The sequence below is a fragment of the Taudactylus pleione genome, unplaced genomic scaffold (genome assembly GCF_031769625.1).
Source record: "Taudactylus pleione unplaced genomic scaffold, aTauple2 ptg000018l, whole genome shotgun sequence".
Classification (NCBI taxonomy): Eukaryota; Metazoa; Chordata; class Amphibia; order Anura; family Myobatrachidae; genus Taudactylus; species Taudactylus pleione.
Genome location: NW_028284420.1, coordinates 6,605,107 through 6,893,464, shown reverse-complemented (window position 1 = coordinate 6,893,464; position 288,358 = coordinate 6,605,107). Strand labels below are relative to the sequence as shown.

Sequence of the window (288,358 nt, the reverse complement as noted above, 5' to 3'; positions counted from 1 at the left end):
TCCTACCGCAATCACTGCGAGCAGTTCAGGCTAAAAGACAACCAAGTGACGTGGTCAATGACGCTCCTTTACTAATTATGCGCTCCCATTAAACGCCCTTTTTACCGTTAGGCATGCCTGCGTCCGGATTTCCACTCCCCCGTTTTCAAGCACCATCCCCTGTTACCACCCACAAATGGTACATTCTGTCAATCAATTAAGCAGCCCCTCGCTGTTTTGCGAGCGCTCGATTTCAGACCGCAATGACTGGTTTGCACATGAGCATTACGACGCATGCGCAGTTGTGCGAACATCGCTCAGAGCGACCGAGCGGCCGCATACGAGCGGCTCTGAAACAGGCCCAGTGTTCACTTGTTTGGTACTTGGTGAAAAGAGTGGGTTGTCCCATGGTCGCTGATAAATCAGCAATGCAGCAATTACTATTTTTGTCGTCTTGATCTGACATTCATTTTCCTGTAGACGCTAAGCATCTATTTGATTATGGATCAAAAAGCTTGCATGGGCGAGTTATTTTCTTTAATATCAAAGTCTACATTAATCTAGGATTTTAATGCAGATCCAAATCACCTGAAGTTGTAATGTAAGTGCCACAGTACTAGGGACTTGATTCGGCTCGGGGACGCTTGGGCTGGCTGAATGAGCTGGAGTGTGGATGAAGGTGGGTGGTTTAATAATGCTGTTCCTCATGCAAGTATACAACAGCAGAAGACTCATGCTGGAGAATGGTATTGAGAACAGATGCAGGTAGAATGTAGAATGTTCAAACAGCAGGCTGTAATAAACTAGAACTAGATGTCGAAGGCATAATTGAGGCAGGCTGTAATGGAATATGCTGTAAAGCAATACTGTAGCAGGTTTTCTAGATAGCACTGGAGCAGAATGTTGTGAAGTAATACTGGAGCAGGTTTTCCAGATAGCACTGGAACAGAATGCTGGGAAACAATGCTGCAGCAAGTTTTCTGGATAGCACTGGAGCTGAATGCTGTCAAGTAATACAGGAGCAAGTTTTCTGGATAGCACTGGAGCAGAATTCTGTGAAGCAATACTGGGGCAGGTTTTCTGGGCTGCACTAGAGGAGAATGCTGTGAAGCTATACTGCAGCAGATACTGAAACAGGAGCCAGAGTACTGATCCTCAGAGATGTTTTTATGAAACTCCTGCACTATTACATAAGACCCCTAAAGTCCCTCTATGGAGGGTCTTGTGCCTATAACGACCACCCGCTGTTCCCTTAGTGGTAGACGCATACACCGGGACTTTGGCGGCCACCAGGTCTTATACCTCCGAGGTTATGCCACAGACAGGAGATCACTAGGTAATAACTGGGGTAGTAGTTGTTAGGATACCTGTATAGTCTTTTAGAAAGTCCCACAACAGCCTTGAGGGCTGGAATGCTTGGCTAGCTGCAGCCTTGAAGCAGCCTTGAGGGCTGGAAGACCTTGGCTAGTTGTGACCCGTGGGCCTTAGAACTTGATGCAGCCTTTGGGCATGCAGCAGCCTTGAGTGCTGGTAAGCCTTGAGTAGTTGTGGCCCGTGGGCCGTGGAGCAAGATGCAGCATTTGGGCCGTGCAGCAGCCTTGAGGGCTGGTATGCTTTGAGTAGTTGTGACCCTTGGGCCGTAGAACTAGATGGAGCCTTTGGGCCGTGAAGCAGCCTAGTGGGATGGTAAGCCTTGGCTAGTTGTCGTTGATGTGTGGCTTGTGCCGCCGGGTTGACACCAGTGGCAGTACACTTGATAGCGTATTCAGGATGCTGGAGTGCGGCCTGTGCCGCCGGGTTGACACAAGTGGCAGTACACTAGATTGCGTACTCTGGACGCTGGAGTGCGGCCTGTACCTCCTGGATGACACAAATGGCAGATAGTAGGTATGCGGACCATCCTGCCTAGATGACGCAAATGGCAGGATAAACAAAGCTGACAGGAGAACTGGGTACTTGACTGAACTAACAGGATGCTAAGCCAGAACCAGAAACATGTGAAACGCTATCACCGGCATCTGAGCAGCCTTCGTACCAGAAGGAAATAGCCGCAATCCAGAATAGACCAGGGATGATGGACAGTTGATAGAAGGAGTTCAGTGGACGCTCACCCGGCATTCGCATGAGCGGCTTGTGACAGTAGTGTATAAGCAACAGTAATATGGCAAGGACAAAGTTAACAGAAATGCTGACACTAGTTTTGCCCAGTACAATGGAACAGGTAGTAGCAAGGGTATAATATGCAGACATGGGATATGGACATCATGAAGTGCAGCCCAACCCAATATAGAAAAGCAGTGGTATTTAAAACAGTGATTCCAGCAAGGCACATGTGGATTGCTTAGCAGATAATGAATGCACAGGTCACACAACAGTATACTAAGGAGTATATCAGCAGAGGAAATGCACAGAAAAACACTTAGCTGAGTAAATCCTTCAGGAAGACAGCTCGAATATCAGGAAAAGCAACCACGAATAGGGATCGAATGACAAGGCTCCAAGAAGAACTGTCACTGGCATGGAGTTGTGGAACTGATTGCCTTTTAACAGCACTGAAAGTCAATCAGAACTTTTTTAACATATGAATTGCAGCTGCTGGGCTGCACGTAGCAGTACCAAAGCCAGGACCAGAAGGCACTGCGATTACAACGAGTCCTGGAACCCTAGCAACCACTGGGACCACCAGATAATGGCAGCTTGCATAACATGGCGTCCCAGACACCATGACTGGGACCCGTGATTGCGATTCGTAATAAATATTCTGCCAATTATCAGTAAGCAGTTCCTGTTTAAATAGGGATCCTAAGAACTAATAGATTGGATGAAATGTGTGACCGGAGTTGCTGGAGACAAAATGGATCAGTGATACTGTCCAAGATTGCAACGCCTGTGATGCAGAACAACGGGAGTTGCACATTACAGATGAGTGACCACAAGTCTGAAGGATGTAGGGATGCCACAGATGGCTAGTGGGGGCACAGATGGCAGGAAAGGGATGCTGCCGGACCTGGTAATGGGTACCCACACACCAATGTGTGACAGTACCCTATCCCCCCTCTTAGGAGTGGGTGCTGGACACTTGGCTTGTGGCTTTAAAAAACTTAAGGTGGAATATTTGGAACAATCCTGGTGCATCCATATTTGAGGCGTTGCTTCTCTCCTCAGGACCATATCTTTTCCAGTCTTTGAGGTATTGAAGATAACATGTCTCAATTTGGAATACAGGATGTTCTTGACCTCATTCCTCTCCATGCCAAGTCTGAATTTTGGAAGAGCCTTAATTTGGAGAGGAAAAGTGGTTGAGCACCAAGGGTTTCATGAGGAAGATATGAAAGAAATTAAGCATCCGGAGATAGGAAGCAGACAGTAGCTTGAATGCGATAGGGTTAATCAGTGGAGAGAAACTGAATGGTCTGATATACTGAGGTGCAAATTTCATTGATGGTACTGTTATGAACCAGGATAAAATAGGGGTGTGCACATAAATTATACACCACTAAATCTTACTGCGCAGATAACATAAAGCAGCTGGTGAATTATAACTCTATTTAGTTGTATGCACATAAATAAACACATAAATACATGGTATTATAAAAAAAACTGCAACACAGGTAATCAAAAGTAAGCTAGCTATTTCCAGCTCATAATAAGGATATCGTGGTGTGGTGCAGACTCTCCGGTAGCTCACAAGTGTGGACAGCGACGCGTTTTGTCTACCCAGTAGACTTTTTCAAGCTTGACGTGTCATATTTTGTCCAAACTGACCTTTACTGAGGAATCCCTCAGTCAATTTATTTGATATTTAAGCATATTCTCTAAGTTTCTATTTAACACTCACACAATCCTGATGACAGCCGTCTATAAAATTGTGAGCGAGTGAAAGCTTATGACTAAGATTTTATGTAGGGTTTCAAGCTTATATTCTATCTTATTTTGAATTATAACAGTTGATGCTGTGTTGCAGTTTGTTATAACACGGTGTATTGATGTTTTTATTTATGTGTATACATCTAAATAAATAGAGATATAATTCACCTGCTGCTTTATGTTATTAGTGTTACCAGTGCATTTATTCTTGATTTTTAGGTGGGGTTGCAAATTCCCCTTAACTTCTTGCTGCAGATGCACTAGTCAGCTCCATTTTTTTAGCGCAGGTCATAAGCCAGGTCTAAATAAGATCACCGAATGCACGAAACAAAAACCCACAATATTCAAACAGTCCTAGTGAGAATATAAGAACTGCAATCCTGTTAGAAATGGTTCTATTTCTGTATGAACAGGACACAGCCAGCATAGAAATGAAAGGGAAACAATGACTCAAAAGTTTGCAGTGCTGGGAGAGGTTCAACAAGGCTGTAAGAGGTTCAATTAAACAGCAGGGGTCAGTGGCAGGGAGATGAGGCAGTTCAAGGGAATCCAGTTAATATGCAGAGATTTGTATTAGGAAACCAACCAGGCAAACTGTAGCACTTACTGTGGTGAGTGGTAATTGATAATTATTTCTAGTAAACCTATAGAGGTCTGTGATTGAAGTTGAAGAAACCTGTTTTCACTTGCAGGGATGAATGTTAGCATACAGGAGATCTGGTAAACATGCAGTCGTCTGTGGTTGTAGATGAGAGTAACTTTTCACTTGCAGAGATGAATAGTAGCTGACATGAGATCTTGTAAACATGCAGTCGTTTGTGGTTGTAAATGAGAGAAACTATATTCCCTTGTAGAGATAAATGGTAGCTCACAGGAGATCTGGTAGGCATGCAGTGGTCTGTGATTGTGGCTGAGAGAAATTATTTTAAGTTACAGAAATCAATGGCAGCAGACAGGAGATTGGTAATTATGCAATGGTTTATAAGTAACTGAGGCTAAGGTAATCCAAATGACAGACAAGGTACAAGAGCAGACTGAAGATTAGGACACAGCAAAAGTCCTGGAGTTGCAGACATATAAAAAGCAAGGTCAGACTATCACTAGCACTGAGGAGTCAGTTAGTCCAGTCTATAAAGGGGCTTGATTGACTCACCTGGCTTACTCATCATGACTCACACAATTAGCTGCACAAGTTATATGCAATGTACAGAGGGCTGCTCATCATGTAAACATGAAAACTATCTCTGGGACGCATTATCCTGAATAATTTGCCCCTTCCACAGGTTCTAACAGGTATCCGAACGCAAAGATTGTATGTGGACAGGTTGTGTATTTGCTTGTTGTCAGCAAGGACTTTATAGTGCTGAGATGGTTTAAAAGAGAGGTCTTTACCTGCTGTCAGTTCTTAGCAGTTGCAGAGGAAAGATTCAGAGTCTGGAACAGAGGATGATGACATGGGAGCGAATGAATGGTACTTGAGGGTGTGGTCTATATACTGAATGAAATGGAGTGAATGCAGGGACCTCACAATAGTGGTTATTGTGGACAAATTGTGCCCATGGAAGCAAGTAAGATTAGTCATCCTGTGAAAATTATATATACTGTCAGGTGCATAAATATTGGGACACTGACAGAATTTTCAGATTTTGGCCTCTATTCACCACCACAATGGCTTTGAAATGAAACAAACAAGATGTGCTTTAACTGCAGACTTTCAGATTTAATTTGAGGGTAATTATATCCAAATCAGGTGAATGGTGTAGGAATTACAACGGTTTCTATATGTGCCTCCCACTTTTTAAGGGGCCAAAAGTAATGGGACTATCAACTCAAAAGCTATTTCATGGACAGGTGTGGGCTATTCCCTTGTTATTTCATTATCAATTATGCAGGTAAAAAGTCTGGAGTTGATTCTAGGTGTGACATTTGCATTTGGAATCAGTTGCTGTCGACTCTCAATATGAGATCCAAAGAGCTGTCACTATCAGTGAAGCAAGCCATAATTAAGCTGAAAAATCAAAACAAACCCATCAGAGAGATAGCAAAAACATTAGGTGTGGCCAAATCAACTGTTTGGAACATTCTTAAAAAGAAAGAAAGCACCGGAGAGCTCAGCAACACCAAAAGACTCGGAAGACCACGGAAAACAACTGTGGTGGATGACAGAAGAATTATTTCCCTGGTGAAGAAAAACCCCTTCACAACAGTTGGCCAAATCAAGAACACTCTCCAGGAGGTAGATGTATATGTGTCAATGTCAACAATCAAGAGAATTCTTCCCAAGAGTGAATATAGAGGGTTCACCACAAGATGTAAACCATTGGTGAGCCTCAAAAACAGGAAGACCAGATTAGAGTTGGCCAAACAACATCTAAAAAAGCCATTACAGTTCTGGAACAACATCCTATGGACAGATGAGACAAAGATCAGCTTGTACCAGAGTGATGGGAAGAGAAGAGTATGGAGAAGCAAAGGAACTGCTCATGATCCAAAACATACCACCTCATCAGTGAAGCATGGTGGTGGTAGTGTCATGGCGTGGGCATGTATGGCTGCCAATGGAACTGGTTCTCTTGTATTTATTGATGTGACTGCTGACAAAAGCAGCAGAATGAATTCTGAAGTGTTTAGTGTTTCGGGCAATATTATATGCTCATATTCAGTCAAATGCTTCAGAACTCATTGGACGGCGCTTCACAGTGAAGATGGACAATGACCCGAAGCATACTGCAAAAGCAACCAAAGAGTTTTATAAGGCTAAAAAGTGGAATGTTATGCAATGGCCAAGTCAATCCTCTGACCTGAATCCGATTGAGCATGCATTTCACTTGATGAAGACAAAACTGAAGGGAAAATGCCCCAAGAACAAGCAGGAACTGAAGACATTTGCAGTAGAGGCCTGGCAGAGCATCACCAGGGATGAAACCCAGCGTCTGGTGATGTCTATCTATTCCAGACTTCAGGCTGTAATTGCCTGCAAAGGATTTGCAACAAAGTATTAAAAAGTGAAAGTTAGATTTAGGATTGTTTAGTTTGTCCCATTACTTTTGGCCCCTTAAAAAGTGGGAGGCACATATAGAAACCGTTGTAATTCCTACACCGTTCACCTGATTTGGATGTAATTACCCTCAAATTAAATCTGAAAGTCTGCAGTTAAAGCACATCTTGTTTATTTCATGTCAAAGCCATTGTGGTGGTGAATAGAGGACAAAATATGAAAATTCTGTCAATGTTCCAATATTTATGCACCTGACTGTACATATTAAATAATTGATTGACCCATCAGTCTGGCAATTTGACTACCAATGGTATGCAAAGGAGAAGATTTACTTGTAAAGCTTTGCACAGAGAGCACCATAATTTGGCCACAAACTGAATTCCATGGTCTGTCACAATCTCGACACCCATGGAGGCGAAAGATTTTCTGAATAAATAGCTGTGCCAGAACTAGAGCTGAAGGAAGTCTTTGGAGTGGTACAAAGGACAACAGAAGGTGATATACTTGTTAGAAGTAGGTAGATTGGTTAAGAAATCCATAGATATGTGGGTCCAGGGATTACTCTGAATGGACCAAGGTAATAATTATCCTGCTGGAGACAGTCTAGGAATCTTATGTTGTGCGCATTTGGAACTGGCTGCCATGAATTGTGCCACATCTTGCTTGAGCGTGGGCCACCAGTAGTCCTGGATGATGAGCTCCTGGGTCTTATGGACTTCAGCATATCCGTCAAATCGGAAACAGTGTGCCCACTGAAGCCATTTTTGTCTGCAATTTTAAAGGGTTAAACATCTTCCCCTGATGAGGGGTGGAGACCTGAGTGATGGCTGCTCCACACAGCGGATTTAAGATGGGATGTTTCTGCAAGGCTGAGGTATCTTCTTCAATCACGGGTTGTGAGAGGGCATCTGCATTGCACTTCATGTGTCCCGGGGCGGAAGGATATTTGGATGTCAAAGCGTGAGAAAAACAGGGACCATACAGACTGATGCAGATTTGAAGAAAAGGAGATTTTATGATCTGTATAGAGAGTGACTGGGAAGTGAGCTCCTTCCAACAGATGCCTCCATTCCTCTAGGACTAATTTAATTGCAAGCTCTCTTTATCAACAATAGAGTAGTATCTCTCAGCAGACTGGAATTTAATAGAAAAGAACCCGCATGTGTGAAATTTACCTTCAGACAATTTCTGGGAGAGAACTGCTCCTATTCTGACACATGAGATGTCCACCTCTAGGAAGAATGGGAATGTGACATCGATTTAAAATAGGTGCCATAATAAATGCTTCTTTGTGTTGTTGGATAGCCAACTGAGCATCTTCAGACCGCTTGGCTGTATTGGCACCTTTCTTGGTGAGAGATGTAATTTGGAGAGACCATTGTGTAATATCCCTCGTATGATTTTGCAGTAGTAATTAGCAATACCAAAGAACCTCTGTAACGCTTTTAGGGAGATGGGCTGTGGCGAATTGAGTATTGCCAGAACTTTTTCTGGATCCATTTGCAATCTAGAGCCAGAGATGATATACCCAAATAAGGGAATGGAGTTCACCTCAAATACACATTTCTCTAGTTTGGAAAAAAAGTTACTTTGCCTTAACCAAAGAAGTACTTGTTTTACATGATTACAATGACACTCATTATTTCTGAAAAAAATGACGATGTCATCCAGATACATTACCACATTGACATATAGCAAGTCCCGAAAGCTTGCGTTCACAAAGTTCTGGAACATAGCGGGAGCATTTCACAGACCAACGGGCATCACCAGATACTCATAATACCCGTACCGGGTATAAAAGGCTTTTTTTGACACTCAACACCCTGGTGTATTCTGATGAGGTTGCATGCACCTCTGATGTCTAACTTTGCGAAGATGGTTACTCATTTGACTCTGGCAAATAATTCTGAAATAAGTGGAAGTAGATACTGATTTTTTAATGTGATGTCATTCAAGCAATGATAATAGACGGGTGTAGACCCCCATCCTTTTTATCACCAAAAAAAGAGCTCTGCTTTGGCAGGAGAGGCAGAAGGGTTGATGATTCCTCTTTCCAGATTCTCCATTATATATTCAGTCATTGTCTGGGTCTCAGGAAGAGAGAGAGAGGATATACCCTTCATCTGAGGTGAGTCTTCCCCAGTATCAGATCTATAGTGCAATCCCAGATTTGGTGTGCGGGAAGAGTTTCTGTGGCTTGATTACTAAAAACATCCTGGAACTCCCTGTAAGGTGGAGGAATGGCAGGATTCTTAGAGACTGAGGTGGTGCAGTGAGAAAAAAATATGTCTGAGAGACCTACATATGGATTATGCTGCTGTATCCAGGGGAACCCAAGGATGAGCTGAGTTGGAGGCCTTCGGTATGACTAGAAAAGAGATGGTCTCAGATTGCAGTATGCCTACAGTGAGAGTCACTGGGAGAGTTTACTGAGTGATGGTACCACCCGAAATGTGACTACCATCTATCGTGTTAAGGTAGATTTGAGTGGAAGAGGCGGTTAATGGGATGGCCAACTTTTTAGCCAATACTGCTGTCATAAAATTCACAGCTGCTCAAGAGTTGGAAAGAACACGTTATACCATAGGGTATTTAAAGGTTGTATGAATGACAAGGTCTTGTTTGCAAAGAGAGTGAGTAGACACTCCAAAACTGACCTCTCCACCATCAGCTAGTAGTGGGCATTTTCCAACTTTTTGGGACAAGACCCCAAATATGTCTGGGACTGGCACAATAGAGATATAGGTTTTCCTGGAAGTGTTCCTCAGGTGTGAGACGAGAATGGTGTATTTGGATGGGTTCCTCAGACTTAATAGGAGAAGGAGTAGGACATACCTTGGGATGGTCCACCCTCCCCCTTTCCTGAGCCCTTTCACGGAAGCGGAGATCCACTCTGTTGTAGAAGAATATCAGGTCATCTAGGCTAGTGGGTAAGTCTCAAACAACCAGTCTTTTATTTTGTGTTCACAAGGTGAAATCATGTGCCACAACTCAAGTTAAAAACCAGTAACTAGATGCTGCTCCCTCAAATGGGGGTACTCAGCCCCTCAGGTACACACAATGAAGAATAAAGCAAAATAGAGCAAGCACAAACGAACTGGTAAAAATAATGAGTCTTAAACTTCGATAATATAATAAACAGTAACAAATAAAATACAAGAATATACAATATAAAATATAGAGTATATACAAAAAAATCAACACTATATATAGAAAAACCTTAGTAACACTGTTTCAGAAATCCACATATGTGCATATGGTTAAAAATTCAGGGAGATGTACATATTTAGGTCACAAAATGACACGTAATAAAAACTGTTGGTTATGTTTCAATTTTTGGTCTATTAAATGTAGACCCAAATGCAATTTTATAACCACCGCTCCCGATCTGTGACTGTAACAATGTCACTTAGTTTGTTGTTAACACCAGTCTTCAATCACAGGGCATATTTTCTAAATGGTAACAATGTGAAGCCTTAACACCGGAAAAAAAAAACTTTCATATGGTATAATGCATATTAATGTGTAAAAAAAAGATAAAAAATAGCTGGTATACCAATCAGCATACAACCATAAGCCCAGGAATTGTGGCTGTTTGAAACCTCCTGCAAACGGTAGATAAGACGGTCTCATTCAGACCCGCTCGCAAGCGCTGAGTGCTCACAATCGGGTCGATGTTGTCTCACTCCGGGGCTCACTACAAAAGGGGCGGCTATCGATGGTGATCGACAGCTCGCACCGTTTTGTAGGCGGGGTGGCTTGCCAAACGGAGGCATTCCCTAAGGAACGCCTGCCGTTTGGGGGCGGCCCCACTGACATCACTCGTGATGTCAGTGGGTAGCTTCCGGTTCTATTAGAGTCGAAAGCTCACTGGGGCTTGCGGCAGATGAGACCCTACCACAAGGGTCTCGTCGCAAGCCCCGATGGTCGCGATGGTCTTGACCATCGCGACCATCAACCCGGCCGCTCGCTAAAGCTGTGGGTGGTCACCTACAGCTTAGTGAGTGGCCAGGAGGCCGGCTAATTATAGAGAAGGGGCCACCCTTATTCAGAGCAAGCACTCGCATTGCGAGCTGCTCTGAATGAGGTCCAGAGTCAGAAGTATGGTTTCGGTATACAGACCTGAATGGTCTAGTGGAACCTGTAGTGATACATTACGTGAATTATTACCAGCTCCTTTTAACCTTATTTGCGGTCGGGTAAGTGCCGCCTAATTCTGCTGATGCCAGTCTGGACTTCGGGGATTCTAGATGGCGGCCGCCTTATACCCTGAGGTAGCTTCATTCAGGGTTGTTAGTTCCCGGTTTTCCACTGAAGTTCTGATGTCAGAGCTCAGAATTGCAGAACATATTGTCCCAAAGTATATGAACCTTGACAAGTTAGTAAAATTGCAAAAGAGAAAAGGAAAAAAGCGTTGTCCTTAAAGTGGCACACTGAATTATGTGTTATTTGAAAAAACAAAATATAACCTTTATTATATTCTTTTTGTAAAAGATGGACCTAAAAAGGTCCAATAACAATAATATTCTTAACAAGACCAGCGAAAAATGTAAAAAAATTTAATTGACAAATATTATATTGAAAATAAAAAGTGTTCAAAAAATAATAACGATTTATTTATTTGCGAGAATAAAATTAAATTATACTTATAATTCTACTGTGTGTCCTTGTATCATTTGTGTTAATTTATTTGTATCATGTTGTTATTAAATATTCCTACATTTGTCCTATTAAATAGGGATTTGTTTTGCTTTGATTGGGACTTAAACTGTTGAATTGTAACAATTCTATCTGTTGCAATATACTTCTGTATCAGTAAAGTATCTTTTAGCTGTTTAAAGAATCATACTTCCCCAGTAGCTAAATCTGAGCAGTCCTGATATTATTTATTTAAAGTTATGTTGTTTATTGTGGCTGTCATTAGTCTAGTTGTTCTCAAAGCACCTCGTTATATAACTCAGTTCCCAGGGGCCCTGTGGCCGGGTCCCCCACCCCTCGAAATCCGGAGCTGCAAAGTCAGTGTGAGCTGCTGCATTCACACCACTGTGACTCAGTCAGTGTAGCCAGTCTCCTCCGCGCTGCCCCTCCCCCTCCTCCACGGTGTAGCGTAGCTAGTGCCTCCTCTTAGCAGCATCTAGCCAGCGGTGCCCCTTCCTGCCAATCCGAAAGCAGCCAGGACCCCCACCCGCAATCCTCCCTCTTCATTACAGCCCCCTCCCTCCGGCTCCGACCACCTACCTCCCGAAGTGTTGCGAGTAGCCTCCTCCCTCCGGCTCCGACCACCTCCAAGCCACAGAACCAGAGGAGCAGCATCCTCCAGCTCTGACCACCTGCCCCTGCCGGCAGGTCCGCCATCGGGGGGGACTGCCGGCAATCCAGTCTCGGAGAGAGATGGGGCTCGGGTAGCAGCGGTGCGCAATGCAGTGCACCGAGTAGCTGACAGTCACGGGAGACAGAGCATAGGCTGCGCTTGAATGAAATATTGAGCCGTCCGCGAGCCAATCACAGCTCGTGGAACAGCAGCCAATCAGGAGCGGCCGCTCTTATTTGCTGCTGTTCCCTGAGCCGTGATTGGCCAGCTGCCGGCTCCATATTCCAAATGCCGTGGCGCCGATGCTCTGACTCTACCTGCTGCACGATGCATCCTGCACAGCTTCCACCCAGGTCCCCTCTCTCTCTATGCAAGGTGTGCAAACCCTGCCTTTGCACCCCCAGTCCAGTCCAGTCAGCCAGCTTTCCCTGCTCGCCTCCCCCCCCCAGTCCAGTCAGCCAGCTTTCCCTGCTTGCCTCCCCCCCAGTCCAGTCAGCCAGCTTTCCCTGCTCACCTCCCTCCCCCAGTCCAGTCAGCCAGCTTTCCCTGCTTGCCTCCCCCCCAGTCCAGTCAGCCAGCTTTCCCTGCTCACCTCCCTCCCCCAGTCCAGTCAGCCAGCTTTCCCTGCTCGCCTCCCTCCCCCAGTCCAGTCAGCCCTCTAGTCCAGCCAGTCTACCATTCCTGCGCCCAACACCAATCCAGCCAGCCACCCACCCTTTCTTCCCTGCCCCAGTCCAGTCAGCCTTCCCTGCTCCCCACCCCCAGTCCATCTAACATTTCCTGTGCCCCCCCAATCCAGCCTGCTTTCCCTGACCCCCCCCCAAGTCCAGCCCTGCATTCTAGTATAGCCAGCCTGCCTTCCCTGTGCCCCCAAGTCCAGTCAGCCACCCTGTTCTGCCCCAGTCCGAGCTAAGATACAAAGATGGGCTTTTGGTAAGTTTAACTGAAAAATCTTATAGCTCTCCCTACCTTATTATATATATAATAAATATGTGTGTCAATACATTGTCTGTGTATATATACTGTATGTGTGTCTATATATTGTCTGTATATCCGCTAAGTTCTTCCTCCTTCTGTCTCACCATGTTCTTCTCCTTTTCCTTGCTTCCCTCTTTTCCTCTCGTCTCCCTCCTTGTCCCACATTCCTTCCGTCTCCTTCTGTTTGTCCCCCATTCATCCCGTCTCCCTCTTTGTCTCCTCTCCTCCTGTCTCTCTCTGTTTGTCCCCTCTCCTCCCGTCTCTCACTGTTTGTCCCCTCTCCTCCCGTCTCCCTCTGTTTGTCTCCTCTCCTCCCGTCTCCCTCTGTTTGTCCCCTCTCCTCCCGTCTCTCACTGTTTGTCCCCTCTCCTCCCGTCTCCCTCTGTTTGTCCCCTCTCCTCCCATCTCCCTCTGTTTGTCCCCTCTCCTCCCGTCTCCGTCTATTTGTCCCCTCTCCTGTCTCCCTCTATTTGTCCCCTCTCCTCCCGTCTCCCACTGTTTGTCCCCTCTCCTGTCTCCCTCTATTTGTCCCCTCTCCTCCCGTCTCCCACTGTTTGTCCCCCATTCATCCCGTCTCCCTCTTTGTCTCCTATCCTCCTGTCTCTCTCTGTTTGTCCCCTCTCCTCCCGTCTCTCACTGTTTGTCCCCTATCCTCCCGTCTCCCTCTGTTTGTCCCCTCTCCTCCCGTCTCCCTCTGTTTGTCCCCCATTCCTCCCGTCTCCCTCTGTTTGTCCCCCATTCCTCCCGTCTCCCACTGTTTGTCCCCTCTCCTCCCGTCTCCCACTATTTGTCCCCTATCCTCCTGTCTTTCTCTGTTTGTCCCCTCTCCTCCCGTCTCCCTTTATTTGTCCTCTATCCTCCTGTCTTTCTCTGTTTGTCCTCTCTCCTCCTGTCTCCCTCTGTTTGTCCCCCATCTCTGTTTGTTCCACATGCTTCCCATTATAGAATTCCATTCTATAACTGTGTGTGTATGCGTGTGCGCAAGTGGTATTAATCTGTGTCGTATTTGATGTTTTGCCATAAAGCGCCCATACACTAGCATTAGATCGCCGTGTTCCTGCGATCCTATAACCCGGCATCTCAGGACCGGTGAAATCAAATATGTTGGATCTCACTGATTTGCTGATCACGATCAAAATATGATTATTATTTACAAATCGGTGATATTTAACATATGTAATGTCACTGAACCTCTGACGGATTAGAAAACATCGATGACTGGGGGATCGGTGTTTCCGATCCCATCGCAGGATCTGGCAATCTGTCGGTAGGTGCTTACCCTGTGTACTTGGTTACACCTAATATAATAACTACATATATTACAGTAGTGTCATTATTAGTGCACATTAAACACTATATATATATATATATATCTATATTATATAACTATGATGTGTGTATATAATTTAATGTGTGTATCTTGCTCCAGCTACACCTACTGTAATATATGCTCAGGTTTGTTTGAGGGTGGGGGGCCCCAAACCAGTATTATGCCTAGGGCCCCATGAGGTCTAAATCCGGCTCTGAATTATGTCCGTTATGGACTTTATTTGGAGAACGGCTGAGGTTTGCAAGGTGTCTTTTCCTAAAGATAATACTGATTTACAGCCCTAGGTTAATTACCTTCATTAACCTTTGTTTCAGAACACTCTATTAGCTGGAGATTGTGAATATGCTTGCGGCTTTTTCTTTAACATGTCAGGTTAGGTACTCTTATTAAATCGTGCCACTTCAGTATAATTTATGTGACAGAAACTTTTATTCAGGATCATATAGACTTGCAATTCTTATTGGAAGTATTAGTAAAGCTATACTGATTTATAGCTATAGGTTAATTACCTTCATTAACCCTTGTTTCAGAGCACTCTTTAGCCGGAGCTCTTAAATCTGCTCACGGCTTTTCCATAACTTGTCAGGCTGGGCACTATTAGTAAATCGTGCCACTTCAGTATAATATATGTTACAGAGACTTATAATGGAATTCTTATTAGGAGTAGGATGTTTATGGATAATTGATGTATTATTAGAATCAACAGAAGATTATTCTTACGTCCAACTAAATCATTGGTATTACCGCTTATCTGAGATCATTGAAAAAGCGGAGTTATTATTTCTACTTTCACCTTTATACAGCATATCTGATTTGTGTATTGTAACAGATCACCCTAACTTGTGCAACTTGAACATATTATCCGTTTAATTACTGTTGGATATATGTATATATATATATATATATATATATAAGTATTTGGTGATTGATCTCTCATCGCAGCGGTTTATCCACACATTTAATTATTTTAAGTTAGCAAAACGTCTATTCCTCATTACCCCTGAATGAACTTGATACCATTTTAAACTGTCTGTGTCGTAGGTATTCCCCAGACATGGTTGTTAAATCGCAGTTCACAGGGCAAACATATTTTCTAATTAGCACATAGACAAAAACGTTTTAGACAATAATTTCTTATTCACATATATTTGAGGACACACAGGGCCTGATTCAGACCCGCTCACAAACGCATTGCGCTCGCAAGCGGGTCGATGGTGGCCCAGAGCGCACGCGCGGCGCGAGCCCTGGAGTGAGCGCAAAAAGCACTCGCTCCGGGACTCGCTACAAAAGGGGCGGCTGTCAATGTTGATCGACAGCTCGCCCCGTTTTGTAGGCATGGCCGGGGGGTAGCTTCACAAATGGAGGCGTTCCCAAGCGAATGCCTGCCATTTGTGGGCGGCCCCACTGACATCACCAGTGATGTCAGTGAGAGAGCTTCCGGCTCTATTAGAGCCAGAAGCTCTCTGGGGCTTGCGGCCATGAGACCCTACCACAAGGGTCTCGTCGCAAGCCCGATTGTCGCGATGGTCTTGACCATAGCAACCATCATCCTGGCTGCCCACAGCTATGCGAGCGGCCAGGAGGCCGCAACAAAAAAAAACAGTGCCCGCCCTGATTCAGAGCGAGCGCTCGCTTTTTGCGAGCGCCTCTGAATCAGGCCCACAGTTAGTAAAATTATTATTATTATTATTATTATTATTACTATCCTTTATTTATATGGCGATACAAGGGTTCCACAGTGCCTCACAAAGTACATTAATAAATGAGCAAACTTGTAAAACAGCGCCTTACAGTACAAGACAATACAGAATAAGAACATGGTTTATAAACATTGCTGCAGTGATCATAACACTCAAAAAAGCAGTAGGGCGTCAGCTACCAAGTGTTCAGTGCCCATGTGGAGAGTTTTGAGTAAATGATCGTATGAGTGAGGGAAGGAAAAGCACATAAGGGAAGAGGGTCCTGCTCGTGAGAGCTTACATTCTATAGGGGGGGGGAGATAGACAGGGGTGACACAGATAGGGTAGACAGTGAGGAAGATGCATGTAAGCAGCATGTTAGGATGAGAGCTGGAAGGCTTTGAAGTAGTGAGTCTTGAGAGCCCGTTTGAAGATTTGTAGAGAGGTGGAGAGTCTGATAGGGAGAAGGAGAGAGTTCCAGAGATAGGGAGCAGCACAGACGAGATCATGGAGGCAGGAGTGGAAGGAGGTGATCAATAGGCAAGAGAGGTGGGATGCATTTGTAGGAAAGGGAGGGAGATTAGTGTGATGTAGATGAAGGTGTGGTGAAGTGATAGGGAGAGGAGGGTAGGTGCTGAGCTTACTGGTTGGGTAGTAGGACCATTGTGGGGAGAAAAGAATGAAAGAGGAGTAACGGGAGAGGAGAAGGAGGGAAGCAGAGGGGAGGCATACAGACAGAGGAGGGGAGAGAAGGGGAGGAAGTAGTGGAGGAGACTATGGGGGAAGGATAGAGGTGGGAACAGGGGGAAGAATAAAGGATTAGGTAGGCACTGAGTAAAGTGAGAATTTGAAGAAAACATGGTCATGTTGTGGATGAGGTAAGAATAGTGTATGTGTGAGAACGACAGTGTTGAAGGTTTTTCAAAAATGCTGGTGAAAGAACACTGTTGGTGCATGCATATGCTTGATGAATAAAGTAGTGTTATTTTTTGTTTTTTGATTTTATTGAGGGGAATATATGTGATTTAAAGTGTTTTGAAAATGAGTAATAAAAAAAGAAGTTCAAAGTTGTGAGGCTAGGCAAAAGCAATGGTAAATCAGACCGTATATGCAAGGTTTAGAGGTTACTTTGCATTGGTACAAATAAGAATTTAGTTTTTTTGTGAAAAATGAGGCAACACAAATAGTAACAAGTGAGATAATGTCTTTGCAATGATCAAAGAAGGAGTTCAGTGTTGCATATCCTGGTTATGCAGGCAGCAGATGTTTGTTGTGAAGAGGTAGTGAACTCAAACTTGATGCTCCATAGGTATCCATATGCTGTATTGATAGCAGTTTCGTTGTGTTTGATTAAATGTTCTCCTTCTGTTTTCCTTTGGTTTAATGCCGGTGTAACGCTGAAATTTTCCCTAAACTCTATTTTTCACTTGTGATTCTACACTTAGGAGTCTACTAACTTCAGCCAAGGCTAAACAGCCTAGTGAATGATATTTAAGTAGAGATGTAGCCAAGTGTGCATCCTAATTAATGACAACCCCCCCACTAGCCAGCCAATACAAACCCAGCAATAAAATGGCTTAAACAAACATGTAGCACATACCAAACATTTAGAACTTAAGACCAATCATGCCTACACACAATCAAAAGACTGGAGATAGTACTTATGGAAATTTATATACAATAAAATATTATAAGACTGCAGCAGACTTGAGAAAATAATTGCTAATTAGTAATTACCTAAATATATAATTCAAATAAAGCAGCACGTCAGGAGTAATGTTCTGCAGCAGATTTGAGATAATAATTGCTGATTACCTAAATATATAATTCAAATAAAGCAGCACATCAGATGCTGCAGATATGGTTCTTCCAGGCTCATCAAAGATCCTACAAACTGTAGCTAAGAATATGTCACACGCGCATGCTGTCTTGAGGAAGGGGACTAGATCCCCGAAATGTAGACCACTAAATAAACACCCAGGTTTGGGTACACTGACTGCATGTCTGAGTGCCGCCTCATGCTTATGGTATATATACACACACACACACATATATATATATATATATATATATATATATATATATAATCTGTTCACAAACATAAATTTACACATACAGTATGTATCAATGCTTTTTTTAAATAGAAAATTATGCATAAACTGCAGTTTCTGCATAATTTAATGTATTGATCGTATGTACTAATAGCACAATGCAAGATATTTTACAGAAATCTCCTGCAAAGCGCTAATTAGCACTTCAGATCACAGTGCCCAGTAATATCACAATCTGACCTCTATATATTACAGTCTCTAAAAAGCAAATTTTTTTTAGAGATTATCACCGGTAGTGTACACCATCTTCAGATGGTGTAAACGACAGTTTATCTGTGGGGATTCCAAGGGCAGGTGAGAGATCTTTCTATCTCTCCCCCGTAGACCCTGGCCAGTCCTGAAAATTGATGCTGTGGCCCTGCGCAGTGTCAGCTTCCTTCAGAGAAGTATTTCACTTCAATGAAAAACTTCTCTTAAATGCTAGATCTTGCAGGAACATCGGTTACCACAACAAAGTTAATAATCGCGGCAGCAGTGCAATTATTAATACATAAGCCTCTTATTAACAATTACACTGGGGAACAAAAAAAAAATATTTTTTCTTGCCAAGGATTTAAGATCGGTTTGAGAGAACTCGCAGCTCCTATTTTCGCATTAGATCTTCGCTTTAGCTAAATTGGCTCCAGTTTTAAAATTAATGAAAAATTATAAAATTACATTTTTTTCTCCATTTGAAGTACTTTACTAGTCTAAACCTGCTTTACTTAACAGAATCAACTTAGTTTTGCTTTTTTAACAACTACCCTCTTTCAACAATAACAAGAATTTGTTTTATTTGTGATAACGTAGCTGGTAGTCACATTTGAGACACATAACACATTCAAATCTCCTCATTAACACTGGGAGGAGGCGTGGCAGTGCTCTGCTGAGCCTGCTGGGACATCCTCAGACCACAGCCACGCCTCCTCCCAGCATACATAGAGGAGCAACACAACACATTCATATCTCCTCACTAATGCTGGGAGGAGGCGTGGCAGTGCACTGCTGAGCCTGCTGGGACATCCTCAGACCACAGCCACGCCTCCTCCCAGCATACAGAGAGGAGCAACGGAGAGGACTAATGGTGGGTACACACTGGGCGATATTACTGAGCGACGGCACGATTACGACATCGTAATCGTGCAATCGCTCAGTAATCGTGCACAAATCGTGCACTGTTGTGTCGGAAACGACCAGCGATGCGCACTCCCGCTGGTTGTTTCTGACATTGACCATCGCCTGAACATGCAGCACAATCTGACGATGTTGTCAGGTTGCTGCATGTTTGGGAATGGGGGAAGAGAGCCCGGCGCTGAACGATATCTCAAAGGAACGACATTGAGCACACCCTGCTGGGATACACTAGACGATATCGCTCAGGGAGCATATCGTCTAGTGTGTATGCACCATGAGTGACGCAGTTAGCACACCTCCTGTTCCTTTGTTCGGCCCTCTTTCTGTCCCACCATAACCAATTTCCCGCCGTTGGGCTTGTTTTGTTCAGAACATCCTCGCCTTTTGTTGGGAGTTAGCACTGAATGTGTGATACAAAATGTTTTCACCGTAAAAATTAGTTCTTCTCGGAGACGGTGTACTAACAACTATGATGTTTTTTGTTATATTTGTGGCAAATATAGTGTTGCAAAAGAAAGAAAAAATATAACAGTATTTGTAAAACAAGTATATCAGGCTTATTTTGGACGTCACATAAGCCAGCAAGACAAGATTTGGGTGCCTCACAAAGTTTGTAAAACCTACATGGAATCACTCTGCAATTGGACTAAAAGTGATCGAAAAGGACTTAATTTCGTCATACCTATGATGTGGTGTGAGCCAAAAGATCACTTGAATAACTGCTATTTTTGTGCTGTAAATGTGTAGGGAATGAATCGATTTAAGAAACGCAAATGCCAAGTATGAATTCTGAAAAACAACCGATGCCACGTAGCGCAGATATACCTGTATCATCATTCAGTTCTTTGTGCAAAGTTGAATGTGATGATGTGGAAATGTTAATTTCATCCAGTGCAAGTGACAACACAGATGAAAGTGAGTTTGAAGAAAGTTCCTCTACTCCAAAAAATTTTCTCTAAAGGAACTAAACAGTTTAATTTATTACTTGAATTTATCGAAAAAAGGAGCTGAGCTTTTAGCATCCAGACTTCAAAAAAAGCACTGTCTTGAGCCGGATGTTACTATAACGTCGTATCGAAATAGAGAGCAAGCCATACTGCCATTCTTTAGCCAAGATAACAATCTTGTGTATTGCAACAATATTCCGGAACTTCTCCAGATGATGGGTTTACCAGAATATCGAGCAGAAGACTGGCAGCTCTTTTTAGATAGTTCTAAAAGAGGCTTAAAATGCGTATTACTGCACAATGGGAATAGATTTCATCGAATCCTATCGGTCATTCAACAATACTTAAAGAACAATATGAAAATATCAAGTTAGTCTTAGAAAAAATAGCTTATTCTCAGCATCAGTGGTCTGTTTGTGTTAATTTAAAAATAGTAAACTTTCTTCTTGGGCAGCAAAGTGAATATACTAAGTATCCTTGTCACATATGCTTATGGAACAGTCGTGCAAAACAAAAGCACTGGCAGCAAACCGTATGGCCTCCAAGAGAAGTTATAACTGTAGGAGAAGCCAACATCATTCATGAGCCCTTAATTGACAGGAAAAAAATCATACTGCCACCTCTCCATATCAAACTGGGTTTAATGAAACAATTTGTAAAAGCATTGGACAAGTCAAGCGATTGTTTCCCGTATATTTATTGAACATTTCCATCTCTTAGTATTTAAAAATTAAAGGCAGGAATTTTTGACGGCCCACAGATATGGAAACTGGTGAAGGATCCAAATTTTACCACATCTATGACTAAAACCGAATCCGAAGCGTGTCGGTCACTCAAAAATTTTTAGGCAATCACAAGGCAGACAACTATCATGAATTAGTCCACAACATGCTAAAATTTTTCGAGAAAGTAGGTGCCAACATGAGTATTAAAGTACATTTTTTTATACAGCTATTTAGATCACTTCCCGTTCAATCTCTGTAGATTTAAGTGAAGAACAGGGTTTAACGGTTCCACCAGGATATTCAGGTATTGGAAGAAAGATATCAAGGAAGGTGGGATCGTTACATGATGTCCCTCTGCAGACTGCAGACTCCCTCTGGAGTCTGCAGAGGGACTGCCCACAACAAGAATACAAAAGAAAATCCTACAAAGCTTACTAACACTTATGTAAGTAACTATACTGTGAATTTTTATAGCATTTTACGAATCAAACTTAATCAGAATAAAAAAAAAATTCTTTTTAACATTCTTTTCATAAATATTAAAGACATATGCATATCTCAAAAACTAGAGCCAATTGAAAAATAAGCATAGCATATTCATGATCAGGAGCACAAAATTAATCAAAATCGACTCCTAAATCCTTGGCAACAAATTGACTGTTCCCCAGTGTTATTTAAAAAAAATAAGAAACACAAAAGCAGATTTTATTGAAAATAAAAATTTTAATTGATTATAGTGTTTTTTAAATTTGTAATTTTGGAAAAATCAGTTTTTCAATATAATATATTTTATTTATTTCTCTGCATTAATTATTTGTGCATGTTCTGAATTCTTTTTTTCAAAATTAAAAATCCTATTGTGTTCATTTTATATTTAAGTGAAACATGTTTCTTATGTATATAGAGTGTGTAATACTTACCATATCAGCGACATGTGTTATTAGGAGGATAGCATGATAATAGGGTAAAAGATGCTCTAACATTAAACCAGGAGGGCAAGAGTTCATCTTTTTAATATAATAAAAAAACTCAATTAACTCAATTTTTATTTTAATTAATGATAGTAATCTATTACAGTGTTTCCCAACTTTAGATTTCAAGATAAACTTATAGGGCCTGATTCAGCAAGGAATGCAAATGCATAATTGCATGCATGGCAGCTTTGCATTACGATCCTTGCTATTATGCCAATGCTTCAGGAGGTGTATGACACCAGGCCGAACAAGAGCCACGGCAGCCTGGGTAACAGGGGGCATGGCCTAATCGCGGGAGGCATGGCCACGCCCCTATTCGGAAAAAACAAAAAGCTTTGCAGCGGCACGAAGCGGCGCTGCACACTGGGGAGGGGGGGCGCTCTGAGCCCCCTCAGCCTTGCTCAAAGCCAGGTGGTGCACGATCAGTGTGATTGCTCCCCCCCACAGGCCTAGGAGACTGTTGTGGCTGCTGCTCAGCAGCCACGAGCAGTCTCCCACTGCAGCTCAGCACACGCTGTGTGCTGGACTGCTGTGAGGGACGGGGGGGGCAGCGCCGGGCCCGGGTCCCTCAGGAAGCCCGGGCCCGGGTAATCTGTACCCACCCCCCACCTCTCTGTGCCCCTGTATGACACCCACCTCTGCATTTGCAATCCCAGGACTGCGAGGGTGGTTGCAGTGTTGAGATCAACATTGCGACCATTGGTGGGTGATAGCTGTGATGGGGAATGGCGCCAGGCCTCTGGCTAGCTGAGTAAGCCTCACCTTACTCAGGCTAACCAGCTTGCGAGCCCAGGACACTGTGTTCTTCTGAGTAGTCCCTGGGCCGGCTACTCCTGGAAAACAGGATGGACATATCCCGTTACTGGGAATGCCGGCCGATCCAGCACACGCACTCGCCCTTAAATGCCTCTGACTGTAAAGCAGGCAGTGGCATTCCATGGGCTACATGCGATTATGCGGGACCAATTGTGCACACTCGCAGATTGAGTACTGCAAACGCGCAGATTCCTGATAATCTGGAATCTGCGTTCAGCAGTGCACTTGCATGCACTGCTGAATTAGGCCCATAGGCAAGGTAGACAAGGTATTAACACTTATTGATTATCTTTACGCATCTATACTTTACACTTCACTATCACTTGTTTTCCCTTTTTCGTGTGATACTCTGGGGATAGTCCATGGCTGGATTCTTTTGGGCTGCCCTACGCCTCAGACGTGAACCCCTTAATGTTAGGGACGCCGGTATAGAGGAGCCATAGAGGAGCCTTGACGTTGGCCTGGCGCTTAATCATATATTTGCAAATGTATGCAACTAATACCTCTGAATTTCTATTATCATGTAGCATTCAAGTATTTCTGCTGATATTATTGCAGTGTGCTGGAGGGAATATCCTTTTTTTTCTGTGGTTCAGATTAAACCCCGCCCTTTACAAGCACCTGTGCAATATCATTAAGCTGATGTGAGCGACCACTATACTTTTTATTTAAGGTTTTAAATATATCTATACTTTAGCACAGATAAAAAAAAAAAATAAATATGGATTGAAGTAATATACCTGACCTCTAGTATAGTTATTTTGGAAACCCGATCTGTAATTGTTCCTTGAGGACCGTTTTTGGGAAGCACTGATATAAGAGAAGTGTGAAGTGTAATAGGGTACTTACCAGTTCTTCTACACGTTAAGATTTTAGTTGATGTTAGAATCATTATCACGACCAGAAATCCCCAAACATTTAGCCTCTAGTTCACGTGTGTGTAGTGTCTTAAAGTAAAAATAAATTATTAAAAAATAAGAAGTTATAAAAATGTAATGTTCTAGAGGTAAATTGGTTGGGGATCATTAGCCTAGATAAGATTTTAAAGATTTGTATTAATGTGTTAAAGTAGAAACTTACCTTTTCAGCATTCATTTGTGTGTATAAGTGTAAAGGGATAAGAGGGAAATTGTTTAGTCTACTGTAAAACTAAAATTAAGTCATAAATAAAAAAAATATTTTGAGGTTTGTTTGGGGATCACTAGCATAATTTACCATAAAAATTTGACATTTTGAAACATGTTACAATATGCCTGAGTACTCACCAATCTTAGGTCTGTAGAGGATAACACTTAATTCTAGAGATGTGCGCTGACCCCCGTGTTTTGGTTTTGGATTTGGATCTCCCCTGGTTTTGGATCTGGATTGGTTTTGCCAAAACTTTACCTCCGCGTATTGTTTTCGTGTTTTGGTTTTTTATCTGGATTTTTTCTTAAAAAATCATAAAAACCAGCTAAAATCACTTAAAATGTGCCTTTTTTTTGTTCCTACAGTATTAATAACCTCAATAACATTTATTTCAAGTCGTTTCCAGTCAATTTTGGTCACCTCACAGCTCACAATATTGATTTTTTTTCATCTAGTTAAAGGGCCAAAAGGTTGCATCCAGCTTGCTGGCTCAAAACTGATTGATATAATTATTAATAGAGTTGAGGACTGTGCAAAGATGATGGTTGGGATACCCTTGAGGATTGAAGGCATGGGCCTTCATAAAGGACAAGGAAGTTGATGGCCTTGCATTATCATGATGACTGCTGGCGTCAGCTACAACATGTGGTTCTTGGCCTTGCTCTCCTGTCATGTGCCAGCCCTCCATATTTTCTGCGATCTTGAAGCAGTGTCACAAGCACCAATAGTGTAGCCAAGGTGCGGTTACAAAATTCACACACGTGTAGTCGTGTGCACACAGAAAAAAAAATATACAAAGACACAATTTTTTTTTTCGGGTCCAAAACTTGGGCCCAGAGCACAGATTAATCATGACTGGAGTCGGGCAGCACTAGGTTGCAACTTGCGTTGCTGGATGGATCTTGTGCGGTACTGTGGTTAAGCCTAAAATGCACGCACGCACACACAGAAAAATATAAAAGACACTTTGATTGATTTTTTTTTTACTATATATTTTTTTTGAGTCCAGAACTTGGGCCCAGATGGATACAGCACCAGCCCAGATTTATCTGCAGTTCTGCACCAGCCCAGATGGACACAGCAGACAACAAAGCACCAGCTCAGAATGGATCAGCACCACCAGCCCAGGACAGAGCAGACAGCACAGATGGATCAGCAACAGCCCAGATGGATACAGCAGACAGCACAGTGACAGCACCGGCCCAGAATGGATCAGCACCAGCCCAGGACACAGCAGACAGACAGCACCAGCACCTCTCCCAGCCCTACACTACCCACCCTCCCTGTTCGGTCTCTACAGCCGCAGTGAAATGGCGTCCGTCGCGTGGTCCCTTATATACTACATTGATCGTAGAGAAGAAAGCTCGCGAACCGCAAGATTTCAGACTCTATAGTTTTGCCTCGGTTTGAGATCCGAGTCATGCGGGAAAAATCGAGCCTGCTTGGATCCAACTCGGATCTGCTAAATTCGGGTGGGTTCGGATCTCTGAAATCCGAATCCGCTCATCTCTACTTCAAACGATCATGAAACTTGGAAATAACACCACCTAAATGGACTCAAAAAAGAAATGTGTAGTGAATTGATTTGCATTACAATTTATTTTTACATTCATCACAATATCATTGTACATCGTGAGCAAAAAAAAACATGGGTTCAGAATACTCTCCTAAGGCCCAAATAAGAGAGCTTTCATCCTCTACCCACTTTAATACATACATGTGTATGTATTACTTAATGCCCTAACTCCCTGACTGCCTGGATTTTTTCAGAAAAAATTCTACATGTTAAATAAAAATACTATATATATTAAAAAAAAGAATAATATCACCATTTAAAAGATTCCCTCGATGAATCCTCAAGGTGGCTTCTCCTCTGGATCCTCCTCTCTTCTTGTGCTTGGTCTAGGTGGCTCCGGCATTGGATTAGGGGGGCGGTGCTACCGGTTGGTAGATATATCCTCCTGGATATTGATCATTGGGCCTCCTGGCCATACCACGGCTGTGGAGTCACATGGGCATAAGGTCCTTGGGTGCCTTGAAACGATGATGTCCCCTGTGTTCCCAGGAAGAACATCATGTTGCTTGTAATTTGCTGGAGGGACTTGGGGCAGTCCTTGTTGAACCTGTGCTTGGGGCAGTCCTTGATGAACGTCTTCTACAACATGAACTTGTTTTACTTTAAAAAAATATATAAATAGTAGAATATGAGTAGGGCACATGTAAAAACATAGAGGCCTTATGACCACTTAACATTTTAAAAATATGATATCAATGATTCACTGTCACAAACAGTGGCGGTTCTAGGGGCGGGCTAACAGGGCGCCACTGAGTCCCCAGGAGGAAGATAAAAAAAAATCCCCCCCAAAAAAAACGCGCCGGTCCCCCCCCTCCCGCTAGCCGCTCCGGCCTCTGGCAGAGAGCACTATGGGAGGAATGTCGTGACGTCATGACGTCCCTCCCATAGATACGTGGTGGAGCCGCAGTCAGACCGGACGGCAGCAGACGGAGGAGCGGGGCTTAAGGTAAGTATTGTGTTTTATTTTTTTTCGGAAGCACCAGCACTAGGGGCATGGCTATAGGGGGGATTTCTATAGGGGGCATTACTACTGGGGGCATGGCTATAGGGGGGCATTACTACTAGGGGCACGACTATAGGGGGCATTACTAATGGGGGCATTACAACAGTGGCCACTACAAATGGGGGCATTAATAAAGGGGGTATTACTACTGGAGGCACTACAATAGGGGGCATTACTACAGTGGACACTACTAATGGGGGCATTCATATAGGGGCATTACTATTGGAGGCACTACAATAGGGGGCATTACTACAGTGGACACTACTAATGGGAGCATTACTACTTTGGGCACTACTATAGGGGGCATTCTTATTGTGGGTATTACTGAGGGCACTACTAATGTGGGCATTACAACTGTGGGCACTATTATAGAGGCATTACTACTATGGGCACTATTTTAGGGGGCATTACTACTGGGGGCACTACTAATGTGGGCACTATTATAGAGGCATTACTATTGGGGGCACTACTATTGGGGGCACTACTATAGGGGACATTACCAATGGGGGCACTACTACTGGGGGCCTTAACACTGGGGCATTATCACTGCGGGCACTGCTAATGAGGGCACTGTATGGGGGCATCACTTGATGGGCCATTGTGTAAGGGGCACCACTGCTGTGGGCATTGTATAAGGGGCACTAATTTGGGCATTGTGTAAAAGGGGCACCACTGTGTATCATAGCATGAATAAGGTACTACTGTGTGGCGTTACTTGAATTGAGGATAAGCATTATAAAGGCAATTACTGTGTGTGGCACAATGCATTATACAGGGCATTACTGTGTGTGGCATAATGCATTATACAGGGCATTACTGTGTGTGGCACAATGCATTATACAGGGCATTACTGTGTGTGGCATAATGGATTATACAGGGCATTACTGTGTGTGGCATAATGGATTATACAGGGCATTACTGTGTATGGCATAATGTGTTATAAAGGGCATTACTGCATGTGGCATAATGTATTATACAGGGCATTATGCGTGTGGCGTAATGTGTTATATAGGGCATTACTGCGTGTGGCATAATGTGTTATACAGGGCATTACTGCATGTGGCATAATGTGTTATACAGGGCATTACTGTGTGTGGCATAATGTGTTATAAAGGGCATTACTGTGTAAGACATACTGTGTAAGGAGCATTACTGCACATGGCAATTATTCGCCACGAGGGGAGAGCTTGGGGGAAGCCCAGCACCTTCGTAAGTGCTGGGCATGCCCAGTGTGATGAATTGGGGGTGTTCCGTAAGGACACGCCCCCTTTCCGGAAGTACGCGCACAGAGGAACGCCATCTACATTTTTTTGGGGGGGGGAGGGTGCCACTGGGAACTTTCGCCGTGAGCTCCGCAATGTCTAGAACCGGCCCTGGTCTCAAACTCTTGAACGGATTGTGGATGCAGCACGTATTTAGGGAATTGGCTAGACCTATGCCTGAGGTGCGGATTCTAATGTGCCGGCGGTATTCACCAGGGACCCTTGCAAGAAGGTTTGGTCTTGGCTGCGTCCGACACACAGGTTGCGGCCCTCAGGTTAGGTTCCCCTATACAGGTGCTGGTGAGTACGGGATGTCATGCTGAAAAATAATGTAGTCGACAGGCCGGGTCAATACCAAACAGACGAAACGGTACCAGGGAGCAGACGTAGACGGGTCACATGGAGTAGCCGAGGTCAGGACAAGATATCAGGAGCAGTACAAGGGATCAGGCGAAATCGGAGTCACGAACAAGCCAAGGTCAAGATCGGGATAACAGGTGAGTACTTGGAATGCTGGAGTATGGTATGGAGCCTATACTGTGGCACAGGAGTGTTCCCAGCAACATCCTTTTAAAGGCAGGGCTAGCATTGACGCCTCCAGTGACGTCATCACAAGTAGTGCACACAGCCACAACAGCAGGAGCCGGAAGCAGCCAGCGCTGGGATCTCCCTGCTGCCGTCTGCCGAGGGAAGGAACAGGGAGCTGGAGGAGGCTCTGTCAGCAGCGGGCGCCGGGTTCTCCCCGCCCGCTGCCCTCCGGAAAACCAATGCAGCCGGACCTGGTAAGAGATGACCGGGGTCCGGCACACTGTGACATTCACTATTTGTGTGGGTGTTTTAGAGTGTACAGTATAACTACTATTACTATGAAGGGAATTTTTTTATTTTATATTTAAAATAAACCCATTATAGTAATAGTATGTTTAATATATACTATATTAATAGGAAAAATTATTTTAAAAAAAACAACCCTGAAAATAAATAAAAAATCTTTAAATTATAAAAAACGAATCCACTGATGTTGATGTTCTTTTTATGTGTTCTGCCATATCCACATCATCCTCTTCATCAGGTTCCAGAAGATCTGGTCTAAAAAACGGTCCAATCCCCAAAGCTACACCATTGCTGGTTGATGGTCCACAGTTGATATCTATATAATTGATATTTCTGCCAGAAGAATAAATCTCATAAATATCGCAAGTACACATTGATCAACAGGCACCCGATATATTCGGCCAATAAATTGATTGGCCAAAATATATGCCAGTGTATACTATGTTTAAATATTAATGGTAAAAAATACATGTATTTAAACAGGGGCAATTTTAGAGAAGAGATGGCCCGTGTGCAACCTCCATTTGGGCCCCCTCCTCTCTGTCAGCACACATGTGCAGCCGCCATTTTCCCAGGGACATCTTTTTTGTGCATGTGAAGCAATCTGGGAAAGTAGCCGCCCCCACTTTTCCTATAAATTATTTACTGGTCTACAGCACACCATAACATGTGGGAAGTAACTTATCATTAACTATGGGTAAAGGGTGTGCGGTGTGGGTACCCAGGGGCCCATGTGCACCGCACACCTTGCACCCATTAAAATGACACCTATGTACTTGATTTAATTTACTATTCATGCGGGAAAATATCATGATTAGTAAAAAAAAAGGAAAAAAAAACACATGAAAAAATCCCATTGATTACAAAAGATCTGTATGTGAAAAAAAAGGATAAACATACATGGTTTTTCATGTGGAAATATTCATAATTTTAAAACCAATTAGTCATTATTATTATTATTATTATTATTATTATTAATAAAAAAAAGACTCTCTGTTCTGTTGGTCCAGGCACTCCTATGCCCAAATCTTCCTTTGAATGTTGTCTCCTGGAATCTTCCACGGATGCTTATCCTGATCCAATTGGTTCCAGGCTCATGCTGTCTATTTTTTTGGTTTAAAATATAAAAAAAATTGTTATTTTAATACATAGCATTCACAGTGTATTTTAAAAAAAACTACAAAGGAGCCCACACATGGAGCGAAATAGCGGCCAATTCAACAGTTAGGTGCAATATCTCAGCTATATCGCACCGCGCGTGGACACAATATCGCTCAATACACGCTCTTGTGAGATCTTCCGTCGCTCCTCCAGATCTCTTGGTCCGCACAAAAGAGCTGGAGAAGCAATTAACGATCACATGCAGCGATATGAAGGACGGGATTTTGCCGGTGGGAGAGGATGGCCGGTCTTGTAGGCTTGAGTTGCTGTCCAGCATCCTCTTTAAGCCAGAGAGTTGGCTGGACCAGGGTGGTCTTCTCTTTTCTTTGACGAGGCTCCTTGTCGTTTGTTTTGTTGTTGCTGCCGTAGAGTCTTTGGAATAATAAAACAATACAATTAAAAAAAACTCAGTATAAAAATGATTTAACAAGAAATTCCAAATAAATACAATACTTTAAACATAGATATATAAAATGTTCTAAAATGATTATGATTTGTTTACCGCTTGCAGTCCTTCTGAGGGAATTCGGATCATGAGATGTTTCCTCCGGTCTTTCTGTTATTGATCTTCTGTCTTCAGTTGGAGGTTCAGGTCTGGTCCATTTTCTTTGATGCCTTGGAGTAGATTGGTCTAAAAAGATAGATAATGAAAAAAAACTTTGACTATTTTATAAATAATTAAATATTGATTAGAGATATTTTTACAAATTTAATTACCCCTTTGTAGATGAGTTGAAGGATCACGGCTGTCCAATAATCTTTTTACACCGGCAACCATAATGGGGTTCATTCGGTCCCGGATCTTCTCCTCCTATGGCAGCCAACGAATGTCCAATGGCGTTCCTCCGCCAGTTCCTCTCTCATGGTAACGTTGCTTCTTCATCTTTGCTTTTGCTTGTCGTTTGCAGTCCGTGAATCTTTTCTTGCACATGTCAGCATCTTGTCTTCCGGAGGTTGCTGTCACCTTGGAAGCTATCTCGTTCCAGATTTCCCTCTTCACTTGGGCCGAAGTATTTTGAGCTCGATGTCTGAAGAGCTTAGCATAATGTAATGAGTGCATTGTTTTCTGTTTCACTGAAGAGGATCTTCCTTCGCTTCTTTGATTGCCCTCGAGATCCTCGCGTCAGTACGTCTTGTGATGATGCGATGTCTTCTGTCCTGCTGATCTGAAAAAATAATTTAAATATGTTACTATACACAAATATACAGATTGTACCCATAACATAAAATCAAGATTAATGACACATAACCTACAACTTGGCACTAAAATAATAACTACAAATGTTTTACAACTTTAAAAAAAAATAAAAATGATATATATCTATACAGGTTGAGTCTCCCATATCCAAAATGCTTGGGATCAGAGGTATTTTGGATAACGGAATATTCCGTATTTTGGAATATGTGCATATCATAATGAAATATCTTGGGAATGGGACCCAAATATGTACACAGAATGCATTTTTGTATTATATACACCTTATACACACAGCCTGCAGTTCATTTTATACAATATTTTGAATAATTTTGTGACTCAAACAAAGTTTGTGTAAAGAAATGAAATTCATTTATGTTTCATATACACCTTATAGACACAGCCTGAGGGTAATTTTATACAATATTTTTAATAATTTGTGCCTTAGACAAAGTTTGTGTACATTGAACCATCAAAAAGCAAAGGTTTCATTATCTCAGTCATGCCAAAATAATTCCGTATTTCGGAATATCTCGTATTTCAGAATATTTGGATATGGGAGACTCAACCTGTGTATATATATACATATATATATATATATATATATATATTTATTTATTTTTTTAATTTAAAATAAAAGGGTATTAAATAGTGAATTCAACTTTTAATTATAAACACATTAACAGATCAAATCAAAATTATCAATAGGCTGAATACCAGAACATGAGAAATCGATATTTTAGTAGTAGTATTCTCTGCCATGACAATAGAGTGAAAAATATACGCCATGGTATATTCAGAGTACAGGGTGGTACTGCAGTAACGCTACACAACCCCTGCTAGTAAAAAAGGGATAAACATGTTGCACTACATTCAACCTGGAGACTAAACTAGAGATCACAGTGGCGCTGCACACAGGCTGACAATACCCTAGAACAGTGGCGTAACTAGGGCAGGGCGAGTGGAGTGCGTGCCCTGGGCGCTGTGGGACCAGCGGCGCGGGGGCGCCGCCGGCCACGGTACCGGCCCGCCCTAGTTAGCCAGTGTAGCGCCAACTGCAGTGAGTGCGGTCAGCGCTATACATTTACACAGGCCCGGGGCTAGGCTTCCAGCGCCGGTCCTGTGCTGCACAGCTGAGCCCGTTCCCTCCCCCTGAGCACTTGTCCAATAGCGCCAGGAGGAGGGTGGCAGGTGGGCCCAGACTGTGCATAACACACACATCGCCGCCAGCACGGGCGGTGATGTGTGTGTTAATCAGCAGCCAATGAGAGTCAGACAGACTCTCATTGGCTGCTCTGCTGCTGCAAACACATCACTGCCGAGCGGCAGCGATGTGTGTGTGAATCAGCAGCCAATGAGATTGATAGACTCTCATTGACTGCTGCGCGCCCACTGCAAGAGCCGGGCTTCCGTCCGGTTCCTGCATCCTGCAGTGGTAATGGGAGAAACATCATGATGTCATGACGTCTCTCCCATAATGCAGAGCGGCCCGGCCCGTGAGGATGGACATGCGGACGGCGGCGGGAGCAGGAGCGTAGATACAGGTAAGTATTTTTCTTCTGTTTAATTTTAGTGTGTATTTCGGGGGGGGCGCGCTCTATTACAAAGAAGGGGACTACTACTGGGGGCACTACTGGGGTGGATATTACTGTGGGCACTGCTTCAGGTGGGGGGGACCAGTACTGGGGACTACTACTGGGGGGGATACTACTGGGGGCACTGCTTCGGGGGGGGGACCACTACTGGGGACAACTACTGGGGGGGGATACTACTGGGGCACTGCCTCGGGGGAGGACCACTACTGGGGGGATACTACTGGGGGGATACTACTGAGGGCACTGCTTCAGGTGGGGGGGACCAGTACTGGGGACTACTACTGGGTGGGGGATACTACTGGGGGGACTGCTTTGGGGGGGACCACTACTGGGGACAACTACTGGGGGGGGATACTACTGGGGCACTGCCTCGGGGGAGGACCACTACTGGGGGGATACTACTGGGGGGGGATACTACTGAGGGCACTGCTTCAGGGGGGGAACACTACTGGGAGGGATACTACTGTGGGCACGGCATCGTGGGGGACCACTACTGGGGACTACCACTGGGGGGGGGATACTACTCTGGGCACTGCATCATGGGGAACCACTACTGGGGACTACCACTGGGGGGGATACTACTGTGGGCACTGCATTGTGGAGGACCACTACTGGGGACTACTACAGGGGGCACTGCATCTATAGGGAATCCTACTGGGGGAACTATATAAAGGGCACTGTATAGGAGGGACTACTACTGGGGGCACTGCACAGGGGGGTCCACTACAGGGGGCACTGAAAAGGGAGAACCACCACAGGGGGCACTGCATAAGGGGGACAACTACTGGGGGCACTGTATAAGGGACACTGTATATGGGGGATCACTACTGGGAGCCTGCATATGAGGGATCACTACTGGAGCACTGTATAAGGGGAACTACTGAGGGCTTGCATATGAGGGATCACTACAGGGGGCACTGTGTAAGGGGCACTGCATATGGAGGACCACTACTGGGGGCCTGTATAAGGGGAACTAATCGGGGCCTGCATAAGGGGGACCACTACTAGGGGCACTGCATAGGGAGGGACTGTATAAGGGGCACTGCATTAAGGTGCAAATGGAAAGAAATGTTCCCAGTGACAAAAAAGGGGTGTGTGTCATGTTGACACGCCCCATTTTTCAGTGGCCATGCCCATTTTTCGCCTGCGGCGCGTGCACATCGGGGGGAGGCTCCATTTTCAAATTTGCCCTGGGCTCCAAATACCCTAGTTATGCCACTGCTCTAGAAGGGGAATACACCCACGCTGCAGACAATTTGGGGGATTATAAGAGACTATCAGCGGCACTACAACACAATTCATGCGGTGCAGCTTTAATCCCTATTTCAGTGTGTCACTCAAATAGGGATTACAGCAATGCTGCATAAACGCTAGGTAATGTAAGTGTTACTGCAGTCCCTTAATTTACTATCCAGTGTTTTGTAGTGTGGGTGTACTCTTTTACCTTTTACCCCAAAATATATTTAGATAAGCCGACGTTACCCCCTTAATTTGAAAGGAAGAAAATAATATAGTAGTGCCCCCATATAATGCCCCTGTAGTAGTGCCCCCATAGTTATGCCCCTGTAGTAGTAGTGCCCCCATAGTTATGCCCCTGTAGTAGTAGTGCCCCCATAGTTATGTCCCTGTAGTAGTGCCCCCATATAATGCCCCTGTAGTAGTGCCCCCATATAATGCCCCTGTAGTGCCGCTTGTACAAAAAAACAAACGAAGAAACACTTACCTTAATCCCCGCTCCTGCATCCGCTGCCGTCCTGTCCGCCCGGCTGCTCCTCGGAACTATGGGAGAGACCTCATGAAGTCTCTCCCATAGTGCGCATGGAGAGAGCCGGAAGCTGGAGTTCAGAAGAGAACTCCAGCCTCCGCTAACACGGCGCTGCAGGGAAGGAGCCGGGCGCCCGCTGGTAATAACATCTCAGCGGGCGTCCGGTTTAGAGCCTCCCTACGGCACAGCCGGGCATGTATATGAATCATTCTATATTATAAACATGTTGCACTACGTTCAACCTGGAGACTAAAATAGGGATCACAGTGGAGCTGCATACAGGCTGACAATACCCCAGAAGGGGACTACACCCACGCTGCAGACATAAATTCTAGGTAATGTAAGTGTTACTGCAGTCCCTTAATTTAATATCCAGTGTTTGTAGCATGGGTGTAGTTCTCTAAGTGACAGTGTATAAGTGTTTGTATTAATGCGTGTGTGTAATTCTATAATATTAGTTTACTTGTGTGTGTCCGTCTCCTCGGTCTCTCTCTGTGATGTCCCTGCCGCACTCCTCTCCCTCTGTTGTGACCCCTCTTCCTGTGACACCTGCCACTCATCACTGGTGGCTGGGGACCCTTCAGAAGAGCAGGACGATTGGGGTGAATGGGGTCTCTGCTCCCTGGGCATTTCTTCAATAGAAACCTAAAAAACAAACAAAATATTTTATTATATTAAAATAGTTTGGTTAAAATTTAAAAAAACGTGTTGGATGTTAAAGACGCAGCTTTATTGATTTACTACACACCACTCATTGCTGAGGGCACCGGAGCCAGCTGTCCATAGGAGAGGGAGTGCCGGACCATAAAGTCTTTTGTATATATGTGTGTATGTATATATATATATATATATATATATATATATATATATATATATATATATATATATATATATTTTTTTTTTTTTTATTTATTAAATAACCTGCATATTAGGGGTACATGTTAAGCATTTTTAAATATCATGCATGTGAAAAGTGTTACATTAGGGGATGCAGTATATGGTGCATTAGTTTGATGGGAATATTATTACTTATAGGAGTGCAGGACTTACTATGGGGGTGAAAGGGTAGCTTAAATGTTTTGCAGGAGAGGAGGGGGGTTGGAGGGGAGTTACTAATTGCATGCATGTTTTACTTAAATATTTACATGCAAATATGCCATGTTAAGTGCTTGGGAGTAGGAAGGGGGGCTATCTGGGTGAATGGATTAATATACAAATTATAAGAGTGTGGGGGAGGGAAATTTATGTAGGTGCAGATAGTGTGCATGGGCATACTAGGGAGATGGTACTATAGGGGTGTAGTGTGGATGCAGCACTGGCTATGTGAGTGCATGTGTCAGGGTGAGGGAGGGTAGGCTAGGAGGGAGAGGGACATAATACACTTACCTATAAAAAAAGAAATAGGTCCAGATATCTTCCTCCTCGGACTGTCTCCTCTGCTCCCAGGTGCTGTGTTCTCTCTTCTGGATCAGTCAATGCTGCTCTCTCTCTCTGCTGCTGCTGCTGACCACATTCACCAGAAAGGTGCACTTGCCAGCAGTAAACTCCAAATTGATCTAGGAGCTGCATACTCTCTCCACCCTGCAGTCAGATCAAAATGGTGGGTTTCTTCATCTTATCGTCGGGAAATTTTCCCCTTCATCTTTCGCAGATATTCAGGAAAAGTACGGGATTCCCAACTCACTCCATTACCAATATTTACAAATTTGTCATTTTGCTGCCTCACCCTCCCCTGCTCACTCCTCATCTACTCCCACCCCCTTGGAAAGACTATGCAGTTACAGACCTAATGACAAGGGGGTTATCTCTTATTTATACCATTCAAATCTGGCATTGGAGTCTCCTCCACTTGAACCACATGAACAGGCCTGGGAATCAGATCTAGGCCTGAGGAGGAAGTCTGGGAAGCTGTGCGATTGGCCATCTCAAAATGCTACATCATCGTAGCTATCCGAGAGAACTCCTATGGGTATATACCAGATGGTACCTGGTACCATTACGCCTCCATCAGATATATCCCAATTCCTCCAACCTATGCTGGAGAATTTGCGGACAAATCGGTAAATTTTTTCACACCTGGTGGACATACCCCCTAATTGTCCCATTTTGGAACACGGCCCACACTTTTCTTTCTCAAATCATCAATCTTCCAACCTCTCTTTCCCTTATCAACTTGCTACTCTGTACCCCGATTGATTGTATCTCAAATGCCTCCAATAAACTGGTTCTCCATATTTCTTGCGCAGCTCGTAATTGAAAAGTACCAAACACTCCCAGCCGCCAAGAACTTCTGAACAGAATATGGTTTGTATCAAAAATGGAATACATAGTGTCGAAGCTGGATAATTGGCTGAGACAAGATCAGTTTAAAATTGAATTGCAGCGACGCCATCTTGCAACTGGCCGCAAGACGCCATCTTGGAAATGAAATCGCAAGATGCCATATTGCGAATGGCCGCCCAAGCGCCATTTTAGATACATGTGGCGATATTACTTTTAGCATCATGCGACTGCAGCTTTCACCATTTTCTCATACACACATTAATACGCACAATTGCGCTGTTAACTAGTCACATATTGGCGAATGCATAAAATCCTGTATGAAAACGCTGAATATTAGCTCCATGCCCACACATCTGCCCTAAGTTAACTAAGCGTCGTTACATCAAACCTCGCATACTGACACATTACATATTCACATACAAGGTTCCATAAGCTTTAAGGCATAAGATTCAAGTATACTCATTTATTGTAATTGCTGTGAAATAAAGATTATTTGGTAACTAAGGTTTTATACGTGATAAGTAAGCCATGTTTGGTATTGTACTGATGCGTACTCTTTCAACAGTATTCCGGTAACATCGATGTAGAGATCGCAACATGCATTCTCAACTTATGGACCGCAGAGACTTCAAGCAACAAAATGTACATTATATGACCAACCAGAGACCACCAGTTGTTAGAGGCTGGACTGTGTCTATTGGAACCAACCTGTTGGATGCCTTGTAACATATGCCCTCTCCTTTAGGACCAATGGTATTAGCAACAAACTTCTCTATTGTGTTGTCTATTTCTGGGGGGGTATAAATATGTGTGCTCTGACCCTGGGTTTCTAGTCTTCGTGCTGAATGCTGATTGACGGGGAGTTTCTTGCTGATGCCTACATCTGGTCCAGAGCGCTGCATATGTATAACTGTACTTGGGTCTGTATAATTCCTTTGCGCTAAATTGTACTTAGATCATAGCGTGTAACTGACTGTACTTTTACTTGAATAATACTTTGCAGCACGCTGAATCCAGCAACGTATTTACCATATGTACAACATGATGTACAAAGGGTGGAAGGAGACGAGTTGCTGGCAGGAGGTGAGTTCAGCGGACATAATGATACACACGATTGTATGGAATATCTGAATATCAGACCTTTACTGCTAGACCTGACATACACGACACACCTTTAGAGAATGTAGATGTGACTTTTTACACGGATTGGAGTTGTCGTAGACTAACAGACACAGGTGAATTATGTACAGGTTATGCTGTTGTAAATGACACATACATCATAGAAGCTAAACCTCTTGGTCCTCCTCACTCAGCCCAGGTGGCAGAGTTAGTAGCACTAACTAGAGCGTGTGAACTGGCAACAGGGAAATCTGCTAACATTTACACTGACTCGAGGTACGCGTTCGGGGTGGTCACGATTTTGGGGCTCTATGGAGTCTGAGAAATTTTATGACAGCAGCAGGCACACCAGTTGCACATTCCCGACACATAAAACATCTTTTAGAAGCAATCCAACTGCCCAAAGCGGTGGCAGTAATCAAGTGTAAAACCCATACATGTGAGGATGATCCGGTGTCACTGGGCAACAACAGAGCCGATGAAGCTGCAAAATGGGCAGCAGGATTAAAAATGTTTTCTCCCACTGAAAAAATTATGTCTTTCCAAACATCTGATATGCTGAAATTAATCGAGATGCAAAATTTGTGTTCAATTCAGGAAAAGTCCATTTGGAAGTCCAAGGGATGTGTTCAAGAGTCCTCCGGGCTCTGGAGGGACGGACAAGGTAAGCCAGTAGCCCCCAAGGCATATTACCCCATCCTGGCTGAGGCAGCACACGGTCTGACTCATCTGGGAAAGCAAGGTATGTGCAAGTTGGTGAGAGCATACTGGTGCGCACCAGGTTTTTCTTCACAAGCAGAAAAGATAGCAATGTCCTGTCTGACCTGCTTGAGGAAGAACATAGGGAAAGCGATCCCTACCGAACCTTCCCACATTCCACCGACTGATGGACCTTTCCAGGTGATACAAATTGATTTCATCCAATTACCACCCTGCAGGAATCTTAAGTATGTATTAGTGTGAACTGATTATTTTCTAATTGGGTTGAGGCTTACCGAGCGGCCACTAATACTGCTGCGTTTACTGCCAAGAAAATAGTGCCATCTTGCCACTGGCCGCAAGACGCCATCTTGATGCCATTTTGCGAATGGCCGCCCAAGCGCCATTTTAGATAAACTCACACTTTAGTACAAGTGGCGATATTACTATTAGCATCATGCGACTGCAGCTTTCACCATTTCTCATACACACATTAATACGCACAATTGCGCTGTTAACTAGTCGCATATTAGCGAATGCATAAGATCCTGTATGAAAACGCTGAATATTAGCTTCATGCACACGCATCTGCCCCAAGTTAACTAGCATCATTACATCAAACCTCGCATACTCACACATTACATATTCACATACAAGGTTCCATAAGCTTTAAGGCATAAGATTCAAGTATGCTCATTTATTATAATTGCTGTGAAAAAAAGATTATTTAGTAACTAAGGTTTTATACGTGATAAGTAAGCCATGTTTGGTATTGTACTGATGCGCACTCTTTCAACAGTATTCCGGTAACATCGATGTAGAGATCGCAACATGCATTCTCAACTTATGGACCGCAGAGACTTCAAGCAACAAAATGTACATTATATGACCAACTGTTAGGATTTGCATGAGGCAGGAAACCAGAGACCACCAGTTGTTAGAGGCTGGACTGTGTCTATTTGAAACAACCTGTTAGATGCCTTGTAACATATGCCCTCTCCTTTAGGACCAATGGTATTAGCAACAAACTTCTTTAATGTGTTGTCTATTTCTGGGGGGGGATAAATATGTGTGCTCTGACCCTGGGTTTCTAGTCTTCGTGCTGAATGCTGATTGACGGGGAGTTTCTTGCTGATGCCTAAATCTGGTCCAGAGCGCTGCGTATGTATAACTGTACTTGGGTCTGTATAATTCTTTTGCGCTAAATTGTACTTAGGCCCTGATTCAGATTCAGTAGGGCCGCCCTTCGGGAACACCTCCGTTTGGTCAGCCACCCCCACTCCCCGCCTACAAAACGTGGCGGGCTGTCGATCAACATCAACAGCTGCCCCGTTTTGTTGCCAGCCCCGGAGCGAGTGATTTCTTGCTCGGTCCGGGGCTCGCGCACGCGGCGCGTGCACACTGCCCAGCCATCGACCCGCTTGCGAGCGCATAGCGCTTGCGAGCGGGTCTGAATCAGGCCCATAGTTCACATTGCATTGTGTGTACGCTCAGTCGCATGTTCTTGTGCGTCGTTCAACGCATCTTCTCATCTAATGTGCTGTACGTCACATTTTACTCAAAATGACATATCATCCAATGTATCGCTTAATGCATAATGACTTAGCATAATGACGCCATGATGCAACCCTGTGCACTTCTAGTGTGTATGCTCTGAATACTGACACATATTTTACACAAATAGATGAACTCCCTAGGCTGAAGAGGACCACTGTATAGCACTAAAGCAGTTTCATATGACTTTAATATGCTGTTAAAAGCAAAATCTTCTAAAAGGTGTGTATTCATACTATGGTCCTCATAAGCATAGAAACACAAACTCTTGGAGTAATTAGATGCCAAATAAGTTACAAGTATAATTTTAGCCTGTGGAGGACACTGAAGTGCCCTGAGTAAACCCCATGCGGACTCACAGTAACATACACACAAAACATGACAAAATTAATATCAGCACATAGGGTCCCATTTATCATTAACTATATGCGGCATAACATGTGTTTTCAGGGGATAGCCGCAATTATCAAGTATCCCCCAGATGTATTATGGAGGGACCGGAGCAGATACTTCCGATATCTGCTGTGGCCCATCCATTTCCGACAGAAGCCGTATATCACAATTGGTGTCTGCGAGTTACCTGTCTCAGGTGGTGATCGGATTTCAACGGAGGCCGGCATGACTGGAACCACAGATGATGTAGATGAATAGCTCTTTTATTATAAGAAGTGGGTAGCAGTGAGAACTGCCTTTGGTGATGAGTGACTGGAACTGGAAACTTGAGACGTTGGAATGTAACCAGAAGGAACTTGGAGGGACTGGACTGGGACCGGCAGGTAGGCTGACTGGGCTGGTCGGGTTACTAGTAGATGGGCTTGCAGACGGATGGTAGCGTGGAAGCTACGTGAAGCGGCTGGATAGCTGTGGGTAAACGCTGGTATCTGGGTAGCTACGTGGAGCGGCCGGTTAGCCGTGGGTAGACGCTGGTAGCTGGGTGGAGCGGCTGGATAGCCGTGGGTAGACGCTGGTAGCTGGGTGGCTACGTGGAGCTGCTGGATAGCCGTGGGTAGACGCTGGTAGCTGGGTGGCTACGTGGATAGAACTGATGAGCTTGGAACTTGACTCTGGACTGGAATAACGTGACAATGGCTGAAGGGGAATCAGGTAATGCTGAGACGAGAGTTAAACAGGGTGATCCGGTGTGACAAGGTTGGAACTCAGGTGCAGGCTGGATTGGATAATTGGGAATAACAGGTTTCAGGAAGGAATGGGTAGGTTTGGGAATTTTAGGTTCAGGGAGGGAGTAGGTAGGTAAAAGGAGCAGGAGTTGATCCACAGCAGTAAGCAAGGCAGGGTGACACGATGCAGGTTACAGAGTGCCAGGGCCAACCAGGAGTAGGACTAGCAGCAGAGCACAGGCCAGGTATTGCTGTAACAGGACGTCTGGATGCCAGGTATTACTGTAGCAGGTTTTTGGGATGCACCAGGGGTTGCTGTCAGCAGGCTTACTGGATTGCCAGGTTTGGCTGTAACAGGTTTTCTGGAAGCACCGGGGGTTGCTGCCAGCAGATTTACTGGATTGCCAGGTACAGCTGTAACAGGTTTTCTAGATTGCACCAGGGGTTGCTGTAGCAGGTTTCAGGGATATACGTGAATGCAGAAACAGCATGAACCATACACCACGGGAAGACGAGATGTTCAGGCCCAGAATGCTATCAGGAGAGGATATATATACCATGGGTCTGGCAGTAATTGGTGTATACGGACAGGTGGTCTGGTAGTAGCATTCTGAGTGGTGGAAGGCACAACATGCAGAGGGAGTATTCATCTCTACAGCTCTGAGAATCAGAACCACACCTGCAATTCCAATCAGGGCTAGCAGTGCTCACAGACAGAGGAGAGGCCAGGTGCAATAATCAGAGCAAATCCTCCAGGCAAATTACACACACAGATCCATGGGGCAGCTGACAGGGGTAAGTCTCAAGGCAAAAAGGTGACAACTAGACAGGGTCGTGACAGTACCCCCCTCTTTATGGGTGGACTCCGGACACCAAAACAAAAACTTTCTTCAGACATCTTCCCAATTCTCAATTTCTTGGGATACTTGGAGTGGAAAGTCTACAAAGGAGATAGTTCAAGACCTTCGCCGATTCTTCTTTTTGCTGCGAGGACGTTTTGTGCCAACCAACGGTCCAGGAATCTTTGGTAATTCCTATGGAAATATGTGGCTGGGAAGGACAGGATCAGAATTTTGGGAGGAACAGTAGCAGAAAGGGGACAAGGTGGTGTGTGAACAAGTCATGTTCTGGGTTACAGATTCAAAAGTGCTGCTCTCGGGATGCCTGGAATTCGGCACGCTGGCCCTTGAAAACTTGACCTTGTTCGGATTTCAGAGGAGTGGAGAACGAATTCTTGGTAGCACAAACAGACTGCTCGGACAATATTTTGGAACTGAGAACTTCGCTAGAATTTTGGTTTACAGGGTAAGGACCAAATTCTTTGACAACAGCTTCACTGAAAGTCTTTATATTTTGAAGCATTGGATCATTGGAGTTGTAAATAGGGGCAACCCAGTCCCAAGCTTTACCCTGAAAAGATGAGATAATAAACTCTACCATATTAGCAGACTTGACTCCACATGACAAAGAAGAATTCATCATACCGAAGAATTGTTTCAATAAAGCATAGTATTGAGTTAAGTCCCCATCAAAATAAATGCATGTTGGAGTATCCGACGAATCCTGTGTGTTCAAGGACTGTGGAGCACATTCAGGTGCAGGGCTGGAAGAGACTTGAGGATGTTCCGATTTATGTGGAGTCAAAACAACAGAAGCTGACAGATGTTCGGTATTCGGACCAACTGATGGGACTGGAAGGGGTCCAGAGGAGCTAAAGGCAGTAGCATCAACAATCAAAGCTGAGAACAGACTACATAGATTGTCATCTTCTGGAACAATATATGCAGGAGATGGTGAACAGGAACCATAATCAGACTTTGTAGTACAAGACACTTCTCCCTGATAACAGGAACTTGAAACCCCCTCCTGAGGCATGAGACTTGAGACCCCCTCCTGGAGCGCGAGACTTGAGACCACCTCCTGGGGCGCGAGACTTGAGACCCCCTCCTGGGGTGCGAGACTTGAGACCCCCTCCTGGGGCGTGAGACTTGAAACCCCTTCCTGGGGCGTGAGACTTGAGACACCCTCCTGGGGTACCAGACTTGAGATCCCCTTCTGGGGAATGGGAGTTGAAACCCCTTGCTGGGGTGCAAGACTTGAAACCCCCTCCTGGGGTACGAGACTTGAAACCTCCTCCTGGGGTACGAGACTTGAGGCCCCTTGCTGGGGTGCCAGACTTGAGATCCCCTACGAGACTAGAAACCCCCTCCTGGGGTATGAGACTTGAAACCCCCTCCTGGGGTACGAGACTTGAGACCCCTCCTGGGGCTGCTGACTGGGGTCCCCTGCTAGGACAAGCAGAATCCGGGCTGGGACCGGAACGGGCAGAATCCGGGCTGGAGCCGGAACGGGCAGAATCCGGGCTGGAGCCGGAACGGGCAGAATCCGGGCTGGAGCCGGAACGGGCACAGAGACGTTGACACTTGGAATTATTGCTGGAGTTGCAAAGGAAACAGTCTTTAATGAAGTGGTCAGAACTCCCACAATAGAGACAGAGCTGTAAATCTTTGCGCCGCTGGCGTTCGGCCACAGAGAGCTTGGGGCGTGGGTAACTATGATGTCTGACATTACTTGGTTCAGAAGAATCCTTGTTTCTTAGGGATTCCAAGGCAGAGGTTTTAGTCGAGACAGAGGCAGCTCTAAGAAATTCAGGAATGATCTGAAAAATTTTGCTGAGTAGAGCCTGAAGCTGTTCCAGCAGTCGATGGAAGGTAGTTAGGGGTTCAGGTAAGGTTTGGGTAACATCTAGCCGGTTATTCAGGATTTTCAACAGCTGTAGCACTTGATGCTGTACAGCCTCCTGTGAATCCAAGCGGGTGACCAGGTTACGGAAAGCATCTAGTCCCTTAATAGGTGCTTGATCCGCCACCATCATTGGGCCTGAACATTCTGTCACAATTGGTGTCTGCAAGTTACCTGTCTCAGGTGGTGATCGGATTTCAACGGAGGCCGACATGACTGGAACCACAGATGATGTAGATGAATAGCTCTTTTATTATAAGAAGTGGGTAGCAGTGAGAACTGCCTTTGGTGATGAGTGACTGGAACTGGAAACTTGAGATGTTGGAATGTAACCAGAAGGAACTTGGAGGGACCGGACTGGGACCGGCAGGTAGGCTGACTTTGCTGGTCGGGTTACTAGTAGATGGGCTTGCAGACGGATGGTAGCGTGGAAGCTACGTGGAGCGGCGGGATAGCCGTGGGTAAACGCTGGTATCTGGGTAACTACGTGGAGCGGCCGGTTAGCCGTGGGTAGACGCTGGTAGCTGGGTGGCTACGTGGAGCGGCTGGATAGCCGTGGGTAGACGCTGGTAGCTGGGTGGCTACGTGGAGCGGCTGGATAGCCGTGGGTAGATGCTGGTAGCTGGGTGGCTACGTGGATAGAACTGATGAGCTTGGAACTTGACTCTGGACTGGAATAACGTGACAATGGCTGAAGGGATATCAGGTAATGCTGAGACGAGAGTTAAACAGGGTGATCCGGAAATGCTGTGACAAGGTTGGAACTCAGGTGCAGGCTGGATTGGATAATTGGGAATAACAGGTTTCAGGAAGGAATGGGTAGGTTTGGGAATTTTAGGTTCAGGGAGGGAGTAGGTAGGTAAAAGGAGCAGGAGTTGATCCACAGCAGTAAGCAAGCAGGGTGACACGATGCAGGTTACAGAGTGCCCGGGCCAACGAGGAGAAGGACTAGCAGCAGAGCACAGGCCTGGTATTGTTGTAACAGGACGTCTGGATGCCAGGTATTACTGTAGCAGGTTTTTGGGATGCACCAGGGGTTGCTGTCAGCAGGCTTACTGGATTGCCAGGTTTGGCTGTAACAGGTTTTCTGGAAGCACCGGGGGTTGCTGCCAGCAGATTTACTGGATTGCCATGTTTGGCTGTAACAGGTTTTCTGGAAGCACCGGGGGTTGCTGCCAGCAGATTTACTGGATTGCCAAGTACAGCTGTAACAGGTTTTCTAGATTGCACCAGGGGTTGCTGTAGCAGGTTTCAGGGATATACTTGAATGCAGAAACAGCATGAACCATACACCACGGGAAGACGAGATGTTCAGGCCCAGAATGCTATCAGGAGAGGATATATATACCATGGGTCTGGCAGTAATTGGTGTATACGGACAGGTGGTCTGGTAGTAGCATTCTGAGTGGTGGAAGGCACAACATGCAGAGGGAGTATTCATCTCTGCAGCTCTGAGAATCAGAACCACACCTGCGATTCCAATCAGGGCTAGCAGTGCTCACAGACAGAGGAGAGGCCAGGTGCAATAATCAGAGCAAATCCTCCAGGCAAATTACACACACAGATCCATGGGGCAGCTGACAGGGGTAAGTCTCAAGGCAAAAAGGTGACAACTAGACAGGGTCGTGACACCGTAACCCCCATAGATAGGTTTCCGGTGCTTGGCCTCAGCAGCTAACGCCATCTAAAGATGACATTGTGCCACGGTAGCCTCATTAGTCTACTGTGCACTACACCAATTAAAGCAAACTACTGTTTTGTCTCTGAAGGGATACTGCACTGTGTATGTTTACAGCTGACTAAGTAACCCAATTACCGGCATGGCTTCTTAATCAGGGCCCATTTACCTACAGGAAATTTGTATTATATAATAATTTGCTCCATTTACACACTCTTTCATAACAATGCAGTTTGTTTCTTTATATTTACCAAACTGTCCGAAACTGCTGATGCGTGGAGGGGACCCAACAGAACCTTGGGCCTGATTCCGCAAGCAACGCACAGGAGAGAACACACGCACCTGTCCACTGCGAGAATATGCTGATCAATACATACGCACGGAGACAGCAGCACAACATGCAGACACCCAGCCCTATATGAAGCCGCACATCTCCCTTTACTCAAAGCTTGATGAGTACACAAGATCGCGTAAACATTGGTAACATCGAGAACCATCGACCACATTTGCATAATAGTGGTTGTTCAGACCTCGTGCAGGATCTTGGCAACTTCCCGTGTGCATGGACTCTCATCACTGCATCAGTTACCACACTGGCTTAATTATGGCCGCCCCTAAAATGGCGTCCCAACGCACAGGCACGCCTGCGTTCGCCCAACCACCCCCATCACCACCCATAAATGGCACTTCCTGTCAATCATTAACTAAAGGGGTCTGCGTACACGCTGCGTGTTGTCTGCGTACGCTTGCCCTATCACACTGGCTAGTTCGCGCATGCGCAGTGCCAATTTTCCTGACGGATCACCAATCATCATGATCCGCAGATCAATGTTTTTGGTTGCATTGGCAGAAGTCAGGGAATCCTCGAATCACAGCAATGATGTATGGCCCGCATAACCATTGCAGCTAGATCGCTAGGGTCGATGTGAATGAAATAAGTTCACAAAGGGGGACAATTAATTTGAAGTCAATGCCATTTGTGGTGATATCTCGCACAATTTTCTCACATACATGGAAATTAGATATAGCTGTGTTAAGCTCAATTTGTGTAAAGAGTGTTTTTCTTTGTCGATATATATAACATACAAGTATGGAGAACCTCCCGCAATATGCAGCTGCGCACATTGCGTGTAATGGTGAGAGAAATACCTTGCTCATTTTTGCCCATACCTCTTTGGGTCTGCAACATACCTGCCTACTCTCCCAGAATGGCCATGGAGGCTTCCAAAAATCAGGTGGCACTCCTGGCCAACTGTAAGGGTGGGTAAGTCTCCCAAGCCAGATGCCATTCACTCACAAACTGCCCCCTTACTCAGCAAAAGTGGGCGGTCCGTGTGGCTGATGACGTGATTTGTGCTGAATCATATCAATGTGGCTCCCACCCTTGCTTCACAATGCCGGTAATCACTGCATTGGGTAGCAGGGGGTGGGACCATGATGATGCGATCACTTCATCGCACCCATAGGCCTGTCCACTTTCCTGTGACACGCCCAGGGTGAATAGCCAGGAAGTCGAGAAAGTATGGTCTGCAAGCAAAAATAAGCAGGGTTTTTCCTACAGGATAACCCACATTTTATTAGGGCAAGAGGTTCTGTCTAACCCACAACGCTAATTGAATCTACCCTGTAGTGTGTTAAGGTGTTAAAAATATACTTTGCAAATGATACAAAAGTATACAAAATAGTCACACAATTGCTGCAAATAACAACAAATCAGATTAACATTATGGACCATAAATAAATTAAAATAAATAAATGAAATAATTAAAATGCCATAGTAAAAATTCTAAAGTTAAGGAGAAGTTATTCTCAAACAGGATATAAGTGCAGGGGCTATACATGAAATGTACTGAAATTGATTTTCGCTAAGAGCAAATAATATTTTTGCACTTAGATTTATCTTTCCCTTAATAAGCATGATAGTGTCCTCGTTATGCTTTAGTAAGACCTTTACTATCATATTGTAAATGAACAGCAGGGTGCTCCCTTTTGCAAGAAACCTGCCAGGGAATAAATACATGATACTAGTATACTATATGAAAGTATACAGTATTTAGCAAGGCTTTTCCACTAAATACCTTCTACTAATCACTTGATTGTATGTCGTTCCGCAATTACCTTTTTTTTTTCCATTATTGGTAGATGGTGTGAGTGAAGCTAACGAGGTATTATAAATAAATAGACAGAAAGGGACTAGTGACATCTGGCAGGGAGGTCTGAGGCAACTGTGGAGCCATATTGTCCATACAGGGAAGACCATTTAGAAAAATCAGTTTACTTCAGTTCCTCACAGATAATATTACTATTAGATTTATTATAATCTCTCAATCACTGTAGAAGATAGAATTTTGTTTAAGTGTAGCGTTATACCCCTTTTACACCAGAGCTAAAATCCAGGTTATTGCAGGGTTAACCCGGGCAGCTCCTTGGTGTAAAAGGGGCCAGGGTTGGATTCCCGAATCGAGTGACCCGGCAATCCAACCCAGGTAACTTGCAGGATTTTACACAGGAACAACCATTGAAACGCTGCAGTGTAAACAGGTACCCCGGGTCATTCGACCCGGGTCCTGTTTACAGTATGGGGACTTCCGGGTTTCTCGGTGCTTGGACATGATGTCATCTCCAAGCGTCGGGAGAAGTGTTTCACTGCACCCGTGTGCAGTGTGAACGGCGCCTATCCGGGAATAATCCGGATCGGTGCCACAGTAGAAAAGGTCTGTCCTGGGTCTGACCCGTTTTGGAACTGTGGAGCTCATTCAGACCCGCTCGCTAAGATGCATACTCTCGCTGCTGCCGATGGTATGCATTGTGTATGTATTGTGCGTATGTATCGCAGTGTGCATACCTTAGCGAAACTTCACAATGCGTTCGCTCGCTGCGCAGACAGCCCAGCAGAGTGAGTGACAGGGGAAGCCGTTTGTAGGTGGTAACGGGCTGGCCATTAAAAACAGGAGGGGGGTGGAGGTGCACGAGCGCAGGCGTTACTTAGCATCTCAACGGCGTTTTAGAGGTGTGCATACTTAAAAGACAGCATCATAGTACACGTCACCTAGCTTGTTTTTACACTGAAGTGCTCGCAGTCCTTGCAGCAGGGTGTGGTCAACCTCAAGCGCTGCGATAGCATCCGATGTTACCCGTTGTACCGAAGGTTGCATACACTTCCTGGACATGACGTGCACAAGTGGGCGTCTTAAAACAGGCTGGTGGGTGTCTGCATACACTATGTGATCGCTCTATAAGAAATAATGGACGTGCTAATGCATTGCTGTACGGTAGCACTGCCTACACAATTTACATGCACATCGTGCGAGCGATCGCATCTAGCGAGCGGCTCTGAATCAGGCCCTGTGTTCCAAATTTCGGGTCAGACCCAGGATTGGGGTGTAAAAGCAGTAAAACAGTATGTAGTATCTCTCATAAGTAGAAAAGTGAGTAGAGGTGCAATGTTTTTTATATAATTACTTTAAAAAGAAAAAATTAGCAAATGAAACAACTGTAATTTGAGTCATTTATTTCCCAAAAAACTTGCATAGTGTTTGTCATATAAATGTACTTTTGTAGATTATTAATATAGAATGAGATACAGTCAGGTGCATAAATATTGGGACATTGACAGAATTTTCATATTTTGGCCTCTATTCACCACCACAATGGCTTTGAAATGAAACAAACAAGATGTGCTTTAACTGCAGACTTTCAGATTTAATTTGAGGGTAATTACATCCAAATCAGGTGAACGGTGTAGGAATTACAACGGTTTCTATATGTGCCTCCCACTTTTTAAGAGGCCAAAAGTAATGGGACAAACTAAACAATCCTAAATCAAACTTTCACTTTTTAATTCTTTGTTGCAAATCCTTTGCAGGCAATTACAGCCTGAAGTCTGGAACGCATAGACATCACCAGATGTCTTAAATCTGATGGGATTGTCTTCTTTCATTTTATTTATCAGATGAACCCAATGATTAAAAAAAAAGAAAAAACCACAAATGGCAATATTCAGGCCTGTCAGCAAATAACCAATACAGCTGCACTCTCATTAGGGTAGAGGGTTGGGCATGAGAAAGGCACTCTGATTGGTTGTTTATGTCCAGGGTCTTAATAAACTTTATTATATCAATAAAATGTATCAAGTGGGACAGTCCGTTCAAATTGTGCAAATGTTCTCAAATGCTATGCACTAGCAGGTTGTACTTAAAGTGGCATTTTCAAATGTACTATTATAGTATAGGCATTGTCATTTGGACCCACAATCTAGCAAACACAGACAGCCTTTCCCGCACATGTTACGTCATGATGTCACAAAGAGGGGGCCAGGAACAGGAAGCAGAGCACTGCTCACGTCCTAAGACATACCCGCTGTGTGCACCACGTGTGTTGTAAACAAACTAATATTATATGTTACAGATGAGATGAATTAATAAGTTTACACCACGTTACCTTAAGTTACAATGTTTCTAATGGGCATGCTATAACTCTGTTATATATCATCACTCTGTGCCTTGCAATATTGTGTCTATGTGCCAAATTATTGATGGCACAGTTATAATAGCAGCTTCTGATGCCGTTTTCACTATCAATGTCCAGTAGGATGACTGTGACATTCTGATGGTCAAAACGGGTGGGTAGAACCCCTATTATTTGTTACCAATCTGTATTATGCAACATTGTGTCAGTATGTTAAAGCATAGCTACAACAGCAGTAGCTTATCTTTATGATTAATCCCTACATACATGAGAGTAATCTCTATAACAACGAGGTCCTCAGAGTGTCCGGTTATAAGGACAACTGTATGAATATACCTTTAATTGACACATGTTTGCAGTATAAAGGGATCTTTATAACAAATTCCCTATAACAGTGAGCTTCTCCAGATTGACTGGTTATAAGGATACATGTGGAAAAGCCTATGATCAATATATGTTCATGTAATAATTACAGCACATGATCCTATTGAATCAGGATTAATACAACTACCGTAGGAGAGTGGTTCTTTTAGGACATTAAGACCACACTACTTAAGTTATTATTCTCTACTTAAGCAAGTGACACAGAGACAGAGAATATTACCCATTTCTGAACTTTAAGGATTATTATACGGTCACACAGCAAGGGTTCTCCTTTTTTATTATCACCAATTTCTATAATTTTCACTTTTTCATATAATTATTATTTTTCTCTATTTTTTAACCTCTATTTCGCTGGTCATGTCCCATGTGGGGGCATTTTAATGCATATTTAATAAAGATTTGCTTTTTATTTGTTATTATATCTTCTGTTGTGCGCCACACCATAGACATTCCTTTTTTTCTCCCCTCCTTTGTGAGGTTAGGATGGTAAGTGGTAATTCTTCATGGACTGGTCACACTCGTAAAATCAAGCATTTGGAATCCCCCCTTTAGAAATCCTGCGTTTGCCACTGACACCTGTCATAGGGCAGAATCAGACCCTGTGTGTGTAATGCAGGCCCCGTGTGTGTAATACAGACCCCGTGTGTGTAATGCAGGCCCCGTGTGTGTAATGCAAGCCCCGTGTGTGTATTGCAGGCTCCGTGTGTGTAATGCAAGCCCCGTGTGTGTATTGCAGGCCCCGTGTGTGTATTGCAGGCCCCGTGTGTGTAATGCAGGCCCCGTGTGTGTAATGCAAGCCCCGTGTGTGTATTGCAGGCCCCGTGTGTGTATTGCAGACCCTGTGTGTGTAATGCAGGCCCCGTGTGTGTAATACAGACCCCGTGTGTGTAATGCAGGCCCCGTGTGTGTAATGCAAGCCCCGTGTGTGTATTGCAGGCCCCGTGTGTGTATTGCAGGCCCCGTGTGTGTAATGCAGGCCCCGTGTGTGTAATGCAAGCCCCGTGTGTGTATTGCAGGCCCCGTGTGTGTATTGCAGGCCCTGTGTGTGTAATGCAGGCCCCGTGTGTGTAATGCAAGCTGAAACTTGGACTGGATGGAAGCTCTCAGTTTAAGCCATTAGCAACATCAGCCACCAAACCATGGCCCTAGAGTATTTTCTAATCAATTAGACACCCACAAAAAAGCATATTTGTGAATGAATGCAATAGTGGGTAGTCTATAAAACTCACTAAAGAATGGCTATTGAAAAGATTTTTGAACATAACATCTAGCAAAATTCAGGTTCCCATATAGAAAACAGCACCATGCTGCAAAGAAGGAAAATGTCACAGTGTGTACGGTAAGGACAGAAGATCATTGAGCTTTTAAAATCTATTATACCCTATAAGTGCCCATGACTAAAATATTTGCTGCTCTACAAACAGTTAACATGTAAAAGTACTATTGGGATTAGCTGACAAAATTGAAAGCTGATGCAAGCAGATGTTTCAGGGCATTAACCCTTCCTGTGCTTGAGTTGAGCACAGCAAGACACAATGTTCCCTGAGGCATATTCATGTGTCAAGTCCTGAAGCTCTACAAGGTGCTCAATGAAAGCAAGGACGTATCCTCAGCTGCCTGTTATCCAAGTGGCAAGGACATCTAGATGTGTCCCATCACCGTATCCAAGGTGACCTGCAGGTTTTCTGAAGCGATCTTGTTAACTCTTAATAGTTTTAGTTCTTATATTCATTATGTACTTCATAACAGAGTTTTGTCAGTGGATTTTTACAAATACCTTCCCTTATTTCTGCTTAAAAGGATTGTCTTATCTGGTTTTCACGGGTTTAACAGTTTGTTTTCTTTTGTGAAATGTAGCATTAGATTATAACAAAGGTGCAGATGGATACTTCTGAGGTGCTTTATGTATGATTGTTTGTAGATTACTATTACTAGTAATAATAACTCCTAATTGCTTGCCTGCTCTTCCCAATTTCCTTCCCATGAGCTTTGCAAATGATATCGCAGACTGCGTCCATCAGTGCAACGTAGGGGTTCCATTTTATTACTTGGTGAAAGATTCAGTAAGAAAATAAATCTTCTGGGCAGTCCTTACTAGCAACTGTAAAGCATAGACTTGTGTTTGTATGCTGCAAATAGTTTACCCCAGACATCATGGTACTACTACATGGTTAATATTGCATTAATATGTAAACCATGCTTGTCTACTCTCCCAGAATGTCCAGGAAAAGTCACAAATTTCATTTAGCCATCTTGCCAACTTTACAAAACTCCTCCCGGGAGAAGCCCAGAGAGGAGATTCTCTTGACATCTTCAGGGGGCCATCGAAGGAAAAAAAACCTTCGATTCACTGGTCCATGAGGCGGGGCGGGGCTAAGTGTTTTTTATCATTTTAGCCCCGCCCCTCCCTACGGACTCGTGAATTCCCCATAAAATCTCCCTCTCCTGCCCATTTCACCAGATAGTGGACGGGATGTAGGAAATTTGCCTACTCTTCTGGGGTTAAGGGGGGATATCTGAAAAATCAGGAACCTCCCGCAACTTCCGGGAGAGTAGGCAAGTATGTGTTTAGCTATCCCGGGCTCCCAAGAGAGTAAACCATCCCAATGGATCTGCCCACTTTCCCAGAGAAGTTGGAAGTCCGTGGAATTGATGATGTGATTATGTTGAATCACCTTATTATGGCCCCATCCATGTTACACAATGCCGCAAATCACATTATACAGTGGAGGCAGTAGCGTATCTATAATTGGTTCAGGGGGGCCCCGCACCGCACACACTGCACCCATATTACTTTAGACTTACCTGTCCGTGGTCCCACGTCGGGTGTCAGCGCTGCTCAGAACACCGTAAAATGGCCACCACGGCCATTTTTCCGGTGTTCTGCGCATGCGCAGTTGACTCCGGACACACTCTAGTGTCCGGAGTCTACTAAGGCTCCGGTGGCTGGCTAGCCGCGTCAGTCGGCTGCTGGCCACCGGGGAGAGAGGAGGGGGCCTCGCAAGGGGAGTGCACACGGGCCCCCTCCTCTCTTAAATCGCCCCTGAGTGGAGGAGCAACTGCAATAATGCAATTCACAACACTATGCCCACCCTCACCACCCACCTGGTCCTCTCTCTCTTTCTTGCCCTTTTGGGCTCAGGTAAAAAGTCTGCAAACATGATATAAACAGCATTGAGGTACTGTACTAGTAGATGGAGGTATGGAGACATTATATACAATTTTCAGGAGTACTTTGCCATTTAGTTAGTTATACAGCAAAAATCTGTGGCCAAATGTAGGGTGAAGTTTAACAAATTTGAGAGCTTAGCAGTAAACTCTCACACTTTTTAAACTTGGCCAATGTAATAGAGAGCCTGATTCAGCAAGGATCGCATTTGCAAAGCTGCACGCAGGCAGCTTTGCAATTATGATCCTTGTAATAATGCAAATGCAGCAGAAGGTGAATGACAACCCCTGCTGCATTTGCGATCCCAGCACTGCGACGGAGGTCGCAGGCTGGAATCACCATCGTGAGCATCGGTGGTCGATGCTCACGATGGTAGACAGTGCTGGGCCTCCAGCCAGCTGAGTAAGCCTCAGCTTACTCAGCCTGGCCGGCTTGTGAGCCCAGGGACACTGCGTAGATCAACGCAGATCCTTGGCTGGCCACTCCCGGAAAACGGGGCTGACACGCCCCCATTTCCGGGAATGGCGGCCGCCTCCGCACCGCCCCTTAAATGCCTCTGCCTGTCAATCAGGCAGAGGCATTCAAGGGTCTGCCTGCGTCTAAGCAGGACACATTATGCACACTCGCAGAAAGGGTCCTGCGCACGCGCAGATTCCCGAGAATCGTGAATCTGCAATCAGCGTGCACTTGCATACACTGCTGAATCAGGCCCAGAGTCTGAGGACAGACAAACTCTCATGTTTTTCTCTCTAATCAGATGCAAGGTACTGTATTACCCCCCCAAAAAATCAGTTGAAGTAACAATTAAATTATAGTGCACATTTAAACTGTACATGTTCTCTAATCATAGTGGAGGCTTCCAGTTTGTGGGACAAATAGATATTCATTAGAATTAAGCATGAGGGACTTTGGACACAATTTACTAAGCGGCAGTTTGGTGGCGGGTTCTATTCTATTCTAAACCCGGCGGTTTGGTGGCGGGTTCTATTCTGTTCTAAACCCCGGGGGTTTGGTGGCGGTTTTGCAGCAGTTTCTAAATGACAGCCCTGTTCTATTCTATTCTAAAATGTGTTTTGACTGTGGTTTGGCGGCGATTTTGCTATCTGCAGATTTACTAAGGCCAAAACCGCTGCAAAACTGCCATCAAAACACATTTTAGAATAGAATAGAACAGGGCTGTCATTTAGAAACCGCTGCAAAACCGCCACCAAACCCCCGGGGTTTAGAACAGAATAGAACCTGCCACCAAACCGCCGGGGTTTAGAATAGAATAGAATAGGACCCGCTGTCAAACAGTCGTTTAGTAAATTTTGCCCTTTGTGTCTCACGCCTCAGTAATGTCATTAGTTAATGGTTCAGCCAACAAAATGGCTGCCTGTGTTGTGTAGAAGCGACAGGCACACAAACATTCATCAGCTTACCATATACATAACACATACTATAAGCAGATACCTAACCCTGTATCACCTGTTCCCTCTAAGCTCAGTAGTCTGTAGGAAAACTTCTACAGTTGCACATTGTCAGTAAAGTACAGTAATTGTCAAGCTTGCTCTTTCTCTTAGGGCTAAACCTGTAAAGATTGTGACTGTCCCTAGAAATCTGGGGCATGCAGATGAATATTACTTTTTGTTGCTGACAGTACTAGATTAACGGTGTTTTAAGGATGAATAGTACATACCTCCCAACTGTCCTGATTTTTGCGGGACAGTCCCGTTTTAGAGGCACTGTCCCGCTGTCCCACCCACAGGCCACAGTGTCCCGCGGGTGGGGGGTATTTGAGGAGGACCCACTAACCCCGCTGCTATGCAGATCTGATATCATATAGGTAGGATATTATAATAAACATGTTGCATCCGCAAGTGTGCATGAGCAGGTCATTTTTTTATTGTGGTAATATATTATGTGCAAACAATTGTTGGGGAATCCAACACTCTACAGGGTAAATTTTCTAAAGTGAGAGTTTTTAGAAGTGGAGCTGTTGTCCATAGCAACCAATCAGATTCTACTTAACAATCAACTAGCACTTCTACAAGATAATAGATATAATCTGATTGGTTGTTATGGAGAACATCTCCACTTCTAAAAGCTATCACTTTAGTAAATTTACCCCTACTTCTTGTATAGTGCTCGTCTCCTGGAAATCCATGTACCTGGCAATATATCCCATGTACATTTGTATTGTATTATTTGCAATAATGTGGTTTTTTTCATGAGTTATAATTTATCTGGCTGAATCTAGTCACACAGACCTGAATATAAAACGGCACTTCAACAATGATACACATTGCATAAACCTAGTTTGATACTCTGTATGGGACTGTATCAGGCTACAGATACACAATACTATAATAACTAGATAGATAGATAGATAGATAGATAGACAGACACACCACAATATGACAATATGTATATGATATGATTATATATACCACGTATACCTTTCTAGCACATGCATTTTTATCATCTGGCTATTTGTTTTAGAAGACGGCTAGCTTTAATTCTACAGCTGTTAAGTAGCGAAAGGGTTAATGTCCTCTTTCCTCTGCCGAAGAGATGGATGAAAGCTGAGAACAAAGGGATCCTATTCCAACCCACTTCTTTCTTATTATCAAAAGTGAGAGAAGTCCTTGAATTTGCATCAGAATGGGAGACCTGATCATGCTTGGATGGGACAGAACTGCTGAAGAACTGTGCTGTATATGTCTGCTTACATGGAAACCCTTTCACTGCCAGGTCATCAGTCCAAACGTCCATTCTACCTATACCTTATGCACATGGACAATGTTGACCTATATGACCCAAAATTACTGCCATGCTTGCTGAAAAAGATTTACCGTATATACTCGAGTATAAGCCGAGTTTTTCAGCACATTTTTTGTGCTGAAAAAGTACCCCCTCGGCTTATACTCGAGTCAAGTGTAGCGCTGACCGGGCGGAGTTCGGTCAGCGCTACACACTGCCAAACACACAGCCGCCGGAGCCGGCAGCTGCGTGTTTGGTGTAATCAGCAGCCGCTGAGAGTCTGTCAGACTCTCAGCGACTGCTGCTGCTCCCACTGCGGGAGCCATCTTCCGGCTCCCGCAGTGGGTAATGGGAGAGACATCATGACGACGTCTCTCCCATACAAAGCGGCCGGAGGAGCGGACAGCGGCGGGACCAGGAGCGGGAGTTTCAGGTAAGTGACTTTTTTTTTTTTCATTCTTACTACTTTTCTCTCTACTGGGGGGGCGATTACTACAGGGGGCAATTACTACAGTGGGCACTACCAGGGGGTAATTACTGCAGGGGGAACTACAAGGGGGAGATTACTATAGGGGGCACTACCAGGGGGCAATTACTACAGGAGGAACTACAAGGGGGGATTCCTACAGGGGGCACTACCAGGGGGGGGATTACTACAGGGGGAACTACACGGGGGGGATTACTACAGGGGGCACTACCAGGGGGGGATTACTACAGGGGGCAATTACTACAGGGGGAACTACAAGGGGGGGATTACTACAGGGGGCACTACCAGGGGAGGATTACTACAGGGGGCAATTACTACAGGGGGAACTACAAGGGGGGGATTACTACAGGGGGCACTACCAGGGGGCAATTACTACAGGGGGCACTACCAGGGGGGGATAACTACAGGGGACACTGAAAGGGGGGATTACCACTGGGAGCACTACCAGGAGGGATTACTACTGGGGGCACAACCAGGGGGAATTACTACTGGGGGCACTACCAGCTGCTGCCATTTCCCACACTAGGCTTATACTCGAGTCAATACATTTTCCCAGTTTTTTGGGGTAAAAGTAGGTACCTCGGCTTATAGTCGGGTCGACTTATACTCGAGTATATACGGTAAGTCTTATCTGGGTTGTATAGTTCCTGAAAGAAAAATGAAACACCAATCACTGACATCTGCATTTGTGCTGTCATTGGCCAGCAACTCTGATTAGATCCCTTGTGATCTAGGTGTTGTGTGTTGACATATTTCTGGTTATCCTGTGATCAGGATAAACTAAATCTTAAATGTGTTTAGCGAACTTAAAGTAAATGGTAAAGAGCAACAGTCAACATATCAGTCAAAACAAAGATTTACAGTGTACAGGTTATCTCTAATGTATGCCAAGGGCTTGGGGCTGAAAATGATCAAGGACAGTGGCGTATCCATAGTGGGTGCCATTTAGACTTTATACTTAGCCGTCCGTTGTTTTCAGACGTTGTTCTGCATGCCATGCTGCGGGCCAGCACTGCAGAGCAGCAAAGATCACGGGGGGAAAATGGCAGTGACCATTTCCCCATTGTCTCGCACATGCGCAGTACTGATGTCTCCGGGAAAATGGTGCAGTAGATTCCCCGCATGCCCCGCATGTGTGCAGTAGATTCTGGCACTAAGCCAGAATCTACTGCAGTACTGCACCCACCGGCCACCGCTAGAGAGAGGAGAGGGTCTGCACTGAGTCTGCACAGGGACCCCCTCCTCTCTTAAAATGCTCCTGATCAGGGACCTATTGTGGGAAGTGGAGGAGGTGTAGCCAGTGCTGCGTGGTCATGTACACACCCTACACTATCAGTACCAATGTTTCTCTAAGTACATAAAAGTATAAACATTGTATCATTTTGTAAGGAAAAGTATAATATAATTTTAATACTTATGATCTATGGGCGACTGTGTTCATACAGGACCTTATTCAGAGTCTAAGGCACACGGAATTGGAAAATGTGTCTGCATTTTTGTGACTTATTCAGAGATGGTCGCATACACAGGTTTGTAGCTGTGGCTCCTAGAGCCAGCCCTAAGCAATTCGACGCCCTAGGCAAGATTTTTGTCGGTGCCCCCTAGCAGATAATCCCACCACCAAATTTAGTGTTTATACACGGACATCAAAATAACACATTGGTTTATGGCTTATGTTTTATTGTCAAAAGAAACACGTGCTAAACGCACAAAATATACAACTATCCTGGCATCCTCCTCTGTTACGGCCCGTGGCGCAGAGGTGAATGGCGCAAAATGAGTAAGTCGGACTCATTATACTGCTGCCTGCTGTGGCCCCTTTATTGCGGCAGGCCCAGGTCAGTGCAATGTACATTGCCAGGGCCGAAACTAGGATTTTAGCCACCCGGGGCAAGGCAGTAATTTGGCAAACCCCCCCCCCTCTCCATGTTTTGATATTACTGATTGTTTTACTGCACCCCCCAAACCCCCTCTCTTTACAATAATTTTACTTACCCATAAAAGCACAGTAAAACTCTCTCACCTCACAGCCCTCCTCATCACAGCCTCACACTGCAAAGCCCTCATCACAGCCCCTCCCTGCAAAGCCCTCTTCACAGCCCTCCTTATCAAGGGTCCCTCACACCACAGCCCTTCACTACACAAAGGCCCTTCATAAACACAGCCCCTCACTATACACAGCCCCTCACTACACACAGCCCTCCCTGCAAAGCCCTCATCACAGCCATCCTTATCAAGGGTCCCTCACACCACAGCCCCTCACTACACAGTGCAGCCTCACTACACACAGCCCCTCACTACACAGCGCTGCCTCACTACACACAGCCCCTCACTACACAGTGCTGCCTCACTACACACAGCCCCTCACTACACAGCGCTGACTCACTACACACAGCCCCTCACTACACAGCGCTGCCTCACTACACACAGCCCTCCCTGCAAAGCCCTCATCACAGCCATCCTTATCAAGGGTCCCTCACACCACAGCCCCTCACTACACAGCGCTGCCTTACTACACAAAGGCCGTCACTACACAGCGCTGCCTCACTACACACAGCCCCCCACTACACTGCGCTGCCTCACTACACACAACCCCTCACTACACTGCGCTGCCTCACTACACACAGCCCCTCACTACACAGCGCTGCCTCACTACACAGCGCTGCCTTACTACACAAAGGCCGTCACTACACAGCGCTGCCTCACTACACACAGCCCCTCACTACACAGCGCTGCCTTACTACACAAAGGCCATCACTACACAGCGCTGCCTCACTACACACAGCCCCTCACTACACAGCGCTTCCTCACTACACACAGCCCCTCACTACACAGCACTGTCTCACTACACACAGCCCCTCACTACACAGCGCTGTCTCACTACACAGCGCTGCCTCACTACACACAGCCCCTCACCACACAGCGCTGCCGCACTACACACAGCCCCTCACTACACAGCGCTGCCTCACTACACACAACCCCTCACTACACAGCACTGCCTCACTACACAAAGGCCCTCACTACACAGCACTGCCTCACTACACACAGCCCCTCACTACACAGCGCTGCCTCACTACACACAGCCCCTCACTACACAGCGCTGCCTTACTACACAAAGGCCGTCACTACACAGCGCTGCCTCACTACACACAGCCCCTCACTACACAGCGCTGCCTCACTACACAAAGGCCGTCACTACACAGCGCTGCCTCACTACACACAGCCCCTCACTACACAGCGCTGCCTCACTACACACAGCCCCTCACTACACAGCGCTGCTTCACTACACACAACCCCTCACTACACAGCGCTGCCTTACTACACACAGCCCCTCACTACACAGTGCTGCCTCACTACACACAGCGCTGCCTCACCACACAGCGCTGCCTCACTACACACAGCCCCTCACTATACAGTGCTGCTGCACTACACACAACCCCTCACTACACAGCGCTGACTCACTACACACAGCCCCTCACTACACAGCGCTGCCTCACTACCCAAAGTCCCTCACTACACAGCGCTGCCTCACTACACACAGCCCCTCACTACACAGCGCTGCTTCACAACACACACAATCCCTCACTACACAGTGCTGCCTCACTACACACAGCCCCTGTGATGTTCTGGGTTGTTTGTGGACCCGGGGTGGTAGCAGGAGTGATCACAGAAGCAGATTTAAAAATAAAACTAGAATTTTTAATAAGTGTTTGAGTAGACAGATAATGGCAGTAAATAAAAGTCCAGGAATAAATAATGTGCACAAGAGTTCTGTGGTGGGAGTAAAAGGGTTAATGTCCAAGTAGAAACAATTAAAGCTGTCCAGGTGTGCAGGTAGTGAAACTGAAAATAATCAAGCCAGGTTTGCAGGTAGTGAGCTGAAAATAAACAAGCCAGGTATACAAGTAGTGAACTGAAGCGCAGGATGTCAGCAGGCTCAGGCACTCAGGTATGGGCAAGGGTGATGGAGGAAGCGGGGTAGTCCAGTGGGAGCTGGGAGCTAGGAGCTGACAGGCAGACTGGCAGACAGCGAATTCACAGGAACAGGAAAGCACAGAGAACTCCCTCTCAGCTAGGCTGAGATACACGTTGCACTGGCAAAGAAGGAAGGCACTGACCCTTCCTAAATACCCCATGCCGTGCTGTTACTGGCCAGAGGGAACATGTGACTCACAAGGATTGGCCAGCCGCATTACATGGCCAGAAGGTAAGATGGCGGCGCCCATGCCAAACGGAACGGAGACACCGCCAGGCCTCACCAGCGCAGAGTGACAACAGGGCCACACAACAACGCGCGCAGCCAAAGCCCCCCGCCAGACACCAGCTCCGCCACCAGACAGCCCGCGCCACAACGACCTCACAGGTAACACCCGCCTAGCGCCATGCTGAAATACCCTGGCCGTGACAGTACCCCCCCCTTTTGGGGTGGCCTCAGGACACTCACCAGGCTTCTCCGGATGGGCAGAATGGAATCTCCTGATGAGCGTGGGAGCGTGGACATCACGAGCATCGGTCCAGCAACGTTCCTCTGGACCGTAACCTTTCCAGTCCAACAAATACTGAAGATGATCTCTGCGCAGACGAGAGTCCAAGATCTGGGCGACTTCAAACTCAACTCCTCTCTCCGTCTGGACTCGAGGAGAAGCAGGTAGAGCATTATGGAATTTATTCAGGACTAGGGGCTTTAATAAGGAAGCATGGAAGGAATTGGGAATTTTTAGGTATGGGGGTAACTGTAAACGGTAGGCCACTGGATTAATGACTTCTGTTATGGTGAAGGGACCGATGAAGCGGGGTGCGAATTTCATAGACGGAACTCTTAGACGAAGGTTCCGAGTAGACAACCAGACCTGGTCTCCTACTTGCATGCGTGGGACTATTCTACGCTTCTTATCGGCCTGGGTCTTATAGCGAGAGGATGCCTTCAACAAATCAGACCGTACTTGAGTCCAGATGGCAGCAAAATTCCGCACCGTGTCCTCCACGGCCGGAACATCGAAAACAGGCAGGCTTCGGAATTCGGGAACACGAGGATGAAGGCCATATACAACCTGAAATGGCGTTTGGTTAGTTGACGAGTGGTAGGAAGCATTATGTGCAAACTCAGCCCACGGCAGCAAGACAGCCCAATTGTCCTGGGAAGATGACATAAAAATTCTTAAGAAAGTCTCTAGATCTTGATTAACTCTCTCGGTGGAGCCGTTGCTTTGCGGATGGTAGGCCGTGGAAAAGTTTAACTTCACTTGAAGAACAGAACACAAAGCCCTCCAGAATTTTGCAGTAAACTGCACACCACGGTCAGAGACAATTTCAGCAGGAAGGCCATGTAGACGAAATATGTGTTGGACAAACAACTGTGCCAGGTCAGGGGCAGAAGGTAACTTCTTCAACGGTATATAGTGGACCATCTTCGAAAATCGGTCTATTACAACCCAGATAGTGTTGAAACCTTGAGAGACTGGCAGGTCTGTGACGAAATCCATGGAGAGATGCGTCCATGGACGTGATGGGGTAGGTAAGGGAAGCAATTCCCCAGCTGGAGCTTGTCGTGATGATTTATGCTGGGCACAGGAGGAGCAGGAAGAGATAAACTCCATTACATCTGCCTTCATAGAAGGCCACCAATAGTGTCTTTTCAGGAACTCCAAGGTCTTCCGAGTGCCTGAGTGCCCTGCGAAGCGAAAGGAATGTGCCCAAGTGAGAAGCTGCTTCCTTAATTCTGGGGCCACAAATGATTTTCCCGAAGGAGGCTGAAGTTGTAATGCGGCAAAAACTCTTGATTCCAAGACAGGGGTATTGCTTTGATTTTCAGATTGATCATCACAGAGGAGAGATCTCGATAGGGCATCAGCCTTCTGATTAAGTGCTCCAGACTGGAAGGTCAGGGTGAACTGAAACCTGGCAAAGAATATTGCCCAGCGGGCCAAACGAGGACTCACACATTGGAGGTTTTTGAGAAATAGGAGATTTCTATTTTTGAGAAATAGGAGATTTACTGTAAATACAGTAAATGGAAACTTGGCGCCTTCTAGCAAATATCTCCATTCCTTCAACGCCAACTTTACAGTTAGTAGTTCTTGCTCACCTATGGTGTAGTTCCTTTCGGCAGGAGAGAATTTTTTAGAAAAGAACCCACACGGATGGACTCGGTTGTCCTCATAACGTTGAGACAAGACTGCTCCCACAGCTTCAGATGATGCGTCTACTTCCAACAAAAAAGGCCTGTCCAGATCGGGTTGTCGAAGAACTGGTGCTGAGATAAAGGCCTGTTTTAGAAGATGAAAGGCAGACTCTGCCTCAGGTGACCATTGGGCAGGATTAGCACCTTTGCGGGTCAAGGCTGTAATGGAAGCCAGCAGTGTAGAAAATCCCTTAATGAAGCGTCTATAATAATTTGCGAAGCCCAACAATCTCTGGATGGCCTTCAGTGTCTGAGGTCGGGTCCAATCCAGAATTGCCTGTACCTTCTTGGGGTCCATTTCTAACCTGGAGCCAGATATTACATAGCCGAGAAAAGGTACACTGGGCACTCCAAAGACGCACTTCTCCAGTTTGCAGTAAAGGTGGTTTTCTCTCAAACGGGTCAGAACTTCTGTAACATGTTCTTGATGTTTAGCCACAGAGGGTGAAAAAATCAGTATGTCATCCAGATAGACAACAACCGAAACATATAACAGATCCCGGAAAATCTCATTAACGAAACTTTGAAAGACAGCAGGGGCGTTACACAATCCAAAAGGCATTACTAAATACTCGAAATGTCCATCTCTGGTATTAAAAGCGGTCTTACATTCATCGCCAGCTTGGATACGAATGAGGTTGTAAGCCCCTCTTAGATCTAATTTCGAAAAAATGACAGAGCCCTTGACCCTATCAAACAACTCAGTAATCAGGGGAAGAGGGTATCGATTCTTTACAGTAATGTCATTAAGGCCTCGATAATCGATACATGGTCTTAGACCACCGTCCTTCTTGCCAACGAAGAAAAACCCAGCTCCGGCAGGTGAAGTAGAGGGACGAATGAACCCCTTTGCCAGGTTTTCCCGGATGTATTTGGTCATGGCTTGAGTCTCAGGCAAGGACAGCGGATAGGTACGACCATGAGGTGGTATCTTATTAGGTATCAATTCAATTGGACAGTCCCATTCCCTATGAGGGGGTAAGATATTTGCTTGTTGTTCAGAGAAAACATCGGCGAACATCTGATATTCCTTGGGAATGGCAGAAGAAACTAATGGAACGGTCTTTCTCATAGGTCGAATTTTTGGAAGACAGGATTTCTGACAGTCCATACCCCATGACAGAATCTGCATAGAACTCCAGTCAATCCTGGGATTATGTTGACGTAACCAGGGTAGACCAAGAACAATTTCTTGAGAGGCCTCTGATATCACCAGGAATTTTAAGGACTCAGAATGAAGTGCTCCAATTCGGACCAATACTGGTTGAGTCTCTTTGGTGACTATCCCGTTAGTTAGAGGGCGTCCGTCTATAGAGGTCAGAGAGATGGCATGGTTGAGAGACAAACAAGGAATCTGAAATTTATCTATGAAACTAGATGTTATGAAATTTCCGGTTGCTCCCGAGTCGAGTAGAGCAGTAGCAAAGACAGGTTTGGGTTTAAGATCCAAGGCTAGGGTAATCGAGAAATCTTTAATCTTTGGAGACGGGTTCATAACTCCTAACTTGATGTCTCCAGGGTCAGTTAGGATTTGGCATTTCCCGGTTTACGGGGGCAGGAGATCAGCAGGTGACCGGACTCTCCGCAGTACAGACAGAGGTTCTTTTGCATTCTTCTCTGACGTTCTTCTTTAGAGAGGTGTGTATGATTCACCTGCATAGGCTCCTCTTCAGTAGGGGAAGAAATGGAGGGGGTAAATGACCTTTGCCGGTCAGTTCTGTTTTTTTTTCAGCCTGACGTTCCCTGAAGCGTAGGTCAACTTTGATACACAACGAAATCATGTCGTTCAGATTAGTAGGAAGCTCTCGAGTTACTAGATCATCCTTTAGCTGGTCTGACAACCCATGCCAGAAGGTCGAGGTGAGGGCTTCCTCATTCCATTTGAGCTCTGATGCTAAAATTTGAAATTGCACGGCATATTGACTGACAGGACGGACCCCCTGTCTCAGTGTCATGATGTTTGCCAAGCCTGCGTAATTATCCAGCAGCGGATCTGAGCGCTCCCAGAGTGGGGAAGCCCATTCCAAGGCCTGGCCGGATAACAGAGAGACTATATAAGCCACTTTAGTTCTTGCAGTTAGAAAGTTGTCAGGCTGCAGGGTAAAATGTATGCCACACTGATTTAGGAATCCTCGGCAGAGTTTAGGGTTGCCATCAAATTTACTTGGTAAAGGAAGATGTAAGCGGGGAGATGATCTGCCTCCTGTATTCCCAGACGCTAAAGCGGATGTAGATGCTGGTACTCCAGGGGTAGAAAGGGAAGTTTGCAAACTATCCTGTCGCTTGGACATCTCTTGCAGAAATTGAGCCATCTGATGCTGCATGTTTTCCAGATTTTCTAAACGACCAGAAATGCACCTGAACAAATCCACTCCTGACTCCTGATCCGTGGCCGGCTCCATGGGGCCAGTGCAAACTGTGATGTTCTGGGTTGTTTGTGGACCCGGGGTGGTAGCAGGAGTGATCACAGAAGCAGATTTAAAAATAAAACTAGAATTTTTAATAAGTGCTTGAGTAGACAGACAATGGCAGTAAATAAAAGTCCAGGAATAAATAATGTGCACAAGAGTTCTGTGGTGGGAGTAAAAGGGTTAATGTCCAAGTAGAAACAATTAAAGCTGTCCAGGTGTGCAGGTAGTGAAACTGAAAATAATCAAGCCAGGTTTGCAGGTAGTGAGCTGAAAATAAACAAGCCAGGTATACAAGTAGTGAACTGAAGCGCAGGATGTCAGCAGGCTCAGGCACTCAGGTATGGGCAAGGGTGATGGAGGAAGCGGGGTAGTCCAGTGGGAGCTGGGAGCTAGGAGCTGACAAGGCAGACTGGCAGACAGCGAATTCACAGGAACAGGAAAGCACAGAGAACTCCCTCTCAGCTAGGCTGAGATACACGTTGCACTGGCAAAGAAGGAAGGCACTGACCCTTCCTAAATACCCCATGCCGTGCTGTTACTGGCCGGAGGGAACATGTGACTCACCAGGATTGGCCAGCCGCATCACATGGCCAGAAGGCAAGATGGCGGCGCCCATGCCAAACGGAACGGAGACAATGCCAGGCCTCACCAGCGCAGAGTGACAACAGGGCCGCACAACAACGCGCGCAGCCAAAGCCCCCCGCCAGACACCAGCTCCGCCACCAGACAGCCCGCGCCACAACGACCTCACAGGTAACACCCGCCTAGCGCCGTGCTGAAATACCCTGGCCGTGACAGCCCCTCACTACACAGCGTTGCCTCACTACACACAGCCCCTCACTACACAGCGCTGCCTCACTACACACAGCTCCTCACTACACAGCGCTGCTTCCCTACACACAGCCCCTCACTATACTGCGCTGCCTCACTACACACAGCCCCTCACTACACAGCACTGCCTCACTACGCACAGCCCCTCACTACACAGCGCTGCCTCACTACGCACAGCCCCTTACTACACAGCGCTGCCTCACTACGCACAGCCCCTCACTACACAGCGCTGCCTCACTACACACAGCCCCTCACTACACAGCGCTGCCGCACTACACACAGCCCCTCACTACACACAGCCCCTCACTACACAGCGCTGCCTCACTACACAAAGGCCCTCACTACACAGTGCTGCCTCACTACACAGCGCTGCCTCACTACACACAGCCCCTCACTACACAGCGCTGCCTCACTACACAGCGGTGCCTCACTACACACAGCCCCTCACTACACAGCGCTGCTTCACTACACACAACCCCTCACTACACAGCGCTGCCTCACTACACACAGCCCCTCACTACACAGCACTGCCTCACTACACACAGCCCATCACTACACAGCGCTGCCTCACTACACACAGCCCCTCACTACACAGCACTGCCTCACTACACACAGCCCATCACTACACAGTGCTGCCTCACTACACACAGCCACCTCACTACACAGCGCTGCCGCACTACACACAGACCCTCACTACACATCGCTGCTTCACTACACACAGACCTCCCTCATTGAACAGCCCCCCTCACCAAACAGCCCCCCTCACTGAAAAGCCGCTCTCATCTCCCCACCAGCAACAGCATACTTACCTGCGGGCTCTTGCACAGCAGCGGACTGGAGGCGGCGGCAGCGCCGTGTGGACTGGAGGTGCTTTAATTGTGATGGACGGGCCTAACGCCGCGGTCATTCTCAGTGCAGGGCACCGTGAGTATGGACTGGGAGAGATGTCATGACATCTCTCCCAGTCCCGAGAGATACTACAGGAGACAGGGGAGGGGGGCTGCCTGCTGCCATGTGTAATGGTAGCGGTGCGCACAGCAGAGGAAGAGCCGGGCCCAGCGCTACTGATATTTGTGGCACCAGAGTGGACATCAGTGAGGCGCCCAGTGCACATGACCCCTCAGCCCCCCCTAGTTGCGGCCCTGACATTGCCGTTAGTTCCGACTCTGACCGAGAACCCCTTTCCCTGTCTCACAGCACAGCACCCATCACCCAAGCAGCACAGGTCACAGAGGCAGCCAACAACACCCATCACCCCTCCCCATACATGCCAATGTTTCACTCCCTCCTTCCGGGAGGGAGCTGTCGGGCTTTCTCGGCAGGGGGTGGGTCGCGGTGAAAAGGGGGCGTGGCCCGGGGGTGACGTGCATTTTGGGGTGGAGTATGGGGGCGTGTCATCGTGATCGCGTCTTCGCGGCTCCGCCCCCTCTTTACAATGCCGGTTTTAAAGGCATTGTAAGGCAGCGGTTCAGCGCGAATCACGTCACTGGCCCCTCCGCTGCCGGGATTTGTACAGTAAGTGCAGGGGGGGGCGGACGTGTCGCTGATAGCGGGAGGTTTGCCTGTTTTCCCGGGAGGTCGGGAGCGGCACCCGATTTTCGGGAGGCTCCCGACCAAATCGGAAGGGTAGGCAAGTATGCCCCTCCCCCACATAGCAATCCTCATCCGACACCCCTCTTACAGAACCCCTCTGCTCTCTCACAGCACAGCGCCCCTCACCCAGCAGCACAGATCACAGCCACACCTAACACCCATCACCCAGCCAGCACACAGCATCAGCACCCCTCACAGCAGTCAGCTCAGCACACCTCACTACATGCAGAGCTACCTGTAATAAAAACATTTTTATAATACAGTCACTTACTTTTTAAAACTGGCTGGCTGGTTGCTTGTACTTCCGCCCCTGCCATTTTGCAGCTCCTGCTGAATCCTCCTCACTGTGCTTTGTGGGGGTGGCGCTGGCAGGCTGCAGGGAATCAGTGCAGGCTCAGCCAGCTGAAATCTGCGAAGGCCCATGGAGAAGCTGTTGCGGCTGGGCATGCGCAGCAGCCCTCCTCCAGATACCAGCGACCATTTTTGTCCATTGCCCCCACTGTGAGAGTCTGCTACTGCTCTAGCCTTCCTGGACCTGCTTGCTCCTGCAGCAAAAGCTGTCCGATCACGGCCGCCTAACCAACAGCAGAGCCCCGCCGTCCAGGTGCCCCGCCCCCGCAACCACCACCGACTGTTCCACCGCTGCCCACTCACTGTTTGCTGCTGCTGGACCCGATCAGCACTCAGCTGACAGCTCCGATCGGGCCCAGCAGCAGCAAACAGTGGATGCTGCACAGCGACAGTAGCAGCTGCCTCAGCCGGTATCAGGTGCCCTGTGCATCAGTGCCTGCCCCAAACCTCCGGCGTCCTCCGGCCCTAGGCGGGCTTGGAAGCCCCTAGGCATTCCAAATGCCCTAGTCATATGCTTAGCTTGCCGATGCCTAGGGCCGGCGCCAGCTCCATCCTCTTCACGTACCTGGGTATAATGCAGCTGGAATATGACTGGAGGCATGGCTTCACTGTGCGTACTAAAAATGCTAAAATGCGCAGTATAAAATGGAAATATTTTATATTTAATTGCCGGACAATACTTGGAGCATCTGAAAGCCAGACGCGCATATATATATATATATATATATATATATATATATATATATACATACATATAGTCGTGCCCTAATATAAAGGCTGAATAAAAAAAAATGAATTCTCCATAGAGAATTTCTGGAGGGGGGGCATGGAGTTTAAGGGGCTACACCTCAAAAGCTATAGGAAGTCCCAAGCTGAAACATGGACAGGTAGAACTGTTGCTCGGTGCTGCATGCCAAATTTCAGGGCAAAGAAAATAAAAAATAAGGATATGAGAACAATCTAAAGTTCCTGAGGGAGTGTGTTACTTGCAGAGCTGAGGTCGGTGTGGTCCGTGGAGAGGGAAGCCCTGTCACTGCGCCGGAAGGAATATTCACACTGCTGGGTGACTTACAGTTTGCCTGCCATTGGAGCAGAGCTTAGCGCACACTGATTGTGAGTACTGTGGAGAGCTGGGATTCCGGACTGCCCATTATTCATTATTAGTATCTACATACACAATCCTTACTTTGAAATCAACTATTGGGAGCACTGTGGAGAATCGTCATTACTGACAATTGGCTTTGAGTGCTCTAAAAGCATATAATATTCTGCTACATATAGTATATTGCTACTTACCTGCAATACAAAGTTACCAATAAGGATTGTTGCACAAGAGTACTGCTATATATTAAAGACTCTGGACCTGATTAAGAGCCGGACGCTATTTGCGCTCGCTCGTTCAGAAAAAGAGGCCGGCTATTTAAATTGAGCGCTCGCTCTTTGCGGTCTGTTGACGCCTCTATGTCTGAGCGAGCAAACGAAACATGCGCTCGCTATTTTGTAAAGACGCCCCCTGGCCGTTCACATCATACGTCATCTCCGGTATTTATTAGATTAATCGAGTACATCGAAAGGCGTATGAACTGCTCGCAGTGCTTGTGTTTGGATTTTCCTACCGCAATCATGCGAACAGTTCAGGCTAAGAGACAACCAAGTGACGTGGCCGATGACGCTGCTTTGTTAATTATGCACACCCTTAAAACGCCCGTTTTGACCGTTTGGCACGCCTGCGTTCGGACCTCCACTCCCCTTTTCAAGCACCTTCCCCTGTTACCACCCACAAACGCCTCATCCTGTCACTCAAATTAGCAGGCACTCGCTATTTTGCGAGCGCACAATTTCCGACTGCAGTGACTGGTTGGCGCATGCGCATTACGACCCATACGCATGTGCAGATGTGCGAACATCGCTCGGAGTGAACGAGCGGCAGTTTACGAGCGGCTCTGAATCAGGCCCTCTGTTGGACAGCGAGGATCCCATTTATATAGTGGTTGATTCTACTATTCGAGATGCCTGCCACAGGCTGACCTATATTTGTTGGTTTTGTTAGATGTACAGTATGTGTTTTCTTTTATACCATAATCATATTGATGTATTTATAACCCCACTCCCGGGAGTTTTATAACTGTCGATTGTTTACTATTTGGAATATATTTGGACTCTCACAATGGGGGCAATGGATTTAAATAAATATTGATATACCATTCCCTGCTGTGAATGCAACCTACTATTTTTGTTTCTTTTACTCTCAGCTAGAACAACTTTTCAGCTGTTCTCTATGGGGGATTTTTTGGAAGGCATAACTTCCAACTGGTGAATTTAGACTTTAGGTTTGTTTTATTAGGTAGCTCTTGTTTTTGGGCTACGAGTGGGACCTGGGGGAAAGAAGCGCCGGGGGGGGTAGCGGGCGTTAGCGGCGGTGGTGTGGTCGGCAGTGAGGGCCTGCAGAACCTGGCGGTGGTGTGGGCAACGGCGGCAGACAGATGCAGCATGCACGGATATGGGAGATGCCTGCATCAGTGTGTGATAAAAATAGACACTGCTGTGTTTAAAAACCTATTAAAAAGAAAAAAGAAATTGCGTGCCCCCCCAAAATTATCAACCAGCACATGGCTTTGCAGACCCAGTCCTGGTGGTGCTAAATACTGGGGACAAATGAAGTAGGGGTCCCCCGTATTAAGCACAACCAGCACTGGGCTATTCAGAGCCAATCCTGGTTGCCAAAACACGGGGGACAAATGATGTAGGGGTGCCCCGTATTCGGAGCACTGGGACCAGTTCAGAGCACTGGGCTTTGAGCTGGTCCTGGCTCTGGAAATACAGGGGAAAAAATGCGTAGGGTTTCCCTGTATTTATCAGAACCAGCACCGGGCCCTTTCTAGTGGGGGGGTAATGCAACAGCCAGGGGAGCCCCAACACTGGGTCCCCCAGCTGAAGAATAACCCCAGACCACTATTCATCCCAGGCTGGGGATCCCTGTAGAGCTGGGGACCCCTCCAATAAAGGGGTCCCCCTCTCCAGGGTACCCCAGGCCCAGGATGATAGCACGGGACTATCCCCGGCACCCATGGCCGGTGGGTGCTGGGTTGATTGTGTAAAGTGTGGTTCAAGTAAAGAGTTAAAAATATTGTCTTTTGCTGTGGAACTACAGATCTCAGCAAGCCTTCCCTGCATGCTGGTACTTGGAGAACAATTACCAGCATGCAGGGCATTACGGGCCCGCTGGCACCTGTAGTTCCACAGCAAAATAAATATTAAAATAAACACAAGACACACACCGTTGAAAGTAAAATTTTATTAAAACATACATGCACACACATATGTACATACACCCACATGCACACACTATCTCACATACTCACCTATGCATCCCTGAAGCCAATCATGTCCACTTGTCCAAGTAGATAATCCATAGGGTACCTGTAATAAAAAAAATCAATACTCACCTCCTCCTATGCGTGGATCAGGTCCTCTTTGTTCCATGTAGCATCCCTGGCAAAAAAAAAATGCAAATACCCAACCCACGAACATTAGTACTGTCCTCTAAGGACAGTACAACCCGAACGAAGGCTTCACAGTGGGATTTCACTATAGAAATCCCGGTGCAGAGCGCTCATTGGCTGAGAGAGGCAAGCCTTCTGCCTCTCAGCCAATGAGTGGTTCTCACCATTGACTTCAATGGTGAGAACCGCAAAAGTAACTTAAGGTTACATTCGTGCCCATTTAAGAAATGGAGCCTCAGTGCCATTTTTAAAATTTAAATATGGCCGCCATGAGCCATGATTGGCTCTCGGCGGCCATCTTTAAATTTCAACATTGAGGCGCCATTTTTGAAATGGGCACGAAAGTAACTTTAAGCTTATTTAAGCCAGCACGAGGACACAGCATGGCAGTCTGACGGCCGGCAGGCAGCAGAGAAGAGCTTCCGTAGAAAGAAGACGCCAAAGAAGTTCTGGATGGGCGGCACCCTCCAGGTGAAGACGCCATGTAAGTCCTGGGGGAGGCGGCAGCCATGTGACAGAGCTTAAAGGCTTCCACCCCCCAGGTGAAGGTGCTGGAAAATAAAATATTAAAACAATAGGTGTCTGTTTTATTTTAATATTTCTTTTACAAGGGTACTATAGGTACCAGTGGGCCCTTAATCACCCGCTTGCTGGTACTTGTGGTTCTCCAAGTACCAGCATGTGGGGGAGGCCTGTTGGGACCTGTAGTCCTACTGCAAAAGACAATATTTTAAGTTTCATATGCACCACACTACGCAACCTGGCACCTACCGGCCAGCGGTGCAGGGGATATCCCCGGGCTATAAGTTGAGACCTGGGGTGCCCTGGAGAGGTCCCCAACTCTCCAGGGATCCCCGGCCTGGGCTGACTAGAGGTCAGGAGTGATGCTTTGGCTGGCGGACCTGGTGAATGAGCTCCCCTGGCTGTGGCATTACCTCCCGCTAGAAAAAGTCTGGTGCTGATTCTGGTTATTACAGGGGGACCCTATACATTTTTTTCCCCCTGTATTTCCAGAACCAGGACCAGCTCAGAGCCCAATGCTGGTTGCGCTTAATACAGGGTACCCCTACGTTGTTTGTCCCCTGTATTTGCCAACTAGGACTGTTTCCGAAAAGCCCAGTGCAGGTTGTGCCTCATACGGGGGACCCCAACATCTTTTGTCCCCAGTATTTAGCACAACCAGTACTGGGTCTCCAAAGCCCGGGGCTGGTTGTTCCTTGGGGGAGGGGCATCTAGTTGTTTTTTAAAATATACTATTATTAATTTTTTTTAACACAGATGCATGGATGAATCTCACTGATCCGTCCTTGCATCTGTGTCTTATTGAGTTTTTTTTCCAGATGCAAGCCACAAGGATCGCACTGATCCGTGTGTACATCTATGAATCATTTATTTTACACATGCCTACATCACGGATCTCACTGATCCATGTATGCAGTCCGCCATCTTTAGATCTTGCCCGAAAGTTCCCAAGTCAAAATGTGCTGTTTAAGCACCATATCGTGTCCTGGAGTGCCGGGTAGTGTTCAAGGGAAATCGTTCACGATATCGCATCGTGAGCACTTTGGGGGTCATTCAGACCCGGTCGCAAGCACCGATGTGCTCGCAACCGGGTCGATGGGTAGCGCTGCGTAAGCACAGCGACTGCACTGCGTGTGTGCAAGCCCCGGAGCGAGAGAGAAACTCTCTCGCTCCGGAGCTCGCTACAAAAGGGGATGTTGATCGACAGCTCGCCCCTTTTTGTAGGCGGGCCGGGGGGGTGGTTTCCAAAACGGAGGCGTTCCTTAAGGAACGCCTACTGTTTTGTGGGCGGCCGCACTGACATCATCAGTGATGTCAGTGGGGAGCTTCCTGCTCCATCAGAGCAGAAAGCTCCCTGGGGCTTGCGAGTGCCCAGACCCAACCTTAGGGTCTCGTCGCAAGCCCCGATGGTCGCGATGGTGATCACCATCGCGACCACCAACCTGGTCGCTAGCTAAGCTGTGGGTGGTAAGAGAGAGCGATCGCTTCTTGCAACCGCCTCTGAATGAGGTCCTTTGTTTCGTGTATAGGGGTCTTAAGAAGCAGTTCTGGGCTGGGACTATCAGCACTAGTGAGCCTTACTGCCCCCCGCTGCAGCCTCTGTGCACTGCCCCACTGCCCCGCACACCTGCAGCCTGCCCCCTCAGCCATCTCTCCCTCTGCATCCCCGAAACACCTCCTGTGTGCTGTCCCCTCCACCACCAGCGCTAGTGTACCATTTTGTTGGCCTTCTGCCGTGCAGGTGGCCCGGTTTGCTGCTCCCATCCTTGCCGCCACATAGAGTGCAGAGCTCTGTGGGCACCACTATTGCCACCCCATGGCCGTTGCTTCTGGTTAGCATGGTGCCTGTAATGGCACCCTGTGGCTAGGATCGCTGCTGCAGCCTCAGTACGCTACAGTTTGTGCTGAGCTTACGTCATGACGTCAGGCGCTCAAGGGGTGAGCATTTGAGCTCTGTTGCGGCGTTGTGTGGTTGTACTGTAGTACTGTGTTCTTAAGAATTAGTCACACTTACATAATGGTGGCTACTCGATGGCAGCATCGCTCATTGCTTTTGAAGTCTATGATATGCCTTTCTCTACTATTTGTTGTATCAAAAAAGATTTCAGTATTATGCCTTTACCATGTACACTGGAAGCAACATTGAGCTTCCCCTTCACACACCAGTTGTGGTTATGCTTTTAGGTGACCAACGTCCTCGCCACAGTTGACTATTTAATCTTGCCTTTTTCTTGCTATATGTAATATTATAAAATATATAAAAGAAAATGTTGTAGCGCTCAGCCTATGTGAGATATGTCTAGTATTTAGGTTGTGTTATAAATAATGAATACTCTTAGATATATATGTAGCATCCAGTGGTGTATAGTCAGGTAGGTACAAATCGGTGGATAGATGGCTATAAGAAGCAGAAGTAGTAAATGCTGATAATAACAATGCATCAGTAAACAGATCTCAATGAGTCAGAATATGCTAAAATTATTATTGATAAGGAAATAGTGTTAATAAATATCAAAACCTAAGTATGGGATGTGTGTCATATAATAGCAATTGATAATATTCATCTGTTGATACAGAGACCTATACCCAATACTAAATATATCGTGCAGTAGTGCAAAAATTGCCAATACAAATAATATAATGGTAAAAATAGGGGGTATATATTGGAAGATGTGCTAAACCAAAAAGAACCAGAAAAACTGCAACACCAAACTGTGAGAATGAGGGAAGGAGATGGGTGAGGTTAATCCGGACTGTAAGTATGAATAGAAAAGTAACTGAGGGGTATAGTTACTAAACAGTGTTAGGAGACAGAGTGAAAAGTGATAAGTCTGTGATAAGGTGCCAGGAAATCAGCTCCCAACTGTCATTTTTCAAACACAGCCTGTGAGATGACAGTTGGGATCTGATTGGCTGCCACCTTATCACTTTTCACTCTGTCTCATAACACTGCTTAGTAACTAGAGCCCTGTATGGGTAATCTCCATGATCAGGCTATTATGTGGGTGATAGTGGTTTGCTATAAAGTCACTAGCAGCTTCCCGCTGTTTATGTTGGAATAAGGCTGAACTTACTGGAAGTGATGCCCGGGATGATCTTCTTGGGGCCAAGGAGTATGGTATGAACTGCTGGGGAGAGGCTGTCTCTCTGCAGTGCGTGTGTCACTGCCCGGCACAAGTGTCGGAAGCTGCCTGAATGAACAAGCAGCCTCCGGCAACATGTACCGGAGTGAGCGCTGTTGTCTGTGGAGGTGTTGTCACGGCCACACCGCTCGCTGAAGCAGTGTGCCGCGTGTCTCCTCCTAATGACGGGGACTTATATCTCTACCCTGGAGGGCATGCTTCTTCCCCTGCCGGCTCTGTTCCTACGATCGGCGATGCTTGCTTCCTGGGTCGCCCGGGGGTCGGTCACGTGACTGGGGTGGCAGCAGGTAATGATGTCCGGGTGGGAAGTGAAGATACTTGAAGATAGTTCCGGATGATAAGCAATGTGAGCACTGGTCTTAGGTATTATCAAAACAGGTATATGATAAAAACTTGACATATGGTGAGCCCCAACGCGTTTCAGCCTTTGAGACCTTTTTCAAGGAGATATTGTCATGGTTGGATTTCTGGGATCTGGATAAGTAGTCTAGGGGTGGTCCTAGCATGTGCAAATCCGGCTTCATTTATTTGCTGATTTGGTGGGTCGTATATTCACTTTAGATTGGTGCTTATTGCTATCAATCATCCCTTCTTTTGGAATAGCAATGTTCCTACTTGCATGACTCCATTGTATTACTAAAGCTGCATACACACACAACGATTTTTTTAATGAACGATTTGAGTAAACGATTTTTTCCCTTGAAAAAATTTACTAAAATCGTTTACTAAAGTTGTTCATTTACTAAATGTCATGAACGATTTTTATGAACTACAAACGATTTTTGCATATTCACTTAATGAAAATCGTTGAGTTGACAAGTCTGACTGAACGACAAACTACAAACGACAAACTACAAACGTGAACGCGCATGAACGATAATCGTTCATCATTTGACTCAGAAAGTGAACGATTTTTGCCATCAATTATCGTTAAACGATATCGTTTAACGATAATCATTAAAAAAAATCATTGTGTGTGTATGCAGCTTTATAGGTAGGTCTTATAATGGTTACTAGGTGAATGGGATAGTGCCTAAAATTAAAATTTTCTATATTTAAAATACTTAAACTGTTAGGGACTGTAACACAGGGTTGGACTGGCCCCCAGAGGTACAGGGGAAATCCCCGATGGGCCCACTGCCTGAGGGTCCCACCCCCTCTTCTAGATGTCAGGTTCTAGACCTCAAATCATACATTGTTATTGTATAAGATGGTCAGTTACCTGGTGGGGTAGTACCACTGATCAACATGGGTGCTTGGCTCTTTTCTATAGAAACTACAACAAGATTTGCCTATTGGTTAGCCAAGCATCTGTGGTGACTGGCCACAACCATTAAGTATGGGCCCCTACCACTGCATTCCCCCAGTGGGCCCTTCATGCCCCAGTCCTACACTGCTGTAACATCTCTGGTACAAGCCTATATAGGCTAATTCGTGGCACTTATAGTACAGTATACATTTCTCTAATTCTGGTATAGATACTCAACATTCAGACAGGTTTATTTATAAGACAACCTGGCCCTATAACCCATACTCAGCTGAGAGAGTTTGCTCCTTTTTTTCTTACCTGACTAACCATCTCTGATTTACAGTACATAAATCTGTAACTATGCCAATACCGTCTCATCATGTTTTAGGTTTGCTATATAGATGTACAAAACAAACAAGGTAAATAATATACATACACACCCATACATGCACATAAATGTACACATGTATAGACTTCCATTTTCTTAAGCTCTTTTCATGTTGCCAGTATACAGCTTTCTCTCACTGACTCAACACAGTTCTGCATTTTCCATTTGCTTGATATATAAATTCTCTCCACTTCTTTTCTTAGTGTAAAAATAGACTTTATTTCACTTGAGATATACAGCGTCAGGCTGTTTATATAAAAGCACATGCGGATGAATAATAGGCACGTAGTCAATGTTACAATCTCAGATGCTGCTCTCCCTGACGAAACCAAGGCAGAATTAACTCTTTCCCTGCCTCAATCAGGCAGGAAATTTGGATTAACATTTCAACTGTGAACCATGCTCATTTCTGTGTGTAGAAATACTTTATACAGCCATTTATGTTGTGTATTGCCAGCGTATTTCTATTATTCCATTCTGCCCCTCTTGTATTGTTTTTAAAGGGAAATTAAGATTTCTATTTAAAAATACACCTTACTGATATATAATAGCTACTTTCAATGTATTTCTTTAAATATATTTAGTAAAATGCTACAAAAAGAACCCTATTAGGCTTACCTGTCAGCTTTTAGTGTTATGGTTTAGTCTTACTAATGATAGCTGACATGTGTTTGGTTGCTATGGGATACAGCACATCATTGCTTCCTGCACTACAAATGAAACAATCTAGCATTTCTCTGAATACTTCTCTTTGCTAATAAATTACACATACCTGGCCGCTGTGAGAATATGCTAATGAATGCATACGCACGGCAATCGCAACACAAGATGAAGACGCCCAGCACTACATAAAGCCAGCCCACCTCCCTTTACTATATGCTTGATCAGTACGCAGGCTACTGAAAACATTGGTAATATTGGGAACCATCGACCCCATACGCACAACTGTGGGAGCCATAACCAGCCGCAGGATTGTGGCAGCTTCCTGTGTACATACAGACGTACAGCTGCGTATGCCGCCGTACAAGCTTAATTATTCACACCCCTGTAATGCCGTTCAGATGCACAGCACACCTGCGTTCATCCGACCACCCCCATCACCACCCACAAACGGCCCTTCCTGTCAATCAACGTCGAAGGTCTCTCTATGCTTAATGCGTATGCTGTGTGAACCCTTACTTGATCGCAATGACTGGCTCGTGCACGCGCATTGAGACTCACACACATGCACAGAGACACAACTTTGGCCAACTGCGAGCAAATTCCTGCGATCAGGCCCTCAGTCATCTTACATAGGCAGCCCAGTGCCATAGTGGTAGCATTGCTGCCTCAATGCTGAGTTTGGTTTTTGACAAGGGCCCTATCTGTGTGTATTACAGTATGTAGATTCTCCCCAAGTATGTGCGGGTTTCCACCAGGCACTCTGGTTTCCTCCTACGTACTGATAGGTTTCTAGGCTGCTGACTAAATCTGGGTACACACTATACAATTTATCGTATGATATATCGGAACAAAATATCGTAGACATTGTATAGTGTGTATGCCCGAACTTCGTTCATGACAGTCATTCATTGCATCATCCTAGCTGCTGTTCTGTATAGCAGATGGGGCAATGCACTGGCAACACAAGGGGGTGCGGGCCGCACCCGGGTGTCACCAGTCGAGGGGTGACACCAAAGTGCTAGCTCCCCCTCAGTGACAGGAGCCGGGTGCTGCATTACAAACAGCACTTGGCTAATAGCACAGTAAGGGAGCCGGCACTTCACACAGGCTGGTCCCTGGTGGCAGCCTATGACAGAAAAACAGGGTCCAGCCTGCAAGGCCATGCCCCAGTGAGGCCACACCCCTTATTTGCAGGCATACGGCGCCGCTGCGCTCAGTACAAGCTCCCCGCATCGGGTGCAAAGAGAGGTAGGAACGCCACTGGGGCGATGCAATGAACAGCGTGGTGCAGTTATTGGTGACAAATAAATAATTTATAATAATAATTTACCATGTTCCTTATTCTTCCTTGGTAAAAAGACATATTCATAGATAACAATATTACATCACCATTTAGCAGCACAAGTGTGACTGATTACAGTAAATTGCATGGCTTTAGCAACATGTTTGGAAGAAGCATTTTCAATGTGAATGAGTGCACTTATTTTTCTCAAAAAAAGACATACAATGTATACTTCGTATTCAAAATAAATATTATTTAACATGTATGAAATGTGAGAAGTGAATGCTATACCATAGATATACAATGGCATTAAAGATTGTGCTATGTGTAATATGTCTTTGTTATATGCAATAAGTATTTGATAAGCAGATTTGTCCAGTTAATAGTAACTTACTGCTATAATAAAATTACAAAAGCTCTTTTGCTGATGTAATCTAGAAAGCACGCTAAAATTTTTAGTTACTTATTTTAAAGATAGAGGCAAAAAAATATACACATTTTTTAAACTCAGCATCGTTATCCAAACTGGCTGTAATATCTTTTAAATTGTAATTTCCCTTTAAAAAGTGTGCCTCGAATATCGAGACAGTGTAGGGGTGCATTGACCAATTTATTTGAACCTGTAGTTTAGGTATGATCAATTTTCAGACATCCCAGACCTTTCACCCTCTATATCTTAAGTAATGGACTTCAAGGACTTTGGGCTAAGCAGACATAGCAATGTTATTTAAATTATATTTCAGGGGATTGGTGTCAATATATGTGAGAATATAACCTCCCATCTCTCAAACACATCCCAAGCATAAAGGATTAGATATTTTAAATAATGAGAAACCTATGCAAAGAAAGAACAGTAAGATGCAACAGATTTACTAATTTGTGTAATTTGGAAGTTGTATAGGCCCCTTGTAAGAACCAGTGGACCAACAATGGGTTTCATCAATTCTAAAGTTAAGCACTGTTCATAGTAGATGTCTCTAGCAGATTTACCATTCAAAATGTCACATAATCACATAATTTACAGATCTCATTCTATGGTAAATCCAATATTTACAATGCAATTAATCATTTCTCTTTGCTGGGATTATATGTATATTTATTTTTTTCAAGACTAGAATGTGATAAAAGATATTGGGCTCATTAATGTATCATTGACATAATCCAGATATTGACCATGCAGTCAGGGCTCCTGGAGGAACCAAGAGGTCATAACGATGTGATGAAACTTTGGGATTTTGTAATACAGAAGTCAGGTATTACAATTTACAATAACTAGGTTACACCAGGAACCCCATGGCAGGGTGTGCTGAGAGATGTGAGTTACAATTTAAAATTCATGCATTGTATCAAACTGTCATAGCATATCATTGTTTCTTTATAGTAAACATGCAGCAATCAGCTAACAAAGTGTACTCTCCATTACCAGTTAGTTCTTCCAACACTCCTTCATAGACGTTCTTTTTGTGTGCATTTAAATAAAAGGTCATAACTTAACTTCACATACTGGGCCTGATTCAGAGCGAGCGCTCTGTCAGAGCGTCCGGCTCTGAATCAGGGCCTCTGTCCTATACTGATATCTTATGAAATAATAATGAAGGTGAACTAACAAAAACCCAGACATTCATTCACCTCTCTATGAACTAAGGCCATTGAGTTAGGTTTGTTTTCCATTTCAGTAATCTGGAATCACATATTAAGCTTGGATATCCTTGGCTCAAACACAGGTGAGTTAGAAAATCAAGCTGATTGATTTATCTGACTGTAGTCAAAGAAGGATAAACCTGGATCTGGCCCAAAACCATAGGATAAAGCTATTTAATCATTCATGGTCAAAGCAAAAATGGAAGAATTCTGGTGTAAATTAGAGGGTGTAAAATAGAGCAGAGTATAAGATATTTTCAGTAAGGATAATTTTAGGGTGCTCATGGGCTTAACTATCATAGAGCAGGCAGTACAGACACTGACAGATCTAAATTTGATAAAATTGATATATTAAGTTTGTTAAGAAGAGATCACTTAATTATAGTCATTCAATCTGCTCGTACGCATAGCGATAATATAGTTTTCATGTAGTGGGTATCTAACTATCTATATGTTTCAACGTGAATGGTAATATTTCAGAACAATCACTTTGATTAATAACTATTAACAAAGATCTTTTGTGTGCTGCACAGATAAAGATCTCATGATCTATGAATGCACTGTGAGAAAAATATGTGTGTGCACCTTTAGTTAGAGGGGGTAACTTACTTTTGCGATCAATTATAAATTATAATTTCAAGATAATATACATAATTGTTATCTCAACTGTAGACAGTAGTGCAACAGACTATAAGAAACTCTTTTATATTTTTTTCACTGGGAGAGGGGTGGGGTAGCTAAAAATTGGGCGTTAGACAAGTAGATATATTTAGCGGATCAGTGGAGCTCTGCGATGTAATACAATCTGCAATTACCAAAACACAAAGGGTACATTTGCTGATCCCAAAGTTGCTTCACAGCCATAACAGGTCCTGGATTGGAGTTCTCCTTGTCATGTAGCACGTAAACACAAAGGAGTGCTGGGCAACATTCATAAGTGCCCGAAAGCAGAATACCTAAATTAAAGATCATTTAAATATATGTATATGAAAGGAGCTTCCTGAAAGCATTTTTCATTTTTTAAGCCAAATACCTTCCACATATGCTACACAATGGCCTCCTAGCTTGTACAAACCTCTTATGCATGTACACCTTCTATCAAAATACATTGTACAGGTAATAAATTAGGCTAAGGATACACATGCACCTAGCTATTTAGAATATTATTGGTAAATAATGTTCAGATTCTTGTGCTTGTGCTTACTTAATAATATTTTGGAAATAGGTCTCTCAGATTCCACCGGGGCTATAAACAGCATGTTTAGAATGTGGTGGGTCCATAATTTGTTCTGCTTTTATCTCAGCATTAGTTCAAGTCTGGTTATTGGGGTCCCTACTAGAAGTTGACTGAGGTGGATAGTTCTGGGCAGTGCAAGCAGTGAAGGATTGAACAGAACTCATAGAGGTCATAGTGTGAGCCGGTCGACTCATAACTGGAGGTCCAGAAGCTGGTGAACCGTAGTTAGAAGTCTTAGGGCTTGAAGCAGCCTCTTCAGTCTGTTGTAACAACCTCACCCTTTCCATTTCTCCATGTGACAATGGTGTTCCAGGAGAGCACATGGTGTTAGATGGAATATAGCAGCAGTCCCTCACTGGATGGAAAGATTCTGAGTCTGCAGAATGTGGATATGCTTCTGGAGAAACCCTTGTGAAATGAACTTGGTTGTAAGGAATGTCTGAAGCTAAAGATGCGTGTCCAAGGGTCCGGGGCATGGAGGATTCCTGTACCAAATGCAGAGGGTGTGGTATGGGATAGCTGGGCCTAGACTGTTGCTCATTACGGCTCATGTGGCCAGCAGGAGGGGTAGAAACCACTTGGACTGTGTAGGGACATGCCAAAGGGTTGTACTGCTGGACAGCCAGTAGAGCTTGTAACAAGCGCATCATATGCTGTAGGTCTTTGCTGAGACTAGAAACTTCCTGGTTGAGATTGTTGATCTGGAATGTAGAAAAAGAGTAATGTGCCAGCAGAAGAATACAGATCACTTCCTTCTAATTCAGCTTTCACAGTCCTCAGTTAGCCCATTGTTAAGTTGTTCTATTGCTTGTCATATGTCCTATTAGTGAGGCTGCCCACAACCATGAAAATGCAACACATTTTTATTCACCAGTAACTAGAATCCATACCACAGGTTTTACTAAAATTATTATTTCAGACTCAGATGTTCTCAGCAACAAGTAGTGTACAGGATTTAACTCTTCCCACAAAGTCTTCAATTAGTTCCATTAAGCATTGTGAGACTGTTTCGATTGGATTGAAAATAGAGATCAACTGACATTGCAGATAGGATTAAATCCAAAGAAATAATTTACAGTGAATGCTTAATGGGCTAAGACACAACATAATAGGACATGCTGTGGTATGGGCAGCAGATGTGTATAAAGTTGCCTCATTATTCATAGAACTCTATATGCGGTGTTGATCAAATACGCCATGAGTGCAAGGAAAGTAACCATTTACTGGTTCGAAGTCACTGCTGTCATGCCTCACACTTTATTGCAGTGGTTCCCAAACTTTTTTGAATCATGGTGCCCCAGAGTATCATCATTTTTTTGAGGCACTCCTAGGCCAAAACGTTTCTTATTAAGAAAATCAGAAATTAAATGAAGTAAATTGTGCTTACCTGTCATTCTTAAGCTGGGTACACACCACACGATGTATCAGAACACTATATTGTACACATTGTATAGTGTGTAAGCCCGATCTGTTGTTAACGACGGACGTTCATCGCATCGTCCCATCTGCTGCTCTGCACGGCAGATGGGACAATGCAATGAATGACACATGCAATATATGCATGTAATGATATATCGCACCATCATATGCCTGATGGTACAGTGTGCACGGCGTGCATGATGTATTGTTATATTGCATTGTTTCAGCTATGGGTCGCACCATTGTATGTATGGTGTGTACAAAGCTTTAGGTTCAGTAATCTGGTGGTGGGCAGGATTGTGCTCATGTTTGTCCACATATTTTATAATTGGATGATTGGAACACTGGTTTTGCCTATCACATTGACTATAAATAATTTTATCTGGTCCTGGATCATCAACCCGTGGTACCCCTTCAAGGGTGCCACATAAAACCACTGGATTAGTGTATTTATTTATTAACATAGTACAAGAGCTGCTATAGCCCATAGTATAAATCAGGTATGACCATTTACTCTAGTCTTCTTGTATGGGTAATGAACGTTGATACCTTACAGGTTGCTAAGGGTCATAGCATATGTCTCTTACCTCTTGGTTTAATTTGCATATGTTTTGCTTGATTTCTTCAGCTTCAGCTGCTAAGATTGGGTTAACTAAATTCATTCCTCAAGAACATAGAAGAAAGAAGTAAAATGTAACATGCATTTATTAGGCATGAACAAGTATGACACATAATAACAACAACTAATAAAGTTATAGTACAAGGATATCACATGTTATAATTCAAGCACTATAAGCATACAATAAAATTGTTAGAATTTTCACAGAACTTTGCAAATTTCTGCATGTTTAGTCAGTTTTGGGTGGGAGTTTGGGGCATAGTTTGGAAGAATGGAAGTATGGCTTGAGCAGACCACATTTTCTCAAGCACAGTCCTCAAAAACCCAAAATACTTAGCAGACTGTGGAATTCTTAAAGGTGACATATGTACCCACTTACATAAATGAATTAACTGGAGCACACAAAAAAATATCTGCAAGCTATGATCAGATAGGAATGTTTAGGTCTGGAGGTGAGATAGACCCTGCTGTAAGTTATTTTTTCCATAATAACAGTATGTAGATAAATTATAATTTTTTTTATAACCATGTTCCTTGTGTGATTCCTTGGAGGTCTCTTATTGCAAATCACAGCAGAAATGGAACCTGACTATCTCTTACAGGAACATGATGATGATGATGATGATGGCTCCAGCACATTTATGGTCTGCAACTGACACTTTTAACACTAGGGGGAGATGTATCAAACCTCAGAGAGAGATCAAGTGGAGAACGATAAAATACCAACCAATCAGCTCCTGTCATTTTTGAAATAAAGTCTGGAAACTGGCAGTTGATTGGTTGGTACTTTATCTCTCTCCACTTTATCTCTCATCAAAGTAATACATATCCCCCCCCCATAACTTTACAATTATTTAAAAAAATTTCTTTAATGGTTGAATAGTTTTCCGTATTCTTTTATCACTCTTGTGTCACATGGGGACAGTGAAAAAGTAGTAAGTGATTTTTATTGCCACATTAAATTGCGCACCTTTTGAACCACCAATTCTATTTTGCAGACAGTGCATTGATATGCTCACTGATGCCAAGGTAATAAAAACTTTAAGATGGACAAATAGTAGAGGAACTACTGCCACTGCTAAGAGTTGTGGCCTCTACTGAGCATGTGGCCGAGGACAGACCCGCATATGCTCAAAACATCTCAATAACCACTTGACGGATTTTGATGCTGTTTTCACTATTCTATATAGACATTTGTCTAGGAAGATTTAGGTGTATGAACCATTAATGTATGACAAAAGGGAGCCAAGCAGTGACGATTTTAGTGAAGCAAGTCAATGAAAATACAGACATCCAAGCGCTCCTGTCTTAGGCTGCCTAAACCGTTAACGATATATCACAATGATGGACTTTATTTTATACCATGTAGAGATTGATACATATTATCTGGTTTCTCCAGAAAAATTGATGTAAGCCCTGTTTACTGATCCAAAAATTAAGTTTTGCCCTTTTTTTATTGTTCTTTCCCTGTTTTTATCGTTCCTTTGTCATTTATGTGAAAAAACTATTCTTTCATTTCAAACGAGTCCAATTCCTGGTAAGAGTCTGCTTTGGCATGACAATGCACAGGGACAAACACTTAACGTGGCTGACATTAACCTAGATGGAGACTGTTTTTCTCAGGGACAACTTTGCGTGGCCCTTTTGCGTGTCACGTCAAGACCTCTGTTAAAAAAGACTCTTGCTGTAAATTCAAAATTGCTTCTGTGCGAAGCCAGGGCAGGTTGCTAGTAATAATAATAAACAAAATACAAAAGTAGTGAAGTGGGTGGTCTATCAGTAATTAGCGGGGCTTCTATTTACATTTGTACTTTACCAGCATCCAAATTTATTAGGCATTGACCACACATGGGGAGATGTATCAGGCCTTGGAGTGGAGAAGTGGCACAAAGCAACCAATCAGTGCCTAGCGCTCATTTATCTAGCACAGTCTATGAAATGACAGAAGCTGTTTGGTTGCTTTGGACAACTTCTCCACTTCATCTCTCTCCAAGGTTTGATACATCTACCCTAGACCACTGCAATTGGCTGCACAATGGCAATTTAAATAAGCTGATATGGGAATTGTAGGGTAAGATGTATCAAACCTTGGAGAGAGATAAAAGGACCTCATTCAGACCCAGTCGCAAGCGCTGAGCGCTCGCAACCGGGTCGATGTTTAGGCCCTGCGCACGCGCAGCGGCCACACTGCGCGTGTGCAAGCCCCGGAGCAAGAGAGAAATTCTCTCGCTTCGGAGCTCACAACAAAAGGGGCAGCTGTCGATGGTGATCGACAGCTCGCCCCGTTTTGTAGGCATGGCAGGGGGGTGGTTTCACAAACGGAGGCGTTCCTTAAGGAACGCCTGCCGTTTTGTGGGCGGCCGCACTGACATCAGCAGTGATGTCAGTGGGGAGCTTCCTGCTCGATCCCTGGGGCTTGCGGTTGCCGAGACCCAACCTTAGGGTCTCGTCGTAAGCCCCGATGGTCACGATGGTCTTGACCATCGCTACCATCAACCTGGTCAGTCACTAAAGCTGTGGGTGGTAACCCACAGCTTAGCTAGCGACCAGGAGGCCGCACTTGAAAAGTCAAGCAGCCGCCCTCATTCAGAGTGAGCGCTCACTTCTTGCGACCGCCTCTGAATGAGGGCCAAAGTGGATAAGTTGCCCATAGCAACCAATCAGTTTCTGTAATTTTTCTAGCACAACATGCAAAATGACAGTTAGACGCTGATACATCTCCTCTGTAGACCTAAGTATGACCTCAGACAGGGGCATTTACAAAGAAAATACTGCACCATAAGTGAATATCTCAGAGTCCAAGTTACAGGAAAGAGTAGCTCATAATGCATTTAAGTTGGGAACGGTCAGATGATGAATATTAGTGGGCAATTACGGAAACATGTCTATGGGAAACTAGGGAACATAAGATTTGGAGCCCGTCTTGTCTATAAGTACATGGTCAATGCTGAGACTCCAGCGAATGCAGGCAGCTGTTCTCAATGTAGCTAAAGCAGCCATATCATTTTATTATAGATGTGAAGGCATTTCCCTATAGTGGGTTCTGTCATTCTTACAGCTTCAGAACATCTATTTTCTGACTTAATTAGCAGAGACACATGAGAATCCTAATTTTGTCAGTGCTAAACTCAGGAAGCAGGACAGATAAAGAGATTATCACTAGGCACCATTGAGTCACAGAGGATGTGACAGCCAGTGAGGGGGTGGTTTCTACTTTACGGGTAACAAGTTAACAACATCTTTTAATGTTATCAGATGCAGTACGTGCTGATCCCCTTTTTTACTTTTTGCAGTTTCTGATGTTTTCAGGTTTAGACCTAGAAGATACTGTATTTCCTGGCCCCCAACATATTGGGGGGCCTGCCCAGCCTGCTCATGGCGCCCAAATGTCCAGATATGGCACTGGCGAGCACTTTGGATGAAACATATCTGAAAACTCTTATTACAGTGTTAATAATAGGAATTGACAATATTCCTTTTACATGTAAAGCCACTGCTTAATTCTATGTCCTCTCTGTGGGGCCTATTCATCATAACTTAAAATTCTCTGCAGGTAATTAAGTTTAGAACTCGCATGGAGTTCTACCTAATTAACGGAAGAATTCATCATTCCTCCTCCCCATAACTATCTATTCTGAAAAGCTTTTCTGGAAATAGATAGTTTTCCCTCTCTGCACTACCTTACCGCAGCTGGAATCTGAGCTGCGCATGCGCTGTGACAATCGTAAAACCAGCGCATGCGCAGCACTACCGACAGCTACGATAATTTTGTGTGTCCTCCCCCCTCCACATACCTCCCCCCTGTCCCGCACTTACCTGCCCGCTGCAGCACCTCTGGCTCTGGTGTCTGCTCTGACACGTGTTCTCCCGGCAGAACAGTGTACAGCAGGGCAGGGGTGTTTTAAGAAAGGAGGGGGCCCGTGTGGAGCCTCTGTTTGGGCCCCCTCCTCTCGGCTCTGAGCACTGTAGATTCTGGTTTCATGCCAGAATCTACAACGCATGCGCGGGTCTCCAGGAAAATGGCGCCAGCACCTACTTTCCTAGGGGACATCTTTTCTGCGCCGCCATTTTCCCAGTGAGTGTTTGCTGCTCTACAGCACCGGTCTGGCGCTGCGGAGCAGCACTTCGGGAATTGGTGGATAGGTAAGTATAATTTCCTATGGGTACAGGGTGTGCAGTGTGGGCCCCCCTGGACCCGTAGACCCGTGTGCCCCGCACACCCTGCACCCATTATAGATACGCCCCTGCAGCAGGGGTCTTCAACCCGTGGCCCGTGGGGAGCCATTCCCAGTGGCCCATCGATGGTGACTGTAATGCAGACCACAGTGAGTGCAGTCTGCACTACGCACAGCTCCCACAGTGGGTGATGGGAGAGACGTGATGACGTCTCTCCCATGATGCAAAGCGGGGCGGCCCAGGAAGATGTAGGAGCGGACGGCGGCGGGAGCAGGAGCCTGAGCGAGGATTCAAGCAAGTGTTTTTTTTTTTCTTTTTTTATGTGTGTGTCTTTGTCTGCAATGCTGCGGGGGACCACTACTGGGGGCACTGCATCGTGGGGGGGGGACTACTACTGGGGCACTATATAAAGGGCATTACTGGTGGCATTGCATCGGGGGGGAGTACTACTGGGGGCACTACTGGGGCCACTACTGGGGGCACTACTATTGGGGGAACTATATAAGGGGCACTGCATAGGAGGGACCACTATTGGGGCACTGAATAAGGGGTACCACTACAGGGGGCACTGTATAAGGGGCACTGCATAGGGGGGATCACTGCTAGGGGCCTGCATAAGGGGGACCACTACTGGGGGCACTGTATAAGGGGTACTACTGGGGGCCTGCAGGCCTGCATAAGTGGTACCACTACAGGGGGCACTGTATAAGGGGCACTGCATAGGGGGGATCCCTACTAGGGGCCTGCATAAGGGGGACCTATACTGGGGGCACTGTATAAGGGGCACTACTGGCGGCCGGCATAAGGGGTACCACTACAGGGGGCACTGTATAAGGGGCAGAGCCGTAACTAGACTTTTTGGTGCCCTGTGCCAGAAAGGGTATTGGCGCCCCCCTCATTTTTCAAAGGGACATAATGCACCCAAAAAAGGGCCATGGCTTCATGGGGAAGGGCCAGGGAACAGATAGGAGAGGCCAGGAGATACTGGGGATGAAATAAGAGGAAGCAACAAGCAAGAATGATAATAAACAGAAATTTGACAGGCCCAAACAGCGCCCCCTGACCTGTGGTGCCCTGTGCGATGGCACCGGCCTCCATACCCTAGCTACGGCCCTGATAAGGGGCACTGCATAGGGGGGACCACTACTGGGGGCACTGTATATGGGGCACTACTGAGGGCACTGAAGAGGGGTCAGTTATGGGACATAAATAAAATCGTAGGAGGGGGCAGTTATGGGTCACAATTGTGTGAGGAGGGGGCAGAGTCTAAATACAGCAGTATAGCTTAGTGGCCCTCGACTTTGTTGAATTTTTTAATGTGGCCCACACTGCCTTAAAGGTTGAAGACCCCTGATGTACAGTTTACAAAGAAAAAAACCTTTTTGTTTTTCTTCTAAACTTTTTTGTGTTCTGCTGGGAGAACACAGTGTCTGAGCAGCCGCCGGAGCCAGAGGTCGGACGAGAGCGCCGGAGGAAGACGTCGGGGGGATATCACTAGCTGGAAGCAGGTAAGTCATACATGCTATTCGCCACCTCACAGTGGCGGATAGTAACTCCATCAAATTCCGAAAATACATAATTTTCGGAATTTGATGAATACCATCATTTCCATATCCCCATACTAATGTATGGGGAGTATGGCTATTAACGCAGGGGGACTTAACCAGGAGATATCAGTAATATCTCCTGTGTTAAGATACTTCATGAATACTAAAATAACGGTATTTAAGGAAAATGTCCTTAAAAATGTTATTTTAGTGTTGATGAATAGGCCCCTTAGTCTTAAGCACAGTATAGAGCACCCTCCATTATCATATCAGTTAAAGTATAATTCCCCTAATATAAAGTGAAAGTTGTAATGACACACTGTAGTTGTCGGGTGTAGCTAGTACTACTTACTAATTACTATATTATACAACAACTGTCCCAGCAGTCACCATTGAGAATACTGTGGTATTCTGAGTTATTTAGGAGATATAGGAGATGAGTTATCCTGCATCCCCATAATTCTTGACATTACACTTGAAGTTTTGGTAAATAGCAAGACTACGACAAATTGCCTAAATTATGCAGAAACAGCCATTCCCTCATGATTTACGCAGGATAAATAGGTGTATGCAACAGAGAGGATCAATTTATAAAATGTTAACAATGTCTTTTTGCAATGCAAAGATTTGTAACACACTTAATACCTAAAAATGGGTCAAAACAAATGTGTAGTTAAATTAAAGGAATGAACAAAAGACTGATATTTAACATGTTAGATAATGCGTGTGGACACAAAATACAGACTACAATGATGACGTATTGACAACAACAGAAGAAACAACAGAGGAAAGGGGACTTTGGAGCTTAGTTTGGATGACATGAAGGGGAGTAGCTTATAGAAGGTTCAGACATCTGAGACAAGTGAATGTAATATTATTTTCTGATTATTTTTTTTTTGCTGTAATTTCAATAAAATCTAAAATGGTAACTTAAGCTGGGCACACACTTTCAAAAACGGATTGGTCAGCAGTCCGAGACGCAGATTGGTAAACTATACACAGTTACCAATTGGCCGCTTGATGTGTCTGTGCTGACATCACAATTGGGCAGGCATTTAAATTTTCCCACTCACTAGTGATGTCAGTGTTGGCAGTCCCTGCAGCAAGTGTATGGGCGTTCGGCGGGTCACTCGTACACATAGGCAGATGCCCAGATATAGATTAGGCATGTATACAAAAAGGAGTCTTTATCACAAACACAGGCACAATTCAGAATAATCTGTGTCACACTTGTACTTGCCTACCCTCCCGATTTGGCCGGGAGCCTCCCAAAAATTGGGTGCCGCTCCCGGCCTCCGGCGACATGTCCGCACCCCCCCCCCTTTGTTGTAAGTATAATCCCCGGCAGCGGAGGGCCGGTCACGCGATTCGCGCTGTCACGCCCATGCTCCGCCCCCAATGACGTGTCGCCGGCCGGGCCCTGCCCCCTTTCACCGCCTCACACCCCCAACAGTGTAAGCCGAGAGCTCCCTCCCAGAAGGAGGGAGCTAAATGTCGGCAAGCCTGATGTCTTGTACATACATCCACAACTTGTGCTACAGGACAACAATGTGATATATGTTCTACAATAAAAGCACAAAATGTTTGTACCTGATATTTAGCTAACTGTGTCTACAGTATTTTCTTTGATAATGGGTTGTTGTTTTGATTTCTTGTTGTCTTTTCTTTGGCCAACATGTATCCTTTGCTTGTTGTATAGTTTGTTACCCTGAAGTGCCACTTGACTTTCTTTGTGTACTATAAGTTGTAAACCTAAATGAAGGGGTCTATTCACTATTATGGACAGTGGGCGGCAGTAACTATCATTCTGTATTGTTCCATATATAATGAAGGGCATCCCCAACTTACTATGCTGGGGGGTTCCTCTGCAAGCATTGGTGAAAATGACCCTTCTTGGTGAGAAAGATTTGCTGGCATAAGCAGGGGCAAACGCAGGATTCTCAGGGAGGGGTTTCCATTATATATGTCTACACACACACATATATATAAGTAGGTGCGCGCCACAGAGGCCCCCAGTAGTAGTCCACCCTATGTAGTGCCCCTTATATAGTGCCCCCAGTAGTAGTCCCCTACCTATGCAGTGCCCCTTATATACTGCCACCAGTAGTAGTCCTCCCCCTATGCAGTGCCATTATATACTGTCCCCAGTAGTAGTCCTTCCTATGTAGCACGACTTATATAATGCCCCCAGTAGTAGTCCCCTCCCTATGCAGTGCCCCTTATATACTGCCACTAGTAGTCCTCTCCCTATGCAGTGCCCCTTATATAGTGCTCCCAGTATTAGTCCTCCCTATGTAGTGCGACTTATATAATGCCCCAGTAGTGCCCCTTATATAGTGCCCCAGTAGTGCCCCCCCAGCAGTGCCAGAGCCCCCAGTAGTAGTCCCCCCTATGCAGCGCCCCTTAATTAATGCCCCCAGTAGTGCCCATTAGATAGTACCCCCCAGCAGTGCCAGTGCCCCCAGTAGTGCCTCCCCCCAGCAGTGCCAGTGAACCCAGTAGTGCCAGTGCCTCCACTAGTGGTCCCCCCTTGAAGTGCCCCCAATATAGTGCCCTCCAGTAGTGCCTCCCACAGCAGTGCCAGAGCCCCCAGTAGTGGTCCCCCATATGCAGTGCCACTTATATTGTGCCCCCAGTAGTAGTCCCCCCTATGCAGTGCCCCTTATTTAGTGCCCCCAGTAGTGCCCATTAGATAGTACCCCCCAGCAGTGCCAGTGCCCCCAGTAGTGCCTCCCCCCAGCGGTGCCAGTGCCCCCAGTAGTGCCAGTGCCTCCCACTAGCGCACGGAGGGGGGTTTCTAAGTACCCAGAAACCCCCCCTGACCAACCAATATTTTTGTTTATTCAGAGACGGAGACAGCCTTGTCTCCATCTCTGTACCATCCCCTGGCCACCGACGATCGGCTGCGCGGCGCTGCCCGGCCAGGCCCCTGCCAGTTCAGATGTCAGCGCTTCCGCGTCAGGTGGCTTTCATACCACCTGACGCGGAAGCGCTGACAGCTGAATTGGCAGTGGACGGGCTGTACGCCATGCTCACAGCCCTCCCAGAGGGAGCTAGACAGAGGGAAGCATTGCCGGAGCCGGGCTCCACCTTCCGGCTCACGGACGGAGGCGGGCACAGGAGCGGGGATTCAGGTAAGTGTTTTGTTATTTTTTGTGTGTATTTTTCGTTGTATATGTAAGGGGCACTGCTGGTGGAGGCACTACTGGAGGGCACTATATTGGGGACACTTCAAGGGGGGACCACTAGTGGAGGCACTGGCACTACTGGGGGCACTGGCACTGCTGGGGGGAGGCACTACTGGGGGCACTGGCACTGCTGGGGGGTATTATCTAATGGGCACTACTGGGGGCACTAAATAAGGGGCACTGCATAGGGGGGACTACTACTGGGGGCACAATATAAGTGGCACTGCATATGTGGGACCACTACTGGGGGCGGCACTACTGGAGGGCACTATATTGGGGGGACTTCAAGGGGGGACCACTAGTGGAGGCACTGGCATTACTGGGGGCACTGGCACTGCTGGGGGGAGGCACTACTGGGGGCACTGGCACTGCTGGGGGGTACTATCTAATGGGCACTACTGGGGGCACTAATTAAGGGGCACTGCATAGGGGGGACTACTACTGGGGGCACAATATAAGTGGCACTGCATATGGGGGACCACTACTGGGGGCTCTGGCACTGCTGGGGGGTACTATCTAATGGGCACTACTGGGGGCACTAAATAAGGGGCACTGCATAGGGGGGACTACTACTGGGGGCACACTATAAGTGGCACTGCATATGGGGGACCACTACTGGGGGCTCTGGCACTGCTGGGGGAGGCACTACTGGAGGGCACTATATTGGGGGCACTTCAAGGGGGGACCACTAGTGGAGGCACTGGCACTACTGGGTTCACTGGCACTGCTGGGGGGAGGCACTACTGGGGGCACTGGCACTGCTGGGGGTACTATCTAATGGGCACTACTGGGGGCACTAATTAAGGGGCACTGCATAGGGGGGACTACTATGGGGGGGCACAATATAAGTGGCACTGCATATGGGGGACCACTACTGGGGCCTCTGGCACTGCTGGGGGGCACTACTGGGGCACTATATAAGGGGCACTACTGGGGGCATTATATAAGTCGCACTACATAGGGAGGACTACTACTGGGGGCACTATATAAGGGGCACTGCATAGGGAGAGGACTACTAGTGGCAGAATATAAGGGGCACTGCATAGGGAGGGGACTACTACTGGGGGCATTATATAAGTCGCTCTACATAGGGAGGACTACTACTGGGGACAGTATATAAGGGCACTGCATAGGGGAGGACTACTACTGGTGGCAGTATATAAGGGGCACTGCATAGGTAGGGGACTACTACTGGGGGCACTATATAAGGGGCACAACATAGAGAGGACTACTACTGGGGGCCTCTGTCGCGCGCACCTACTTATATATATGTGTGTGTGTAGACATATATAATGGAAACCCCTCCCTGAGAATCCTGTGTTTGCCCCTGCCTCCACTAGTGGTCCCCCCTTGAAGTGCCCCCAATATAGTGCCCTCCAGTAGTGCCTCCCCCAGCAGTGCCAGAGCCCCCAGTAGTGGTCCCCCATATGCAGTGCCACTTATATTGTGCCCCGAGTAGTAGTCCCCCCTATGCAGTGCCCCTTATTTAGTGCCCCCAGTAGTGCCCATTAGATAGTACCCCCCAGCAGTGCCAGTGCTCCCAGTAGTGCCTCCCCCCAGCAGTGCCAGTGCCCCCAGTAATGCCAGTGCCTCCACTAGTGGTCCCCCCTTGAAGTGCCCCCAATATAGTGCCCTCCAGTAGTGCCTCCCCCAGCAGTGCCCCTTACATATACAACGAAAAATACACACACAAAAAAAAAAAAAAAAACTTACCTGAATCCCCGCTCATGTGCCCGCCTCCGTCCGTGAGCCGGAAGGTGGAGCCCGGCTCCGGCAATGCTTCCCTCTGTCTAGCTCCCTCTGGGAGGGCTGTGAGCATGGCGCACAGCCCGTCCACTGCCAATTCAGCTGTCAGCGCTTCCGCGTCAGGTGGTATGACAGCCACCTGACGCGGAAGCGCTGACATCTGAACTGGCAGGGGCCTGGCCGGGCAGCGCCGCGCAGCCGATCGTCGGTGGCCCGGGGATGGTGCATATATGGAGACAAGGCTGTCTCCATCTCTGAATAAACAAAAATATTGGTTAGTCAGGGGGGGTTTCTGGGTACTTAGAAACCCCCCCTCCGTGCGCTAGTGATAAGTAAGAAGTGTTTTGTGCAAGTACAGCAAAGACCCCTCGCATGCAGATAGTGATTTACCCGAATAGTACGCAGCAAAGCCTCTTTGGCTTTGCGGGAATACTATTGATCAGGTAACCTGATGCCTACCTGAGTTTGCAGTAAAAAAAACAAAGGTTTGCAACGCTTAATAAATTGGTCACAGCCCCGGTTCCCATAGATGTTTATGAGGACGGCAGTATGGACCTCTAACTAGGGTAAAAGCTCATGTATTAAGCCTTTGTTAAATAGCAGCCAGCAGTAGTAGAGCTATTTGCCTGTGTTTACACTGGCATTTTGGACCTGATTCAGACCCGCTCGCAAGATGCGATCGCTCGCTGGCAAAAAGGGGCTGGATATTTAAATTAAGCACTCGCACTGCGTCGCGTAAGGACGCCCACTGTCTGTTTGCGAGCTATGGCAAAGTGCGCTCTCAAGTGTCTGAAGATGCCCCCTTGCCATTCGCAACATCTCCGGAAAATGTATGATTAATTGGGACCATTGTGAGTCATTGGAGCTGCTCGCAGCCTTTGGGGTTGTCTTTCCCCGCCAGAAGCACTGCGATAAGTGCGGGCTGAAATACATGCAGGTGACGTGTTCAATGACGCTACTTTGTTAATTATGCATGCCCTTTAAACAGCGTTTTGGCGGCCTGACATGCCTGCGTCCACAACACCACTACCCCGTTTACAAGCACCTTCCCCTGTTACAGCCCACAAAAGGCACTCTCTGTCACTCAAAGTAGCGAGCTGATAGCGGCTTACGAGCAACCAAAATCAGATCACAACGAATGGTTTGCGACGCGCACTGCGAATTATACGCATGCGCAGATGGATGAAAATCGCTCAGAGCGAGCTATCGCGCCTTAGCGAGTGGGTCTGAATCAGGTCCTTTGTCTTTTACCCACTTCTTCAATAGACCTTTAGGGGTAAATTTATTAAACAGTGACTTGCAAAAGCTATTGATTCTCAGCGTGTTTAAGCAGGAAGCTTTAGACGGTGTAACTATTCAAAGTGAAACAAAACCCCTTAGCATGGAAAATGTGCCATTTACACTTGTTCTAATCCTGCATTGATGGAGAATTAAAGGAAAGAAGACATTCATGGACAAATCACTTGCTCTTCAAGAATCAAAGTGGGTGTGAAAACAGAGAACTGGTGTGTAGCTTGGTTATAAAGGGAAGAACAGACAACTTGTATATATACTGTAGCCTCCACCATGTGCTGGATATTTCTTACATCTATACCTGCAACTGGAGACTGTCTGACTGGGGATCTTCCCCTTGAGTTATCCATGTTGAATTGAAAGGTCTTGTTCTCTGAGGCATCTCCACTGTCCTCAATCCCATCTACCACTCTGGAGACAAAGCATACGGAATTAAATATATTTGTGATAGAAACATTTTAGTCTTCATTTATATAGTGCAAAAAAAAAAATGCACAGTGCCTAGCAACCAGATAATGCTGCTCATTTACATGAATTCCTTCCCCAATGGAGAGTTTAGAATCTAATTTCCCTATCACAGAAACATACTCTAGGGCACATTTATGATTAAGACAATTAACCTACCAGAGTGTTTTTAAAACCTGCTATACAACATTGTTTTACACAGTACAAGGAGATATACAAATATCAGGAAAAAAAAAAGAAAAAAACACTAGCATCTGCAAATACCTCTAGGGCAGTGGTTCTCAAACTTTGCCCTCAGGACCCCACACAGGTCACATTTTCCAGGTCACCCAGCAGGTGCACAGGTGTATTCATTACTCACTGACACATTTTAAAAGATCCACAGGTGGAGTTAATTATTTCACTTGTGATTCTGTGAGGAGACCTGGAAAACATGCACTGTTTGTAGTCCTGAGGACTGAGTTTGAGAACCTGTGCTCTACACCTTGCCATCTTCTGATACCTTGGGTAGGAGTTCATCCAAGTCTTGTTTGTTTTATACAGTCAGGTGCATAAATATTGGGACATTGACAGAATTTTCATATTTTGGCCTCTATTCACCACCACAATGGCTTTGAAATGAAAAAAACAAGATGTGCTTTAACTGCAGACTTTCAGATTTAATTTGAGGGTAATTACATCCAAATCAGGTGAACGGTGTAGGAATTACAACGGTTTCTATATGTGCCTCCCACTTTTTAAGGGGCCAAAAGTATTGGGACAAACTAAACAATCCTAAATCTAACTTTCACTTTTTAATACTTTGTTGCAAATCCTTTGCAGGCAATTACAGCCTGAAGTCTGGAACGCATAGACATCACCAGACACTGGGTTTCATCCCTGGTGATGCTCTGCCAGGCCTCTACTGCAAATGTCTTCAGTTCCTGCTTGTTCTTGGAGCATTTTCCCTTCAGTTTTGTCTTATTCAAGTTAAATGCATACTCAATCAGATTCAGGTGAGGGGATTGACTTGGCCATTGCATAACATTCCACTTTTTAGCCTTAAAAAACTCTTTGGTTGCTTTTGCACTATGCTTCGGGTCATTGTCCATCTGCACTGTGAAGCATCGTCCAATGAGTTCTGAAGCATTTGACTGAATATGAGCATATAATATTGCCCGAAACACTTCAGAATTCATTCTGCTGCTTTTGTCAGCAATCACATCATCAGTAAATAGAAGAGAACCAGTTTCATTGGCAGCCATACATGCCCATGCCATGACACTACCACCACCATGCTTCACTGATGAGGTGGTATGTTTTGGATCATGAGCAGTTCCTTTCCTTCTCCATACTCTTCTCTTCCCATCACTCTGGTACAAGTTGATCTTTGTCTCATCTGTCCATAGGATGTTGTTCCAGAACTGTAATGGCTTTTTTAGATGTTGTTTGGCAAACTCTAATCTGGTCTTCCTGTTTTTGAAGCTCACCAATGGTTTACATCTTGTGGTGAACCCTCTATATTCACTCTTGTGAAGTCGTCTCTTGATTGTTGACTTTGAGACATATACACCTACCTCCTGGAGAGTGTTCTTGATTTGGCCAACTGTTGTGAAGGGGTTTTTCTTCACCAGGGAAATAATTCTTCTGTCATCCACCACAGTTGTTTTCCGTGGTCTTCCGGGTCTTTTGGTGTTGCTGAGCTCTCCGATGCGTTCTTTCTTTTTAAGAATGTTCCAAACAGTTGATTTGGCCACACCTAATGTTTTTGCTATCTCTCTGATGGGTTTGTTTTGATTTTTCAGCCTAATGATGGCTTGCTTCACTGATAGTGACAGCTCTTTGGATCTTATATTGAGAGTCGGCAGCAACTGATTCCAAATGCAAATGTCACACCTAGAATCAACTCCAGACCTTTTACCTGCTTAATTGATAATGAAATAACGAGGGAATAGCCCACACCTGTCCATGAAATAGCTTTTGAGTTGATAGTCCTATAACTTTTGGCCCCTTAAAAAGTGGGAGGCACATATATAAACCGTTGTAATTCCTACACTGTTCACCTGATTTGGATGTAATTACCCTCAAATTAAATCTGAAAGTCTGCAGTTAAAGAACATCTTGTTTGTTTCATTTCAAAGCCATTGTGGTGGTGAATAGAGGCCAAAATATGAAAATTCTGTCAATGTCCCAATATTTATGCACCTTACTGTATTTATGGAATTTGTTGTTTTGGAATTAAAGAGCTATGAACCTTTCTCCTGACTGTTGTACTCCATAATTGGTGGGGAGTTTTAAACGAGGAAGTTTCACCACAATAAGGAGGGAAAAGAGTAATTTGAGGACAACAGAAGACCCACCAGATGTGCCTATAATTATTCCTGTGTCTTGTGAGTACTTGACCGTGGGGGTCATCCCCAGTAATATTTATCTTTTGTGAAGGTGCTTTATATAACCAGGAGCAAGAGTATATTATGACGTGCTTTCTTCTGATTATTTATTTGTGAGTGTTGTGATTGGGGGCATCCCCAGCAAATTACCATATTAAAAGTATTTGACCATAATTATGTATTTTGCATGCTGGAAATCAACCCAAAAGTTTGCAGTAATACACCTTTCTTCTTTGTTTTGTATATATATATATATATATATATATATATATATATATATATAGATATAGATATCATTGACGTGTAAACAAACAGCGGCACTCAGGGGCTTGCTTGTAATGAAAATATAAATAGTGTATTGCAGTCAATACATAATCCCTTTTTTTATATATATATATATTGACATCACCCTATATCGGGGTCTGAAATGAGGGGGACCAACTGCTGCTAAACAAAGTAACGTCTATTTTTATTTAAGTGCCAGTGTACAACCATAGATAATTTTTTTTTAATATAAAGTAGCTTCTATATTACCTGTGAACAGGGGGTCATTTTACAGAGTTTCCTGCTAAAAATGACAGTGCAAAGCCATTGTTACATTTTAACCAAAGTGCAAATAAAACACTGTTCAAGCCATTCCTACTTTTTTCACATATATAATTCCATCCCAAGGATTGCAAAGCTGGGGAAAACCATACAAATACAATCACAAAATATGACATAGTTCATTTTAGAACTATTGCTCTAAGAGTGATAAACAAAAGTTAAACTGTACGCCCGCAGGGCAAATTACATTTAATGATTTAATTAAGCAATTTTTGCATGAAAGGCAACCACTGTACACAAGCATGCACATGGATCTGTTGGCTAAAACAGAAGTTCCCAAACTCCGCCATTACAGTCCTGGTTTAAGGGATATCTATGCTTGAGCACAGGTGACTTAATTAATATCTCAGTAATTTGATTTAACCATCTGAACTTAAGCATGGATATCCTTAAACCCTGGACTGTAATGGTGGAGTTTGGGAAACTATGGGCTAAAATATTGGCTTATTGAAGACATTGATGACTAGATGGGGACTAGGTGCACTTATGAGCCTCATTTTATACCCACATGTAAAATCACATTTAATATGTGTAACATATTGAAAGAGATTTGAAGAGTGGAGAGGGTGCGTTCATTAGTGTGTGTCTGATCTGCAAGTAAGTACAGAAAATTTTGAATGCAAAAATTCCAAATCATCAAAACAAATTGCCTTATGTTCCAATGTTCTAATGATTTAATATAAGGACACAATAAGGCTATAACAAGAAGGGTGTAGCTGAGGGTAGATTAAGAGAGGAGTGGGCCTCTGTGCATTCTCCGTGCAGCTTCCCCCCTCTTGTCAGCACATACAGTCAGGTGCATAAATATTGGGACATTGACAGAATTTATAGAAACCATTGTAATTCCTACACGTTTCACCTGATTTGGATGTAATTACCCTCAAATTAAATCTGAAAGTCTGCAGTTAAAGCACATCTTGTTTGTTTCATTTCAAAGCCATTGTGGTGGTGAATAGAGGCCAAAATATGAAAATTCTGTCAATGTCCCAATATTAATGCACCTGACTGTATGCCAAATAGACTGTTGCACTGTCCCAAAGGCTACTGCGCATGCGCTGATCTCCGAGAACACGGCGCCCGTGACATTTTCCCGGGCATCACTTTATTGCGCATACGCGGGTCTCCAGGACAATGGCACCCACACCATTTTCTCTGTAATATCTGCGCACCAATGAACAGGTCAATATCGTCTATGGTGCAGGGTGTGTGGTGTGGGTCTCCCCTGCACCGCGCACCCTTGCATCCATGATAGATAATATTGGTGCATCTGTACTTAGAGTAATTATTTCTCTCTTTCTACCACATACATTTCCAGGCAGATCTGAAAGCTGAGTTGCTGCTTTGGACTGTGCAGGACTGTGTATTAACATATACCCATATCTGATTTGTTTCATGTGGAAATAGCACTTTATATTCAGTTTGCTGTTTACATGTTATTGAGACTATGCTCTCTATCTGTCGTCCCTTTAAGCTGCTTATTGCGGTGCCTGTATATGCAGTTTAATTATTGTTTATTAGGGGTATATAGTTACTGAAGTGAGAGTTTTAGAAATGGAGATGTTGCCCATAGCAACCAATCAGATTCTACTTAACATTTAACTAGCACCTGCTAGAAGATATTAGCTAGAATCTGATTGGTTGCATATGTACCCCTATTAGTGTGGTGTTTTATGATTTATTGCAGCTATTATGTTATTTATTGACTATTTTTCATTAATTTGGACCAGTTCATATTTATTATATGCACTAGCACACGCAGAGGGTGGGGTTTCTGAGTACAAACTCAGACCTCAAGGCACCCTAACAGTCCAGATTTTCAGGATACCCATACTTAAGCACAGGTGATTTATTTAGTACCTCAGTCAGTTTGATTATACCATCTATGCACAACCATGGATATTCTTTAAACCTGCACTGTTAGGGTGCCTTGAGGACCAAGTTTGGGGACCCCTGGTGTAGTGTTTTTTCTTTGCTCAAACCTCTATTAGTGGCTGCAGATTGTGATTTTACTTAGATCTGCACGCTGGCAAAAAGTTGTACAGGGGAAGAGAAGACAGACACATTTGTATACAATTAAATGCTCTGTGCAGCTGCATATTTGCGTTTTATACATTACTTTTATTCAGGGGCGTAGCCAGAACATTCTAGGAGACCCCTCTCTCTGTTGCTCATTTTATACCCATATTAGTCCCCTAGTTAATGTTATACCCCATAGTAGTGCCCTAGTTAATGTTATGCCCCATAGTAGTGCCCTAATTAATCTTATGTCCCATAGTAGTGCCCTAATTAATCTTATGCCCCATAGTAGTACCCTAATTAATCTTATGCCCCGTAGTAGTACCCTAATTAATCTTATGCCCCATAGTAGTACCCTAATTAATCTTATGCCCCATAGTAGTGCCCAAGTTCATTATTTGCCTTTCATTTTTCACTTTATTTGCAATGACTATACTTCAAGTCCTTCATCTCTTTTGGCAGCTTTTGAATCTTACACGACAGCCCCATATCCTTCAGTGTTGAGAAAATTGCAGTTTACAATAAGTGTAAAGACAGGAGAGAAGGGTGGGGGGACCAGTCAGCTCCTACCTTGATAATGCAGGACACTCCACTTTGTGTGGAGACCTTCTTAATCTGAGCCTTTCAGGGACAGTCCTAATCTCTGAGCTCAATCCACACCCCCCAGCTCACTTCACAAAGGAGAAGCTTACTCTCTGATAGTGCTAGGCTCACTGATTAGCACAGCTGTGCCCGTGGGGATGAAACGGGAGTGCGGGAGATGGATCACATCAGTGAAAGCATATCTAATAAAGATTTATCTTTTATGTGAATTCAATGTTCAATGTGCGCCATATATGAAGACAAACTATTTCTTTCTTTTTCTAACAATCCAGTACCATATTTGTCTGATGGCAGCACCCAACTTGAATATTAGTTAAAAAAATGGGGTTCTCTTACAGATACATGTAAATGTGTGCCAATGTACTTTCCCTTCGGTTGTTTATACAACTATGAGACCTGGGTCCGGGCCCCCCTAAACCTTTGGACCCCATAACAACGGCACCTTCTGCACCCACTATAGCTACGCCCATCCCTTTATTCTATGATCACTGATTCATTGACATATCGCTGTGTACTATTTCAAATGTATCAAGCAAAATATTGAAAATTCAAGACAACAAAATGGAAACGCTAAACTCACCGAGGGCTGAGATCCGGTGGTCCATATGTGTTGAGAGATGGAATGAGAAGCTTGGCTGGCTTTCGTGACCCAACACAGCCTGCATCAGGCACCTTTTCTGTATTGCGACACTGAGGTGAGGGGCTTCGGCAATGGCTGTTACGGATTGGAGATCGGCAGTTACGACGGAAGGCAGAGAATTGCCTCAAATCATCTCCAAGGAGGCTGCTCAAGGAGCCACGGCGCACAGGACTATTAAGGTTTGGCAGCATGAGTTTCCTTCGTGTCATGGTAGCAGGAGAATGATGGAAAAAGTCATCTGCTTCATCATTGTCTTCTAGTATTGATGCCAACTTTTTATCAGGTGTGGTACCAGATTCCGGACGTGGCTGAAAAATAAATCAACAAATCACTTAGATGATGCAATTCTCTAAGTCGGAAGCTGATCTCACAACTGTCCATTTAGATCAAAAAGGCACAAAATTAGTATATCCATGGGTTCCCAAATAATAATTGTTGAAGTAATGATTGATGAGAATGATACATTTTAAATTTTGATCTGCTTATACAGCAGGGAATATATCAATCTGCTCATCCAAATGTGCTAACAATTTACATACATGGGGGCGTGGCCTGGAATGGCTGGTGTAGGAGCTAATTTACCTGCTCTCCCGCTGAAAATCCTGCTGTTCATCCTGAAGGAGCGATACCCCAGACTTTAGTCTTCCCCGCTTGGTGGCTGTAGATCTTCCCCTCCTGGACCTAGAACCCGGGACTCACCTGTTACTTTCTGAGGAGCTGTGGGTGTCTGGTGCTTCTCCTGTCTCCCACGTGGACGGTTGCATCCTCCGGTGTCCTGATCCAGCGCTGCTTGCAAGCTGGGCTGTTCATCCGAGGGACTTTACCAGGAGGTGACACTTCTGTCCCTTCTCCAATTGCAGTGCACTGGCTCCTGGGTCTAGCGACTATCTCCATACTGGGCTACGGTGTCTGTCCCGGATGATACACTCTGACGGTGGCCATCTTGGATCCGGCTTTGCAAAGCTGGAAGCTGCTGGCTGTATGGTGTGACTAGTGTCCGGTATTTGATTTCTCCTGTTATTTTGCCTTCCTGGTGCCTGGTTTCCCTGGTGGGGTGCCTGTTGTACCAGCTGGCTTATTTGCTATACTCTACAGTTACTCCCTGGTGCTGGCTGGCTGGAACTCCTCCTCTAAGTAAGGCATTGTACTCCTGCTTTCAAGTTTGCCTATCCTGCTCTATAGTTGCTAGACTGCTCTTTGCCATCTCCTGTGTTGAAATATTTCTGAGACTAGGGGCTTGATTCAGAGGCGCTCGCTATTTGCGAGCGTTCGCTCTGAATCAGGGCGGATTTTCTTTTAAAACAATTCCGCCTACATGCCGCTCACCCCCAGCTTTTGTGAGCGGCCTAGCGATGGTCGCGATTATAGCGACCATCGGGCTTGCGACGAGATCCTTGTGGTAGGGTCTCGGTTCCCGCAAGCCCGAGTGAACTGCCTGCTCTAATAGAGCAGGGAGTTCACTACTGACATCACGAATGATGTCAGTAGGGCCACCCACAAATGGCAGGCGTTCCTTCAGAAACGCCTATGTTTGTCCAGCCACCCCCCCTCCCCGCCTACAAAACGGGGTGAGCTGTCGATCAACATCGACAGCCGCCCCATTTTGTAGTGAGTCCCGGAGTGAGTGAAGTTCTCACTCACTCCAGGGCACACGCACGTGCATTGTGCACGCCATGCGTGCGCACTGGCCAACCATCAACCCACTTGCGAGCGCTATGCGCTCGCGAGTGGGTCTGAATCAGGCCCTAAATCCGTCCTCTCTCTTTTCAATTGGATATGCTTGAACCTGAGCAAGTTATACAGCCAAATCCTGAATCTACAGTCCTCACAGCTTTTGGGATGTTTCTGTCTTGGATTTTTCCTCTCCATTGGATATGCTGGAACCTGACCGAGTTATACAGCCAAATCCTGAATCTACAGTCCTCACAGCTTTTGGGATTGTTTCTGTTCTGGATTTTTCCTCTCCATTGGATATGCTGGAACCTGACCGAGTTATACAGCCAAATCCTGAATCTACAGTTCTCACAGCCTCTGCGACTGATTCCGTCCTCTATTTCTCTTCTCCATTGGATATGCTTGAACCTGAGCAAGTTATACGGGCGAATCCTGAATCTACAGTCCTCACAGCTTCTGGGACTAATTCCGTCCTCTATTTCTCCTCTCCATTGAATGAGCTTGATCCTGAGTTTATTTGTAATTTAATTTCTGGGTGCTCCGATGTTGCCGCTGTACTCCTGTGGATTCATTTTTTATCCTTACTATGTGTGCCGAGATTTTGGGATTTGTCGTTCGAGTATGATGGTTCTTCTCCTGTTTATCCTCGTATGAGTCAAGATGGAACTATCATTTTAAGTGTTTTGTTTCTAGGGTTTGTGACCTGGCCGGACTAATGTCTTCCAGCGAGTTACTGTGTCTAGTTACTGTTAATTTGTATATTCTGTGTTATATGTGAGCCTGTATTACTTTAACAATATTCTTCTGGATTGTACTCTAATTTATAGATGCTGTGGGAGGGCGGGTTTGGTTTTTTACCAGCCTAGGGTCATTTATTTTGTGTTTATATCCTCTATTTGGGGTATGGGAGGGTTAGTGATCGAAGTAACTTAGAATAGTTAGTGGTGGGCTGGGGGTTAGGGGATCCAAGTATGCCTAGGTTGGGGTTAGATTATACAGGGTGGGGGGTTATGGGGAGGTTTGTTTTGGGAGTATTATTTTATTTGTTTTGATATTTTGGTAAATATTTGTTTATGAGCAATGCGGTTGGTTTGATGATTATACTGCTAGAGGAGGTGTAGCAAAATATTGAAATATACTAAGTATTTTTGTTCTCAAGATTTATGGGCCTGAATGGCGCCTTTGAATTCGTGTATACTCCTTTATTGTGTTAGGAGGTTATATCCTGTACATGTCGAAGAGGGTTATTCTTTTTTTATACCGACGCAAAATCATTTAAATGGAGCATATAACTTGTACTGCCTGTCATGTTTATATTTGTTTTGTTTTGTTTTTCTGTCTTAATTTTTTCTTGTTTGTATAATGAAAAATTTTTTTAGAAAAATTACTGAATTAAAAAAAAAATAAAAAAAACAATTTACATACATACTGTACCTCAAACAACTGGCTCTAAACATGTAGCCTGCTATATTTTCATAGCAAGATATACAACACTAGAGAAAATGAGAGTCAACAAAGAGACTAAATGCATCACCTGTGATAGTCGTGGAGATCGGCAAAACCTGTAGCAGCCCTAAAAGTGGACAAAAACAATTACAAAAGTATAACAGACCAAACCTATTCATAATAATATTAAATAAATAGAAAAGTCAACATAGTATTATAGCAGGGATATAGATATCCATTCCTTATAGCATAGTAGTCATAGTTTAAGATAATGTTGATTTTGACTTGTTGCAGCATTGTGAACTTAAATAAAGGTTTGGTAAACAGACAACCAAAATTGTGCCCTATTTATGTTTAACTAGTTGCAGTTGTCTGTTTTAGAATGCAGTTGCTATGCTACAATATCTTACGTCCGTCTCGCTGCCTTCACGCAAGTTAAACGTCAAGTCGTGGTGGATGTCTGCCATAAATTTGTTGGAATATTCTGGGTACAGTTCCAGCACCTCCAGTAGTCCTCGTAGACTGAGATACTGAAGATCACAGTATGTCAAAGCTTTCACATCAGCATTGGTTTTTATCACCTGTTCCTTGCTGGAGATGTCAGCACCAATTAGATCACCCTTCCCTGCAGAGAACGCATGGTAGAAAAGGGAATAAATGTTACACAGTGGACCTATGTTAGCATGGCTGCCTCACAGCACTGGGGTCAAAGGTTCCATTCCAAACAAGGCCATGTCTGTATGAAATGTATGTTTTCCTGAGTTTGTATGCAATTCCTCAGAGTGATCTGGATTCCTCCCACAGGTCAGACTACAAAGATAATACTTGGAAGTTAAATGGCTTCTGACAGAATTAACACTAGTGGGTGTGTGTCCATGCGGTAGGGAATATAGGATTGTCAGCTCTGCTGGGACAGGGACTGATGTGCATGACTAAATAGGCTCACGTAAAGCTCTGTGTACTATTTATAAATATATCTACTCTAATAGTACAAAATATGCCAAATAAATGTCTCAATATACTACAGAGTTAAAGTGCACTCCTCCTCTACACACAAAGGAAGCATCCATATAATGGGCTTTGTCCCATCCCTTTCTACGGTCAGTGGACACTATAGTGTAGGTTGTGTGTTAGTGCTTATGATTGTGCTGGTAGTGTTCAGAAACAATAAACATTGGCTATTAGCTATAATACATATGTCTACTGGCTTTGTTTCTTGACCATTCATTCCTATACCTTCTCCTAACTATGAATTCTCACCAAGAATGGCCAGCACCATAGTGTCCTTCAAGACTTCCAGAGATCCTGAACATACAAAGTAGTTGGCCTGCAGAGCATCTCCCTGCCGTAATAGGTACTCTCCAGGGGCACAAAAGGAAGTCTTGATATGCAGGGAGAGGGCCCGTAGGCACCCACGGCTCGCAGGCTCAAAAACTGGAAGCTGCAGAATGTCCTTGTTGAGATGCATCGCTATATCCGCACGTAACTCATCTGGAAAATCTTTTAGCAGCTGGAAAAGGGAAAAAAAAGCTGATTATGTATGGTGTGAAGACTTCAGCTGCTCTATAGCCTCAAATCATTATAGCCTCAAATGTTAATGTATCACCCTTTGTCCAAGATTGTCCTACATGGGCAGATCTGGCTGCTTGACTCAGCTTTAATCACCCAGCAGTATGCCCAATGCTGTGACATAATTATTTATTTATTTATTACGAATTATTTATGTAACACACACATATTCTGCACACTACAGCACTTCACAGATGAGGCTCATTTTGATAGTTTGTGCCTTTTGGACCTCAAACCAAATTACTTGGACTTCTGGAGCTGGAATAGAACAGTTGGGTGATGAGAAAACACATTGGGGCTCATGCTTTAATCGACTGCTTAGCTTGCAGAGCTGGTCATATACGTAAGATACTTCTATCTTTAGAAGAGTAGCATATGCTCTGTTTACACATGGAGACAACAGTAGTATATGCGCCTGTATTACACCAGGAGACCTGCTTTCCCAGTGGTAGTAGTAACAGCTAGAAATACACACAACTACCAACTTCAGCTCCTGGGGCAAAAATGAAATTTGACACCCCTTAGCCCTTAATTGTAACCAAATTAACCTAAAATATGAATTCTCTGTGCCCTCTTCAGATTTATGCCTTGGACTCTCATACAGCCCTAATAATGGTCATATAAATGTAGTAGACAATATAGTACATGTCAGGGCAGTGTAATTAATTAATAACGTAAAAAGACATGTCAAAGATCAAAATGCATTGACAAAGTTAAAGTTTTTATGTTTAAATCAGTACACCTATTTTTTGTCTTCCCCCTCAAAAGATCAAAAAGAAATATGGTTTATTTTGTGGAGCAATTACTAATATCACTGTAATAATGCCAATAGATCACATTGCCTACACATTGTAGTATTAGTATAAGTTGGAGGAAGTCAGACACATTCAGACAATCAGAAGTGACACTGATTACCATTATCCTCAGTTACTATTTTGCACCCACAAGTGATCCGCCATATGCATCTGTATTGGGGTCAGCATGGTAAGCATGTTATACAAATACACTCATAATGTACTCTGACCATTGTCGAAGCTGAATAATTGGCTGAGACAAGTTCAGTTTAAAATTTAATCGCGACGACGCCATCTTGCGATTGGCCGCAAGACGCCATCTTGGAAATGAGATCGCAAGACGCCATTTTGCGAATGGTTGCCTAAGCGCCATTTTAGATAAACTCACATTTTAGTACATGTGGCGATGATACTATTAGCACCATGCAATTGCATTTGTCACCATTTCTCATACACACATTAATACGCACAATTGCGCTGTTAACTAGTCGCATATTAGCGAATGCATAGGACTTTGTATGAAACCGCTGTTTTATTAGATTTATGCGCACGCATCTGCCCCAAGTTAACTAGCGTCCTTATATCAAACCCTCAATACCCACACATTACATATTCACACATAAGGTTCAATAAGCTTTAAAGTGTATGATTTAAGTTGGTTCAGTTAGTTTAAATGCTGAGAAATAAAGAGATTTGATAACTAAGGTATTATACATGCTAAACAAGTCATGTTTGGTCTTGTACTGATGTGTATTCTTTTTACAGTATTCCGGTGTTATCGGTGGGAAGGTCGCATCATGCAAACTCGAGTTATGGATCATAGAACCTACAAGCAACAAAATGTATATTTCAGGAACAACTGTTAGGATGTTGCAGGGGGCGTGAAGAGAAAGATCCCCAGCTGTTAGAGGCAGGGAGAGTCTATTTGAACCAGCCTGTTAAATGTGCTGTAACAGATGCTTCTCCCCTGGGAACCAATTACATCAGCAACAAACTTCTCTATTGTCCTGTTTATTCTGGGGGGGTATAAATATGTGTGCAAAAATGCTGGTTCTTAGTCTTCGTGCTGAACGCTGTATGACTAGGGGTCTCTTGCTGATGCATATCTCTGGGTCCGGAACCGCTGTGTATGTATACTGTACTTGGGTCTGTATAATTTCCTTGTGCGCCTAAATTGTGTCTAGATCAATTGCGTGTAACTGTCTGAACTTTTACCTGAATAACACTTGTGCTTTGGAACCACAGATTCCACGTCTAAGTCTTTATTTATGGTATGACTGCGTACGCAAATTAGCGTCATCCTCAGAAGGTATAGGCAGGACATTAGAAGGTATAGGAAGGTGTGTATAGAGGTTCTGATCCAGTATTGTTAGTTGGGGGCTCGTAGTGAAGTCACTTACCTGCTCACACGGTATATACGGCCATCAATATTTCAGCAAAGGGTGGAGTGGCCACATGCAGGGTTTGCCTGCAACCGCTTTGTGCTGAAAGATCGCTATCCATCTCCGTGTGAATCAAGGAAGCTGACTAGAATCCAGGGACAAGAGAGGAAAAAGTTTGTTTTCCTCTGTTGATAGAACCTTACGTTTAAAGGGGTGTCGCAGTACTGAGTTCACGGCTAAGTCGCAGGTTTGCGCATAGCAAAGACGCACTTTTGTTTACGCAGTTAAAAAGCCATTATACGGTTATGTGGTAGTTGCATTACTGTGTATGCGACTTGTGGCACAATAGCGTATATGTACTTCCGGTTGTGCTGCCACGTGTTTGAACAAAGCCATTGAGGTTTACGTTTCTTTTCTATTACCAATATCTGGGTTAACGTGTATTTTTCTGCGCAGGAAAAAAGTGTGTAACAGTGAATATTTGTTGAACAAAGTTAAGGGTATCGTATGATCCTTAAGGGCTAGGTGCAAGGGTTAGTCTAGCCGCTCGGTAAGCAGCTTTACCGTTCTATACACAGTAGCAGGTGTACATGTTGTCTTTGTTGTAGAGAGGTGCGTGAGAGTAGCCGACATATAAACTCTCATAGGTGTGGAAGTTGCCTTACTAAATAATATCTGGGTGTGGAAGTTGCCTTTTTCAAATCTTATCCAGGTGTGTGGGCGCCGCCGACTTAAAACGTCCACAGGTAAGTGAAAGTGTCTTGATTGTTTTTCACCGGTTTAAATCTTTATTGAAAAGCGTAGGAGTTGTCTCAGAATGGGAGCCACGCAAACAGTAGAGATGTTAGGCAATGATGTGCTGCTAATGGAGGCATACCAAGTACGGTACTTATGCAATAAGGTATTGTGATTTATGGTTTAATATGGTTTAATATGATGAAGAAGAGTGTTAGACCATTTCCCAGAATTGGTAGTTTTGATAAAAATGTGTTAGACAATGTCCGGGATCACATCAGTTTGATGCGCTCCCGAGAGAAAAAGGTTAAATATTTTGAATGTTTAAAACTGTGGCAGCATGACCGGGATGCATGGCTTAACAATGTGCAAACGACGCAAACTAGCGTCATGAGCACATTGCCAGAAAATACATCCGCGATGCTGAATTGCAATACGGGCGAGCCGCAAAAAGGCACGCACGTGCGGCAAGGTAGCGTTGTGGAGAGTTCACGCTCACCTCCCCCACCTTATGTGGATGGAGGTGCAAGTACAGTTACCAAAAATACCCATAAAAATTTAACAAGCAACTTGTACCCTCTCTTCAGCAACTATAAAGGAAATGTTCATGATGCGGATGATGAGCCTATTGTAATGTCTGCCATTTCCCATGCTGTGCAGATGATAGATGCTGCATCACCACAATCACGAGTGGTGCCGCCATCTCCATCGGTAACAGCAAGGGAAGTGTTAGTGTCCTCTGCACCCATAGAGGAAGTTGTTCATACCATATGCAGCAGCAGCAGACTAAACCCCCAGCCAGGTAACCAGGTCAAAGGTAGCAGCGCTACTGGTCTGCATCCCATTCGGACAATAACTGTTCCAAATGGAAATGCAGACGCAAACGGTGTAGTGCCCACGAGGGAAGTAGTAATGCATTGTCCTTGGACAAGAGCAGAACTAAATTCCATCATAAATGATTTCCCCGATCCCAAAAAGGAATTAGCCAAATGTCAAAGATTTTTGAGAAATTTGGGTAGTTCACATGAACCCACTAATAAAGATTGGCGTGTGGTGTTAAGGGCCTGTCTGCCACGCAATACCGACGTGACAAAATTTATCACAGATTGTGTATTGGATGGTGACGTTCCCTTAACAGACCAAGTAAACCAAAGTAACATTTCCCGCATTGTAACTCAATTGGGTATATATTTTCCAGTAGTAGTTAACTGGAACAAAATTTTCACCATTAAACAGAAAGAGAGTGAAACTGCAGAAGATTATTGCGATCGGGCTCTGCAGGCTATCACCCAGTACACTGGGATAGAAGATATAAAAGATAGCACTCACCACAGGGAAATGATAGTTACGGTACTTGTGGACGGTCTGAAAGAGTATAAAAACTTGGGTTCAGACCTCACAGCCTGGCTGGTGGGGACTCACAATAGGGAATGGGTATGAAATACCGCCGGCCGCTTCCCGTCAGCGGCAGGCCGACATCAGCAGTTCCGAGCAGCGGAAGCCCGACAGCGCTGGAAATCCCGATCGTGGATAGATGAGTATCTACTAACCTAACCCCCCTAACCCTAACCCTCCTTAGGGGTGCCTAACCCTAACTTCCCCCCCAAGTGCCTAACCCTAACCACCCTCTTCCCCGCTGCCTAAACCTAAGTCCCCCGGGGGGGTGCCTAACCCTAGGTCCACCACAGGGGTGCCTAACCCTAACCCTCCCTCCCCCTAGCCTAACCCTAACCCTCCAGGGGGGTGCCTAACCCTAAGTCCCCCCCGGGAGCCCTAAACCTAACCCTCCCCCCCGCGGCTGACCAGTCGCGGCGCCCGGGATCACTACGATCGGGATGCCGGGCGCCGGTCTCCCGGCATCGGGGAAATGCGGGCGTCTACATCTAGATGCCCGGCATTTCACCCTTGCCGGGATATGACAGTCGGGAAGCCAGCTGCCGGTATTTAGGCAGTCGGCTTCCCGATTGCTTCCCCACAATAGATACCCTCATAGAAACAGCCATTGAACATGATAAAAACATCTCCAAAAAGAGAGAAGCCCAGAGCGAAAAAGTAATGGCTGTCAGTATACAAGCTCTGGAGGGAATGACGGTAACATCACAGCCAACAGACACACTTGCACTTGCACACACACTCACGTCTGAACAAGTATGTGCTCTCACTAACCCCACTCAACAACAAACACAACTCTATCCCACTAACCCAATGCAACCACAGGTCCCAGGCTATCCACCAACTTCTTATCCCCCACAATACCCTTATCCTCCCTATCCTTACCCATATCCACCACCTTTACCCTCTGGGCAAACCTCACAACAACATGTGTCTTCATCCGAAACACGAACATGTTTTAACTGTAAACAAACAGGACACTTAAGTAGAAACTGTACAGTAAAAGGAGTAGGGATCCCACATCAGGGAAGACCTAGATAGCCGCATAAGGGATATGCACAGAGGCCAGCAAATGTTCAGCAGGCACCAGCTCCAATTGTAGCCGTAAATGCTTTATTGGAGAATGGTAGCCAACGCTAGGGGTCAGGTCATACCTGTAGTCTACAGATGGTCAGGTTAACGGGAAGTACTATGGAAGAACCGGTCATGATGGTTGATGTAGCTGGTACTGAATATCCTTTTCTTGTAGACACAGGGGCGACCAGGTCGGTGATAAAATCTCCCATTAATTTGCAGGTGACCAACGAGACAGTACCAACAATGGTGTAACAGGTAAAGTGGAACATTATCCTTTAACAAAGTCCACAGAGGTTACTATTGGGCCGTTGCATACCAGGCATTCTTTTCTCCTCTCTGCTGCAGCTCCTACTAACCTACTGGGCAGAGACTTGTTATGTAAGATGGGATGTGTTATATATTGCACCCCTGATGGTGTATTTTTAGATATCCCAGAGAGAATGGTATACGAAGTGTGGGATATGTTAGACACTCCTCAAAGGATAATGTATCACTCTACAGTTTTAAATGAAACTCCATCACAGGTAGATGAAATGTTGTCCCTAATTCCAGATTGCCTTTGGATTAAAGATGGACAGGACACTGGATTAATGGCAAACGTAAGCCCAGTAATGGTAAATTTAAAAAACGGAAGGCAAGCTCCAAATATTCCCCGGTACCCACTAAAACAGGAGGTAGAATTAGGGGTTTTTCCAATAATTGAGCGATTATTACAACAGGGAATTTTAGTCCGTACAGCTAGTGAAGCCAACAGTCCCATCTTCCCGGTAAAGAAGAGTGGTGGGAGGGGTTATAGGCTGGTACAAGACCTTATAGGTGTTAATAAGGTAGTAGAGAGCCAATTCCCTGTAGTGCCGAATCCAGCTGTCATTTTGATGCAGATCCCACCAAATGCAACCCATTTCACTGTCATTGACCTCTGTTCTGCTTTCTTCTCTGTGCCTCTCCATCCTGACTGTCAGTATCTATTCACATTTACATACAGAGGTTTACAATACACATGGACACGATTACCCCAAGGTTTCATAGACAGCCCCAGTATCTTCTCCCAGGCATTGCACGACTGTTTACAATCTTTTCAACCTGCCAATGAATCTGTTCTAATTCAATATGTGGATGATTTATTGCTATGTTCTGACTCGTTTATGTCATGTTTGAATGATACTAAACTTTTGTTACTTCATCTCTCACAAACAGGACACAGGGTGGCTAAGGACAAACTACAGCCGTGCCAATCCAGAGTAAAATATTTGGGACACTGCCTAACCCAGGGGTTACGACACCTCACAACAGATAGAATCCAGGCCATACAAAACATGACACTGCTGCAGAATCAACAGCAAATTCGTACCTTCTTGGGAATGTGTGGATATTGTAGAATGTGGATACCAGGTTTTTCTATTTTGGCCTTACCTTTACAGGAATTAGTCTCTTCCTCAAAGCCCGATCATGTCATACACACAGAGGAATCAGAACAAGCTTTCCTTAATCTGAAGGATAGTCTGACAAGAGCTCCTGCATTGGGAATACCTGATTATGAAAAACCTTTTGATTTGTATTGTACGGAAGCTGATGGTTGTGCTGCAGGTGTCCTTACACAAAAACATGGTGATGCCAGTAGGCCGTAGCATACTACAGTGCCCAATTGGACACGGTAGCAAGATCACTCCCCAGCTGTTTGAGAAGTGTAGCAGCTACCGCTCTATTGGTGAGTAAAAGTGAGGACGTAGTATTAGGCCATGATATGATTGTCTACACTCCCCATGCTGTATCTGCTCTGTTGAACTCAGCTCAAACCAGACACATCTCCTAGGCTGGGTTCACCAAATGGGAACTAGCTCTAATCGCTCCTGCAAATATTACCGTTAAACGTTGCAGTACGCTGAGTCCAGCAACATACCTACCATATGTACAACATGATGTACAAAGGGTGGAAGGAGAGGAGTTGCTGGCGGGAGGTGAGTTCAGCAGACATAATGATACGCACGATTGTATGACATATCTGAATCAGACCTTTACTGCTAGACCTGACATACATGACACACCTTTAGAGAATGTGGATGTAACTTTTTATACGGATGGGAGTTGCCATTGACAAACAGACACAGGTGAATTATGTACACCATAGAAGCTAAACCTCTCGGTCCTCCTCACTCAGCCCAGGTGGCAGAATAGTAGCACTGACTAGAGCATGTGAACTGGCAGCAGGCAAATCTGCTAACATCTACACTGACTCGAGGTACGCGTTCGGGGTGGTGCACGATTTTGGGGCTCTATGGCGCCTGAGAAAGTTTATGACAGCAGCAGGCACACCAGTTGCACATTCCTGACACATAAAGCATCTTTTAGAAGCAATCCAATTGCCCAAAGCAGTGGCAGTAATTAAATGCAAAGCCCACACATGTGAGGATGACCCGGTGTCACTGGGCAACAACAGAGCTGATGAAGCTGCAAAATGGGCAGCAGGGTTAAAAAAATTTCTCCAACTGAAATATTTATGTAATTTCAAACTATTGATATGCTGAAGTTAATTGAGATGCAAAATTTGTGTTCAATTCAGGAAAAATCCATTTGGAAGTCCAAGGGATGTGGGCAAGAGTCCTCTGGGCTCTGGAGGGACGGACATGGTAAGCCAGTAGCCCCCAAGGCATATTACCCCAGCCTGGCTGAGGCAGCACACGGTCTGACTCATCTGGGTAAACAGGGTATGTGCAAGTTGGTGAGGGCATACTGGTGCGCACCAGGTTTTTCTTCACAAGCAGAGAAGATAGCAATGTCCTGTCTGACCTGCTTGAGAAAGAACATAGGGAAAGCGATCCCTACCGAACCGTCCCACATTCCACCGACTGATGGACCTTTCCAGGTGATACAAATTGATTTCATCCAATTACCACCCTGCAGGAACCTTATGTATTAGTGTGCACAGACGTATTTTCTAACTAGGTTGAGGCCTACCCAGCAGCCACTAATACTGCTGTGTTTACTGCCAAGAAAATAGTTCAGGAATTTATATGCAGGTATGGTATCCCTAAAATCATCGAGAGTGATAGGGGTACCCATTTCACAGGTGATGTTTTTCAAAATATGTGTAAGCTGATGGGTATTAATAGCCGACTTCACACCCCCTACCGACCCCAAGCCAGTGCAAAGGTAGAGAGGATGAACGGGACTATTGAAAATAAGCTAAGTAAAATCATGACTGAGACTGGACTAGGATGGCCAGAAGCGTTACCTTTGGTCCTACATAGCATAAGGACCACTCCTAGACCTCCTCTGAATCTGTCCCCATTTGAAATATTGTTCGGTAGACAACCTCATTTGATTATAAGTCCACAGGAAGATCTAAAGGGTAACAACGAGATAACTGTGAAGTATCTTATATCAATGAGTAAGCAGTTAAAGCAACAGCAGCAGAAACTGAAATTGTTGTCTAATGATATGCCTGAAACGAACTGTCATGATGTTGAACCAGGAGAATATGTAATGATCAGAAATTTCTTGCGTTCAGGTTGTTTGACTGATCGGTAGGAAGGTCCGTACCAGGTGCTACTGACAAGTACTACATCTTTGAAGGTGGCCGAGAGAGATACCTGGGTCCATTCCACTCACTGCAAAAAGGTCAATCAACCGGTGGAAAAACAAGTTGGAGACAAAGCTGATAGCGTGGACCTGTCGCTCGTGAGCTTGTTCCGGGAGGATTGAAAAAGTCGTAGTAAGATACCTGAACTGAGAGAAATTTGCAGGTCTTGTTGTGACAATGGACGGGCCTGCTGTGTTCATTTTCATATTCTCTTTTAGAGTGTTCACCATCCTGGTCAGTCCGGGGATATCCAGTGTCTGTGATGGGGGACCGATTGAGGAAACGGGAGCTGATGGCTGTGCTGATGGAGTGGAATCAGGAGGAGTGCAATACCAATCAGGGGAGTGTCTGACCAATCTTAGTACTGTTATTGTTAAGAGAGCTGTCATACCGGATACTCGGGGAAGGTGTGGAGGTTTATCGTCTGAAGATTCCTGTATTTGTGAGCTTTGTGGGTTCCTAGTTGATGAGAACTGTATCCAACGGTGCCAACCTAAATATAATCCTTACTGGGGTGGGTACCCTCTAGAGGATTATCATAGCATGGTAGGCAAAGTGTTAAATTAAACCGATTGCTGGGTGTGTTCACATGTGCCACAGGGACAGCATAATGTAGGGTTGGTGCCATTTCCGCTGAATATCACGGAAATTTTAGAATTGCAAAAAGGGAAAACATTGGATGGAAAATTCCTCTCATCCAAACCACCTCATTTCAAACTCCATCAATTCCAAGTAGATAGATCACTGTTGTGTCTAAACATAACCAACCCCAATAAACCTGGGAATTGGGAAGTGACGGGGAATAATCAGATGATGACCTTCTCACAAAGAGCTGATAATGAGTCCATAAACCATGACCTGCTGCGCTCCATTAAGTCTGGTGGGAAACATTTTAGGTATCGGTATACATTGAGTTTCACCAAAGAAATTATTGGTAAGGTGCCAAATGGTTATTGTGCTGAAATAATACAGCCAGAAACTTGCATGTACCAGATGGAAGAACCAGAAATAGGATTGTTTGCAAGGCAAATGTGCTTAATGATAATGATGCATACCATTCCTTATGTTCTCCCTGATAATGTATATTTTATATGTGGAAGAAAAGCGTATAAATGGCTGTCCCCGAGTTCCCAAGGTTTGTGTTACCTGGGAAGAGTAGTCCCAGAAGTTATGACTCTCACACATGTTGAAATGCTGGGTATACATAAAAACACACCATCACCATATCTTCACACACAATATGAACACAGAGGCAAAAGAAATATGATACCTGGTGATATACATAAAGCCACTCAGTTAATCAGTGAGACAACTGGCTTTCAAGTTCTGGTCGCATTGTACCCCACCAGGATTGCTCGGGGTACATTAAATTTTAGATATATCCAGGAACTTGCTAAATTAACAGATAATATCACTGAGATGTACGATTACACATTCAGGTATACAGGGAGAGAATTGCAAGCTTACAAGAAAGAACTGGTGCAACACAGACTAGTGTTGAATTATTTAACTGCTGTTACTGGAGGGTATTGCGTAACATTAGCCACCCAATTTGGAGTAAAATGTTGCACCTATGTCACCAATGATACCAGCGACCCTAAGGATGTGATAGACCGGAAGATGGATGAAATTCTGCAGCTAAAGTGGGAATTTCGCAAGAACCATAACGCTTCAGTGGCTGAAGTAGAGGAGAAGATAGAAGGATGGGTTTCATGGCTGAACCCAGTGAAATGTTTCTCAGGTCTAGGGGAATGGGTCCAGGAAGTGATCGCCAGCGTAGGCAAATTCTTAATCCTTATAGTGATTGTCATCATAATAATTGGCATATGCGTCCGGTGTGTTCCTATTGTGTTGAAGTGTGGAAAATGTAAAAACAGAGTGAAATGAAAGAATGAAACTATGATGGTGGTCAGTAATGACAATATGTATACCGAGGTAAATATAGAACTGCATTATAACCCTGAACTAGGACATACAATCGTTTGATGTATTATATTTAGACATGCATAGAATGTATTATTGAAATGTTATTCATAGAACACCTCAGATAATGTAAAGTCTCAATTCCCCTTCAAGACTGCTTTTATAAGACTGGTGCATACCCACACCATTCACATGATCTTCCAAGATCTGCGGTGTCCGTATAATAGTAGTTTTATGTCCCCGCCCAGAGACACATTATTGATGGATTAAGAACCACCTTGTGCCATCCCATAATAACACCAAATAATATGTAAATGTAAGCCTAAATAAAATTCTAATAGCAGATTGTGATAGCATGTTGTTTGCTATCAAAGGGTGGACTGTCGAAGCTGAATAATTGGCTGAGACAAGTTCAGTTTAAAATTTAATCGCGACGACGCCATCTTGCGACTGGCCGCAAGACGCCATCTTGGAAATGAGATCGCAAGATGCCATTTTGCGAATGGCCGCCTAAGCGCCATTTTAGATAAACTCACACTTTAGTACATGTGGCAATATTACTATTAGCATCATGTGATTGCATCTTACACCATTTCTCATACACACATTAATATGCACAATAGCGCTGTTAACTAGTCGCATATTAGCGAATGCATAAGATTCTGTTTGAAAACGCCAAATATTAGCTTCATGCACACGCATCTGCCCCAAGTTAACTAGCGTCCTTATATCAAACCCTCAATACCCACACATTACATATTCACACATAAGGTTCAATAAGCTTTAAAGTGTATGATTTAAGTTGGTTCAGTTAGTTTAAATGCTGAGAAATAAAGAGATTTGATAACTAAGGTATTATACATGCTAAACAAGTCGTGTTTGGTCTTGTACTGATGCGTATTCTTTTTACAGTATTCCGGTGTTATTGGTGGGAAGGTCGCATCATGCAAACTCGAGTTATGGATCACAGAATCTACAAGCAACAAAATGTATATTTCAGGAACAACTGTTAGGATGTTGCAGGGGGCGTGAAGAGAAAGATCCCCAGCTGTTAGAGGCAGGGAGAGTCTATTTGAACCAGCCTGTTAAATGTGCTGTAACAGATGCTTCTCCCCTGGGAACCAATGACAACAGCAACAAACGTCCCTATTGTCCTGTTTATTTTGTGGGGGTATTAATATGTGTGCACAAACGCTGGTTCTTAGTCTTCGTGCTGAATGCTGTATGACTAGGGGTCTCTTGCTGATGCATATCTCCGGGTCCGGAAGCGCTGTGTATGTATACTGTACTTGGGTCTGTATAATTTCCTTTTGCGCCTAAATTGTGTCTAGATCAATTGCGTGTAACTGTCTGAACTTTTACCTGAATAACACTTGTGCTTTGGAACCACAGATTCCACGTCTAAGTCTTTATTTATGGTATGACTGCGTATGCAAATTAGCGTCATCCTCAGAAGGTATAGGCAGGATATTAGAAGGTATAGGCAGGACATTAGAAGGTATAGGAAGGTGTGTATAGAGGTTCTGATCCAGTATCGTTACCATGCTTACATGTCCCCTCCAACTCTTGTCCTGTCCCCCTTAGTGCAATGGGTTGGAAGCGCAAAATCAGCCTGATTTAGAGGTGAACGCAGTTGTATTCGCAAGAAACACAACTGTGATTTTGGACGCAGCAAAGTTGGAAAAATATGACTTGGCTGACTTCGACATCTCACATCCACCGCTTACAAAAAGAGGAAACATTGGTCACACATCTGTCACACATTGAACATCTGAGCAACTGTATGCTGTCTCAGAATGTCTGTCTCACCTAATACGTGGGGACCTCTGTAGCTGCATATGAATTTGCAGAGGCTCGGTAGGGCACGTCCAGAAACAGGTCCTGATGCACCTAAATTTTTTGTAGCCACTCTCCATTACTTCCCACAAATGCTGACTACCTGTCACTCACTTTGCGAATAAATCCACACTCTGTCCGCCGTCTCGTGAGGCTTTGGCGCATGCGCAGTAGCAAAAAATGACTCCACTACATCCGACATCGACATTGCGTGCATCCCAGAATCAGGCCCTATGCTGGCATAACTGTGGATGCATAACAAGCTTTGGTGCTCATGCAAAGTAAAAAAAAAAAAAAGCGCAAGGATGACAAACGTATCAGGTTTATTTTGGAAAGTCTAAATATGTTATAAAAAATGCTGTTAATGTAAAAATGTTGTTCAATTATAAAGGCGCACGTTTAGGCAATTTTTTTGTTTTGTTAAATATCTCTTACCTCGTTGGCATCAATGCCATTATTGACAGACCAGGTTGTCTGGAAGTACTCTAACATACGTTGTTTAAGCTGCTGAGGCAGGCGATGAACACGGATAAAATCCTTGAGGTCCTTCATACGTGTATGGTACAGGGAGCGGCGGGAGTACATCCGTTGGATGATGGCTGTTACATTACCAAAAACGACAGCATGCATCAGGGCTGCAAGAGTAAGACAGGTAATTAATAGGTGCTATAACTCATAACAACCAAATAGTAGTTACTGTAGCTTTAGTCTAGTGTAACTCTGTAAATAAGTTTTTGAGTACCTTTCCTTGTCTAACGTTGTAATTAGCTGGAAGATTTGCACTAAATCAGAGCAACCACTTTCTTTTATTGTAACATAACATACACTAGCCAAATAAAACTGATTGATTTTTGTTTTAGTGCCAGTATTGAAACTAAATGCAAAGTATTAATGTTCCCAACAGAGAAACTGAGGATTAATTTCTTATACTGACTTTACATATGGTAAGGTAGCTGAACTCTATATAAGCCTAATGTTACATAAATGGCAGGTCTTAGAGCTGATAGGAGATTTCTTAGTTGCTTTTTAAGTTCAAATAGTTAATCGACAGTTTTAGTGGGAGCCAGTCAACCTATTGTAACAAAGAAGGGTGGGGGTTATAGAGAGGAAGGTCAGGTACACTTACTTCCTATTTTCTTCAGGATTCCCTGCCCACCCTTCCTTTTTTTGTTATTGTTGTATGTCATGTTGTGATTGGTGTCTTATTCATCTTCAAATGTAATTAGACATTTGCAAGGTTAGTTGAGCAGAAAGGCATTGCTTCTCAGGGGCTAATGGGGGCACAGAGCAGCATTACTGGGGACAACGGACAGGTTAGTATAAAGAGCTAATGGTTGCAGGGTGTGCGGTGTGGGCCCCCCTGGACCCACCCTGCACCCATTATAGATACGCCCCCTGGCTGGGGAGCACCTTCCCTTTCGCTGGGCGAGTTGTCTCAGTGTTAGACTGGAGAGGGGAGTGTAATGCTGGGTACACACTGGCAGATACATTGGCTGATCAATTGATCGGCCAATATATCGTGTGTGCATCGGCCAGTGTGTACCAATGATATGTCTGTGATCGACGTCGCTCACAGACATATCGTGTCGGCAGTGCTGCACAGCCGATGCCAAATATATATGCAGATATGTTAGGGCATCATGCTGTGTGTACGGACGGTCAGCCAACCACCCGTACACTTGCCAGATAACAGATGATGGTTGTTCAGTGTGTATGAACAACCGTCATCTGCAGATATATCTGTTAGGTGTGTAGGGACAGTAAATTCATCCTTTTACAATGTAAACCAGTGCTGTTTAGGCAACTCCCATCATTAATTCCATCTCCTATATGTTTCTATTACAGTATAGCTTGTTTCAGCCTTATATAGGTCTCACATTAATCATGAGTGTAAGGGGACATCTTGGATCTCTATTATAATTGTGTATTTTGTGTTTTTTAAGGTTTTTATTACAGTGTGCAAAGTAAAACTTAAAATAGATTACTCCCCAGTATATTTCTTACTTCCTGTAGGAGTCCCTAGTACCACTAAACATTTAAAGAAGCGAATCCACCATCTCATCACTGGCACATGCTGCATTGCAGCAGTGTGTAAGAACCATAACCCACCTGCAATTCACTAGATGATTACAGAACTCAGTGACCTTTTTCACCAGGGTATGGGATCCATTGATTATATTATTATTATTGTTATTATTATTATTATTATTATTATTATTATTATTGTTATTTGTAGTAGTAGTACCCCTTTGTTTGAAGTCTTTATACTTTTTTTTTTTACCATAGTGAGTATAGGTTTTAACGTCCACATGCTTGTTTTTGGCTCTTCGGCCTACACCATGTTTTCTGTTGGATACTGCTCATGACCGGTCCCTTCTAACTTCCTTTTGCCACCTCCCCCTCCCACCTTCCTGAAAATCCTTCTCTCTACACACTCCCCAATCTCCCCATTTTAGACCTACAAGTTGGTACTAATAAGTAACTATGTGACAGGCTGACATCCATTATATGTTGACAGCTTAGATGTATACACTTGTTTCATGATTTATACAAATGCTTATACCAAAAATGTAACAATGTTGAAATTGAGAGTGCTACCGCATTGCATTGAAAGAGAGTATAGCATGATGCTACCTCTGAGAATGTGGAAGAATCAAGTCATTTTGTGAGAAAAAGGCTATGGGCCTGAGTCAGAGATTCTGATGCACCTAAGGGTGCATATCCACCACACGATATAAATGGACGTCCAATCGTTCATTAATCGTGCAGTGAATATGCCAGCAACGACCAGTGTTGTGCGTTCCAGCTAGTCATTGTCAGCATCTGTCATCGCCTCAACCAACCAACCAACCTGATGATATCGTCAGGTTGTGCATGTTTGGGGATGAGGAGGGTGTTTGCACTGAACGACATATCATTCAGTGTGGGCACAATATCCACTGCACAGTATATTGAACAATTGAACAATAAAGATGTCATTATCGTTTAGTCGTGTAATGGATATGTGGCTTAAGTCCACATTGAGTGCTGTATTCAGTGATGGACACATCTATGCGATCCCACCTCCACGTCCATCCACCTCCAACCCCATTTGATTTTATCCTAACTAATTAATCTAACTTTAACAATCTCCTGTTTTTGAACTCTGTATGTGCATGATTTGTGCACGTCATCACAAACATTATCTCTGCACATTTATAAATGAGACCCAGACTGCTGGGTTCCTCTTGTATATTTCCCTGAGACTTTGATAGTCAGTTATAACAATCTACTGTTACAAGCATGGAAGCACATGCATTTTATATTGGCTATTATCCTCTGATCAACTATTTCACAAAACAATTATTGAGAAAGGGGGCAACCAGGTACTGACACTCACTTGACTCTTCAGGCTACCAATCCAATTTTATGCCACAGTCCAGCTTCATCTACCCAAGGGATAATAAAGATCAGATAGGTTGAAAATAAGGGACCTGGGGAGGGGTTTGCAAGCCTTGCCTTCACACAGGGCGCAGGGGTCTTAGGGTGGCACCATCACTGCCCCATGCATCTGACTAATATGGTTCCTGGAACGGCACCCTACTCTGAGCATGCACCCTGCAGTGCGTAGAGCCACTTAGAGTGTTCGGGCAGCTCTCTACTTTCTCATGCCAGTGGCCCCGACCCATTGGGTGACGCGGTCCTGTCACAGGACAGCAATGAGCCCTGCTCCGACGCTGGTTGAAAATTATTTAAATTAATGAATCTTAGCACAACATTAGGTCTCGGGAGCTCTTCTTCCCTTAGGGCAATTCCTTTCCCAATGTATCCTCTCCCAGCCATGATAACAAGTCCGTATGGATAAATTCTTATATTAAACTAGGTTATTACTTGAATGTTAAATGACCATACATAAGATATCCTGGACTGGGACAGCCATCCAGACCAGATACACATTCCGCACATACCTCCTATCAGCATAGTGCAAATGGAGAAGATCTTCTCAGCATCAGTATTGGCACAAACATTGCCAAATCCCACACTGGTAAGGCTGCTGAGCGTAAAGTAGAGGGATGCTATATAAGCACTACGAATAGAGGGTCCACCAATTGAATTATTTATGTAGGGCACTTCAAGCCGTTTGCCAAGTTCATGAAGCCAACCTGTAAAAAAGGTTAAAGACTTAAAATTGTGTATGTGTTGCTACAATAATAACTTGTTGCTACAGAATTCAATATATCCAGTACAAAAGAACAGTTTTGACAAATATTCTTATCAAGACTTTTCAATGTTTATGATGAACAATGTATTGCAGATATGCTTAGTTCTGATATGTTCCTCAGATATGTGCAAAACATACAGTATGAATGTTGACATGATACGCATAAACTTTCATGAATGTATTTACAACATAGAATGTAAGCTCTTACGAGCAGGGCCCTCTACCCTCTTGTGCTTCTCCCTACTTCACTTTCATCTACTTCTTACTCCCCACTAGGGTACCTAACACTTGGTTGCTTATGCCCTGCTGCTTATATGGGTGTAATGCTTGCTAATGTAGCAATGTATATTATCCCTGTCCTTGTCCTGTATTGTATGGTATTGTACTGTAAGTCACTGGTCATCTATTTGTTTATCTACTATGTAAGGTGCTGCGGAACACTTGTGGCGCCATATAAAAAAATGCTAATAATAATAATAATAATAATAATAATAATAACATAGGTGCATCACATTTTGGTCTGAGCCTTGCTTGCTGTGGAAGTCACTAATTACTATGATGACCACTCAGTGCAGAATCTCCATGCACCATTGTAATCATGCTAGTATAAGGAATGTCATACAATTTAAAGACACTGCTACAACACAAAAATAACTAACACATTTCCTTACCATTTTCATCAGATTTAGTTAAGTTTTACAGTACTGATCATTTTTATTTATGTGTCATGATCTTGCATGGACTTCTCTTTTTAAATGAATTGTTGTTCTTTACTTACATGACAAATAATACTGTAGGTTTTCTTACCAATGTCCCAGGTGACGGGGTCATTGCTCTCCATCTCCTTGCGTCCAATTACATACCAAACACAGGCCATCCAGTGAGCCAGGAGGGCAAACATGGACATTAGTAAGGTTAAGACCATTGCACTGTACTGAGAATACCGATCCAGCTTCTGCAACAACCTCAGGAGCCTCAACAACCGAATGGTCTTCAGCAGATGAACTAGAGATGTCTTCCAAGTTTTATGATTGTTTGAAGAAAGAGACAGTGTCAACATACAGGCTACAAAGTCTATCACTCTGTAACTCTTAACATTCTCTTAATAAGTCTCTTTACAACCACATATATACAGTCTCTTTAGCGGTCACTCATAAACTATGGTGAATTGCTGGTTCCATAATAGATTTCTACTTTCTGCTTGTAAGCATTTCCTCTCATAGCTCAACTAGTTCTTGTTATAAACTGACATTGCGTGGTTATTTCTCACAGAGAAGCTCATATTAGAGAAACAACAATATGTTGTGATATTTGCATCTTACCACTGTGACATTGAATGCATAGAGAAGATCAAAGGGCAAAGCAGCAATGAGGTCCACAAAGAACCAGGTGGCGAGGTAGTGGATGCAGATAGAGCGGGGGTCATACACCACTTGTCCGGACTGACTGACATAGGTTGTGCGGAAATTCAATATTATATCTGCAAAAATAGAGTTGAACAAAAGAGTTTTGCTGTAATTTTTTTCAGTCCTGACCTCTAACAGGTTTACACTATATTGTGTGTTAGGGCCAGGAATCAGTAAATAGCACAGAGAGAGACCATTTGTATATGTAATAACAGCAGGTTATTACATGTGTCAGCATAGATATTTCTGTATTTTTGTTTTTATAATGTACAAATTTGTCATGCTCGTAGCAGCTATCAAGAAGACCTCTCTGATGACCTATCCTATCTCAAGCCACTTCACTTATCTAGATGTCTTATTAATTCATCATATAGGGTTAGGGTTAGATTAGGGTCAGGGTTGCTTTTAGGCTAAAATAGTACTGTCAACATTCTGGCTAACAACATTCAGAAAATTATGACATTATGCAAGTGTTGACATTTTGGATGTAGACATGTCAACATTCTGCACATGTAGGCATGATGGTGCCGACATAATGATTGTCTGCATTCTGCATGTTGACATATCATTCTTAACTGCTTTCACGAGCAGGTCAACATTATCTATCACAGTTTTCTAGAACCCTTATATAATGTATCAACCATTTAGGGCAAAACAATTATAAAGAAACTACTTGAATGATCCTATCTCCAGGATTATGTTGGGTAATGTGGGAAAGCAGAAGATGCTTGAAGATGAGCAGGAGCTCACAGTTGTCATAGCTGAAAGTCTTTTCCTTTATCAGACATTACAATTGGCAGGGTGGGAAGGGTATATTAAATATAACACCTGGCAGGATGTCAGACATTCCTATCCAATCAGGTGACATGTTTAATACATAGCTCAGATGCAGATTCAATCTCCTGCTAAGTCCCAGTCTACAGAAGTGAAAAGCACCAGCTCTGCTTTCCCTCCATTAGTGCTGAGCTAAGACAGATTGTGTCATAACTGTTCATAGTTCTTAATTATTAAAAATAGGAAGTCATTATAAGGTGGACAACTCCTTTAAAAAGAGGGTTGGGACCATCACCACAATGTGTTGCCAATTTTGCATTACCTCTGTTGCTGTATTTTTTTTATTGTAATAGCTGATATCAGAATATAATTCTATAATCTACTTTATATTGTATACTTTCCACTTTGAATTGTCTCCCTGTGGTACCTGATAAGAAGGCTGTGTGGTCCTCTACTTACTTGCTTACCTAAAATAAACAGCATTTCTACAGCAATGTCACTGACAATTGTGCTTCGCGCTGCAGAGACGCTGTCATCATGGCCTGTGAAGCAGACATTGTAAGGAACGGTGACAGCCACGTAAAAGGTGGCTAAGAGGATAAGCCAGTCCCAGAGGGCCTTGAAGATGCTGTAATGAAGAAGGATGAAGCAAGGTTTCTGGACAGATGCTACTTTGTACTCGGGGAGGGAAGGCTTGTTATCTAAGAGGTTCTGGTGACAGAAAAGAAGAGAAAGATGGTGGTCAGAGCAATCTCAAATGAAAATGTTCTTGTTTCACAATAAAATCTCTACAACTAAAGGAGAATGTCAACTGAATAGTGAGTGTTAGTGCTCAACTGGCTTTAAAACGCCCTTTAGCAACCTGTAGTTTGGCAGATATAGTGGAACTATAAGTCCCAGCATGCTGAAACTTGTAGTTACACAAGAGCTGCAGACCTACAAACTGCCTAAGACTACTTTAGCTTAAAGATTTATTTACGCTGAGAATGTAAAGCTAAATGTAAAGAATTCTAACAAACTAGTGCTGGGAAAGCACTTACATGGAAATTCCTTATATAGCATTTAAAACAATGTCAAATGCATCCTTATCGCTGCTGATATATACACTTAAACACTACTTTCTACTTCATTGCTGCCATGAATAATATATATATAGTGGTATCTGGTCGACTTTTCGACATTCAGAATGTTGACACCAGAATGTCAACAGTTTCAGAATGTCGTCAGTCAGAATTTCGACATGGTTATTAGTTCGACAATCAATATGTAGACATGCATGGTTAAAATATCGACACAATTTTTTTGGTTGATTTTTAAGGTTAGGTTTAGGGTTAGACTTAAGTTTAAGTTTAGGGCTTTTGGTTAGGGTTAGTCTAAAATATCCAAAATGCCATATATCGACATTTTGGTGTTGACATGTTAAATGTTGACATTCTGCATTTGTTGACATTTTAACCATGTTGACCTAAATACATATTGAATGTCGACCTAATGACCATGTCAATCTTCTGGCTGTTGACATTCAGAACATGTAGACAGTCTGAATGTTGACCTTCTGAATATCGACAAGTCATACCACACTCCATATAACACATCCTAAAAAAGTCAGAGACCGTCTGTAAATAAACTTCTTGGAAATTAATTTTGGTCAGTAGTATATATATATAGACATGCCTGCCACACGCCCCACGCTATGGCCTATCTCTATTCACAGCCATAATTGTAATGATGCTTGCTGACTGTCCCGAAATAGTTGATGATACCCAATCTCTTTGAAGCCAAGTCAGCCAGAGAAGTGACGGGCAAAGCCAATGTTTTGTGTATTACGTCTTGCCCACCAAACGGCGATGACGTAATTCATATCAACCTGCTGCGGTGGGTGAGGTGTTATGGCACATGTCACATCATTCATTCCTGCCCTTTCCTGACATTACTGACCTACCATCCCAATCTCCAGGAGGTGAGGTCTAAGAAGGATGGCAAATATCATTATAATATTTGGATGGAAGTGCTGGCAATGTGGGTAATATAGTTATAGCATCACAGTGAGCACTTGGTCTTACAAATGAGGATTGGCATGTCTAGATGGGTGAGGTTTGATTTAGTCCTGCAATTAATGCATTAAGAGGTGGAAAATCATTGCATACATTGGGCCTTATGCTGAGTTGGATGAATGCTGGTATGTGTAACGTATCCTGTATGTTCTGCATTGTGCATCCTCTGGAAATGGACAGTGCAGTCATACACATTTCAGTCGCATCTCCACTTGTGACTGAGGAGGAGTAACCAGGGGTATTTTAAGAGAGGAGGGGGCCCGTGTGCAGCCTCCGTTTGGGCCCTCTCCCCTCTTTCAGCGCACTGAGCACTGTAGACTCTCGCTTCACGCCAGAATCTACTGCGCATCTCCAGGAAAATGATGCCCGCACCTATTTTCTCGTGGAAATCTTTTCTGCGCATGCACAGATCACTGCCGCCATTTTCCCAGTGAATTTTTGCTGCTCTGCGGAGAGGTAAGTATAGTCTTAACTATGGGTGCAGGGTGTGCAGTGTGGGCCCCCCTGCACCGCACACCTTGCACCCATTGTAAAGACACATATGGCCGTAAATTGGCTGTAACAAGATGTTATCACATAGGCAAAGTTAATAGAGGGTGTGTTGTCTGAATTGCAGGCTATGCAGAATTAAAAGGAAATATGTCTGCTTCCAGCATGTCATTCACACCAAGTATAGGCAGTGTGGGAGCAATTATGGCCGATTTACATTCAACTCAGTATTAGGCCTGTTGTCTGTTTGGCTAAATGTTTTCTATGCTACATTTGCCATATGTTACATGATGGCCTTTCTTTTATTGGTAACCAACCCCCTGAGGTTACAGGAGAAGCCAGTCCACTCCATACATACATACATACATACATGTAGTTAAACAATTGCTGGGGAGCCAGAAGTTGGGATTCTTTCACTTTATAAACTACTTTGCTTGAGATTTACACTGTAACAAAATGCCTGTCAGGTACTTTGTTAGTAACTTTTGAAACCAATCTAAATTATGGTGTTTTGTTTTATGGATATATATTTTCTAAATCAAATAATAGTCTGCTCTTTGTGTGGGCTGTAAGAACATACATGAGTGTAAGGGGTGAGCGGTTTTAGAAGTGAGTTTTAGAAGAGATGTTGCCTATAGCAAATAATCAGATTCTACTTAACATTTAACTAGCACCTTCCAGAAGATAATAGCTATCCAATACGCATCCGTCCGTCCATCAGGGCGCATGCACTGTGCGTCACGGATGCATGCGCAGATTTAAAACATTGAGCACTTGCGTGACGTCCAATGTTCTAAATCTATACACTCTGAATCAGGCCCTGAACCACAGTTTATTGAATAATTTGTGTTAGTATGATGTGTTTATTCTAGGGAATCGTCATATAGCTGACATGGGTCACCCACTATCTGACTCTATCCTATCATATTTATAAAACAAAAAAAAAAAGCGCTGGCATTTACACTTTGCCATCTGTCTGTCACATTGTCAGCCAAGCCTGATATGAATTCCCCTATTGGCCAATCAGATTGCTCCTTTGATCGGGCCCATTCAGTAACATAATCCTGCTTATCTGTTACACTTTCTGCTCTAATCTGATTAGGTCAGGTTTTTGCAGTAGACACATCTCACTGTTACAAAGGCACAAAATTTGTCAGTGCTGTATTGCACAGAGCAGCCTTATCAAAACAGACTGGCAGAGCCAGATTAGAGAACAGAGGTTAATGGAGAGACTGATAGGATCTGCCGAAGGTTATTTCGCAAAGCACCAGGAACACAACATCTGTTAGCTTCAAACTCTATCTCTCTCTGGCACAGAATGCCAACTTCACTCTTATATGAAGGTATACGTGGAGCATCTAAGGGTAAACACATGTAACCATTTTGGTCCCACACCCACCAATAGGAAAGGAATTGCAAATTCACAAATGTAGAGACTTTATAAAGTATCATGCAAAAAAAAACAATGGTGTTGTATTAGGTTTACTGTAACCAATCTCCTAATTAAAGTACTGATGCATGTTCAATGCAACCCTTGGTTTAATAAGCAATAGCAATATTAGACACACAATAAGACAATGCCAATAATATATGGTACCAAGATTGCTGCATGTGTGGCCCCATAATAAGTGTAATAATTGAGAAGAATAACGGGGGGCTCGGATGAGCCTGGATTGGCTTAAACCAGAAGGCTGGGGGCTGTCTTGGGTGGTAATCACATGTAGTTCAGTTAACCTATTATACAACTAGGCAGTGACGTGCGGTGAGGTAAATGGCTGGGGAGACACTGGCTGGTAACAGAGCCAGATTTACACATACATATATGAACCCAAGTGTTCATGTGGGCATTATACAAAGGTGCAGCAGTATATAGTTCTGGAAATTTGGTGTGTTCTGATCAGGGATGTGTGGAAAAGGTAGACAGGGGAGGCAGTGCCTCACCTGCCATACACTTTTTACTCCAGAGTTTTGACTATAAAAATGCTTAGAATAATACCATGAAGATATTTATAATATTTTCTTTAAATTTTTCTTACAATTGTTATAGTCAAAACTTTTGAGTATACCTAAATATGAAAGGAAAGGCTCTGCCTCACCTGACCGCACACTGCAACTAGGGGTGTGGTTTTTGCAGAGTTTACTTAAGTTCTGTATGCCAGGCTTTATGCCTCTTTCCTGAAGAATATTTCTCCATCCCAGCCTTCCCAAGTGCTTTGTTTGTTGTTAGCTATTGTTTTTGTCGTGAAAGTACTGCCTGGGTGCAGTTGGTGCATTGGATGCACTCACCTTCTAGTAATTGTGGAGAAATACTGTACCACCTTTACGGGGGCAGTATGGCCATCTTCGAATGGGATTGGGAGAGTGGAAGGTTTGTGCTTAGTACCCTAGTGACTGTTTTTTGCATCGACTGGGTGGATACCACCCGCAAGGCAGTGTTTTGGTTGTTTAGTTTTCATTGTGGGGGGATGCACTGTTATGGGGCTGTCATTTCTTGCCACCATACAGGGTGGGATGCATGACACCTCGCACTTTCGATTCAATGCCTTCCGCCGGTCATCGCATGCATACCGGCGTCGGTAACGCCGGTATGCATGACGATCCCCGCAAAGGACTGCTCTGTTGGTAAGAGTGGCCCTTTGCGGTGAAGGGGCTTCCGGGTCTATGACCCAGAAGCCCCTCCAGCATCCTTCTGCGCATGCCGCAGGGGGTGCTGGGAGGGAACCGATTGGGTCCCTCTCTCAGCAATCTCCCGATAGAAGCCATTAGGCTTCTATGGGTAACACCATCAGTAAGATGGCGTTACCCACTGCAGCCAAGCACTCCGGTGCTTGGTGCATATGACAAATGCTGTAAAACCTGTATTTTCGAGGTTTTACCGCATTTCTCAGCTTGCTGCGTCCCGCCCACAATCTTTTAAATAAATTGCTTTAAATAAATAGCTGACCTTTCTTAATTCCGTTTACTGTCTCTGTGTGTTTATGTCTTAGAAAAGTTTGGTTACGTATGATGAGCACACACCCAGGACACACCTCAGAAGTTACTAGGTTTGTAATTCAATGACATCATGCTCAGCATTGCGTTGGCATATGACCACTTTTGGTCTGTATGTGTCATCTGACAATCCCACTAAACGGCTACTACACAATCCAACCACACAGCCCAAGCTGTCAAAATAGAAAGAGATCCTTCTGCTCAACACTCAAGTCAACAATGTAACTATATGACAAAGTAAGAGATACAGGGGAAGATGTATCAAGCCTCCTAAAGAAGTTATCCTTAGCAACCAATCAGCTGCTGAACTAGCTAGCATTTATCAAGTATTTTCTATAAAATGATAGGTAGAAGCTGATTGATTGCTAGGGGCAACTTCTTCTTCTTTATGAGGCTTGATACATCTCCCCCAAAATATCTAATAGCTTTTGCAAGTGATCTTAGAATGTTTTCAGTAAGATGTGATCAAAGGCCATTAGAGTAAATCACAAACTGTCATACTCCCGACATGGTGATCTCCCACCTTTACGGCTTTATATGTAGAGTAAATGCTCACGCTGTTGAGTTTTATGTCACTTTTGTTTTGTCCAGAGACTTGACCAGTTAAATGGCAAAGCATAGTCCGACTTTGTCTTCTTGCCGAGCTGAAATGTGAAGCACCAGGACGCCGGTTCCTGTGTTTTTCTGAGAAAATGAGGAAGTGAGTATAAGACACTGTGTTGTACACATAACAGTATATGTATCTTCCTTACTAACTAGTTATCTAGGGGGAGATGTATCAAAGCTTGGATAGAGATTCCTGCATGTTCCTTCCTCCCCCGTCTGCCCCATCTGTGTCACACCTGGTTGTCTGCCCCTCCCTTTTAGAATGTAAGCTCTTATGAGCAGGGCCCTCTACCCTCTTCTGCTTCTCCCTACTTTACTTTCATCTACTTCTTACTCCCCACTGAAGCACCTAACACTTGGTTGCTTATGCTTTCCTGCTTATGTGGGTGTTATGGTCACTAATGTAGCAATATATATTATCCATGTCCTTGTCCTGCATTGTATTGTATTGTTCTGTAAGTCACTGGTCACCTATTTGTTTATGTACTTTGTAAGGCACTGCGGAACACTTGTGGCGCCATATAAATAAATGATAATAATAACAATAATAGAGATAAAATGGACAGAGAAGTACCAACCAATTAGCTTCTAACTGTCATTTTACAGGCTGTATTTGAAAAATGACAGATAGGAGCCAATTAGTTGGTACTTTTTCTCTCTCCACTTTATCTCCCACCAAGCTTTGATAAATCTCCACCATGTTCTCAAAGCTTTCTGCTCTAGCCCATGTACTCACCATCTTTCTTCTCACTGTGTGGAGCTCTCATCCTGTGCTCAGTGACATCCTTAAATGAGAAAAGAAATAGGACCACCTCTCCTTTCTCATTTTTGATGGGCACAAGGTCCAAGAGACACCAGAAGAGTTCTCCTGTTCATAAAAAAGACACAAATCTATGTCTATCTACAAACATTAAAATATAACATTTGTAAGCTATAAGTACATGTTTACATGGTGCAATAACACTTTAGGAAGGTTGCACACATGACCATGAGACAGGTTAAAAAAATAAGTGTAGAACCTATGAACTTACCATCTTTCTTATAGAAGCACACTTCCGCCTGGTACTCCTGCTTCTCATCCAGTGTTCTTTGGATGCCCTGCAGGACGGTATCACTGGTCTCCACCCCATATAGAAAACGGCAGCTACAGTTCTTTTGCATGACCTCTGTGCGACCAAAACCTGTGAGGTCACAAAAGCCATCGGAGCAGTAGACAATAGGGAAGCCATGTTGAACTTGGGCATTGCCCAACAGAAAATTACTGTCTGTGGGACAGAGAAACAGACAGAGTGATAATGAGAGACAATAATAGTGACCAGGTGGTAGTTTTACTAAGGCACAGGTTGTCAATGCGCCGATTATCTGCGGCTTTGTCCAATAGTGCTTGCTGGTCATTTCATAAAAATGTAATCGACACGTTGAATCCTACCTCTCACATTGTTTACTGAAATTTGCCCGCCATTTGTACTATATTTGGCCATCTAGTGACAGCCATCTTAAATCTCCTACTGACAGTGATTCTCCTGTTTAATAACTGTTGCTGCAACTACATTTTGGTTTGAGAAGTCAACTGGGGCCTTGCTTATAGCCAGATATTAACAGCTAGGACTCGGAAACCTGTGGAAAGCTGCTATGAGCCAAAAAGAGTTTGTAAGATATACCAGCTTAACATTAATTTGTTTACACTGAATTGAACCTAATCTGGTAAAAGCAGGTTTATACGAACCTGCACTTTGGAGAAATAGAGGTTATTTGTCACTGCTAGAGATGTGCGCCGGACCATTTTTTGCTGGTTTTGGTTTTGCTTCTAATTCATCTACCGATTTTGGTTTTGCAAAACCGCCGTGACTGGTTTTACTTTTGCTTTTAGATTTTTTTTCCAAAAATGTACAAAAAAAGCTACAGTAAAATAACATAATCTGCACCTTTTTTTGTTCCTAAAGCATTATTAATCTCAATAACATTAATTTCCACTAATTTCCAGTCAATTTTGACCACATCACAGCTCATATTATTGTTTTCATGGAGTTTAGGCCAAAAGGTTGCACCGAGATAGGTGGCTGACTAAGCTAAGCGACAGCAGTGGGCGACACAAATATGTGGCAGTTCAACTTCCAACATGGCATATGGACCACACTGCGTGGAGTCACAGGGCTTATATATGCATGTGAACAAAGCACACTAGGGTAAAGCGCACCAAACAGTATAAACAATTGAAGAATATCTTTATTTTTCATTTTGTAGCTCAACCCTCACTGCGGCAATTCAGGGGGGTTTTATTTTATTATGTACATGAATAATAATGCACAGTGGTACAGTGCACACAGGTTGTGCAAACTTAAAGTTAAAATAATTAAAAAATAATTTATTTTACATTTTTTTTACATTTTAATTTTTTTTTACTTTTTTCGCAACTGACAGTGACACTACACAATCTAGTGCTGCTTGTGAACAGACACTTTAGATGGACACAGCACAGCCAATTTACAGCAGAGCACAGTGCATCATACAGCAGCGTGCCCATATTCACCATATACACACTGAGTATACAGAGCACAGCCACTTGTTAATGACTCTGGAGTCTGGACATAGCACAGCCAATTGAATTTACAGCAGAGTACAGCGCAGCATATAGCAGCATGCCCCTATACGCACTGACTATACAGAGCAGCACAGCCACTTGTGAGTCTGGAATCTGGACACAGCACAGCCAGTACAGAAAAGTACAGCAAAGCAAAGCATACAGCAGAGTGCCCCCCCTTGTCGAAAACCAAATAATTGGGTAAGACAGAATCTGTTTGGCAATCAGGAAAACCTGCACGACGCCATCTTGTGAATGACAGCAAGACTCCATTTTATATATATATATATATATATATAAATGTATGTTTGTGTGTGCATATTGCCCATCATGCATGGACTTACGTGTATAATATCACACACAGACTTATATTTGAAAAGTAGCAAAATTCCCTGCAACTCATACACACAATGTTAAACAGAACAAAGTCAGCTTTTTAGTGATCCTTCCCAAAATCATACTGGCATGGCCACACACACACATAGATGCCCTTCCAGCTTAGTGCTGCTCGCTGAGTGCCCCACCGTCCCTCAGACGCACAACACAATTCAGTGCTGTTTCTCCCCGCATACATACATTTAAAAGCAATGGTCCCGTAACGCAAAAAGGATAATTATTACTAGCATATAAAGAAATGAATGTTTTCTGTAACTATGGCTTAGTAAATGACAATTGGACCGTGTTTGGTGCCGTACTGATCTACTTTGTTCCCACAGCGTTCCGGTGGCATCGGTGAGAAGATCAGAACATGCGGCTATGAAATATGAATGTTAGAGAGAATAACTTCTTGAAATGTTGTATGCCATAGTTTAGACTAGATTTATTATGCAGCGGGAAAGTGGACACAATCAGGTTGTTGGAGGCTTGTGTCTTTGCACTGACCTATGAATTGTACCGTAACGGAAGAAACAAGAAGAGGAACCAATGAGAACCTGCCAACGTATTCTATTGTATTGCTTATCCCAGTACGGGTATATATGTGAGTGCTCTGAAACAAGATGCCAGTCTGCGGTGTTCCTGTTATGCTGTACCTTATGACCTAATGTTTGTACAATTTGGTTTGCGCTCATTGTTAGATCATAGCATGGTAACATCTGTACTTTTACCTGAATAATAATCTTTAGCGCGTTGGACCGCTATTCAACTGTCTTAGAGTTTTATTAATGGTATAATTAAACACAACGCTAATTAACGACATCTTGTGGTTTTAGAAGGTATAGGCAGGTTTTGTCTTAGAGGTTCTAGGCAGGTGAATCTTAGAGGTTTATAGGCAGGAATGTACTAAAGGTTTATTTACAATTCAACACCCTATACATACAGAGCAGCACAGCCAATTGTGAGTCTGGACACAGCACACCAAATACAGAGTACAACGCAGCATACAACAGTGTGCCTGACAGTAAAATGGCACCGAGTCCCGGCCGTGGCACCTTATACAGAACCCAAAACCCACGAGAATAGGACGCCGTGAGGATTGCCTCAGATTCTTGGAAGTGGGATCTGAGTCACGCGGGAAGACCCGAGCCGCCGCTACGATTGCCTCAGATACCGGGAGTTTGGGCACGTTCGGATTACAGGTAGTCCGAACCGCTTATCTCTAGTCACTGCACCAACTGGGACACAAATGTGGGCTTATGGCCAAGGGCATAGCTACCATAGGTGCAAGGGATGCAGCTGCTATGGGGCCCAGAGCTGAGAGGGCCCATCTTTCTTGTCAAAGTTACATGTGTTATATACATTTTTCACCATTGGGTGATACATAGGGGCCCTTACAAACTTTTGCTATGGGGCCTTAAAATACCTAGTTACATCCCTGCTTACGGCATTTATAATAAGTTGGAGGAATGTTATGGCTACAGTATTTAGCCTTTTATGTGTTTTTAATTTTGCATTTTACTGTTTGTTATATTGAATACATTTTATCTTAATTGTGAAGCACTATAAAAGTATTGTTATATCTATTTATATTTATGTCGAGACACCGCAGGTTATTACTTCTTTTCTTTTTGGCTTTAATCAATAGTTTGAAAATGGCAAAAGGATTAAATGCTATATCAGACTTGTTTTAAAACAGCTAATTTACTGTACTACTTAAGTTAAATATAATTCAGTAATTTAAATGGTAATTTTGATTTTATTACTTGCTTAGCTTTTTTTTCCAGTTCTCAGAATTAGTTCTCAGAACAATAAGTATGTTTCACGTGCATTAAAATGAAATCCTTCTTCAAATATTGAATAGCATTATATTTGGCATATTGTTTCATTTTAGTGATTTATTAGAACAGAAAATTCAAATAAAATAGAAAATTTTCACTACCATGTTAATAATATGCATAAATGATAAATGGCTCAACACAGTCAGAGGCAAAAGCACATGCAGGGCTCCTCCAGGATTAACTGCCAACTGCCTCTGCACATTCCACCAAACCTTCACTATTAGGATAAATTATATGTAACAAAGATGTTAAAATTGAGGTATAAAGTAGTTCTGGCCATAAGAGGGCAAAAGGAGATGTAGTCATGAGACCGGCGGCCACATGCTCGCCAGTCTCAATCCCGACATAGGAATCCAAGGGATTTAACATAGGCATCGAAATACCCACACCTATGTTAATCCCGATGCCGGAAGGCTGGGGACGCCCTTAGTGTTAGCCGTGGGGGGAGAGGGTTAGGATTAGGGAGTCTAGCAGGGTTAGGTTTGGTGGGGAGAGATTAGGGTTAGGCACGCCTAGGGGGGAGGGTTTGGGTTAGGCACCCCCAGGGAGAGATTAGGGTTAGGCACCCCCCCCCCACGTATGGGACAGGTTTAGGGAGCGGTAAGAGGGAGTTAGGGTTAGGCACCCCCAGGGGGAGGTTAGGGTTAGGCACCACTAAGGGAGGGTTAGAGGGGGGACAGGGGAGGGTTAGGGTACTTACCTGCCCCAGTCGGGATCTTCATCCTGTCGGGCATCCGCTGCCGGGAATTCAATCCCATCCCGGCAAAAGGACACTTGTTATATATTTTTTAATTATGGTGCAGAAAAATGCTTGCAGGATCCTTGTTATGCTGCTGTCACGGCCAATCATCGCAAACAACGGTTGCAATGGTTCTTGCAAATGCAGTAAGGAGTTGTCTGACACAGTAATGAGGTATCTGCACCCGGTCAGGCTGCGGGAAGCTTCAGCTCCTGCAGCCTGACCAAAGGAGCAACCATCATGACCATCGTTCTTGGTGGTTACAATGGTGCTCGCAAATGCAGTAAGGAGGTGTCTGACATTTCCTTCTGCATTTGCATTAAGATGGACGGAATTGCACAGCCGCTTGCGTGCGGCTCTGCAAATCCGTCCATCTCTGAATCAGGCCTTTAGCTTGATGAGTGGGAAATGAGCAGAAGCTTGAGGCCTTAATAAGACTCCTTCACATGAAACCAATAATAATAATATATGTATTGGTGTAACTGGCTCAGTATGAAGCTTGATCAATACAGTGCTCAGAACTTCCAAGCAGAGCAGGTAGTAGGTGTGACCACAACAGAGTCCCTGTAGTACCATCAAGAGAATTCTGTGCAGGATGGCCCAGATGATTAATGTAGAGATGAATGTGGACTAAATGATGCAGAATGCACTTGTATGCAGGTACAGTAACTGCAGATACCGTTCTAGACATGGTATACACTGCGTGTGCAGGTACTGGTGCAGATGCACTCTATGGGATATATTTACTAAAGTGCGGGTTTATAGCGGGTTGCCCATAGCAACCAATAAGATTCTACTTATAATTTATCTAGCACATTCCAGAAAATAATTGCTAGAATCTGATTGGTTGCTATGGGCAACATCTCCACTACTATAAGCACACAGTTTAGTAACTATACGTATACCCCATAGAGTGCAGATAATTGACGGCAGAGTCAGATGCAGGTGTACTTTAGAATGCAAGTCACTGAAGGCAAAAAGTAGATGTAGATGCACTTTTGGAAATGCAAGACACTGAAGGCAGGATCAAATGCAGCTGCACTTTGCAAATGCAGATTGCTGGAAGCAGGATTAGGTGCAGGAACATAAGCCACTGCAGCCTGGAGTCAGGAGACTGATCTCAGATGAACATAGCTGTTCTGACAAAGAACATGCTAGCAAAGGAGGTTAAAATAGGGAACTCCCAGCACCTCCTGGTCAGACAGGTCATGTGATGTAAATCCCGGAATCTGGTAGTCACATGATTGAATCCAAGATGGCGGCGCCCATTCTTTGCTGCTGCGAGTACTACCAGATAGGATTTGCCTAACTCATGCGTAGATGTAGACACAAAAAAATGCAGATCACAGGTGCACAACTCCAAATTACTAATTATATATAAATAAAAATACATTTTGCAATTAAATTTTGCAATAAATAGAGGTTTTTAGCATAATCATGGTCAAGTTTATGGGCCTACCCACTATATCCAGGTAACCTCTGTAGGGTCAAATCCAGGGCCACAGGACACCCCCAAACCAGCTGAGCTGAGCCACCTCAGGGCATTGCTCTAATGAGAAAGGTGAAGTGTAGAATAAGATAGATAAGAGCAGCTACGTCTGCATATATAGAGTAGAAAAGTGAAAATACATATATAATAAACAAACAGTAAAAGTGTTTAAAATATTGCAAAAAGGGAAAAGTGTTATAATGCAATGCCCTGAAGCAGACCAAACAAAGCAATCCAGGGGACCCACGCCCCAAAAATCAACCCAAAGCTACAGTACAGTATATAATTTGAAGGACTTACCTATATTGTGCCTTGTACTAGTGTGCATAACAATGCCAGACTCCATGCTTTACACCAATGGGGCAGGGGTGCTAGTCCAGGCTGAAGGTGTCTCATTAGAGCAATGCCCTGGGGTGGCTCGGCTGAGCTGGTTTGGGGGTGTTCTGCACCCTGGATTTGAACCCCAGTATGTTAGGGACCTACCCTACAGAGGTTACCTGGAAATGACGGGTAGGCCCATAACCTTGGCCATGATTATGCTAAAAACCTCTATTTATTGCAAAATTTCATTGCAAAATGTAATTATATTTATATATAATTAGTAATTTGGAGTTGCGCACCTGTGATCTGTCTTTTTTTTGTGACTGCATTAATAGTCTCAACAGGTGGCACCTCCTATTATATACTGTATATTCAAGGTGTGCAGTCTAGGACTTTTTCCCATATACTCATGCGTAGATGTACCAGCCAGAGTCTCAGGAACGCCAAGCACAACCAGAAGTGACATGGATGGCGATGAAATGACACAGCTGGACCCAGTAATGGGGGCTACGACCCCGATGTATGACAGCTGCTATCTCTTGTTAATATGGCTGTTGGCAGAGCTGGAGCACTGTGGCACTGTGCGCTGTGCTGGCCCCTTCCCTTGAACCCGCAATGGTCACGCAGAGAGGGTAGGGCTCGCAGCACAGGGAAGTGTGACTGCAGGGGGCCTGCCCAAAACATCCAAAGGGCTCTGGGCAGATCTCCATCAGTGATATTAGCTGCAGTGGGCCGTTCCAGGCAACCTGCAAGCCAAATGCAGGGACCGTGGGGCAGCGACGGAGCTACCCCCACGGCCCTGCGACCTGGGTGACGGCACTGCTCGCACACCACTCCCTTCAGCCTTGGCTGTTGGAAACATTATAACTAAAGCTGGCCATTCTAAATGGTAATCAGTCAGATCAGCCAATGAAATTACAGTTCTGAATAATTAACGTTCAGTATATGAATGATATTCATCCACAGGACCTGATTCATCAATGATCGCAATTGCGATTACGCACGCAGATTGTGGCGTACTGCGCATACATATGCATCACAGTGCGCGTGTGCGAAGGCTCCAATGCGATCACAGTGACCACGCAGACCCATCGCAGAGTGATTGACAGGAAGTGACCGTTTGGGGGTGTTGACAGGGGGTGGTCGGGGAAACAACTGAAAAACAGTCAGGATCATTTGGTTATCAAACCTGTAAAATCTTCCTAATAGTTATTCGGCCAACTCCAGGCAGTGAATGGAGATTGCCTCCATACATCTTGCAGTGTCACTCCTGCCCTAGCTGGTCAGCTGCACTATAGTGGAGTCTATAGCCAGCTTTATCATACACAACAGTTTGGTAGACAATTTTTCTGATATGACTAATTTTGGGGCCTAAAGACATTGGGACTGATTCTGAGTTGGATGCAGTGTCAAAGCCACACACAGTTGGGCAATGTTTTAAGTCTGCGCATTCATACAAACCACACCGGGCATGTGTCCCGGTTCTCAGCGCCTAGAGACACAGTACAGAATCAGACGTCTGTGAATCTTAGTGGGCATTACTGGGAGGTAATATGGGTGGTGACTAAGCCAACGCGGGCTGGTTGCTGAAAGTGGCTGCGTCCAAAGACTCTAAACCGCTCACACAAGAGGCCATACTCAGGCAGAGAACCTGCACCTGCCATAGGACTGGTACAAATTTAATAGTGCGACCGAAGACTCGCAGAGATGGAAATGCTCTTTCTCGAGACGCATCTCGTTTTTTGAAAATCAACCGCAACATGAGCATAAGACGCAGCCATGTCTGTGTCTGACTCATAATTAGGCCCATTGCCTCAATTACCTGGCCCTACAGACTACTTGACCAATATGGAGACCCCTGCATGCTCAGTACTGCAATGTTTGTGGGGGCTTCTCTTGCTGGTGTGAATCAAATTTTGAACAGGACCTTCCCCATTTACAACTCAGCAAATGTCATGGCTAATTTCATAATGTTTCGGGCCACCTAGCAAACTCTGTGGGCCATATTTACTAAAGTGAGAGTTTTGGGTGCTATGGGAAACATCTCCACTTCTAAAAACCTCACTTTAGTAAACATACCCCTGTGACTTATATGTAATAAGTGACCATGAACTGTAATAATCATATTTGCAATCATCCTGTAGGCCAGGGGTGGGGAACCTTTTATCTGCCAAGGGCCATTTTGATATATATAACATTATTTGTGGGCCTGGTGCAGGCCACGCCCCTCTGCATGAAGTCACATGGGGGCATGGCCACACTCTTCGGTGATTACAGCAATGCACTGAGCATCCTGAGGATGCTCAGGGGTGCTGCAAGGGCAGCGGTGTGACCATCTGAAGCATCCTAAGGATGCTCCAGGCGGCACTGCTGCATAGATTCTGGCTGCAGGGTGCCATTTTAGGCACCCTGCGTCACAAACTGTATGGGAAAACCAGGGGGTAGGGTGGCTAGGGATAAGCAGGTGAGTGGCCCATGAGTTGCTGGGCTGCCTCTTGTGCGGTGACAAGAAGGAGTAAGTCTTCAAAACCTGCTTCACTCTGGAACCCGCCAGCTTGCATGTTGGCTGTTCAAACTGTCACGAACCGTACGGGAAAGCCAGGGGGTAGGGTAGCTAGGACACAAGCAGGTGAGTGACAGCTAGGTATCCCTATTGCAGTCAAACCCAGGTTTGGCTAGACCTGCCCAGAGGTGCGGAGTTTTACTCACTTGGTGGTCTTCACCAGTGACCCCTCCAGTTGGGATATGGGTTTCGCTGCATCAAGTGAGCAGGTCGCGGCCCTCTGGACAGGTACCTGGGAGTGGCAAGAAGACCGGAACTATATTAGAAAGAATATTTGAACACAGGAGATCAGCGTGAACTGAATACTTGAGTGCAGGAGATCAGGGCATGAACTGAATACTTGAACACAGGAGATCAGGGTATGCACTGAATACTTGAATACAGGAGATCAGCAAATGAACTGAATACTTGAACCAGGGAAATTGATTGAATACTTGAACACAGGAGATTAAGTGAATACTTGAACACAGTAGATGAAGTGAATACTTGAACACAGGAAATGAAGTGAATACTTGAGCACAGGAAATGAGCTGAAATAGCTAGAGGTCCAGCTGAAAGCTAACTAGCAAATATCATGAATGCTGACACCATAGTAACACAGGGAGGCCGCAAGAGAGCCAAGCAGCACACTAAAAAACAACATAGGAATTTACAAGAAATACTGGAGTACTGTGAGAGCAGAAGTAATACGCAGGGAATTAGCATGGGAGCTAATATAAGTAACACTGGTGGTCAGCGTGAAGGCTGAAACAACACACTGTAGATACTTCGGGGAAAACACTGAAGAGCATAATAATCACTGGAACAGCGGAGTTGAACAGCAGTTTTCTGTTCCTGGAGTCAGACTTAAATACCCCTGGGTAGCTGGTCATTGGATCAGAGGATCAACTGAGTGACCACAGGACTACCATTGGTAGAGACTAGTCAGGTGATATGGACCAACATGGCTGCGCCCATGCCTGGCACCCCGGAAACCAGGATGCACGCACAGAAGCCCTAGCAGACCCCGGTGAGAATACTCAGACACCACTAACCTCCACTCCCGCGACTGAACACCTAAGCCCAAGGACCCCGGCGCGGAGGTGAGTAGCGGCCTATCCCAGGCTGCATCCTGACACCCTGCTAGCCAGATGAGGCTAGCAGAAAGAAGTTCAGAGGGCCAGACCAAATTATTCCGGGGGCCTTATACTGCCCCCGGGCAGGAGGTTCCCCATCCCTGTTGTAGGCAGTCTGCACCTTTGTTCCTTATGTGGTCACATTAAGGTTAATTTACCTTACAGTGTGTCATGTAATATTATTATATAACAACACTTTGGCTGCAGAGAAATGACTGAAATATCTATGCTGGAAACCAAGTTGGACACTGGAAACTATTGGCTTGTGATGACACTGCTGTACTTTCAGGAAATTACCAGCGAATTCAGCTAAAGTTTTTATCTCCACTTTGGTTACATTAAAAATGAGTAATTTTAAATGGTCTTTAAAAAGTAACGTACCTCATGAATAAGATACATTTAAAGTTCTCAATTTTCAAGGTAGATTTTCTTAATCAAATTCTGCACCAAAGATTTTGTACTTTTTTTTTTCCCATCATCTTCATATTTGAAACATATTTCACAGTGTTATACAGTACAATCTCAGACAAAACCAGACACAGTGTTATACAGTACAATCTCAGACAAACCAGACACACAGTGTTATACAGTACAATTTCAGACAAACCAGACACACAGTGTTATACAGTACAATCTCAGACAAACCAGACAGTGTTATACAGTACAATCTCAGACAAACCAGACACACAGTGTTATACAGTACAATCTCAGACAAACCAGACAGAGTTATACAGTACAATCTCAGACAAACCAGACACACAGTGTTATACAGTACAATCTCAGACAAACCAGACAGTGTTATACAGTACAATCTCAGACAAACCAGACACACAGTGTTATACAGTACAATCTCAGACAAACCAGACACACAGTGTTATACAGTACAATCTCAGACAAACCAGACACACAGTGTTATACAGTACAATCTCAGGCAAACCAGACACACAGTGTTATACAGTACAATCTCAGACAAACCAGACACACAGTGTTATACAGTACAATCTCAGACAAACCAGATACACAGTGTTATACAGTACAATCTCAGACAAACCAGACACACAGTGTTATACAGTACAATCTCAGACAAACCAGACACACAGTGTTATACAGTACAATCTCAGGCAAACCAGACACAGTGTTATACAGTACAATCTCAGACAAACCAGACAGTGTTATACAGTACAATCTCAGACAAACCAGATACACAGTGTTATACAGTACAATCTCAGACAAACCAGACACACAGTGTTATACAGTACAATCTCAGACAAACCAGACACACAGTGTAATACAGTACAATCTCAGGCAAACCAGACACACAGTGTTATACAGTACAATCTCAGACAGACCAGACACACAGTGTTATACAGTACAATCTCAGACAGACCAGACACACAGTGTTATACAGTACAATCTCAGACAGACCAGACACACAGTGTTATACAGTACAATATCAGACAAACCAGACACACAGTGTTATACAGTACAATCTCAGGCAAACCAGACACACAGTGTTATACAGTACAATCTCAGGCAAACCAGACACACAGTGTTATACAGTACAATCTCAGACAAACCAGACACACAGTGTTATACAGTACAATCTCAGACAGACCAGACACACAGTGTTATACAGTACAATCTCAGACAGACCAGACATAGTAACAGTAAATGTAGAGCACAATCTGAGTTAGGTTGTAGAGCCTAGTTACTGGTGCTTACAATGAAGAAGTGATAGATAAAAAGCTATTGCCATGTACAAGGTCATGATGATAAATATACAAAGAAAAAACCTTTGCCTTGTTTGTCATCTCACAATGACACATTATGCATTAAGGGCCTGATTAATTAAGGATCGCTATTACAATCACAGCTCTGTAATCACATGCAGGTCTACTGCTAAAATATGCTAATGAATGCTATCGCAGTGCCGTCGCACTGCCAGCACTATCGCTATGTCACATCTGTAACACATTGCAAACCTCCATAAATATCGGTAACATCGAGTACCATCGGCCCCTCACGCAGAATTACAGCAGCGCTGACCTAACTCAGAAATTGATAACCTCTCTGCACTCAGTGAGTACACAAGCTGCGTGTGCGATCGCACTGGCTAATTTATGCACGCCCATGCAACGGCATTCAAACAGACTGACACGCCTGCCTTTCTCCGACCACTCCCCCGTCACCACCCCCAAATGCTCACTGCCTGTCAATCACTCTGTGATGGCTCTCCGTGGTCTGTGTGAAAGCAATGGTGCCATCGCGCATGTGCACTGCGATGCCTACGCATGCGCAGTACGGAACAATCGGCCGTCTGCATACGATTTAGCAATAGCGATCCTTAATAAATCAGGCTCTAGGACTGAAAACATAAATAGAGGTTCTTGCATTCCTTTATACATGTCCTTCTCAATACTAAAACATTATTTAAAAGGGGATTCCACCCTAATTAAAATTCCTTTCATCCCACCAAAAGTGGCCGGCTATGTTAGCCAGCAATCGACACAGGGCAATGAGGGTCAACTAGACTTTTCTAATGAGACACTGCCCATTATACCAGGCATCTGAGATATCTCCATGTCTAGAGCCTCTGCGATGCTGCTAGTCTGGGTTGGGCCAAGTGGAGATGTCAGTATGGGTGGTTATCTGCTTAAAATAAAGCATGCAGTAGCTGGCTCGGCTCATGTTAAAGACAGACTGCATTAATGAGAGATTGAATGGTACTGCTAAAGCTATCCTTTCAGTTAAACATGTAAGAACTCTGTAAAGCAACAACGGGGTTAAAAACGATTGTGCCTTTTAATCATTGATCTTGGCTTTAGAAATCTCATGAAGTTAAATTAGTCTCTGGTTCATCTAACGCCCATCGCCAGGTTTCTAAAAATGTATCAAATAGCATTACAGTAAACATGTTGTTATGGTAACTTTAATCATGAAGGCTGCGGGTTAAGAGGGGATGCGGCTGAATCAGAAAACTTCTCCTTCTCCTAATTTATACAAGTAGCAGCACAGCGTGGGAAGTGTCAGTTTCCCCTCCCCACCTGCAATATTCCTGCCACGCTGGTAGTGTACAATAGATGTAATTCCGGGCAGTGCAGCGCGGACAGGTCTAATATCAGTCCTATTCATTATACATCACCAAGGATTCTTAATGTACAAACAATCATCTACTCTGTATATTGTTTCTCTCTAACTGGGTTGTAATGCAAAAAGAAAGAGTGGCAGCATTCTGCATATAAGAATTTTCTAAACCAATAAGTAGTATTTTTAGTCACGCTCATCTACAGTATGCAAGGTGCAAGATATTAGTGACTATTACTATGGGGAGCTTGACTGTTCGGCCAGGCACCAAGGGGGTCTATGTACTAAGCCTTGGAGAGATATAAAGTAGATGGAGACAAAGTACTAATTAATCAGCTTCTAACTCAATTTCAAACACAGCCTGAAAAGTTACAGTTAGGAGCTGATTGATTGGTACTTTATCTCTATCCACTTTATATCTCTCCAAGACATAGAGCTATTTCACACACTCCGGTTTTCAGCCTGGTGTAAAATCTAGTGCATGCAGGAATTCAACGGGCCCTTTCACACGGCACGGCCACGGCACGGTCGCCGTGTTATAGCCGGAAAAAACTACTATGCAGGACGGTGCCGTGCTGTGGCCGTGCCGTCCCTGCACGCCAGTAGTGTGAAGGAAACAATGTTTCCTTTCACACACACTGGCCTCTGCCGGCCAGGCTTGTGCAGTAGCTGCTGCTGCTGCGCATGCCCTATAGAATAAAAAAATAAATAAAAGCGGCTCAAAGCCGCTGCTTGTGAAAGGCACAGAGTGCTGGCCAGCTACCGCCCGGTTCTTGCCTGGCTGGCCAGAACCGGAGTGTATGAAACAGCTCTTAGGGACTTAGGGACCCTCTAGCAAGCGGCCGCTCGCTCGTACGCGGCCGATGTTATGCAATTGCGCATGCATCGCAGTGCGCGTGCGTGAACTAGTCCGAGCGATCGGGAAGCGCTCGCTCGCCCAGCAAAGACAGCCCAGTGGAATAAGTGACAGGAGAGGCCGTTTGTGGGTGGTAACCGGAGCAGGACAGTAGTAACGGTGGAGTGGAGGTGCAAACGCAGGCGTGCCTGAGTGTTTCAACGCCGTTTCAGAGCCGTGCATAATTAACAGGCAGCATCATAGTGCACATCACCTGGTTGAATTATACACTGAAGTGCTCGCAGTGCTTGCGGTAGGGTACAGTCAACCGCAAGCGCTGTGGTCAGATCCGATGGAACCCGATGTACCGATGGTTTTATATACTTTCTGTAGATGACATGCGCTAATGGGCGGCTAAAGACAGGCTGGTGGGCGTCTGTAAACATAAAGTGATCGCACGCAAAGACATGCCGTGCTTATGCCTTGCCTTTGCGATCGCCTGCCTTGACATCACTAAGCTGAATTTGCATACGCTGGGAGCGAGCAGCCGCATCTAGTGAGCAGGTCTGAATCAGGCCCTTAGTACATAGACCCCCTAAGTCTTTTGAGAACTTAGCAACTTCCGTGTCTACTACTATGAATAGACTACAGGGGGTAAATTTACTAAGAATCGAGTTTGGTCGAGATGCCAATCTCAGGAGAGTTTAGGCATGATTTTCAACTCGCAAATTGACTAAAGGCAAAGTCAGGTGAGTTAGAGAGAGATTTCTCTCTTCTCACTCGTAAAACTCAGGTGAGATAGCAAACTCGAATCTTATCACCATCGGGCAAACTCGAAAGTACTTTTCACCTAAAAGATACAGGCCCTCATTCAGAGCCACTCGCTAGCGGCAGTACGCTCGTTCCGAGCGATGTTCGCACATCTGCGCATGCGTACGGTTTTTAGTACGCATGCGCGAACCAGTCAGTGCGGTCGAAAATCATTTGTACGCAATATAGCGAGTGCCTGCTATTTTGAGTGACAGAATGAGGCGTATGTGGGTGGGAAGGTGCTTGAAAACGAGGAGTGGAGATCCGATCGCAGGCGTGCTTAAAGGTCAAAACGGGCGTTTTATGGGTGTGCATAATTAATACAGCAGCGTCAATGACCACGTCACTTGTTTTTTTTTAACTCAGAACTGCTCGCAAAATAGCGGTTGAAAAAACCAACCACAAGAATAGCGAGCAGTTCATATCCTGTTCGATGTACTCGATTAATCTAATAAATAGCGGACATGACGTATGGTGCGAGCGGCCAGGGGGCGTTTTTATCAAATAAACGAGCGTATGTTTCGCTCGCTCATTCAGACTTAGAGGTGTGAACAGACTGCAATGTGCGAACGGATCATTTGCATAGCCACCCCTTGTTTTTGAACGAACGATCGCAAATAGCGAACGGCTCTGAATGAGGGCCACAGCTCGCAAATTTACCAAGAATCGAGATGACAATCTCGGGTGAGATGCCTGCAAACTCTCTGCCAAACTGAAGTTTGAAACACTCACCTCCAGAGCTGCGAGTTTGGCTGAAACATACACAAATCATTGTTTACAATGAGTTGTGTATGTTTCTGCCTGTAAATAGTTTAAATAGGGTATATTTAAAAAAAAAAAAAACATAGGGTCCACCCCCAAAAGCCTAACCAGTCCCGGACTTGCCAGCCAGTCCTGGTACCTGAAATTATGGGGAACAAAACGAGTACGGTTCCACTGTAATTTAGGTACCAGCACCAGGCTGCAGGGCCAGTCCTGCTTTTAATTGGGGGGGGGAAATTTCGTAGGGGTCCCATTATAATTAAAACCAGCAGAGGACCCTTTCTAGCAGGGGCTGATGCCACAGCCACGGAAGCCGTTTCACCAGGCTCCCCAGCCGCAGCATCAGTCCTGGCGAGTTGGGGAACCCCCAATAAAGGGGTCCCCCTCTCCAGGGCAGCCCTGGCCTAGGCTGATATCCCGGGGCTATCCCTGCCACCCCTGGGCTGTGGGTGATGGGTTGATAGTGTATGTAGTGTGTAAAAAAAAAGAATTAACAACATTGTCTTTACAGTGGAACTTCAGGTCCCAGCAAGCCTCCTCCGCATGCTGATGTCAGGATGCGGCCTGGGATTGGCCGCTACTCACCTTTGCGCTGGTGTCCTTGGGCTTAGGTGTCCAGACGCTGGGAGTGGAGGTGAGTGGTGACTGAGTATTCTCCCTGGGGTTCGCTAGGGCTTCCATGCGTGCATTCTAGTTTCCGGGGTGCCAGGCATGGGCGCAGCCATGTTGGCTCATATCACCTGACTAGTCTCTCCCAATGATAGTCCTGTGGTCACATCCAATGATCAGCCACCCAGGGGTATTTAAGTCTGACTCCAGGAACAAGTAACTGCTGTTCAACTTCTTTGTTCCAGTGCTTGTGATACCAGTGTTGTTCTGTGCTATTTCTTCAGAGAGTTGCTTCAGCTTGCCCACAGTTCTTCAGTTTCCAGTATTCGCTTTCATGCTAATCTCAGTCTGAGAGATTAGTTCTCTCTCAGTATTCTGTCTTTCATGTTTTCTATGTCTGTGTGTCTTGTATATGTGCTGCTAGTTCTATTGCAGCTTTCTGTGCTACTGAGGTGTCAGATTACCTGCTAGTACTAATTAGCTCCAAGCTGCCTCTTTAAGCATTCCCAGCCAGTCTACAGCTCTGTGTTTGTCTGTGTATATCTGCACCTGCATATGTAACATTCCCAGTATAAGCCTGTCTACATCTCTGTGTATTTCTGTGCAACTCTGCACCTGCTTTGTTACAATTCCCAATATATGTGCCTGTGTCCACTTCTCTCTGTGTCTCACTGTGCTAATCACTAGTTAGCTCTCAGCTGGTCCTTCCAGCACTTTCCCAGTATTTGCATTTGTCCATTCTGCTCTGTATCTTGTCTGTGCAAAGCCGTACCAGCATTTCTAGCACTCCCAGTATTTGCCTTTGTCCACTCTGCTCTGTGTCTTGTCTGTGCAAATCAGCACCAACATATTTAACTGTTTCCAGTCCATGCCTGTGTTCTAGCATTCAGATCCATCTCCAGAGTTCTAGCATTCTGTTCACCTCCAGTATTATAGCATTCATAATAGTCCCGGTCTTCTGCCATTCCCAGGTACCTGTCCAGAGGGCCGCGACCTGCTCCCTTGGTGCGGCGAAACCAAACCCCAATTGGAGGGGTCACTGAAGAAAACCACCAAGTGAGTTAGAAACCGCGCCTCTGGGCAGGTCTAGCCAAACCTGGGTTCGGCCGCAACTAGGAGACCTAGTCCAGTCACTCCCATAGTCACCTGAACCCCACGGTTCACCGTCCTCCACAGAGGAACACTTGCACTGGATCGTGACAGTTGGTACTTGGAGAACCACAAGTACCAGCATGTGGGGCATTAAGGACCCGCTACTACCTTTAGTTCACCTGTAAATACGGGAAAATCACCCGAGATTCGGCGATGCAAATCGAGATGAAAAATAAACTAAACTCGACCATTCTCGACTCTTAGTAAATTTACCCCCAGCAATCTCACTCATTTCTATAGTAATGGTATCCAGTGTATTTACAATGTTGACAATCAGAACGTCAACAACAGAAGATCGACATTCATGATGTTGACAAGGTTAAAATGTTGAGTAATGTTGACTTCTGCTAAATGTCATAATTGACAGAATGTTGACATAAGAAATATTGACATTGTCATAGAGTCAACATTTCTATTAGCGTTAGGGTCAACTTTAGGGTTAGGGATAGAAAAACACTCAAAACACATTGTCACTATTTCAACAATGTCGACATTACATCAGTGTCGGCACACTGAATGCCGACACGGTCGATTCCAACTTTATCAACACGTTAACATTACGACAATGTTGACATTCACAATGAATGTGAATTTTGACAAAATATACCACACCCATTAATAACCTGTCCCCTTCAAACTTTAATATACACATTAGTAATGCTTTTTGTATCAATCTGAATGTTAAAATAATGTATACAGTACATTGCTAATATATACACATAAACAAATACAGAGCAATCTCCCCTCCCTGCACAAGTATTGCATCACTCTATCACATTTTACGCTTTCATTAAGTAAGATACACGTCAAATACTATCTAGGGCCATATTCAATTAGCGGTGAAAACTGCAGTTTTTTCGCCATCGGTGAAAACTGATTTTTTTTTTTCACCAAAAAAAGGGAGAAAACAACAAATAGGCGTTTTGTTTTTTTTACCCAAAATTTGTGCAGTCGTTTTTTTCCAAAGTGCACAACTTCCGATAAATTTTTAGTGTAATTTATCATTAGGGGTGTCCAAGGGGTTCTGAGAGAAATCTTCACATTTTTAACCAAAAATAGGAATTTAGCTTTTTTTTTTCTCCTGGTCTGGGATGGAGAAAACTTTTCTCCAGTTTTTTTTCTCCATATTCACCTTTTTGCTGTTTTTTTTTGCGAAAATTTTGCCATTTTTTTTTTGGCTAAAAACGTCCGGTTTCGCAGATGGTGAAAAAAATTTCAGTTTTCGCTGCTAATTTAATATGGCCCAAAACCTCAAAAGGAGGAGGAGAAGAAGGAGAATACAGTGGTAGAGCATAACAAAAGTTCATAGTGCTTATGCCAAACCAACAATTTTCCATAGAATAATTTCTTATGAAAAACCAATGCAAACTATTGCCCTTTTGATTTCATCCTGGACTAATAAGTATATGCAAGGCAAAACCAAATGCCTCCAAAACTCCTCATCATAATGTCACCATACTGAACTGTTACTCACCTTACACATTTAGCAAATAGCATCTAAGGGCCATAATCAATTTGGAACGAAAAGTCCATTATCGGCGATAATTTATCGCCAATGACGTCATTTTCACTTATCCCCATATTCAATTTCAAAGACTTTTCGCAGGTGCAAAAAGTTTGTAAAAAAACTGTTTTCACCAGTATTTATAATGGGTGCAGTATGTGCGGGATACACGGGCCCCCCGGGTCCAGGGGGGCTTCGCACCGCACACACTGCACCCATATTATTTTAGACTTACCTGTCCGTGGTCAAACGTCGGGTGTCTGCGCTGCTCAGAACACCGGAAAATGGCTTCCGCATGCGCAGTAGACTCCTGCCACACTCTAGTGCCCTGAGTCTACTAAGGCTCCGGCGGCTGGCTAGCCGCATCAGTGGGCTGCTGGCCACCGGGGAGAGAGGAGGGGGCCCCCACACAGGGAGTGCACACAGGCCCCCTCCTCTCTTAAGACGCCCCTGGTTTTCACCACTGCTTAGGTGGCGAAAAAAAGTGCAGAATTGGGGTTTTGGGGTGCAGAATAAAAAAAAATAGCCTGCAGCCTTTGGACTGTCCCCTTCAAGTAGTCTGTGTCAAAAAAATTTAAAAAATTAGCATAGGACACCCCAAAAAGTGGTTTCATTTTGGGGGCGAAAAAAATAATAATTCGGTGACAAACTTAAAACTAGCGAAATTTACTCAGGGGGGACCCCAAGTATGCGGCAGGTTTTTTCTAGAATGCGGGTGGTTGCGGCAGGTGGATTCTTGAAGAATTTGTAAAAATCCCTTTAGGGACTTAAAAATATGCTTGCACCCATTTTCATGTACCCCAAATTTGATGGGACTAGTTATTTTCCCCCCCCCAAAAAAGGCTAAGTGCTATTCTTCACCACTTTTTCACAGCCGCATTTATGCACCTGCCGAGGCTGTTTGAAAACCCCAATTACCTTCAGCAGGCCAAATCAGGGGTACCCATGGTGATCCTTCATGTCAAACCATCTTCTACGGGGTGACAGGCTGATTTCCCCAAAGTGACAGGACTTTTCGATACTTACATTTCCGCCAGGTCCCGTTTTTGCTGATTCCTAATTGAATACGGGGATAAGCGGGCACGCGCCCGATACTTTATCCAAGGAAAAAACGGCGATGATGGCGAAAAGTCCGACCTCAGACTTTTCGCCTCAAATTGAATATGGCCCTAAATATACAAACAGCTGGGAGCACTTCATGGAATGTTACTAGGAAGAAGTGCAGCTTCAAGCCAAAGTGATTAAAGAGAGGAAACAACAGCGCTGTGGGACACCTGAAACCTTATGAAATGATAATCAATAAAATAAAATATAAATAAATATGTCATCTATACCAAAGAACAAATTGAATCTGTTTATTGCTAAAAATAAGTTCAATGTAAACCAGACATCATTGGCCAATGAAACACACATGAAATAAATATAAATATACAATATACTAAAAGATACAAAAAATTTACAAAAAATGTGTAAAAAAGTAGCCAATCAATGTCAATCAGTATTGCAATGATAAACACTATAGCAAAATCGTTGGTTTGTTTGAGTAACCACAATACTTTGTATCAGCTAACAATTAAGTGCTGATTATTTAAAGGGCTGATATTAATCATCCCATGTGTTGTGGGATCATTTTCAGAAGACTTCCTGCAATATATATCAGGTATCAATCAGAATACATAAAGTTCCATAAGCAAAATTGCTTTCAAACTTTTTAAACAACCTTGTATAGTCTGTAATGATCCTTGAACTGAATCCTTTAAAAAATTAGTTGCAGTTTCCCACATTAATTGCATAGATGAAAACAATGCAGCACTGTCATCTACGGACAAGATGCTTTTTTGATCCTTGGGTTCTAATGTCCCATAAATATAATGTCCTGTCACTCACCTGCAAACTCCAGGTTCCATCAGCCTTACGGTAGGGACCTCTCGCTCACACCGCGTCCCAGCTTGTATCTCTCCGTGATGTACGGCCTGAATGAGTCAACCTGGGTAAAACCTATGATGTCTTGCGGCAGTGTGCAGCAAACTCCGGGCTCCGTCAGCCTTAATGCAGAGAGCACTCTCTGCGCTGCGTCCCGGCTCTTAAATCATTGTGATGTGCGGCCTGAACAGGGTGACACACTCCTCTGAGGAAATCCCGATTGGGAAGAAACACGTTAGGGAATTACCACCCACAGCTATAGCGAGCGTCCATGATGATGGTCATGATGGTCTTGACCATCGCGCTTGCGACAGAGACCCTGCGGTAGGGTCTCGCTGCCGCAAGCCCTGGAATGATTTTGGCTCTATCAGAGCCAAAATCACTCCCACTGACATCACTAGTGATGTCAGTGGGGTCGGCTTGAGACGGTAGGCGTTCCCATGGGAACGCCTCCGTCTGGCAGGCATGCCCCCGGCATGCCCACCAAAGGGGGCGTGCTGTCAATCAACATCGACAGTTTGGTGCGAGACCCAGAGCGATGGAGAGCCCGTTGCTCTCCGGGTCTCGCGCATGCGCACGACGGAGCTCCCTCCATCATGCGCATGCGCAGTGGGGGACATCGACCTGCTTGCGAGCGTACTGCCGCTCACGAGCGGGTCTGAATGACCCCCTAAGTGAGGTAGATAATAGTATGCTGCGCTGTGTATATGTAAGCAGCTCAGTGTAGTTCAATTTAGACAAGGTATTAGGATGACTGAGCGCTAAGTACTATTGTTAGTTAATTCCTATTAATCTATGTTAAAAATAGTAAATAAAATAAGTAAAATAAAAATATATATATAAAAAAAAAAGCTTTAAAAAAATATATATAAATAAAAAATAAATAAAAATAAATAAATTAATAAAACAGTATGCACCAGCAAGACAAGCAGGGAGGGGAAGAGGGTATTAGGATAGGTAAAAAGAGAGCCTCCAATGTTTAAAAGTCTTTTAAACACAATGTTAGAGCAGGAGGTGAAATGATATTCAATGTCCGGATGATTAGGAGGGATCGAGATATTTTTGCTACGGTCCCTGACTGCCCCTACCTGTGGGTTACTCTGGGACTCTTGCAGCATGCGATCTTCTCCTCCTTTGCTGTCCGGTATACTCCATGGAGATCCGACTGGAGCATGCCACAGCGGCTGGTGATGACGTCACTTGCTGGCGGCTTGCTTCTCTCACGGTCCTGCTTGGAGTTGCACACTGCTCTGCTCTGTCTTCCAACATTTCACATCCTTCAAGACACTTTGTCAAAGATATTTTCTTAATGAATGGGTGTTGTTTAAATAGCAAACTTTATAGAAATTAAAAATGGTGGCCGGAACAGGAAGTGACCTATATTTGGCGGTAACCATATGTTCCTTTTAGTCACATAATTAAGGTCTCTTAGAAATGAATAGGGCAGAATAGAAAAGTAGGGAATGAAGGAAAAAAAGGGGGGGAAGGATGGGAATAAAAACTGGCTTGACTTTTAACATAAATCTATACATATATATATATATATATATATAAAAATTTAAATTCTAAAAATATAAAATAAATAAAAAAAGTAAGAAAAAAAAGTTAAAAAAAATTAAATAAAAGGTTTAAATGTTATAAGATTTGTTGTATGTGTATTACATGATTATAAAAAAGCTTTGAGCTCAATATCAATATTTAGTCCTCGCTGTTCTAAGGTTTTCATTTGGTAGATCCATCTTGTTTCATTATGTTTTAAAGTTGTTACCAAATCTTCTCCTCTCCAATTAGGCGTGATTTTTTTGGACTCCTATGAATTTCAGACCGGAGATGTCTTTACTATGGGCCTGATTCAGACCCACTCGCGAGCGGCTGTCCGCTCGCAAGTGGGTCGATGTTCTGCACTGAGCATGCGCATGACGGAGGGAGCTCCGTCGTGCACACGCGCCAGACGCGACGAGCGAAGGATTTTCCTTCGCTCGTAGTGTCTCTTCCAAGGGGGCGTGCTGTCGATGTTGACTGACAGCACGCCCCCTTTGGTGGACGTGCCGGGGGCGTGCCTCCCTGGCGGGGGCGTTCCCACGGGAACGCCTCCCGTCAGAAGCCGGCCCACTGACATCACTAGTGATGTCAGTGGGAGTGATTTTGGCTCTGATAGAGCCAAAATCACTCCGGAGCTTGCGGTTGAAAACCTCAACCGCAGGCTCCGGCTCGCAGTTTCGATGGTCGCGATGGTCACGGCCATCAAAATGCACGCTCGTATAGGCTGTGGGTGGTGACCCACAGCTATACGAGCGTCCAGGAGGACGCTCCATTTTTATGGAGGGCGGCCCTCATTCAGAGCGTGCGCTCTGCTCAGAGCGTACGGCTCTGAATGAGGGCCAATGTTTCTCTGCAAAATGGGCCGATACACTAAAACTGCATACACAGACAACGATTTTGTTACCTACGATTTTCTGAATGATTTTCTAAACGATTTTCTGAACGATTATCTGTCCTATTTTTTAAAGTGTAATGAACGATTCTTTTTAACTACAAACGATTTTTGCATATTCCCTTAATGAAAATCGTTCAGTTGGTCAGTCTGACGGAACTACAAACTACAAATGTGAACGCGCATGAACGATAATCGTTCATCGTTTTAACTCAGAAAGTGAATGATTTTTTCAATGATTGAACGATAAACGATATCGTTATCGATTATCGTTCAAAAAATCGTTGTGTATGAGTTTGAAGTTATGAGTTTGGAGTCCTCTTTTGATGTAGTAGAGATGCTCTGCACACGAGTTCTGATTTTCCTTTTTGTTTGTCCTATATATTGTTTACCGAAAGGGCATTCTAATAGGTAGATAGCACCTTCCGTGTTGCATGTTATATTGTCCTGGATATTGAATTCTTAATTTGTAATTTTTGATTTAAAGCATGGGATTGGTTGAGTATTTGTTTTCTGATTTTTACATCCAGGACAGTTAAGACAATAGTAGAATCCTTTTCTTTCTCTTTGGACTTTTTATTTTTGTGGGGGGATATAACTTTGTGTTAAATGTTGTTTAAGATTTTCGCTTTCCGATAAATCACTTTTGTTTTTTGTGAAATTACCGCACTAATCCCTTATTACATGGGAGAGATGGAGTGATTCTTGTCTCATGGAGACACTCCATCTCACCAGCATACTGCTGCAAGATATTACAGGCACTACCCAGGCTAACCTGTTCAGGCCACACATCACAAGGAGTTACGAGCTGGGACGCAGCACAGAGAGCGCTCTCTGCATTAAGGCTGACGGAGCCCGGAGTTTGCTGCACACCGCCGCAAGACATCATAGGTATAACCCAGGTTGACTCATTCAGGCCGTACATCAGGGAGAGATACAAGCTGGGACGCAGTGTGAGCGAGAGTTCCCTACCGTAAGGCTGATGGAACCTGGAGTTTGCTGGTGAGTGACAGGACATTATATTTATGGGACATTAGAACCCAAGGATCAAAAAAACATCTTGTCCGTAGATGACAGTGCGGCATTGTTTTCATCTATGCAATTTATTGTGGGGAACTGCAACTCATTTTTTAAAGGATTCAGGGCCTGATTCAGACCCGGTCGCAAGCGCTGAGGGCTTGCAACCGGGTCAATGGTGGCCCAGAGCGCATGCGCACGACGGAGCCGGCTCCGTCGTGCACATGCGTGAGACCCGGATAGCGACGGGCAAGCCATTGCTCCGGGTCTCGTACCAAAGGGGGTGTGCTGTCGATGTTGAGTAATAGCACGCCCCCTTTGGTGGGTGGGCTGGGGGGTGGCTGCCCAGTTGGAGGTGTTCCCATGTGTTTGGGGGCGGCCCCACTGACATCACGAGTGATGTAAGTGGGAGAGATTTCGGCTCTGTTAGAGCCGAAATCTCTCTGGGGCTTGCGGCAACGAGACCCTACCACAAGGGTCTCGTCGCAAGCCTGATGGTCTTAACCATCGCGACCATCTTCCTGGCCGCTCGCTATAGCTGTGGGTGGTCACCCCAATCATAACATATTCTCCTGGTTCAACATCATGACAGTTAGTTTCAGGCATATCATTGGACAACAATTTCAGTTTCTGCTGCTGTTGTTTTAACTGCTTACTCATTGATATAAGATACTTTACAGTTACCTTGTTGTTACCTTTCAAGTCTTCCTGTGGACTTATAATCAAATGAGGTTGTCTACTGAACAGTATTTCAAAGGGAGATAGATTTAGAGGGAGTCTGGGAGTGGTCCTTATACTATGCAGGACCAACGGTAATGCTTCTGGCCAACCTAGTCCAGTCTCTGCCATGATTTTACTTAAAAAGATTGTGCACAAATTGACTTGTGAGGATGATGAGCGTACAGCTTTACAAATCCAACGTATTCTAAAAGCAGAATGTGACCTGGACATCTCCTGTTCCAGCATCAAATGGATGCGTAAGGAACTGGGATGGACTTTTGGCCCTACAAGGTACTGTACATACTGTAAAATATATATATACTGTATATTAATAATGCACTGATTTTACATGACAGTAAACTAAAACTTGTTTTTATTCCACAGGATAAATCCCATGATAAGGGATGTTAATAAAGTAAAGAGAGTTGAACAAGCACGACGGTGGATAGAGAGTGGAGAGAATTTTAATGACGTCATTTTCACAGATGAAACTTCTGTTTCTCTCGAGAGGTTCTCAAGACTGTCCTTCCGACACCGTGCACATCTCTCACTTAAACCACGTCCAAAGCATCCATTAAAGGTCCATGTATGGGGAGGTATATCTCGTTGGGCTGCAGGACCGATCTATATTTTTGAAGGTGCAGTACAGTAATGTTTGTTGTAAAAATTATTTACAGTCCTGTACAGTGTACGCTTGTTACTGACAATTTCTCATCTCTTTAGGCATCATGGATAAGACTTTCTTCCAAGAAAAAATAGTAGATTGCCGTATGGTGCCATTTGTGAGAAAATGCTTTCCATCAGGACATCGATTATTCCAGGATAATGATCCCAAACATTCGGCTTCAGCAAAATTCATGGAAGAGAGAGGGATAAATTGGGAACGCACACCACCAGAGTGAGTATTGTCCTATAGTACTGTATTAACTGTTTATTGTACCAAAAAGTATGTACAGTACCGAGCAGTAATTATTCTAGTACACTTTATACTAAAGTACAGTACTCTGTGACTGAATATTTTTTTTTTACTTTCCTGTAGGTCACCGGACATGAATCCCATTGAAATGGTCTGGGCCCAGTTGAAGAGGTTCATCAGGTCTGATGTGAAACCAACAACTAAACAGGAACTTTTGGATGGGATAATGAAGTTTTGGAGAACAGTATTGACACGTGCCCAGTGTAACAATTATATTGATCATCTCCATAGAGTCTTACCAGTTGTCATTGAAAGAAATGGTCAAGCAACTGCTATGTAGCTTATACTGTACTGTATATAATTAGTAATGTGGAGGAGGGGTTTAACTTCCTCTTTTCAGTTTGTGATCCAGACTGCTAAGTACTGTACACTGTGTCCATACTGTATGTACAGTATTGTGGTTGTGCTTTCTGTCCCTACATTATACAGTATACAGTATTCTCCTAATTTATTTTATAAGCTCTTTATCTACAATAACTTTCCCTTACTGTACCTTATGTACAATACTTCATACTTTTCCTCTTTTCCTTACACCTACTTTTACTGTACATTGCCCCCTGTTCCAAGGCACACATTGGCATCGTCACAGATTGTGCTGCAGCTGCCAGTTTCTGCTACTGCACTTGATGTTGCCGTTTGTAATGCAGATGTTTCAAGTTTTCAGGTTCCTTTGGTTCATATACAGTACAGTAGTAGTGGCTGCTTCAACATCCACATCCATAGTTGCAGACATACAGTACTGTACAGTAGTGGGTGCACCATGAATTGAGAGACAGGCTTCTACTGTACATCTACTGTATGGTTGGAGCGGCGGTCCCTTCGACATCAGGATAAGGTGAGAAAAGCATTTTTGATAATGTTAGTGCTCTGTTATTGTATTCAGACAGCTGGTGTTCACCTCCATCTGGGGCACCCAAATACTGTCTTGTTTCATGTATTTTTTTTTTTATCATTATATTATGGGCTGTGGGCCTAGGGGCACTGCTTACAGTATTTCACCACCAGGCTTAATTATAATACAAATTAGTTATTAATAAATTTGTTAGTCTGGTTAGTTAGGGCATATATTAATGTGGAGAAGTGGATTAGTGTGACACTGTTAGAGCAGAAAAGGGCCCTGCATGGCGTATTCTCTCTCCTACAATACAGGCTGTGTGGGATCAAGCAGGATGAAGAACAAGAGTATCTCCTGTGAGAACCTGTGTGTCTCTCTTTTACTGTCTGTTTGTCTCTGCCTATCCTCCTTTCTTCAGGGCGTACAGTGGACCTTGCACTCCGATGCAAGGTAGAGTCTGCACCTGGTATAGGTGAAACTCTGGATCTGAGGCCAAAAGTGCCAGTGATGATTTTAACTTAAAAGCCTAATCTTTTTGTCTACTGTAGTCCTCAGTTCAGTAGGGCGTATCGGTCGGCATTGAGGAAGGACTGTTCTCACGTCATCTCCTTCCTCCTACTGTATGTACTGTACAGTAGTCATGTCCGTGTCCAGCTTGGAATTCCAGGACATGCCAGCGGCAGAAGAAAGAAGCGGGGGACAGTAGAGGACTACGGGGGTGGACAGCTAAAGAAGTTCCCCCCCCTCTGTACAGCATGTTACTGTAGGTTAAATAAAAATTGTCATTAATTTATACAATTGGTGTTTGTACTGTATGTAATTCAGTCTTTAAGGGCGCCTGAGACCCAACATGTGCATCTGTCATTAAAAAGGTACAAAAAGTCTATAACATTATTGGACAGGATTTCACTCACCAGAGGCGCGCCGGCCAATGGGGGTTGCCGCCCACAGTCATATACTGACGTTTTCAATTTAGGGGTGGTCTATTTACTTTTTTTAGCCGGTCTCGTCTTTTCACTCCAAGGGGTGTATTTACTGTACTAAGCAGTGTTAGGAGACAGAGTGAGAAGTGATAAAAAAGTGATAAGGTGTCAGTCAATCAGCTCCCAACTGTCATTTTTCAAACACAGCCTGTGAGATGACAGTTGGGAGCACATTGGTTGGCACTTTTTCACCCATTGGAGCAAAAACACGTGATTGGCTAAAAAAAGTTTAGCAGATTACGTCATTTCACCAGGCGTAAAATTATCGCTGTATTCAATTTGAAAGCTTTTCCGCCTACCGTAGGCGGGAAGTCAATGCAATGTACAGTAAGACAGTATGTGAAAAAGTTTTGCCTACTGTATGAATAGCAGGCGGAAAAAATTGGTGAATTGGGGTGCAATGTTGCGGGAAGCCTTCAACGTGCAGCCTTAAGACGGTCCCCTAAAGGTACTGTAAACTGCGTAACTTTTAAAAAAAAAAAAAGTCAGAACACACTAAAAGTTCACTTTCATTTTGGGGGCGGAAGAAAAAAAATTGGGGGTAAAAAGTGAAACTTCTAGGGGTAAATTTACTAAGATGGGAGTTCTATTCAAGAAGTTACTGTACTGTATGTTGCCCATAGCAACCAAACAGATTCTACTTCTCATTTATCTACAGTAGCACCTTCTAGAAGATACAGTAATACTTCTTAATAGCACTCCCATCTTAGTAAATTTACCCCCTAATATATAAAATGTACTGAGTTTAGTAAGGGTTGGATAACAATACTGAACAAAAGTAGTGAAGACTTAAAAAAAAAAAAAAAAGCGCTACATGGGTATACTGTAGATCTGGGCATGCGCCTGAGATACGATGACGTACAGTATTGTAGGAAACACTCAAGCCAGGTGCAAACTTGGTATTGCAGGCGGCTGTAGTGTAATGGTAAATAATCAAACCAATACATTACGCTGCCTGTACAACCCTTTTGCGGGTTCGAAACTTGAAAGGTTACACTTTTTATTTTTTATTATTATTACACAGTCAAGGATACACTTTTTTGTCATAAAGTACTGTGGCATAGAAATGCCAGAATTTCTGGATAATGTATAAGTGAAGATTTAAAACAAAATAAAATTACTGTATACAGTATATACTTTAAAGGTCTCGAACCAGCGGGACAAGAAAAGGGTAGATGCAGTAGGGCTAGGCATTAGCCCCCTAGACTACTGCATCTTCTGTACTGTAGTTCCTAGAGTTATGGAATCACTACAATGTCTACCGTATTGTACTTACTATAATACAGACAACTGGGCATGCGCAGTGCTATGAGACTCAATACGCCACAGTGTAGCGCGCAACTAGCAATGCGGTATACTGTATGGCATACCGTATGGAGCAACAAACTACAGTACTGTAGCTGGGCACATCTACAGTACAATATATTGATTTTTGTAAGGGTTGGATAACAAGACTGAACTACAGTACTATAGTGAACATTAAAAAAATAAATTAATTTATCAAGGTCTCGAACATAAGGAGAGAAGTGTAAGCAAGACGGATCACCTAACCCCTTGCTCACAAGTCTCTCCTAGTAAGAATTGCATCTGTCCTCTACAGTACTTTATGTGACATCTACAGTACCATACGATGAAGTACTCAGGCGTCTGTAGTGTAGAGGTAAGAAATCGAACTTCTACATTGCAGACGTCTGTACAACCCGGTTCTGGGTTCGAAACCTGGAAGGTTAAACTTTTTTTCTTTTATTATTATTAGACAGTCAAGGTTACACGTTTTATTTTTAATATTATTATTACACAGTCAGTGTGTAATACGGAGATCCCACTTTCACTGTGTGTGAATCATAACCCGCTACTGTATGATCTTCCATACTGTACGCCATGGCATAGCGCTACAAGGGTATGGCTATGGCGCAGCACCACTGGCAATGCATTGCAACCCCACCACTGGGCACGCGCCAGAGATCCTATTTGTACCGTAACCCATCAGAACTGGCTATAAGTTACCACAACGCAAACTGTGCTGACATTGACACAATTTTGTGGTTTAAACGCAGAGTCAGTTTGTACTATAGAGACCCCTCTCTTATACAGAGTCAACTATCAGTTACTAAACATATTAAATTACTAAAGTTTCCAAGTCTAGGACAGCATTTTCATTGACGCAAGTTTGCGCTCTGCATCACAGTCAGTATGTAATAAGCAGCCTTCCCTACAAACTGCTGTTAGTCCACTACTGTAGCACCTTATGAAGTCATGAATTTACTATTGTGTATATTGTGCTGTAAGTCTCGGACAGTGCAGAATGGCACAAGTGTGAAAATTTAACAGTTAGCAATACAGACAACTGGGCATGCGCCATAAAATAGCGCTACTTAATGCATGGCTTGGCTCCACTGGACATGCGGCACACATTCCATTGTGATTGAAACCCGACCACTGGGCATGCGCAGACATAAACGCAATTTTGCGGTTTAAACGCGCAGTCAGTTTGATATACAGAAACCAGTCTCTTTAACAGGGCCCATTGCCACTTGATGGTCATAATAAATCACTATAATGTCCACGTTTATGTCAGCGCCGGCATTGATGCAAGTTTGCGTTCTAAGGTACAGTACTGTATGTACAATAATAAAAATCCTATTTTCGCTGTTTGACTCCCGAAGCACTGGGCAGGCATGCGCTCCACATGTACTGTATTGAATACTGAATATTTTAAGTGAAGATTTTAAAAATAAATTAAAAAAACATACTGTATTTTCAAGGTCTCGAACCCACGGAACAAGAAGAGGGGAAAAGCAGTGAGACTAGGCATTAGACCGCTAGGCCACACGCTTCACCCATTACTAGAGTTCTGTAGTTTGTAAAGTCTAATGTCTAAGTCTGGGACAGTGCCGACAGTATTTACATTTGCGCAAACACAGTATGATTTCAACCGCACAGTCAGTGAGTAATACAGAGCTTAATGATTTCAAACTGGATTAGACATTCTTCTACCGCTTTATTATACCGTACATTCCTGATTCCATGTGGAAAACGCTGTAATACTGTATAGTGTACCGAATCACCGCTTCTGTCAAACAATCATCGGGCGGTGATACAGAACATACCGTACGGTACATTGGAAATCACACGCATGCGCTATGTAGTTTAGGAAAAGTGACACCTGGTGGGCAAAATGTTGTATTACACGTAATGAAATCAGACGCATGCGCTATGTAGTTTAGGAAAAGTGACATCTGGTGGGCAAAATGTTGTATTACACGTAATGACTTTTTTCACTACTAAACTTTCTTTGTGGCGCGACTCATGGCGTGGTGTGTGGCGCGCCATGCGTGACGTGAGAGATAACGCTGTGATGCCACGTTATAGTTGGGCACATCAGTATTTTTAATAGTCCCGTTCATCCTCTCTACCATGGCACTGGCTTGCGGTCGGTAGGGGGTTTGAAGTCGACTATTAATACCCATCAGCTTACACATATTTTGAAAAACATCACCTGTGAAATGAGTACCCCTGTCACTCTCGATGATTTTAGGGATACCGTATCTGCATACAAATTCCTGAACTATTTTCTTGGCAGTAAATGCAGCAGTATTAGTGGCTGCTGGGTAGGCCTCAACCCAATTAGAAAATACATCAGTGCACATTAATACATACTTAAGATTCCTGCAGGGTGGTAATTGGATGAAATCAATTTGTATCATCTGGAAAGGTCCATCGGTTGGTGGAATGTGGGACGGTTCGGTAGGGATCGCTTTCCCTATGTTCTTCCTCAAGCAGGTCAGACAGGACATTGCTATCTTTTCTGCTTGTGAAGAAAAACCTGGTGCGCACCAGTATGCCCTCACCAACTTGCACATACCCTGTTTACCCAGATGAGTCAGACCGTGTGCTGCCTCAGCCAGGCTGGGGTAATATGCCTTGGGGGCTACTGGCTTACCTTGTCCGTCCCTCCAGAGCCTGGAGGACTCTTGCCCACATCCCTTGGACTGCCAAGTGGACTTTTCCTGAATTGAACACAAATTTTGCATCTCAATTAATTGTTTGGAAAGCCATAATTTTTTCAGTGGGAGAAAACATTTTTAACCCTGCTGCCCATTTTGCAGCTTCATCGGCTCTGTTGTTGCCCAGTGACACCGGGTCATCCTCACATGTATGGGCTTTACACTTGATTACTGCCACCACTTTGGGCAGTTGGATTGCTTCTAAAAGATGTTTTATGTGTCGGGAATGTGCAACTGGTGTGCCTGCTGCTGTCATAAAATTTCTCAGACGCCAAAGAGCCCCGAAATCATGCACAACCCCGAACGCGTACCTCGAGTCAGTGTAAATGTTAGCAGATTTGCCTGCTGCCACTTCACACGCTCTAGTTAGTGCTACTAACTCTGCCACTTGGGCTGAGTGAGGAGGACCAAGAGGTTTGGCTTCTATGATGTCTGTGTTGTTTACAACAGCATAACCTGTACATAATTCACCTGTGTCTGTTTGTCTATGACAACTCCCATCCGTGTAAAAAGTCACATCTACATTCTCTAAAGGTGTGTCGTGTATGTCAGGTCTAGCAGTAAAGGTCTGATTCAGATATTCCATACAATCGTGTGTATCATTATGTCCGCTGAACTCACCCTCCGCCAGCAACTCACACTGTAGTATGCTAGGGCCTACTGGCATCACCATGTTTTTGTGTAAGGACACCTGCAGCACAACCATCGGCTTCCGTACAATACAAATCAAAAGGTTTTTCATAATCAGGTATTCCCAATGCAGGTGCTTTGGTCAGACTATCCTTAAGATTAAGGAAAGCCTGCTCTGATTCCTCTGTGTGTATGACATGATCGGGCTTTGAGGAAGAGACTAAGGACCTCATTCAGAGTCGGTCGAAGCGATGCCCACCTCAAACTGCGAACGCTAAGCTAAGGTATGCAACCCACCTCAGTAAATAATGATGAATCAGAGGCAAACTGGGACCTAGCAACCCAATAAATAAAAGTGTCTGCCTTCAAATCTTCAGATAATAAAGGGATTAATAATGGAACACAAGACTTATTACCAAAGGAAGTGGGGGAAAGTGAAAGGTATAATTTGACCTGAGGTAAAAACCTAAAAAACCTAAGGTGTTCATTTTGCTTTAGACTTTATTTTATTGTCTTTTTTTATTTTATTTTGTTTTTTTGCCAATTATACGCCTGACGCAACAGGAAACAAGTAGCTAAAGGTCTCAAGTTAAAAAGACACAAGTTAAAAAATATATATATTTTAAAAAATATGCCCAATTAGAAATTGACTTAGAAGTTCATAGAATTAGTAACATTTTAATTATGAAGCCAAATTGGGAAGATCACCTTAATTTATAAGCAGTTGACAAAATGATAAGAGAAAGGAACAACTAACGGGGAGACAGTGGACCTCATTCAGAGTCGGTCGAAGCGGCCGCACGGTCGTACGCCACCGATGTTCGCTATACTGCGCATGCATAAAGTTCGCAATGCGCGTGCGCAAACTAGCCGCTACGATCAGAAATTTCTCTCTCCTTGAACACAGCCAGGTCGGTAGTTTGAGTGACAGATTGAGGCGTTTGTGGGTGGTAACAGGGGAAGGTGCTTGAAAACGGGGGACTGGAGATCCGAACGCAGGCATTTCTAATTATGCGAACAGCGTTTTATGGGAGTGCATACGGTTTATGGGAGTGCATAATTAACAAAGTAGCGTCATGGCACATGTGACATGGGAGGTTTTTACACTGACATGATCATAGAGCTTAAGAGAGGGTATGGTCAACCTTAAGCTCTAAGACCAGTTCCGATGGTTCCCAAAGGTCTCGATTACTCCTCATATGCCTGGAGATGACGTGTAATGCGTACGAGAAGGGGGCGTATTTTTTTGTATTCCAGCCGCTTCCTCCCCTTGGTCGGCCAGCTAACGATCCGAATTTAGGGACGCAACTTACGAGGGAATCATTTGCATATCCGGCCCCTTTTCCCGTATGACTGTGCGGCCGCTTCGACCGACTCTGAATGAGGTCCTAAGTCCTGTAAAGGCAAGGCCAAAATAGAAAAACCTGGCATCCACATTCTACAGAATCCACACATTCCCAAGAAGGTACGACTTTGCTGTTGATTCTGCGGCAGTGTCATGTTCTGTATGGCCTGGATTCTATCATTTGTGAGCTGTCTTAACCCCTGGGTTAGGCAGTGTCCCAAATATTTTACTCTGGATTGGCACGGCTGTAGTTTGTCCTTAGCCACCTTGTGTCCTGTATGCGAGAGATGAAGCAACAAAAGTTTAGTATCATTCAAACATGACGTAAACGAATCAGAACACAGCATTAAATCATCCACATATTGAATTAGAACAGATCCATTTGCAGGTTGAAAAGATTGTAAACAGTCGTGCAATGCCTGAGAAAAGATACTGGGGCTGTCTATGAAACCTTGGAGCATCCGTGTCCATGTATATTGCACACCTCTGTATGTAAATGCGAATAGATACTGACAGTCAGGGTGGAGAGGCACAGAGAAGAAAGCAGAACAGAGGTCAATGACAGTGAAATGGGTTGTGTTTGGAGGGATCTGCATAAGAATGACTGCAGGATTTAGCACTACGGTGAATTGGCTCTTCACCAGAAAGATGGGACTGTTGGCTACACTAGCTGTACGAACTAAAATTCCCTGTTACAATAATCGCTCAATTATTGGAAAAACCCTAATTCTACCTCCTGTTTTAGTGGGTACTGGGGAATTTTTGTAGCTTGCCTACCACCTTTTAAATTTACCATTACGGGGCTTACGTTTGCCATTAATCCAGTGTCCTGTCCATCCTTAGTCCAAAGGGAATCTGGAATTTGGGACATTTGATCTACCTGAGATGGATTTTCATTTAAACTGGTAGAGTGATACATTATCCTTTGGGGAGTGTCCAACATATCCCGCACCTCTTGCGCAACTCTCTCTGGGATATCTAGAAATACACCATCAGGGGTGCAATATATGACACATCCCATCTTACATAACAAATCTCTACCCAGCAGGTTAGTAGGAGCCACAGCAGCCAGAAGGAAAGAATGCCTGGTATGCAACGGCCCAATAGTAACCTCTGTGGATTTTGTTAAAGGATAATGTTGCACTTTACCTGTTACACCATTGTTGGTACTGTCTCGTTGGTCACCTGTAAATTAACGGGAGATTTTATCACTGACCTGGTCGCCCCTGTGTCTACAAGAAAAGGATATTCAGTACCAGCTACATCAAGCATCATGACCGGTTCTTCCCTAGTACTTCCCGTTAACCTGACTATCTGTAGACTACAGGTATGACCTGACCCCTAATGTTGGCTACCATTCTCCAATAAAGCATTAACGGCCACAATTGGAGCTGGTGCTTGCTGGATATTTGCTGGTCTCTGTGCATATTCCTTATGGGGATATCCAGGTACTCTCTGGTTTGGGGGTCCTACCCTTTTTACTCTGCAGGTTCTACTTAAATGTCCTGGCTGGTTACAATTAAAACATATTTGTGGATTAGATGAAGACATGGGTTGTTGTGAGGTTTGAGCAGTGGGAAAAAGTGGTGGATATGGGTAGGGATATGAAGGATAAGGGTATTGTGTGGGATATGAAGTTTGTGAGTAGTGTGGGACCTGTGTTTGTGTAGGGTTAGTAGAATAGAGCTGTGTTTGCTGTTGCGTGGGATTAGTGAGGACATATAACTGTTCAGGTGTAGGTGTGTGTGTAAATGCAAGTGTGTCTGTTGGCTGTGATGTTACCATCATTCCTTCCAGAGCTTGAATACTGACAGCCATTAGTTTTTCGCTCTGGGTCTTTCTCTTCTTTGAGATGTTCTTATCATGTTCTATGGCAGATTCTATGAGTGTATCTATTGTGACTCCCCTCCAGCCAGGTTGTGAGGTCTGAACCCGAGTCTTTAAGTTTTCCTTAAGCCCGTCCATGAGTACCGTGACTATCATTCCCCTGTGGTGAGTGCTATCTATAATATCTTCTATCCCAGTGTACTGGGTGATAGCCTGCAGAGCCCGGTAGCAATACTCTTCTGCAGATTCACTCTCCTTTTGCTTTATGGTGAAAATTTTGTACCAGTTAACTACTACCGGAAAATATTGGTTTAGTTGGTCCGTTAAGGGAACGTCACCATCCAATACACAATCCGTGATAAATTTTGTCACGTCGGTATTGCGTGGTAGACAGGCCCTTAACACCACACGCCAATCTTTATTAGTTGGCTCATGAGAACTACCCAAATCCCTCAAAAATCTCTGACATTTGGCTAGTTCCTTTTTGGGATCGGGGAAATCATTTATGATGGAATTTAGTTCTGCTCTTGTCCAAGGACAATGCATTACCACTTCCCTCGTGGGCACTACACCATTCGCATCTGCATTTCCATTCGGAACAGTTATTGTCCGAATGGGATACAGACTGGTAGCACTGCTACCTTTGACCTTGTTACCTGGCTGGGGGCTTAATCTGTTGCTGCTACGTATGGTATTAACAACTTCCTCTACGGGTGCAGAGGGTGTTAGCACTTCCCTTGCTGTTACCGATGGAGATGGTGGCACCACTCGTGATTGTCATGGCGTAGCATCTACCATTTGTACAGCATGGGAAATGGCAGACATTACAATAGGCTCATCATCCACATCATGAACATTTTCTTTATAGTTGCTTAAGAGAGGGTACAAATTGCTTGTTACATTTTTATGGGTATTTTTGATAACTGTACTTGCACCTCCATCCACATAAGGTGGGGGTGGTGATTGTGAACTGCTGGCAATACCTTCTGCAACGCTACCTCGCTGCATGTGCGCGCCAGTTTGCGGCTCACCCGCATTGCAATTCAGCGTCGCAAATGTATTCTCTGGCAATGTGCTCGCAACGCTAGTTTGCGTCACTTGCGCATTTTTAAGCCACGCATCCCCTTCATGCTGCCACAACTTTAAACATTCATAATATTTGAAATTTTTCTCTCGGGAGCGCATCAAACTGATGTGATCCCGAACATTATCTAATACATCTTTATCAAAACTACCAATTCTGGGAAACGGCCTAACACTCTTCATCGTCATTTTAAACCAAACATCACAATACCTTATTGCATAAGTACCGTACTTAGTATGCATAATACGAAGGGCCGATCCAAACGGCGCTTCCATTAGCAGCACATCATTGTCTAACATCTCTATTGTTTGCATGGCTCCCATTCTGAGACAACTCCTACGCTTTTCAATAAAGATTTAAACTGGTGAAAGACAGTCAAGATACTTTCACTTACCTGTGGGCGATTTAAACGGCAGCGCCCACACACCTGTGAAGATTTGAAGAAGGCTACTCCACACACCCGGATAAGATTTAAGAAGGCAACTTCCACACCTATGAAAGTTTAAGTCGGCTACTTCCACGCACCTCTCTACAACAAAGACAACATGTACACCTGCTACTGTGTATAGAACGGTAAGCTGCTTACCGAGCGGCTAGCACTTAGCCTTTAAAGGTCATACGGTACCTCTAACTTCAGGGAACAAGTTACCCCTACCAACAAATACTCACAGTTACACACTTTTTTCCTGCGCAGAAAAATACATGTTAACCAAGATATTGACAACAACTGAAAAGAATGTAAACCTCAACGGCTTTGTTTAAACACGTGGCAGCACAACCGGAAGTACGTATACGCTATTGTGCGACTAGTCGCATACACAATAATGCGACTACCACACAACCGTATGACAACCTTTAGCTGCCTACACAAAAGTGCGTCTTTACTGTGCGCAAAACTGCGACTCAGCCGCGAGTTCAATACTGCGGCACCCCTTTAAATGTTAGGTTTTATCAACAAAGGAAAACAAACTTTTTCCTCTCTTGTCCCTGGATTCTAGTCAGCGTCCCTGGCTCACACAAAAACAGGTAGCGATCTCTCAGCACCGAGCGGTTGCAGGTAAACCCTGCATGTGGCCACTCCACCCTTTGGTGAGAAATCGATAACCGTAAGTGCCGTGTGAGTGGGTAAGTGACTTCACTACGAGCCCCCAACTGACGATACTGCCTTTGAACCATATGAATACCCCTGCCTATACCTTCTAATATCCTTCCTATAAACCTCTAAGGATGACGCTATTTTGCGTACGCAGTCATACAGTAAATAAAGACTCCAGACCTAGAACCTGTGGTTCCAAAGCACAAAGTATTATTCAAGTAAAAAGTACAGCAGTTACACGCTATGATCCACATATAATCTTAGCGCAAAGAAATTATACAGACCCAAGTACAGTTATACATACGCAGTGCTCTCTGGTCCAGATGTAGGCATCAGCAAGAAACCCTCATCAATCAGCATTCAGCATGAAGACTAGGAACCCAGGGTCAGAGAACATATTTATACCCCCCAGAAATAAACAACACAATAGAGAAGTTTGTTGCTAATACCATTGGTCCTAAAGGAGAGGGCATATGTTATAAGGCATTTAACAGGTTGGTTCAAATAGACACAGTCCAGCTTCTAACAACTGGTGGTCTCTGGTTTCCCACCTCATGCAAATCCTAACAGTTGTTCATATAATGTACATTTTGTTGCTTGAAGTCTCTGCGGTCCATAAGTTGAGAATGCATGTTGCGATCTCTCCATCAATATTACCGGAATACTGTTGAGAGAGTACGCATCAGTACAATACCAAACATGGCTTACTTATCACGTATAAAACCTTAGTTACAAAATAATCTTTATTTCCTAACAATTATAATAAATGTGCATACTCGAATCTTATACATTAAAGCTTATGGAATCTTGTATGTGAATATGTAATGTGTGAGTATGTGGGGTTTGATGTAAAGACGCTAGTTAACTTGGGGCAGATGCGTGTGCATGAAGCTAATATTTGGCGTTTTCAAACAGAATCTTATGCATTCGCTAATATGCGACTAGTTAACAGCGCTATTGTGCATATTAATGTGTGTATGAGAAATGGTGTAAGATGCAATCACATGATGCTAATAGTAATATTGCCACATGTACTAAAGTGTGAGTTTATCTAAAATGGCGCTTAGGCGGCCATTCGCAAAATGGCATCTTGCGATCTCATTTCCAAGATGGCGTCTTGCGGCCAGTCGCAAGATGGTGTCGCTGTGATCCAATTTTAAACTGATCTTGTCTCAGCCAATTATCCAGCTTCGACACAGTAGTGATTGTGCGCATTAAATAAATAAGAAACTGTAACAAATAATTAAAATAATGTAATAAGTACAGCGTATCAGCGAATGTGAACCAGGAACTGGGATATTACACAGGTTGGCTGTGTGCAGGCAAATCATTTGTCTAGGTAAAGTACTAGAGGATTTGTACTCCTATTGCTATAGTAAACTAGTGGGAGGTTTGGGGGAAGAGCATTTTGTACATAAGTTAGTATGTCATGTTAATAGTCTGATGAGAAGGCAGCAGGTGAGATTACACCTGGCATTCAGAATACTGATTCTGCACACAGCCCATCATACTTGTGTTTAGTTAATTCAACTGCATAGCACATTCTCTCCAAATACACACTCCAAAACGAATCAAGATCAAATATATAACACAGGTTATTCAATTAACAAGTAAAGTGTCAAGGAAAGCAATTACTAGAGTCTGACTGCATTTTATTTTAGGAGCTCTCGAGGGAAATATTCAGAATTGCAGGCACAATGAAGAAAAGAGAGGGCACTTCGGAGCCAAAATATCCAAATCAGAGCAGCCACATGTCCTGCTGCATTATGGTATCTCTTTCTTCTGCATTGCTGGTCACTTTCTATTACTAGATTTCTGGTCTAGCATATTGCTACCACCACAACCTTCATTTGTGTGTTTGGATCCTCTGAAGGTCATTTATGAAAGTGCAATAATGCCTCCCCTTCCCCACATTTCTCCGTTTGCAAATGTGCCCACCTGTTAGTGGGTGGGGGGGGTTCTATTTTTGTGCACCTACTGTATAGTGAAATGTCCTTATATGCACCTTTAGATAAATAAAAAGTTACTGATAAATTTGCCTCTTTCAATATTGTTGCATTGATTGTGAGAGCATGAGAGGGTGGATGACCTATTATAGGTTCTCACTTTGATTAGAGGTAGGACCTCACACATATTTGCAAATGTATGCAAGCTCTGTGTCCCAATTCCCATATCTTCTCACATATAATCTTTTGTTAAAGATGTGGGAAGGCAAATGGATGCAGTTACTATATAATGCTCCAAGAGCTATATGATCTATAATTGGATATATATCCCCCTCCTTAGATTTAGCCTGGGGCACAAGGCAGCGGTGCTGCTTTATTTGCGCTAGCTATTGAACCGCTGGCTTGTCTACTGCGTGCACACCCTGGAGTTGGGGAACTAAATTAGGAGAATGAGAAGATAAAGTGGCATTATATGCCAATGACCTTCTTCTCTTTTTGTCAGATTATTCTACATATATGCCCACTTTACTTCAGTTAATGTCTCAATTTATACTTTTTCTGACCTCGAGACAAACTGGGAGAAGTCACATATCCTTATCCTGTCCGGATAATCCACTGATACCCCTCCCTTTCCATTGGGTAGATAAATTTAAATATTTAGGGATTTGGATAAATAACTCCTTGTCGGATTACGTTGCTTTAAATGTCCAACCACAGCTGATCTATAAATATATAAAGGCCAAAAAACCCATTTATGGAGCAAACTGCCTCTCACTCTTTCCGGTAGAGTAAATCTGGTTAAGATGATAGTCCAACCTAAACTTTATATTTTTTACCACTCACCAATTTATCTTTCAATATCATTATTCCGCAAGGTGGAGGGTCTGGTCTCTTCTCGGGACCGTCGTGCTCGAATTTGATATAATACTCTTACTAGAGCCAAAACGATTAAGGGCTTAGCGTTGCCTCATTTTTGTTTTTATTACTATGTTGCCCAATTATCGCATTTGCGGCTCTGGTTATAGGATACCTCTGTAGCTGCTCTTCATACGCTACTAGTGGCTCAGGCCTCACCTGGACACTCACCTTTACAGGCCTTACTTGCAGGCTGGGAATACCGGTTGGGTCCCCAGTTGCTTTCTCAGGCTGTTAAAATTTGGGTGTCTGTTTATAAACTTTTAGGGTTTAAAGATATTGACCCTGACACTCCTTAATGGACTGCCAAGTCACTGTCAGAGCTTTCCTCTCTTCAGGCTAGAGTGTTTTGGGGTGGTAGAGGCATTACCACACTGGGGCATATATATGAGGGTAATGTGTTGAAAACTTTTCTCAGCTACGTAATGAGTACTTGCTTCCTTACAAAATATTTTACAGTTATTTACAACTTAGACACGCTTTAACAGCTCAATTTTCTGGGACTTGCTTAATATACAGGACTCAACACTAAAATTACTTTTGTCATCTTTTAGTTCTAAAAGAACTCTCTCTTCTGTTTACTCATATATAATGGCAGCTCATCACTCTTCTAATCTACCATGCCTTAAAACACCGGCAGCTGAGTCTTGGTTTCTTGTTTCATTTCTCCGTCCTGCCCATCTCCAACCATATTATATGGACCAGATGTACTAAGCTCTGGAAAGTGCTCTGGATTAACCTCGCAGACCCTCCCAAGCTGCAGCATGATATATATACTGCATGATTTGGGGGATGCAGCGGGGTCGGGGCTGGTTACCGCTCCCAGAAACGGAGGCGTGTCGCCCCATGTTCCAGGAGGGACTAAGACAGGGTCTGCATCGATGGACACAGATTCCTGGCCTATTACATGACCACCACCCAGTCAGGCTGCGGGAAGCTTCAGCTGCTGCAGCCTGACCAAAGGAGCGACCATTGCGACCATTAGTCGCAATGGTGATCCCAGCCTGCGATGTTGGTCACAGTGCTGGCATCGCTAATGAAGCAAGGAGGTGTCTGACACCTCCTTCTGCATTTGCATCAGAGATGGACAGCATTGCACAGCCGCTTGTGTGTTGCTCTGCAAATCCATCCATCTCTGAATCAGGCCCTTTATTTGTATCATCCTCTCAATGTTCAGCACTAAGGATCCTATTCATCAAACGATAAATGGCCAGGTAGCCATACGGAAATGCTAGTTTCCGCAAATTTAGATTCCCGGGCCATTCATCATCAGTGGTCCTGCTATTCAGCAAACTCTGAAAACTGACAGTTTTGGAGTTTGCTTGTGAGAACAAGCACCATCCTAAGATGGCGCTTGTTCTCGGATCCCTGTTCCTTCCTAGGGGAAGGAGTTCCGGGGATGTAAAGAGGGATCTGAGCAGATCTCTCCGCCGCTTTTTCACTACCTCCCCGGCGGCTTTGCACATTTGTGACCTTGGGAAGAGGAACGGGGGAGAGGTAAGTAACACAGCTACTTCTGTAGCTGTGCTACTAACCACGGGGACACCTGCTTTTTAGAGCAGCTGTCCCTGCAACGGAGCAATGATGAATTGCTCCAGTGTAAAGTATCCCCTGCTGTGAGTTGGATACTTTATTATCTCTCGCAGCGAGATGAATACTTAATCATCGGATGGCATACGGCCTTCGATGATGAATAGGCCCCATAATAACATGTTGAACAATAAAATTGTTTACTTCACACTGGAATATAGATCTTTCCCCAAAACATGGCATTTAATACACTAATGGTTTTCCATGTGGTTTCAGCCTATTGGAGAAGATGTGAACTGCTGTAATACACCTATAGGCCTGACAACTGAATACTAACTTTTTGATTGGCCTAGCAATGATAGATTGCGCTGGATCTGTTAAAAACGCCAGTTGTTACTATAGTTTTGATCATTTTGAAAATTTTCTGTAATATAAGTAATCACATCTTTTACTGTGATTTAAGAGAGTTTGATGTATTCCATATTTTGTGTTTGTTTGTATTCCTGGTTTTGTTGATGGTGAATCGTCACCTGGTATCCTGTAATAATAATATCTTTGTATGTGTTATTGCTTCTGGAATAGCATAACTTGGAATTAATTAATTTGACATGAACTCTGTAGCTAGCGGCAATGATAAAACTCCACTCTCCACTCCCAGCTCTAATAATGTACATGATTAATGACCCCTGCTATTATAACTTGCTCTTCTATATCTACTACCCTGCTTAGTTTTATTGTGCTCCAGATAAAGCAAACTTTATTTGTTATTGGTTAGCCATTTAGGCAATATTATAGAGCCCTCAAAATCTATCTTTAGAAAGTAGAAAGGAACCATTGAATCAATGTTATAGAGCTCCACTGTATTGAAATCTGGTCAGTTTTATTAGATAGTTTGTAATACACGACTTAGTAAAAATAAACAGGCATTTTATAGAGGGAAAATGTATCTAATTTATCTAATGTAATTTGTACGTGGGGCAGGTTATATAATTGTTTTTGGTGTGAAAAATTGGACAATCCACTTAATGTTTAATTGGACAACTATACCTATAATGTCATTTAAATATGATATTTCTAGTATAAAAAAAATTTCTTAGCAACAACGCTATCAGAATTATAAGCAGCGCTGTCCCTACCATTACGCCGGGTACACGGCTGAGTCGGACGCTACACTGAAGAGGGCATTGCCGTGCCGCAGCCCAACATACTCAGTGACAGTGAGTCACCACTATCACCCCCTCTTTCCTCCTCTCTCCCTTTTTCCCCAATTTTATTCTCTCTCTCTTTCTCTTTTCACTATTCTACCCTCTCTCTCTCCACTATTCCTCCCTCTCTTCCCCCCATTCCTCCCTATTCATTCTCTCTCTCTCCCTCCTCTCTCCCTTTTTCATCTCTCTCTCTCTACTATTCCTCTCTTTCTCTCTGTATTCCTCCTCTCTCCCCCCCATTCGTCCCTCTCTTTCTCTCTCTCTCTCTTCACTATTCCTCCTCTTTTTCTCTTGTTTCTCCCTATTCCCAAACTCTCTCCCAGCTCCCCCTATTTCTAAAATCTCTCTCCTGAATTCCCATATTTCTACTATGTCTCTCCCGGCTCCCCCTATTTCTCCAATGTCTCTCCCGGCTCCCCCTATTTCTCCAATGTCTCTCCCAGTTCCCCCTATTTGTCCATTGTCTCTCCTGGCTCCCCTCCTCTCTCTCCCCCTTTTCCCCTATATGTTCTCTCTCTGTCTCCCAGCTCTCCTATTTCCTTCTCTCTCTCTCCCAGCTCCCCCTATTTCTCCTATGTTTCTCCCGGCTCCCCCCTTATCTCTCTCTATCTCGCGTCATTTAGCCCTGGCCCCCTCGCTCACCCCACGATTCCCGGAAATTTGCATGATGAGGGGCAGGCCTAATGACATAGAAACCCGGACCTGCCCCCTAAATTGGCCTGTTGTGTCTGCTGTCTGTGCATCTCCTGGGGAGCAGATAAGAAATGTTGGCAGTATGACGTAAATAAAGGAAAAGATATTTTTTTATTTTTACCCATCTCTGTTTTCTGTGTTTCTCATCAAAATTGAGTCTTGTCTCCCACCTCCATCCATTTCAGTTGGCACAGAGGCATACTTGACAACAGTATTTTCGAGTTTTAGAAGACTCTGTATGTTTGTCAAGTTGTCTGTAATAAATGGTTTTACACTATAGAACCTTTTTTTTACAACGCTGATGGTGCCATTTGGCTGCTTCAGTCACAATTCTTCTTTGGCTTTTTCTGTGAGTGCCATGTACTCAGATTCGGTGGTAGAAAAGGCAACAGTAGGCTTTTTCTGGCTAGCCAAGCAGACAGCTGCTTCTGTCAATGCAAACAGGTATCCGGTGTAGGAACGCTTATCGTTATCATCTGATCCCTAGTCGGCATCACAGAAGGCTTGTAACTCCAAACTTTCAGTCTTTGTGAACTGTAGCTTTAAATAGCTTGTACTGTCTAAGTATCTTTGCATTGAGAAGGGGGCTGCTGGGAGTCGAGGGGGCTGCTGGGAGATGTAGTTCTCCCTGCAGCTGCCCCCGGGGGGCTCACACACACACAGGGATCACACAGACACTCGCACACACACAATCACTCACACACACTCACTCATACATACTTACACACACACTCACACAATATACTTACACACAGAGCCGTAGCTAGACTTTTTGGTGCCCTGTGCCAGAAAGAGCATTGGCGCCCCCCTCATTTTTCAAAGGGACATAATGCACCCAAAAAAGGGCCATGGCTTCATGTGGAAGGGCCAGGGAAGAGATAGGGGAGACCAGGCGATGCTGGGGATGAAATAAGAGGAAGCTACAAGCAAGAATGATAATAAACAGAAATTTGACAGGCCCAAACAGCGCCCCCTGACCTGTGGTGCCCTGTGCGATGGCACCGGTCACACTACCCTAGCTACGGCCCTGCTTACACACACACCACTACTGCAGTAGACTCGGTCCCGGCGCTGGAGAAGACACTGCTTCGAAAAGAGATGAATAATTACTGACTAATTAAGCTGATTAGAAGCTTCCAAATGCTTAATTAGTCATAGGGGGGGGTCGCAGAAGGCTCAAGTTAATTTTTGACCTTTTATCCTAAAAATATGGATTTTAAGAAAAATTGTACGTGCTCTGGAGGTCCGCTAAAAAAAAGCCTCCAGGCGCTCAAAAAATGAAAAACCCTGCACCTCATTGAATAGCAAAAATCCCGCAGGTGTGGGATTTTTGCTATTCTCACTCCTAATTGAATACCTCCCATGGCTTTTGTTATCTTTGTACTCTTGTCAATTGGTGTGCTGACTGGCCTGGCGTTTGCCTTTCCAAATTTAATGAGCATTGCCTTAATTTATTCTTGTTGGTCAATGATAACAGTCCCTGCATTCAAATTTTGCCCAATCTTCAGACCCAATAGTTGATGCACCGGCTCAAGGCCTTTTAGACTGAACTTGTCACGCAGCAAAATTTAACTTTGACTATCTGGCTTTCTTCGCCTGCAAGCAACAGATCATTTAAGTACACCACTATGATGAACAAGCTTTTCTATTTACATTTGTACTTCAAATAGTGATCAGATGTATGGGTCACTCTATTTATGATGTTAATTATCGGGGTCTGAACGGACCTGATAATTAACATTCTAACTGGATGCGAGCGCCGGAGCAATTCGTCATTGCTCCGACGCAAAGACAGCTGATCCGAAAATCAGCTGTTTCCCCGAAGTGTTTCGCTGCTCCTTTCGGAGCAGTGAGACAAGTGCGCATGTGTGACCTACAGGTCACGCTTGTGCACAAGAGCCCCGACATACGGCGGAAGGAGCCGGACAGAGGCAGTGGAATCCAAAAGGATCCCTCTTCGCAACCTGGGACTCCTTCCCATAGGATGGGGTTGCGATGGAGCTGGAGGATGCACAGACAAGCTGTATTAGGGTTAGGCCAGTGGTTCCCAAACTGTGCACCCTTCATCAGTGAAGCCACATACCCTTACTTACCAATACTTTACTAAAGCTTTTTGGGAGATTATGGAGAGAAGGCGCTGGTTTGGGAGCATGTTGCACAGTGAATTGTGTCATTGCAGCTCCATCCCTTGCAGCTCAATGGTGGAACTTGTGTCATCACGCAGCGGGGCCACAATGAGGTAATACACTGCTAATCACATCATCAAGCCCACAGTGACACTCTGCAACTCTCTATGTTATTACCATGTGTCGGGCTGCTAGTAAAGTTCAGGGCTGTAAAGAGTATAGCCGTGCCAGGCTTCCTTACAAATTAAAAAAATAAATAAAACAGCATATGTGGCCTGCTCCACAGGGAGGTGCCATTGTGCTCTTCAGCCAGGGGCAGATCCAGGGGGGAGGGGCACGATTAGTAGAATCACTCTCCCCCTCCCATCAGGTACAGGCAGAGGAGCAGCAGCAGGCTCCCTGGCCTGGACTCAGTCACTGCACCCCAACACACAGCAGTGTGTGATGGGCGCTGCTCCCACTGCCAGCAACCATCTCTCTGACAGCTGGCCCCAGTTCTGTCCCCAACCCATGCGGCCTGCCCTGATGGCCATTAATAAAAATCCCACAGACAAAGCCTATCAGCACAGCCTGTCCATCCACCACTGTGCCTCCCCCTTCTTTGCCTGACTCTGTTCATAACATCCCACATTACATGAGTCTCTCAACACACAGTACTTGTGGTGAGCAGCAATGGGGCTAGTGGGAAGGGGGTGTCCAATTCAGCAGCACAAGCTCCCCACACTTAAAATAACCGAGTCTTCTTTAAAATGACAAGTGGCATCTGTATAAATAACAAGTAATAATAAAGAAAATGATAATGATAATAATAATATTATAAATTATATTAAATATATAACTATTAAGGTGCGTACACACCAGACGACATTGTAATCGTCCAATCGTTCTTCATCCTGTGCAGTGGATAATGTGCCCACACTAACGTCATTCAGTGCAGGTACCCTCCCTCAATCCCGAACATGCACAATCTGACGTTATCGGCAGATTAACCTGCATGTTCAGGCGATGATTGATGTAATAAACAACCAGCGGGAGCGCGCATCGCTGGTCATTTTCGATATTTTACTGGACGATTTATGAACGATTAACAAGTGATTGAACGATAACGATGTCGTAATCGTTCAATTGCTCATTTTAATCATCTAGTGTGTACGCACCTTTAGTTTTACCAGATTATCACAAGTTATTTCATGTTATCGTGACCCATTCAAGCTACTTTAAACTTGGAATCTTAACATATGATCCCTGAAATAACTATTCTGAACAGACTGAGTTTAGAACACATTCAAGTATTTTTAGAATAGGTGATGTAATTTGAGGCAGAAGGACTCCAGACCATGTTTAAGAAGCTCAGTACTAAAACATTGGTGTTAAAAACCTGTGCTCAGACAGTGATTTATCTTTGAAACCTAGAGCTGCTGGTTTCTGTGGTGAAAAACAGAGGAACTTGCACTGCAGTAGAGCGAAGAGGAGGAGGAGGGATCTGTAACTCATTCAGAATATCTAGGGCAGGTACTGTATGCAGGCTGAAAGATGATGAGTCAGCTGAAGCGCCAAGGTGTTGAGGGACAGAATGATTTATAGGAAGCTGCAAAACAACCCACATGACCACCCGTCCAGGACAGGAGCTCAGGGGATTATAAAAGCCATTTCATTTCTGCAAGAGGAATTTAGTTCCACTGAAACTGGGTTATCATCAGTGTTATGGGACTAGTACGACTAGAAATATCAATTTAGATTTTAATTTACCCACCTGCATTATGGTATTTTCCACAGAAGTCTACTTGGCTGATATATTACTGCGTAAATCTTTATCATACCATATATAGCTTGAATCTTATAACTAAAGCAGTACTCATATTGTTTATGTCGCCATTATATCACAATCAACTTACTATGCTGTAAAATATTATAAATGACAAATAACTTAAAATAAGGATTTGAAAACGCTCCCCAAATTGGTTCCCAGGACATTGTTATCTTGTGCTTCAATTTGCACAATTGCACCTTAATTTCCTCTGGGATGAATAAGAGGAGCATGATGGCCATAATTTTGGAGAAGCAGTAGCTTGCACAGACAGGAGTGGGGTGGAGGGAGAGCACTCCTGCTGAAGTAGTCACAGCAGTGTGCCTCATTTAGCAGAGCAGTGCAGAACCACATATCATTTTGCAGAGTAAGTGTATTCTAATGTGCAGTCCTTGCTGTCTTATTCCCCCTCCACAAAGCATATGAATTCTGCACCATTTAATTGACAGTCTTTTAATAAGAAAAAAACAGTTTCCATGCTTATGAAATAAATAACCAGTGCTAGACAGCCTCAGCTGGTGTCCACTATTACAGAACATGGGATCAGGGGAATTTTAAGAGATGAGGGTGCTTTTGTGCAGCAAGCATCTTCATTATTCCCTTGACATTAGTTCCTTGACAACTTTGCTTCCTGGCTCCCTCACTTTCTCTCCTCAGACCTTCCCTCCATTATCCTAGGTGACTTCAATATTCCAATTGATATCCCCACAGAATCCTCTGCCTCCAAACTCCTCTCCCTCACATCGTCACTTGGTCTCTCCCAATGGACCTCCTCACCCTCCCATGTGAGTGGCCATGTGCTTGATCTGGTCTTCACACACCGTTGTGATATTTCTGACCACCTCAATTCCCCATTCCCTCTTTCTGACCATCACCTTCTCTCTTTTAACCTGTCCCTCTCTCCTTCCCCTCCTCTACCTCCAAAAGCCTCCATTACTAAGCGTAACATTGACACTATCGACACAGGTTCCTTTTCTTCCCTGCTTGACTCACTTCTCTCCCCTATCCTCTCTCTCTCCTGCCCTGAACAAGCCACCTCCCTATACAATGCCTCCCTTACTTCTGCTCTGGACTCTGTTGCCCCAGCGATCACTATTCACACTCGCAGATCTACTCCTCAACCCTGGCATTCCAAATGCACCAGATACCTGCAAAAGTGTTCTCGAACTGCCGAGCGACAGTGGAGAAGATCACGCTCTAAGGCAGATTTTCTCCATTTCAAATTTATGCTCTCATCCTATAGTGCTGCGCTCTCCCTCTCTAAACAGTCATACTTTAAGAACCTCATCTCCTCTCAGTCCTCTAATCCCCAGCGTCTCTTCACTACTTTCAACTCCCTCCTTCACCCACCCCCTCCTCGTCTCCCCTCCTTGCTCACTGCCCTTGACTTTGCTACCTACTTTACATCTAAAATTGATTCCATACGTCAGGACATCATATCCAATCAGTCCCCCAGCTCTCCACCTCCTCCTTTCCCTAGTCACCCCTCCCCATCAACTTTACCAACTCTAACATCCTTCTCCCCTGTATCTGGAGAGGAAGTCATGGCCCTCATCCGGTCCTCCCCCCCTTCCACCTCCCCCCTTGATCCCATCCCCTCCCGCCTCCTCCGCTTCCTCTCTCTCTCAGCCTGCTCCCATCTTGCCCACCTCATTAACCTCTCCCTCTCATCAGGCACTGTTCCTTCTGCATTCAAACATGCCCTTGTCTCCCCCATTCTTAAAAAACCTACCCTTGATCCTAACCTTCTTTCTAACTACCGTCCCATCTCTCTCCTCCCCTTTGCCTCCAAACTCCTTGAGCGGATTGTCTAAAACCGCCTTACCACTTTTCTTTCCTCCCACTCCCTCCTTGACCCTTTTCAGTCTGGCTTCCGTTCTCTCCACTCCACTGAAACTGCCCTCACAAAAGTCAGCAATGACCTCCTTGCTGCCAAATCCCAAGGCCACTACTCTCTTCTCATTCTCCTTGATCTCTCTGCTGCTTTTGACACTGTGGACCACCCTCTCCTGCTAAATATCCTTCACTCCCTTGGTCTACGTGAAACTGCCCTCTCCTGGCTGTCATCCTACCTCTCTGACCGATCTTTTTCAGTTTCCTCTCACGACTCCTCTTCCCCTCCACAGCCTCTTACAGTAGGTGTTCCCCAAGGTTCTGTTCTTGGTCCTCTCCTATTCTCCCTCTATACTTCCTCTCTAGGTGAACTCATCAGCTCTTTTGACCTCCATTATCATCTCTATGCTGATGATACTCAAATCTACCTTTCCTCCCCTGATCTCTCCCCCTCTCTTCTGACTCGTATCTCCAACTGTCTCTCTGCTGTCTCTTCCTGGATGTCCCAGCGATTTCTTAAACTTAATATGTCTAAGACAGAGCTAATCATCTTCCCACCCTCCCACATCACCTCACTTCCCACTATTTCTTTATCAATTGATGGAATAACTATCTCATCTAGTCCCAAGGTGCGCTGTCTTGGAGTTATCCTGGACTCATCCCTCTCCTTCAAACCACATATCCAGAACCTTTCACAGTCCTGTCGTTTCCATCTCAAAAATATTTCTAAGATCAGACCCTATCTCACCCAGGATGCTACTAAAACCCTCATACACTCATTGGTCATCTCCAGATTGGACTATTGTAACCTCCTCCTATCTGGCCTCCCCAAATCCCATCTCTCTCCTCTCCAGTCTGTCCTCAATGCTGCTGCATGGCTTATCTTCCTCTCCAAACATTCTGCATCTGCCTCCCCTCTCCTACAAGCCCTACACTGGCTCCCCTTCCCTTTCAGAGTCCAATTTAAGGTTCTCACACTCGCTCACAAAGCCCTCACCCAATCTTCTCCCATATACATCTCTGATCTCATCTCCCTTCACGCTCCTCTCCGCCCTCTTCGCTCAACTAATGCACGCCGCCTTTCATGCCAGTTGATTACTTCCTCCCACTCCCGCCTCCAAGATTTTGCCCGCACTGCTCCCCACCTCTGGAACTCTCTCCCACTCTGCATCAGACTCTCCACCTGTTTGCAATCCTTCAAACGGGCTCTCAAGACCCACTACTTCATCAAAGCCTTCCAGCTATCATTCTAACTCCTTGCTACATGCTCATTCGTCCCCATCTACCCCATCTGTGTCAACCCAGTTTGTCTTCCCCCACCTTTTTAGAATGTAAGCTCTCATGAGCAGGGCCATCTACCCTCTTGTGCTTCTCCTTACTATAGTGTCATTTACTTCTTACTCACCACTAGGGCACCTAACACTTGCTTGCTTATGCTCTGTTGCTTATCTGGGTGATATGGTCACTAATGTAGCAATATATATTATCCATGTCCTGTATTGTATTGTTCTGTAAGTCACTTGTATACAATTTGTTTTTGTACTTTGTAAGGCGCTGCGGAACACTTGTGGCGCCATATAAATAAATGCTAATAATAATAATTATAATAATTATGCAATGGGATCCCCTCATACCTGCGCCAGCGATAAATGTGTCTGTGCTCCCCCTGTTACACTAGTCTCTGCGGTGTGGCCATCATCCCGGTGATGAGGAGAGTAACACTTAGGGAACACCAGCACCAGTCTGGCCAATACTTGGCTGGTGCCTCTGTGGGGTAAGCTATCTGGAAATAAAATTATAATGGGCAACTATCCAGATTGGGGCCCCAAATGTGGCAACTTTGCCATTCCAGTTTTCTCACTATAGTGGACAGGGGTGCCTAAAACCCTTGCAAACTGTACTAACAGACACATAGAGAATATTAAAATTAGACTTCCCAAAACCCTTGTTCTCACCTTTACAATACTGTATATATATATATATATATATATATATATATATATATTTTAAAATCTTACTTTACCCATCATAGTCAAAATAGGAAAAAAAAGACTCACTCATATGGCGACTGACACATTCTAATACCCTGAACAGCATGTGATTGTACAAAAGTTATATTTGTAACAGTAAATAAGTTACACTAAATGAAGCTATTGAAATACACAGAAAATGTGAATGTACCGCACAATAACGATCTCTTCCAGTTTTATGATGTCACAATGTCATGTGCCTTGTATGTATTTGTCATATCTTGAAGGACATGCACATGTTTTAACTCAGCATTGATTGGGAACATTTTTGTTCCTTAGCCACTGTCGAGAGCACTGCTAAACACTGTAATAAGAAATGTTACGAGCATTGTAGGAAACTATAGGGCCAATCCATAAATGTAATAATATAATATATTGTAGGAATGATGTCAATTACAAGTAGACCCTTTACATTTTGGATAATTGTTTGCTTTACAAATAAACCAATTCTATTACATTATTTTACTGTATTACATAGTATCTACCAATACCACTTCCATCATGTTTGTAACGGTGTACATGGAGCTTGGAAAATGAAATAGGCCAATAATAAAAGGGTAGTCATCTATTATATTCATTCACATATACAACATTACTGATTGACTGCCATCCTGGTACTACCTAAGCTAAAGGTAGGTCCTGGAGTTAAAAAATGAACAGGGTGTATTTAAATATTTTCTGTCAAATTCAATTTAACTTAATAGGGCGACAACATAGAAACTGGTTACTTTCTGCATTCTCCATAATGTACAGAACTTCTGTATATAGAGAATCTATTATTTCCTCCGCTACAGAGGGTACTCTTTGCTGTTTATACTAACATACTACATGCCTTAATGGAGCAGTTTGCGGATAGACAGTAGCAGAAAACAATTGTGACTTCTGGCTGTTATGGAGCTGTTCCAATGGTGAGTAATGTCCCTAATCCTAACCCTCCCCCTAGTGCCTAACCCTCCCCACCCGCAGCCTATCCCTAACCCTTCCTCTAGTGCCTAACCCTCCTGTCCTGCAGCCTAACCCTTACCCTCCCCCTAGTGCCTAACCCTAGCCCTCCCCTCCCACAGCCTAACCCTACCTCTAGTGCCTAACCCTGCCGTCCTGCAATCTAACCCCAACCCTCCCCCTAGTGCCTAACTCTAACCCTCCCGAAGCCTAACCCTATCCCTCCGCTAAGCCTTCTGACCTGCAGCCTAACCTTAACTCTCCAGTACAGCAGAATGTTGACATTTCACATATAGACATTGTGAACATTTCAACAAATATTCTACATCGATATTTCAACAATGTCGACTTTCCGATTGTATAAATGGTGACTGCATCCCATTCACAAATACTATAAACTATAGTTTGTCCAATTTCCAAAGACTTGGTAGTAGGGGTGAGCGGGTTCGGATTTCTGAAATCCGAACCCCCCCGAGCCCCCCCGATCCGAGTCCGATCCGAGTCAGGCTCCACTTTTCCCGCCTGACTCGGATCTGAAATCGAGGCAAAACGTCATCATCCCGCCTTCCGAGTCTCGCGGGTTTTGGATCCTATATAAGGTACCCGCATCGGCGCCATTTTCTCACTCGGCTGTGGACAGTGAAGAGGGAGGGTGGGAGTTAGGGCTGTGTAGTGTAGTGTAGTGTAGTGCTGCTGTTGTCCACTACATCAAAGTCCATAGGGGCTGGCTGTGTTGTGCTGTGCTGCTGTTGTTAATAGGGGCTGTGTCCACTACTTCAAAGTCCATAGGGGCTGGCTGGACTGTGTTGTGCAGTCAGTTCTCCATAGGGGCTGTGTCCACTCCAAAGTCCTGTGCAGTGTCCCAGTCCTAAAGGGGTGCTGTAGTGTTGTCCAGGGGGTGCTCTGTCCATCAGGGGTGCTCCCCCCAAGTGCTAAAAAAATTATATATTTTCTGTGTTTGTGAATTGTGTGCGCAGTAGCCGCACGTGCATCAACAAAGTAGTGCCAAGCGTGCGCCTGTGTCATAAGTAAAGGGCCGGCTGGCTTGACCGTTAAAGGGTGCTGTAACCCCCAAAGTACACTCCAGTCCAAACTAAAAAAAAAATTATTTTCTGTGTTTGTGAATTGTGTGCGCAGTAGCCGCACGTGCATCAACAAAGTAGTGCCAAGCGTGCGCCTGTGTCATAAGTAAAGGGCCGGCTGGCTTGACCGTTAAGGGTGCTGTAACCCCCGAAAGTACACTCCAGTCCAAACCAAAAAAAAAATTATTTTCTGTGTTTGTGAATTGTGTGCGCAGTAGCCGCACGTGCATCAACAAAGTAGTGCCAAGCGTGCGCCTGTGTCATAAGTAAAGGGCCAGCTGGCTTGACCGTTAAAGGGTGCTGTAACCCCCAAAGTACACTCCAGTCCAAACCAAAAAAAAATTATTTTCTGTGTTTGTGAATTGTGTGCGCAGTAGCCGCACGTGCATCAACAAAGTAGTGCCAAGCGTGCGCCTGTGTCATAAGTAAAGGGCCGGCTGGCTTGACCGTTAAAGGGTGCTGTAACCCCCAAAGTACACTCCAGTCCAAACTAAAAAAAAAATTATTTTCTGTGTTTGTGAATTGTGTGCGCAGTAGCCGCACGTGCATCAACAAAGTAGTGCCAAGCGTGCGCCTGTGTCATAAGTAAAGGGCCGGCTGGCTTGACCGTTAAGGGTGCTGTAACCCCCGAAAGTACACTCCAGTCCAAAGCAAAAAAAAATTATTTTCTGTGTTTGTGAATTGTGTGCGCAGTAGCCGCACGTGCATCAACAAAGTAGTGCCAAGCGTGCTCCTGTGTCATAAGTAAAGGGCCGGCTGGCTTGACCGTTAAAGGGTGCTGTAACCCCCAAAGTACACTCCAGTCCAAACCAAAAAAATATATATTTTCTGTGTTTGTGAATTGTGTGCGCAGTAGCCGCACGTGCATCAACAAAGTAGTGCCAAGCGTGCTCCTGTGTCATAAGTAAAGGGCCGGCTGGCTTGACAGTTAAAGGGTGCTGTAACCCCCGAAAGTACACTCCAGTCCAAAGCAAAAAAAATTATTTTCTGTGTTTGTGAATTGTGTGCGCAGTAGCCGCACGTGCATCAACAAAGTAGTGCCAAGCGTGCTCCTGTGTCATAAGTAAAGGGCCGGCTGGCTTGACAGTTAAAGGGTGCTGTAACCCCCAAAGTACACTCCAAACCAAAAAAAATATATATTTTCTGTGTTTGTGACTTGTGTGCACTGTGGCTGCACGTGCATCAACAAAGGAGCAGCGCCAAGCGTGCGCCTGTGTCCCATAAGTAAAGAGCCGGCTGGCTCATTTCTTAAAGGGTGGTGTAACCCACAAAGTGCACTACTCTCCAGCAAAAATAAAAAATATTTTCTGTGTTTGTGTGCGCTTTAGCCGCACGTATATATCAATATAACATAAATGGAGAACCAAACTTTCTCCGATAAAAATAAAATAGGGAAAGATCAAGAACCACTTCCTCCTAGTGCTGTTGCTGCTGCTGGGAGTTGTTCATCATCCCAGAGAGGAAGTAGGAACATCACTACTTTTACTATTACAATTGACCCTCCAACAGTCCCTAGCGATAAGGATGAAGTACGACAGCAGTCATCCTGAAGCAAAACGTATAACTGAGGCCTTGACTGCTATGTTGGTGTTAGATGTGCGTCCGGTATCCGCCATTAGTGCAGTGGGATTTAGACAATTGATGGAGGTAGTGTGTCCCCGGTTCCAAATACCGTCTAGATTCCACCTGCATCCTCAAAGCAGCAGCGACAAGCGTGCGTCTGTCTGTTAAAGGGTGGTGACACCCTCAAAGTGTGCTACACAAACAATAAAAATATTGTTCTTTTTTTTTCTGTCTTTGTGAAATGTGTGGGCTGTAGCCGCACCTGCATCCTTAAAGCAGCAGCGACAAGCGTGCGTCTGTCTGTTAAAGGGTGGTGACACCCTCAAAGTGTGCTACACAAACAATAAAAATATTGTTCTTTTTTTTTCTGTCTTTGTGAATTGTGTGGGCTGTAGCCGCACCTGCATCCTTAAAGCAGCAGCGACAAGCGTGCGTCTGTCTGTTAAAGGGTGGTGACACCCTCAAAGTGCGCTCCACAAGCAATAAAAATATTCTTTTTTTTTTCTGTCTTTGTGAATTGTGTGGGCTGTAGCCGCACTTGCATCCTCAAAGCAGCAGAGACAAGCGTGCGTCTGTCTGTTAAAGGATTACATCGGTGACAGCATCCAAATAGGCATGTCAGACAGTCCGTACCTGTACTGGCAGGAAAAAGAAGCAATTTGGAGGTCCCTGTACAAACTGGCTCTATTTTATCTGAGTTGCCCCCCCCCTCCAGTGTGTACTCCGAAAGAGTGTTTAGTGCAGCCGGGAACCTTGTCAGCGAAAGGCGTAGGAGGTTGCTTCCACAAAATGTGGAGAAGATGATGTTCATAAAATGAATTATCAACTCTTCCAGGGAGACCAGCCTCCAGAATGGACAGAGGGACCTGTGGTTCCAGCGGGGATGAATTAATACTCTGTGAGGATGAGGATGTACACACTGAAGAGGGTGAGGAATCGGTGGATGAGGATGACATCTTGCCTCCGTAGAGCCAGTTTGTGCAGGGACAGATTAATTGCCAGCTTGTTTTGTGGGGGCCCAAACGAACCAATCATTTCAGCCACAGTCGTGTGGCAGACCCTGGCGCTGAAATGATTGGTTTGTTAAAGTGTGCATGTCCTGTTTATACAACATAAGGGTGGGTGGGAGGGCCCAAGGACAATTCCATCTTGCATCTCTTTTTTTTCTTTGCATTATGTACAGTTTGGGGCCTAGTTTTTCAGACTGCCATCCTGTCTGCCACTGCAGTTTCACGCCTAGATGGGTCACGTGTTTGTGCCGCCCACTTGTGTCGCTTAGCATAGTTATCCAGCTACCTCGGTGCAACCTTTTGGACATAAAAACACTATTGTGATGTGTCTGGTGTTCAGAATAGACTGGAAATGAGTGGAAATTAAGGTTATTGAGGTTAATAATAGCATAGGAGCAGAAAAACCTACAAATTCTGTGATTTTAGCTGTTTTTATGCTTTTTTTCAAAAAAATACAGATCCAAATCACAAAACCCAGAACCGAAAACACGGAAGGGTGGTTTTGGCAAAACCAATCCAGATCCAAAACACGAAGAAAGATCCAGATCCAAAACCAAAACACAAAACACGAAAAGTGGCCGGTGCACACCCCTACTTGGTAGTATGCTAATACTATTTATAAAGACATTAGGAGTCATTTATAAAATAAGATACATTTGTTCTCATCTATTACTATCAGAAACACAAATTGATTTCAAGATGTAAGACCCACTAACATACTGCTTGTATGCAAGAACCACCTTATGCGATATTATAGCGTGTCATGTGAGTGGTCACTGTTGGAAATGATCTGTGTGCAAGTGTTGATACTGCAGAATTATTTAGGCACACACCAGCGGATGGCTCAGCCCAGTCACATAATTCAAGGTGTTGGTTATTTGGATATGGTGCAGGATGCTGGAACAGTTTAATAACTAAGTAATAACCCGGTCTCTTGTTAGGAGCTAAGTCGAAGTCCATCTCTCAAAATAATACTCTACATAGTGGCAAGATGTTGCTGCGCATGCGCAGTACTAAGTCCGGCAGCCATCTTGGTACAGGAAATTAAGCCTTTCCGGAGGGACTGTCTGCGCAGTAGAGCACTCCTCTTTCAACAGTCACAGGAAGGTTTCAGGAGCAATTTGTCAGATTTCTGCTACAGAGGGTTGAACCTACTTGTATGTGTGTCTACCAGCAATAGCTAGGTGATGATGAGTATCACTTAAGTACATGATGGGATCTCTAAAGAACTGTTGTCCTAATACACTATACTGAAATGGCTATTGTGTTATCCTTTCCCTGTATTTTTAGCATCTGCAGTTTTCACTTCATCTCTTTCATTCTGCTAGATCCATCTATTAGCAGGGAGGGAGAACATGTAAGAGGAAGCCTAGGTGTTGATTACTCTGCTACGACCCCCCTCCTTCTTATGCCATGAATGAGCTAAAAATAAAAATGTACACCAAAGAGTGGATACCAGAAAGAAAAGCCCCAAAGGATTCATCAGCTGAGGATTTCCCATGTAGAATATCCAGGTAGTGACCTACATAACAAGCAGGGAATTGTAGATTACATCACAGAAACATAGAAGAAACCAAAGACTGCCTGGAGTTTAGCCAATGTCCAGATATTGTGTTATGGACTTCAGCATATAATGTTGATATTTGTTAAGCGTTTGATGCCGACAGTGATGAAATAAGAATGATGTTGAACTCTTTAATGACAACTGGTCAAAGCGATTCCATTTTGCCTTCTTGGTTGTATGCAAAGTAAAGCTGCTTCAGTGTGTAACAAATGTAAACACTGTATAAGACCAAGAAGCATGCTGAGAGTTAATACCAGGGGCTAAATGTAATAGCCTGCGAGCCGGGGGCTACTGCAGGAATACATGTATATTAGGGATGTGCAGGCTCGGTTCTACTCGGTTCCTTACCGAATCTTATTGGCTATCCAAAACTCGTGACAGCTGAAACCCAATAAGATCCGGTAAAAAGAACCGAACGGAACCGAGTAGAACCGAGCCTGCACATCCCTAATGTATATATGCCCATATTTTTAAAGCAGCAAGCTTGTTAATCTTTAACTTGCTTGCTGCTCTAAAAATACGGGCATACTTGCATGTATTACTGCAGCGGTGTCGGTCCGTAGGCTATTAAATTTAGCCCCGAGTATAAAAAATATACATTAGATCAGAGGTAGGCAACCTGTGGCTCTCATGCTGTTGTTGAGCTACAGTTCAGAAACATTCAGGGGCCTATTCATCAACACTAAAGTAAAATTTGTAAGGACATTTTCCTTAATGAACCTTATTTTAGTATTCATGAAAAAAGACTTAACACAGGAGATATCACTGATATATCCTGGTTAAGTCCCTCTGCATTACTTTCCACATTAGTATGGGGATATGGAAATTATGGTATTCATCAAATTCCGAAAATTATGTATTTTCGGAATTTGATGGAGTTACTATTCGCCACTGTGAGGTGGCGAATAGCAGGTGACACCTGTGTCAGCTTGTGCAGGTCCCCCAGCGTCTCCCTCCAGTGTTCTGGTCCGTCCTCTGGCTCCAGTGGCTGTTCTGTGACGTGTTCTCCCAGCAGAACACAATAAAGTCAGCGGGCAAGTAAGTGCGGGGATGGGGGGAAGGTATGCGGAGGGGGGAGGGGAGCAGGACACAAAATTACCGCATCTGTAGGCAATGCTGTGCATGCGCTGGTTTTAGAGATTTAACAGCGCATACGCAGAACTGTGGTAAGGTAGAGTAGAGAGGGAAAACTATCTATTTCCCGAAAAGCTGTCATCGCAAAAACGACAGCCTTTCGGAATAGATAGTTATGGAGAGGAGGAATGATGAATTCCTCTGGTAATTAGGTAGAACTCCATGCAAGTTCTAAACCTAATTACCTCCAGAGAATTTTTAGGTATGATGAATAGGCCCCACAATGATACCACAGTACACTGCTGTTAACTAATAAAAATATATAAATAAAACTGCCTTATATTTCTTTCTAAATAAAATATCTTATAGTCTTAGGAGTTAATTTATTAATCAATTCTGCCTTTAAAATAATCAGAAACTGCTGCTTCCGCAAGTTTAATGGCAGAATTAAGTATCCCTTAAATGTGCCAATTATCTCCTGCTTTCCAGACGGCAGCACCTGCAGCAGCCGTCCCCATATTTTCTATTTTCTATGGGGATGATATTTAACAAAGCATTGTGGATCTTGCTTGCGTGGGCTAACACCATTTGTGATCTTTATCCGGTGGGCTGCAGGAGGTCCCGATGTGCATCACAGACATTTCTGCATTGTTCAAGCATAGCTGGAAATATGCGCAGTAGCTGCCTGGCGTCTATAGGTGGAGTGATCATCATATGCAGTCACTTTACTTCTTCCTGATCGCTGAGACAGGTTCTTATCGTAGAGGGTGTCAAGGCAGTTTAAATTGGTGCAATTCGCAAAAAAATAATTCTTATTGTAGCAATATGTGGCAATAAGGATTTTTATTATTTGGGGGCACACAGCACATTTTACTAAATATGCCCCTTACTCACACACATGTGCAAAAACTACCAGTGCCAGCCCTATCATTAGGCGAAACTTGGTTGTTGATTAAAGGTGCGTACACATGGAACGAGATATCGTTATGATATGAACAATAACGATATTGTTTAATGATATATCGTACATTTATAGTTCCGTGTGTGTGCAATGAATGACCAACGATGCGCGCAGGGCCGGTTCTAGACCTTGTGGAGCTCAGTGCGAGAGTTCCCATTGGTGCCTCTCCCCAAATAAAAAAATCAGGCAGAAACAAAAGAGGGTGTTTTTCTGAGCCCGCTCCCGAATAGGGGGTATGGCTTTGTGACACGCCCCCCCTGTTCATCACTTTTGGAAACACGACCCAGCAGAAGGTGGATGCACTGCCATGCACGACGACGTCATGCCCGGCACCACGGGCATTCTAGGAGACTGGGAGTGATTGGGAACAGCAGCACAGTTTGTGAATATGGCACTGCCAGCGTTTGTATGTCATGCCACACATAGCCCATTCACGTTATTCCACACAGTAGTACTCCTTATACATGTTATGGCACACTGTAGAGTGGGATGTAGTTATACTGTACATACAGCCGGCATCCCGGCTGACGAAATCTCGGGTCTGGAATGCCACTACCCATCCAGAAGACAGGTGCCGGAATACCGACAGTAGTTGACATGCCGACTCCGGAATCCCGACAGCCGGGATGCTGATCATAAGTATAGCAGGGCTTGTTAGGTCTTAGCCGCAGAGGGAGGGTTAAATTTAGGCGTCACGGGGGGTTAGGGTTAGGATTCGGAAGGGGGAGGTTAGGTACCCACCGGGGGTGGTTTAGGGTTAGGCACCACAATGGGGAGAGGTTAGGGTTAGACACTAAGGGGGCAGGGTTAGGTTTAGGCAACAAAGGGTGGGGAGGGTTAGTGTTAGGCTGCAATAACAGAGAGTTAGGGATAGGGGCACAATGAGGGACGGTTACCATACTTACATGACCCTTGTCATGATCCCGAGCATCGGGATGCTGCTGTTGGTATATTGACAGCAGGTATCCCAACTGCTGGGATTTCATACCAAATCTGTAGTAGTGCCCCTTATAACACATTATGCCACACAGGGAAATGCCCCTTATTACACATTATGCCACACAGGGAAATGCCCTTTATAACACATTATGCCGCACAGGGTAATGCCCCTTACACATTATGCCGCATAGGGTAATGCCCCTTACATAATATGTCTCACAGAGTAATGCCCCTTACACAATATGCCACACAGAGTAATGCCCCTTACAATGTGATATGATCATGATCAGATATACATAGCAAGGGCCGGAGATCAAAGTCAGGCACAGGCAGGGCCAGGGCTGCAGCAGTAATCAAAACCCAAGCTGTTGAACAAGCAGGGACTGGAGGGAGCTGATGAGTGAGTGGAGGTGGTGTGAGTATCCTGCAGTACTACGTGCGCCGCCGCCATGCCCCTACATCAAATGACCCTAGTTCCCTGACATGCTGACTCTCACCGCCGCCAACCTGCTGCTGCTCTCCGTGTCCTGGAGGGTTGCCTGTTTCTCCCTTGCGAGCTCAGTGATGTCGTCGTGGCCGCCGGTCGCGCCTGGCATTCTGGGACTCCCAGAATGCCACGGGAGTGCTGCACTGTGAGAGGGGAGGGAAGTGGCGGTGAACCACCGCGGTGGGCTTGTGTGGGACGCAATGGTTCCTTGAATGTCATGCACTCACTGCCACAGCACAGCCTCCTTCTTCCTCCACTCCAGAAAGCCATCCGCGGGTGAGAACTGTGGCACCGGCAGGCAAGAAGAAAGTTCCTCCAGCTCACTGATGGGGAGGGAACTCGGCGGTGCCCTCTAGGGGCCGGCGCTCTGGGCGACGGCCCTGTTACCCGCCTCTAGAACTGTCTCTGAATGCGCACTCCCGCTGGACAATAACGATATCGTACATCGGGCATGCATGCAGCCCAATCTGGATGCTATTGTGCATTTTCCATAGGGGTTTGCGATCGTTGGCTGTTCCTTGTTGGTGATACCTTTGGTGTGTGTATGAACAATATCGTTCATCCAGCACACCAGGAATTTCAAGGGAGATCGTTCAGCAATATCGTTCGCTGAACAGATCGTCCCGTATGTACCCAGCATAAGCTTTCACTGGTCACGGGGGCACCTAAAACAGTGAATAAGTGTGCCTTAAATGCTCTTGGGGAGCCCTCACATGGAGGGCAAACACTAATGAGCACCAGCAAAATGCTCACAATCAAAAATTATAGTGCTGGACATCGTCATACTCATCATCATTTGTACTGTCCATGACCACCCTGAAATAAAATGACTGCCTCATACTGTATGTATATGCATCTTTATCCTGGTCAGCATCTTTTCGCAAGTGCGTGAATATATTCTTATTGTACTCGACTTATGTTAGAACTCCTCTATCCCAGCACAAGCGGGCGTATGTGGCAAGTCACTGTTCTGGGCATGAGCAAACTGCAATCACACAAGATGGGTGTGGATTAACAGATAGACAGTAAAAAAGTCGACAATCAATAGGTCGACTGGCACAAAAGGTCGACAGTGACAAAAGGTCGACACACTAAATGTCGACGTGTAAGAAGGTTGGCAGGTACAAATGGTTGATAGGGTCAAGGTCGACATGAAAATGGTCAACACATTTTTGTTTTTTAGCCCTAATCTTCACCCTAAACCTAACCCTCCCCTTGGTTCCTAACCCTAACCCTCCCTCCAGGTGCCTAACCCAAACCATTGGGTTAGGTGCCTGACCCTAAGCATCCCATCTAGTGTCTAACCCTAACCCTCCGGTAAGTGTCTAACCCTAGCCCTCCCTCCTGGTGCCTAACGCTAACCGTCAGGGTAAGTGCCAAACCATAACCGTTCCTTCTAGTACCTAACGCTAACCCTCCGGAAAGTAAATTAGCCATATTTGCACTCTGCATCAGCCTCAGTATATTAACATTAGTGACCTTTTGTCTTAATGTTGAAAATAAAGATTCACTTTTCATTTAAGCAATAACTGAAGATTAGCCAGTTCTGACAGGGAAATAAGCAATTTGTCTTTTACTCATTCAATACAATCACAATTCCAGTTATTGTTACCTGTTTATGTTGATTAAAATGGCAAACTCTTTTATAACTGATCGGGAAAGCTGTTTCCTGTGAACAACATCCACAGCCTACATTTATGGTTAGGTCTAGACAATACAGGGCTGATGGCCCTGTGACGTCACACCCACGTGACTCGGCCTGAAAGGGGGAGGGGCGGGGATGGTAACGGGGGACCAAAAGTGGCCCCTCGCGGGCTCGCTTCGCTCGCCACGCTTCGGGCACAGTGGCTCGCTGCTCTCGCCACAAATATATGTTCCCCTTCAAAGCCCTAGTGGATGGTAACGCGGGAGCGGTCCAGCCTCCTGCAGCGGTCACGTGGTGTCTATGTCACAGAGGTCCTTTCTCCAACTTGGAAATAGCAGCAACCCTACATTTATACCAGGGCCTCAGTAACTCAGTCTATAGAACAATATGGATCTAGGAACTAGGGCCCTGATTCAGAGCCGGACGAATCAGGGCCCACCTCCATAATTATGGAGCGTCCTCCTGGACGCTCGTATAGCTGTGGGTCACCACCCACAGCCTATACGAGCGTGCAGGTTGATGGTCGCGATGGTCTTGACCATCGCGACCATCGCCACTGTGAGCTGGAGCCTGCGGTTGAGTTTCTCAACCGCAAGGCCCGGAGTGATTTTTGCTCTATCAGAGCCCAAATCACTCCCACTGACATCACTAGTGATGTCAGTGGGCCGGCTTCTGACGGTAGGCGTTCCCTAGGATATGATTTTTCATAAAGCTATGCGACTCCATTTACTGGAAGAAAGAATGACATTCACTGGCTTAACATATTAAACACATAGGTATATTTATTGGCACTGCTATTTATCGCCAAGCAGATAACGCAGGAAACAACACACAATATATTCTAGAACCTAATAATTTATCCTCACCATTCTATTGCAAAGTTAAGAATTCCAGAGTGTGAGAAACATGGTACATTGCTAATCTTGCTCTCAGTTTTGTACAATTAAAAGACTGCTAAAAGCACACAAAAAGTATAGTATTATTTACTGACAAAAAGGAAACCATTAATCTATTTTATGCGCAGGTGGTTAAGAAAGACAGTTATTAAAAAAAAGGGAGTAAAATGAGTATACAGTTGGTTTAATGTAACTGATGCAGAGTGAGCTCTATGCCAGTTTGCATTTCGTACTTTCTCACTAGGTATGCCCAGGGAACGGAGACATGCGAATGCCTTACTGCATTATGGACATGGCAAGCCTCAAGACCGGAGGAGAGGAGCGGGGGTGGGAAGGGGTGTTGTCATGTAGGCAGAGTTCAGTAAGGGTGTGTTCATACAAATGCCAGCAAAGACCAGAAATTATGCACATATAGGTCTCTTCGGTGTATCTTTTGCACCTGTTAAAGGGTAAGTGCAAATACACACTGATGGTGATGGCTTGCCGCAAACTGTGCACATGCAGCTCTGGATGACAGAGCCGTAACTAGACTTTTTGGTGCCCTGTGCCAGAGAGAGCATTGGTTTCATGAAGAAGGGCAGGGAAGAGATAGGGGTACTCCTGGGGTACTCCTGGGGTATCCAGGAGATGCTGGGGATAAAAGAAGAGGAAGTTACAAGTAAGAATGATAATAAACAGGAAAATTGACAGGCCTGAACAGCTCTCCCTGCCCTGCGGTGCCCTGTGCCATGGCACATGTCGCACTATCCTAGTTATGACCCTGCTGGATGAGATGTGTATGTCCTGCATATGTGTGTATACAGCAAAGCACTACTAATGAATAAAATGGCATAATTTGGTGTCTGCCCTGGAATAATAGACAATAAAACACTTTAGTTGTTAAAAAATATAGTTAGCATCATAGTGAAATGAAAGTGCTTTTCTTACACCAAAACACTACATTTACACCAAAAATCACACAAACAACAGTGTGACCATGGGTGTCAAGTAATCAGTGGGCAAGCCTGTCAGTAAGTTGGTAATGAGATGACAGCAGCAGGTGAGATACCAAGCCAGGGAGCACTGTGCTAGTTGATGAAGAGAACTGTCAATAGCAGTGTCAAGGCAAAGGACTAGGGACCTGATTCAGACCTGCTCGATAGGGCGCCCATCTGTGTATGCGTATCATTCGCAGTGCGCGTGCGCAAGCCATTCGTTGCGATCTGATTTTGGTAGCTCGTAAGCCATCAGGTCGCTGCTTTGAGTGACAGATAGTGCCATTTGTGGGTGGTAACAGGGGAAGGTGCATGTGAACGGGGGAGTGGATGTGCGAACGCAGGCGTGTCTGCCCGCCAAAATGCCATTTAAAGGGAGTGCATAATGAGCAAAGTAGCGTCATTGTACATATCACCTGCATGTATTTCAGCCCGCACTGATCGCTGTGCTTGCGGCAGGGAAAGGCAACCTCAAGGGCTGTGAGCAGCTCCGATGGCTCACGATGGTCCCGATTTATCATACATTTCCCGGATATGACGTGTGTTGCGAGTGGCAAGGGGGCGTCTTCAGACACTTGCGAGCGCACTTTGCCATAGCTCGCTAACACACAGTGGGCGTCCACACGCGATGCAGTGCGAGCGCTTAATTTACATATCCGGCTCCTTTTGCAGCGAGCGATCGCATCTTGAGAGCGGGTCTGAATCAGGTCCTAGGTGTGCCATGTGGCGAGAATTGAAATAGTGCTGCAGAGCCTGCACAGAGTCCTAGCTGGATGCTGGAACTGGTAGGTGCACAGTGCAGAGGGGATGTAGGCACTTGATTCGTATAGTGCACCAGTTAATAATACACTATGTAGACAAAAGTGATAGGACGCCCCTGCGCAAGCTAAATGCACACCATTGCACATGAGTTCCAAATGGCCACTAATGTGGCAGTTTCGACAAGAACACTTCATAAGAATGCCCATGCACTTGCAGTTCCATGGAAACAACAATTTTTTTTATCAGGATAACAATGCCATCTGACATGTTTCCAGGGCAACGCTGAACTGGTATACAGAAAATTTGGTAACACGGATGGACTGGCCAGCTCAGAGTCCAGATCTTAACCCCATTGAGAACCTCTGGGACGAATTGGAGCGACTGGTGCGTTCTAGGCCGACTCGACCTTCTTCAGTGTCACAGTTGGTCACTGTACTTAAGGCGGAATGGCAAAGTATACCACCTGCTGTTTGCCAAGAAGGTTGCCTGCAGTAATCACTGGCACGTGGTGGACCTACAAAATACTGACGTCAATAAAATCTTGTTGATCTGTTTACTGTCAGTATCCAATCACTTTTGTCTATAAAGTGTAATAGAGTCTTGCTGAGTAGAGTGCACCACATTGAGCTCGCTGGATAAAGTGCACAGCGAAGAATGGATTCTGGAACTTGCAGACTGAAGTGTAGTGAGTAGACTGGATGATGACACTTATAAACTGAAGTTCACTGTGTAGATTGGATGATGGTACTGTATTTACAGACTGAAGCGCACTGCATAGAACGGATCATGGGATGGTACTTGCAGACTAAAATACACTGCATAGAATGGATGATGGTACTTGCAGTATCTGCAGACTGAGGTGCAGGAAAGAAGTAGATGCTGGAATAGCAGGCTGCAGCATAGGAGGAAGGCATCCAGAGAAAGAAGCCTGACAGGGTCGGAGGGATCCGAAAGGGAAATAGCGCTGCAGCCATTTTCCCAGCCATTTTCCTACTACGCATGCGTTATTTACGCAACCCTGGTGCTGCCGACGTGGTACTCCAGAGAGGTAAGTATTGAAGAAATGGGTGCAGGGTGTGCAGTGTGGGTCACCCTGCACCCATTATAGATATGCCACTGGCTAAGGCACCCGCAAAGATATGTCTTTGACAGGTGTACAGGCGTCTCTGGGCCTGATTCAGACCCATTCGCTAGGCTGTGTTTGCACGCAGCCTGCCAATATTTGCAATGTGCGAATGCATATGCATGCAGTGCGCGTGTGCGCACCAGTCCATGTGATCACGAAGCGATCGCTCCTTGTGCATAGGCACCTCGCTAACTAGAGTGACAGGACGAGCTGTTTGTGGGTGGTGACAGGGGTTGGTCGATGGAAACGGGGGAGTGGTGGTGCGAACGTAGACGTGTCTAAGCGTCTTAACGCCGTTTCAGAGGCATGCATAATTAAGACGCAGCGTCATAGTATACGTCACATGGCTGAATTACACACTGAAGCACTCTCAGTGCTTGCGGTAGGGTATGGTCTGCCACAAGTGCTGCGTACGCTTCCAATGGTACTCGATGTTACCGATTGTTGCATACACTTCCTGGAGATGATGTGTAACACTAAGGGAAAGTAAGCGTCTTAAGACAGGCTGGTGGGTGTCTAAATATACACCGCGATTGCACGCCAAGACATAGTGGGCGTGCTAATGCCTTGCTGTGCGATCGCGAGATTTGCATACTTTGGCTGCATGCGAACGCATCTAGCCAGCGGGTCTGAATCGGACCCTCTGTGCGAACCTACCTCTGTTCCGTGAACATGTCCTTATTGCACTCTGCCTATGTTAGAAGAACGCCCTTTCCCTCCCAAGTTCTACCTCTCTAGTCATAATCAGTTGCAAGTGTAAATTCACAAACAACTATATGCTTGCAGCCTGTTTCTCAGCATGCACAGAACCATTTTTTGTATTTTCCATTTCTCAAACTGGTGTGGTGGAAAAGCCCAACTCTGCATCAACCATTACTTATATAGCTGAACATACCCCGCAGCAAGGTGTCCCTGAAAACTATTAATATGTTTTGAACTGTCCTAGTGTAATGAAAATGTATGCTGCCCTCTATAACCTCTTTCTGTAATAACCTGTCCTGAGGCTCTGACTTCGTAGAAGAATCTCGGTTCTCAAAGGACTTGATAAATGGTGCACAGATAGGAAATGCATCATCCATACCTTTATCTTTCAAGCACCATCCTCATAAAGAAACTGTCTCTCTGCAAGCCCAGAATTGTATACAGTTTAACCTCATATAAAAAACTGACTTGCAGTCCTGTGCGTCTATTCATCGTTCATGCCAAATTTACCCAAGGTCTAAAATCAATGCTTGCTAATGCTATGTAATTCACATACAATATTGCAACAAGAGAAAATTCATGAGCTGTAGTTAGATCATTGCTGGGCAGGGCCGCAACTAGGGGGGGGCTGGAGGTGCACGTGCACCGGGTGAGCCGCTGTACCTGGTGCCAGTGACCTCCAGCCCGGCGCTGCAGAGAGGCTCCAAGCCGGACGTCCGCTGGTAATATTTATTACCAGCGAGCGCCCGGCTCCTTCTCTGCAGCGATGCGGTGTAGCCGGAGCCGGAGGCTGGAGTTCTCTCCCGAACTCCAGCTTCCGGCTCTCCCCACGGGCACTATGGGGGAGACGTCATGACATCTCCCCCATAGTTCCAAGGACCAGCCGGCGGACCGGACGCGACGCTGGATGCAGGAGCGGGGTTCAAGGTAAGTATTTTTTTTTTTAATAAGCTGCACTACAGGGGCATTATTATGGGGGCAGGGGCATTACCACAGGGGCATTACTATGGGGGCATAGGCAATAAGGGGCATTACTAATGGGGCATGAGCACTACAGGGGCATTACTATTGGGGCATGGGCACTACAGGGGCATTACCACAGGGGCATTACTGTGGGGGCATGAGCACTACAGGGGCATTACTGTAAGGGCACTACAGGGATATTACTATGGGGCATGGGCAATACAGGGGCATTACTATGAAAGCATGGGCACTACAGGGGCATTAATATGGGAGCATGGGCACTACAGGGGCATTACTGTATGGTGGGCACTACAGGGGCATTACTATGGGGGTATTAACATATGGGCACTACTGCAGGGGGAATTACATGGGGGGCGCCAAATTACTGTCTTGCCCCTTGTGACAAAAATCCTAGTTTCGGCCCTGTGCTGGGTATAATATATAAGCATTTTTTGGTAAGCAAAGATACATTTTGGCGCCCCCTGGCTGAATTTGCACACGCTGAAGGTATGTGCACCCGACAAAGGAAAGGGCTGTTATCACATGGGAAAAGCCATAATCACGACTGCCAATCATGCTGGGTACATGCCTAGTGCTCCTGTAGCTGCTCGGCATGCTCCCAGTCCCTTTCTCCAGTCAATAGATGCCGCATGCATTTTTTTTGTTACAATTTATTAAAAATCTTTTGCTGCTACAGCAGCTCCGATAAGAGGCTCTCATGGTGAGGAGCTTGCCAGTAAACTCATAGCTACCGTCAGGGCCGTAACTAGGGTAATGCGACCTGTGCCATGGTACAGGGCACCACAGGGCAGGGGGGCGCTGTTTTGGCTTGTCAATTATCCGGTTTATTATAATTCTTACTTGTAGTTTCCTCTTATTGTATCCCCCTCATCTCTTGGCATTCTCTATTTCTTCCCTGGCCCTTCCCCATGAGGCATGGCTCTTTTTTCGGGTGCATTATCTTATGTCCCTATTTGAAAAATGGGGGGCACCAATGCTTTTTTCTGGCACAGGGCACCAAAAAGTCTAGTTACGGCTCTGACTACCTTTTCTGATGCCGGACTAGGAGATGTACAATCCACAATCTCCTCTTACTATTTTCACCCACTACTAGCCTATGTACAGATGGCATCTGATGGTCTAAAGTGACCACCTCAAGCTGCATGAAGGATGGACCACTGCCACAGACCCTGATTCAGGGCCAGATGAAGGGCCACATGGCCCAGGGGGTGAAAATGTTCAAGGGCCTATACTGAGAAAGGGTGGATCTGTGACCAGTGCTGTGTGGGTGTGACCAGTGCCATGTGGACATGTATACCCCATACACTGTCAGCACCAATGTCTCCCTAAATATACTGTATAAAAACAGAAAAATTGGTGAATTTTATGAGAAAACTAGAAACTCAATTGTAATACTTATGATTTATGACTGGCTGTGTGACCAGGTAGGAAGTCGGTCATCATCATGCTGCCATCATGATAGGCCTATTTCTATGCGGAAGCCTGGAGCTGTACCTCCATCTGCCCCATTGTTAATCTAGCCCTGCCTTGACCGTGGTCAGGTTACCATCTTTGTGTGAGAGTGGAGTATGTGGATTTATTTTACCTAACTCGGATCTAACCAGGCACCTGTGCTTCTGAGTATATAAAAGACTACTCAATCCATCTGGGACTCAATGTAAGTGTATTCTCACTTTGCTGATATTTGCTTACATTGGACTAATTGAGATATGCTTTTTATTTGATTGAAATCGTATGAATTTCTATTTAACTTATATTTGATATTAACTATGTGGTTTGCTGTGGTTTATCGTTTTTACTTGCAATTATTTTGTTAAGTAGTGCTGTCTTTTTATTGCCCTTTGGGCTATTCTTAAACAGCCTCAATATGTAAAACATGCAGAAACTAGTTTCTGATTGATTTTAAGGGTAAGAGTTTGATAAATAGGCCCCTTAATAGCTCAAGATATGTCTCTCTACTTGTTTTTCTTGCATCAGTCACTGCTCCTATATAAGTCATCGGTGCTAGGAGAAGATATTCCGCAGAGCATATTTATCCCAGAAGTACACATTTTACATACACATACAGTTTTGGGACAACTCAATCACCAAAATCCAGGTTTGTATACTGAGTATGAATGCTAATAAATAAAAGATTTCTTCTAGCAAATGCAGTTTTTCTCCTAAATCAGGATCACATGGTCAGGCCTGTTTCAAAACTCATTTACATATAATTAAAATTTCCCTCCCTCGGCTCTTAATTCTAAAATTGAGCTTTTATTCATCTGCTCTGTGTGGTACCTGCCTGCTATCTGAGAGAAGACATTTTTCCCTTCCACTACTGCAGGTCTGTGGTGCCAGTGAACAGCATCACATGCCAGTGCAGGGCTGCCCACTTCATGCAGCTCGCTTCATGCAGCTGTCACACTGGCAAATGCAAAAGATTAGCTCCCTCTTTGTAATTGTGATGCGGCCAGTTTAGTACATATAAGGGACTTTCTAGATCTGAATTCTCGTAAAAGCCCTTTCAACTGATAGCATACAGTATCAGTCGAAATTGACACTACAAAGCTCCAATAACTGATGAAACTGGTCATGTTGGAGCTTTTATGGTTGTTATGAGAACAAGAAAAACTAGCAACATTGGGCCCATTTAATATATAGTAGTTACAAATGTGTTCCTAGCCAAGGTTGGTTGCATTTGTCATTGGTGCTATCCCTTGGGCTATGCTACTGAGCTCTCTATAGTAAAGTATGTAGAAGACTTGTTGCCAGGGATGTGTTAATGGCCGCTTGGCCCTGTGGCTAAAAATTACGAAGGGCCTATTGTTAGAGGCTGAGGAAATGTGAAAGGTGCTTTGTGGGAGTTACCAGTGTCATGTGGGCGTGTACACTGCACACACTATCAGGACCCCCCAACACCCAGTGTCTCTCTTAATATTTAACAGTACAAAAAGTGGATCAGTTTGTGTGGAAAATATAAATAAAATTTTTATATTTAAGATTTATGACCGATAGTGTGGCCATAATGATGGGTCTATAAATCTGTGGAGGTCTGGGGCTGTAGCCCCATCTGCCCCATTGCTCTTCTAGTGCTGCTTGTTGTCATAGCTAATCACTAGTCTTTGGAATTGTTGCACGTGGCCTTTAGTTTATTCAGTTTTAAGTCTTGTTTCAGAACTCGTAATTTATCTGTTTCCACAAAACCAGTGATCTGAACATGGTGGTTCTGTTGGTGGTTCCGTTCAGGTGCTTACACATGGCTCAGATACCACATCTCCTGCTATATATATATATATATATATATATATATATATTAGGGGTAAGCGGGTTCGGTTTTACTTGGTTTTACTCGGTTCTTATCGCCACTTTACCGCAAATTTGGCTCGATTTTATTCGCTATCCAAAACACATGTTCAGCCATAGCCAATAAAAAGATCCGGGTAAAACCGAGTAAAACCGAACCCGCTCACCCCTAATATATATATATATATATATATATATACATATATATATATAGCAGGAGCTGGCACAGGATGCAATTATATCTTGTAAATAGAATTTCTTCTCACTTACCCAAACACTGTTCACTGGTTTTCTCTCCAGGAGCCCTCACCCTAGAATCCCATTTTCAGTTCAGAAGAGCAAACAGCCAGGGAGCACAGAGCAGCAAGAAGTCTGGTCCTCGGAAATTGCCCTACAATGGTGCCTGGTCCATGGCTACCCAGCTGGGCTCAGATGTAATGTGAAACCCCCCAGAGCTATGATAAACTGTCACACCAATTCATATCACAGGAAATGTAAACACTCTAAAAATAATACATGCTGCACATAATTTCAGTGACTGTGAATGTTGATTTTAATGTGAAATAATCATGTACATTTTCTTAGATAGCATAATTGTATTTTTTTTACTTTGTTCTAATTACATGTTAATTAATAACTTTTCTGCATTAAATCACATACGTTTCCTTACAATCTGCTCAAAATGATATAGACAATTATAAAACCAGTGAATGCAAATTGCAAACATATGTTTTCTGGTAAAGAAACCCTTTCCTAATCTTGCATCTACCAACACTGATCCTAATGCTAGTCCTTAGCAAATTGGACAAATGTACTCATTAAGCATTAGAGCAGAGGTGCTGGATCTCATTGGGGGTTTGTTTGTGTACAAACATGCTAACAACACTTATCTGCTGGCTGTATTTTTGGGTACATCAAATACATCATTCCCTGGCCCTGGGCTATTTTTTGGTAATAGTTGATGAATTTGCTGATCCTAAAGATGTTAAGCTTGTGAGCAGGGTCCTGCTACATATGTGTCTATTTATAAATACCCCAGGGCGGGAGGCATGACGCATCGCATTCGGGATCCCACCACTCTTCGCATGCATGCAGACCTTAGTTGCACCAGTATGCATGAACATAATCACAAAGGACAGCTCTCCCGGTAAGAGTTGTCCTTTGCGAACGAGGGACTTCCAGGTCTATGACCCAGAAGTCCCTCTGGCGTTCTTCTGCGCATGCGCAGAAGGATGCAGGTGCCGCAGGGGGTGCTGGGAGGGATCCGATTGAATAGAAGCTGAATAGGAGCACATAGGCTTCTATAGGGTAATGCCATCTGCAGATCCAACCCCGGAGTGCATCACATTTCGGGGCTTGGTGCATATGAGAAATGCCGTCAAACCCGCATTTTGGTGGTTTGACCACATTTCTCCCATTGCTGCATCCCGCCCCCAGTCTTGTTATATTGCTGCATTTGTTCCCAACTGTAAAGTACTGCAGAGTAGGCTTGCACTATATAAATAAATGTTAATAATGAAAATATTTGTGGCCAACATTAATAAAGAACATCACTCTTACGGCAAACAGTTCCTATATAGTAGTTTGTGAAGTTAAACCCTCCTGTTATTAATTGTTTAAATAATGCTAACTATTATAATGATACTTTAGATTGTATGTTCATGGCAGGATTAGGGGCCACATGGGCCTGGGGCTGAAAATGTTCAAAGGCCTATACTGAGGAGGGGAGGAGCTGTGAATAGTGCTCTGTGGGTGTGGCCAGTGTGTACACCTCATGTACACCTCATACATTATTATCCCTAATATCTCCCTAAATACATAAAAATAGAAAAAAATTGCATCATTTTGTGCAAAAACCAGAAATATAATTGTAATATTTATAATTTATGGCTGACCGTGTGGCCAGCTGGACAGCTGGCCATCATCATTTTGCCATTATGATGGGCCTATTTTTATGTGGAGGCCTGGGACTGTAGGCCCATCTACCCCACAGTTAAACTGGTCCCGTGTATGTTGTATTCTTATTTCACATTTATTATTTATGATTCATACTTTTCATTTATGCTGTTACTTCAGTTTTGTTACTGAGTTCCCTAGACTCCTCTGTATGCCCTCAGAGAACTGTACTGGTGAAAATTTTAACTACCACACTGATCTTACATTTTTCCAATGCAATCAATTATTTTTACGAAGAGACAATTACTGTGTGCTTCATCTCATACAGTCCCCCTTGCGCCCTCCTTCGACCCTTTTTATGTCTTCCCATTAGGCAACAAATCACTCCAGGATCCTCCAACTCACTCTATACACCTGAGTTCATTTGTTCCTCCCCACATATCAGCTGTATTTTATAATTAGTGGCTACATTTGACCTGTGTTCTGTACATAAATCTTCTCCCCCCCCCCCCCCTCCCTCCTTTCTGTATTCATAACCATTCTCTCATCAGCACTCATTACCAATACCCTTGAAAGCATCAACTGAGATTTCGTTTTCATATTACAAGACCAACTGCCAATTAAAACTGCGTTGACCAGGACCATAGTTTAAAATAACATGACTACTTCATACCATAAATTGCATCAATGAAACATCTCCATTGCTTTATTATTATCATTTCTTTTCTTAGTGTGTGGGTGGAGATGGGTTGTAGGATACAGTGATAATGTTTTACTACAAAAATAATTTTACAGAACTGCTGATACATAATGGGGTTACAGACCTACAAACATGCACCATGTTACACTTGCTTGGTTAGAACTGGTTACTAATTGGTTTGTTCCTATGTAAGTAAAGTGTCTCTTCCTAAAGAGCTTTCAATTCCATGACTGTGTTCTGTAAGAAAACGTGATATACACCGTCAGTACATCGAGCTCCTTGGCAAAAGCAGCAGTATCACACTACTGTACAGTGTGGCTACATATAGGTGGCTAAATTGCACCACATCCTATTGTTTGTCTCTTAAGCTGGGTACACACCTGTACAATCAGCGGCTGATCGGGTAAAATGTTCCCCATCAGCCGTGCAGTTTGTCCCAAGTGTGACCCCCCTGTCAGCTGCCTGTTAGCCGTGTATACACTGTGCAGACATAGCAAAGTGTGTACGGGCCTCTAGGGAATCGGGTGATCGGCCCGATAAATATTAAACAGCACGTAAGATTCAAGCACCCGATCCCGGACGTTGCAGCAGCGTTATAAGCCATTAAACGGCTAACGCTCCTGCATGGGGACAGCATACATACCTATACAATGTAAAGGTCATTCTCTCGATATCGAAAGAACTGCCCAACGATTGTATAGGTGTGTACCCAGCTTCAGGGCCCAGGGGAAGGTAGGTGGCCTAATCGCAGGAGGCTTGTCCACGTCCCCTTAGAAAAAAAAGAAAAACCCGGGAAGCGTCATTGCGCACTGGGGAAAGGGGAGCGGTAAGCCCCTCAGCTCGGCGCAAATCTAGGGGGAAGAAGCGAACAGTATGATCACCCCCCCCCCTCCCACAGGCAGAGGAGGCTACTATTGGTGCTGCTGCTCAGCAGCTTTGAGCAGTCTCCTACTGCACCCAGCAGAAAGCAGTCTGTAGTGTGCGTTGCTGACAAGAAAGAGGGAGGGGGGTGGCGTTGGACTCGGGAGTGTAACCACTAAATTGGAAGATGACCTGACAAAAGTCATCTTCGTGTCCATTTTCTGTCATGGCCAATACCAATCAAGAACTTTTGTATCATCTTGCCCATTTTGATGGCCATAAATGCTGCAATGTCTGCCCACTATTCTCAATATTGTACTTTGTGTGACCATTTGAGATCTGCCAGCATGTGCTATAACAACCCTGGAGACAAAGCCAGATCACTCGTCAGCATGTCAATGTATCTGCTGTTTACTTTCTATAAACAATGGGAACAGGGTATTATAAACTGCAAGGACATCATTATTATTGTACAATAAAATTGGTTAGGCATGCTTGGATGACGTCAAATATAATCACCATAAATTCCCCACACAGATAAAAATAATTATTATATACATTACATTTGATATTTGTTGACCATCTTGACTTATAGTTTCTGCCCCTTTTTGAGTTGCTTAATGACCATCTAATAAATGAATTCCACAGAGTTGGAAAAAAACAGGGTTTTCTTTTAAAAAAAAAAACTCTTCTTTTTAGTTTAAACTAGTATTTTTTGTTTAAACCATGTTTTTTTACCCACACATTATGCCACAGTGTAGTGACCCCCAGCCTGATGTGTAAGGGGATTCAGGGGATTAAGAATAGAATACAGCGTAGAAATCACTTTAGTGCATCTACATTATGTCACACTGTAGTGCCCCCACATTATGCCACACTATAGTGCCCCACACATTATACCAACTGTAGTGCCCCCCACATTATGCCACACTGTAGTGCCCACACATTATGTCAAACTATAGTGCCCAACACATTATACTACACTGTAGTGCCCACACATTATGCCACCCCACACATTATACCACACTATAGTGCCCACATATTATGCCACAGTGTAGTGCCCCCCTCAGCTTGATGTGTAAAGGGATTCAGGGGATTAAGACTAGAATACAGAATAGAAATCACTTTACAGGATGCCAATTTCAAAAGTGTGTGTTTAATTGGAGAGTTACGAATCATGACTGAGTAATCCTGGAACTGGAGAGAGCATTTCAACTACAACTATAGAATGAAGAGTTAGAAAGACCAAATTACATTTAAATTGATTAAAATATTTGACCGAGTCAGGGAAATAAACCTGGGCCAGAGTAAGCACACCAGTCTGAAGCCTGAAAATTTGTCCGTCAAATATGCCTACCTGTAGTTTAGGGAATCTGGTATTATTCCATAGTGGTGTAACAGGCCAAACCCACATATACCCCAATAGACTATGACACAGATTCCAGCTACATATGTCTGCTTCATGTGGGTAATAGGCTTAGCAATATTATATGCAAGGAGAATTGCCAAAAGGGTCAGAAAATGGGCAGCCAACAGAACCAGAAAGTAATCATTCAACTAATCAAGATGTGACTGTTATGCTGCCAAATTATATGTTTTACCATTGGGAAGTACCAAGTCATCAGAACCTTTAGTTCTAAATACAGTATGCAGTTTTATCTTAGCTTTCCTGACAACCTAATAAATTGCGGAAAGTAGGCTGTTTATAAGAGCAAATACATAGGTAATATAATATGACCATTTTAAATAAACTCACCCTACCTATTACTGTAAGCGAAAGATTTTTCCAGGCACAAGATTTCGTTTTGAAATATTCTGTCACTGGATTAATGTTAAATATGACATATTTAGCAGACACCCAGATCCCTAGGTATTTAAACTGCATGGTCCACTAAAATAAGATCCCAGGGGAGGCAACAGCAAAAAGCCGGCAATGGAAGAGAAAGATGTTTGATTATTTTTCGTACAAGAAAGATCCAAAGTCATCTACAGAACAGAGGAAATGCCTAAGGGAATCCACTACATTTGGCAAAAATAAAAGCATCTCGTCCACGTACAGTACAATACTAAACCCATTGGCAGGCTGTGAATAAGCGGATGAGTCCTCAGCATATACGCCAAGGGTTCTATGGCAAGCATGAACAAGTGGGAATTCCTGCCTTGTTCCCCAACCCCTAACCAAACTTGGATGAAGTTTAGCCATTGACACAGGCTTGGGTGGCTGGGATTAATATAGCAGTTGAATCCAGCAGATAAACCTGGAGCTGAAGAACCTCCCACAAATAGCCCCACTCCACCTAATCAAAAGCCTTGGCTGCATCCAAGGGCACCCCACCACTGCCCCCACCTCAGCATCATGTCATATCTTAAAATGGACAACAAAGCAACTCAAATTAGATGTGGTTGGCTTACAAGGTATTAACCCCACCTGGTCCAGGTGGGCAGTATGGGTTAATACAGAATCAAGTCATGTTGCAAGGAGAATCAGAATCAGAACATGCAAAGTCAGCAGTGATATCTAGGATAGGTCTCCACATTCAAAGGGTCCTTTCCTGGCTTAGATAAAACCACAATCAAAGCCACGGATTTATTTATTTTTATTTATTTATTTATTAACAGTTTCTTATATAGCGCAGCATATTCCGTTGCGCTTTACAATTGGAAACATTGATAGAACAAAACAGGGTAATAACTGACAGACATAGAGGTAAGAGGGCCCTGCTCGGAAGCTTACAATCTATAGGGAAATAGGCATTGATACACAAGGATAGGTGCTATATATTGCAATTTGGTCCGGCCAGAATGCAGAGTTTCTTGGTGGGCTGCATGATCCAGTCACACAGGAATGTCGGCAAAATGTCAGGAGTATGTGAAAGAAAGACAATATGTGAGGTTATGTGTGGACTGTGAGAGGGGATGTAATAAGACATGGAAGCTATGAAGGTTATGTGGTCAGTTCTGGAATCTGATAAGCTTGTCTGAAGAGGTGAGTTTTCAGGGAACGCTTGAAGGATTGAAGAGTAGAGGTAAGTCTTATTGTGTGTGGTAAGGCATTCCATAGAGTGGGTGCAGCCCGAAGAAAGTCCTGTAACCGTAAATGGGAGCAAGTAATGCGCGGGGATGAGAGACGCAGATCTTGTGCTGAGCGGAGAGGTCGGGTTGGGAGATATTTTGAGATGAGTGAAGAGATGTATGTTGGTGTAATTCGGTTAATGGCCTTATGTGTAAGTAACAGTATTTTGTATTGAATACGGTAGAAAACCGGCAACCAATGGAGGGACTGACAGAGCGGGGCAGCAGACGATGAACGTTTGGCAAGGAAGATAAGCCTTGCAGCTGCATTCATAATGGATTGTAATGGCGATAGCCTGTTTTTGGGAAGACCAGTAAGGAGACTATTGCAAATTGGGAATTGAGTAGGTCACTAGCTGAGGAAGAGAATAACATTTCATTTCGGATATTATCAATCTTGTCCTTGAAATAGGAAGCAAGATCTTGTGCACAGATAGTAGCAGGTGGCTTGGGTGAGGGAGGGGTAAGAAGCAGTTTAAATGTATTAAAAAGTCGCTTGGGGTTAGAGGCTTGAGCAGAGATAAGAGATTGGAAATATTGTTATTCTCTTCCTCAGCTAGTGACCTACTCAATTCCCTACCTGAACCCTCTGGCACATTCTCTTCATTTGACCCCACAAATGAAGATGAAGTATCTACACTCTTCTCATCCTCCTACTCTATTACCTCTCCTCTAGATCCTATACCCTCACAAATTAGTAAAGCTCTGTCTCCTGTGCTCATCCCAACCCTAACTAAAATCTGTAATCTCTCTCTTTCGGATATAGAAGGAGGCAGCCAAAAATGTACTGTGCAAGGACATGTCTTTTTAACTGAAAAAATTCTAGGTGGGTGGAATTTATGGTAAGGAAAGAGTTCAGTTCAGTTCAGTATCTAATGAAGTGTAGCAACAGCAAACAAAAATATATTTTTGTACAATAGTTCTTTTGTAAGACAACTTTTAATTATGTAAACCCGAAGCCAAAACAAAACAAAAAGAGTCTTCTTAAATCTGCTGAACAGATTCATAGAATTCAACCTTTTTTGAATATAAATGTTGAATATTTGCAGTACAAACGTCATTTACTGTACTTCAGCAGGTGCACTAGCAGTAGCATTGATAAGCTGCATATTACCATTACGGTCAGAGAAAGGCAGATGTCATGTTGCAGGCTGAGTGCTCTGAAACTATTGAAGCTATAGTTACCACATTCACTATTCACCCTTAAAGCACTTTTTCCATCTTCATGTTATTGTTCTCATCTCAATCTCTACACTCCCTCCTCTCCCCCTTAAGTGTCCTTTCTTTGTCAAGGAAAGTGAATGTTATATTCATGAAGAGAACATGAGTGTCTAACTTTCCAGCACAACCAATTCCTGATCACTCAGGCCCTTGGCTTCCTTAGAAATCCTGTCAATAGTTGCTTAGAGACCTTCAGACTTTAAATCAAACAAGCTGCGCTAAGAGTCTCATATAGCTGCTCAGAGGAGACGTAGATCTCTGCAATGTGAACTGCATGTTCTATGTAAATGATCTGACTGTACTGTATATTTCCACTTGCAAAAATCATGTAAGAATCCCATCAGAATTTCAAGTTTACTATTTTTTTCCACCTGTTATGGGCAGAGCTAAGATGGCGTGATTCACTGAGAATCGTGTCAATACGTGTCCTCATCCTGCCCATTTCACTAGGAAGTGGATGTGATGTGAGAGGATGACCTGCTCACCCGGGAGATTTTCCCTCTCTAAAATTGTCCACACATTTTACATTTGACCCATCCACAGTGCAACATATGGATGGGTGTAAAATTGCACTTTCTGGGGCTGATTGTTAGTTGGGAGCAAAGCAAAAAAAATTACTTTGTATTTGGAACAAACCAATTTGCAGGGCAAAGATGCAAATACACTTTTTTTTTAACATGCAGGTTATATACTGGCTGCTTTTGCATGCAGCCCACAAGTACTGGATAGCTTTATTTTTACACTGCAATTCAGATGGACAAGACTCTCTCAAAACTAAATCTCTGTACATTTAAATCTGCCCTCTCTGTAATGCAGCATTGGTTTTGCCAAGGTGCAAAGATTTTTTTCTTTTTTTTTCTTGCTTTGCTCCCAACTCAGAATCATCTTCTCTATCTGGATTTACTCCTCAATTTAAATTTTGCTTCTGATGTTCAAGTGCACTACTGACCTTTAGAAATATATATCACGTCAGTCCCTCCTAAAACCAGTGTACTACTGATTTGAGATATAGTGCATGTAAGTCCTGCCTGGAACAAGTGTACTATTGTAGCATTGCTGCACTATTAACCTATGGACACATTTTGTGCTAGCTCCTCCTGTAACCTGTGCAATAATGGTCCAGAGACAAGTATTTTGTGTCACTTCCTCCTGAGAGTAGTATACTATTATTATATGCATTCACATTTCTACCAGAAACCACTGTATGACATAACACAAAAATACATCTGTAGAGTCAGAGATCAAGATGTCAGTAGTCCAGAGACTGGGCTATGGCTAGCTACACACTGTACAATTATCGGGCCGATTTGCCAACAATCGTGTGGATGGCCTGATTTATTGTATAGTGTGTATGAACAATCGTTTTAGTGTTTCGACCGCTAAAATGGTTAAAAAACCTCCACAAAGGCATTCTTTCGATTATCCGATCGATCAGCCAAGAACGAAAATCTCGGCCTCAATTCCCGATATCGAGCACAGTGTGTGCGCATTTTCCATAATCTGCTGATATTTGCTATGTTTTCCTTTCACTATGTCACCCTCCTTGTGGGCGTACATATGCAGAATGAGTGTGGTGTGGTGGAAAATATATAGCTTCTAATATAAAATTGCATAATGTGCAGCACAGATATTGGGGCTCACAATTTGCTGACAAATCGCCCGGTTTCTAGTCCTGACCAAAAAAATCTGACAGTATGTAGCTAGCTAATATCCTGTGCTACTTGTACTGAAAGAAAACTGTCCTTGGTGCTGAAGTGATTTCAGGTTTTTTTTCTTGTTTTATAAAATAACACTGTCGTACAGAGGACTATTTCACACCAGCCGGTTTTGACCGGCCGGCAAAAAAATGGGCAAAGCCGTCCATTTTTTTGCCGGCCGGGCAAAACCGGCTGGTGTGAAATAGTCCAGAACTGCTGACACATACAGTAAGAGTGTGACTACCTAGCCATTGTGCTGGCTGAGGGGGCAACTTTATTATTTAGTGATGTGCAACTTTAAACATTCAATATCATATCTATAATAACATAAGTTGCTTTTTTACTTTAGTTAAAATTTATAGTGCACTTCAGTATCCAGTAGATTTGTTGTGATAGGTAATAACGACCGCGCTTATCTTATGTGTGCTGTGAGTTTGTCTCATTGGTAAGAAAAGAGCAGCTTAATGAATTGATATGAGTATTGATAATATCCAGACCAGGATTGAACTAAATACTATTTTACTTTTTGTCACATGCAATTGGTAAGTACACAGGTTGTATAAACATTACCAAATTATGCTCATAGCATGCAATAATAGACAAACATGGAACATATATCTAAAAGACAAGAAAATCTTCCAACTGACTACTGATGTTGTGGTATGCTGGTAATTATACTGTCTGACCAAATGTCAATCAAAGCAAGATAATCGGAGTGTGGATAGTCTTGTATTGTCTTTTATCAGCATATCACAACATCAGTAGTCAGTTGGGAGATTTTCTTTTCTTTTATATATATATATATGTTCCATGTTTGTCTATTATTGCATGCTATGAGCATAAATCGCTAATGTTTATACAAACCGTGTACTTACCAATTTTATGTGATAAAAAATAAAATACTATTTAGTTCAATCCTGGTCTAGATATTATCAATACTCATATCAATTCATTAAGCTGCTCTTTTCTTACCAATGAGACAAACTCACAACACATATAAGATAAGCGCGGCACTGTGTCGTATTTACTTTTTTATTAGGTTGGTCTCCTATATGTGCAGCTGCTATCTGAAGCATAGTATATTCCCCATGTGATCCACAGTGCGCAAATATTATATTTTTGGTGTGATAGGTATGCTGTCTTCGGGTTCAGTTTTCAATTATGATAGTTTTCTCTGATGCTTCTCCAGTGGTTCCAATAGTGTAGTTTAGATGGGTTTCAGCTTGTTTACTTTAACTATAAAGGATTTGCAAGATGTTTCTACAAGTGCCATTATAACCACTAATTGCAACACTATTAATGAAAATCACTAACCACAAGTGCCTTATAAGGAGGATTAACAGAACGCTGTCCTTGACCTAATTGCAGGCACAGAATAACTGTACTCAAACGCTGACTAAATTGATTCTCCAGGTTAACTTTTATGTTATTACTGCATATGACTTTCTATGTTTAAAGATGCACATTGCAAAATAATAGATACATTTTGTTTACAATTTTTTGGCTATTGACAGGTTTTCATATTGTACCAATCTAAGTAAAACTGACAATACACCTCACACAATATTCAGATGACCAGAAACCAAATACTGCACCCCATCTTCTTAAAAGCATATTATTCCATGTCAGTAAATTCACCTAGTTAGTCTGATTTAACACTAGCTCAGAGGTTCCCAAACACGGTCTTCAAAGCTCCCCAACAGTTCAGGTTTTAAGCTGGGTACACAGGTAAAGATTTTCTGTCCAACCATCCAACCTGGTGATTGGTTGGAATGAAAATCTGGTAATGTATGGGAGTAAATGATGATCAGCAATTTTCTCCCAAACACCGGAAAATGGACAAAAACTGTTGTTTGAACAAATTATTTAGATCAAACATTTAACAAACTTTTTTCATCTGATTCCTGGCATTTAGGAGCAAATTGCTGATCATCAGTTACTCCCATACGTTACCAGATTTTCATTCCAACCAATCAACTAGTTGGATGGTTGGACAGAAAATCTTTAGGTGTGTATGCACCTTTAGAGATATCCATGGTTGAGTACAGGTGGTTAAATCTAATTGACTGAGGTACTAATTAAGTCACCTGTGATCAACCATGGATATCTTTAAAACCTGAGCTGTTGGGGAGCCTTGAGGACTGCATTTGGGAACCTCTGCACTAGCCTACAACCACAAGCTAGTGCAGAAAGAGGCATATTTATTACTTATCGGCACTATTCCTCTACAATAAGAAATTATTAATCACCAGATTGTATTAAAATACACCTACAGGGACAAAAGGAGCCCATCCCTGTGGTGTATTAGAAGTGAAGTGATTGCTAATGTGATCACTTCTCCTTTGGGAGCTGGGTGCACTACCGTGCATGCGCAGTCTGCTAGCTACGATCCGCGAATGGAGAGTGCCGGCGAGGGATCTGTTGGATCTTGCAAACTGTAGCCCATAGGCTACATTGGCTAACACCATCTTAAGATGGCATTGGCTACCGGTGCCAAACTCCTGAATGCATCGCATTTTAGAGCTTAGTAAATTTGTCAAAAAGCAGCCCCCATAGTAACGGGCTGAATTTGCAAGTGAAAACGGGGGACCACAGCAGATATCTCCGATAACTACTGCAGTCCCCTGTGCATATATTCAAGGGATACTTAGGGCCATATTCATTTAGGCTGCGAAAAGCCGGAATCGGCGATAATTTAGACGTAATTTTTGCATGTTTGAATTATCCCCATATTCAATTTCAAAGACTTTTCGCGGGTGCCAAAAGACTTATAAAAAAAACTGGGATAAGTTTTCACCATGTTTTACATGGCGAAAAAAAGTGCAGAATTGGGGTTTAGGGGTGCAGGCGTTAAAAAAAATAGCCTGCACCCCTGGGTATAGCCCATAAAAATGAACTGTGTCAAAAAAATGTAAAAAAATAAATAGGGACACCCCAAAAAAATTATTTTAATTTTGGGGTTAAAAATAAATAAATATGGGGAACAAGTTTTTAAATAATTAAATTAATTCCGGGGGTTCCCAAGTATGCGGCAGGTGTTTAAAAGAATGCGTGTGGTAGCAGCAGGTGCATTTTTGAAGAATTTTCAAAATGCACTTTAGGGACTTAAAAATATGCTTGTACCCATTTTCATGTACCCCAAATTTGATGGGCATAGTTATTTTTTGCCCAAAAAGTCAGGTAAAAACACCTGCCGCGGCTATTTAAAAACCCTAATTACCTTCTGCAGGGAAAAACGGGGGTACCCACAGTGATCCCCCATGTCAGGACATCATTAGGGGGGTCCTATGATGAATTCCCGAAAATTCCCTATATTTCCCGATACTTACCTTTCCGCCGGGTCCCGTTTTCGCTGCTAAATGAATATGGGGATAAAGCTGGAGTGCGCCCAATACTTTATGCCCGTAAAACCTCCGATGTGGAGCAAAAAGTCCAGCACAGACTTTTTTGCTCACAAATTTAATATGGCCCCTAATATTTACAGGTCCCTCCGAAAACACACAAATACAAATTGATAAATAGGCCCCTAAGAAACTTTCAGGCACTAAAACTGTTCATTGGAGAGCATTGAATAAATAAATGCTACATATAGGATATATATTTTATTACTGGATATAATCTGAGATCTTCCAGTGCTTATTTGTGGATTTTGCCTTTAATAGAAAGCTAAAGAATAATGTTTTACAATGAACATTTGATAGCCCCAGCAGGCAATATTACTGTTAACAATATGGAATTTGCATCAAACAATACCTGACGTTCTATGTAAGAAAATACCAAGTGCTTTAAAAGGAAAACAAACCAAACAAACAAACAAATAATATTTACTTTTATTCTACCATAAATAAATCCCTTTTCTCCAAATAATGAATGTCAGGTATGTATTTTCTCCCAAAACCATGCACAATGCTCAAAAGGCACACTACATATTTGCATAAAGCAGAATGGGCATGCTGAGTTCAAGTTTTGGCAGCGGGCTTTGTGGGCTGGAATAATTCAACACACACTTTTTTTCTATATTTATTGTAAAAAGAGCAGCTCACTGTGCCCCTTCCCAAGTATGGTGTGTGTCTTGATTTATTTTCAAAATCTGGTACCCTTACTCTGAAGAAAACCGAGATTTAAGATTTTAGTCCCATTATCACCAGTGCTATTACAGTTAAAAAAAACTCCACTCTTACTCTGATTTAGCATCTGTCCCGGCCCTTCAGAAATGAGAGACTACTCCTGATTGGTTAGCCGTGTAATCAGAGCCGTTTTAACAGCAATGTAGGCCTTGGGCAAAGCCATGCAATGGGGCCCCAACCCACCCATTTATGGGAATAAAAATGTAAATAGTTAATAAAGTTAAACCTTTAGATTTTTAGTACTTTCATCAAAATGTGCACCGACCCCCGTGTTTTGGTTTTGGTTTTATATCTGTAGTAACTTTGTGTTTTGGTTTTGCCAAAATCGCCCTCACGGGTGTTTGTTTTGGATCTGTATTTTTTTTTTTAAATGATTAAAAAAATGCTAAAGTCACATAACCTGTTTTCATTCCTACAGTATTATTAACCTCAATAACATTCATTTCCAGTCATTTCCAGTCAATTTTAACCACCTCGCAGCTCACAATATTTTTTTCATCCAACAAATATATCAAAAAAGAGGGGGAGAAAAAAAACAAAACATTTTTATACCAGTGCACTAAATGGGTTCTTTTAAAATGCAGACTTTGTCTAGAATTATAACAATAAGTCTAAGGGTTATCATGTCCCATCTTTAAATCTAGCTTATTATTATCTGGTATTAAGAATAGAATATCATCACATAAACTTTTGTGGAATGTATTAATTAGTCCCTCTATATTAATAAGCATAAACATAAATTGAATTAAATAAAATAAATTAGATTTTAGTGTTTATTCTATAGAACTAGGGGTGTGCACCGGCCACTTTTCGTGTTTTGTGTTTTGGTTTTGGATCTGGATCTTTCTTCGTGTTTTGGATCTGGATTGGTTTTGCCAAAACCACCCTTCCGTGTTTTGGGTTCTGGGTTTTGTGTTTTGGATCTGTATTTTTTTGAAAAAAAGCATAAAAACAGCTAAAATCACAGAATTTGTGGGTTTTTCTGCTCCTATGCTATTATTAACCTCAATAACCTTAATTTCCACTCATTTCCAGTCTATTCTGAACACCTCACACCTCACAATAGTGTTTTTATGTCCAAAAGGTTGCATGGAGGCAGCTGGATGACTATGCTAAGAGATACGAGAGGGCGGCACAAACACGTGGTCCATCTAGGAGTGGCACTGCAGTGGCAGACAGGATGGCAGTTTGAAAAACTAGGCCCCAAACTATACATAATGCAAAGAAAAAAAAGAAGTGCAAGATGGAATTGTCCTTGGGCCCTCCCACCCACCCTTATGTTGTATAAACAGGACATGCACACTTTAACAAACCAAACATTTCAGCGCCAGGGTCTGCCACATGACTGTGGCTGAAATGATTGGTTCGTTTGGGCCCCCACAAAACAAGCTGGCAATTAATCTGTCCCTGCACAAACTGGCTCTACGGAGGCAAGATGTCGTCCTCATCCTCCTCATCCACCGATTCCTCACCCTCTTCAGTGTTGTGTACATCCTCATCCTCACAGAGTATTAATTCGTCCCCGCTGGAATCCACAACCACAGGTCCCTCTGTACGTTCTGGAGGCTGGTCTCCCTGGAAGAGTTGATAATTCATTTTATGAACATCATCTTCTCCACATTTTGTGGAAGCAACCTCCTACGCCTTTCGCTGACAAGGTTCCCGGCTGCACTAAACACTCTTTCGGAGTACACACTGGAGGGGGGGCAACTCAGGTAAAATAGAGCCAGTTTGTACAGGGACCTCCAAATTGCTTCTTTTTCCTGCCAGTACAGGTACGAACTGTCTGACATGCCTACTTGGATGCTGTCACCGATGTAATCCTTTAACAGACAGACGCACGCTTGTCGCTGCTGCTTTGAGGATGCAAGTGCGGCTACAGCCCACACAATTCACAAAGACAGAAAAAAGAAGAATATTTTTATTGTTTGTGTAGCACACTTTGAGGGTGTCACCAGCCTTTAACAGACAGACGCACGCTTGTCGCTGCTGCTTTGAGGATGCAAGTGCAGCTACAGCCCACACAATTCACAAAGACAGAAAAAAAAAGAACAATATTTTTATTGTTTGTGTAGCACACTTTGAGGGTGTCACCACCCTTTAACAGACAGACGCACGCTTGTCGCTGCTGCTTTGAGGATGCAAGTGCGGCTACATCGCACACAAGTCACAAACACATTAAAAAAATAGTTTTTTATTTTTTGGAGCACTTTGAGAGTTACACCACCCTTTAACAGACAGACGCACGCTTGTCGCTGCTGCTTTGAGGATGCAAGTGCGGCTACAGCCCACACAATTCACAAAGACAGAAAAAAAAAGAACAATATTTTAATTGATTGTGTAGCACACTTTGAGGGTGTCACCAGCCTTTAACAGACAGACGCACGCTTGTCGCTGCTGCTTTGAGGATGCAAGTGCGGCTACAGCCCACACAATTCACAAAGACAGAAAAAAAAAGAACAATATTTTTATTGTTTGTGTAGCACACTTTGAGGGTGTCACCACCCTTTAACAGACAGACGCACGCTTGTCGCTGCTGCTTTAAGGATGCAGGTGCGGCTACAGCCCACACATTTCACAAAGACAGAAAAAAAAAGAACAATATTTTTATTGTTTGTGTAGCACACTTTGAGGGTGTCACCACCCTTTAACAGACAGACGCACGCTTGTCGCTGCTGCTTTGAGGATGCAAGTGCGGCTACATCGCACACAAGTCACAAACACATTAAAAAAATAGTTTTTTATTTTTTGGAGCACTTTGAGAGTTACACCACCCTTTAACAGACAGACGCACGCTTGTCGCTGCTGCTTTGAGGATGCAAGTGCGGCTACAGCCCACACATTTCACAAAGACAGAAAAAAAAAGAACAATATTTTTATTGTTTGTGCAGCACACTTTGAGGGTGTCACCACCCTTTAACAGACAGACGCACGCTTGTCGCTGCTGCTTTGAGGATGCAAGTGCGGCTACAGCCCACACAATTCACAAAGACAGAAAAAAAAAGAACAATATTTTTATTGTCTGTGTAGCACACTTTGAGGGTGTCACCACCCTTTAACAGACGCACACTTGTCGCTGCTGCTTTGAGGATGCAAGTGCGGCTACAGCCCACACAATTCACAAAGACAGAAAAAAAAAGAACAATATTTTTATTGTTTGTGTAGCACACTTTGAGGGTGTCACCACCCTTTAACAGACAGACGCACGCTTGTCGCTGCTGCTTTAAGGATGCAGGTGCGGCTACATCCCACACATTTCACAAAGACAGAAAAAAAAGAACAATATTTTTATTGTTTGCGTAGCACACTTTGAGGGTGTCACCACCCTTTAACAGACAGACGCATGCTTGTCGCTGCTGCTTTAAGGATGCAGGTGCGGCTACAGCCCACACATTTCACAAAGACAGAAAAAAAAAGAACAATATTTTTATTGTTTGTGTAGCACACTTTGAGGGTGTCACCACCCTTTAACAGACAGACGCATGCTTGTCGCTGCTGCTTTGAGGATGCAAGTGCGGCTACAGCCCACACAATTCACAAAGACAGAAAAAAAAAGAACAATATTTTTATTGTTTGTGTAGCACACTTTGAGGGTGTCACCACCCTTTAACAGACAGACGCACGCTTGTCGCTGCTGCTTTGAGGATGCAGGTGGAATCTAAATGGGATTTGGAACCGGGGACACACTACCTCCATCAATTGTCTAAATCCCACTGCACTAATGGCGGATACCAGACGCACGTCTAACACCAACATAGCAGTCAAGGCCTCAGTTATACGTTTTGCTTCAGGATGACTGCTGTCGTACTTCATCCTCATCGCTAGGGACTGTTGGAGGGTCAATTGTTTAGTAAAAGTAGTGATGTTCCTACTTCCTCTCTGGGATGATGAACAACTCCCAGCAGCAGCAACAGCACTAGGAGGAAGTGGTTCTTGATCTTTCCCTATTTTATTTTTATCGGAGAAAGTTTGGTCCTCCATTTATGTTATATTCATATATACGTGCGGCTAAAGTGCACACAAACACAGAAAATATTTTTTTATTTTTGCTGGAGAGTAGTGCACTTTGTGGGTTACACCACCCTTTAAGAAATGAGCCAGCCGGCTCTTTACTTATGGGACACAGGCGCACGCTTGGCGCTGCTCCTTTGTTGATGCACGTGCAGCCACAGTGCACACAATTCACAACCACAGAAAATAATTATTTTTTTGGTTTGGACTGGAGTGTACTTTGGGGGTTACAGCACCCTTTAACGGTCAAGCCAGCCGGCCCTTTACTTATAACACAGGCGCACGCTTGGCACTACTTTGTTGATGCACGTGCGGCTACTGAGCACACAATTCACAAACACAGAAAATAATTTTTTTTTTGGTTTGGACTGGAGTGTACTTTGGGGGTTACAGCACCCTTTAACGGTCAAGCCAGCCGGCCCTTTACTTATGACACAGGCGCACGCTTGGCACTACTTTGTTGATGCACGTGCGGCTACTGCGCACACAATTCACAAACACAGAAAATAATTTTTTTTTTGGTTTGGACTGGAGTGTACTTTGGGGGTTACAGCACCCTTTAACGGTCAAGCCAGCCGGCCCTTTACTTATGACACAGGCGCACGCTTGGCACTACTTTGTTGATGCACGTGCGGCTACTGCGCACACAATTCACAAACACAGAAAATAATTTTTTTTTTGGTTTGGACTGGAGTGTACTTTGGGGGTTACAGCACCCTTTAACGGTCAAGCCAGCCGGCCCTTTACTTATGACACAGGCGCACGCTTGGCACTACTTTGTTGATGCACGTGCGGCTACTGCGCACACAATTCACAAACACAGAAAATATATAATTTTTTTAGCACTTGGGGGGAGCACCCCTGATGGACAGAGCACCCCCTGGACAACACTACAGCACCCCTTTAGGACTGGGACACTGCACAGGACTTTGGAGTGGACACAGCCCCTATGGAGAACTGACTGCACAACACAGTCCAGCCAGCCCCTATGGACTTTGAAGTAGTGGACACAGCCCCTATTAACAACAGCAGCACAGCACAACACAGCCAGCCCCTATGGACTTTGAAGTAGTGGACAACAGCAGCACTACACTACACTACACTACACAGCCCAGCCAGCCCTAACTCCCACCCTCCGTCTTCACTGTCCACAGCCGAGTGAGAAAATGGCGCCGACGCGGGTACCTTATATAGGATCCAAAACCTGCGAGACTCGGAAGGCGGGATGATGACGTTTTGCCTCGATTTCAGATCTGAGTCAGGCGGGAAAAGTCGAGCCTGACTCGGATCGGGGGGGCTCGGGGGGGTTCGGATTTCAGAAATCCGAACCCGCTCACCCCTATATAGAACATATCCTAAGTATCTACATATGAACAGTGGGAACAAACACAAAATCACAACATTATATTATATATGAGTGTATCTTTATTGTTACAATAATACATGCATTGATGAAAGGGTTACAAATACTGCTGTAACAGTTTATAATATAAGAATTTAAATAACCGGCAGCAACAGGAGGTGTTTTAATCACTATTTCTCATTAAATCTTCACATTCTTTTTATCTTTATTTTATATTTCGCCTTACATCTTATTACACTATATGTTTTAAATGATTTAATAAAAGTTATATTTTATATATTTCTCTGAGGAAATTATATTATCAAAATTATACTGAGACCTATTAGTGCACCGGACCAAAGAATTTTGTCTTTTTCTCTCCCCCCCTTTTTTTGATATATATGTTGCATGAACATAATATGGTCTGGGAGCACCTCCAGGAATAGATCTATCTACCTATTAGAGGAGTTATATAGGCCTATCAATATATACTAAATACATATACTATCCTCAGGACTGAGAAATTATTCAACAATGTCGGTGTGGGACCATAATAGTTTGTTGAGGTTATTTTTTTCATCCAGTTAAGGCCACCGAGCTAGCTGGCTGACTAAAACTTGGTACACACTGGCAGATATATTGGCCGATCAATTGATTGGCCAATATATTGTGTGCCCGTCGGACAGTATGTACCATCGTTATGTCTGTGAACAATGTCGATCACAGACATATCGCGTCGGCTGTGCTGCACAGCCGATGCCCAATATATCTGCAGATATATTGGGGCATCGTGCGGTGTGTACAGGTGGTCAGCCGACTGCCCACACACTTGCAGTAGAGGCCACAGGGAGGGGGGCGCAATGTCACCCTCGGCCAGCGGGACCCACAGTCAAATTACAGATGTGTATCGCGATCTGCAGATCTCGATCTGCAGATATATCATTTAGGTGTGTATACAGCTTAAGCTAAGTGACAGCAGTGGGTGGCACAAACATGTGGCAGTTCAACTTCAAACATAGCACATCTAGGAAACAGAGTGGCACTGCAGTGGCAGACAGGATGGCAGTTTAATATAAACTATACTATGCTATAAAATGTTTTCATTAATCAAGAACTAGATCAGAAACCTGAGGGCAGTACAAGGAAATGGAGGTAGAGTATGTAGTGGAAAAGAGATTGATTCATTTATTGATTGATTAATCATTATTTTATTATTGCTATAAAAAAACAAAGCAGAGAAGTAAAAAATCCTGTTAAAAAATAAGCACCCACAATGGATGAAAGTGGTGAATTAATTGATTGATTCATTGATTAATTAATTATAAATCAGCCTACTAACAAATATGAGGAGGCTGGCCTTCTGGCCATACTACCCACCTAATTGGGTAACACACCCCTGTAGTATATTTATGAGTACCAGAGTCTGAGGGGCCTATTCATTAGCAAAGGCCGTATGGCCTCCGATGATGAAGGATTGAACTCGCTGCGAGGGATACTTAAGTATCCAACTCGCAGTGGGGGAAGCGTGACACCGGAGCAATTCATCATTGCTTCGGTGAGGGGACAATTGCTCTGAAAAGCATTTGTCCTCATGGAAAGTACCGCAGCTACTTCTGTAGCTGCGTTACTTACCTGCTCCCCGTCACTCTGCTACGCATGCGTGACCTCAGGTCACGCAGGCGCATAGCCGCCGGGAGGGAGTGAGGAGGCGGCGGAGGGATCCGCTCGGATCCCTCTTCGCATCCCCGGAACTCCTTCCCATAGGAAGGAGCAGGGATCCGAGAACAAGCACCGTCTGAAGATGGCGCTTGTTCTCGGCAGCAAACTTCGAAAACTTTCAGTTTTCGGAGTTTGCTGAATAACGTTTCCGCATGGTTACCGGGCCATTTATCGTACGATGAATAGGCCCCTATGTATGAGAAATAATACATACATTACATTTTTTATTAAAAAAAAACTGACCACTAACTGCAACACACTCCGCTGACACAGCGCTTATATAGTATGTATGTGAACAAAAAATGCACTGGTGGACAGCGCACAGACATAGTACAAACAATAGAAGAATTATTTTTTTTTTGTAGCTTAGCTGACACTGCGTGTAGTCACAGTGCTTATCTGGACAAAAAAGGCACTGGGGACAGTGCACAGATGAAATACAAACAATAGAAGAAAATATTTTTATTTACTTTTTAAAATTCGCAGCTCAGCTGCGCTGCGTGCAGTCACAGCGCTTATATGTACTTGAACAAAAACTGCACTGGGGACAGCACGCAGACATAGTACAACATTTTTTTTTTTCGACTTAATTATTAAATTTGCAGCTCAGCTGACACTGCGTGCAGTCACAGCGCTTATATGTAAGTGAACAAAAATGCACTGGGAAACAGCGCACAGACGTAGCACAAACAATAGAAGATAAAAAAAAAATATTTTAATTTGCAGCTCTGCTCACACTGCATGGAGAGACACAACACTTTTATATATAGGTGAACAAATGCACTTGGAGACAGCGCACACAGGTTGTATAAACAAAAAAAAATATATTTTTTACTTATTAATGCGGGGTATGACCTGCGAAGTCACAGTGCAGCGCCACTAGTATAATATAAATAATTCCTTCACTATAAAAATAATAAACAATGATTTGCTGTCTGCCTGTACTGTAATTCTAGCTTGGCCAATATTTTTAACAGTACACTAAGAGGATTGGAGTGGACACAGCGGCAGCTACTGGAGGTAGAGAGGATGGACACAACACAGCAGCCACTGGACACGTTAGCACAGACTGGAGTCAGTGTGAAATGGCACCAAAATCACTGTGGGAGGGACTTACATAGAATCCAAAACCCGCAAGAATCTGACGCCAGGATGATGACATTTTGCCTCGATTTGGAATTCAAGCAAGGCAGGGAACACCCAAGCCTGAGCTCAGATCCACTTGGATCCATGAAGTTTGAGTGGGCTCGGTTTTCAGAATACCTAGCCTGCACATCTCTAGTTTAAACATAAAGAAACATGATGTAAAGCTAGGATTATTATCACCACCTCCTTCTTCACTTCTCCAGCTCGCAGTGCAGTTCCTGCTCTGCACTGCAGCTGTGATTAAAGTATAGGGGGCCCTTGAGAAAGTGGAGCCCGGAGGGACGTGCCACCTGTCCCCCCCCATTAGTCCAGCTCTGTGGCTGCAGGATGGGAGGCAGACTGCCTGGCTGCTCTGAATGTGTGTAATTCACAATCAGAGCTTTCTCTGCCTGCCCTTCAGCCGGCTGCCCTATGTATGGAGCGAGCAACCGCACACTCCATGTAGATACCTCCCAGCCCAGCCTGTCCCTGCTTAAAGGCCCCTAGAATAATGGGGCTCTGGGCAGCTGTCTAGTGTGCCCATACAGTAAGATGGCCCTGCGTATATTACAGGTGAGAACACAGGACATGACTCATTTGTCATTGGATGCTCCTTGGAACAAGAACAGTATAGGGTAGTAGTTATTGATACCACTATACTACAGACAATTGTAGGGGTCAATAATTGGAGTAAAAATTAACAAAGTATGGGGTGCTAATTATTCTTAAAATACATATGGAATCACTAATAAATATTAAAATGAATATGATAGCGCTAATAAGGGGGGGCACCATTTTTGTTTGTAAAGTTTTCAGGGAGCCATATGCCATGCTTTACATGTAAGAAATCAGGATGGTGATTTGCAACAGGTTGGGTTTCAAATTCAATGAAACTTTTGCAGAGATTTTCCAGTCTTTTGACTTTTAATAAATAGATGGAGCAGAGAAGGGACCTCCCCATAGCAGCTGAACCCCTTACACCTATGGTAGGTATGTCCATGCTGGTGATATTTTGAGCCATCACTCAGGTAGAACAGCCTGGCCCAGGCTAATGAGACTACAAATAACAACAGCTTAGATTGCTGAAGCTTATCAAACACCTTTCCAGTAAATTTAGTGTTAGATTCTGTTTATATATCATCCATGATGTAAAACATCTTGTTATCTCCAGCAAAGCCTGTGAAAATTGACACTGTAGATGCTATATACAGTGCATATCTTTCTCTGGCTGACTAAGTACTTCCTGCACTGACCTAACATCATCTCTAACCAGAAATCATTAATCCCTAGATGATCTCTTCTCTTGTTCTCTTCACAATTCTTAGAAAGCGCCTTCTGTCCCTCTGAGCTGTATATCCAGGACGGTATTATACTTCAATATTTTCTCTCAAATCAGGAATGAGAATTTCTTGACTTGACTTATAGTCACAGTCAGTATACTTCTTGGAGATAAAAAAAAAGCTATACCATTTAATAGATGTTTAAACATGTTGGGCAGTAAGCTGACTACTTTTAGAGCACTTAGGGCCAGATTCACAGTTGGACACAGTGTTGATTTCAGTCCCTAGTGGCTGATGTTTTCAGTCTGCTCATGCGTCCTGATGGTTACCGCCAGAGGACATAGAATGCGTTCTGTGTAGAACTCAACTCAGCCACACCCCCGTCCCCGCCTCCTCTCTTTCCCGCCCACTCCCATCCCTTCTGTCCCTGTTCCCTTCTGACCAGTAAATGCAACAATGCAGAATGGTTGTGAATTTGGATGTATCGGCCCTTATAGGAAGTAGAATGGTGTTGGGAAGAGGTGTTCCCACATAGGCAAAGTTCAGTGAGGATGTGTTCACAACAATGTGCAAATCTCTCACCTGCTATTGGATGATGCACATGTGTATTTAGTTGCTCGAAAATTTCTTTTGAGAAGCTTTTCTCCTATTTTACTTCCAACTCTGCTCATAGTTCTTGAATAATAAGCAAATGTAACTTTGTAGCCTCCTAATCCGGTATCATTACTAATGAGATTGGCCATTTTTACTAAATAATAGGGCATCAAAAGTTTTTTTCATGAATTCTATTATGGTTTTACATATAACGATGTGAACATCTTGAACAGGCTGCCTTTCATTAGAGAGAATGTCACCAGCCTGGCTTTTCAGTAGGTAGGGAAGGACCTATCACTGGCCAAAGAAATGGGCTTTTTTCCTTTAGCAAGCAGTGTTGGAGGAGAGTGCTCTGCACGTTGTCTCCTCTTCTGTCTTCCTCTGGGCACTAGGACCAAAGACAGGACCTCCGACACGGCCAAGTGCAATACTATCAGGTAGTGATTCTAATAGGTTAATTGTAATGTGCTTTTTGACTTGTTAAAGAGCTTTTTAACAGACAAGGTTGGTTGCTGGGTTTGAATATAATTATAGTCTGTTTGGACACATGCTGCTTGTTAGTTAAAGGGAATGGTAAAATGAAATAAAATAAAATAAAATAAGTAAAACAAAATAAAATAAAGTAAATTAGGATACTTTAAATGGGATATGTTTACATGAAGAGGTGCAGTTCTTATAACATTAACAGTGGGAAAATGATGTACATCTCTAGTCTTTGGACCAGGTGAGATGATGTAAGCTGCTAATGAAAATAATCTTGCATGGGTTAATGAACAAAAGATCTAGGTAGAACGTTGATAGCATATTTTAAATAAAGTCTGTATCTATTCTTCACGTGTTCTTCCCTGTAATAACTGCTTTCACCTCGTTTACAAGGTTTAGTCCATATGATGCCAGAGTTTTAAGGGTCACCATCCATTTAAGTTCTTCCTTATTGATTTTTGTGTTAGAATCATCTCCCCTCCAATTCTTTGTAAGTGATTGGATTCCTAGGAAGAGTAGGCCTGTTGGGTTTTGGTTGCGGTGAAGCTTAAAGTGGCTGGATAGATTGTGTGTTTCTAAGCCTCTCCGGATATTTATTATGTGTTCCGAAACATGTATTCTTAATTTTCTAGTTGTTCTTCTAATGTATTGTTGATCACAGGGACAGATGATGAGGTAGATGATTCCTTCATGGTCACACGTTATATGATCTTGTATTCTAAATTCTGTGTTTGTCTGGTTGGAGGTAAATGTGCAAATCTTTTTAGTGGTGAAACTTTTTGAGAGTTTACATGGTGGGCACCTTCCGCAATAGAAGAACCCTGAGGTAAGTTGTTTCCCTATCAGTGTTACTTTTGTGTTTGCTCTTTCTTAGGCAGATGGCTATATACTAACCTCTGTTTGAGGTTAGAGGCTCTTCTGAATACAGTCTTTGGTTTTGCAGGGAGAATGTCACTTAGGGTTTCATCCCTTAGCAGTATGTGCCAATGTTTTTGTAGTATCTTATTTAGTTGTTTGTAATTGTCATTATATTGTGTTATAATGACACAAATAGAGCCCTCATCCAAGTGAGCGCCTGTGACAACAGTTTTTGCTTCAAGTGCGCTACTGAGCATGTGCGGTTCTCCTCTCCAGCGTCCCATAGTGAAGCTCATGCCAATGAGCCACTGCTATCATGGAGTCTGACTCTACATGACCCTGTAAGACTACTGCTCTATATTATATACATCCTGCTGCCACCACTGTGCCTATATATACACTTACAAGGTTCATACTATACCGTCCATCATTAACCCCATACATTTCTGGCTGCAAATGGAAATACTACATCCGGAATTTGCTGCATAATGTTGACCCTGTGTCATACTTGCCAACCCTCCCTCATTGCCAAGGAGATTCCCTGAAATAGTAGCAATCTCCCTGACTCACTGAATAGTCTAGTAATCTCCCTGATTGCACCTTACCCCCATTATGAACCTGTTAAATAAAATAAACAGAGCTATATACATTCAAATGGAATCATTAGTATAATTTCCCTGCATTGGTTATAAGGCACAATGATCCCTATGGCTACAGGCATTTTCTGAAAAGTATTAGTGTGTTTTCATCAACATCTAGATCTTACTAACTGCTTTGGGGCTCATTTACATTTGGATGTAAGTCAGGTTTATGACACGCCTGTCAGATGTAGCTGTACACGCCCACTTTACCGCCACGCTCATCGGTGTTGCTTTCACAATCTCCCTGAAATGCTTTAAGAAAAGTAGGCAAGTATGCCCTGTGTTACTCTGCACCTGCTTTCTACAGGTTAATAAACCAATCCCTGGTTAAATTATCTGCCGTGTGGATTAACCTCAATCGCACACCGTTGACAATTATTACCGTACTAGGATCTGCTAATAAACAGACCTTCAATTGACCACACTGTATTTTGGAAATAGCAACTTTCATGTATAATTTCCATCACAGCTTGAACTGGTTCTGATGCTTTCATGTAAGTTTAGACTCTCTGTAACTGAACATCTGGTACATGTAGTTTACTGCAGAATTACTGGGTTTCTTTTGAATACTTAGATGCAGCCTCATAAGTTGGTTCTTCCCGCTGAGCTGAGAAATGATAAATTCTGCTTTGCTAGTGATCTCCTAGCTAGCGTTTCATCTTTCCTACCGCATATAGGACATTCGTTTAGGAGATTCTCCAACTGCTACTAAAAATGCAATTCTCATACAACCTGCACAATTAAGCAATATAAAGAGATAAAGCATCTGGCAAATGACGTGTGCTACACCTTTGCGATAGATTAAGGAAAATACTTTTCCAGTAGTGCAGTAATTTCCTCAAATAACTGTTAGTTTGTATAGCAGTGGACACCAGGGATTGAACATCTTAAAATATCGTAGCACCTTTGACACTCAGCAGCACAGCACGCTTCTGAATAACCTCAAATAACTTACTGGCTTGTTGGGAAAATATTATCTTTCAGCATAACAGTCCCATGATGGATGATTTCAATCTCATCCACATGTCCCAAATAAACCATGCTGGTAGTTGTGCAAAAGCAAAGGGGCTAATTTGCAGGCTAAATATTGTTTTTGCATGTAATCCACAAATACTGGACATCTTTATTTTTTACCTAGAAAACACCCCTCTTAACTCTCACTGCACAAGAAATTTACTGAATTAGCGTACTAAACTTTAGTGTGAAATTGGGAAGAATCAGGAAGTTGTTTTTTTTTTTACACATTAGCTGATTTTTTTCCGCTTTATTATTCTTATTCTTTATTTACATGGCACCACAAGGGGTAGCAGTGCTTTACCACGTACATAAACAGAAACAGTATGAACAAAACAAGAAAAAAGTGACTTAAGGTGCGTACACACGCAGCTATTTTTTGGACGACTGAACGCCAACGATATAGTTATCGTTCAGTCATCCAAAAAATCGTGCAGTTTCTTCCCCAAAACAATGAACGATAATGACCAATGCACGCTCCCATTCGTAGTTCTTCATTATCGTTCATTGCCTGAACCTCCCGTCCAACCTGACGATATTGTCAGGTTGAACATGTTCGGCAATGAGGGAGGGAGCCCGGGACTGAACGATATCGTTTATGATATCGTTCAGTCCCGGGCTCCCTCCCTCATTGCCTCATTGCAGCATTACAGTACAGAACATTGCAGGGCATGGACATGGTAATTGCTGCATCAGCAGTCGTAGTATCAAAATTTGTAGCAGGTTTTGTGTTGTTGGCAGTGGAGAAGAGATGAAGTTATAAATGAGGGAAGGAAAAGAAAATGAGGGAAAATGTTCCTACTTGTGAGAGCTTACAGTTAAATGGGAGTGGGAGACAGAAAGGGGTGACACAGAGGGGAGAGACAGTGAGCGAGGAGCATGGAGCAGTGGGTTAGTATGAGAGCTGGAAGGCTTTGATAAAGAAGTGGGTCTTAACAGCCAATTTTAAATTTTTTAGAGAGGTGGAGAGTCTGATAGGGAGAGGGAGAGAGTTCCAGAGGAAAGGAGCAGCACGAACAAAGTCTTGGAGGTGGTAGTGTGAGGAAGTAATCAGTTGGGAGCAGAGCCGTAACTAGACTTTTTGGTGCCCTGTGCCAGAGAGAGCATTGGTGCCTTCCGCCCCATTTTTTAAATAGGGACAGAAGAAAGTGCACCTGAAAAAGAGCCATGTATTCATGGGGAACGCGAGGGAAGAGATAGGGGAGGCCTGGAGATGCTGGCGATAAAAGAAGAGGAAGCTACAAGTGAGAATGATAATAAACAGGAAAATTGACAGTCCCAAACAGCGCCCCGTGTCCTGCGGTGCTCTGTGCCATGGCACTGGACGCACTACCCTAGTTACGGCCCTGGTTGGGAGGAGAGGCAGCATTCATTTGTGGAGTGAAATAGATGGGAAGGAGGGTGAAAGGATATAATGTCAGAGATATAAATATGGGAATAATACCCATAAAATATATATATATATTTATTGAAATGTGCTACCAAAAGGAAGCCTTATTAATTCTTTCAAAGTTATGCCCATCTGATGTGATACATTGCACAATGTGATCTTTGGTCTGGTCACAATATCATTAATGACACACTGATGGAGAGGCAAAGTTTTGTAGCTGAATTTTCTCAACAATGGAATATACTCATATATTATTGACTTTACACTGCAGTTAAGGTTTTATTAAAGCTGTGCTGTTACTGTTAAATTCTTCAGGACTGCATGAGATATTTACTTTATATGAGAGGTTAAATACATAAAATTTTCATGATGCCACATGCAAAGAAATTATCTATTTGTGGTAGATTTATGAATATATGAACGACTAAATGTTTCTAAATCAGGTACAAAAATTACATTGCTGTTCTGAAGTCAGGAAAGCAGATATTTTGATGTTCTAGGAGGCACCAGAGTAACTGGACAGAACGCTTATTACACTTCATTCCAATGTATTTACTTACGGAAGTGATAACACCCTCTGGCTGTACCAGTACTTATTATTAACATTTCAGCTGCAGAGGGGAGGAGCAGAAGACTGCTGCAAAGCACCCCATTCTTCTCTCCAGTCATCGGAATAATCTTCTTAGAGCAAATACTTTGGTCCTTAATATTATGATTTAGCAAGCCACCTCTGCCAGTTGTCATCTTATTTGTGAGATTATTATTATTTTAAAAGAAAGACTGGAGTGCTTTCTGTCACCGAATTCACAATGTAAACCAGTGCACTGGTGAATGATACAGTTTTAAGAACAGTCTATAATTAACATTATATTCACACCATATCAGCAGTTCTACAAAAAGTCACTATGGTTAATGTAAGGCAAGTGAGCAATCATAAGAACATCTGCTCTGAACAGTGGCATAACCAGAGGGGGTCGAGCGGGGCACGTGCCCTGGGCACTGTGTTAGACCCAGCGGGACACACACACACATGCCGCTGGCCACTGAGCTCCACCTTCCGGCTCCCAGAGTGGGTGAAAAGAGAGATGTCTTTGGGGTCACTGCATAAGGGGCACTACTGGGGGCACTGTATAAGTGGTACTACAGGGGGCACTGCATAAGGGGCACTACTACAGGGGCATTGCATAAGGGACACTACTACAGTGGGCATTGCATAAGGGGCACTACTACTAGGGGATTTGCATAAGAGGCACTACTACTGGGGAATTGCAAAAGAGGCACTACTACTGGGGGCATTGCATAAGGGGCACTACTACTGCGGGCAATAAGGTGCATATGGGATGGAAAGGAATGTTCCCAGAGTTACAAGAGCCGGTGGCATGTCATGTTGACACTCACCCATTTTTTAGAGGCCACACACTTTGTAGCATATGGGGGGGCGCCATTTTTCATCTTGCGATGGGTGCCAAAGACCCTAGTTACGCCAATGCTCTAGAAAGATAAAAATAAGTTCCAAATAGCATTTCACTGTATCCAACAGTAAAATGTATCAATACTTATAAATTAGTCACTTCTACTAATTTCTGCACAAACCAGAGTGTCCTTATTACTGTCCTGTGCTTGGGTTGCTCTGTCATCATTATCCATCATCCAAAGGGCTAATTTCTGCTAAATGTCAGTGGATGTTACAACACAATCAACAGCAAATAGACCCCCATAAAATATCATGGGAGAGGGACCCAGAGGAATCACTGGACCCAGACAAATGGCCCAAAATTAGATATAACCTACAGTAGCTACAGAGTTTAAACTGTAAGACTGGTCCCAACTCCCCTTCACTCCTCTCAAACACCACAGATTATGTTGGAGATTGTGTGGTCAGGGTCACAAAAGCAGTCTATTGCCCATATGGTGTTCATGTCCTATAGTAATATAATTCTGGGCAAAGATCTATAATTTAGTTAAAACTTCAAACAATATCCACCCTCTACTCTTTCACACACATATATACCAAACTATAATCTAGTTAGAGCTGAGCGGTCCGGATTTGGCTCTTATCTTCCCGCCAAGTTTGGATCTCAGAATGAAGCAAAACATAATCTCTCATCGAGATCTGTGCCGAGTTGCCTGTGAAAGATGATGTGTTGCCTCATTCTGTGATCTGAACTTGGTGGGAAGATCCAAGCGAACCGCTTATCTCTAATTTTAATAGCAGCTAAATCTAAAATTGCTTCTAGCTGGAAAGATCAAACTACCTTCCCTGGCCACCACAATCACAAATATCATGTTGTGTGAAATACGAGTATATCACAACTATTCTACGAAGCAAATCCAAAAATTCTGCAGCTACTTGGACACTCTGAACTTACCAGTATGAGGCCGAACCTCCGATAGCTACCATCTGAATCACATTGTTTACTTATGTGTACTTAATATAAGGCATTTCCCACGCCTTCTCACTCCCTTATTTGTCCCCTACTCTCAGGAAATAATCACTAGTTTCCGCACTACCAACTCCACACATTTAGCTTTAGACTGGTGACTTTTAGATATATCTTGGGGAATTCTCATAACACTACCTCTGAGCAAAATATATATCCTTACCTGTTTAATATTTCTAAATAGTGTATACTGTTCTCCCACATCATCTATTGTCAACATTTGTGAGAAGTACTCTGTATATTGGTAGCATTGATTAGTTTGCAGAGTGACAATATGCACTACATGTGTAGTGGGGAGAAAATACATACATTTATTTTGGGTTGGGTATGATATGCTGGAAGCTGAAAAGCCACCGGTTCAAATCCCGATGCCGGAAGCCCGATGGAGTCAAATCCCGATGGAGTCAAATCCTGATAGGGGTGGTAAGTACCCTGACCCTCCCCCTCTCCCCCCCTAACCTTAAGTCTCCCTTGGTATGCCTAACCCTAACCTCCCCGGGGTGTGCCTAACCCTAACCTCCCCCGGTGGTGCCTATCCCTAACCCCCCCTCCTGCACCCTTAACCTAACCCTCCCCGGGGGGCCACCTAACCCTAACCTCCCCCCGATGGTGCCTAACCTTAACCCCTTCTCCACGTAGCCTAACCCTAATCTCCCCTCAGGGGTGCCTAACACTAACCCCCATCCCCGGGATAAGTATCATACTTACCCGTCTTCTTACCTTCAGGATGGTGGGGGTCAGGATGCCAACGTCGGTATCCTGATCCTCTTTGGGATAGTGCCGTTGCCATTATGCTGGGCATCGGGATTCCAGCTCAGTATTTGGATGCCCGGGATCCCGTCCGCCGGCATATTCAATGTATCCACATTTATTTGACTAACTTATACCCCTTTCACATCGCAAATGCGGGGTCGCACTCGGGATTTGTACACGGGTTGATCCCGGGTGAAACCCGGCTGAGACCCCTTTAAGACTGGCAGCCCAATCCAACAATAATGCCAAGTCGATGACGTCACCACCATCACTGCTGAGCCAGCACTTGGAGATGAGATCATCTCCAAGCGCTGGCTTTTCCGATGCAGTGAACGGGACCCAGGTCACCTTGACCTGGGTTACCTGTTCACACTGCACTGCGAGCCGGGTTGAACTCATGTTCAACTCTGCCTGTTACCCAAATTGGAATGCCGGGTCGCTCAACCTGGGTTATTTCAACTGGGCCCTTTCACACTGCACAGTAACCCAGGTTGCTGAGCATTCATCTGCAATAACCCGGGTTATTTGCTGGCAGTGTGAAAGGGGTATAAATTACCAGTTGCTTGGCGTTAGCAACAGTAGTGGCCATGAGGTTAATGATGGTACTCATTGCAGAGCTGTTTTTTTTCTCTGTCTTTCCATTCTAAAGTCTGGATTCAAATCTCATGCTTATTATCAGGGGCGTATTTAAAATGGGTGCAGGGTGTGCGGGACACTCAAGCCCGCACTGAACACCCTGCACCCATATTATACAGCGGCGCTGTAAAAAACGGCTGGAAAATGGCTGCCGCTGACATTTTTCCATCGTTTTCGCATGAGCAGTATAGGGAAAATGGCCGTTACGCCCATTTTCCTGGTGACCAGTGCATGCGCTATAAACTCTGGCACACTCTAGAGTCTATTAGTGCGGCGCTGGCCGCACACTGCTCAGTGCGCTGCCGGCCGCTAGACAGAGAGTAGGGGGCCCTGGATGGAGAGTACATGCGGGCCCCCTCCTCTCTAGAAACGTCCCTGCTTATTATGTTATCTGGGTGTTGGTCAAGGAATAAATGCCATTTGCATTCCTGCTTCATTGGTTACCACTTGTGGCATTCCTTGTCCCTATCTACAAATCCAACTCATATGAAGGTAAAGGTGACAAGGGACTGCGTAGGTTTATCTGATATACTTTTGTTTTTTCAAAAGGATCTTAGGGTGGGAAAGCTTAAATCTTCTCTTCATGCGCTTTTCTGGATCCATCTTTCCAGGTCACAGAATCAGCGATGTTAGCCACATGACCTCAATACATCAGAGGATTTTCTTGTCCATTTGGATACTTTCCAAGACATTAGGAGCAGATAATTGAGGTAAAGTCATTGAGATTGACACTGACTCATCAAATGCCCACGGTACATAAGCTGTGTTAAGCAGTGGTTATTGAGAAAATCCCTCAACAGTCTCACACAATTCCATTTCCAATATGGAACAGATATTTTATATATACTCATATAACTGCTAATGAATTAAAATAGAAATATATTGTACAGTCTACTCACAATCTAGTCACAAACAACAGATCACACGGAACAATGAATGACAAGCAAATATATAAAAATATATTTTAATTAATACAGTTTAAAAACAATAATATATATATATATATATATATATATATATATATATAACATATACTAATAAAGATCTAATGAATCTTAAGAATATAATATTGGACAGGAGGATATAAAAAATAAAACGAGGACAATTAAATAATTCAGGGCAGTCCCACAGTAATAATAATCAATGGCAACAAATAGTAATAATAAAAATAACTGAATAGTCATATGTTAGCTTTCTATTGTATAAAACCTCTTTGGCATATTCGATTACATTTCTTATTATAAATCGTTGCCCTTGATTATAATCATTGCAGGACTGCCCTTGATTATTTATTTATTACCCTCTTTTTTTTAATTTCCTCCTGCTCATTATCATACTGTTATGATTCATCAGATCTTTTTTATAATTTAGTGTTTTTAAACTGCAAATAATTAGAATATCAGATTTTTTGTTTAAATGGTTACTTTGGCCTGCTTGCTCTGACGTTTGACCCTAAGGGGCTGCCACAGTAGCCTGATTAACTATCTTATGCTAATGCGAGCATTTGTCTAACTAATGCGCAGGTGCAAGTGGAAACATGTGCCACCTATTTATATTATGTCGGGTGCTGCAACCATCATCATTAGTATCTGCATTTGCACCAGCCCCATGCTAGGTGCAAGAGATGTGTCAGAAATAGGCTTCCCTACTATGTACACGCAACTCAGAATCGCACAGAGATTGTGGTACATGAGAGGGGGTGGGAATTCTGGAAGTGGCCTCACATAGGCGGTGCTAAATCAACTATAGGCTGGGCCAATAAAAAAGTAATCATGGTTAGCACACCATTATTTATAATCCCATAAGTAGTATGTAAGGCCAAGGCAACATGCAATGATAGATGTAATCACAGCAGCAATTATTTAAGGGATCTTTATACAATACCGTGAGCATCTCAGGTAATTGGATTGAAATGCCGGTTCAAATCCTGACAGCGGCTGGCCGAAGGGAGGAAATCCCTACAGCGGCACGTAAGTAACCTAACCCTCCCTTCTCCCCCCTAACCCTCCCTTAGGGGTGCCTAACCCTAATCTCCCCCCTAGTGCCTAACCCTAACCTCCCCCCAGGGGTGCCTAAACCCCCTCCCCGCACCCTAAACCTCCCGAGGGTGCCTATCCCTCACCTCCCCCCGGGGCTGCCTAACCCTAACCCCCCTTCCCCTAGCCTAACCCTCCCTGGGGTGCCCCAGACTTACCTCGTTCGGGCCCGCGTCTCCTGGATTCCGGCGTTGGGATTATGTTAGGCGTCGGTATCTCGATGCCTATCATGAATCCCTAGCCGGCATTCTGCTGTCGGGGTTGTGATCGGCCGTCAGTCACATAACTACATGCCTCTCAGAGACTAATATTCAATACAGGGAGTATCCCAATGAATGATATATAATACAAAAAGAATCCCAAAGACAAATTCAAATATAAAAGGCACCTCAAAGACTGATTTGCAATGCAGAGAACATTTCAAATAGCTATATATAATACAGAGAATCCCAAAAACCTAAAAACAATACGGAGCATTCCAGAGACCACCATTCAATACTTAGAGGACCTCATTCAGAGGTGGTCATTAGTTGCAAGCGGTCGCACTGGATCAGGGCGGCCACTTGCATCCTGAACGACCGCCTCCTTGTCGATCGTTAAGCTGTGGGTTAACACCCACAGCTCTAGCGACCGACATGGATGATGGTCGTGATGGTCAAGACCATCGGGGCTTACCACCAGACCCTGATCGAGCAGGAAACTCCCCACTGACATCAGCAATGATGTCAGTGGGGCGGCCCCCAAACGGCAAGCGTTCCGGTAGGAACGCCTCCGTTTGGGCAGGCATGCCCCCTGCCCGCCTCCCAAACAGGGCGAGCTGTCACTCACCATCAACAGCTCGCCCCGTCTGCTGCGAGACCACTAGCGACGGAGCGTCCGTCGCTAGCCGGGTCTTGCGCATGCGCACAACGGAGCCGGCTCTGTTGTGCGCATTCTCAGTGGGCAACATCAAGTTGGTTGTGAGTGCTCAGCACTTGCGATCGACTCTGAATGACCCCCAGAGTATCAATGACCATTCAAATCAGTGAGTTTCAACAAGACTGATATACAAAGGCAGAGAGCATTCAATTAGATGATATACAATGCAGAGATAATCACAGAGCACAATATTCAATACAGAGAGCATCCAGTAGACCAATATACAATACAGAAATCATCCTAGAGACAGATATGCAGTATAAGGAGCATCCCAGAGGATAATTAACAACACACAGAGCATTCAGAAACCAATAAACAATACAAGGAGCAACTGAGAGACTAATATATAATATAGAGATCAACCCAGTGACCACCATACAATAGAGAGTGCATTCCAGAGACATACATACAATATAGAGAGCATCCTAGTGACCCACCTTAAAATACAGACAACATTTTAGTGACTGAGCTATAACACAAAAAGCATCCTACACACTGATATACAGTAAAGAGAGCATCCTAGAGACTGAAATAAATACAAGGACTATCCCAGACACCTTTATGCAACACAAGAAGCATCACAGAGAACTATATACAACCCAATAACAACACAATTAGCATTCCATAGACCACCATACAATATAGAGAGCACCCTAATGACTGCCATAAAATATAGAGAGCATCCTACTGTAGTTACCACCATAAACTACAGAGAGCATCCCAAAACATATATACAATACAGGGAGCATTCCAAATAAACACATACAATACAGAGAGCATGTCCAGAGACTGATATACAATAGAGAAAACATCCTAGAGACTGATATAAGGTACAAGGAACATCCCAGTAACCAATATACATTACGCCGAGCATCCCAGTGACCACCTTACAATACAGAGTGCATCCCAAAGAGTGCTGTACAATGCAGAGAGCATCCTAGTTATTGCATTACAATACAGAAAGCATCCTGGTGATGAGATTACAGTAAAGAGAATCTAAGAGCATCTTAGCTACTGCAATACATATATTTTTATTATCTTATTTGCAAATTATAAATATTTATTTATTGTTTATTTGCAGGTGGAATACAATGGAGTTGAGACTCTGGAAAACAACAGTGGTGATGGTAAAGGGGTAGTTAAATTTGGGCCACAAAATCAAACTTAAAATCCCCACTGTAATAGACCTTTTTCATTTTGGAAAGTTTAGCATGAGCAGGTGCCAGTTACACAGAAACATGCACAGGTCAGTGAGATCTGTGCAAGTTTCTGTGCATACAAACCTATAAAAACAGCACAATAAAATAAAAAAACAACGTTGGGTCCCCACCTAAATGCACAGCCAGCACCGGGTATTTCTGAGCCAATCCTGTTTGTGAAAATACGGGAGGAAAATGACGTAGGGTTCCCTCGTATTTTCAAAAACCAGCACTAGGCTCAGTGAGCCAGTTCTGGTTTTGGAAATACGGGGGCAAAATGAGTAGGGGGTCCCCCGTGTTTTCCAAAACCAGCACTGGACTCTTTTTAGCGGGGATGTAATGCCACAGCTGGGGTACACTTTCACCGGGTCGACCTAGCCAAATTATACCTGACCGGTGAGAATTGTTAGTTGGCTGAAAGAGGAGGAGGACGTGTACAGGGATTGTAGGTGAGTATGAGTAGGTGAGTATGACTGTAATAAATTTGTGCTGTCATGGTGTGTGAGTCTTGTCTTTATTTTAATATTTCTTCTTCAGCCGAACTAGAGGTACCAGCAGGCCATTAATGCCCTGCATTCTGGTACTTGTGGTTCTCCAAGTACCAGCATGCGGAGGAGGCTTGCTGGGACCTCTACTTCTACTGTAAAAGACAATGTTATTTATTCTATATATTTATACACAATCAACCCAGCACCCATCGGCCAGGGGTCCCAGGGATAGCCCTGTGCTATTATCCCAGGCCTGGGTGCCCTGAAGACGGGAAAACCCTTTATTGGGATGATCCCCACCTCCTCAGGGATCCCTGGCCTGGGATTACTAGCAGTCAGGTATAATGCATTCGGTACCCTGTCTGTGGCATTACACCCCCGCTGCTGGTTGTGGCTAATACGGGGGACCCCTACTCATTTTGTCCCTCGTATTTCCACAACCAGGACCGGCTCACTGAGCCTAGTGCTGGTTGTAGAAAATACTGGGGAAAACTACATCTTTTGTCTCTTGTATTTTCACCACCAGGACCGGCTTAGAATAGCCCAGTGCTGGTTGTGCATTTAGATGGGGACCTCACATATTTTTTTTTCTACATTTTATCACTTTTCCACATTTTTACACAGAGAAGCATGCACGGATCTCACTGATCTGTACATGCATCTGTGTAATTCACACCTGCTCATGCTAAAATCACCAGCATGAAGCTGGTCTATTATTTTAAGGATTTTATGCTTGATTGAGTGTTCAATTTCTATGTTGGTCTATGTAAAAGTACTGATGTTTTGCTGATTTTCGATTTTGAGTGGGATTTGAGTGGTATTCGATTTTATGTTGATTTGACATTCGATTTTGCCTTTAGTAAATCTCCAAAGGTAAAATCGAATGAAAACCGAATACAAGTCAAATGTGAAATCACTCAAAACTCAAAATCTAACATTAGTAAATAATATACCCCTTAGTCTCCTATCTTGCGGGCCACTCTAAAATCACAGACAGCCTGTCATAGACACCTCACTGCCAGTGCTGCTCTTTGATGAGCACCTCAGAGGCAGTCCCAGCCTGGCATGCTGTACCCACTGCACCAACCTACCCCTGCACACCATCTTCTCCCCCACTGATGGTTGCAGAAATGAAAGGAGTAAAAATTTAAATCTGAATAACAAAATAGAAATTAACTACAGATTGTCCCATTAAACCACTGTCCCTTTGTCATGGTAAGCTCTATGGCCTATCCACCCAATACCAAATGATGTTTATTATAAAGTTTGGTAAGAATTAAATTTGCTTCAGCAAAGACTTAGGGGTCCATCCTATTAGGTGCGAATTGCGAGATGCGAGGTGCGAGTTGTGATTTTCACTTAGAATTCGCATAGCGAATTAATTTTGCAATCCAATTAGCAACTCGCACTGATCAGTGAGACTGAATTCGCAACTTTTCACTCGCACCTCACTGAGGGTGAGAGATGGAAAAGAAAATCTTTATTTTAAGGTTAAAATGTGGGGACACTGTGCTGAACCCCTTGGACACCCCCCCCCCCCCAATGACCAATTAGGCAATTGGAAGATTAGATTATTTAGTCAAATAATTACTTATTTTTTGGGGTAAAAAAAAAAGTCCTCAAATTACCCCAGAATAAACTTTTTCGTTAGTTTAGGCACCCCAAATTTAATTACAATAATTTTTTAGTTGAAAAATAATTGTTTTTATAATATTTTTTCCATTTTTCAAGGTGCCTTCAAAGTACCCCATAATCACCCTTTTTCCTATTTGCATTTTCGTTTAATTTGTTAGAAATTAAACGAAAAAAGTTTTATTTTTATCATTTTCTTGCATATAAAAATAAAAACACAAATCAGCCATTTGACACCATTTCAAAACCTACATTAACTTCATAATGGCTACAAACAGCCGTCTATACAGTCCTGCTAACGAAATTATCCATTTTGGGGGTTCCAGGATGGTCTCCCCACATTATCATGCATTTCTCGCAAATCTCATTTGGCAGTCAATTCGCACCCCTCCACTGCGAGTAGTGCGAATAGGCATTTTTAATTGGATTGGAGAATTCTCGGGAGCGCGCTTCGCGGCGAAGTGTGCGAGTTTAAAGAAACAAACTCGCTACTTACAATTCGCACCTAATTGGATCGAGCGGGTCTATTCATCATCACTTAATTTCTACAAAAGCAGGTGGAAATTAACATTTTCACCTGCAATTGTCGAAATTAAGTTTTTGGGCCATTCATCAAAGGTGTAAAGCAGGAGATATCACAGATATCTCCTTCTTACTGGAATGGCCCGCAGTCCCCATACACTAGTATGGGAACAGAATTCATCAAGCTCTGAAAATACAATATTTTCGAAGCTTGATTGCAGGAGCATTCACCATCTTCAGTCTCGGGTCGCGAAAGGGATCCTTTCAAATCCCTCCGCCCCTTTCCGGCTCCTTCCGCCAGATGTCGGTGCTCCTTTGCGCATGCGTGACCTGTAGGTTATGCATGCGCACTTGTCTAATGTACACTTGTCTCATTGCTCCGAAAGAAGCAGCGAGGCGCTTCGGGGAGGCAGCTGATTCTCCGCGACGGAGCAATGATAAATTACTCTGACACTCCCGTCAATCCCGATTATCGGCCCCTATAACATGGTCATCTATAGCTATTCACATTTTATTACATGTGCAATAAATGCTTTGATTTTACTACAAGTTGTGGTGCCATAATGTACTTTGTCTCTTTCTGAAATATATAATTTTATACCAATATGTTCACACCTGTATCATTTGACAAACAATTGGGGTGCGGGGTTCATGGTATGATAATATTGTTCTTTACAGGTGGCCTACAGGTCCCAGCAAGCCTGCCCCAGCATACAAGCACTTGGAGAATCACAAGTGCCTACATGCCCAGACATTAAGGGCCCGCTGGCATCTGTAGTCCGTCTGTAAATAAAATATTAAAATAAATACAAGACACTTGATTTTTTATATAAAAGTTTATATAAAAGTTTATTTTACAGTGTTTTCACATGGGGGGCGGCCTTTAAGCTGTTTTGCATGGCCACCACCTCCCCAGGGCTTCCGGCGTCTTCACCTGGGGGTTGCTGCTTCCCCAGGGCTTCCAGCGTCTTCACCTGGGGCGCAGCAACCTTTAAGCTCTTTTGCATGGCCGCCACCACCCCAGGGCTTCCAGCGTGGTGCTCTTGCATGCTCCTTCCCTGCAGGCGGACTGCCAGTGGCTGCCTCACGCTGGCTTATATAAGCCAGCCAGAGGGGGCGGTGCGAAGACATGGTAAGCCGTGATTGGCTCACGGCGGCCATCTTGAATTTCAAAAATTACGCTGAGGCACCATTTTTTAAATTGGAATCACTGGAAATGCTGCCAAACTATGCAGAATTGTTGGCAGAGACTGGATCCTCCCAGATCTAGGCTTGCCGCCATGCCAGCTATCTCTGCTGGGTCCCACTGCCGCTAACGCGCGCACCTCCACCATGTCCATACCGCATATGCCCACTACCCACCCAGTAATGACAGCGGATCCAGTGATGGATCCGCTGTCCAAATTCATCTGCCTGACTGACAGGGGCATGCTTTCATGTGGGCTGAAAGCACAACCCTGTCGATGATGCACTTCTATAGGTTATGCTTTGCCATATTTTTTAAATGGGCTTTTACAGCCTGTGGCATGGCTCAGTCCCCCACTTCCCCTGCTTTTCTATTGTCTAATTTTAACTAGAGATAGAATAATGCAAAGCCGATATTTATGACACTCAGAGCGAGATGTAATAGTTTGCGAGTTTTTTGTATGAGACAAACTTGGACCTTCTCGCTCATGTAAAGGTCCCAGTTTGTCTCAAAACTCACCAAATGTAATATCCTACAAACTTGCGAGTTCGAGGCTATTACATAATGCGAGTATCGGTGAGTTTTCTCCTATGAAAGCTCAGACTTTTTAATGCGACCAGCATTAAAAGGTCCAAGTTATACAGAAGCCTTCACACATCCGTGAAGACTTCTGTGTTAGAAAAAAAGTATAGCAAACATAAAAAAAAAATTACATGCCCCCTCCCCCACAAGCATAACTAGCCCGGGCTCTGTAGAGCCTGTTCTGGTTCTTAAAATACAGGGGGAAAAATGCATAGGGGTCCCCTGTATTTTAAAAACCAGCACAGGGCTCAGCTGAGCTGGTCCTGGTTGTGGAAATACAGGGGACAAAATGAGTAGGGGCCCCCTGTATTTTCCATAACCAGCACTGGACTCTTTCTAGCGGGGATGTAATGCCACAGCCAGGGGAACCCTTTCATCTGGTCCCCTGGCCAAAGCATTACACCTGACCGCTATTCAGCCCAGGCCGGGGATCCCAGGGGAGGTGGGGACCCCCCAATAAAGGGGTTCCCCTCTCCAGGGCGCCGCAGGTCTGGGCTGATAGCCCGAGGCTATCCCCGGCACCCCTGGCATCTTTGCATCTTTGGACCTATGGTTAAGTTAAAATTTCCTCCTAGGATCAGATGTTACCATTCAATTTATTGTATTTTAATATCATTTAAATTTATTAGCAGAGTATCAGGGGGGACAGCAGGCTGGGTATGAGCTGCTGGCAGAGTAGACTGTACTATAATGCGCAAGCTGATTGTGCTGGAAGCAGTAGTACTCCAGACAATAGTTAAACCAGGGTATAATGTGCTTGGCTAAGATGCATGTGGTGTTAAGTATGTAACGCAATTATTGGCGCTACTGGCAGTTAGTCCACATGTTGTACATCTTAACCAGTTCTTAAAGTTAATGGATGAGGTAGAACAACTAGTAGAACAACTAGCAAATGACACCGGGATATCACAGGTGTAACAGCAGTATGCAGATTATATATATAGGCAGTCTGGAGCTCAGGGTGCCGCTGGGCCTTCTAGTGCACCTGGCATGGTAGTGACTAATACACCAGCGAATGGTAGTGATGATATCCTGTACTATAACTGTGGTGGTAGAATATATTTGAGGTCCAGCTATGCGGCTCTGGGGGGCTCTCCTGGGTCCGTCCATCCTCATGGAACGCAAGGGAGTAAAGATGTGTAGAGATGCTGCGCAGTAGCGCATGTATTAGGTTGGGCCTGGCTGACTGAACTCCAGCAGGTCCTAGCGACTGCCGACACAGTCCGACAATACCTGTCAGATGCTGGAGGGAGGCAGCACAGCAGTGCACTCCTTTCAACAAAATTACCCGTCAAAACTGCATTATTACCACCATGGTACATACCTCCCCATAGCCAGAGTCCCAAGGCTCTGCTAATTCTGTAATACAGATCTAGCAAATTAATTCTGTCAATCAACATTGAGGGGTCTATTTAAAAAGCAGTGTTAGGAGACAGAATGAAAAGCGATAAGAAAGAGCCAGCTAATCAGCTCCCAACTGTCATTTTTCAAACACAGCCTGTGAGATGACAGTTGGGAGCTGATTGGCTGGCACCTTATCACTTTCTTATCACTTTTCACTCTGTATCCTAACACTGCTCAGTAAATAGACCCCTAAATGGTTGAGAGGGGTGAGTGTGTGGGGGGAGTGGGGACAGGGTGACAACAAATGAATGTCCCAGTAAAAATCTCCCTTGGTGCTCCAACAAGGGTCCACCTTAAGAAAATAATTTTCTAATTGGTAAATTAGCTGTATCAAGTTTTTTCAATGCATTGTCACTGGAAAGCAATTTGCCTGCAGGAGCAAGAAAGACAGCAACAAACACAAGGAGGACATTGCTTTGAGATAGTGAAATCCGGTGTAGGAATTTAGGACCTGATTCAGACCCACTCGCTAGATGCGATTGCAAATCTGGCACACACCCAGTAAGGCAAGCGATCACAAGGCAAGACATAAGCATGCCCACTATGTCTTGGCATGCGATCACTTCATGTATGTAGACACCCACCATCCATTCTTAAGACGCCCACTTGCGTACGTCATTTCCTGGAAGTGCCTAAAAATATTGGTACATCGAGCACCATCGAATGCGATCGCAGCGCTTGAGGTTGACTATACCCTGCCGCAAGCACTGCGAGCACTTCAGTGTGAAATTCCACCAAGTGACGTGAACTATGACGCTGCCTTTTGATTATGCACGCCTCTGAAACGGCATTGCAACACTCAGGCACGCCTGCGTTCGCACCTTCACTCCCCCGTTAGTAGTGAACTGCCCCTGTTACCACCCACAAACGGCCTCTCCTGTCACTCATCCAGATGGGCTGTCTATGATGGGCGAGCGAGCCCTTCCAGACCACTCGCAGTGGTTCACGCACGTGCATTGGGATGCATACGCATGCGCAGATTGGAAATATCATCTGCGAACGAACAAGCGGCTGCTTGCAAGTGGGTCTGAATCAGGTCCTTAATCTTTAGGGACCAGGTTAATTTTACACCCAAATATGAAATTTATTTTTAAAATTGTTGTTTGTCAATTTTTTGTATTATTTTTTTAAATATCTGTTTTATTAAATTTAACAAGTATCACAAAGGTATACAAAACGATAGATTTCAAATGACATTACATTTCAAAATCTAGATTTAAAATACATAGAGAATAGTGCAAATTCATAATAACAATATAAGCTAGGACAAGAAATAACAGTAAGAGACCTTAACTAGAGGAAGACTCAAACTGTGCCCATCAAATAGAACAATAAAAGTGATTTCTATACACCCGTATGATACACAACAGAGACCACATGTCAGCATAAAAGAAATGAAAATTGTCTACACAAACATAAAGAACAAAAACATAACTAATAAAGAAATGGAGAAAGGTGCAATTAAATTACTTAGTAAAACTGAATACCCCAAAGAAAAGTCTAAATAACCTAAAAAAAACAAAATACCGGTATCATCATCATTTCCCTCTTGAGTACTCTCCCATCAAAGAGTCATTAGTTAGGTCAAAACAAGCAAAAGGCAAAAGAGGAATTACCCAAATGGCAATATAAGAATCAAACAGTAGACTAAAAGAATATAAGTATATGTTACTGTGTTGCATGCATCTGAGTATGCAATGTAAAAACCCAATTTTTTATAGGAACGTTGAAGCTCCTTCTCTACATCTGGAAGGGAGTCTTGTCTATTGAAATATAACACTTTCTAAAATAAATGCTTGACTGTATTCAGTAGAGGAGAGGAATGAAGCATCCAATTAAGAAGAATTCTTTTCTTATACACCTCAACTAATGTGATTAGTAATGGGAGAATTTCTTTCTTAAGGGGGCCCAAATCTCCCAATTATCAAAATTTTAGCACAATAGGGCCAAACTGTCTTTAACAAGGTGGAGCAAAAAATAGCATTCATAAAGGACATCACCTTATCTCAGGATTTCTGAATTTTGCAGCAATCACAAAAATTAGGGTAATATGTAATATTGGAAAATCTGCATTTAGGACAAAAACATGTTTTCGCCACCATTTTCTTCCTCTGGCTTTGTGACGTATATGCCCTGTGTTTCTAAATGCACTTCTTGCAGAGCAGCTGATCGTAAGATCTACATAATACTATCATAATATTGGAGTAATGGGTCTGAAGTCTTAATGCTGGGAATGTCAGCACTCCAGCTCACAAAAGAATGAGCCCAGAGATTACATGAGGCCAAGCGAATAAGATCCACATATAAAACATCTATATGTGTTAAACTTCAAAAAGGTTAATAATGCCATAAAAATAACAGAATCCTGAGGTTTTGAGAATAGTGGGGGTAAAGTGGTAATAAAATGAAACATTTGTAAATACATAAAAAAATATTTATGTGACAAACAGTTATACCTACAATTCATTAGTATAAATTTCCCTTTTATAAATCCCAATCAATTATGTATCTAGTACAAAGAGAGTCAACAGTATAGGCAAAATTTGTATAGCATTAAACATCTTAGGAAAAATAATACTCTTGAGAACCGTCATTCTATGAGAGAGAGAGAGAGAGAGAGAGAGAGAGAGAGAGAGAGAGAGAGAGAGAGAGCGCTCTATAATTATCCAACAATCGTGCAGTATTAGCAAATTACCAACATCAGAAGTAATCTGTACGCCTAGATATTACAGTTGAGAATGGGCAACACTGAATTGGGCTGAGCTGGGGATGAAGACAGGGCAGAAGTAGGTACAGTGTATATTGTCAAATTTGGGCTTAGCAAAATTGACTTTATTACCCATATAGAATGTCTACATGAGGGTGGAAACATCCTCCAAACTAGATGCAGTCAATCTGTAGCATGATGGGACTTGCAATCGAACAGCAGCTATAGAGACTGGCTACCTTTTATCTATAGAATAATTTCATAGACACTGTCTAGCTTTTGCTCTCCCAGGGCAGTCCAAATCTCACAGCTGACTGCCCTGTCTAATGTATGAGGTCATTTAACTCTGATACATCCGCATGTTGCCATGAAAATAATATAGATGGTTAGCAGAGGAAAATTCCCAAGGTTCATATTTACTGGGTGTGTCACTGCCCCAAAGGATATTGCACTAACACAAAAACAAGGCAATGCTAACAGCTAGCTCCAGGGAGACCAGTAAACAAACTCATTTAATGAAGGGAGAGTACAGCTTATTCCTGGTTTAATTCTTATTCAAACATCATTTTCTTATACACTGCTATGCTTTTAGGGTAGTAAGGTATGGTTATGGTAAATCACTGATGAATGTTAAGTTAAATGCCTTGTCTCTTCTCATACATTATTACAGACAGAATTGACAATTTATGATTATGAGACACTCACAAGATGACCTGTATCAGCTTACAGTTATAATACAGGGTAGACATTTTCTTTCAAATAAAGAAATTTAGATAAAACTTTGTAAACAGCGACACTACTTGTTAGTTAAAAATTATAATACATAAAATAATGATGTGAAATAAAGGTAAGGAGTCCCTGGGGCTCCCCTTCAATGTTAGCTAATCACAAGCAGCCAGTGTGGCAAATGGCTTGAGAATGATGCCCCAAAGTTTGCCTGATTTGATTCTAACCCTAATGTGCAGACCCTAAATGTTTTTCTCTGCTTCCCCTTTGGACTACAGTCCATCAAGAAGAAATAAAAAATAAAATATTTTATTTTATAAAGTAATAATCTAATATTGGAATGTTTCATTCAAATAAAGTTTATTCAAAAAGTTTTATTTTTAACACTTTTGGTACAATGAACAGGTTTCTCATGGACCATTATACAAAACAAGGAACATTGGGCCAGCAATCTTGCTACTCAAGGGATGCCAATCTTGTTCATGAACCCAGTCCTCACTGACTTGTGACCCTCCATAAACATGCGTCATGTACCCGGTGATGTCTGCGGTGCTGACGGAGAGGATATATATATATATATTAGTGATGAGCGGTTCGGATTCTGAGGAATCCGAACCTCTCCGAACAGGTGGAATCCGAGTCCACCCGAACGCAAGTTCGGGTGTTCCCGCCTGACTCGGATTCCACCTCGAGGCCGAACGTCACCCGTCCGGCGTCGGATTCTCGCGAGAGCCGAGTGACGTTCGGCCTCAATAAAAAGGCGCGGCGCCCGGCAGTCGGCGCCATTTCTCGCGTGACGCGTAGTTAGGTAGTTAGCTAGTGCGCTGTCTGTTCTAGTGTTAGATAGATTAGAGTAGGCAGTGCTCTGTGACTTTACTGGGCATAAGCCCTTGTGTGTGCTCCGTGACTGGGCATAATAAGCCCACTGTGTGTATGTGTACTCTACTACTCACTGTATTATACAAGCTCCATGACAACTGACAGGGCATAGCCCACTGAGTGTATTATACAAGCTCCGTGACAGGGCATAGCCCACTGAGTATTATACAAGCTCCTTGACAGGGCATAGCCCACTGTGTCTATTATACAAGCTCTGTGACAGGGCATAGCCCACTGTGTCTATTATACAAGCTCCGTGACAGGGCATAAGCCCACTGAGTGTATTATACAAGCTCCGTGACAGGGCATAAGCCCACTGAGTATTATACAAGCTCCGTGACAGGGCATAGCCCACTCAGTGTATTATACAAGCTCCGTGACAGGGCATAGCCCACTGAGTATTATACAAGCTTCTTGACAGGGCATAGCCCACTGTGTCTATTATACAAGCTCTGTGACAGGGCATAGCCCACTGTGTCTATTATACAAGCTCCGTGACAGGGCATAGCCCACTGAGTGTATTATACAAGCTCCGTGACAGGGCATATGCCCACTGAGTATTATACAAGCTCCGTGACAGGGCATAGCCCACTGAGTGTATTATACAAGCTCCGTGACAGGGCATAGCCCACTGTGTCTATTATACAAGCTCCGTGACAGGGCATAGCCCACTGTGTCTATTATACAAGCTCCGTGACAGGGCATAGCCCACTGGGTCTATTATACAAGCTCCGTGACAGGGCATAGCCCACTGAGTGTATTATACAAGCTCCGTGACAGGGCATAGCCCACTGTGTCTATTATACAAGCTCCGTGACAGGGCATAGCCCACTGAGTGTATTATACAAGCTCCGTGACAGGGCATAGCCCACTGTGTCTATTATACAAGCTCCGTGACAGGGCATAAACCCACTGAGTATTATACAAGCTCCGTGACAGGGCATAGCCTACTGTGTCTATTATACAAGCTCCATGACAGGGCATAGCCCACTGAGTGTATTATACAAGCTCCGTGACAGGGCATAGCCCACTGTGTCTATTATACAAGCTCCGTGACAGGGCATAAGCCCACTGAGTATTATACAAGCTCCGTGACAGGGCATAGCCCACTGTGTCTATTATACAAGCTCCGTGACAGGGCATAGCCCACTGGGTCTATTATACAAGCTCCGTGACAGGGCATAGTCCACTGAGTGTATTATACAAGCTCCGTGACAGGGCATAGCCCACTGGGTCTATTATACAAGCTCCGTGACAGGGCATAGCCCACTGTGTCTATTATACAAGCTCCGTGACAGGGCATAGCCCACTGAGTGTATTATACAAGCTCCGTGACAGGGCATAGCCCACTGTGTCTATTATACAAGCTCCGTGACAGGGCATAAACCCACTGAGTATTATACAAGCTCCGTGACAGGGCATAGCCTACTGTGTCTATTATACAAGCTCCGTGACAGGGCATAGCCCACTGAGTGTATTATACAAGCTCCGTGACAGGGCATAAGCCCACTGAGTATTATACAAGCTCCGTGACAGGGCATAAGCCCACTGAGTATTATACAAGCTCCGTGACAGGGCATAGCCCACTGTGTCTATTATACAAGCTCCGTGACAGGGCATAGCCCACTGAGTGTATTATACAAGCTCCGTGACAGGGCATAAGCCCACTGAGTATTATACAAGCTCCGTGACAGGGCATAAGCCCACTGTGTCTATTATACAAGCTCTGTGACAGGGCATAAGCCCACTGTGTCTATTATACAAGCTTCGTGACAGGGCATAGCCCACTGAGTCTATTATACAAGCTCCGTGACAGGGCATAAGCCCACTGAGTATTATACAAGCTTCGTGACAGGGCATAGCCCACTGAGTGTATTATACAAGCTCCGTGACAGGGCATAGCCCACTGTGTCTATTATACAAGCTCCGTGACAGGGCATAAGCCCACTGAGTATTATACAAGCTCCGTGACAGGGCATAAGCCCACTGTGTCTATTATACAAGCTCTGTGACAGGGCATAAGCCCACTGTGTCTATTATACAAGCTCCGTGACAGGGCATAGCCCACTGAGTCTATTATACAAGCTCCGTGACAGGGCATAAGCCCACTGAGTATTATACAAGCTTCGTGACAGGGCATAGCCCACTGAGTGTATTATACAAGCTCCGTGACAGGGCATAGCCCACTGTGTCTATTATACAAGCTCCGTGACAGGGCATAGCCCACTGTGTCTATTATACAAGCTCCGTGACAGGGCATAGCCCACTGAGTGTATTATACAAGCTCCGTGACAGGGCATAGCCCACTGTGTCTATTATACAAGCTCCGTGAAAGGGCATAGCCCACTGTGTGTATACAAGCTCTGTGACTACAGTTCATAGTGATAAAGTAATATGGATCACGAGAATGAACTGAGAGGAGAGCAGAAACAACATGTAAATGCTAGCATTGCAGCGGCTGGAAGTCCATCACTTTTATCTAAAGCTGATGCTCAAGGGCGTAGAGGCTTTAAAACCTTAGGGAACCTGAAATCAAAAAATTTAGATTTTACAGGGGTAAAGACAAAAAAAAAACCTCTAAAGACTACTACTTTTGCAGAGAAACAGAAAATTGGCAACATACCATTCACCACACGTAGCGGCAAGGAAAGACTCAGGCTTTGCCCTTTATTTCTGAGTGGTGGTTCTGCAGCTGTCAGTGAGGCATCTTGTGCCTCTCGTGATGATAAAAGACCTTTTCAATCAGACTATAGAAGTGTGAAAAAATTTAAAACCAATAAGGCAGTCGAACAAACTGTGTTTTTTGAAACACAAATGTCAGAAATCCCTGAGGAGAGTCTAAGTGGGTCCACAAGTGGCATTTCTATGTGTAAGCCTGACCTTTCAGAGAAGCCGCCCTCCACAGTTTCTTTTCCATCTGTAGTTGTGGGGATGAGCAGTATTGCCGAGGACATAGAAATTGAGGATGCCACCGTGGAATTGCAAGAGGATGAGAGGAATATATGTGCAGCTGATGCTGGCACTAATGAGGATGTTGAGGATGAGGATATTATTTGTATAAGTCAGGCACCAGTGGAAGCAGCTCTTGGCCAAGATAAGAAGGCCATTGCCATGCCTGGGCATAGAACCAAGAAATCCACATCTTTTGTGTGGAATTACTTTTACCCAAACCCTGACAACGTTTGTCAAGCCATTTGTAGCCTCTGTGAGACCACAGTTAGTAGAGGTAGGGACGTTAAACATCTAGGAACCTCTACGCTATTACGTCATCTGCAGCGAGCTCATGACAGGTGTTTGATAACAGAAACTACTGCAAAAAAAATAACAACAAGCAGTCCAGCATTAGCTAGATGCCTTCTCTCTACTAAATCCCAGCACCTGCAATCTCCACCGACAACACCTTCCTCCTCAATATCCTCAGGAATGATCAGTGGTAGTACAACATCCAATTTATTAGTGCTAAGTCACGGTGACTCCTCCAATTTCCAGGACACCTCAGAAGAAACTGAATCTTTGAGCGCTAGGCCTGCTGCTGCTGCTGCTGGTGGATCTTCATCCCAGAAGTGGACAAAGAAGACTACTAGTAGTATACCAAAAAAACAATTGACTGTTAAAGAATCTCTTGCAAGGGGAAGCAAGTATGACAGCTCTCACCCTGTCGCACAGCGGATCACTGACGCCATGACAGCTATGCTAATATTAGATCTGCGTCCAATATCCTCAATTAATGCAGTGGGATTTACACAGCTAGTTGAGGTCATGTGTCCCCGGTACCAAATTCCATCTCGGTTTCATTTTACCCGAAAAGCCATTCCTCGGCTGTACCAGGACGTTAAACAGAACCTAATTATTGGTCTGCAAAATGCTATTGTACCCACTGTCCACTTAACCACAGATATGTGGACAAGCGGTAGTGGACAAACTAAAGATTACATGACTGTGACAGCCCACTGGGTGGGTGAATCGCCTTCAGCAGCAGCAGTATCTAACAAACAACACCAGCTCATTCAGAGGCAGGCAACTCTGTGCATCACCGGATTCAATAAGAGGCATACCGCTGACAACCTCTTAGAAAAACTAAGAGATGTCATAGAAACATGGCTTACCCCACTTGGACTCTCCTCAGGATTTGTGATTTCTGACAATGCTACAAATATAGTGAAAGCATTACAGCTGGGTGAATTCCAACACATCCCCTGTTTTGCTCACACAATAAACTTAGTGGTGCAGGGTTTTTTAAAAAACGACAGGGGCGTTCAGGAGATGCTGTCTGTGGCCCGAAAAATTTCGGGACATTTTCGGCATTCAGCAACAGCGTGCAGGAGATTGCAGCACCTGCAAGAGCAGTTTAATTTGCCCTGCCATCAACTGAAGCAAGAAGCCGTAACGAGGTGGAACTCAACCCTGTATATGCTTCAGCGGATGGAGGAGCAGCAAAAAGCCATCCATAGCTATACGACAAGCCATGACATTGGGAGAGGAGGGGGAATGTACCTTACCCCAGCACAGTGGAGAGTACTTTCTGTCTTGTGCAAGGTGCTCAAACCATTTGAAGTTGCCACTTGTGAAGTGAGTGCTGACACTGCTAGCTTGAGTAAGGTGATTCCCCTGATTTCGCTTTTGGAAAAGCAGTTGGAGAAATTGAAGGATGATATTAAACAAAGTGATTCCGCAAAGTATGCTGGACTGATAGATCAAGTCCTTTGTTCGCTTCGCCAGGATCCACGGGTGGCCAAGATCTTGAAATCTGATCATTATATTTTAGCAACCATTCTTGATCCTAGGTTCAAGTCATATGCTGTGTCTTTCTTTACAACTGACCCAGATCTTAAAAGAACCAAAGCGCTCCTGGTGAGCAAGTTGGCAGCTGAAGTGACACATGGCACTACGATGACGTCTCCTCCTTCGGTTTCTGCAGCAGCAGCCAGAAAAAAATGCACCTTTTCCAAAAGACCCAGTGGTGATGCAGATAAGTCAAGTCAACATTTTGACATCTGGTCGGGTCTAAAAGATTTGCCCAACACCAGTGACACCTCTACCGCAACTCCATCTAATACGATTACCATCCAAAGAATGGTGGAGGATTATTTTCAGGACACCATACACGTAGACATGTCACAGAGTCCCTTCGAATATTGGAAGAAAAAAAAGGCAATTTGGAGACCCTTGTATAAACTGGCTTTGCATTATTTAAGCTGCCCACCCTCCAGTGTGTACTCGGAGAGAGTTTTCAGTACAGCCGGGAACCTTGTGAGTGAACGACGAAGGAGGCTACTTCCACAAAATGTAGAAAAAATGATGTTCATTAAAATGAACTGGAAATTTCACGAGGAAAACCTTTCCCACCAATCACGTCACAGTACAGATACTTCTGTAATGGTAGATTCCAGCGGGGATGAACTGATATTGTGTGAGGAATCGGATGATGTACACACTGATGAGGGTGAGGATGGCAATGATGGTGACATCATGCCACTGTAGACCTGTTGCCTTTAGTAGATTGGAAGATTTTTTTGTGGGGGCCCAAACAAACCAAGCACTTCAGCCACAAAGTGGCAGTACCTGTCGCTGAAATGCTTTGTTTGTTAAAGTGTGCATGTCCTTTTTAAGATCCAACATAAAGGGTGGGTGGGAGGGCCCAAGGACAATTCCATCTAGCACTACCTTTCATTTCTGCCACTGCTGTGTGGCATAGTTTCATAGATGTGCTTTAAACTGTGGTGTCTGTGCCACTGCGCCGCTGCTCTGACGCTTGGTCACCAGTCAGCTCACTGCAACCTTTGGCCAATAATGGTGAAACGAATAATTTAAGCTGTGAGGTGGTCTAAATTGACTGTAAATGACTGGAAATTAATGTTATTGAGGTAAATAACACTCTAGGAAGAAAAAAAAGCCCAATTTATGTAATTTTAGCTTTTTTTGCCAATTTTGGCAAAAAATCCAAATCCAAATCCAAATCCAAATCCAAAGCCAGTCACCGCAGTTTGGCAAATCCAAATCTAAATCCAAAGCCGGATGACGAATTAGAACCAAATCCAAATCCGCCAAAAATGGTCTGGCGCACATCCCTAATATATATATATATATATAGTTACAAGAAATCACACATGCCAGATAAATGTCCAACACTTTTTATTACCAGCACAGGCAGGTTATGAGGCAATTCTCCAAACAGCATATGTTACAGCAGTACAGATTCGCATCAGCTCACAGTTGCACAGGAACATGTCAGTTCCGGATCATATTACAGGAACAGTGGCCCTGACATACCACATCCCCTTCTGCATGCTAGTCACCATCAGAATCCCTAGGGCACTTAGACGTTGCTATACATGCCCCTGTCAGAGTGATATGTTAAATCCAGGAGTGCCGTACCACTTGGGAAGTATATATATATATATATATATATATATATATATGTATATATACTGTATATATGTATATATAAAATAATATATATATATATAACAATTTCTTCTTATGCACTATATGATTTTGAATTTTTTTTATACGCCCGCTTATGCACTATGTGATGTTGAATATTTATACAGCAATAAACACTAAATGTAAGCAGCTCCCTCAGACAGATCCCCTGTCAGCCCAGGATCTATAACATAACAACAGTTACTTTCTAAAAATGTCCAGAAGACGTTCAATGGGGTTTTTTATGAATATTATTTTTACCAATATAATAACTTATTGTGTAGCATGTTTTGAATATTTATTATTAAAAAATATAATCAGTGTAAAATATGCTTACATAGCATGCATAATCAATGCATTCTGACTCCACTTTTGGCACAAAGTTATACAGCTTCCTGTCCCACACTTTTAGAGGGTGTGAGCTCTTGACAGTGGCATCACCTAGTAACTCACTTATGTAATGTTCACCCTACACATTTCATCGCAATAGAGAATTTCTCAGGAGTAGATCTTATAAAATGAATTGGGTGTCTTACAGGTACAGTTCACTATAACATATTATAATACATATAAAAAATATAATATAAAAAATTTAAAAAACAATATTTTTAAACATTATTTTAAACTAATTCCAGGATCCGGAGGAATTAAAAAGACATTCATCTACAGACCAACCTTTAAGATGAACATTTGAATTGGTGCAAATAATCTTTAATCTATTTTCCACCTCTCTACTTTGGCTACTAAGATTCCTTGGTGGGGAATACAAAAGATTCACTAAGAACTACACATAAGCACAACAGATTTGTAAAGACGTTTGTATATTTGTACATTTTTATTTACAAACGCCTTGGCGTTTTACTCTCCCTGTGTGTCTGCATAATGCTGCAGATGTAGATGTAGTTGTTCTCAAATGATATGAGGGATGATTGAAAAGTCATGAGACTAATTTTTTTTATTCAGAATCAGATGACTCCACATGATCTGAATATTTTTCTTTTTCAAAGTAGCGTCCTTCACATTCAATAACATTTTTTGCAGCGTTTCAACACAGTTTCAAAGACGTGCAGTAGACTGCTTTGTGACATCAGTTGCAGTGTTGCAGCTGTGGCATTTTCACTTCATCATCTGTTGAGAACTTCTTTCTGCGCAGTTGTTTTTTCAGGGCTGGGAATGCCCAGAAATCACATGGAGGGCTATGTAGGGGGTGTTCCAGTGCTGTCCCATTAATTTCAGTCAATGCTGCCAATGCAACAGTAGCAACATCTGACCGGGCATTGTCTTGGAGCAAAAACCACTGTTTCTTCAGCAGATGTGGTCTTTTCTTCCTCATGGTTCCATGCAAATGGGTTTTCAGGACGTTTGCATAGTAGTCACCATTAATTGTCCACGGGGAACCCAGTGCTGTAGGATCATACCTTGTGTATCAAAGAACAGTAGAAGCATGAGTTTACACGCCAAAAGAATCACAGAGAATTTTTTGGGCAGAGGTAAATTTGTGTGTTTCCATACACTGAACTGTTGTTTGGATTCCAGATCATAATGACGAATCCACGATTTGTCACACGTCACAGTTGATGTCAGGAAATCGGGTATCCTCTCCGACATTCGAACAGTGTTGTTGCACGATTTAACTCATCGTCGCATTTGTTATTCTGTGAAATTTCTGGGTACCCACCAGGCACACACGCGATGCATTTTCAGTTCCTTTGTCACAATATGCTGAACCCATTCGAATGAGATGCCAAGTGAAACCGAAAGTACACGGAAAGTTCACCTTCTGTCATTTTGCAACATCTCCACAGCTTTGGCTATGTTGACGTCTGTAACTGCGGTGAAGGGTCAGGGCCGTAGAGAGCCGTGGCGGGCCCAGGTATAGAGGGGGCGTGGCCTAATCACAGGAGGCGTGGCCATGCCCCCTCGAGCAATAAAAAACAGTTTTGCAGCGCGCCGAAGAGGGGGGCGCTGTAAGCCCCTCAGCCCGGCGCAAAGCCAGGGGGGCACGATCAGTGTGATTGCTCCCCTCCCACAGGCAAATGAGACGAGCGGTCTCTCACTGCAACACAGCACACGGGTAGTGAACTATCTTCTGATGAATCAGCCGTGTCATAGGGCGGAGAAACCAGTTCACCAGTTGACTTGTGGAACGTAAACCGGAAGTTGCAAGCCCGATACCAGAAGTAGCGGAGCGCGAGGTAGTCAGCATGTCTCAGCCTGTCCCAGCGACTAATACACAGCCAGCGGTAAAGAGTGCCATGATTTAGCAGTAGAGGTCCCTCTGCCTGAGTTTACAAGTACCTCTGGACCGCTTGTTATACAGCGCTACTACAACTGACACACCGTGTCCAGCACTGACTCTCACATTTGGCTAGTATTGCCTAATTTCCTCCCCCTGGACTGGGGTAGAGGCCAGCATCACCTCATTATATTCCCTTAGTAATGGATGGATGGTAATGTATGAAATATACAGCAGCAGGAGTACTTTGCAATCTGCACAATATAAGCTGCTTTTTCTCATTTGCTAACCAAACTGTGACTGAACGTTACTATTAACTTACATACTAATTGGCAGTGAATGGATACCTATACTAACAACTATTAATAACTTACATACTAATTGGCAGTGAATGGATACCTATACTAACAACTATTAATAACTTACATAGTAATTGGCAGTGAATGGATACCTATACTAACAACTATTAATAACTTACATACTAATTGGCAGTGAATGGATACCTATACTAACAACTATTAATACATATCTGCTAACTACTACTAAAATTCTACTCCATACTCCGCTACCATAATCTGACCGAATGGATGCTTATAGATCTATGTAAAAGTGGTCGGCATATCCCAATTGTTTATAATATATATTGGTATTTTTTATATGTTTGTCTGTTATACATTTTTAAAAAGGTTCAGCCGGATCCGTGCTATAATTTGTGGCAATTAGCCTTATTAATCATTCCATCTGTATTAGAATGACTGGATTGATATAATGTATATTCGATTGTTTTTTAAACCAGCAGCCAATTACTAGCGCTCCCATTATTTATATATTTAGTACTGTATCATTTTTGGTAAATTCCCAGATTTGCCTGTGTGGGGGCAGCTTTAGTGGCAGGTTACATTAATCAGAACCACAAATTGGTGATTAGATATTGATTAGCGCCGACTTTATTATCTCTTTTTTTCTAAATCATTAATATGTCATGACTTTTTAACTTTCAATAGTGTTGATAAACTTCTCGCTGTCCTAAATGGACACATTTTGAGAGAATGTGGACAAAATGGACAAAACAAAACGAAATGTACCCCCAAAACCACAATCATACAGATAATTTATCAAATTTTGGAGAAAGATAAGGTAAAGTTGCTCATAGCAAACGATTAGCTTCTAACTGTCATTTTTCTAGCACATCCTGTAAAATGACAGTTAGAAGCTGATTGAATGCTATAGGCAACTTCTCCACTTTATCTCTCTCCAAGATTAGATAAATGTCCCCCTGGGGGAGATGCACTAAGTCTTGTAGAGTGATAAAGTGGAGAGTGATAACGTACCAACCAATCAGCTCCTGACATTTTTCAAACACAGCCTGTAAAATGGCAGTTAGGAGCTGATTGGTTGGTACTTTATCACCCTCCAATTTATCACTTTCCAGGACTTAGTGCTAACCTTCAAAAGAGTCATCACCTCTCATCTCAGACACAGCATAGAATGTCCTTTACACAATTTCAAACTATTTTAGTGAATTTGCTTTCTCCAATCAATATACTGGTAGAGTCTAACAAGCCCCCGGTCTTCAGCAGTGACCCCCACAAGGGAATTTGGGCTTCACTTTTGGAAGACCGATAGGTCGCATCTCTCTTCAATGATGTGGCACATTGGTGAAGAAACTGTATGAAGAATGGTCATCAAGCTGGGACTGTGACTAAGCCAGGAGGCTCACCAAAAGGGAATGCCAAGACAAGCCGAATCAGAACCAAATGGTAGTCAGCAGACAAATACACTGGAGTCAGTCAGGAAACTGGAAAAAAGCAACTGAATACAGATAATCAGGAATGCTGGAGCACAGGTAGTTAACTTAATATTCTGGCACAGTTTTGGGCACAGAGCTGCTTTATATTGGAAGAGGAGCTAAAATTTGGCGCTCTTGATGACATCAGCAGTCACGTGATCGCCACGTGACCAACCTCTTGAAATGCTGACAGAGTGTCAATCTAAAATCATAAACAAGCTCGCAAGTAATTTGGATGATTTAGACAATCATGGCCAGCCAATCAGGAGCTGTCTTTTACCCAGACAATGCATTATTGGCTGGCCATCTATTTAGTAGGTGGGCTTACCTATCTACACTGACTCCTCAAAGCAATTGGTCAGTTCCATCTAATGAAGATTTTTTTTTTTTAATTACAAGGGAATATTTTGATTAAAAATAAATGAAGAGAGCAGGTAAGTAAGTTAACACTAAAAACAGAACAATAATGCAGCATTTAGTGATGATCACCCAGACGTTTATCAATAAAATGTTAAAAAGTAATAAATTGTTGATGCTAGTCAATATACCAATTGGTTGTATTGTATAAGGAGGCTAAAATCTCTGTTACTCACAATCAATATTCTTCTACTACAAGAGATACAAACTTAACCACAATGCATTACTCAATAAAAGTGATCTAGAAGAAGCACACTGATCAATGAGTATTCATTAAACATATACATATCTGAAATATCTAATCATAAGCAAAAGAAGGAAAAAAATGTTTCTACAGTCTATAGTCAGACTTGAAGATTCAATTAACTAACTGTTCTCAATCAAACCCAGAAACATATCCACATTATAATTAATCAAATTTATATATCCAGGTTTAGTGCAGGAATGTGTTTTCATTCATGTATATGTATATCCCCACCAAAATTTGAATCACCAGTTAAAAAATTTCTGTGCAAGGATCCAGTGTTGATATAGTCATTTGTTGTAAGACAAATATATAATCAATCAAATGTACATCATAATGGTCAGGGGCATCTGTGCATCCACATCTCACGGAAAAGCCATATAAAGTACAAAATACAAAGATGGTTTTGACCCATCAGTCACATCCAACTAGTGGAAAAGAGCAATAAATCAAGTAAATGGAGCTTACTTATGGAACTGACACCCATAGCTGCAGATATAGCACATCTTTTGGTGTTCATTAATATTCCTCTTTCCTTCGATTATAACTATATGGTGCGGCAAAAATGCCAAAATATCTAAACCCGGATCTCCATCCTCACAATGAGATCTGACAGTAGGTTACTGCTGTAAAGTGCATTCACAATGAAATAAACATGCTAGATACTTAGCACTTAGTCAAAAATAAGCTAGTACAAATATCATTCTTAATTCTATAGACAACAATTGATTCACTAACGCGTTTCTTCCCCCAACTTCTGGGGATTTCTTCAGAGGTTTCTTTATTACATACATACCGAATGGGTGCAACCTCTGAAGAAATGCCAGTGGCTTCAGTATTAGGCTGGTTATATCCATTTAGGGGGGGACTACATATTTGCTTGGTCATCGCATTTGCATCCCCACCATATAGGAATCGAAAGGGGACTTTTTTTTGGTGATATGTGGGTTTTAAACTCACTTTGGAAGAGGGACCTGCATAAGACTTATCCTGCAACGTCAAGAGGTTTGTGGTTCATTATATTACATGTTATGTATTATGCGCTTAGTAATTATCTCTCCCTCCTTAGCAGTAAATGTTTAGTTAAAATAAGTGGGAGTTTTGTGGGTACCTCAGAGACTTGGAGAAGAATATTGGGAAATTGTGAGTTCAATGAGACAACTTGATTGGCTTATTGGAACAGGGCAAAAATTCCTTCCATACAAATTAATCACTTTTCTACTCTCCATCAACAAGGTATAGTATGACAAAATCCTTAAACACATTATACTAAACAAATATTGAATATTAATTATTTGAGAAATCACTCATTGAATGTTGTGAATCTGAACTCAGCAATAAAAAAAAAAGTAAATGTTGCATTCCATCTTAAATCCTCTTACCTGGACATTATGGCATTGCAGGAAACACACTGGTTAGATATGACGATATTAAAATGAACCTCTATATACCCCTGCCTGTACCTTCTAAAATCCTTCCTATAAACCTCTAAGGATGATGCTAATTTGCGTACACAGTCATACAATAAATAGAGACTCCAGACTCAGAACATGTGGTTCCGAAGCACAAAGTATTATTCAAGTAAAAGTACAGTCAGTTACACGCTATGATCTGTGTACAATTTAGCGCAAAGGAATTATACAGACCCAAGTACAGTATACATATGCAGCGCCTCTGGACCAGATCCCGGCCTTCAGAAAGAAAACCTCCGTCAATCAGCATTCAGCAAGAAGACTAAAGACCCAGTGTTTGAGCACACATGTTTATACCCCCCAAGAATAGACAGGACAATAGAGAAGTTTCTTGCTTATGCCATTGGTTCCCAGGGGAGAAGCATATGTTACAGTGCATTTAACAGGCTGGTTAAAATAGACTCGCCCAGCCTCTAACAACTGAGGGTCTTTTCCCTCCCGCCTCCCCATGCTGCATCCTAACAGTTGTTCATAAAATATACATTTTGTTGCTTGTAGTTTCTGCGGTCCATAAGTTGAGAATGCATGATGCGATCTCCACATCAATAGTACCGGAATTCTGTTGAAAGAGTACGCATCAGTTCGAAACCAAACACGGCTGTCTTAACATGTATAGAACCTTAGTTATCAAATATCTTTATTTCTCAGCATTTAAACTAACTGAACCAACTTAAATCATATACTTTAAAGCTTATTAAACCTTATGTGTGAATATGTAATGTGTGACTATTCGGGGTTTGATATAAAGACGTATTAATGTGTGTATGAGGAAGGGTGCACTTAACTCTCACTAAGTGAACATCTTAGCAGTGTGACATGCTGAGCCAGATAGTTCCACATGCCCACACTGTCAGCAGTCCCCCCCACCTGTCCCAGGCTTCAAAAGAAAAACTCTTTATTCTCCCAGTCTCTTGTGTGAAATGCAAATAGCCCAGCTGCAAGAGACAGACCTAAGATGACACTCTAGTCTTTGAAATCATGTCATTGCAGGAAGCCTGCTAATGTAAGGTGTGTATTCTAGCCGGACCACCTGTAGTGAGAGCAGACACTGTAAAGCCATTTCTGAAATATATATCCTTTATAATACGTAAAGTAATGAAATGGGCTTTTGGTGAATCGCCGTAACCTATGGAGATGGGCACAGATGCATTCGCATGATGCTAATAGTATTATCGCCACATGTACTAAAGTGTGAGTTTATCTAAAATGGCGCTTAGGTGGCCATTTTGCAAAATGGCATCTTGCGGCCAGTTGCAAGATGGTATCGCTGCGATTCAATTTTAAACTGATCTTGTCTCAGCCAATAATCTAGTTTCGACAGGTATCTCCAATGCCACTCTAAATAATAATTCATTACAACAATGCACTCCAGTACCCTAATGAGAAACTCAACTATCGGAGAACTTTCATTTTCACTCACAAGGAATTATGAACAGCTCTATACTGCAAATTATCTGCCACTTTTTAAAACTGTAATAGCTAATCTCAAGAAATATAACTTTTTGTACATTTCATGGACTGGACGAACATATGCAGCCAGCATGAAAGTTCTACCAAGGTTGTTGTATGTGTTACAAGCATTACCAGTGGAAGTTCCCAATAGCATTCTTCAATATTTGCAGAGCGGATGTTTTGAGGTTTATATGGTGGGTAGGCATAGACGAGTGAAGAATCTTTTACTTTTGCTTTCAAAATAGAATCTTTTATGTATAGAGAACAAAAAGATCAGATTATGTGAATGTTTTATATAAACCTTAAGCTGGGTACACACTATACAGATATATCTGCAGATCGAGTGATCTACAGATATATCTGCAGATGATGGTTGTTCGTACACACTGAACAACCATCATCTGTGCCTGCCAGCAGGTCCCGGCGACCAGGGGGCATGTCCCGCCCCCCTCCTCGCGGCTGCCGCTGTGTGTGTACAGGTGCTCTGTGCAGCACAGCCAATGCGATATGTCGATGAATGCCGACGTTCACCGACATATCTCGGGTACACACTGCCCGACGGGCAGCAGATACATTGGCCGATCAATTGATCGGCCAATATATCTGTCAGTGTGTACCCAGCATAACTCAAACTCCCAATTGGCAGATGTAGAATAAAACAACCTTACATAAATATATAACAAATAAAGATACAACACTAAAAGTGCAATTTAAAATTTGGTCAGCTTTATTGATAAAAACAGTATGGAGGTGGAAGAAAGGATGGCCAGCTATTCAATCACCACTGGACTTTCGCAAGATGACAACCACGACTTGCAAGGTCCAACTATCCCTAGCACCATGGCAGGTGAGAGATATCTGACACCCATACCAATACATACTGTATAAGGCTCCAGTAGAGTATAATCAGCTGACCCCATGTATTGAAACGGAGCGCACCTATAAGTGCAGCAAGATGGCCGTTTTTTCCCATCACACTAGGTCCCCAGTAAAATACCAAGCACGCCATCATACTATACCTAAAATAAACTCTCAAAAAAATTACCACTCTCTAAAAACAAAAAGGTACCTTTTCATTCAAATCAACCTTGTCACTTTAAAAAAAGTGGCATTCTCTGAAACAAATTCAGGGATGATTCACCACCAAACTTTCTATGTCTAAAACATGGCGAGACTCCCGGGAATTTACCCCACCATATTGTTAGTTCTGTAACAGCACTACCACGCTGACTATACTAAGAGAGACGGCGAAGAATAGAGGACCAAACGAGATGATAGTCAGGTCACATGTCAACCACAGCTGCCAAGTCACGGATCATGCTGCCCAGAGTCATCCTCCAACTCAGTTTCTTCCAAACCAAATGAACCACTAAAATCTGGAGAAGCCCACATCCATCAGTAGACTACAATAAAAAAGGGCATAGAAAGATGCCCACCTCAAACTGCGAACGCTAAGCTAAGGTATGCAACCCACCTCAGTAAATAATGATGAATCAGAGGCAAACTGGGACCTAGCAACCCAATAAATAAAAGTGTCTGCCTTCAAATCTTCAGATAATAAAGGGATTAATAATGGAACACAAGATTTATTACCAAAGGAAGTGGGGGAAAGTGAAAGGTATAATTTGACCTGAGGTAAAAACCTAAAAAACCTAAGGTGTTCATTTTGCTTTAGACTTTATTTTATTGTCTTTTTTTATTTTATTTTGTTTTTTTGCCAATTATACGCCTGACGCAGCAGTAAACAAGTAGCTAAAGGTCTCAAGTTAAAAAGACACAAGTTAAAAAATATATATATTTTAAAAAATATGCCCAATTAGAAATTGACTTAGAAGTTCATTGAATTAGTAACATTTTAATTATGAAGCCAAATTGGGAAGATCACCTTAATTTATAAGCAGTTGACAAAATGATAAGAGAAAGGAACAACTAACGGGGAGACAGTGGACCTCATTCAGAGTCGGTCGAAGCGGCCGCACGGTCGTACGCCACCGATGTTCGCTATACTGCGCATGTGTAAAGTTCGCAATGCGCGTGCGCAATCTAGCCGCTACGATCAGAAATTTCTCTCTCCTTGAACACAGCCAGGTCGGTAGTTTGAGTGACAGATGAGGCGTTTGTGGGTGGTAACAGGGGAAGGTGCTTGAAAACGGGGGTGTGGAGATCCGAACGCAGGCGTGCCTAATTAAGCGAACGGCATTTTATGGGAGTGCATACGGTTTATGGGAGTGCATAATTAACAAAGTAGCGTCATGGCACATGTGACATGGGAGATTTTTACACTGACATGATCGTAGAGCTTAAGAGAGGATATGGTCAACCTTAAGCTCTACGACCAGTTCCGATGGTTCCCGATGGTCTCGATTAATCCTTATATGCCCGGAGATGACGTACAATGCGTACGAGAAGGGGGCGTATTTTTTTTAATTCCGGCCGCTTCCTCCCCTTGGTCGGCCAGCTACCGATCCGAACTTAGGGACGCAACTTGCGAGGGAATCATTTGCATATCCGGCCCCTTTTCCCGTACGACTGTGCGGCCGCTTCGACCGACTCTGAATGAGGTCCAGTATGTAATGTATAAGAGTCAATCTTCCAGTGCCAAAGCTTTGATCTCACCATGTGAAAGTTCCTTAGTCACTTCAAATGTGGTGGCCCCAACCTGAAACAAGTCAGCCAAGAAAAGCCCAAGTGCCAGGATGCATTGTTAAAAGACTAATCAGAACTGATACTGAGTTAAAGGTGATCCATTGGCATGTATCAACCAAGAGCCTGTACATCAGGCCGTAAAGCTTAATAATCCTGTGCTTATCACACAAAACAAATCCTTCAGGAAAAAGTAACAAAGAAACCCATACCCTCTACCCAACTGATTGGTCTTTGAACGCCAAATCCTGCACAGAATGGAATTGCGAATGAGGACCTACGAATGAATAAGGAGAGATTAGGCCCCCAATCCACTGACATGAAAAGCCAAAAGCTAACTGAAACAAGTGAGCCTGAAACAGAGGAAAATACATCCTGAGCAACAGATACTAATTGAACTAATAATCTGGACAAATCGGGAGCTGACGATTATCAGGAGTGGACATGACACTTGCCCAACCTTTAAGCCTTCTGAATAAGAAAACTCTTCGTAATATCCCTGTGACCATAAATCCACAGAAAGAAATGTAATGCCAGCAAGCAGAACCAGAAGAAAAGAGGCTTAACTTAATAAAATAACAACTGCCTAGCTAAAACCTGATGAGAATAACCCTTTAAATTACACTGACACTGGCCTAGGGGTTGAAAATACATCTGTCCTATACAGGCCCTCTGTTGTTCTGCTATTAAAGTACAATTTAAAATATGCTTTCAGTTGACAGTATGTTATGAAACCAGATTATTTCTAGATGACCCGTCGATTCAACCGTAGATTTGCAGATACAGGTTGAGTCTCCGATATCCAAAATGCTTGGGATCAGGGGTATTTTGGATAACGGAATATTCCGTATTTTGGAATATTTGCATACCATAATGAAATATCTTGGGAATGGAACCCAACTATACACACAATGCATATATGTGTTATATACACCTTCTACACACAGCATGCAGGTAATTTTATACAATATTTTCAATAATTTTGTGGCTCAAACAAAGTTTGTGTACATACATAGAATTCAGTTATGTTTCAGATACTCCCTATACACACAGCCTGAAGGTAACTTTATACAATATTTGTAATAATTTGTGCCTTAGACAAAGTTTGTGTACATTGAACCATCAAAAATCAAAGGTTTAATTTTCTCAGTCAAGAAAAAAAATCCGTATTTCAGAATATTCCGTATTTCACAATACTTGGATATGGGAGACTCAACCTGTATGTGTGTCATGCAGCCTCTTTTTTCTGGCTTCTTTCTTTGGTCTCTTTTCCCCATGTTTGACACTTTGGGGTACGTGTAAACTCCTTACCCTTTGAGGGAAAAGGGGAAAAAACATAATAATACAAGCGGGACCTCTCCAACTCTCTCTATTCCCCTCCCTCCTTTTTTCCCTCTTAACCAATATTTTTGAATATTGATAATGCACAATTTTGTTAAATCAGCATTGTTTATAATACAGGTTAATTTAATATATGGAATGTTTAATATGAGGTTAACAATATTAGAATTCTTTCATTTGGAAACAGTTGTTACAAGTCGCCGGCAGGACTTGCTACCCTCCAGCACTTTGGTGGTTACTTCTTCTACTTCCGCCTGCCGTACGTGAACTGCGCCATCTGTTGCTATGCGATCTGGACGCCGGACGACATCATGTGTTACTGGAATGATCTTCCCTTGCTTTTATTGGTTCTTCATCTTTTAAATAGACAGCAGCGTCCTCGCGGCCTTGCCGGCTATAGCGTCTCTGTACATGCCCTTCTGGTTCCTGTAGCTAGACTCTGTCTTTACATTGTTTCTAGTCTCACATCAGCCTCCAGGCCACATCAATTCCACCAGCTCAGTGGCGGAACTAGACAGTGGTGGGCCCAGGTACTACTACTCCGAGTTTAAGTCCAGATGGCCACCTAAGTACCGGTGAACATGATTTGTTCTAAGGGAACAGCGGGTAGCTGTTATTGGCAGAAGACCTCGCCATGTTTGAGTTCTAGGGGGTTTACGCAGTAAGATCTAGGAAACTGTAACAACAGTTTTATAACCTCTTATGATTTTTTTTTTTATATCCTTTGTACTGCGAATATCCCTTTTTTTCTGTAACCTATATTTATACAGTATATGTTTAATAAAAATTTCTAGAAAACAAAAATAAATACTTATGGCTAGTTTTATATGGTTTTCAGTAATGTTTGCCTCATAAAATGTCTGGCTAATGTTTATTTATGTGAGGGTATTTGTCTCTCTTCTCCTCTGGATGGATTTATTCCTAGGGGTAAATTTACTAAAGTGAGAGTTTTTAGAAGTGAGTTTTAAAAGTGATGTTGCCCATAGCAACCTATCAGATTCTAGCTATTTTATTCTAGAAGGTGCTATTTAAATGTTAAGTAGAATCTGATTGGTTGCTATGGGAAACATCACTTTTAAAACTCACTTCTAAAATCTCTCACTTTAGTAAATTTACCCCCTAGTGCATGGTTGTGTAGGGGATGTAGTCAGGAAGCCAACGGTCTAAATGCCGAAAGCCGGCTTCTCGACTCTCTAATCCCAGAGTGGTGCTAATGACAGACATCGAAAACTCGACGCCTGTCATTATCTATATGCCGTAAGACTGATGCCCGGCATACCAAACGGAGGTAAGCCAGGCGCGGACAGCCGCGGAGGGGGATGGTTAGGTTTAGGGCTCCCGGGGGGACAGGGTTAGGCACCCCCCCGGGAGGGTTAGGTTTAGGCTAGGGGAAGGGGGGGGTTAGGTTTAGGCACTTATGGGGGTTTTAGGGTTAGGCACTTGGGGGGGAGGTTAGGGTTAGGGTTAGGGGGTAGAATTAGGTTAGCGATACTTACCTTTTGATGATCTGGATTTTCACCCTTGTCAGGCTGCCGCTGTCGGTAATACCTACTACACCCTTGTGTAGTTATCATGTAAGTAACATTTGAGATGTTACGTGTTAAAACTTTAAATACTTTCTCAAAAAACTGTTTACAGGATCACAGGCCAAGCTAAATATCTGCTCCAGCAATCACATTTAGTTGTGGCAGTAATAAATATAAAAACTGCAATTATGTACAATACATGGAGGCAGAAAGGGTACATAATTTATCTAATGGTAATCAGGGCTGTTTTAATTAAGCATTAGAAATAAGAGGCCAAAGTGCTAATAACTAATGGGTGAAGTTAAAAGCAAACCATCAGCTCCAGTCACCCTGTCAAACTCTTCTAGCACTTATTTTCTCTTTGTGCATAATGCAGAGTATATTAGAGATCCACACATGTACTGCCATACAAAACTCAGTGGTGTGCAGAATATAGACTGGTAGATTCCGTAGGATGCTCTGCCTCATACCGCCAACACTGTCATTAGCATTTATAGTTTCATCTGCATTCTCCCTCTTCACTCCTTTAGGACATGGTAGACAATGACATTCTATGGGGTGGCAGCATTATGGGCGCATTAAGACAGTAGACACTGCTAGGCTGAGGCCATCAACTTACCACAACACTACCAGATGTGTGGCCCATATGTACTGAAATTTGCATCTGTGTAGGTCTAAAATGATTTCATTGTCAAGCAGAATTACCAATTGTAAAACATCTTAATCCCAATATGCTAATTACAAAACTTTGGGATCTAAATGATCAAAAATGACGAATGTCTTTTCTGCTGTGTCCTGAAATGACCCCTGTGCAGAAAATATCCACGCAGCAAAAAATTTATTCTTCTTTTTATAATAGCACATTATTTTTACATTGTTAAAACATTGCCTTTAATATTATTCAGGATATCTCATGTCAAAATAACACAAATGAAAAAAACATCCTCTCTGCGTTTGGATTGCAGTTTGATAACAGTTATCTAAAATTAACTAGTCTTGATTGGACTGGTATATCTCCAAGAATATATTGATATGGTCTAGTGTATTCATGGCTGTGTAATTATTCATAGACAGAGGAGCTACACACTTAATTAGTGAAAACGTAAGTAAAACACACAGACACACACATATATATATATATATATATATACCTTGCGTGTGTATTTGCAGGGCAGATGAAAGGAATTAGTGAAGTCACCGGAGAGTGAATATAACATTTATGCTGGACAGCATTTGATACCAAGGGGCCTATTCATCATCACTTAATTTTTACAAAAGCTGGTGAAAATGAACATTTTCACCTGCAATTGTAAAAATTAAGTATTCGGGCCATTCATCAATAAAGTAAAGCAGGAGATATCACCGATATCTCCTGCTTACCATCCTTTTGCGGAATGGCACGCTGTACCCATACTCTAGTATGGGGACAGAATTCATCAAGCTCCGAAAATACAATATTTTCGGAGCTTGACTGCTTGTGGATCGCAACCTGCTCCTTCCCTATGGAAAGGAGGTGCAGGTTACGAAGAGGGATCCTCTCGGATCCCTCCGCCCCTGGACTCTTCTGCGCATGCGTGACCTGTAGGTCACGCATGCGCACTCCCATCACTGCTCCGAAAGGAGCAATGAAGAGATTCACTGCTCCGAAAAGGAGCAGTGAAGCTGCTCACGGGGACAGCTGATTTAGCAACAGCTGTCACCGCGCCAGAGCAATGATGAATTGCTCCAGAATCTGCAGCGAGTTAGAATGTTAAATATCGGGGTCCGTACCAGGTCTGTAATCCAGGTCCTACCTGGCTCTCTTACTCTACCAAGTCCAAAGCAATGTGACTGATTTTGGCTAATCACCTGTTCTAACTCATGTCTCAAGTCCAGAACTAAACCACCAGTGATTGTTCATTGTTGGTGCTCTGGCTACTGACCTTGACCATACTATTCACAGTTTCTGACTTCTATGTCTCATGTCCCGGAATTTTACTGCTTTGTTACTCCTGTTCTGGCTCATCAACCTTGGTCTGGCCTAACACCTATGATTGAGATTAATTCCTGCTCCACAGAAATAATGCAATACTACTTACATTTATTCATTGCACATAATAAAGAAGAAATGATTTCCAGTGTCAACGTTAACTCTTCTCTGCGACAGTAGTTTTGCAGCAGACCTTTAACAGATTCACCAGCACACATACAGTAAGTGCACTGAAATGGGCGTACTTGTTGGGTAGATGAATTTGGAAATGTTTGTATAACACTTTATGAGATGACTAGTCAACATGACCTTACCCATAGATGCTAGCACAATTAAATTACACTCTATACAGTCTGTAAAGACATATGATACTTTTATCAACCCAACATAAAGGATGGACTTGATCTACTCTATACAGACATAAAAATACTCTACCTAAACACTATAACTGGGTATAATCATAAGAGAATATTATATTCCTCTATAATAAACACGATATTAGAACACAATATTAGCTAATACATAGAAGTTCATCCATCAAATGGAACAAAGGAGGCCGTGATGGTCATTTGGAGTTTTGGGAGCCAGTCAGATAGCTTTGGAAGACAGTCAATGAGATGTATGCAAGTGAAACATCTTACATACATAGGGACAATTAGGATACATTATTTTGCTTTTCAGGTGTTTTATGGGTAAAAATGTATATGTAATAAAAAAAAAACATAGGATACATGTCAATTGTTCTGTCAATATAAAGAAGAATGTGATTTTTGAGAAAATCATTTATATGGGAGCAGAGGTGTAAGAAGGCAGCAATGCGCCCTGTGCTGGCCAGGCCCCATAAACCCATGATCCCATGATGTCATGCTTAGGGGGCAGGTCTGCCGGTTCTAGGAAATGGAGCACTTCTCTGGGCAGCTTCACAGGATGCAGGGTGCCTGCTCGGGGCATTCCTTGGACCCTCTGGGTGGCTCTGCAGCAGCGTTACTGTCTGCAGAGTGTCGTTCCAGGCACCCAGCAAGCCACACGCAGATATCATGGGGCAGCAACAGAGCCACCCCCAAGGCCCTGTGCCCTGGGCAATGGCACCGCTTGCACACCCCTAGTTACAACCCTGTATGGGAGCTACTTGTAATGCAGCTACAATTCTATATTAGGTCTGAACTTGTTCAGTGGATAACATTTAATGTGTTTGCATGGCATCCCTTTCTATAAGAAATTGAATATATCTTTCGGCAATTCCCTTCTACTGTATAACAAATGTATCTTTTTTTTACTTTCATAGGATACTCTCTAAAAGAAATGCTTTGGGCATGAGGATTTTGACAGGAACCTATCTTTTAGAAATAATTAGTCCCTGAACATTTAAATGGGATATTTGTACAACTCTGTCACTTGGTATCAGCTGTTGTAATGCAGATCTGTAGATTTCAGGCAGAGTAAGGATGCGTGTGTTATTAACATACAGTGTGCCATCTGCTACACAGCGTGCTATGGTTTTCCCATCCCGCAGAACAAAAGACCCATCTTTGCACACACCTATCAGCCATCCCTATTATTAACCCTTCCAGCACCCCTGAGAGAAAAGCAACCTTCTCATACATTTTTCATATGTCCCATATAATCTTCTCTGATTGCTGGTATCTAGGCACTAGGTGATTTAGTATCATGGACCCAATAGATTCAGCAGTAATCAAAATAGTTTCTTAACACCTGAGACATGGTGCTGATTCTTGTGGCACTGCAGGAGTTAAGTCATTGTTTTTTATGCTAACTTACCATAGCTACAGCTAGATAGGCAATGCCAGTAAAGACTGACCTTGGGTATCCTACCTGATTTTTATTTTAGGCCAACTTTGAATTTGCTAAAAGACTTCACTCAACTTTAACACCTGACAATCTATATGTAATATAAATAATACCTAGTTAATAACTGACCTATTTATGTTTCATGAGCTACGTTTTTGTGGGTCTATGCAGCTTAATAGTAGAGATGTGCGGTTTGGTTTTACTCGGATTTACTCTAATATGTTCGGTTCTCATAAACGGCATCATATTGGCTACCCGGCTCTCATGTGCTTTGGATAGCCAATAAAATAAATCTGAACTAATCTGAACTTGCGCTAATTTGGCGATAATAATCGAATAAAACCGAACCCGCACATCTCTACTTAACAGCAATGCAAGACCTGCACATATTGTCCTGCATCATAATACATGTTATCTACACCAGTGCACTGAAAGACATTTACCAAAATGAAGCATACTGGACATCCTCTGTTGTTACTAACAATCAGCAAAACAAACAGTAGCTTTTATATTCATATTGTATGCATGCAAGAACTAAATGAGTTAAAACAGTATACAACTGACCTGCAGGCTTGTATCTGGCCACTCACAGTCTGTGTATTTTCATACTTCTACCAAAACTACATAGGTAGAACATTTAATCATATGGAACTATCACTTGCTCTTTCTTAGGATCCAAATGGAAATGTCACAATTCGCACATTTTTTTTACAACTTTTTTCTTCACCAGAAGTTTTTCTTTTTTTAAATGTCACAATTTTAAATAAAGTCCAATAAAATATTGTTATAAAAAGATTGTAAGTGAGCACAAAAAATGTCATTAACTTACAAATTATAGTAAGAAATAATGGCACATCACTTCAGCTGCCAAATAAACCTGCAGCACAGTTGTCTGAAGGATGATCCAGAATAATAAAGTTCTAGGTTATACACACATAATATAAACACTTACTACAAATATTTTTGCCATGTCAAATCTCTTGCAGAAAGTGTTAGACAAATATCACAGAAGCAGAAAAAAGAAATGTTTTTATGTACATACGGGTCCCGTCAAATCTTGTAGCGATGGTGTCCAAGAAAGTATTCTGCGGAGCCAGCAGCCCTTTCATCACAGGCATTTTTCCACCAGCCTGATGATGCTCTCTCCTCGTCAATAATCCTTCCGAGACGCTGCATCAGCATTGAGAAGATGCTACAAAGTAGCTAAGACACTCTCGTCTTTCACTCTCTGACACCCCACTTAGACCAGATGTTTCTAAAGGCATCATGTCCCAATTCCACTGCTAGCCAGCCTACCTAATTCATTATGGCAACATTAACACAGACACTGATATGCATTGTTTAATTTTGTCCGCTGGTTCTCTCTACCTCTCCTCCCCGTTGTGTGTGTCTCCTTCTATCCCTCTCTCCTCCCATCTGTGTTTTTCACGTTCCCCCGCCCGTATAGAGCTGTCCCCTGCTTGTACCTGCCTTCTAACTCACATGGTCCCCAGACTCTCTCTCACTTGTCACTACCTCCTTCTATCTCCTGTTTACCAACACACATCTTTCTCTGTGTGTCTATTCAGCTATTTTTGTTTCCTGCTGTCTCTTTATGTAAATGGGTGAAATGAGAAATTGGATGATAAGGAAAATAAAGCAAAATTGTCCATTGATATTTCAAATTCGAATAAAATGAATCTCTGAGTGAGCCATTAAGCTTCCAGCTGAGCACGGGAAGGAGTCTACTTAATGTGCCCTTCTTTATGTGAAGCATGAAAAAAATAAAATACTAAGGGGGAGATTTAATAAAGCTTGGAGAGAGATACAATTTGAGATAAATAGTACCAACCAATCAGCTCCTAACTGTCATTTTTCAAACACAGCCTGTAAAGTGACAGGAGATGATTGGTTGGTTCTATTTATCTCCAATTTTATCTCTCTCCAAGCTTTGTTAAATCTCCCCCTAAGGGCCCCATTTAACAAAAAAACTTAAATGCCAGCAGCTTATTTATTTTGTCCAATAATACAAACCGTAAATGCCACTGGTATTCATCATTATTTACCCCTCTGGCGAGGTCCAGTGATGTCCTCCTCCTCATCATCATCCTCCGCTCAGCTGCTGGCAGGCTATAGCAGCCAGTGATTGGACTTCTATGTTCTGCGTGATGGTCATGACTGTTTAACTTGGCGGGGACCTAGTAGTGCTGGAAGCAGGGGCATATCAATAATGCACCCTGCACCCATATTATCTAATACATACCTCTCTGAGGTCCAACGTCGGGTGTCTCAGCCCTGCACAAAATGCCCAAAAATGGCCGCGTGACCATTTTCCCAGCGTTTTGCACAAGCGCATTGAGGACATCGCCAGGAAAATGGCGCATGTGCAATAGACTCTGGGCACAGACTAGTGCCCAGTGTCTACTGATGCTGTGATTGCCGGACAGCCGCGTCAGTCTGCTGCCAGCCGCTGGGGAGAGAGGAGGAGGACGGGTAATGCATACGGGTCCCCTCCTCTCTCAATACACCCCTGCCTGGAAGACTTCACTGCTGGCAATGGGGACTGCATTGCTATCACCATCTAAAGATGGCGAGATGAATGCAGTGACAAACATCGGTAAGGTTAGACATTTATCTGTCACCCACAGTGTGTGTGTGCACACATTAAAGAATGCAGTAATGGACAAGAGGTTTAGTTATTGTTCAATCCAAACAATAGAATGAGGAACTTTTGACCACACAATGATTACTTTTGGTAGATGGCTGGTACTGTATGTAATCTCAAAAACTGCTGATTTCCTGAAATTTTCAGGCACAACAGTGTGTGGAGTTTACAAAGAATGGTGCAATAAAAACAATAGAAACAAACATCCAGTGAGCGGATGGTTCTGTGGCCAGAAAGAAATACATTACAAACCTGTGCTTAAAGAAATTAGAAGTATATCCAATGTATAAGAAGTGACAATACAGTATCACAGGTGTTTTACTGATGCATTTCTGCGCTGATTGTGCTTTCCTCAAAGGCAGTGAATACATCTGTTATCCTGGAGGTACTGTTAGTGCTTTCATCCAATTGAAAACGTCCTCTTGTATACGATGCTTAATTAATTGATCATAGAGGTGCATGCAATCTGTACACAGGGCCTCATTTAGAGATTTATTATTTATTATCAGTTATTTATATAGCGCACACATATTCCGCAGCGCTTTCCAGAGAATATTTCTCCATTCACATCAGTCCAGTTAGAAAGCATAGCTGAGCATAGGGATGCCCACTGCTGCCTTCTCATGTCTGTCTGACAACGTGCAACAGCATAAACATCGGTACCACCGACGCACATCAGGCAGTCATGCGGCATGTACATCAAGTCTGACCAGCCTCAAACACTGCAGCTCTCCTGACACTCAGAGAGCTCTCATGCTGCGTAGGTGATAGCAATGGCTAATGTATGCACACCCATCAAACGGTGATTAAACGGCCAGACACGCCTGCGTTTTTCTAGCCACCCCCTGATACCACCCCCAAGCTGACTACCTGTCACTTGCTTTGTAAGTGGTTCTTTTGTGTGAGTGTAATTGCATTGCTATTGTTGCATTGGTGCAGTGCAGCTTTGCACTTACGCAATAGCAAACAATCGCTCCTTCTGCGAAAATATCGGCATTGCGTAAATCTCGCAATCAGGCCCTCAATGCCGATGTTCTATTGCAACAGCGTACACAGGGCCTGACTCAGAGATGCCCGCTCTGAATCAGGGCGTTATTTTATTTTTTTTTGGTGCGTCCTCCTGGACGCGATGGCCAAGACCATCGCGACCATCGGGCTTGCAACGAGACCCTGCAGTAGGGTCTCGCTGCCGCAAGCCCTGGAGTGATTTTGGCTCTATCAGAGCCAAAATCACTCCCACTGACATCACTAGTGATGTCAGTGGGGCCGGACCCAGACGGTAGGCGTTCCCATGGGAGCGCCTCCGTCTGGGCAGCCACGCCCCGGCACGCCCACCAAAGGGGGTGTGCTGTCACTCACCATCGACAGCACGCCCCCTTTGGTGCGAGACCCCGAGCGACGGCTTCCCCGTCGCTCGGAGGGTCTTGCGCATGCGCACGACAGAGCAGCCTCCGTCGTGCGCATGCGCATTTGGGTACCAACGACCAGCTTGTGAGCGTCCTGCGCTCGCGAGCGGGTCTGAATGAGACCCACAGATCATATTGCGCATGCATATGCAGCCCAGTGTGCTTGCGTGAGTTATCATTGCGATCGCTTTGTGACCACTCAAGCAGAATGAAAGCCATCGCAGAGTGAGTGACAGGCTGTGAGCAGTTAGGGGTGGTGACAGGGGAGTGGTCGGAGAAACGTAGGCGTTTCTGTCAGTTTGAACGCTGTTGCATAGGCGTGCATAAATTAGCCACTGAGACGGCATACGCGGCTTGTGTACTCACTGCGCTCAACAAGACTTGCAGTTTCTGCGGCAGGTCAGACATGCTGTAATTCTATGTGAGGGGCCGATGTTACACGATGTTCCCGATGTATATGCAGGACTGCAAGGTATTACGGATGTGAGATAGCGGTAGTGGGTGTCTCTATGTTGGCTGTGTGATGGCTTTGCAATTGTTTTCATTAGCATATTTTCGCAGCAGACCTCTGTGTGATGACGGAGCTACGTTTGCAATAGTGATCCATGCTGAATCAGGCCCTGAGACTACAATGGGCGCAGGCTTACCAAAGCTGGACAGTTGAAAAATAAAAAACGTTGCCTGCGTTGACAAATTTTGATCTATGCTGTGGCATGCAAATAGAAGGGTCAGAATTTGGTGTCAGCTACACTACTGGTCAAAAGTTTTAGAACACCCCCATTTTTCCAAGTTTTTATTGAAATGTACACAGTTTAGTCTCTCAATATGTTCAGAAATTAAAGTACAGAACAAATAGACAATAGGGCCTATTTATCATGTTAATTATCGGGGTCCGAACAGACCCCGATAATTAACATCCTAACGACCTACAGGTCATGCATACGCACAAGAGCCCCGACGTCCGGCGGAAGGTGCCAGACAGGGGCGGAGGGATCCCTCTTCACAACCCGGACCTTCTTCCCATAGGGAAGGATCGGGTTTGCGATGCCGAAGCAGGAGCATTCGCCATCTGAAGATGGTGAATGCTCCCGCAGTACAGCTCCGAAAATATAATATTTTCGGAGCTTGATGAATTCTGTCTCCATACTAGTTTATGGGGACCGTGGGTCATTCCGCAAAAGGAAGGTATCTCCTGCATTTTCACCTGCTTTTGTGAAAATTAAGTGATGATGAATAGGCCCCAATGAGAGAGACAAAATAAATCATATAACAAAATTTAATCTACAGTAAATGTTTGACCGATTTCTGTAGCCATCTTTTGCAGATATAACCACTGAACATTCTTTCCATAATGGAAGAAAACTGTTGCAAAAGTTCTCACAAACGTGTTGCACAAGTATAGAGGTAGATGTACTAAGCCTTGGAGAGAAATAAAGTGGAGAGCTCCTAGGAGCTGATTGGTTGGTATTTTATCTTCTCCACTTTATCTCTCATCAAGGCTTAGTACATCTCCCTCTATACTTTAGCTCACTTCATATATAGTATTCTCACAGTATTTTAAATTCGAGGGGGTTTTAGTTTACTACAAGGTCTGCTCATACTTGCCTACTTTTGAAAATGCATTACAGGGAGATTGTGAAAGCAACACCTATGAGCGCAGCGGTAAAGCAGAGGTGTTCTGCTACACAGGGGCATTTCTAGAGAGGAGGGGGCCCGTGTGCAGTCACTGTCACAGGCCCCCTCCTCTCAGTCCAGCGGCCGGCAGCGCACTGAGCGCAGCGCAGCCAGAGCCACACTGATAGACTCTGGGTATTAGAGTGTGCCCAGAGTCTGTAGTGCATGCGCAGGTCACCGGGAAAATGGCCACGGCAGCCATTTTCCCTGTGCTGCGCATGCGCGAAGCATCTGGAAAATGAACACGGTGGCCATTTTCCAGATGTTTTTTCAGTGCTGACACCGAGAGGTAAGTATAATATGGGTGCAAGGTGTGGACCCAGGGGCCCATGTGCACCGCACACCCTGCACCCATTATAAATACGCCCCTGCTGCTACATCTGAGAGGTGTGGCATAACAATGATTTACATCCAATTGTAAATGTGCCCCAGAGCAGTTAGTAAGATTGTTGATGTAAACACACTGGTACTTTTCAGAAAATGCATGTAACCATAGGGATCATTGTGCCTTATATCCAGTGCAGGGAAATTATACTAATGATCTCAGGGCCTGATTCAGAGCCGGACACTATTTGCGCTCGCTCGTTCAGAAAAAGGGGCCGGCTATTTAAATTGAGCGCTCGCTCTTTGCGGTCTGTTGACGCCTCTATGTCTGAGCGAGCGAACGAAACATGCGCTCGCTATTTTGTAAAGACGCCCCCTGGCCGCTCGCATCCTACGTCATCTCCGCTATTTATTTGATTAATCGAGTACATCGAAAGGCATCTGAACTGCTCGCAGTGCTTGTGGTAGGATTTTCCTACCGCAATCATGCGAACAGTTCAGGCTAAGAAACAACCAAGTGACGTGGTCGATGACGCTGCTTTGTTAATTATGCACACCCTTAAAACGACCGTTTTGACCGTTTGGCACGCCGGCATTCGGATCACCACTCCCCGTTTTCAAGCACCTTCCCCTGTTACCACCCACAAACGCCTCATCCTGTCACTCAAATTAGCAGGCACTCGCTATTTTGCGAGCGCTCGATTTCCGACCGCACTGACTGGTTGGCGCATGCGCATTACGACCCATACGCATGCGCAGATGTGCGAACATCGCTCGGAGCGAACGAACTGGGGGTAAGACTCATCAAGGAGTCAGGAATATTGCTACTATTTCAGGGAAGCTACCTGACAATCAGGGGGAGTTGGCAAGTATGGGTCTGCTGGTGAATTGCATATGTCCAAGTATTATGGTACATAAAACAAACCTTATTTTTACTTGACATTTCTTGCTTCTAAAAGCCTGTGGCATGTCATCATGCAACATCCTGTAGGAATTGAATCGTCCCCAGTTTCAAATTGTATTTGTGGCAACCTTCAGACAAACTAGTCATTCATTTCAATCTAGCTCAGTAAATTAATTTAATACATAACAAAGCTAATTTCAGGGCAAAGTGTAGTGAGAAATTAAACTTGGATATTCTCAAAGCAATCACTTGCACTTTAAAACTATTCTTGGTAACTTTATGTTTCCACTTTCCAGGAGAAGCTTTGAGCAGAGATGCAGCTGACCACTTTGGGGATGGGGCGGGGTGCTCATGTCATTAGGCCCTGCCCCCATTGTGAAAAAATGTAGTGAATCGTGGGCCTGGGGAAGGAGTGAGGCTAAAACAATGTGACTCACCTCATTTTAGACCCAACCTCTCCATACAAACCCACAATTTCTGGTTTTATCTGCCCATCCTGCCCACTTCACTAGGAATGTGGGAGATCCACCCACTCTTCCAGGGGTTCAGGGGTCCGGGAGAATAGTTAAGTATGAGGTTAGCATAATGTAAGGACCAGTGCATGGTGTTACGGCATCCAAGGCAAACTTTAGCCTGCCACCTCTGTTTTCTGAAATCCCCACTTACTAGCTTCTGTGACTTTTGGAAAAAATAATAATTCTTAGCCAGTGTCAGACTGGGGCATGAAGGGCCCACCAGGGAAATGTAATGGAAGGTACACGCTGAAGGGGCGTGACCAGCCAATAGGTAGATGTGGTCATTAACTGTAGGGGTATGGCCAAAGAGCACTAGGAAATTAGAGATAAAAATATTATGAATGGACACTAGTTTATTGCAGACAGATCTTGCAATCCAGAAAGTGCCCAAGAATGTTGGAGAGGGAAGTGGGGAGATGTAGCAGGATTACCGGCAACCAGGAGAAGTAGTAGGAATAGAATGTAGGAGGAAGATTTATAGGTGAGGGAAGTATTGTGGAAAGAGTAGGTAGGTGAGGGGATGTAACTAAGGGTAGCAAAATATATCATAAGAAATTTGTACCAGAGGGGAGTAAGGTGGAGGAAAGTGGGTGAGGTGAAGGATGAGCTGGTTAGGAGGAAGTGGAGGAGGAGGAAAGGTGCAGAGGAAGCATTTTGGAGCAGTGCAAAGTGAAGGGACATGACCAGAAAAATGAATTAGCTACATGGTTGTCAGGACTATTCGCTAATATACCTGTGCTGCCATTCTACAGTCCTGCAAGGGATAACTCCCCCTGCTCTGTTAGTGGGAGAGTTTTTAGGGCCTGATTGTGAGTCAGACACTATGTTGATGCTGGACACAGTTAAGCGATTTAAAAATATTTTTTTATTGCGTACGCATTCCGATACAGAGTCGCAGTAGTGATTTCAGATGCACGGAAGCAGAAGTGTACTGAAAGTGGATTGGGCATTCCTTGGCGGTGACAGGGAGGTGGCTGGTCACACACATGGAGATGGTCCGCTTTATGGGCATGTTATGGGTCTGCCCTGGGCATGTCGCTGACATGGTTTTGTACACAGACACTTAATCGGTCACATTGGAGCCCATACTTACACAGAGATTCTGTAGCTATCATGGGGCTCGTGCAAGTTCCTTTGCACCATGACACACCAAGCATGATTGCAGTGTCTGGCGGCGCTCTAAATGGGGATCGCCATCCTTGCACAGTCATGCACACAGGTGTGCACCAGGGGAAGGGCTTGTAGCGGCATTAGCATAAACTAGCAGAAGTGCAAAGCTGCTGCGTCCGACTCAGAATCAGCCCCTTAGACTCATCTTAAGTAATATTCCTGCCATATTTGAATCTATTTTATATTGTTTCTTTAAATGGCCACTAAGATATCTGTATCAATATCTTACTCCTGGCATGCACAGAGTCTGCACCAGAAGTTGTTTCCTCACAACCCACTGCTCACCCCTGGTAGCAAAAGTCTCAAGTCCATTGTGATAGTGAATTTAGATCTTTACTTATCATTATTGTGCCTGGTCAGCTGTGCCCTCCATAGACATGGCTCTCCTTCAGAGGTTCGGGCAGAATTCCCCACTGCTGCTGACATGGTAGTGGATAGATCCCCTTCCGTAGATGTACCCTGACATCATTAGTTACTGTCCAAAGTCATTCCTTATTATCAACGTGATTAGAGGGGGAATATAAGCTTGCGGCAAGCGAAGTGAGCCACCTAGTCCGAAGCGTGGCGAGTGAAGTGAGTCCACACCGTCCATCAACTATAGGGCTCAGCTCTCTAACTGTAAAGAGCAGAGCAGCATGTGGTAGGAGTCTAGGGACAAAGGGCAGAAGCTGGCAGGCAAACCTGGCTTGGGATGCCCCTGAGAGAGGGGGCAAGGGGCAATTGAACATCATTATTAGGCTGACTGCAGCAGGGATCTCTGATACTCACAGAACTGCACCGGTGATAGGCCCCACATTAGGCTCCATTCTCGTTGCTGAGCTGCTCCATAGCAGCATTAGGCAATGATCTGGGACATGGTGCAGGTATTGAAAGGCAGTGCACTGTCTAGTACTGGTAATGAGAGGGCAAGGGGCACTTACACAGGCTGGGCAGCAACCCCTCCCGAACGCGGTCAACTAAGCCCCACCCCCTCTGAAAATCAGTGGGGCCCACTGGAGAAATACCCAAATCCCCGGCAGCCCTGCTCCTGGCTGGTGAGGCTACAGTCCAGATACATGGATGTCTGATGCAAAACACTGTTCATGCTCCAATGCTGCTGCAAGCTTTCTAGATAGGATGGGGGGGGAGACTAAGGGGTATATTTACTAGAGTGAGAGTTTTTAGAAGTGGAGATGTTGCCCATGGCAACCAATCAGATTCTACTTAACATTTATCTAGCACCTTCTAGAAAGTAATAGCTAGAATCTGATAGGTTGCTATGGGCAACATCTCCACTTCTAAAAACTCTCACTTTAGTAAATATACCCCCAAATGTTCGGACAAAGTGGCAGGCAGCAGTAACAAGAGGCTTGCCACATTGCTAACATTTTGGCACATACATGACCCAGAATTGCTGGGTCACACAGACATACTGTACTGGAAGCCCGGTCTCTGGCTTCCAAGTGTAGATTAATTTGAATAAAATGTAAAAATTAAACATTTAACTTTTTTGAAATTAAGGGAAATGCTGTAATTTACTAATAAAAAACAATTTTTCTTAGCTCACTCATCTTGGTAGTGTTACCTAATGGGTAATCCGGCCCATAGGCAGGAATTCAATTAGTTAATTGAAAGCTCAGCGTGGGGAATAGCTATTCAATTAATTACACTTTTTCCCACGTGATAAACACTGGGTTAACATGCTCTAACCAATTGATTCTATATGAAATGCGGAATCAATTGATTTTCCTGCACACTAAAATGCAGAATCTGATTTTACATTTCAACTCAGATTTTTCCTTGCAGATCCTGGTAATTAGCGCGCGGGGTTCCCAGAGTTAATTGAATCACATATGTATTTATAAATATGCTTTTATAAATATAACATATCTTATGTGCTCTGTATGTACAGGTTAAACAATTCATACCCTTCCTCAGCTCCCATAAAGCATTATTACACCCCCTCCTACCCTCCTTCCATCCCTACACATAACAATACACCATCCCCAAATAGCTTCAATATATCCCAATACAACATTAACAGTCAACCCCATAATGATGATACACCCCCAACCCACATATTATTATACAACCCACTCTCATCAAGATAACTTTAATAATACACCCCCAATAATATTAATATATACCCCAACACCCATATAACACTAGAAAGTACCCAACCCTCGACAGATACTACCTTTGATTGCAGAAGGTTCTGTGGTCTCTTCTTGTTAACCCCAGGGAGCAGCTGTCTGAGGAGTGGAGAAGAAGTGGGCGGAGCCCTGTGAGGGAGTGGGCAGGGTCTCTGGAAGGGGCAGGAGAAGGGTCAGACATCAGAGTCCCTTTAAGAATTATGAAGAACTCCCTTCCCCCCCGGAGTAATTTAAATTTTATTAGACAGCTGTCACTAATAGTTGCCCCTGTAATACTAACACATTACACACACAGGGCCTGACTCAGAGATGCGATTTTTACGCAGATCGAGCGATTGTTGGCCATCACACATGCATATAAGCCGTGTGCACTGCGACTGCATTGCGATTACGGGCGCCAAGAGGAATCAATTGCAAAGCGAGTGACAGGTTGTCAGCATTTGGGGGTAGTAACAGGGGGGGTGGTCAGAAAAACGCAGGCATGTCCGACCGTTTAAACGCTGTTACATGGGCGTGCATAAATTACTCCTTGCGATCTCCTATGCAGCATGAGAGCCCTCTGTGTGTCAGGAGAGCTGCCGAGTCTGCGGCTGGTCAGACCTTCCGCAAGGGCAAGATGGGCGCTCGATATGCGTCGATGTTACAGATATTTACGCAGGTAAGTGACTTTGTTGTATGCATAAGAGATGGCAGCGGTGCGCGTCCTTATGCTCGTGTAAGCTTTGGTACTATTAGCATATTTTCCCGACTGCATTCCTAGCAAAAACGCAGCTGCAATCGCATTAGCGTCCATCTCTGAATCAGGCCCACATTTATTTCAAGGACACTAATAAAGTGCACACATCTCACCTGACTGCCCCCCACCCAACGGTGGCCCTGCCCCTTCGCATTGAGGATTAATCTGATTGGTGCTCAGTGGTGCCCACTGTTACTACTGCCAGAGGCTTTATAATGGCGGGAACTCAACATGATGCAGATGCCATAAGCATCTGCACTAATAAAGTGCACACAGCCGCCCACATATATACTGGCAACAGCCTCATCACACCTGCCTACCCCCCACCCACTCATGCTCTGCACATGGCAACGGTGGCCCTGCCCCTTCGCATTGAGGATTAATCTGATTGGTGCTCAGTGGTGCCCACCGTTACTACTGCCGGAGGCTTTATAATGGCGCGAACTCAACATGATGCAGATGCCATAAGCATCTGCACTAATAAAGTGCACACAGCCGCCCACATATATACTGGCAACAGCCTCATCACACCTGCCTACCCCCCACCCACTCATGCTCTGCACATGGCAATGCTGGCCCTGCCCCTTCGCATTGAGGATTAATCTGATTGGTGCTCAGTGTTGCCCACCGTTATGATGCATGATGCAGATGCCATAAGCGCAGTGTCTGATAGAGGGTGGTAGTGAGGTAAATGTAAAACAGCGCTGATAAAAAATTGCTCATTTTATATCTTGCTAAGAGCAACCGTAATCATAATTGTAATGATAAATGGGTCTTCTGAGATCATAAGACTATAATCATGGAAGCGCTTTGCTTACATTGTAATACATCTTTTGCCTCTCAGACGCAGTGGAGGTAAAGGACAAAACCACCCAGAAGCAAGCATGAGACTGTCTCATTTGCATAAAACACAGGGAGAAATGTAATGCTCTATCCTGGATGGAGGGTGCAGTCTGGGATTTTGGACCTGATTCAGAGCCACTTGCAAAAAAGCGAGCGCTCGCTCTGAATCAGGGCGGCCGCTTTGTTTAAAAAAAACCCGGCCTCCTGGTCACTTGCTAAGCTGTGGGTGACCACCCACAGTTTTTGCGAGCAGCCAGGTGATGGTTGCGATGGTCGCAACCATCGCGACCATCGGGCTTGCGACGAGACCCTTGTGTTAGGGTCTCGACCGCCACAAACCCCAGTGAGCTTCCAGCTCTAATAGAGCCGGAAGCTCACTACTGACATCACTCGTGATGTCAGTAGGGCCGCCCTCAAATGGCAGGCGTTCCTATAGGAACGCCTTCGTTTGTCCGGCCACCCCGCCTATAAAACGGGGCGAGCTGTCAATCAACATCGACAGCTGCCCCGTTTGTAGCGAGCCCCGGAGCGAGTGAATTTCTCACTCGCTCCGGGGCTTGAGCAAGCGCTTTGGGCACGCTGAGCGTGCGTAATGCCCCACCGTCGACCCGCTTGCGAACGCATAGCGCTTGCGAGCGGGTCTGAATCAGGCCCATTGTTCAATGGTAGGTTTATCTGGTACTTTACCTCTCTTATGTACAGTGGGCCTGATTCAGACCCGCTCGCAAGAGCTATGCGCTTGCATGCGGGTCAATGGCCATGCAGTGCACTCGCGCGGCGTGCGCGAGCCCCGGAGGGAGCGAGAAATCACTCGCTCCGGTGCTCGTATCCAAAAGGGGCGGCTGTCGATGTTGATCAACAGCTCGCCCCATTTGGTAGGCGGGTCGGGGGTGTTGGCTTGCCAAACGGAGGCGTTCCCGAAGGAACGCCTGCCATTTGGGGGCGCCAAGGAACGCCTGCCATTTGGGGGCTCTATTATAGCGAGAAGCTCATTGTGGCTTGCGGAAACGAGACCCTACCACAAGGGTCTCGTTGCAAGCCCGATCATCGCGATGGTCGCGAGCATCGCGATGGTCGCGAGCATCGCGACCATCACCAGGCCGCTCGCAAAAGCTGTGGGTGGTCAACCACAGCTATGTGAGCGGCCAGGAGGCCGGATTTAAAAAACATGCGGCCGCCCTAATTCAGAGCGAGCGCTCGCTTTTTGCGAGTGGCTCTGAAACAGGCCCAGTGTTCATTGTATTTGTTTTTAATATGTATAATTAAAGATCTGGACAAAGTACAGGGCATTAATCTTGTATTTGCTGCATGTGTACAGCAGTTGTCATTTTACAGACCAATTGTATGAGTCTGATATAATTAAATTATTGTATAAACCAGTGGTTAACAAACTGTGTGACGGGGCACC

General features: G+C 43.8%; 1 protein-coding gene across 1 annotated transcript; it reads right to left on the bottom strand.

Moving 5' to 3' along the window:
- Positions 1-77,190: 77,190 nt before the first annotated feature.
- On the bottom strand, positions 77,191-275,720 carry KCNH4 (potassium voltage-gated channel subfamily H member 4). The gene is made up of 16 exons (XM_088442465.1): positions 275,645-275,720; positions 133,432-133,665; positions 133,137-133,268; positions 132,351-132,478; positions 126,728-126,971; positions 125,403-125,560; positions 124,888-125,095; positions 123,827-124,021; positions 120,315-120,514; positions 106,852-107,101; positions 106,002-106,216; positions 105,680-105,718; positions 102,412-102,779; positions 96,074-96,183; positions 83,791-83,867; positions 77,191-82,485 (listed from the first exon to the last, which is right to left on the bottom strand). Exons 1-16 carry the CDS (start codon positions 275,718-275,720, stop codon positions 81,859-81,861), a joined length of 3,261 nt encoding a protein of 1,086 aa, XP_088298591.1. The 3' UTR covers positions 77,191-81,858.
- Positions 275,721-288,358: the final 12,638 nt, after the last annotated feature.

Excerpts from the sequence above, each read along its gene's own strand:
- KCNH4 (XM_088442465.1), bottom strand. The coding sequence starts at position 275,720 with ATGCCTGTGATGAAAGGGCTGCTGGCTCCGCAGAATACTTTCTTGGAC. Across the intron at positions 125,561-126,727 it reads AGAAATGCTGTTTATTTTAG|ATATAATATTGAATTTCCGC; the intron begins GTAAGCAAGTAA and ends CTATTTTTGCAG. Across the intron at positions 124,022-124,887 it reads CCCCGTCACCTGGGACATTG|GTTGGCTTCATGAACTTGGC; the intron begins GTAAGAAAACCT and ends CCTTTTTTACAG.